A 288358-nucleotide genomic window follows, 5' to 3' on the forward strand; every position below is an offset into this window, starting at 1 on the left:
ATGTTCCTCTAAGGTCTAAATAGTCCTCAACTGCAACCTTTTTTCTCCACTGGTCATCTGTCTATATCCAACATTTTGGTGCAGAGCCAGATATTTCAGGAACCACTTGCCAGGTTGCCATAAAATTTGCTCTGGATATTTATGGTCCCCAGAGAGTGTGCAGCAGCTGTGCGGCCAAAATATGTCCATTACGACTGTTGACTCCAGCCAGTTATATATATAAATATATGACCACCACTTACAAAGAGGTGAGGTCCTCAAAGTTGTACTATACAATGGCAATGTCCTCATCAATCAGTTTATCTTCTATAGAACTACAACTGGCACTATAACAACAATAAGTACTGCACAAACAGACAAAATGATTGCAGAAAGAATTATACAAAGTCTTTTTCTTTTGTGTTCTGCCTCTTTCTTCTTCAGTAAAGAGTCAAATCCTGGTGTGTAGAGATCCTCGAGCCAAAAGTCCAGATCTTTAGGAGTGTTTTCTTCCTCCTGCAAAGAAGATGAAAATATGAATGAAACATCACCATGTACAAATAAGCCCTGTGATTTTTGTTGTCGTTAATACCTATACACACTGAAATGTTTTACAGTAGTTTGTAACCTACCTGTTTCTTTTATTTTTGTCATCTCATAGCCTAAACTGAAGTTTGGGAAAGCTGTTAGTCAAATCAATTGTGATCAACTGTAATCCAGAACTCATTTTACAATGAGTAAATTTACTGAACCCCCAATCATGTTCATATAATTTTCAATGTAATAAAATACCTTAAATAAAAATGACTTCAAAGGTTAACTGCAGTCCATAATGCCCTTGTTGCTTATATGATAACGACAAGGATATATCCAGAGCAAGGATTGGTCTAGGTTAAGTAAGTAAGTAAACTTTATTTGTATAGCGCTTTTCATAGACACAAGTCACGAAGTGCTTTACAAAAACATTAGCATACAAGAATGAAATAGATAAGATGACCCGAGCCACATGAAGAAAAGTGCAAATAAAAACACAGTACATAATAAAAATACACAATAAATACACATTATGTAATAAAATACACAATAGATATACAGTATGTAGTTAAAATACATAGAGCATTCCATAATTTAGATGATACGGCCTCAAAAGCTCGATCACCACGGGTCTTAAGGCAGGTGCATTGGACAGACAGCAAATTGTGACTATTAGACCTAAGAGAGCGAGCTGATGAGTAAGGGCATAGTAGTTCAGGCACATATGTAGGAGCGTGACCATGCAATGCTCTGTAAGTAATAGTGATAATTTTAAACTGAATCCTATATGCAACAGGGAGCGAGTGAGCAGATGGTAAATGGACTGTACTTATATAGCGACTTTCTAGTTTTTCTGACTACTCAGAAAGCGCTGCAGATCTTAGTATAAGGGTAATGTAAGACCGTCTGTTTGACCTAGTGAGTAATCTTGCAGCAGCATTCTGTATTGCCTGCAGGCGATCAAGGGCAGACATGCTAAGTGAGGAAAAAAGTATTTTACAATAGTCAATGAGATAAAGGCGTGTACAAGCATCTCTAATTCAGCAAGTGAAAAAAACAAGAACTGGTCAGCTGTTCAACATGGGTGTTGAATGATGAGGATTGATCAAATATTACCCCTAAATTACGCAGGTTGGAGTGGGCAGCAGAGGAAAGAGGCCCAATACTCTGCATAATCATGGGGGTAACTTTTTCTGGAGCATCAACCAGAACCTGTGTCTAATCAGAACAACACAATAAAATGGCTTTACCTGACCAACTTCAGTCAGTTGTAGTTCAAAAGTGGTAAAAGGTTCAGTGCTCACCTGTTGGCAAGCAAACAGATTTTTCCAGACCACAGCAAGACATCCACCATGTCACGGAGTCCCAATAAATGAACAACCCATAGGGCATAGTTCATTTAAATGGATAAATTCCATGTTCCATTGCCAGGTTCCAGTCAGGAATAAATACAGCCAAATTTTCTATTATAAACAAGTCATTTAGTATGTGAGCCTTGTTTGCCACAGAACAAGCATTAATCAAGCACATTTTGATTGGTGATGCCACTGTGTCGTCGTCATCAGCTCAAGAAGCTTTGGGGGTGCGAGCAATTTGGTGGATCACTCAGACACCACGGCAATCCTGACCATAACCAAGGCGTGGGCATGGGTAAGTGATTCTGACTGGGATGGGAGTGGAAGCAAGAACAGAGACTAGGGGGATAATAGTAGGAAACCCACCTGGCTACAAGGAGGAACTAGTGGTTTGTAGGGGAGGGAAAGGGTTGCTTGTGACCGGAAATGACCAGATGAAGACGTGGGATGTGGGATAATCAGTGCGAGGGAGAGGTCCAGAGTAGAAAATATTGTCTGCCAGTGTGCGAGAACCTAGGCCATTTGGATGGATATTCTCAGGTTGGAGAAAGACTTGACATTTCTAGAGGAGATTAAAGTTGTCAATAAACTTTATGTTTCACAGGTTCAGCAATGCAGAGGACTGGTTGGAGATGTTGTTGCAGCCAACATGCATGAACATCCTGGGTGAGTGGGTATTTTTCCAGGATGCATGATATTTTCCAGGATATCTATCACGTTAGGCCCTGGAAAGCAAAAAGTCGCTGCCGTCTTCTTCCTCACGTTCCTCACGATTGAGTCTCTGATGATGAGCAAGGTTGGAGAGGGAGTGGTTGGTGGAGAATATTTCACCTGTGGTGACAGAGTGGATGGAGAAGGACGGGCAGAGCGGGCCTGTCGCTGCGCTGGTATAAAGAGCATTATGGAGCGGCGAGCCCTGTTGTGAGAAGAGGGCTGAGGTATGGCTGGTGGAGGGATCGGAGGCGATAGTGAGCTATGGAACCCACGGGACGGCCGGGGTGATGGAGGAGGAGGAGGAGGCGGCGGCTGGGACTCCACAGCCAAAAGAGGGAAGTCATGAAGGTCCAGGATGTCTTATTTGTTCTCTGTTGAGGAGGTGCATGAGAGGAGCGTCTCCCTTTCCTGCCGCAAGCACTGACCAGAGACCAGGGCTCTTCATGGAATGGTGTGGCGTTGATCAGGGCTTTAGGTCTAGCCCCAAGCTGTGTCTAGGAGGACGGTGACCGGAGGAAGCGCTTCAGCAGCAGGACAGTGAGCAGTGACAGGCTCTGGAGGAGAGGCAGTTTCAGCAGCAGCATCAACTTCAGCAGCAGGAAGGGAAAGAGCAGCGGCATCAGGCACAGGTTGTCGGCCAGGCAAGCATAGCTGACACAGCCGGACGTAAAGGTGAGTTGAGCCATGATATGTAGATGGGGTGGCTGGGAAACAGAAATAAAAAAGGAGGCCAGTACAGGGCTAAAAGTGCATAAAAGTTTCAAAGTTAGCAACCAGCTCTAAATGGTAGCAGCCGCTAACAGGGAGGTTACAGGCACTTACGCAGGGGCTCCAACATGTAAACATGTGGCCAAAACTGGATAAAAAGTCAAATTTATGATAGAGCCTCTGACAGGTAGACACAGATGCCAACACATGCGCATAGATTTTCCGTAGGTTATGTGCAGGGCCTGAAATAACTTTTTGGATTATCAATCAGAATGGCTACTATATTTTAAAATTATTTGCCTCACAGTTTCCACCAGCAACAGTTTTCTTGAAAATCTGATTTACTACCACCTAAGTTGGCTCACATATGGCACATTTAATTCATATCCACATTTGGCTTTTGCAAGTTTTTTTTTTTAACTATTTAGAGTTTTTGTGTTTTGTGTTCTTATTCAGTTAGTTTTATTTACAACATGAAGGCTGAAAGTAGGCTGAAAGTATAATTTAATATATCTATATTAGTCTTATCATAGTGGAATCAACTCATAAAATACCCTTAATATGTTATTGTTTTAATTGTAGGAGGTGAACTCCCTCCAGGTTGCTTATATCCTCAAATCTCAGAAAAAAAAACAGAGGACATTACTGGTAGCTCCAACCCTGTCAGTAGTGAATGTAGACTAGAGCAATGGAAAGAAGTGAGTGAATAGTAAAAGACCTTAGTTAAGTTAAAAATGAACAGTGGGTGGCAGTGCTGCATCATTATGTTGGATACAAACCAGTTAATCACAACAAGCAATTAGCTGCAGAAGTGCTAACCACTCCACCTGTTAATTAGTAATACAATGACCCTAGTGATAATGGCCTGGCAATAGAAACTTGTTTCTACTGACAGCTCAACAAACAAACAACAGTTAAACAGATCAGGGAAGATGTCTGATTTCTAACAATCCTAAACTGTTTTAAGAATAAGGTCTCTTAACCCATCACTGATTAGATTAAAGTCTACTAACACTACAAGAAGTGAGAACGCATAAACAGAAAGAATTCATCAAACAGCTGAATAATGACTTCAGACTAAAGTAGTTGAGTGTTTGCTGTCATTTACCACTCATGTATCAGTTAGTGCCCAACCTTTTGTACACATCCTTCAAACTGTCACATAAGATGACCATGGTGATGGTGGCGCATGCAGATGTGGAGGTCAGTAGCTCATACAAACTTCGCTACATTTTTGTTTTATATTGTTATTTTTTCGCCTTTATTACTGAGGCACATATCTATGGAAGCATGTACTATGTATTATGACAGAAATACACTCATCGGGTGCCCCAATAAAGTCCTTTCCTGAGTCTCTTTCCTGTGGTGTACCTCAGGGCTCTGTCTTGGGCCCTTTATTATTTTCTTTGTATATGTTTCCCTTAGGTCATATCATCAGTACATTTAAAGGTATCTCTTATCACTGTTATGCTGATGATATCCAGCTGTATGTCTCTTTCAAGCCTGATGAGACGGACAAACTAACCATTTTGCATAATTGTCTGACTGTCATTAAGGACTGGATGGATTTTTTTTTGTGCAGCTCAATGCAGATAAGACTGAGGTCCTTATTGTTGCTTCAGATAGCTTAGCTTCCAAGGTTGCTTAGTGTATGGGTCCCTTTTTTCAGCTATACAGTCTAATCTCAGAAATGATGTAGATGTAGATGTAGATGTACTATGACAAACACATCAAATCATCATCGTACATGTTTTTTCCATTTAAGAAATATTGCAAAACTCAGGGCTGTTGTATCACAACCTGAGCTAGAGATCATTCACACTTCCATATAATCCCGGCTGGACTACTGTAATTCCCTTTTCACCCGCCTCAGCAAGTCGTCCCAGGACCATCTACAAATGGTCCAGAACACTGCTGCAAGGCTGTTGTCCAGCAGGTCGACTCACATCGCACCCATCCTATTGTCTTTACATTGCCTATTCACATCACACATCATGCCATCACATATTGAGCCCTGTATGGTCAAGCACCTGAGTACATCTCTGACCTGCTCCACACTTCTCACCAGTAGGTCACTTAGGTCTTCTGATCAGGGCTTACTGGTCGTACCTCGCGCTCGACTGAAAACAAAAGTTGATCGTGCCTTTGAAGTGGTGGCTCCGCCAATGTGGAACGCTCTTCCTATAGACTTACGTTCTGAGGTCTCTGTTGATGCCTTTAAAAAGCAGCTGAAGACTCTTCTATTCAAACGGGCCTTTGTCTTGCCTCATGCTGTCTAGTGTTTGTAATCTTGTGTGTTTTTAAGGTCTGTTGTTGCTTATGTTTTATTGTTGTTTCTTTCCCTGTTTTTATGGTCTTATTTTTTAATAATTTTACTCTTGTGAAGCACTTTGTAACCTTGCTCTGTGAAAGGTGCTATACTTAATAAACTTTACTTACTTACTTATTTACTATTGCACTCAACAGGTGGACCATGTTCTGCGCAGACAGAATGCAAGAATCCAGCAAGACAAGGGGAGGCGAACTCTGTCTTTACATCATTGATGCTTGGTGCTCATAGTCAAAGTTGATGGACAGTGTTTCCCAGATGTCGAATTTTTAATGTTAAGATGCCAACCATATTATCTGCCCAGAGAATTCACCAGTGTTTTTGTTGTTTTTTGTTTTGCTGCTGTACATTCCACCAGATGCAAATTCAAAAAATGCACTACAGGAACTGTATGAGGTCATCAGCAGTCACATGACAAAACAACTTGGTATGGTATTTTATTGTAGCTGGAGATTTTAATCAGACGGACCTCAGAACTGTTTTACCTAAATTCCATCAGCATGTCCACAGCTCCACCAAGGGAAACATTACCCTGGATTATGTTTATATGTTTACACAAACATTTCTGGCAGCTACAAAGCCCCCGCCCCCATTTTGATCTATCAGACCACATTTATCTACTTTTCCTGCCTTCTTATCCCCAGCTGATTAAACTATCAGCAAAAAACTGTTAAAGTATGACAGATGAAGCTATAGCAGCTCTACAGGACTGTTTTGAGTGCACAGACTGATAAATGTTCAGAGCCACCCAGGAGAACTACATCAATCTTGAGGAATATACATCATCAGTGACATCATACATCAGCAAATGTGTTGATGATGTGGTGATCACAAAGACAATCAAATTATTCCCCAGCCTAGATGAATGGTGAGGTGAGGGTCCTGTCCAGAACAAAAAAGGTGACAAGGAAGCTTACAGCACTGCAAGAGCAAGACTGAAAGCTGGCATCAAGGAGGCGAAACAGAGACATGAGGAGAGACTGGAGAGAGACTTCAACACCGACAACACCAAAAACATGTGGCAAGTGATCCAGACCATCACAGGCACCCCCATCATGTGTGAAGCCATGTTGCCAGATGAGCTTAACACATTTTATGCTCGCTTTGATCTCAATTTATTTATTTATATAGCGCCAATTCATAACAGAACTTATCTCATTGCACTTTTCCTATAGAGCAGGTCTAGACCGTACTCTTTATAATATTAATTACAGAGACCCAACAAATCCCACCATGAGCAAGCATTTGGTGACAGTGGCAAGAAAAAACTTCCTTTAAGAGGCAAAAACCTTGGACAAGTCTGCCAAGTCTACTCCGCCTCCAGAGGACTGGCCACTGTCAGGATCCACAGCGGATGTGAGAAGAATCCTGCTGAGAGTGAATGTGAGTAAAGCTGCTGGGCCTGATGACATTCGTGTACTAAGAACATGTGCCTGCCAGCTAGTTGATGTCATTACTGACAATTTCAACATATCACTGTCACAGGAAAGTGTTCCCACATGCTTCAAGACAGCCACCATCGTCCCTGTACTGAAAAAGTCTGCAGTGTCTAGTCTAAACGACTACTGCCCTGTGGCACTCTCCCCCATTCTGATGAAGTGCTTTGAGAAACTGGTTCTCCAGCACATCAAAGACAACATCCCAGCTAGCGTGGACCCTCAACCAGTTTACATTCAGAGCCAACAGATCCACAGAGGATGCCAACTCCACTGCCCTCCACTCAGTCCTCACATATCTTGAAAATAACAACACCTAAATCATAATGCTGTTTGTTGAATTCAGCTCAGCATTCAACACAAACAAGCCCATGAAACTGATTGGCAAACTTAGCACTCTGGGCCTGAGTACTACGCTCTGCAACTGGATATTGGACTTCCTCACAAACAGACCCCAGACAGTTCGGACTGGTGGTCACACCTCCTCCACTCTAGTGCTCAACACCGGAGCCCCCCCAGGGCTGTGTGCTCAGACCCCTCCTGTTCACGCTGTACACACACGATTGCAATCTCCGATATGGAGAGAACTCTGATTTGAAGTTTACAGATGACACTACTATTATCAGCCTTTCCTCATCCTCCACACTTTACCATAAATAAATTACATGGAATTTTCTGTTATGCTGGTTTTGCACATTACCATATCATTACCTTTGTTTACCATTATTTATATAGGTAATTGTATATATTGTTTTTATTTTTATTCTATTCTAATTTAAATATTTGCATATGTTCTGTGTGTGTAGCATAAAGGGGGGTACAGCTTTCATTTCATTGTACAGCCCTGTGTTGTAGAATGATAAATAAATGTACCTTGAACCTTGAAGAATAGGGAAAAGGAAAATGGGAAATAGATAAATGATTAAAGTGAGGGAAAGTGAGTAGGTAACACAACACAAGAGCCGGCAAAATATATATTACTCATGATGAGTCATGAATCATCATTCCTTTTTTCATTATCTTATGCTTTAAACTGTACTACAAAAGTACTACAACTACAGACACATTTTTATTTATAACATTTTATTCAAGCACTCACTTGTAAGACTAAATATTTTTTCCAAACTAATTCAGTCATTCATTCATATTCTACTATACAGTGTGAAGAAATTTTCCTTAGGGTCTCAATGCGAGTAACAGGTGAGGTACATGTCATACACATGTCACATTTAGGTGACTTGCAATCCTAGAAATGGACTGACCTCTGTGTCTCTCAGGCAATAGTTCATTCTGCTGTCTCCTCCATGGGGCATGACGACAGCTGGCTAGATAGGAACGGGCCGTTGCCTAGACCAGTGGTTCTCAAAGCGGTGTCCTAGAACTCCCAGGGGTCCTTGAAGAAGTTCCAGCAGGACCCCAGCAAAAAGGGGAATCATTTATTTTCACTATAATTCCATCCATAAGTAACAAAATGACAGAATGTATGACTATTTTGGTCATGGGTTTCATACATTTTCTGTAATAAATACATCTAAACATCTAACAACATCAACATCTAAAAGCAAAAATCCTGGGACAAAATCTTATCAAATGGGGGTCTGTGGTCTAATTTGGGTCAGTTTAGGGGTCCTTGACGTGATGAAGTTTGAGAACCACTGGCCTAGACAGCCAAGGATGAGAGATATGGTGCATTCCTTCATTCCTAGATGTTTATAGACAGACTGGCACCACTTACATTACAGAATGTTAATACATGTGACCTCCTAATTTCAACGTAAATTAGATAAGTATTAGAGTTCAACATCCAATAAGTTGGTTACACATATTAAGGCCAGAAAAGAACAACCTTGTAGGGGGTACATCGTGGACTCCATAGGGACAGCAAAGGGATAAATACTGTGGACCATGAAGGGATCCTCAGATTTGGTTTTGGCACTACACTGTGTATCTCACTTTGTACTGCTGTCATCATTTTCTCCTTGGCTGAGCTTCATTAAACAATGCTGTGTAAGACATCCTGAATTTCCTGAAACCTTCTTCATCACAAGTTGATCAGCTCACAAGAATTTCCTTCACACACAAACATTTTCTCTTCCTCTTTTTTCTTTTTCTCTTTTTCTTTACTGTGTAATGGCCTTTCTTCATCTTGCCTTGAGGTTTTAGGAGAGGTCTTTGTATAAACCTTTAGCTTCCTACCTCTCCTGCAGACCATTAGTTCAAACAGGGCTTGATTAACTTGTTTGAGGACCTGAGGCAAAAATTTGCTGTTGGGCCCATACTGACCCCCCACCCACAAACCTGTCCCTTCCAAGTACCCATTGGGCCCCTGGGGGTCAGTTTGTAATTCAGCCTTGAGTCCATGTAGCAGTGACTCCGTAGTAACTGGCTCTCTTACAATAATAACTGGTTTGCAGAGTGTGAAGGCAGAATAGCACCAACAAATCTGGAATATTTTTGTTCCTAATGTTATGAACTCAAATTAACAGTCTACACAGTGTATCCCATCATCTATTCAGCTGCCCATCTGTCTTTTTTGTCTTTGCACCAATCCATCCCCCAAACACCCATTCATCCTCAATTATCCACAGCCTCTCTTCTTCTCCACAAATTACCTTTAAATAATCTGCAAGGTTGCTGTGGATTGTTTGTGTGTCGTACTCCTTGACAGTCCATGAAGGCTTGGACTTCTTGTTGTCCACCGCTTCCATCGATCTTATGTCCATAAACAGAGGGTTCCTTTTAATGTTGGACTTCAGAGTGACTGGAGTGATGTGCTTCTCCAGGTATCTGTCCACAAACACCACAGGAGTGCCCTCTGGGGATGGAGACCTGTTTTCAGTATTTACTCTTTGCTCCCTCTGTGGAGAACAATGAGGCAGGAATTTGAATTCTCAACACATCCAGCTTTAGGCTTTCAACACTTTCTATAGACAGAGAGGAGACCCTGGAGACACATTTACACAGTAGCGTAAATCACAATTATTTTGAATTAAATACATAATGATGATTATATCTGCATTTTTTTGTGCGTTGTTTCTTTTATTTCGACAGTATTCCTGACAGTGTTGATGCCTTTACACTCATATTCTATGCAGCTCAGAATAACATGAGAAGACTTTGTGATGATACAGTAATTGTAAATAAAAAGTATACCCATTGTTGTCTGTTATTAGAAAAAAAAAGTCCACACACCATTAATTAGCTCCAATGATTATGAATGCAACATTATGGTCAGATAGACCTTATCAGTGTGCAATGCATTCTGGTTGTTGTAGGATTTTCCCCTTTAGAGCAATACGGAAGCCTACAGCATTTTTTTTCAGTTTTGGCCATAGGGCACCAATTTCCAAAATAAGTGAGTTAAGTGTATCACATATTCATAATATTTCGTTCATCATCAGACAAAGAAGCACAAATACACCCTATATTGCTGAATATTTTAGCCCTACTTATAATATTTGGAAATTATTTCTAGTCTCTACAGCTTCTTATTGTACTCTAGTTGTGTGATTATATTGTTTACATTTGACCTTGTTGAATATTGCTGTTGCAATTAGTGAATTTCCCAGCAGTTTTCACTGTTGGATCTCATATCATATTAAATACTTCTTTCATGGTTCGGATGATGTTGCTGTAATTAAGAATTCTGCCTAAAGCACATGAACACCCTCGTAACTGGACTGATAAACCCAGAGTTAGTAGTCAGTTGATAACCAGCTTCATGATACTGGTTATCCAGGATCACTGATGTTAGGCTTAGTGGAGCCAGGTAACACAAAAAACTACATTGAACTTGCATTGTGATACAGGCCCCTGGTGTGAAAATTATCTTAATAGTTAATATTGTACTTTAGTTGTGCAAGATCCCTAACAAATTTGCAATTACTCAAATTACCATGGTCTAAAGATAGATGGTGTGGTATATTGTACAGATTCTAAAGCCCATATGACAAACCTTTTTATTTTGGACTATATAAACTTTATTTCACTTTACTTCACTTCATTTTACTTGACAGCTCTGAGGTCAACTTTCCTTCTGTTGTTACTTTCCTTTCCACAAAATGTCTAGATTCTCAATCAAATATTAGTCCATACTCCTGTCCCCTGGTTTCTGATAAATACTGAATGCTGCACCGTCCTGTTCTCCTGTTTCAAGCCACTATCTCCACACAGCTCCATTGTGATGATAATCTCTGCTAGAAGATCATTTGTGTAGACTAAATGCACATCATAAATAATGTATTTGGGTATATCTGTAATGTGGAATAACATTTAAGGAACCAAATACAGCTATCCACGTCAAAGGGGAGAAACAAGACACAAAAGCACACACACAGATGAACATACAGTAAGAGAAAAGCGGCTGTGACATTGTCCATACCTGGGAGTAGACCCTGTTCTGCCAGTTTCTCTGACTGGACATGACTGCCCCGACCTGGAACATGCCGCGTGTGGCCGGCAGCATCCCAACGTCCAGCTGGAGGAACTTCTCTGGGTGGTTGTTGTTGGGCAGAACAGAGATATCCATCCTGGGTCTGTTGCTCCATCCACACTGACTGCTTTACCTGTCGGTGGTCTGACTGGGTGCACATACTCACTACAACTTGCAAGCTCTGTAATAATTCATGAAGAGCAATATGAGCCTGCATCACTTGCAGGTGTGTGTAACCCAACCTGACCATTAAGAGCCCGACACCGAGAACCAACAGTGTCAATGGAGAGAGAGAGACGTGGAGGCCTAGTGCCTTAGTTTACATAAGCTACATCCATGTCAAAATCATTATTTTGTGTATTGTGTCACGTAAAACCTGCCAGTGGTGGAATGTAACTAAATACATTTACTCAAGTACTGTACTTAAGTACAAGTTTGAGGTACTTGTACTTTACTTTTACTCTTTTCATGCTACTTTATACTTCTACTTCACAAGGGAAACATTGTTCCTTTTACTACACTACAATTTGTTTTTACAGCTTTAGTTATAAGCTATACACTGGTTATAAGCTCTTCATATATTTTGCATGCAAAACAAATATGAGGCTATTTTATAGATTAAACTACCCAATACTATATACAAGTAGAGCTGAAACGATTGGTCAATTAATAAGTCGAATGATGGGAAAATGTGTCATTTTTCATGCAAAAATACCAAACATTTCATGGTTCCAGCTTAAATATGAGGATTTGCTAAATAACTTTTGATTATTTTAATAACTTGAATTGTTTTAAAATATTTTTGAGGTTTGGACTATTGGTTGGATAAAACAAGCATTGTGAAGGTGCCACTTTGAGCGCTGGGTAATTGTGACGCCATTTCTCACTGATTTCAGATTTTAACAAACCAATCAATTGATCAATCGAGAACATAATCAGGAGATGAATCCATAATGAAAATAATCATTAGGAGCAGCCTTATATAAAGTATTTAAAAATTAGCTCCACCCTCAACCAACTATAACAGTAAAATGCTGCTTACACGTTAATGCATGTGTAATAATGATCTAATGGTATAATTATAGTATAATTAATTAATTAAGTAAAATAATTTCTGCACTTAATACTTTTACTTTTAATACTTTAAATACATTTTCCTGATTATACTTGCATACTTTTACTTAAGTAACATTTTCAATGCAAGAGTTTTCCTTGTAACAGAGTATTTTCACAGTGTGGTATTAGTACTTTTATTCAAGTAAAGGATCTTAATATTTCCTCCACCACTGAAACCTGTTGCTACTTAAAGAAGAATTACAGTTCTCTGTGTGATGCATGATATATGACACACATAGCCTCTAAATAGCTCTTCAGTCCAGAGCAAGATACCTGGGCAGCTACTACAGATAGCTCTGACAGCTGGTATAGGCTAAACTTTCGCTGAACTTTCCACTTGCACTGTGATCAGGCCACAATTTACTATTGATCGGCACTTTGGCTCATGACATAGTATTTTGAATATATTGAAAACAAATGGCCAGATTTCAATGCAATCTGCTGCTGATTATTTTCTCAATTAATCAAATAATCTGTAGCTCGCTCCAGTAATAGACACGAGGCACGAGGTCATGGTTAAAAAATGGGGTTTATTCCTAGTAGGGCTGTCACGATATAAAATGTTCACTACACGATTATCGTGGCCAAAAGAATTCATGATAATGATATCATCACAACATATATATATAGAATAAATAGATATATAGATTTTCAAAAAGTAATGCTATCAGTCAAATTCCTCTTTAATTTTGTTTATTGTGTGTTTTGTCGTTACTTTACCAAGACCTACTATGACGTGAGAACGAAAAGAAACGGAAATTATTTAAGAGGCATTGGATTATTTATACAATATTATCATATGTGTATTATTAACATGATATCAGTATTTTGTTTTTAAATATCACGGTTATCGTCAATACCAGTATATTGCGACACCCCTAATTCCTAGTCAGACCCACCCGTGAGAACTGGGTCAAAAGAGAAAAAAATGCATGTATGTATGTCTTGTATTTGCTCCTATAGCTATACAATAGGTAACATGTCGAGCTGACACATTTATAGCATATGTCAATCATGAACTTGAGATACTCCTTCTGAGGTACTCCTTTTTCCACCATGCCCAGAAGTTATTGGTTAAGAGTTGAACTTGGCTCCATCTCCTGTGGAGGTAAAGATCGTCCTTGACGAACTTTCCAGGAGGTGGGTAGATGATCATGAACTTCATGGTCAGGATGTGGTTTGTCAGGGTCTCTGGACTGGATGAATCATTCAGATGATCAGTGGTCAGAGGTCTGCTATTCACAACCACCATGACTTCATATAGGAACGTTGGTAGAGAGGAGCAGTCAAGTTGTCTTGCTGACTGTTCTAAAACGGATGACAAGACACCTCTGATGGTGTGAATTTGTCTTTCCTAGATGCCACCTATATGACCTCCTAATTCTTTGAGTTCTTCTTGATCCATCTCTTTCAATGTTTGCTTTAGCAAACTCACGTCTAGCACTGACAAAGTTTGTCCCTTGATCACATCCTATCTGGCATACTGTTCCACGAATGGCAATGAATGAACGCAGAGCGTTAATGAAGGCTTCTGTGGTCAAGTCATTGAGCATTTCAATGTGTACTGTTCTGGAACACATGCAGGTAAGTAACAGTTCATAATGCTTTAGCTCCTTTCCTCCGTCTTTGATGTAGAATTATCCGAAGCAGTCCATTCCGCAGTAAGTGAATGGAGGGGTTGTTTCCATTCACTCTTCCAGGTGGTCTGCCATCCTTTGTTGTTCTGTTCGTCTGATGAACTTCCTGCACTTTATGCAGTTGTAAATATGGGATGATACTGCATTACTGCATCCTAGGATCCATATGCCATTGAGCTCATTCATGGTCATTTCTCATCCTTGATGGTGCACTCTCTCATGATAGTTCTTGACAAGTAATGCTGATACGTTGGGAGGATTGCTGGATGCTTCATATGTGGATGTAGGGCAGCATGAGTTATGCAACCTCCCACTCTGAGGATACTTTGGTCATCCAGGAATGGACTTAACTTGTGCAACTTGTTAACCTTGTCTTTCATTTGGATCTCCTGATACTGCTGGAGGCACTGCATTTCTTGAGAGAGGGTTGCTTCTTGAACCATCTTGATTATAGTCAGCTCCGCTTCTCACCTTTCCTCTAAACCGGTGGTTTCACAGGACTTTGCCTTGAGGCCTTTGGTTTCCTTTGCATTGTGCTTGAGTCTGGCGATAGCTTTCACCATTCTTGACCAGTCAGAGAACTTGTGTAAGCAATCTAACAGCGACCTTACTTCCTTTGCCTGGGTGTCATGAACCTGGGCCTTTTTGTGCTCTGGGTCACTACTTGTGGTTTCTCCCACCTTGACTACTCCACTTGGTAGCTTCTTCTGCTGGATCCTCTTCAGAAGCCACATACCTCCATTGCACAGAATCTGTGCTTTGCTTGATGCGTTCCACGCGGTTTGCTACGAACACATGAAATCTTCTGGCTTCGTTATTGATGCATCCAAGGACAATCTTTGAATCGGTCCAGAAGAATTCTTGTAAGCAGTTACTTCACACCAGCCAGGTTTTGCAGAGCCAAAATTCCCACAGAGATCAAAGGACAAGACACAAAGTGGATTTTCTTTGACGACCACTCTTAACTGGAACTTAAACAATATTATAAAGAGTACGGTCTAGACCTGCTCCGACAGATGGATGGTTGTGCTTCAAGATTTCCATTCTCCCACCAAAAGAATCTTAGGTAATCTTGTTCTTCTGCCTTCACATGGAACTGGTGGAACATGCGTTCTATGTCACACATGACTGCCACAGGACCTCTTGCATGACATAGGACTCCCACCAAGGTAATTGTCAACTCTGGACTGGTCAGGAGATGTTTGTTCAAGGATGTCTCTTGAAACTTTGTGAAACAATCAAAGATGATAAGTATCTTCCCAGGCATTTGGGGATGATACACCCCATGGTGTGGGATGTGCCATGCTGAAGCTTTGCCAATGTCTGTTTCTGGAACTCTTTCTGCATCTCCATTAAGGTCTCATCCATTAAGGTCTTGAAGTCTTTGTAGTACTGCTTGTTTCTTTTCAGCTTTCTTTCTAGCCATCTGAGATGCTGGATGGCACATACCTTGTTATCTGTTCGTAATAGGACAGATCTCTGTACTACCTACCTCGCATCTACAAGCGTCTTCCCTTCTCCTGAGCTCCCGATTCCTGTCCCGTGTGTCTCCGGTCTCCAGTGGAGACAACCCCAGATCTGGCCAGAGGACGGTATCAGTACCATAAACTCTGTTTAGATCGTGTATAATAAAAACTACCTGTGTCTCATCTTGGTGTCTACGGCCTACTCGTCTGTAACAATTACTGAGATTGTGGCAATTTTGTAGATAATTTAATTCATATTACATACATAAATGGACCAAGATGAACTAATTTAGACAGGTTGTGAACCCTGCTTGGTTTTCAGACAGTTGAATATCACTTTCAAAGTCCAGTACAAATGTTGGGATTGATTACATGGCTAACCTGAACATGGTTATTTTGCTACTTAAGCTGCTTTTGTTTGGTGGTGTGAAGCAAAACTTAATCTAATATTTCATTTTGTTTTAGGGAGCAAGGAGCATACTGCTCAGTTTAATTAAATTATTACTGCTTCACCGAGGCCAAAAACTCTGATAACATAGCTTGGAGGTATATCTCTCTCTGTGATTAGGACAATTCTGGAGAAAATGGGCCTGCTGGAGAAGGTGACTCCCTTGCAAGCCAAAAAAAGGGGACAATTAAAAAAGGCTGATCTCCCCCGTGCTTTAATCTGGCCCTTGGGACGACGTGAACCATCTGGTCAGCAGATCTCAGTGATCTCTAGGGAGTGTGCAAAGATAAAAGATCAGCAAGGTAAGGAGGCGCAACCCATTTAACAACTTAACAAAACAAACAATAAGATCTTAAAATCAGTTCTAAAACGAACTATAAGCCAATGCAGAGAGACCAAAATGGGCGTGATGTGATCACACTTACGTGTGCCTGGTAAGGACCGGGCAGCAGTGTTTTGGACCAGCTGTAGGCGAGAAAGCAGAGACTGGCTGGCACCTGAGTAAAGACTATTGCAATAGTCAAGCCGAGGCGAGAAAAAGGCATCAATCACCTTCTCAAGGTCAGTGATGGAGAGAAAGGGCTTGATCTTAGCAAGAACCCTGAGCTGAAAAGAGTTGGCAACTGCATTTATTTGTTTATCAAATGTGAAAGCCCCCCGGCTTTTTGCATGAGATTGCCCAGAGGGCCAAGGTCGCAACTAAGGGCGGTGTGGAGGTCAGGGCTTCCAAACATCACAATTTCTGTTTTCTGTTCTGCTAACAGGCACACATAAGCATGATCACATCACGCCTATTTTGGCCTCATTTGGCTGCATTGGCTTCCAGTTCGTTTTAGAATTGGTTTTAAGCTCTTATTGTCTTTTATCTTTGCACATTCCCTCGAGAGGTCTGTTGACCAGATGGTTCAGGTTGTCCCAAGGACCAGATTAAAGCACAGGGGAGATCGGGGCTTGGCTATCGCTGCTCCTAAATTATGGAACAGCCTATCCCTCCACATCAGGATCTCACCTACAGTGGACACTTTTAAAACTCATTTGAAAACCCATTTTGAGCAGCACTTTGGTCAACATCTGTTGTGCTTGACTGTGTGCCGATTGTCAACGGCAGCCGTCAAGGTTGCTAGACGACAGTATTGGCACTTTGTGACGCAAAGGTAAGTGTGGGTAGACCAGACCGTCTCATTTAACAATGAGAGAGAGAGAGAGAGAGAGAGAGAGAGAGAGAGAGACCTTGTGCTGTGGCACAAGAGCCATACAGCATGCATGGGAATTAATTACAATATAATATTTAAATATATATTTTGCACCATTCCCCTGATGGTCTGAAAAGTTGCTAAGTCGCCAAGTTGGCAACACTGCATGCGGGGTTTTTTTTTGTCATTTGCACTAGCAGGTGAAGCTACCATTTGTTAGCTCCTGAGCCACAACTCAGGCCTGCATTGTTTTTTATTCTTCAAGCACATTATTTTTTATTTCAGTTGCAGTGAGTGTGTGAAAGTGTGGTATAAGCAAGAGAAAGGTTATTTTCCAAACTGAATTTAAAGGGTAATTTTTTTTTTTGGATAAAGTCCAAAGTTATAAGGGAAACAAGTGATTTTAAGTTTTTTTTATTATTTGGGTCAGTAACAAAAAAGGGTTGGCAAGATGAGCAATTCAAAAATCTTTTAAAAACTTGTTTTAAAAGCATGCATCAGGTTTGTTAAAATGTACATTTTGTATTTATGTGGGTTTCACGTAATTTGAAATGATATATATAATTTGGCATAAAGGAAAACACAATGCACTGTAGTAGCGGTTGACAGAGAGACGCCCTGTAGCTATACCACCATGCTATTTATGCCAGTCCTAATGTTAACTAAGCCTATAAATTTACTAACGTTAAGTCAATGTTACTGGGCAGTCGGCTATGTCAGATTGTGGCAAATTTGCTAGCAAGCCACTTTGGCTTAGCCTGTCCAAAAAAAGTTTGCAGTAACAAATGAATCAATGAGCCTGGCTTCCAGGCTAACATTGGCTGGGTTGATGTGTTAGCTAACATCAGTTCGCAAAGGTTGTGAGTGAAACATTCAGGGCTTGACAATTAACGTTATAACTTGTCTGAGACAAGTACAAAAGTGACCAAAGTGAAATGCTTCATCATATAGTGTCCTATCATTCGAGTGAAACATATGTGGAAAAACTGTGTTGGCTTTTCAGACCTGTTCCACAATGTGTCTAAATGCGCATCATGTGTTGCTGCTATAACGTTAGCCTGCAAGTTTATTTATTTATATATTTGGACAAGCAACTTGTAATTATGCTAGATCCGTTTTGACTTATTTGTCCTTATAGATACCAGAAAAGCTTGGTGTAACTGCACCCTCAAATTCTGCTAGCTCCCTCCCAGCATATTTAAAATATGCAGCAGAGGACTGTAGGACAAACACTGTAGGGGGCGTGGCCTCATGTGTTCCACGGGAGGTAAGGGGATACCAACCAGAGTGAGCGACAGACAGCTAACTAACCACGAGCAGCTGTTGTCTGACTCTGTGTCCACGTTGAAAACACACTCACACTCAGAGAAGCTGAGAGGCTCAGAATGGCTGAGAGGCTCTCTGTTGAGTGTGTGTCTGTGGGGGAGTGTCATTACATAGCAGTAGCCTTGCTATTTATCATGGAATCATCATTGGCCACATCTGTTTAGAGGGCGTTAACACTCTTTTTTTATTTCTACATTGCCCCCCTCATGTCCTAGATTGTGGACTACCTGTCTGGCAGACCACAGCACGTGCGCCTGCAGCACTGTGTGTCGGACAGCGTGGTCAGAAACACTGGGGCCGCTCAGGGAACTGTCCTCTCTCCCTTCCTCTTCACCATCTACACCACAGACTTCAGCTACCACACAGAGTCCTGCCACCTTCAGAAGTTTTCTGATGACTCTGCTGTGGTGGGATGTATCAGCGGTGGTGAGGAGACTGAGTACAGGGCTGTAGTGGGGAACTTTGTCTCATGGTGTGAGCAGAACCATCTGCAGCTCAATACGACAAAGTCTAAGGAGCTGGTTGTGGATCTACGGAGGGCCAAGGCACCAGTGACCCCGGTTTCCATCCAGGGGGTCAGTGTGGACATTGTAGAGGACTACAAGTACCTGGGAGTACACTTAGACAATAAACTGGACTGGGCTAAGAACACTCAAGCTGTTTACAGGAAGGGCCAGGAAGGGCCAGAGAGTCTGAAAATACACATCCATAAATGTACCAAAAAGTACAGGTCCACCTTTTCTTTTATCTGTTTTCATTTCATCATCTCTTCAGACTATTTCAACTGTTATGTCCTCCTCAGTGTTAGTAATGAAATTGCACCAGCTCAATCCAGTTATTGCCAATTGACCTTGAACTTACCAGTAGAATTTATGATTTCTTTTCAGTTTTGCCTGGCCTTTCACACATTTGACATGCACCGCCTCTGAAATGTTACAGATGTCTGGGCATTTTAATTCTGCAAGCCCAAAACTAGGAGCTACATTAGGGTCATAAATCTTTGCATCTGGCTGGCACCAAGTTGAGGAACGTCGGGCTGTATGACAAAGCCACAGGGTGAGACATTTACATTGAACAGTTTTAAGTATTGTTCCAGCACCTGAGGTTCACACTCAAGGCCCCTTTTCATTGCACTAGTTTGTTGTATTCCCTCTCACATGGCAAACCTCATAGAACTTTCTGGCTATTACTCTGGGCTGGTGCATTTCTTTCCATAATGGACACTGAGACTGCTCTTGTGTGCCCTCCTCTATCATAGCTGGAATCTCCTGTGTGACATTTAGGCTCTCCAAATGGAAGAACTGGTGGAAGTTTTGGACAAAGTGTACAGCAGCGGAAAATTTGGTACCATCCACAGGGAGTTTGCAGAATGCTGGGCCATCTGGGTGTTAGACGTGGCCAGTGGTGAACCTCGCGCCCCAGGTCTCCTGGAGTCAACCAGTAAAAGCTCAGACAAGCCATGCAGCACCAAGGATATTAGTGGTTGGGGTCTGAGGCATTTTAGTTCTTCCCCATGGGACAAAACTGATGGGTCAGGGAGGGATCCTGAAACAAATTAAGCATAAAAAGCCCATAAATGTTAAAAGTACAGGTATTAAATTCATCGTCCTTCCACATTTCTCCAGCAAGTTCAAATTTGTAACATACAACAATATGATCATGAATACACAGCCAACAGTATGACAGAACAATAATGACCATTACCTATGTATGCTTGATAGAAGGTTGATTTACATACGCTCCTGGCAGACGACTTTGATTTATTCACCACCAAGTCCTGAATAAGATCTGCACAGATCCCCTGAGAGTGATACAAACAAACAGCCATGATAGTAGTAATGTCTTGCTTTAATATATTAATTATTGTATTGTAGGGTTTTACACAATGTATTGTAAAGGCAACCACTTCTGTAGGTTTACTTCAAACGTCTGCAGACGGATTCACAGCAGCAAAACATACATCAGTATAATCTGCTCTGAATGAGTACAGAGGCAAAGGAACATCAGTTATTTATCCAGTCTTCAGGGTCACACTCCTCAGCCTGGGGAGAAGAGTGTCCCTGAAGTCTGGACATAACAGTCAATAGCATGTTTTATAGTTCCATATCATCATTATCAATTAACTATTCTCATCACACAGTCCAAACAATCATACACAGATCAAGAATTGACACCAAACAGTTATGTGGTACACAAAATGTACCAGGCCCACAAAATGTCATATATATGTTATGTCAGAGAGTCCCATGTTTGTTATACAATCATGCAGTCCGTTTGTTCTTTCCATTACAGTGTCATGGCATTGGGTTTTCATCCCTCATGTGTCCGGTAGTACCTGTCGTTGATTGTTTTCACCAGTGTCAATTAGTTTCACCTGTGTCTTGTTGTCTCCCCTACCTGAATGTATTTAGCCTGTGTTCTTCCTTTGTTCTGTCAGATTATTGTTTATTCTAGTGTCTAGCATCCCAGTCTTTTTCCCTTGTGTTGTCTTGGACTTCTTGTGTGTTTCTGGATTTTGCATTTTGTCTTCTCTCTCCTTGGAATTATTTATCTGTTCGGACTGCAACCTGGTTTGCTGAGCTGTCTGCCTGACGACCCCAGTTTTTCCCTGTTAAACGCAACATAATGTTGTACAAAGTTACCTGTGGCCGATACCATATTTGTAGAGTGTTTGTGCAGGCCATGGTTGGTGGTACTGCCTTTACCTGCATCATGCTGTAATGGGCACTCTGAAACAGCATAAGACAACTTGATTTGACCACAAAAATAATTTATTGGTCATTAAATTATAGTAATAATTATAAGCATAATTTGCTTATATTAAAGGTGCTCTAGTATATTTTGCTGCTAATACTTCTGTACTTCAACGTAAGACATGTCATAGTTTAAGGTTTTGTCACTTCCTGTTTTTTTTGTAGTGTGTTCCTTCCCTTGTGTGTCTTGTGGTTTTACTTCCTGTCTTTGTTTTCGCTCCAGTTTTGATTGTTTGCACCTACGTCTCGTTGTTTCACCTCCCCTAGGGTATTTAGTCCGTGTCTCTGTCTTTGTTCAGTGTTGGGTCATTGTTGTTACTACATGGTGTTGTTACTGATGGTGGTAGTCGTGCCTGGTGTGGTTCGTGCCTTGAGTTTTGTTCCTGTTTTGTGAGTGTTCCTGACCTTTGTGTGTGTCGCCGTTTGGTGCACCTTTTGTTGTACCTGGTTCCAGTGCCCGTTCCCCGGCATTTTTACAGTGAGTTCTGTTTTGGATTCTTTGTCTCCCGTGGACCTTGGTTGGATACTGGATTTCTGTAATTTTCCTGCTCCTTAGTGAACTGTTTTGCCACCTTGGACTCACTTGGACCAGATGGTCCGAGATCTGGTGTGCCTAAGGGACACATGGGAGGAAATACCTGACGAGTACCGCAGAGAGGTAAGGTCGGGTCGAAACCAGACTCTCAACATCGCCTGGGCTGAGGGAGGCCATCCCTGGATGGCTCACGGATTTCCTTCACACCCAGACACCCCAGTCTGCCACCCTGCCAGCTACTTCTCAACCGGTCCCAGTCCCGAACCCATACCATATGCTCTCGGTGGTCCTCACAGCCATCGGACTGCACCCTGGCCTGCCAGCCATCAGCCTCCACCACTGCCTGCTGGCCCCCGGTTCATATCCCTACATACTTACCTCCTATGTGCTAGTCTCCAGTCAGTATCTCAGCATGCCACTGAATTCTCTGTTGGATCGCCGGCCTCCCAAAGGTCTCAGTCTTCGCAGCCGGCCTCCTGTGACTCTCCGTCTTCGCCGCCGGCCTTCCGCCAGGCCTCCAGATGGTGTCACAAACCTCAGGAGATCAGCTCGGCACATGTCCAGCCCCCGGGCCTTCCGCTCGAGGTCCTCAGCTCCGCACATGTCCAGCCCTTGGGCAATCCGCCTGAGGTCCACCACTTGGCCCTTGTTGTGTTTGGTGCACCTTTTGTTGTACCTGGTTCATGTGCCCAGTTCCCCGGCATTTTTACAGTGAGTTCTGTTTTGGATTCTTTGTCTCCCGTGGACCTTGGTTGGATTCTGGATTTCTGTAATTTGCCTGCTCCCTAGTGAACTGTTTTGCCACCTTGGACTCACTTCCCTGCTTCCACCACTGCCAGCCTTTAACCTATCTGCCTTTTGCCTGTTAGTTTACCTGTCTGCCTACTGGTATGCCTGTACCTGCCTGTAAACCACATCACCCTTAATAAACACTGTAGGCATCCGGCTATTTCACCCTGATACCGCTTCCTGATAATCTGCTTTTGGGTCCACATGCCACTACACAGCACAACATATGACAGAACACAGATTTTATCTACAGGTATTGCTACTTTTACTTAAGTACCTACAAAAAGTAGGGGAAATGTGCCTCCCCGCATACTGTTAACTCGTTTCATCTTTTGTTTCTTATGGCCCTTCCTCAAGCTATTGTCACACTTAGATGGTCCAGATCCTGACAGCAGCTGTAAAGTGTTCTTCTGTGCCATGTAAGTAATTTGAATTTAATATTTTGGTGGGAGGGGCTTAGCGGAGTGATACAAGCAGCAGAGAGAGACACAGAAGGTTTTAGACGGTGTAGTCCCTCATTCGTCCAGGAGTGTTCCATCGTAGAAAAGGTTTCAGTCGTAGTCATCTGGACACTGTTTTCAGAATCAAGACGTTTCGGCTCCCATCCGGAAGTCATTCTCAATTGTGAAAATGGTCTGGAAACTCAGAAATGTAAGCTACTCTGTGTTACTTAAGCCCTGCCCTCAGGAAGGAGTCTTCCTGAGTTTCTGCTGTTTACCCTGCCTAGTTTCACCTGAAACTGACGTTCTTTTGTTTCCATGATGGCCCAGTAATCAGTAATCAGGCCTATTGTTTTCTGGCTGCATCTCCCTCATGACTGTTTCTGAGTTCCCAGACCATTTTCACAATTGAGAATGACTTCCGGATGGGAGCCGAAACGTCTTGATTCTGAAAACAGTGTCCAGATGACTACGACTGAAACCTTTTTTAAGACAGAAGGTTTTACATTGTGTATGTTCAAACTTCCTTCTGCAGCTTTAATACACCGAGTAATGTACTGTAAAGGCTTAAATGCTCACAACAACTCAAGAGTGTCTAATGTTGAAATTGTATTTGTCCGTCTATCTCTCTATCTGACTGTCTTTGTCTGCCCTATCTATACATCTTTCACACAGACTTGCTTGAGGAGGGTGCCACAAGAATTGCTCATGGCCACTTTCTGCAAGTAGTCCCCAGCTGATATTCATGGTGTCATTTTTAACTGAAAATGTACCACATGAATGGATATTATGAGGTAATGCATGTGTGGGGAGATTCAGGATTTTTCAATGAGTGAGAAGGAGTAAATGTCATTTTTAAGAATTTTAACAAGGTAATTAAACTTTTGTGGGTACTATTTATTAGCAGTGTTTTAGATACATAGATATCTCCCCTAAAACATGTCTGGAGGGGAACTTTAACGAATAACACATACATTGTACACTTGTCAATAATTTTGGTAGTAATTTAAAATGTAGTTTTTTCTTGTTCAATAAAATGACTAGTTTGTGTTCACTCTACAAACGAAAAGCAAATCATTACAAGAAGAGTTTTAGTGCTATACTGAACACAAAATAAAATTGTTACATTAAGGAAATATATACTAAATTTAACCAATACACTAATCTTGTATTGGTTATGCTTAATATTTAAATTTAGCTGGAGAGCTCACCTCATGCCATGCTTTGTTGGTTCTTAGCTTGCAAAGTGATGATTAATTACGACGTATGGTGGTCATTACTTCCCCCTGTAGAATTACTACTTATTACAGGTAGGAACCAAAAATAGCAGGGTGGACAACTAGAAACTAAACTGACAATATAAGGCTGTTACATAATCGTTTGGTCTGTTTTACTTGTCCGACAAACAATAAAAAGCCCACAGAATAGTCACAGAAGATTAAGAAAACAGCAAATATTCACACAAGGTGAAACCAATGAATTTTTGCTTGACAATGACTTAAGCATTCATCAGTTATCAAAACTAATTAATTTTTCAATCAGTCAACTGACTCATTATTCAGCTACAACATGCAACAAAACACTGGTATAATCCTGATGGGGTGCAAAGGGCAAGGTCATGGGGGGGGTCACCAAAATTAATAGGTTCCTTCCTGATTGGAGTATGAATGTGCTCAACAGATCAGCAGATTTCCTTTATGAAAATATGTTTGTCACAGGCAAACAGATGGAGGATGGAGCCAATCACAGCCTTCTTGGTGGAGGTTTAAAGAACAGGCTACTTCTGTCATTGCTGCAGGCGCCATGGAGGGAGAGAGAGAGAGAGAGAGAGAGAGAGAGAGAGAGAGAGAGAGAGAGAGAGTTGTGGTTGCGATCACATAGATCTATATGTAAATGGTGCAGCGAGGTTCCGCAGCAATTCACCAACGATGTGACGTTAGGGAGGAGGAGAGAAAAAATCCGTTGAGTTTGACCAATAAGGCAGATATTGCAGTTTTACCTTTTGCACATGTCCGATGTCGTCATTGGGAAACCACTATCTCACTGCCTAGTATCGCATCGCTGTGAAAAAATGGATAAGCACAGGCTGAGAGTCCGGACTGATCCGGTAAGACATGGAGCTTTTTATTTGCAGTACCGTGTTGTCGTGCTCTGTGCACGGCTACTAGCCTATGCAAGGAGATATAGATCAGATTATGCATTTTACCTCCACTAACTGCACGATTGTCTCCCCTCTTCATTTAGGTTTAATTTGACATCATTGCGACGGTTGTACAGATTGAGCACAATATGGATTGTGCACATATAAAATCGAACGTGTCGTTCTGTTTGTGATTGCATGTTCTGAGCACAGAGGGGGATGCAGTGGATTATTTGTCCTGCTCATTACTGTCCAGTGCAGTTATTTCCCTGCTGGCTGATTATGGACAATGTGCTTCCATCCTCGAACACTGACATCATCCTCATCAGGACTGTGGCTCTAGGCAGTAGCTCTTCATGCAGCAGCAGTCAGGATATACTACGCAGTGTTTCCTCAGCGCATCAATGCGACGTTTGTTCGGACTTGATGCATTACCATGCCACCCAAGTTCATTTCAAGACAGGCCATCAGCACTGCACTGTTTAAGTGTATAGGTTGCATGGGTTGTTCTGATTTGGTCATGAGAAGAGAATAGCCTAGCTAGATGCTACAGAGTTGTACAGAGGCCACAATATGTATGCCGATAGATACATAGATAGATAGGTGTATTATTTCTAGCAACAGCAGTCAGTTTTACAATTTAAATTTTTGTATAACAAAAATATGAACCTTGCATTCATTCACATTCATAGCTTAATTGTATAACTTTGGAACAATTTTAAAGGTGACCTATTATGCTCATATTTTTATTCTGGGATTCCACTAGAGTAGCTTTGCATTCAGTTAAAAAAAATCCTTATTAATCTCATACTGGCCCTTCATGCATACCCTCAGTTCATCCTTTTTCTCTTTAAGGCCCCCCTCCCTAAAAGCCCACTTTCTTCAGATTGGCCAGCCTCCCAGGCCAGCGAGGGGCTTGAGCTCTCTTATACACCCAGTGCTGTGAGCAGGGGTGTAAATGGAGACAATGCAGGCACTGTGGTTGCACAGGGGCCCGTGAGGTGGGGGTCGACAACATGTTGGGTCGAGAAAGAGCCCACCTAGGAATTACACCTGTGTTCAAAGAAGAATTACTTATGAATTGTTGCCAGTTGCCCTCAAAAAGGCAAACCCATCTCCATAACGGTTTTCATTTATTTTGGTAAAAGTAAGTAAAATAGTCATTAGAAATCTATAACAAAATGATATGCTTATTCTACATAAACTATAAGAACTGTAAATAAACTATAACACATTTTTTCCATGTAAATGAATATTTTCTTATTTTCTTTGGTATGTGTCATGTACAGATATGCAGTGATGATTGCTGGGTAATATGTATATTGATCTTGTCCAATGCAAATACAATATTTTTTTTAAATGGTAGAATAGTAATTGTAGTGTTAATATTAATAAATTAGTAATATAGGAAAAATAATGTCAGTATTAGTAACAGAGCCAATAACAACAACTGTAGTAGCAGTTGTCGAGCAGGAACACTGGGGAAGCAAGTGGCCCATACTCACAGATCCAGTCTCTGCAGCTCTGGAGGGAGAAATTCCTGCTGAAAGCGACAGGAGAGAAACGAGAAAGCACAGAACTACGGGAGAGAGAAGATGTCGAGTTAGTAACATGCAGTAATGGGATAAAAATGCATACAGATGGAGAGGGAGAGAAGGAGAGAGGAAAGAGGTGCATCATGAGAAGTCTCCCAGCAGTCTAAGCCTATAGCAGCATAACTAAGGGATGGTTCAGGACTCACCCAAGCCAGCCCTTGGAGCTTGATAACTGAAGGTTCAGGCTCCCATTCTACTTTTGGAGACTCTAGGAACCACAAGTAACCCTGCATTCTGGGAGCGCAGTGTTCTAGCCGGGTAATATGGTATTATGAGATCTTTAAGATATGATGGTGCCTGACCATTAAGAGCTTTGTAGGTGAGGAGACGGATTTTAAATTCTATTCTGGATTTTACAGGGAGCCAGTGCAGAGAAGCTAATATTGGAGAAATATGATCTCTTTTCCTAGTTCTTGTCAGTACACGTGCCGCAGCAATCTGGGTCAACTGGGGAGTCTTAAGGGACTTATTCGGGCAGCCTGATAATAAGAAATTGCAATAATCCAACCTAGAAGTAACAAATGCATGCAGTAGTTTTTCGGCATTATTTTGAGACAGATTTTTGCAATGTTGCGTAGGTGAAAGAAGGCAGTCCTTGAAGTTTGCTTCATGTGGGAGTTAAAGGATAAATCCTGATCAAAGATAACTCCTTATGGTGGTGCTGGATGCCAGGGCAATGCCATCTAGAGTAATTATATCTTTAGATAATGTGTCTTGAAGGTGTTTGGGGCCAAGTACAATAACTTGCAGAAAATTGCAGGTCATCCAGGTCTTTATGTCCTTAAGACATGCTTGAAGTTTAGCTAACTGGTTAGTTTCATCTGGCTTAATTGATAGATGTAATTGAGTATCATCTGCATAACAATGAAAGTTTATGGAGTGTTTCCTAATAATATTACCCAGAGGAAGCATATATAAGGTGAACAGAATCGGTCCAAGCACAGAACCTTGTGGAACTCCGTGACAAACCTTGTCGCGCACGGAGGACTCACCGTTAACATGTACAAACTGAGATCGATCTGATAGATAGGATTTAAACCAGCTTAGTGCGGTTCCTGAAATGCCAATTACATGTTCCAGTCTCTGTAATAGGATGTGATGGTCAATGGTGTCGAACGCAGCATTAAGATCTAACAAGACAAGTACAGAGACAAGTCAAATTAAAAGGTCACTTGTAATTTTCACCAGTGCTGTCTCTGTGCTATGCACTCTAAATCCTGACTGAAAATCCTCAAATAAACTATTGTTATATAGAAAATCTTAGAAAGAAAGGGAAGGTTAGATATAGGTCTAAAGTTGGCTAAAACCCCTGGATCAAGAGTGGGCTTTTTAAGAAGCGGTTTAATTACAGCTACTTTAAAGGATTATGGTACATAGCCTGTTAATAGAGACAGATTGATCATATCTAGTAACGAAGTGCTAATTAAGGGTAAAACGTCTTTAAGCAGCCTAGTTGGAATGGGGTCTAATGGTGACTTCATGCAATGTGTATAAAATTCTACTCATCAAAACTCCTTTGCTTGTACCAGTAACGTTTCTAATTAAGTAAGGATGAGGACTGTGATATAACATATTTCCGTTATTCTAAAGAACAGTCTCCATGAGGACTGGTTATTTTGCAACCATAGAGCAATGCTGACACAACGTCACCTGTTGTGCTGCAGCTTACCAAATTATGACCAAAGTGCAACGTTAGCATTACATAATGTGTTTGTAGGGAATGTAGTAATACAATTAAAGACACTAGAGTAATGCTATACATTTGCTGCAACATCATCATAGTATTACTGTAGGAATGTTCTATAGTGCTTTCAAAAAACAACTACAGAAACACTATATAATATACTATAGTAGTAATATTTAAAATAATACGGTGTAGTCCTTCATTTGTCCAGGAGTGTTCCATCGTAGAAAAGGTTTCAGTCGTAGTCATCTGGACACTGTTTTCAGAATCAAGACGTTTCGGCTCCCATCCGGAAGTCATTCTCAATTGTGAAAATGGTCTGAGAACTCAGAAATTTAAGCTACTCTGTGTTGCCCTCAGGGAGGAGTCTTCCTGAGTTTCTGCTGTTTACCCTGCCTAGTTTCACCTGAAACTGACGTTCTTTTGTTTCCATGATGGTCCAATAATCGGCCTATTGTTTTCTGGCTGCACCTCCCTCATCACTGTTAAGTACCTGATTAGCATATGATTGGCTTGACCATGGTGTTAATACACTGTGGTAAACGGTAAACGGTAAACAAGCTACCAGTTATTGAATTGACTCTCAGTGTATGTATAATCTGTTGTCTCACATGTAAGTCCACCAACAACTGCAGAGATATCCCTGTTTCTCAAAACCAGGATAAGGGCTTACCAGGTTCCTGTACCTTTGACAGGATACTCCTGAATATGTTACACTGTGGTTCTACTTGAAGAGGGTTGATACATCCTATGAAGTGTAAAAACTGAATGAAATCAGCAATTTAGTCCAGGAGGGGGCACTCTTTTGGAGAGGAATATCTGCAGCTACTTGTAGCTGTGGAGATGAGGAATGATTGCAGACTTTAGTTGCTGGTGACTGGGCTGCTCCACTGGTGCTACTGTTGCCATGGAAAAAAGTTAACAGTAGCTGTCTCTGTATTTTGTTTTCTAGAGTACATAGCCAATGTATATGGGAGTTTACATACAGATGCATGATGCGATGTCCATATATATGAAAATAATGGTTAGTGAGGGGTGAAGAATGCCAGATCTTTAACCAGTCCAGTATCCCTACAAATGTGTGTGTGTGTGTGTGTGTGTGTGTGTGTGTGTGTGTGTGTGCGTGTGCATGCGTGCGTGTGCGCATGTGCGTGTGCAGGTCGGGTGCGCACCAAAAGGAATTTGTGTATGTTTCTTTGTTCTGCCTCTGTATGTCTCGTGCGCACGAGCATGAACCCTCGTGGTCAGAAACAAAGGAACATCTGAAGTTGGAGTTTTAAAGTTTTTCTCTGCCGTGTGTGGTTGTCTTTGAATCAAATTAGAGGTGTATGTATATGATCTGTTTAGGATAATGGTGCCAAGTTAAAAGGAGTTAGTTAGCATGCAAAGACTGTGTGGAGCATAACATAAACTAACATCAGCTTAAAGTGTGGCTACCAAATTAACCGAAAGATTAACAGAAGATCACAACAATAAAACCTAAGAAAAACACATCAGTACATGTACAAATTTAAACAGTCCTTTGCTTAGCCATATACACTGTTACTATGCTATGCCCAGTTGTTACTGTCTATGGGAGGGAAAAAGAGGTGGCCTTGGTGCTGCTGTTAGCTGGCGGTCAGTCTGTTGGAGACGAGCCAAGCTGGGAAGAATAGTGGTTCCGCTGTGGACGCGTCTTTTGCTGTGCAGTGTCCGCTTGTAGAGAATGGAGGAAGTTAACTTCCTTCGTGCTCCTGTTAGCATGTGAAGTTGGCAGGCTTTGTGTGTGGCAGCCATTTGTGCTAAACTTTGTTGCAGAGATCTAAGAGGCCTTTGCAGACAGCTGAGAAGGCAACAGCAGAATAAGATATTATGAGCTCTTTAAGATACGATGGTGCCTGACCATTAAGAGCTTTGTAGGTGAGGAGAAGGATTTTTAATTCTATTCTGGATTTTACAGGGAGCCAGTGCAGAGAAGCCAATATTGGAGAAATATGATCTCTTTTCCTAGTTCTTGTCAGTACACGTGTCGCAGCATTCTGGATCAACTGGAGGTTAAGATACGGTCGGACTACAGCACAAGGATGTAATTCATGGTGCACAGGCACAAGTAAAATTCAAAAAAATAATTTATAACATATTTAAAAGATGCTAGTTAGGCCTTCTGGGTGAGGGAACAAAACAGTGATCCCAGCCCATAATACTCCATATATTTTTCATGCAGTCTGTCCTCCAGGCTCAACACTGCTTAGCTTTTTCAACGAGCCCTGTTTCATTGCTTGTGGACTGCTGGTCCTATGTGTTGGAAAATAGTGGTTAGAGTCAGGCATAGGGATTAGAGTTCGGTTGGGGTCAGGCACAGCGATAGTTTTGTCTCTGGTCTATTTTTTCTGTGTGCCGCGAATGAATCTGGCAAGAAAACACACTGCTCTATAATAAACAATATAAATTGATATTATATATGATATAAATGATTGGATTCGGATAAATATTATTCAATGCTTGCCAACCCTTTTGATTTCTCTGCCCCTCTCCCTCCTGTTCTCCTGGAGTGAGTGGAGTTTATTAATTAATAATGCTTGTTGAGCGGCACAGAGAAATGCGCTTCTGGTCTTCACTAGGAGACTATTTTTCATTTGCACTACCGGACTATTTATTTATACATATACTGCATCATTTGCACTCCAGTACTATGTACTGAATACTGCAATAACTCATCTACTGCACTAACACGGCAGCGGCGGATGGCCGCCCACCATTGAGTCTGGTTCTGTCCAAGGTTTCTGCCTGTTAAAAGGAAGTTTTTTCTTGCCACTGTCGCCAAATGCTTGCTCATGGTGGGATTTGTTGGGTTTCTGTAATTAATATTATAAAGAGTATGGTCTAGACCTGCTCTATAGGAAAAGCGCAATGAGATAACTTCTGTTATGAATTGGCGCTGTATTGCTTGTTAGAATAAGCAGTGCTGGATGCCTTAATACAGATTTAGACTCATGTATTTATATTTGGCCATACTTTTGATGACATTGCCATCATTGAACAGACCAGCTCTAGATCTGCTTTATAGGAAAATTGCAATGAGATAACTTCTGTTATGAATTGCCGCTATATAAATAAAATTGAATTTAATTGAAGACATGAAATCAAAACTCATTAGAGGAACTTATTTTAGCCTTCAAATGAATGCTTTGTTACAGAGAAAGATATTAAAGAAATATGAGATGGATCTGTGTTTATATCTGTGTGTTTCGATGTTGAACTGGCAGTGAAAACAAATCTCCCTCTAGGACAATAAAGTCTGAATCTATCAAAAAATTTACAACCAGACCTGCCAAGTTGAATATGTTGCACAAATCATAAACATATTCTAAATTTTGTTTAATACATATTTCTGCCAAAGTTTACTGTAGAGACTAACTTGCTAACAACTAACCCATAATGAATTGTGTTTCTTCTCCATGCACAGTTAATTTATATTTCCCAGATAAATGACACTGACTGAATTTTTTTGTTTACCTCTCCAGGCAACATCAAAATTAAAGCAACTTGATGGAGAAAACTAGAGGAGTCCCTTTAAGATGACACGCACAGACCCACCTGACATACTGGTATCAACTGTGCATCGAGATATAAAAGTGGTCCCCATTTCTTCACACTACAAGTCCTTGCAACCCTCCAAACAATGTGATTCTATAAATTACAGTGCACTGGAGGACAGTGAGAGCAAAGTCAATAAGAGGCACTGCCGTTTTGACTATAAGTTATTGGAGTACCCAAAATCACACAAATACTCAATGGAGTCACCATACAGGAAGGCTGATAGGCATGCAGCCAACCAAGATGTTGCCTGGAATGCCTTGGGCCGCCAGCAGAGATATCGCTTTTCTGCTCCGGACATTTTCAGTCATAGGTTAACTCCTCAAACAATGGCTGCAGATATCGCCAGTGAGGTAGTTGTCCCTGAACAAAAAGGAAGGACCAGGTCAAAAAGTGCCCCTCGGGTCCAGACCAGTCTCACCCCTATGACTTTTGAAGGGTCCTCGTCTTCGGGAAGGAAGGGCAGGGAGTCCCAAAGGGCTCCAAGAGACTCTCGCTGGAGACCAGAAGTATCACCACGTAGGGAGTCCTCCTATGCAGCAACTAGGGCTCATATGCATGAAGTCCATCCCATTAAGTTTCAGCCCCAAACGAGTGACAGCAGTAAATATTCACCTAACTATGCTGTGGATAATTTTGAGGACGGAGGGCTGGATAAACAAGCAACTAGTCCTCATGTCAGGTGTCGGGTGGACATCAAACCTGATAACGCTGCATTACATCATTCAGAACGGAAACAGGCTACACCTCAAGTAGACATACCCTGGCAGAGGCACCACAGTGGGGGAAGTAGGAGTCTGACTGTGCCACGCCATTTCTCCTACTCTAGAACACCAACTCCCACTGATTCATTAGGTACAGAGAGTAGGCAAGTTTATCAATATTCCCGCAGCATGCCAAATAGTTATTTAAAACCCATGGAGATTCCCTTGCAAAGAATGCCTTCATCAGGTGATTACTATGATAAGGAACGCAGAGCTCATTCCAGTCCTAATGTGCCAACCAAATTCTTTTATGCAGATGACCCAGGGAGATATGTTACTACTGCTCCTCCTCAACCAAGTTCTTACTTTCATGATGACCGTTACACACCAGGACAAACATATTGTCCAAAAGTGCAATATGTGCAAGATCCAAGAACTCAAATGGTGCATGCTGTAGCTACAAGACCCCATTATCCTGAGATGGAGACATATCCATACTCTGTGCAGACAGGGTATCCCAAACCCTATGCAGCAAATGAACCAGGGCCATACATCATACAGACACCTCCAGCAAGAATATTTTATGGGGATGATCCAAGGTCTTATCAAATCCAGACTGCTCCGCCAAGGTTTTATTATTCCAGTGACATGTATGCAATGCCACCAGAGCATCATATTCCAGCAAGGGCATATTACACAGAGGGTCGAAGACATGCTAGAGTCATTCAGGCACAAACAGATGACTGGTATGGCTCAGATGCATCTGGTTATTCCAATCCTGCCTCATATGTATCTCAAGTCACTCCAACCAGAGTCCGTCAAGAGCCTGTCTTAACACCCTGGTATGCCAACCCATGTGTAGAACTTCAAAGAATTGGCACAGATTCCAAATCTTACTCAAGGTCCTGGGACAATATTCTCAACTCTCGTGTAGAGAGGGAACAACCTCTTCCTGTACAACGGGGTCAGAGCTATGATGATCTTCTTGAGTCCAGGAAGCCTGCAGCAGCCACAGGTGACAAACCACAACCAGTGGTAGTCAATCTTTCCAGTTCACCAAGACGATATGCAGCCTTATCAATGTCTGATAACTCACTAATTGACAAAAGCCCAACAGAGGCATCAAAGAGCACTACTAGTAAACTCTGGTTTGTCACTCCTGAGATAACAATCACTGATAATGACATTCGACCAGGGAAACTTAATAAGGCTGAAGGACGGTCTGCCAGTTGGGACATTCTTGACTCCAGAAGCACTGATGGTCCAGAACTGTCTCAGTGTGACTTTCAAAGCTCAACCAAAGAGAAAACACATGACAACCCCTCACTACAGCAAAGCCTTGAACAACTTGATGAGCTTCTGGCAGATCTTGTGACTGATTACAAGCCACCCAGTAGAAGGGCAAGTGAGGACATTCTGGATCAACTAAAGAAGTTAATTGATGAGGAAGAAGCAGTATCTCTGTCCAGAAAGAGCTCAAAGGCAGGTATAGAAGAACCAGCTCCTCTTGACAAGCAGCCAACCTCAATAAGAATGAATCCTGATGCTTTTCGAGACATGGATGGTGCCAGTGATGCAATGAAGAGTGCAGATGAGTGCTCCCCAGATCAGAGCCCAGATGAGGATGATACAATGATGTGCTCTAATAACAAATGCCGGAGGACAGAGACCTTGTTCAATGCTTGCCTATATTTTAAATCCTGCCACAGCTGCTACACCTATTACTGCTCTCGTAACTGTCGCAGGGAAGACTGGGACATTCATAAAGAAAGCTGCCTGTATGGAAGAATTGGCAGCACATGTCGGCACATCATCAAACACTGCCGGGAGACTGTTGAAGTCCACAAAGCCTTCTCTCGTATTGCCAAAGTTGGCTACCTTTCTCGAGGTAGAGGAGTTCTCTTCCTTGGTTTTCCAAACCCTGCATCATCCAGTAATTTCTTGCAGTATGGCCTGGATAGTCTACTTATGTCTCCTACATACCTGTCCCTCCGAGAGCTTGAAAGCTTCAAGGACAACCTAGGGGAGTACTGTAAGGAGCTGCAGGAAGCTGGTAAAGAGTACGACCCAAATGAATGTTTCATCTTGAATGTATCCATTGCTGTCGGTGAGCAATTGCCTGATGGGCCATCACCAAGGAACCAAGCTCCAACTGTCAGAAAATATGCAAAGGTAGCATTGGCTTCCTTCAGCCCAGAGAAAAAGGTTCACAAAAAAGAGAGTGACATGGAAACTCTGATCCTCACTCCACCCCCAGGAACAGCAGATATCGACAAAGAGGGAGAGGAAGGCAGGAAAGCCAGGGAAATCTGTTTTATCAATATACAACGGGAGCTAAGGATTAGAGGGGTTTTCCTACGCCATGAATACCCACAGGTGTATCAGCAGCTCTGTGAGTTTGTGGAAAATAACAGAAGGTTCACACCCACAACTATTTATCCTATTGATAAGAGGACCGGTAAACAGTTTATGTGCATGATTATGGCTGCCTCCGAGCCCAGGACGTTGGACTGGGTAGGCACCCCGCATCTCCTTGATGACATTATTTAAGTGCACCTTTTGTTGTAAATATATATGTATAGAAATACATATATATTGTTACACATATTTATATATCAATCCAATTAAAAACATTTGTAGATACGTATTTTGTTAAAAAAAAAAAATATATATATATATATATATATATATTCATGTCTGCTTGGTCAGTATTATTCTTTTTCAGAATATTTCCTGTCAGTTGCAGAATGAGTACAGTGCATTATTTATTTTAATCTTTTTAACAAGTACATACTTTTTAATAAAACCACAAGCCATTTATCTGTATCCTGGTCATTTACTGTTACAAAACATTCCCTTTATAGGGATTTCCTAAAGTGACATTCTGGTCTTGATTTTTTCAAATTATTAGCAACAACTGTATGTTCTTTGAAACTTTGCCTCTTTAAATGAGAGAGACCATTTCTGTAAGTGAGTACAGCATGACTATTTTTCATAGGTGACTTTAATGGTATATCAGGCAGAAAATATTAAACATTATTTTCTTAGCTACGTAAATACTTTCTATGCAAAGTTGCTTCATGACTTAAGTACCACATTCCTGTAGGAGTTGTTTCTGTTATATATTATATCATATTAAACACATCTGTAAAGAAGATTTTTGTTGAAATTGCGATAAAGTGCTGAAATCTGTGGTGGCAACAAAAATCCCATGAAAATAATGAAAACTGAAAAAGAGACAGTTGTTCTATTTGAAACATCTATAAAAAACAGGCACAAAAACTTATTGTTGCTTAGGTAGGAATACCATATAAAAGTTCATGTTTTCCTCTGTGTCTAATGGTGTACTTTGGAGAAAGGCTAAATTCAGTAGTTCATTAATTTCTCTGCAGAATTACTGGAGCACTACTGGACTAGAAAGCAACCTCCACAATGGATATTGAAATGGTGCCAGTTACCAGCTACACACTAGGTGTTGGCCTGTACTGTTTTAAACACTGTGAATAGTGAGAGTTATCTTCTACAAAAACAAAACTTGCTATAATACCAAGAAATCTTGCAATTTCCTATAATGCTGAAGTTGATGAGTTGTATTTTTAGATATATTTAAAAATAAATATATATGAATTAGCAGCAGGAGTTATTGTATAGGTGAGCCAGATTTGGCACAGTAGCTATATGGTACATAAATGCTTGAAGAAGACATTAGTTGTGTATTTGTGTTGCACTAGGTTTATTACATGTGTGATTTATATGGTCCTTTTTGGTTTTAGCAAATCAGAACCATTGCATTGCTCATTGGTTGCAGAAGATTTAGATAACATTTATCAGTGCAACTTATCCATGTTGCCTCATCTATCCAGATACAGTACATTTCTTGATTTTGTTTTTGTAGTGTCCTAAATCCCAAATCATATTGTTGATGATTTGAAACTTACAGTTGAGTTTTATAAATCTATACAGTCTAGCTGGAACATAATGTATGTTTGAAATGCTAATTTCCCAAACTATTTAAAAATGGTTTGACTGACCTCATTTAACAAATATCTGGAAGACGTGAAGGAGCATTTGTCAATCAGTCTTCAGTAAAGGTTGAATAAGATGTTTTCTCCCTGTCATTAATCATTGTTTTCCATATCAACCTTTTTCCCTGTGATATCAGCTTTCCTAAGTTTGTAAAACAAAGTACAGTGAAACTTGAAGCACATATATATTTGAAAATCTGTTTCACTGAGTTACACTTGTTTTGCTGATAAGTTGCTGGCTGCATGTGACTGTTTTCTATGCTCTGATCTCATTTTAATATGACATTGATGATAGTAACTTGCTCGATGAATGGACTTGTGAAAGTGAAAACTACTATGCTGTGTAAGAAAAAAATTAATGAATTTTCCATTTTTGTCATTCAAGTTAAAATAACGTGTCAAAGGCAATGAAGAAGAGACCTCACTGAAATGTCTAGAAAATTCTGTAATCTTGTATTTTTTATACTTTCAACATACAGTATGTGTCTGAGTGTGTCTATTTATAAACCATATCTAATAAATGGAATGGGAACTGCTGTCTGCCTGTTCTTTAGGTGAAGTGCAACAACACTGTGTCTGTCCAAGCATATCAGACAGTCAAGTCCTTCATATTTCTTCAAAGGAGTGAGGGTAATAGGAAGTGGTGTTATAAACAGGACAATGTCATAAGGGTGAGAGATCAACTGTTCCTAGGTGAAAAAGTAGTTAGCTTATTGATATAAAATGCTGATATAATTCTTATTTTTAAATGAGAAATTAAACCTTCATCTTCATCACACTGTGTTTGAATTTCCGTGCACTTTGGACTTTTTCTAGCTGGGAATAATAAACTATTTGTGGTGTGAACTATATTATATGTGACCCAGAGAGTATGAGGAGAACAACACAAATGGCTTGTCTGCAGTTGGTGTCTATCCTCTGAATCCTTGGCGCAACCTTGGTCAGCAGATCTTCAAACTGACATTTGTCCAGTCTGAAATAACGCTGAAATAACGCAGCGCTCATGAAGCTTCTGGTATGAGTATACAGTTATGAAGCTTTGGGGCTTTCTTTCAATTTGTGCCGAAAAAGATCTGATGCTTCGGGGCGTCAAACTTGGTAAACACAGTGACATCTGGTGGCTTGTAAAACATATAGCAGCACTTAAAGACTGGGGCTGAAGCACCACCAGACCACGCTGATATTAATAGTTATTGTCTCATACGTGTGCACTATAAGTCCAAGAAGCCTGCGTGTTATTATGAAATCTGTATACTTTTGTGCTGCATTAAATATAAATATTATTGTGCAATATGTTACAGTAAAATAACTTTGCATTTTCCAAAAAGCCTAGATATAAAATATTTTTGCTGACACAAAACATTAAAGTACCTTTTTGGTGTAGTTTAGTAAGAGTGCCACTGTGGGCTCATGTTTTTAAACTTCATGGTTGATATTTATGCAACATTTCATATGAGTCACAATGTGATGTGATTGGAGAGTGATATTCATTAAATTCATTAATTATTACTTGGTATCAGGAGGAAATGTTCTCATACTTTATGTCTTTCTAATCTCCATCCCCATATTTCTCAATTATCCTCCTCTCCTCTTATCCCATTAATGTGCCGATAACATAGTTCAGTTGTAAAACTTTCAAAACTGAAACGTCAAACTGAATGAAGCGCTTTGTGAAGCACCAGTGACGTTTAAAGCTTCGGATGTCATGAGTCGCGTGACATTCTTCATTTGACAAGTACTATGTATTGAAACAGTGAGCTTCACAGGAGTGAAACAAGCCTCGGAGCTTCAGTATCATTCGCCCATCTCTACGAATAACTTAATTTTAAATGAACGCATTAATAAATTGAGTTGTTATTTCATCAACAATGTAAATAATGACAGTATGCATATTGAAATTACCAGAAACAACTTGTTTGCAGGTTAGCATGCTACACCCACATATGCTTACATAACTCAGCCACAGAGGCCTAGCTACACCATTTAGCAACACAACCAGGACTACAGATCTATTGTGCCAGTGGGATGGAATAAATAACGAAAAAAGAATATGCTTAGCTAGTGTGCAACCTACTCCAAAGGGCACGGGTTAGCACCATGACACTTAAAATGAGAGGTGAAAACAATACAATTTTAAAGAAATGTTAAGAACGAACGAATGTAAAAATATAAATCTCCTACTCCCAAAGAAAACCTCATAAGGAGAAAAAAAAGAGTTACTGGTTGGGGCATCCTTGTGGTACAGCGGCCCAAGACTGTATACCCTGTGTCTCATTTCCCCCACATTTCTTGTCTGTCTTCATTGTCAAAAAATGGCTATTTTAAATCCAAACTGGGGATCTTCCATGTTTCTTTTTATTGTGAAATTCTCTCTTTGTGTTTCCACAGAGAGTGTTTTCTTGCTGAGTCATTGTGGAGGGATACATTCTGGTAGTGTGCAGGTTTGTTGCTGGTGTTTTGTCTCTGAAACAACACAAAGCTCCCCACATGATTTGTGTAAGTCAGACTGTTGAAACCTCATTTTAGATTCAGCTAAACTTTAGAATACATTTTTTTTGTCAGTCTATGCAAGTATTACTTCAGGAGCAGTATGAGCAGGGGACCTTACAAGAACCAATAACTTTTTCATTTTACATGGTATGGTTTGTGAGTATTGTTAAGTTGTGTAAGATAAACTTTAAAAAATCTGAACCTATCCTTTAAGGTACAAGGCCTCACCTGGGCTTTTCCACTTACAGTACCAATCTGATCTTCTCCTTGTCTGGTTTAGTTTCGCATCCCACCCCTCTCTGTCCCCTTTTCTGTCTATTATGTCTTCTCTCTCTCGCTCTCTGTCTCTTTCTTCAGGGACCTCAGTGGGACTAAATGGAGCCACAGACTCTGAAGATGAGATGACATTCCCCCCCGCCCCACTATTCTGGCCGCTGACCTCCATCAGCTCTACATCCCTGCATGCTCCACCTTCGATTTCACAATCAACTTCATCAGGCATGGGCGTTGTTACAGCTGAGTGTGTGTGTGTGTGTGTGTGTGTGTGTGTGTGTGTGTGTGTGTGTGTGCGTGCGCGAATGTGTGTGTGTACATATGTTCAGACAGCATGTAGGACATGATAGTGAAAGAATGTAGAACAGTAAGGGTAACAGTCCTCATTCCTCTGGCTGGGCATCAAGACGCTTGGCTCAGCATCTTTTGTGACTGCTGGCAGTCTGACAGGATTGTGGAGGCTCAGATAAGTTCAGCACTGTAGTGCATTCAAGAGACCAATTCAGCTGCAGGCACAGTCAATACAAGTGCTCTGAAAACCCACCAGTGAATGTGTGTGTGTTTTTCACACAGAATGTAGGTCATGTGAGTAAAAGACTCTAAGGCAAAAAGGGATAAGTAGACTGGGCCTCAGTGTTTTGGCTGGGCATTAAGCTGTTCCCTTTACTACACTGTGGGACTTCTGTCTGAATGGCCTGGATATGATTTTTTAAACTTTTCACTGATTGAATGGTTATATATATAGAATTTGACAATACATTTCTGATATGAACTCGAAATGTTTCAACAATTTGATCTCAACCAGCACAGTTCGCCAAGAATAGGATCTCTGAGACTGTTGGGGGTTTGTGTGAAAGTGCCCACGTTCTTTTAGGTCTGACTTCCAAAGTGCTTGCACAGCCCAAGTGGTCCCCTGGCTGGAGAGTGTCCTCGCAAGAAATATAACATCAATAGTTCATTTAAATGCCTTAATATGACCTTTTTATGTTTTAACTGACAAGCGACCTCTAGTGGTCTTGTGAAGTAGGACTGTTGTCTGTGAGGTGCATCCAGGGGAGGAGTGTGTTATGGAGCCACAAAACCTCATAAGGAAGTCAGGGTGGATGATGGGTCAATGAAGCGTGTGACTTTGACGCAACAGACTGCTGTTTGTTTCTCATTTTGCTTCTTTTAACCATGACCTCTATGACCACAATTGTTCCCTGAACTAAAGGGATAGTTGGGGAAATATTGTTATAGTAAGATCACTTACTTTCTGATATCAGTCTCATGTCTGTGTTAAGTCATCTCAAGTGGTCAGGACCTGGTTAACCTAGCTTAGCATAAAGACTGGAAACAGGGGGAAACAGCTAGCCTGGCTCTGTCCAAAGTTAAAAAATACACCTGCCAACACCTCTAAAGCTCACTGATATGTTTTTATTGTCTCTTGTTTGTTTAATACGTACACAAAGAGGAATGTAAAAATTACAATTTTAGGGTGAGTATTAGGGGGAGTATTTCATATTTGTCATTTCATGTGCAGCTTCCTGATGTCTTGTTGTCACAGAGAGGTTGTCAGGTTTGGTACCATCATACCTGTACAGAGGCCAAAACCTAAACTTCTGGTCACTAGCGCATCTGGCAACCTGCAATAAAGCTGGAGAAGTACAGAAGTGCTAGGCGGATGGATAAACTGTTGTTCATCAAGCAATAGTGCCAACAAGTAACTCTGGACAAAAACTCTGTCAGCAAAACACACGAGACACAATATATTAATTAGTGAGTAGAGGTGTTGGTAGGTGTATTTTTCAACTTTGTAAAGAGTCAGGCAAAACAAAACAAAACAAACCTAGATCATTCACATCAATGAATTAAGTTTATTTTAATACAGGTCAAATTCAGTTCACAAGCACTTTATCACTTTTTTATTAATCTACAGTATATTCAAAACATTGTTTAGAAAGGGAAAAAGAGAAAAGAAAAAATACATGTATGTAACATTTAACAATTACATAAGTCAAAGAAAGTACTTTTAAAAATTAACTGCAACAGGAGATTTCTAATTTTTTCTAACTTTTTTGCAATATACAAAAAAAAAAGTTTTTCACAGCCACCAAGTGTATGCTGGAAATATCAGCATTTCAAGTTACAAGCACATACATTAAACCTCTATGGGGCCCCGGAGCAAAAATGAACACCACATAGGCCTACCCCCTTTTCTCACTTTGCATTGCATTGGTAATTTGATTAATCACAAATTTCTTTCTTTTTTATCATTCTTTTTTGCATTGCTTTAATATCTGAGTACTTACTCTGTGCATGTGAATGTGATGCCTCATCTGTGAAAGAAGAGGTAAATTGCTATTTAAGAGAAAATTAAAAGAAAACATTTCAAACACAGCTCAGGAATGATAGTATGTGAAGCTAATGTCCAGGGGCAAAGAGAAGTCATTCCACTGTGACTTATTGTGGTAGTCAGTGCACTCTTCAGCAGACTGTACTAAGAGTACTGCTGGCTGAAATGTCTCATTGGTGCTCCATGGAGTGGAAAATGAGAAGAAGCCAGTTCTTAAAGGGATGCTTTTTTTGCTGCAACACAACATTCATCAATTCATTAAAGAATAGAAGACAGTTCTGCACACAAATCTAATTCATACTGTAAGAGCTATTTCATTAGTTTGATTATTTCATTATTATTTGCTATTTTTGCATTTATTTGTAGACACTAGGGTCACTGAGCACCAGACCAGGCACAATTAAGTAAAAAACCTTTTTTGAAACAAAGTAAGAACCCTCCCTTGGATCGAACAACTTTGGAACAAGAAAACAGAAAAGTGGAAAATTTCTTGGAGCATTTGTTGGATTCTGTGGATTTCTTGTGGATGCACATTCTTGGGTACATGCAATCATGCAAAGTTTTGCTGACACGCCAAACAAAGGACCAGCCAGCCACACAACATCAAAAAGCCAAAGCACCCAGTGAACATGAGATGTCTGCCAGATCATGTCTATAATGCAGATCGTGTCTATATTGTGTTGGTTGGTCCAGGATATCTATATGTCTGCATGATGCGCATATCAGGTTCAATATCTGGACGTCTAACTACGACCCCTCTTGGACGTAGACATGCAGTTCAGTATTTGAATGTCTGCCTATGAGATGTTTGACACAGACATCTGTGGAAGTGCAAGACAGGTGCAGGAAATCAACATGTCATTAGTACTTTTTTATTTGTGATTAAATAAATAATATTTTACAACATGTTTGTTATTATTGGAGAGAGAGAGCGCCAGAGAAAGAGTGAGTGTGTGTTTTATGTGGTAAAGGCATTAGATCACTATCTAAACAAATTAGTTTACGTATAGCCTACCTCTAAAAATTTTACAGTTGTAGGAAATGCTTACTTTATGTTCAAATAACGCGTAGGCTAAACTCTATGCAAGACATGATTGGCTGAGTGCGTGATCATCTTTTATATAACTAGATCCTGTTCTACATACTCTTGAACGGTTGGTGGCTGTATGCACCTAAAAGTTGGTATTGCAGTTCGCAAAAAACGTGAAGAACTCCCGTCAGGCTCATTGGGCATTGTTCTTTGGTCGTTTCAGTTTCACCTTCACCTACTATCCAGGCTGCAGGAATCTCAAGCCCGATGCCCTCCCCCACCAGTACACCTCCAAGGAGGCACCATCCAATCCAGACACCGTTCCTTCGTTCGCCATGCAACGTGGGAGATGGAGTCCCTTGTCAGGAAGGCCCAACAAACTATTAACTGTCTCTTTGTGCCTGATTCTGTCCACTCCCAGGTCCTCCAGTGGGTGCACACTTCCCGGTTTGCCTGCTACCTGGGAATCATCCGCACCTTGTCCCTCTTGAAGCGGCACTTCTGGTGGCCCTCTATGGATACTCGTGCCTTCGTGTCCTCTCATCAGCCACCCACTAGTCTGCTCTGCCCCTTGCTGGTCCCCGGCCGCCCATGGTCTCACACTGCCCTTGACTTTGTTTCTGGGCTCCCAACTTCCCAAGGTAACACTGTTGTACTTACCACTGTGGACAGGTTCTCTTAAACCGTACTTTTTGTGGCTCTCCCTAAACTTCCCATAGCCTTCGAAACAGCCGACCTCCTGGTGCTCCCCAGACTAATGAGCAGACGGAGTGGTCCAAACAAGACCTAGGACCGGCACTCCATTGTGTCACCACCAGAAACCCCTCCTCCTGGAGCACTCACCTGGCATGGATCAAGTATTCCTGTTCCTGAGGGATGCTTGTGCCGCCTTGCTCTGCACAGCTGACCGCAACTGATGCATCGCAGACCGCCACCGGACCCCTGAACCCAACTACCAGGTCAGAAAGTTTGGCTTTCCTCCAAAGATCTCCCCCTAAAGATAGACTCCACAAAATTCACACCCCCTCATGGCCAATGGCCTTGCCCCAGAATTATTTCTCCCATTTCTCCTGTCTGTCTCTCTGTGTTTGTGTGTATGTGGTGTGGGGGCGTGGCGCTTCCTCTCTCACTCTCCCAGCTCCTGGATCCCTGATCAGCATACACACCTGCCATCAATCTGCTCATCATCTCTGCAATATATCTACCCCGGCTCTTCATCCATTCTTTGCCAGATCGTTGTTTCAGCTACAGTGGTACTCTCATGTTCCGGGCCACCTAAGAATTGTGTATTAGTTTTCTCGTGTATTGTTTCACTTGTGTTCACTGTGGCTCCTTGTGCCCTAGGAAAAAATTATAAATGGACTGTACTTGTATAGTGCCTTTCTAGTTTTCCAACCACTCACTTTACACTACATGTCATTCACCCCATTCATACTCTGGGGGCAGGTGCCAACTGCTCATCAGAACAAAGAAACTAATCACACACACACACCGAAGGCTGAACAATTTGGGGTTCAGTATCTTGCCAAAGGACACTTCAACATGTGGGCTTGGGGAAGCCAGGATTGAGCTGCCGATCTTCTGATTAGTGGACGACCCGCTCTACCTCTAAGCCAGAGCTGCCCCAACAAAATGGACCCAAGTTGTAAAAAACTAAACTATCCTTTAACATAGCTTCCAAAAACCTCTGTTAGTATGAATCCCTGCCTTTTCTGCCAACTCCCTCTGGAATGTCCCTGCTGCAAAGACACCCAGAGGTGACAACACTTTCAAAGGATCAGTATAGTCCATTACAAGGACTACAGCTCTTGATAAATTAAATCAGCTATTGATCAAGATGGCCAAGAAACCTTGGTGGTCCCTGAACACCAGCTCATTATAAACCCTTAATTTGCATAATCCTCCAACTCCATTTACTGTAGCGGGTTGCTATGGCAACAGCTGCACATGTAGATGCAGCGGCTGGTAGCGCCTTCAAACTTGCTACATTTTTGTTTTAAATGTTTGGGTTTTTTCCAGCTTTGTTGCTGAAACATCATTGAATGATGTCTGATTGGATTTGATTTAAAGGGCTAAGCCAAAATTGTTCAAATAGACTGGATCAGGAGATTTTGACTATGTCAACGGCTGCGCATGTAGATGCTGCGGCCTGTAGGGTACCTCCTTCAAACTTTGCTACATTTTTGTTTTTATCTGTCATCTTATTTTTTTCAGGCTTTATTGCTGAAACACATATTACCTATTCATCGGAGAAGGAAGCTGGGGTTTGGATTAAAGAGCAGTGGACCTTGAGATGATCCACCCAGCTGGATCAACCGGACCAGACATCATAGCAGGACTGTGTATTTACATCGATGGTGCTTGGTGCTCAAGCGCAGTGGATGGACACTGTTTCCAGATGTCAAACATTTTATGTGACGATAATAACCATATTATTATCTTCACTATCTTGTTGCTGCTATCTTACAAATTGCAAATTCAAAAATGCATTGAATTATTTCCTGTGTCCAGCACCCTCGTAGACTTGACGTGATGAAAGTGAACACCCCACAGTACATATGACAAAAGTCTGTGAGGTCTCAGTCTGCAAGTCTGAGGGTGCACATTTGGATTCAGACACAGAGCTGTTGGAGAGAGAACAGGTAGGCAGCGGGATGCAGCCAGGAGGAGGCTATGACAGCAGGCTTTTCACCCGCCTTCAAGTGTGGACATTCTTAACAGGTAGAAACACTTTTGCCTTAAGACATGGTCAGACAACATGTACAAACTACTTATCTGTCTGAAGCATACTGAAGCCTTTAGCCACAAGTCAGTAGACAGCCCTAAACATAGCCATGCTAATAATAAAGTGGTATGTACAAACCAGTGCCCACAGTTAAGCTTTTTGCTCACATGCAACTGGCTGCTTAACAAAAGATAAAACTAATACCTGCCTATGATAATGTAAACAAGCCAAAATAACTGATACACATTAGGCCATTACTACATGATCATCGTGGCCAAAAGATTTTACGATAACGACATTATAGCGATATCTATAGAAAATAATAAAAAAAATAATGCTATGAGTCAAATTCATCTTTAACTTTGTTTATTGTGTGTTTTGTCTTTACTTTACCACCACCTACTATGACAAAGTGAGAACGGAAAGAAACAGAAATGATTTAAGAGGCGCTGGATTATTTACACAATATTATCACATGTGTATTATTAACATATCAATATTTCATTTTTAAATATTGCAGTTATCGTCAATACCGGTATATCGCAACACCCCTAATACACATTTGACATAGGAATATGCAGAAGCACATTTTTTTTCAACACAAAAAAAGAGACATTTCCACATAATTATGACATCTTGTAATTATGACAAAACTACTCTGCATTATGAGAAAAATATTGTTTTTAAGGGTCCTATTATAATTATTTAAGATGGCTCGTGCACAGAAATATGTAATCTGGTACTAATTATAGGCACAATAGATATAATGGTCTGAGACAATACAGAGTACTTTTTTCATCTTTTAGGAAATAACATAGTTGTTAAATAGTTGTTGGTGTTTGATTTCCACAGGAATTTCCTTTATAGACTTGATAAAATCGGAATGTACACTTAATTTTTTCTAAGCTTTCAACCATATCTCATGGTCTTAATCAGATGATGACTTAGTTACATATACATACAACCAACTGTCACAACATGACCAAAGCTCCACACTTGTTAAAGCTCCACACGTATTTGTTGAAAGCCTGGAAAAAGTGGAGATGAGATTCTTTTTTTAGTTTTTGTTACTTCATTTTGAAGTTTCATGCTCAAAGTTTTTCATGTTCCGCTGATCTGACTATAAAGACATATATCTAAGTTTCAATAGCACATAGTACTGTACTGACAAGTATCCACAAATTAACTTATTATTTTTGATGAAGGCATTGCACTTCCATGAAAATATACTACTCTATTTGTTTGTAAAACTGCAGTGTGTGTACAGAATCATGGAAGTACTGTGAAACATTCACCATTTTTACAGGTTCAGTTTGCTCAGTCACTTCTACAAGGGATTATGTTTTTGCTTTGTTCTTCACCTGCTGGTTGCTGTGTGTTGATATATGGGAATATGTGGTTCAAAATCAAGTAACGTTAGGCTAGTTACATTAGCCTAAGCAGCAGAGAAAAGAACACATTTGCAGAGTGTGTAAAGCAGTGAAACAGGTGAACGATCAATAAAGTGTTTGTTAGAAAGAAACGGTGTTGCTTTGATTTGTTTGGTTCACAAAAAAGCAGCAACCATTACAACCAGAACACTGACACCTATCTGTGTGCTTGGAGCTGCATTTCCTTCACTCGCCACTAGACGGTTCTAAGAAAACTGGCTGTAAAAGAGTGAATGAGAAAATCTCTAGCTTCCCTCTTGAAGAGGTATCAAGATACTGAAGTATAGGTTCAGATTTTTACATTGAAAAACCACATTGAAAGAGTTACTTCTCACTCTAATCATTCCTCCTCCCCATACTTACATACTCACTACGCTGTACATGACGAGGGACAAAATCCACAGTCCTTGTTCTGTACAAAAATGCATTCTAAAGTTTAGCTGCAGCAAAATGAGGCCCTCTGATAGAATGTTTTTATGGATGGAGTAAGATAGCATTTCATCGAATCTGAATGCAGTTCCGAATCCGCTTAGGTAATCCAAATCTTTTTCGAATCCCTCATAGAATGTTTTTTGGATAGTTTGTTTAGTGGGGAATGAAGACATTTAGTTTAAAAATATGTACAAGTTTTATTTCACTAAGTTTCATACCTAAACCACAGGGGACAAAATAAATAAAATAATTATTAATATTCTACTGTGCTTAGAGTGTAGGGCTTTCACCACATAATCAGACCCTGCTCTGTGACAGTCTTTAACCCTGTCCTGACTCATTTTTACCTTTGGCTGCGTTTGCTCCTCACTGGTGCTACAGTAAGTAAAAACAACACAGTGAAATATTAATTCTACGTAATCATTCTGCAATTATCAACCAAATAAATAGCAGATTTTTCTGCATTCATGATGTACTTAATGTTACCTGAAGGTGAAATGGTTGTTGCACTAATACAAGTCACAGAATACAGTGTAACACGGGTTCTTACTTTAACATGATGGACGGTATATGTTTAAGCAGGGACTTTGTCGTGTCGCTGCATATTATCCCCTCTCTGTCTCCCATGCCTTTCGTGTCTCTCTCTACTATGACAATCCAATAAAGCAGAAATGCCAAAAAAATCTTTAAAAAAAAAAAGAGAATTTTTTTTTTGTATTTCCACAACTGCATTGTTTACTTACATGTTACACTGGCTGGCAGTGTTTTTCAATGCCCAAATGTGAATTATTTAGCTTCAAAATGGTGGCAAGGTGTGAACCAAAACTCAGAGCCTCATTTCAGTGAGTGATGACACTGATGATACAGCCATGTTTTCTACAGTCACTGTTGAATGAGAAAGAGTATAGCTATGAGCAGGGACAAAGGACAAAGACAGCATATAACCAAGGCATTCAAATGTCATATAAGTATGACCTCCCTGTGTGCTGGGTGATGATTTATCCACTAAGACAATTTTTTCCATTTCTCTTAGCAGTTGCTATCTTGTCAAAGCTTTCATATGTATCGTAATAATGTGCTATGTGCCCTCCAAAATGTATTGGGTACACCTAATGCAATCTAATACAACAGTCCTGCAATTAATCCTACCTTCATTAAGGTTATAATGTTTAGTTTTTGTTGAAACGGTTTGTGGTGTTGTTGAATTGTATTGCATTATACAAAGTGGTGTGAATCAAAACCTCTCTAAAACAGCTTCAACAAAAACTGATAATTGAAACCTTCATAAAAGGTATAATTTACTGCAGAACTGTTGTATTAGATTGAATTTGTTTTAGCTAGGTGTACTTAAACTGGCAAATGAAGGGTATTGATCTGTTTTTAAAAATCCAGACTGGGCTATTTAATTTCTATATCATCATTATTTAATTTCTTGAATGTAAAATGCCTATGCACAGTACATAAAAATGTGAAGGTTTTCTTTTCATGTTGTTAAATCTCTTATGATGGAGGACAGAAGCAAAGATTTAGCATGTAGCTTTGATTGATGCCAAAAGTCTGTCCCAAAATTCGTTTTTTAAAGTCTTTTTCTTTTTTTTTTCTTTTTTTTTAAGAAAAAGAATAATGAGTTTGTTTTGGCTTGTGGACTCTCTTTGCTCTTGGAGTTTCACAGGCTTGCACCTCGCGCAGCTGAAGCATAGACACATCTTCCTGGTCCGTTTTTTGCCTGACTTTCCTGTCAGTCTCCACTGCTGTTTACCCTGATGCTGAGACTGTCAGGCCTCGTTTATGCATCTGTCTGTGCACATACAGACAGACATGAGGCTGAGCAGCCTCAGTCTGTCTACTGGCCAGTCTTCTTCTCCTTCTGGAAACTGAAGCTGGTCCGGCGGCTCAGTTTCCGCTGCTTCTGGGCAAAGTAATCAGCCCGAGAGGTGCTGGCTCGGGACTCCAGGATATAGTTCACCTGAAAATAAACAGTGAGAAAAAACATGATATGTTCAAAATGTTCATTTGAAACATACAGCTTTATCTGTGACATTACAGGCCAACAAAGACACTACATCATCAAATTGCTCTCCATCATGGTAAAACACTCTAACCCACCATTATGTAGTTAGTTAGTAGTAGCAGATAGAATGTGGTAATGTGTCAACAACCTCAACTCCTGATGTGTACCATCTGCAACTGGTGTTGACAACATAACACAGCTGTATTTTATAAAATATGTCTTCGTATTTTGAATATGGAATATTATTCAATTAAATTTTATTTATATAGCGCCAATTCATAACAGAAGTTATCTCATTGCACTTTTATTTACAGAGACCCAACAAATCCCAAATCCAAAGTATTTATTTACATATGAAAAAACATACAAAGTATGTATGTATTTATTTCTGAATGCTTCTTCACTCTAAGCAGCAGCACATGTGTATAAACAATTAATAACACACTGTGGAACTGTTTATGTGTGTAATCATATACCATTAAATATGACTTCAGCTTTATTATACAGTGTTATTAATCATTCATTAACTGTGTATACACCTGTGGAAAGAAAATACTCTACTGATGAAATATTCTACTGTTGGATCAGCTAAGCAATTAAGCGTAGCAATATATGTACCCTGTTGTGTACAGGGTAAAGACATCTGCCGGCCTGTGCTACTCCTGCGTACCTGTGATTGATGTATCCATTGTGCAGAAGGCACTCTGCCCTTCCTGACCTGGGCAGTTCCCTGAGTTACCAATGTGCATGGATGCACACAATGGCAAGATGGCTTCCCCTTTTGCTATAATCATAGTACATGAATAAGTTCACTTTCTGACTTAATGGTTCACTTTTCTGACTGCAAGAAATGTGCTCTGTAATTAAAACCACACAATGGAATAATGAAATAGCTATTTTGTGAAGTAGCGACAGCTATAAGAATCAAAAGAGAATTAATGTGCATAGGACGCCATCTAAAGGAAATCGCAGTTATCGGCAGCTGTTTTTGAAAACCAACTGCTACGGAGACAAGAAATAATGGTGTCTAAGGTGGACAGGTGAAGCATATGAGAGGTGGGCCTACTTGAAGGCCCACAACAGGAGGAGCAAGGGCGGAGTAAAGGGATAATATAAGGAAGGTGCACATTGGAGCCCATTCAGTTGCTCCTGGTACCCAACTCGGTTTTAACATGTACTCTAAAGTTACATTAAACCTATATCATATTGAACTCTACAGTTTGTTTGTATTGATTACGAAGAATTTCAAAGTTGTGGTAGGGGACCTAACTCCATCTCGCCCAGAGGGAGGTACAACACACCAAGGCAGGACGACCAGTGCCGTGGACGCCCCACTGTATGGCCGTAATGCCATACGCTCCGTCATCACGCTGGACATCAACAGTAGCATGAGATTTCCACCGCAAATATAGGTGTGTTAACGTTAACATTAACAACGAGCTAGCTAACATTAGCTTACAATTAATGTGATGTGATAAGCACAAACTGCTAAACACTGCACAGTGTAAGTATTAATACATGTGTGTTTTAAAGTTTACCAGGATATTGCTTTATAGTGTTGGCTATAACTACGAACGTACATAACTTAGTTTAAAAGTTGTAGATCTGACAGATTGCTACTTTTAAGCGCGATGCCACGACAGGAGTGCACATATGGTATTTCCCCCTGATAATGCTAACGTTACACTGTGAACAGTAAATCCGTGTTGAAATCAAGCTATAAACAAAAGAAACGTCGCTGTCAAAAACTTTTCCTTACAGTCTGCGCATATGTCTCTCCAGCACCAAATAGGAAGCAGCACATGATAGACGGTGAATTAAGAGTATTATGAGTTGGTGTTTAATTCAGCGTGTATATGATCCACCAACCAGCATGTATTTTAGTGAGAAATCTTAATTTTTGGATCTCCTGGTTTTGACTCCGGTAACACGAAGATTTGGAAGGTAACGTTAACAAGCAAAGCTTTATTTTTGACAGAAATGTCCCCACAACAACTGGAAAACGTATGTGTGCGCTAAGTTAACCATTTTACTTTGGACTGTTTTCTCAACAAGGGCCAATACAAAGCAGGATTTGCTTCAAAGCTGAAGCTCAAGCACAGATCGATACTGACGTTAACATGTTGCGGGACTAATGTGGTTAGGCAATTAAATAACCAAAGTAGTAGGTTGGATGTGGGAAACAGTTTTTTTCACATTGCTTTTTGTGGAACTTCATACTACAACGGAAGCTAAGCTGGCTTTGTCGTTACACGAAAGCTCCATCTGCTTTCGTCGGTGTTATGTCTCAACTGGTTCCTGTACGCGTGCACGAGTTGTGTTCACCTAACAGCAGATTCAATTTCTTTTTTCGTAGGTGGCTGTGATGTAGTGCTCACTCGCTGCAGTAGATAGTCTGTTAGCGTCAGCTACCCTCAGCCTGCTGCCCCAGCATGCAACAGCATACGGGATAGCACTGGCCACCACAGACTCATAAAACATCGGAATGAGTGCGCATGCGCCAGCCCGCATGCTGCCTGTTGCTGTAGCTCCGTCTCGTCGTCTTACTTTTTCCAACTTTTAACTTTACTTTTTTCTTCCAAACTTGAGTAACTTGTGTGTAAGTGTAATTTAAACTACGCTCTTTGCGAAAATGAGGGTAGAAAGTGTTTTTGTACTTTTTTTCGCCGTGGAATTTCTTCTTCTGCTACTCGGTCGGGGCACCGCTGCAGATCAGCTGTTTGGCCGCATTGTTTACACCAGGGAACAGCTGATCGCGCTGAAGCCGGGCAGCATGGCGCCCAGGACAACTGATGTCCCCACGGAGATCTGGAGGAGAACACACCGAGGATGCAGAGGTGGAACGAAGCGGCGAGGGAAGAGAGAGGGGTGCAGACAAAAGAGACTTAAGAATAAGAGATTTAAGCCGTGTCTGCCTTCTCTCGTCATGGGCAACGTGAGATCGCTGGCGAATAAAATGGACGAGCTAACGGCGTTAGCCCGGAGCCAGACGGAGTTCCGTGAGTGTAGCTTGATGTGCTTCTCTGAGACATGGCTACACCAGGATATCCCGGACCATAACGTTTCCATCGACGGCTTTCAGACTGTTCGGGCCGACAGGGATCACACCGGGCGGCGATGCGCGGAAAGGCGGCGGGCTTGCTGTTCTAGTTAACAACAGATGGTGTAACCCTGGTCACATTACCATCAAGCAGAGTATCTGTAGCCCGGACATTGAACTGTTAGCTGTGGGACTCCGGCCATATTATCTGCCACGGGAATTTTCACATGCCATTGTTGTGGCTGTTTACATCCCCCCCTCTGCTAACCCGGCATCGGCGTGCAACGCCATTCACACCGCCATAGCACATCTACAGACTCAACACCCGAGTGCACTCATTTTAATCTCGGGTGACTTCAACCATGTCAGTGTTTCAACAACACTGACTAATTTCACCCAGTATGTGAGCTGTCCTACTAGGGAGGAGAGGACACTGGACCTGCTGTATGCCAACGTTAAGGATGCATACAGCTCTTCTCCCCTCCCCCCTCTGGGTAGGTCAGACCACAACCTGGTTCACCTTAAACCCTGCTATGTGCCTCTAGTTAAAAGGCAGCCTGCGACCACAAGGACAGTGAGGAGATGGTCAGGGGAGGCCTATGAGACACTGCAGGAATGTTTCGAAGTGACAAACTGGGATGCACTCTGTGAGCCTCATGGAGAGGACATTGACGGGCTCACTGAGTGCATCACTGGCTACATTAACTTCTGTGTGGACTGCAATGTCCCAACCAAGACGGTCCATTGTTACCCAAATAACAAACCGTGGGTAACAAAAGACATCAAGGACATTCTAAATGCCAAGAGGAGGGCCTTTACTGATGGTAATAGGGAGGAGGTGAGGGCAATCCAGGCCGACCTGAAGGTGAAAATCAGGGAGGCCAAAGAGAAGTACAGGAGGAAGCTGGAGCGGAAACTCCAGCAGAACAATATGAGGGAGGTCTGGAGCGGCATGAAGACCATCACTGGCTTCAGACCGACTGGCAGCAGAGGAGTTGAAGGCAGCTTGGACAGGGCCAACGAACTGAATCTGTTCTTTAACAGATTCGACACACCGGCTCCTGGTCATCCCCCCTCTAACTCAGCTGCTGTCGGCCCTCAATCTCCTCTGAGTACTCTGCTCCCCCCTCCCCATCAGGCTAACGGCCCTCTCCAGACCGACGACTCCCCCCCTCCCCCACCTGTAACTTCTGCTGTGTGCCTGACTGCTGACCAGGTGAGAGGACAGCTGATGAGGCTCCACTCGAACAAGGCTGCAGGCCCCGATGGCGTTAGCCCTGGGGTGCTAAAAGCCTGTGCCCCCCAGCTTTGTGGAGTCCTTCAACACGTCTTCAACCTGAGCCTGAGTCTTCAAAGGGTCCCCATTCTGTGGAAGACATCTTGCCTCGTTCCTGTGCCGAAGACGCCACGTCCCAGTGGCTCCAAGGACTACAGACCGGTGGCACTGACCTCCCACATAATGAAGACCCTGGAGAGACTAGTGCTGGAACAGCTGCGGCCCATCGTCAGACCCCTCCTGGACCCCCTTCAGTTTGCCTACCAGCCCCGGCTGGGAGTTGAGGACGCCATCATCTACCTGCTTAACCGCATCCACACCCACCTGGACAGGCCGGCAAGCACGGTGAGGATCATGTTTTTTGACTTCTCCAGTGCTTTCAACACCATCCGGCCTGCCCTGCTGGGAGAGAAGCTGGCAGCGATGCAGGTGGACGCCCCCCTTGTGTCCTGGATTGTGGACTACCTGACTGGCAGACCACAGCACGTGCGGCTGCAGCACTGTGTGTCAGACAGCGTGGTCAGCAACACTGGGGCCCCTCAGGGGACTGTCCTCTCTCCCTTCCTCTTCACCATCTACACCACGGACTTCAGCCACCACACAGAGTCCTGCCACCTTCAGAAGTTTTCTGATGACTCTGCTGTGGTGGGATGTATCAGCGGTGGTGATGAGACGGAGTACAGGGCTGTGGTGGGTAACTTTGTTTCATGGTGCGAGCAGAACCATCTGCAGCTCAATGCGACAAAGTCAAAGGAGCTGATTGTGGATCTACGGAGGGCCAGGCACCAGTGACCCGGTTTCCATCCAGGGGTCAGTGTGGACATTGTGGAGGACTACAAGTACCTGGGAGTATACTTAGATAACAAACTGGACTGGACCAAGAACACTCAGGCTGTTTACAGGAAGGGCCAGAGCCGCCTCTATTTCCTGTGGAGGCTGAGGTCCTTCAACATCTGCCGGACAATGCTGAAGATGTTCTATGAGTCTGTGGTGGCCAGTGCTATCCTGTATGCTGTTGCATGCTGGGGCAGCAGGTTAAAGGTAGCGGACGCAAACAGACTGAACAAACTGATCCGTAAGGCCAGTAACATTGTGGGGGTGGAGCTGGACTCTCTGGCGGTGGTGTCAGAGAGGAGGATGCTGGCCAAACTACACGCCATCTTGGACAGTGTCTCCCACCCGCTCCATGACGTGCTGGCTAAACAAAGGAGCACCTTCAGCGGAAGACTCATCCCACCAAAGAGCACCACAGAGCGCCACAGGAAGTCATTCCTGCCTGTGGCCATCAAACTATTTAACTCCTCCCTCTAAGGATTAGTCTGTTTGACCCTAGGTCACTAAACTGGTCATTGAGCATTACATCTCCGCCATAATTAATAATAATTGTGCAATATTCTGTTTACTCCTCAAGTGCAATATTAGTTTTCCCTTGTTAGTTTTTCTTATTTATTGTTACGGATATACCTCATTTACTCTCGACAGTACATGCACCTCCGCTTTTACTATTATTTATTACATAATTAGTGACATTGTATTTATACTGTTCTTCACCATCTACCAGTAAACCCACTTGGTACTCGACACTTAGTTTATCTTATACTTATACCAACATGTTACTTAATTTATTTATTTCTGACCTGTTTATAGTGTATAATATCGTTTTCTCCTGTGTGCACTGACGTAAAGGCGAGCTACTGTAACAAAGAGTTTCCCTACGGGGATCAATAAAGTATTTCTGATTCTGATTCTGATTCTGAGATGAGATGCGACTTGAAAATCGCCAATAATATGTTTACAAATGTGTGACGAATCTGGTGACAGAGGCAGACCACAAGTGCTGCTGTATGTGTCTGTTGTTTCTGTTTGTAAATGTACTTGATAGACATGCCCCGTAGTACACTGACTATTGTACTTTGGGTTTTCTTCCAAATAAATGCTGCTGAAATGCCTGATCCTACCCCTTGTCTAACTTTGAGAATGAATCAAATTACATTCACTAATTAACCTACATTATGGGGCAAGCCACTCCTCCCAAAACACATGTAGGTCTATACAATCAGTTTTTTTTTTTAAATATTTTTTTCTTTCTTAAGATATGTTCCCTTACATTGCCAATAGAGTGAAAAGAGGTAGAATCATGTTTTGAGTATCCCTTTTATTTTTGTAATACTGTGATATAATACTGTCACTGTAAAAAAATGTTTGTTTTTTTTAAATAAATACATTTTGGGTCATATCGCCCACCCCTAGTACAATGGCTTTATCAGGGCTTTTCAGGCAACTGCCTGATGCTGCTGGAAATGACACTGACAAGAGCATTCGACTGAACCAAAACAGTAAAGCTGCGAGAAGTAAAACCAAAATAATGAGCTGAGAGACGCTATAAAGCTCTGTAGAGCTGAGGGTAACTGTAGAGTTGGTGACAATTCTGTTGGTTAACTATGTACACATAGTCATAGTCACATATCACACATTGTTGAGTGAGTGCAGCTTTAAAGCAAGAGCACCATAAGAGAAAATTTCTATATAAAAAGTTTTGTATTCAAAACTTCCATAAAGTTAAGGAACTCACAAGGTACAGACTAAAAAGGAATGGTCAAAATTAAAGCAGCAGAGGCTGAGATATCCTGACTTTTAGTCCTTCGTATGGATTTAGCTCTAAAAACACCAGATCCTACATTTCCCATAATGCAAATGATAGCATCTTTTCATTAGACCGTCCCTGCCTGGTGAACACTCACATCTTTCAAGTATCCAGGCCCATACTGATGACATCAGGGTTATTTTCTCAGACAAGTCTTCCAGAGTCACAGAAGATATTATACAACTGATTTCACAGACTGCGGAGTACTGCAGTGCAAAAAAATAAAGATTCATAAAATGGAAATACTCAAATACCAGTGCATTTAAACTGTGTTTTGGTACTATACTTGAGTATATGTACTGTACTTCTTCCACATTTGTACAGACTGGTCTCACCATCTGTTTACTAACAGTCTATGCATGCTTTGTTATATCCAATAGATGTCACTATATAATATTTGAATGAGAAAAAATTTAGTCAAAGGCATCAAGGAACAGCTCATAAAAGGCAGAATTATGAGCTAGAAGGGTTTTTCATGCCCAGACAAAGTACAAACTATTAAAACTTGCCTTAGAAAGCACAGACATCCAGCCAGAACTCACCTTTAGCACTATTTCATTGACAGTTGCAGCATCCGACTCAAAGTAGAGAGGCTTGTAATCATGGTTGCTGAGATAAGTGAGCTTAAATATTGCATGACCTGTAAGACATAGAGGAAAAATCTGTTTGAGACAGAAATGGACATCAGAAATGATGCACTGATCACGCCTATCACCCCTTATCTTCCTGTCTGCATATCTTCAGTCATGTCTTTGTCTGATCTAAGAGGTAAACCATTAAACGTGTCAGATCTCCTCAGAGCTGAGGAAGACGACTGGCTGCTTGGATAAAAAACAAAACAACAAACTAATTCCTACAATTCTAGGACAGTTGGGTAAACTCCGTCTGCTGCATGAAGATCATGTAATATGAAAAAAGCTAGAGAACAGCTACTAAATGGAGCTTGAGGTGAGATAAGTTTAAGGTTAAGTTTAAAGTTCAACAGGACTCAATCTTAATCTCTAAAGGAAAGATCATGGTCATGTGTTGTGTTCAGTTTAATTAAGTAAGGCTAAACATTTTTTGGGGAAAAATACAGTTTGTGGAAAAACACTGAAGACGTATGTTTTTTTTTTTGTTTTAACTTGTTTAAACTTGACTGTAGCATTTGTCTCACTCACTGGGGCTTCTCTCCTCTACAAGGTCACAGGCACAGAGGTGGTCCGAGTCGATAGAGATGGGTTTCTGTCGAATCCAGAACTTAGTACTGGCCTTCTGATTGGTGACAGGATCGATCTCCACTTTCTCTCCTGAAATGCCTGAAGAAACAGCTGTATGTCAGTTCATGAATGGACAACATATTTCATGCACATGACAACCACTCATTGTTGGACTACAAGTAAAAGAGCACCTGTAGTTTATGTTTTAAATGGACAAACTTAACTACTGCACTCCAATATATTAGAAGAGCTTCCCGTTATTTCTATACCATACTGGCTGCGTGGCTCTTGGGATGGCAATGTCACTTGTATCTCATACATATTTCAACAACTATTGGATGTATTGTCACGAAATTCGGTAGACACAGTCATGTTCAACTCAGGATACATTTTAATAACTTTGATGATGCATTGATTTTTCATCTAGGCCATCATCAGGTCAAAATACCTGCTAAACGAATAACGTTGTAAATATAACTTTGTGTTTAGTGCTAACTGGCAAATGTTAGTATGCTAACACACTAAACTAAAATGGTAAACACTATAAGCATTACACCTGCTAAACATCAGCTTGGTTTGCCCTGCTGTTGCTCTGTGTTTTCTGTCTAGAGGACTGCAGACCTGTAGCAGTGTAATCAGTGGCATGGGTCACACCTGGGCCCAGAGTCCTCCATGCAAAAAGGCCGGAGCAGAAGCCAGTCCAGTTGAGACCTCCTCTGCCCACACACTAGAGTGTGTGTGTCTTTAACCTTTTGTTTTTTGTTTTTTTATGCAGCACACTTTAAAAAGGTACAGGAAACTCTAAATCATGGATTTTGTAGCTTAAAAGGTATTAATTGTGTATGTTCAGCTCTTAGAAATGTCACCAATTGCTGTAAATTGCTTCTATGTTGTTTGTTTCCCTGAATTCTATTATCTTTATTTCCTGGTTTAGAGGCTGGGTTTTAAGTCCATTTGGTTCTGTTTCTTCACAGGGAATAACAGATCACTGCTCCACCTGGGCATCTCCTCTGATGTGTGATTGACAATCATTAGTCTAATTAAAGTTGACAGGCGATTTCTTGACTACTGAGAAGTGTTGGACAGTGCAGCACTATTACAGCTGAAACGTACATTTGGTGGATTTTTCACCATGCAATTTCCTCAGAGCATATTCCAAGTGACATAGAAAAAGGACATTTGTGTGCAGCATGAATTTCAAACGGAAGTGGATACAAAACAAACTGATCTCTAAACTGTTTAGTTCAGGAGGCGGTACCGCGGCTCTTGTTTGAATTTGGTGTAGCTCAGTTATGGGTGAGGTTTCTTCTAATTCTTCTAATTAATAGTGAAATGGCAGCGATACATTTACTATATTTGTTACAAAACACATGTTTTACTGCTACTGTTGGAGCGCACATGTAACGTTTAACAGCTTGTTGCGTCATTAACTTGTCTCTCTCTGTCTATCTGCTGTGTAGAGTTTTACTGAGTTCCTGTAGGCTAGTGGAAAAGAACTGTCGTGAAAGAAAGTGTGTTTTTCTCTGCTGTGGGAAAATGGGGAACAGAGATGAACAACTGTTATCTTCACCTTGAACTAGACAGATTGGAAAGGTCCCCGTTAGAAACAGTTATTTGGGTGGGATTGGGTCCAAATTATGTGAAGGTCAAGCTGCCCCACAAGATATGCAAGTTGTTACTCATAAAAAGGATGATACATTCCTGGGCTCATTTTGCTACGTGATTTTCATGTAAGAGTCCGCTCTCTGTGTACACGAATAAAGAAACTTGTATTCACTGTTACGTTGATTTAGTCTTTTATTAAGAACCTAAAGTTGACAGAATTTCTCTACATGTGGCATCACGAACAGGACGGACACTTCACTAAGCGGCGCGGTGGAGTCTAGACCGCGAGTTAATATCCGGCAGGAGTGTCCAGCGACACACAGGGACAATTCTGCCCCGACAAACGGAGGACTGGATCCTGCCTAAGGCTGGACACGGGCTGTGGACAGTGATTGCTCCATCTTCGTGTAAGTAAAATATGTTTCTTTGAATTTGTTTTAATTTGAAGAATTGAATTTAAGAAGAAAATGTTTTTGTGAAAAAGATATTCAGTAAATATATTGTTTAAATGATGTGTGAAATAATGTAATATGAGAGTAATTCCTCTGGGAAGTAACTTTTATTGTAAGTCCTGTGTGGCTGACACATTTTCTGAATTAAGACAAAGGTAACATAAGTAACAGCGTTACATGTGAATGGGAAAATATTTTATGTTAAAAATGTGTAGATTAGTGTGTTGTTTTATTAAAGATCAGTAGTGTAACGGTATAACCGGTTGCTTGGGGTACCAGTTAGGTCAGCGCCTAATTCATAACAGAAGTTATCTCATTGCACTTTTCCTATAGAGCAGGTCTAGAACATACTCTTTATAATATTATTTACAGAGACCCAACAAATCCCACCATGAGCAAGCATTTGGCGACAGTGGAGAGAAAAAACTTCCTTTAAGAGGCAGAAACCTTGGACAGAACCAGACTCAATGATGCTGTGCCATGTTAGGTTTAGAGAGAGAGAGAAGAGCGAGAGAGGTTATAAGAGAGAGGGAGAGGTGTTGGGGGGGTGGGGAAGAGGAAGGCACAATGCAAATACCACCTAGAATTTTTAAAATAGTACTAATGTAATGGTAGTGTAACATAAATATTAATAACTTAATAATAATAGGAATGACAGCTATAGTAATTATAATGACAATATTAGTAACAGAGCCAATAACAACAACTGTAGTAGCAAATCCTGATCAAAGATAACTCTGAGGTTCCTTAGGGTGGTGCTGGAGGCCAGGGCAATGCCATCTAGAGTAACTATATATATATGTCTCGGAGGTGTTTGGGGACAAGTACAATAACTTCAGTTTTGTCAGAGTTAGCGTTTTTGTTAGAGTTTTCAGAAAATTGCAGGTCATCCAGGTCTTTATGTCATTAAGGCATGCTTGAAGTTTAGCTAACTGGTTAGTTTCATCCGACTTGATCGAAAGACATAATTGGGTATCATCCGCATAACAATGAAAGTTTATGGAATGTTTCCTAATAAAATTGCCCAGAGGAAGCATATATAAGGTGAACAGAATCGTTCCAAGTACAGAACCTTGCGGAACTCCGTGACTAACTTTGGCGCGCACAGAGGACTCACATGTACAAACTGAGATCGATCTGATAGATAATTATCTGATAGTTTTAAACCAGCTTAGTGCGGTTTAGTGCGGCCTGTAATGCCAATTACATGTTCCAGTCTCTGTAATAGGATGTGATTATACCTCAATTACTCTTCGACAGTACATGCACCCCCGCTTATTAATATTATTTATTACATAAGGAGTTACATTGTATTAGACTGTACTTTCATCATCAACCAGTAAACCCACTTGGTACTTGACACTTAGTTTATCTTATACTTATACCGACATGATACTTAATTTATTTCTGACCTGTTTTATAGTGTTTATAGTGTATCATATCGTTTTCTAGTACTTTCTCCTGTGTGCACTGACGTAAAGACGAGCTACTGTAACAAAGAGTTTCCCTAGGGGGATCAATAAAGTATTTCTGATTCTGATTCTGATGGTCAATGGTGTCGAACGCAGCACGACTATAAGCAGCCTAGTTGGAATGGGGTTTAAGAGACAGGTTGATGGCTTAGATGAATTAATCGTTGAAGTTAGTTGAAGAAGGTCGATAGGAGCAAAGCAGTCTAAATATATCAGGTTTTACAGTTGTTTCTAAGATTCCTGTGTTTGAAGATAAATTGGTAGCGGTTGATGGCAGGACATGATGATTTTTTTCTCTAACAGCTAAAATTTTATTATTAAAGAAACTCATGAAGTCATTACTACTGAGGGCTAAAGGAATACATGGTTCAATAGAGTTATGACTCTGTTAGCCTGACTACAGTGCTGCAAACCTGGGGTTGTTTTTATCTTCCTCTATTAATGATGAGTAGTAAACTGCTCTGGCATTACGGAGGGCATTCCTATATGTTTTAAGACTATTTTGCCAGACTAAACGAGTGGCTTCCAGGTTGTTGGAAAGCCATTTCCTTTCAAGTTTTCGTGATGTTTGCTTTAATTTGTGGGTTTTGGGGTTATACCATGGAACTAACCTTTGTTTTATTATCTTCTTTTTTTTAGAAAAAACTATTGAACACCAGAACAGATAAATCTCTATTCAGTTAGGTGTATTAACAGTTCAAGTACAGGCAAAAAGGATAACAGAAAGTAGTTCCTCTCAGGAACTCTGAATCCTTATGCATATTTCTCAAATCCCCCAAAACAAATATTCACTTCCAGTTCCACGATCATGTTGGGACTCCATAGATGAATTAATTCATTTGGGTGACTGAACTTTGTTAGGAGAGTGTCACCAGATCAATAGAAAGGTTAGCGATCATTTGTTCACTCTCTTTCTCCTGGAATCCTTCACTGCGGCAGACGACGGTAGCCGGCTCCCTCTCAGTGTCTGCTCACCAGCAGACACTCACCTGAACTCTCTCCTCCTGGCTTCGCCGTGTAATCTGCTCAGAGCAGAAACACGCAGCAGAGCCGAAGTTTAGTGCCAACGGTTGACACACACAAAGCCTGCCAGCTAACTTCACATGCTAACAGGAGCACAAAGCAAGTTAACGGCGAGCGGTTAACTCTGAAAGGACAACCACAGACAGAGCGACCAGTTTCCTCTGATCTCTACAAGCGGACACCGCACAGCAAAAGACGCTTCTACAGCAGAACCACAATTCTTCCCAGCTTGGTTCTTCTACAACAGACTGACCGCCAGCTAACAGCAGCACCAAGCCCACCTCTCTTTCCCTCCCACAGATGGGTAATGTAACAACTGGGCATAGCATAACAGTAACATAGAGTAACAGTGTATATAGCTAAGCAAAGGACTGTTTAAATTTTGTACATGTGACATTACTGCTGTGTTTTTCTGAGGTTTTGTTGTTGTGACGTGTTTATCTCTTAGGTTAATTTGGTAGCCACATGATAAGTAGATGTTAGTTACATGGGGATGTTAGTCCACACAGACACAGTCTTTGCATCCTAACTAACTCTATTTAACTTGGCACCGTTATCCTAAGCAGACCACACATATACACCTCTAATTTGACTTGAACACAACCACACACACTTTTAAGCTCCAGCTGCACGTTACTTTGTTTCTGACCACGTGGGTTCATGCTCGTGCACGCAAGACATACGGAGGCAGAACAAAGAACCATACACATGGCGCGCACACACACACACACACACACACAGTGTTCTGTAGTTTAGTATTTAGAGTTAGACTTCACATTGGGTTTTTGCTTTGTTTATCTTTAATAAATACTTGTGTATAATTATGATGGTTTCTTTAATGTTGCACAAGAGTAATTTGCCAACCTCTTCTATGTTGAATTCCAAATCCTTCAACCTACTTTCTATTAATGGTAATTCTGGTTATAGTTATTAATTTAATTATTAATCTGAGTTCCAAATTGATAGTTTAGTGTGTTTTATGAGATTTCTCTTCTTTAAGAGGCATGGTGGCCCGAGGACTTTATTAAAGTTATTTATGATTATCTTTGATAATTCTGATAATTAATTGATCGCACCTACACAAGTGCACCCCCTTTAAACATTGTAAATGCCAACAAATGGTCCCCTATGTGAGGCGTATTATTATTGGCAAATATTCATAATTGTGTAATTTATTAATTTATTCAGCATAATTTTTGGCAAATGTCAAAATTTTAGATTAAACAAAATGTTTTAGACTAGCTAAAGTGTTTATATTCAGTCTTGTACCCTGCAGTAACTCCCATGTGTTTCAGTCTGTGTAAACTTTAAGAAACATCCTCTTACTGTTAATGCCCTGCATCTCAGTTAGTGCATGTTAAAACTTTGGAAAACCTACTTTTGTAAACCTGCTTTGCCTGTAGTGACCGCAATCTGATGCCCACTAGACCCACTAGGTGGTGCTGTAGCTACCCCTCTTCCACAGAGAGCTACCTCTGATAGTGAAGGCTATAATATTAGGTTAGGCCAGTGTACTCCCCAAACTACACTACAAGGTGTCTGCCAATGCAACACCATAGCCAACCACATTGCTTCGTTGTATTAACAACCAACTTAATTGCACTCTCCATTCCAGACTTAACAATGGAGAGCCCCTGTGTACAGCAGTTTATTGCTTCCTTAGCACAGAGCCTAAAGCCTGTCTACCCTGATTTCATCAGCAGGTTGAATTTCAGTGAGTGCAGCAAAGAGATAGACGTGCTCCTCAGTAAAAAGTGTAATGTGCAGACCACATCCACGGGACCCTTGTTGACATGTTTGCTTCTGAACTTCCAAAGGCAAACCAGCCTTGCTTTTCAGAGCAAAGCAGCCCTAGATATGGAGATAGAGTCCCTTAAAGTGCTTTTCTCTTCTACAAAGTTCAGATGGCAAATAAGAAAGCCATGCGCTATTTAGAAGACCTGCACTCAGCAGAATCAGATCTCTTTTCACACTATTCAGCTTCTGCCTCTCAACCAGAGAGAAGTGTATAGTAGTAGTATAGTAGTAATAGTGCTAGCTTAGTCTCGCCTTCCCCCGGAAATGACCTCACAGTGGCCTTGAAGCGCTTGAGTTTATAGCTAAGGATATTGAACATTTTGATCCAGACAACTGTGATCGCCATATTGATGACTATTTTAGTGAATTAGATCACCATCTAATTGACTTGCCCCATGCAACCCAAAGGGATAAAGTTAAACTTGTGTGGAAGACCAGCTCTAAAGCTGTCCATAAGTTTATTCAGTCTCAACCTCCCAGAGTCAGAAATGACAACAGAGAGCTCCATCAAGCACTAACAGAAGAATTATCTTCTACTGCTGATGAGATCGCCTCAATGGTTGCAGCCCTCCAAATTAAACATTCCCGTCGTGAACATCCCACAGATTATTACAAACATTTGAGGTATGTGTACTCCCAGGGCAAGAATGCACCAGGTTTAGAAGAGAGCTCCACCTTCAAGTGCTTGTTCTTGTGCAACCTTCACCCAGGTGTATGCACTCACGTAACCTCAAGGTAACCTCTCAATGCAGGAGCTAAGGAAAATGACACAGATGGCTTGGTAAACTGTTGTTACTTCTAAAGCAGCAGGGAAAACTACTGAGCCTGCACGCTCAAACTCTGCATCGTCACAGAGACCTACTGCCTCAAAATATCACCCTCACAACAGCTCGAAGGGGGGAGACAAAAGGCAGCATAGGAACACAGAGCGTTACTGCCATACCCACCAACTGTGTCAACAAGTACACTTGGACCAGCTCCTTGGTAGTATTTTGTTAGTAAGACCACTAGCTTAGGGGATACACCCCATTATGACACACAGCTAGTCATACACCTGTCGTACTCATTTTTACTCTCTGCATCTCACCTTATCTAATTGACATAACCTTCCTGTTCTCACTAACCCCAAGAGTAACTGACATACAATGCTATTTGTCATGTTTATCTGGAATTTGTTTTCGTAACTTGTTGACTATTTTGCTTAGCCAAGATAGCGCAGACCAATGCCCTGTTAGTTAATGAACTGCAAAGATGTTACAAACCTTTATGAAACATCAATGAACTGTTTCAACTATAGACCTTTACCAATGGTAAAATAATTTATAGCAAAATATTGTATGCGCACCCTGCTGATGTAACATCCCTTGTGAAGCTGACATGCACTTGTAAATTCTTTGAAAATATAAGTTTCATTTGATAGTCACTGTTTAGTTTCCTGTTTTGTTGTTTAGAATGGTATTAAACAGCATGTGAAGGTCCGTGAAAAAGGGGGAACTCGAAAGAATGGGGACATCTCAAGCTCCATCACCACACAGATGTCACCAGCGGTGAGATTCTATAATGTGTGGTTACATTATAGAATATCTCTCTGTTTGAATATGTTTATAGAATACACGTTTGTGTTGCATGCACTTACATGATTTTTATGTAAGTAGTGGAGGTACGGACTACAGAGCCAAACACAGAAGACACACTCTCCTCTACACACCAATACACACAGCTGCTGGTATATGGAATGTTTGTCAGCTGTCAATCACATCTTTGAATGTGGGTGATTGCAAATAAAGAGACATGACATAAACCCAGGTGTCTATAGAAGGCAGCATCAGTTTCCAAACGGGGCTGTTCATCATCATGGAAGTCTGGGAAATGATGAGAACTTTGACTGTAAAAATTAATTTATCTGGTCCAATGTTAGCTGCTAATATTAGCATGCCTAGCTACCTAGCTTGCAAGCTAAAATAGTGACCTAAGACTTCTAAGGCCAAGAGTTAGAATATCATTAGCTAACAACAATATTTTGTGAGGTTACAAGTGATATAGAAAAAGCTTCTCAAAGGACTTCAGTCCCAGATAGAAAAAGAGAGTTGCTAATGTTGCTTATGCTAATATGTATGGCTCTGTCCTGCTCTATGTTGAATTTGGGGTAGTTTACCTAAGATATGATACGAACTCATCAGTTAGTCATCACTTCTTTAAAGCCCTTTCTCTTGTGAAGGTGAAACCTATTGTTTGAAAACAATGCTTGTACAAGTGTGTTTTTCTATAGTAAGCAGGTGAGAATGATTATTTTAGATAGCAACTATAGTCTCATTTTACAATTTTCCTTATAATACTGTACTATAACACTAGGGATAACTAGCTTTGCCATTCATTATATTATTTTCATTGTCTTCTACAGTACATGGATAATCAGCTGGGGAGGATGCTAACTTTTTGCCTGGGAACTGTTAGCTTTGGCCTCAGTCTTTTAGCAAAATGTCCTGGTGCTGATGGTTGCCTGTTAAAAATGCAATGCTACTTTTGTCTTGTCATGGACCAACTGTTTCAAGAAGTTCCATGAATTGGTGTGGTAAATCTGCCAACGATTTCATTGTAACCGGCATACAATCAATTTTGTGAAATATTTCCTACAAACATATTTTTTTAACTTTTGGAGCAGGAGAAAAATGATTACACATCTGAGTTTTACAGCCTGCTGTAAGGAGTATGTACCTAGCTGGACATCCGTGGTGAAGCGCAGCTTGTGGATCATACTGATCTTGAAGGACTTATAGTGGTGACTGCTCAACATGTCTTGGACTGTGGTGATGTCAATAGGAGGGTCTTCCTCTGAGCTCTCCTCGCCCCTGGAGCCTGGAGACAGAGGGAAAAGCAATCAAAAAAAACTTAAGCCTTGATTTTAACCCATGATCTATAATTTAGGAGTAGGTCTGCACAATTAATCAAAATACGATTACAATCTCGATTCAGCCCTCTATGCAATTAAATTTTTATGTGACAATGATTCTGCCGTGTTTATATTAGTTTCATATTTCCTGAGCTGCATCAACAAATGGCAGGTCACTGATGTAAATAAATCTATTACATCAGAGACAGCAGGGTAAAATCTGGTGAAAGAAAAAGCTTCTTAAAACAACAAAATATGTCAGAGATGAGGAAACCCAGCAATGCTGAGGAAGAACAAATATATTTATCCCCCCCAGTTCTGACAAAACACTGTGCTTGTACTGTAAAAATGTAGTGCAGTCTGCTGTGTGAAACTGGATTCAAAGACGATGACAGTCAAAAGCACCTACACTACTTTGCAACTAAAAACTTACACTGCAAATTTGACCTGAAAACCTGACACATTTTTATCAATAATGACTTTATGATGGACAGCCTGATATTTTCTAGTTTTTTTTTTAAACACTCAGGAAAATATTTATCAAAAGTGTGCTAAAGAGTGGACAACAGACTGAGTTGATTAGTCTTGAATTTAGTGTTTTGTGAAGTTTCTGTTTAAATAAAAAACAGTGTGTCCTTTACCAGTAGCTAATGATCATTTTGTTTGCACTGAATAAAATATGTATCGCAATAAATATTTTATGTTAAAAAAAAACAAAAAACAACTGTGTCACCAAGGTTCTTGGGAGAAAACTGATCTCTCATCTGAATGGAAATGTGAAATCAGTGTTCATACAGTTATATCTACAACTCCAGATAAGAGGTGAAGTGAAGCTGGTGGAGAGTAACCAGCTGTGGAGTCATTCATTGAGAAGCTAAGGCAGTTGTGGTAGTAGTGGATCCCAAATGACCTACTCAGATTACTTACTGTTTTCTCTGACCAGGCAAAACTCCAGGGTGCTCTGGCTCTCCAGTGTTGAGTCCAGGTCTACTGCGACGTTCGGCTCTGTCTGCTTCTCCAGACGATACATGGGCCCTGTTGGAGAATGATGGAGTCAGACGACAGCAACACACTTTAGCTTTTCTTGGTCAAAGTCTTAGAGTTGGGTGGGGGGCAGCTCTCATTCTTGCTGATGCTGCAAAGGGATGATTCTGTTTTTTTATTATCTTATCTTATTTTCAGTTCAGTTTTTGGCCATCACTCCTATCTGTAATAACCATTTTAAACTGATTAAACACAATGCATCTCCATGTAAACAGCATGTAACAAACACACATTTTGGATACACAATGTTTTTTTAACCTTTTGTTGGCCTGGAATCTCCTTTTTCAGTCCCAAAATTTCCAGCTATTAGTTTTCATGTTATCATGTCAATTTGAGTAAGAACTGTCCAGTCTCCAGTCTGTCCTGGAGAATGTTGCATTCCAGTAAAACTGCCTGCTTAGCAAACATAGCAAATATCTTCTAGCCCTAGTCCTCACATGCAATGACACTGGAATAGCCCTATCTCTATCATATTATCCACCAACACTTTTGGGAGTTCAGAATGCTATAAACAAACTAGTTTGTCTGATGTGTCACCTGACCACGTCTTAAGGCAAAAGTGTTTATACCTGTTACAAATGGCCACACTCATAGCCTCCTGGCTGCATCACACTGCCTCCCTGATCTCTCTCCAACAACTCTGTCTTTGTAGTCGTTGTTCCAATGTTGTTCAATGATCCAACAAGCACCTTAAATGTTTATTATATATTTTGTTCTCTGATAGTAATAAATAATAATAATAATAATAATGAACTTTATTTATATAGCACTTTTCTTAACAAGGATACAAAGTGCTTTATAGAAAAAACAGCAGATAAAAACCAAAAACAACAATTAAAACAACATAAAATAAAGTTAAAAAATCAATTAATTAAAAAATTAAAATTGGCAACAGTGGGATGATAAAACCTTTGGTTACAAGCCAGGATCTAGGAACAACCAGCAGAGCTGCATCAACCGATCTAAGGGAACACCAAGGCACATAAGGGGTCAATAAATCCTTGGTATAATTTGGAGAAAGGCCATTTAATGCTTTAAAAGGCCCTTTAATGCTTTAAAAAGCCATTTAATGCTTTGATCAGTCAAATTTTACAATCAATACGGAACATAACAGGCAGCCAGTGTAACGCTTTGGCTGCATTGAGCGTACCGTTCGCAGAGTGTATGTGCTACAGAATATATCTCTTTACTGGTTATACCTGCAGTGCACGTATGGCGTGGCAATTTTTTTCCTAGGATGGTGAAGTCATGACCCGCCCTATTCTGCTTCTTACTGGCTAGTGCTCGTTGCCTTCGTTGGCTGGTTTGGTTAGGTTTTAGGCAAAAGGAGTGAGATAGGGTAGGGTAAGAATGTCAGTGTAAGCTAATTAGAGGCGGAGTAGGGCAGGTCATGCCTTCGCCATCCTAGGAAAAAAAAATATTGCGTACGCCGTAGGGTTGTGTAAGTCACAGGCAAAACAAGACTGTGAGCTTTCATTTTGGGATTGTGTCTTCATTTCTCAGCATAGCACAGTTAAACCTGAACCTTTTTACCAAATTTTTGTTATATAGGTAAGTTAACCTACTGTGGTCTGTAGATGTTATGTAAGGGATAAAGTTACTAAGTAACCTCCCGCTGGTACTGGCAAAATAAATGCAGACAGGATTATCAAGACCCCAAAGTGTAAGCCCTGTTTGATACAAAGTAGCCGATATACAGTATTGCTACTTATCAAAGATAATTATAAATTGACAGGAAATACTAAAGGTTCTGTATATGAGATTCTGAACATTAATATAGCAGAAAACTATTTGCTATGTAAAGATATCACATATTGTTTTTACAGCACCTGCTGTAAGTAGGAGGAAGGCACTCGCCCTGCTTCTACTACTAAAGAGAATCAACAGGAGGAGGAGGAGGCACAGGAGACAACAAGGTGCTTTTTAAAATCAGCTGGTTGCAGAGCTGCAGTTTGAAGGTGAGCTTCACCACAGATACTTCAGGATGACTTCACAGCAAATGGACCATGTCCTTTCAATCATAGGCACAGAACTTCAGAGGCAAACTTCATGGAATCCACTGAATCTAAACAATGGCTTGTTGTAGCATTGAGGTAACTGACTTATTCCACTTGATTTGAAAATGTTTAGTTTAGACCTATAAAATTTCTTATGCATTTTAGATAGTGAATCTTATATTTGGCATACAAAATAACTTATGACCTACAGTATAACTTGTTGATATGGAATATGATGGAAGTAAATTTCAGTTCCAGTAAAGTATACACTCATTTTCAGTAGTATAAAAAGGATAATTCATGTTTTTATTGTTTCATTAAACATCAGCCGGGGCAATAAAGTAAGTAAGTAAAGTTTAATTAACATACTTAGAATTTAAAAGATTTTGACCCAAAAATGAATTGAACCATATATATAGTATACAATAAATAACCATAGTAGCTAAAACATCAATTACCTTTAAAAAGTAACTTAATTTGTGTACCACCAGTCGTGGGGCAAAAGGAAAAAAAATACATTTAGCCTTAAAAGGGCTATACAGTGCCTTGCGAAAGTATTCGGCCCCCTTGAACTTTGCGACCTTTTGCCACATTTCAGGCTTCAAACATAAAGATATAAAAGTGTATTTTTTTGTGAAGAATCAACAACAAGTGGGACACAATCATGAAGTGGAGCGAAATTTATTGGATATTTCAAACATTTTTAACAAATCAAAAACTCAAAAATTGGGTGTGCAAAATTATTTAGCCCCCCTAAGTTAATACTTTGTAACGCCACCTTTTGCTGCGATTACAGCTGTAAGTCGCTTGGGGTATGTCTCTATCAGTTTTGCACATCGAGAGACTGAAATTTTTGCCCATTCCTCCTTGCAAAACAGCTCGAGCTCAGTGAGGTTGGATGGAGAGCATTTGTGAACAGCAGTTTTCAGTTCTTTCCACAGATTCTCGATTGGATTCAGGTCTGGACTTTGACTTGGCCATTCTAACACCTGGATATGTTTATTTTTGAACCATTCCATTGTAGATTTTGCTTTATGTTTTGGATCATTGTCTTGTTGGAAGACAAATCTCCGTCCCAGTCTCAGGTCTTTTGCAGACTCCATCAGGTTTTCTTCCAGAATGGTCCTGTATTTGGCTCCATCCATCTTCCCATCAATTTTAACCATCTTCCCTGTCCCTGCTGAAGAAAAGCAGGCCCAAACCATGATGCTGCCACCACCATGTTTGACAGTGGGGATGGTGTGTTCAGGGTGATGAGCTGTGTTGCTTTTTTTACGCCAAACATAACGTTTTGCATTGTTGCCAAAAAGTTCAATTTTGGTTTCATCTGACCAGAGCACCTTCTTCCACATGTTGGTGTGTCTCCCAGGTGGCTTGTGGCAAACTTTAAACAACACATTTTATGGATATCTGTCTTCTTGCCACTCTTCCATAAAGGCCAGATTTGTGCAGTATACGACTGATTGTTGTCCTATGGACAGAGTCTCCCACCTCAGCTGTAGATCTCTGCAGTTCATCCAGAGTGATCATGGGCCTCTTGGCTGCATCTCTGATCAGTCTTCTCCTTGTATGAGCTGAAAGTTTAGAGGGAGGTCTTGGTAGATTTGCAGTGGTCTGATACTCCTTCCATTTCAATATTATCGCTTACACAGTGCTCCTTGGGATGTTTAAAATCTTTTTGTATCCAAATCCGGCTTTAAACTTCTCCACAACAGTAACTCGGACCTGCCTGGTGTGTTCCTTGTTCTTCATGATGCTCTCTGCGCTTTAAACGGACCTCTGAGACTATCACAGTGCAGGTGCATTTATACGGAGACTTGATTACACACAGGTGGATTCTATTTATCATCATTAGTTATTTAGGTCAACATTGCATCATTCAGAGATCCTCACTGAACTTCTGGAGAGAGTTTGCTGCACTGAAAGTAAAGGGGCTGAAAAATTTTGCACGCCCAATTTTTCAGTTTTTGATTTGTTAAAAAAGTTTGAAATATCCAATAAATTTCGTTCCACTTCATGATTGTGTCCCACTTGTTGATTCTTCACAAAAAATTACAGTTTCATATCTTTATGTTTGAAGCCTGAAATGTGGCAAAAGGTCACAAAGTTCAAGGCGGCCGAATACTTTCGCAAGGCACTGTATGTAAGAATTGAGACTACTTTCCACCTGTCGAATTCACACTCCAAATCAATAGGGGGCAGCATATCACATATCAGGTCATAACTGCTTCTAACTGCCATTAGCAGTTAGCGGTCCTAAAGCAGTCCTGACTGAGCATGAGAACTGGAGCCGGGCGAGCGGACAACGGAACCGAGATCAGCAGCCTCCCAGTGAACATGGCCAGACTAAGACCGAACACAGCCTCTAAGACCGACAGAGGCTAGTTTGAAAACAGTGAATATAGCACCGATATGTGTGTTACAGCGGCTCCGACCAGGACTGCAGGGTTGGCGAATATACGCCATGTTCAGGTGGGGACAGGAGAGGCGTCATGCGGCAGAGGAGCGAGAGGGAGGTTGGGCATCAGAGAGGCAGGTGGAGGCAGGTGGATTAACGATTTATTTCGACAAAACCACCAGAGTTGGTGATTGTTGGAATAGGTTAAAAAGTAACCAAGACGGTTTTAGTGAGTTTTATTTTGTTTCTGTTGAGTTTGAATGAAGTGTGTTTTAAGATGAGTTAACAAGGCAATTAAGCTGGTATTAGTTTGGTGAAAGAGAGAAACATGAATTCAGAAGGTGTACAGTTGTATTTTTCTGTTTGACAAGGAAAATAGGTGTAAGAATATTTGCTTTCTTGAAATTTTGTTAGTTTATTTTGTTATTAAAATCACAAAATTAGACTAAAAAAGCAGAGCGTGTATAACATAGTGAACTTGATGCCGAATCTCCCGATTGGAATTACCTGAGCTATACTATTGGAATATCGCCTCGAGGCACAAATGGTATTACAAGACATGCAGCTTGGCGGGCTAGCCTCACACCGGAGGAGAGGTTACGAAGACGCTCAGCGAGGGAGTGTTACTATTGCGGCCAACGGGGGCACTTCCTGGCTTCCTGTCCCGAGAGGCCAAAAGATTAGGCTCACCAGCTGCAGTGGGGGTTCTGGTGAGCCACAACAGCCCTCATCAGAGCGGAGCTCTCCCGACTACAGGTTCCAGCAACCCTTCATCTCCCATGCACTTCTCTTCCACTGCTGGCTCGGGTCGACTCAGGGGCTGAGGACAACTTCCTGGATGTGGAGCTAGCTTGACAGGCAGGCATCTCCTCGGAGTTGTTGCAGTGCCCGCGGAAGGTGGAGGCTCTAGATGGTCATTCCCTAGCCCAGATAACCCATCGTACTCTCCCGGTGGCTCTCGTCCTGTCCGGTAATCATCGCGAGGAGCTTCGTTTTCTACTCATCTCTGTGCCTCGGACACCTCTTGTTCTGGGTTATCCCTGGCTGTGACAACATAATCCCCACATTGACTGGGAGACAGGAAGAATCCTGAGCTGGAGCTCTTACTGCCTCTCCACCTGCCTCCAGTCTGCCCGGTCCCCCTCTGAGGTCAAGACACACACACACCCCCTCCAGCTTCCCTGGACCTAACCTCTATTCCTAGGGAATACCACGATCTACGAGAGGTGTTCAGTAAAGACCGGGCGCTATCCCTTCCACCACACCGACCTTATGATTGCGCCATCGATCTCCTGCCTGGCGCTTCCCTTCCGTCGAGTCGCCTCTACAACCTGTCTCGACCTGAACGAGAGGCCATGGAGACATACATCAGAGACTCTCTTCGGACTGTCCTCATTCGATCGTCCTCCTCACCAGTCGGGGCAGGGTTTTTCCTTCGTGGCAAAGAAAGACAAGACACTACGTCCCTGCATAGACTACAGAGGTCTTAACCTCATTACCGTGAAGAACAAGTACCCCCTGCCTCTCATCAATTCGGCCTTCAAACCTCTCCACGGGGCCACCATCTTCACCAAGCTGGATCTCCGCAATGCTTACCATCTGGTCCGCATAAGGGAGGGGGACGAATGGAAGACTGCCTTCAACACAACCCTGGGACATTTCGAATACCTTGTCATGCCGTTCGGACTAACCAACGCACCAGCAGTGTTCCAAGCTCTGGTGAATGACGTCCTCCGCGACTTCCTGAACCGCTTTGTTGTCGTCTACCTCGACGACATCCTCATCTTCTCCCGAGACCCAGCCAGCCACGTCAACCACGTCCAGCTAGTATTGCAACGGCTCTTGGAGAACCGTCTTTTCATCAAGGCTGAGAAGTGCGAATTCCATGCGGACTCTGTCCGGTTCTTGGGTTACATCTTGGAGAGTGGGCAGATGAGGACGGATCCGGGCCAAAATAAAGGCGGTTTCGGAGTGGCCTATTCCTACCAACCGAAAGCAGCTTCAACACTTCATCGGATTTGCGAATTTCTATCGGAGATTCATTCGGGACTACAGTCGAGTGGTGGCTCCCCTCACTAAAGTCACCTCCTCTAAAGTGGCTTTCGCATGGAACGCAGAGGCTGACACGGCCTGGGCCAAGCTTAAGGGCCTGTTCACTGCCGCGCCCATCCTGATCCAACCAGATGCTACACGCCAATTCACGGTGGAGGTGGACACTTCGGACATGGGGGTCAGAGCCATACTCTCTCAGTATCTCCCAGTGTCTCCGACGCCGACCAGAGACTTCACCCTTGTGCATTCTTCTCCTGCCGACTCACCCCCGCCGAACGTAATTATGATGTGGGCAACCGAGAGCTCTTGGCTGTCAAGATGGCTTTAGAGGAGTGGCGCCATTGGCTGGAGGGAGCTGAGCAGCCATTTATAGTCTGGACTGACCATAAAAACCTTGAGTATATTCAGTCGGCTAAGAGACTAAACTCACGCCAAGAACGATGGGCGTTTCAAGTTCACCCTAACCTACCAACCCGGGTCGAAGAACGTCAAGGCCGACGCATTATCCCGTCAGGATCTTCCCCTGGACCACGAAACCGGGGCAGACACTATTCTGCCTCCTACCTGTGTCGTGGCCGCCCTCACGTGGGAGATCGAGACCAGGGTAAAGGAGGCCCAAAAGGATCAGCCCGACCCAGGCAACGGTTCCCCGAACCGCTTGTTTGTTCCGGACACTACTCGTTCCCAAGTACTGCAATGGGTACACAACTCCCGCTTCGCCTGTCACCCTGGCATCACCCGTACCCTTTCTCTCCTCCGACGGCACTTTGGTGGTCCACCATGGAGGCCGACACCCGAGCATTCGTGGCCGCCTGTTCCATATGTGCTCGTGGAAAATCATCTCACCGACCACCGGCGGGTTTACTGTTACCACTCCCAGTTCCCAGTCGTCCTTGGTCCCACATCGCCCTAGACTTCGTCACTGGACTGCCCCCATCACAGGGGAACACCACCATTCTAACCATTGTGGATCGATTCTCCAAGGCGGTGCACTTCGTGGCCTTACCCAAGCTTCCTTCCGCGCTGGAGACGGCAGAAACTCCTGACCTATCAAGTGTTCCGACTCCATGGGATCCCTTTGGACATTGTTTCGGATCGGGGTCCCCAGTTCATTTCTCAGGTCTGGAGATCCTTTGGCCAAGCTTTGGGGGCAACCATTAGTCTCTCCTCCGGCTTCCACCCACAATCTAATGGGCAGACGGAGAGAGCTAATCAAGACCTTGAAGCAGCTCTTCGCTGCGTGGCCGCCTCCAATCCCTCCTCTTGGAGTTCCTAACTCCCCTGGGTAGAGTATGCACACAACTCCCTAACGTGCGCAGCTTCCGGACTCTCCCCTTTTGAATCCTCGCTTGGGTATCAGCCACCCCTGTTTCGGCTGGCCACCCCTGTTTCGGCCGGCCCGGGTCTCCTTCCAGACCCTTCGGCAATGGCAAAGGTGGTTTTGCACGGATGGAACTACTAGCTCACTCTCTTGGGCTGGAAACAGGGGTTTTTTGTGGATTCCCATAATTAAAGCCATGGAGAATAAATCAACTAGAGTTTGAGTTTTGGATGCTAGATTAATTACACCCATAAGGAGAGGAATGAGGAATTATTCCATTGAGGGTTCTATCATTAGATCGTACTACACGTCATTAACTTCCTTACGATCTAATAAGTCACCGGGGGGAGATGGTCCCCCCCCAATTTTATAACGAGTTTAAGTAATTCCTCATTCCTCTCCCACCTTTCATGTTTCCCAGCTCAAACCAGTCGCCTCCAGCACTCTGTGCCCTCCTTCCGTCGCCCCTCCACCCGCCTGGGTCATTGATAACCAGCCGGCATTCTCCGTCAGACGTCTTATGGATGTGCGTCACCGTGGGAGGGGGTTCCAATACCTCGTGGATTGGGAGGGATATGGCCCTGAGAAGTGGTCCTGGGTTCCCCGCTCCCGCATTCTCGATCCTAGGATGGTGAAAGAATTTCACCGGGCTCACCCGGAGTATCCTGGTGGGTCGCCAGGAGGCTCCTGTTGAGGGGGGGATACTGTGGTAGTTTGCCACCTTATCTGCTCCAGCCCTGTGTTCTCTGTTGTTTGATATCTCGTGCAATCCTGGTCTTTGTTCTGCCACAGGATTATTCTGTGCCGGTGATTACAGTCGTCTTTGTTCCTGTCTGGATTCCTGTTTGCCTGCCTCGCCTATACTCCACTATGCCTCTTCCCTTCTACCTATCCACGGAGCCAGACCCAGGGAAACCGTCCTGCTCCGTGTTGGTGTTCACGCTGACGGTCCGTCTCTACTCCCTGCCACCAGTCTACACACTAAGGCTACCATTACCTTTCCGGTACCTACGAAGACAACACAGAGGACTCCGCTCCGAAGATCTTCCCCCTTTCCCCTCCACCTTGTGCTTGTCAATAAAGAGTGACTGTATTCACTATCGCTCGTGTGTTCTGCATTGAGGGTTCTATCATTAGATCGTACTACACGTCATTAACTTCCTTACGATCTAATAAGTCACCGGGGGAAGATGGTCCCCCCCCCAATTTTATAACGAGTTTAAGTAATTCCTCATTCCTCTCCTTATGGGTGTAATTAATCTAGCATCCAAAACTCAAACTCTAGTTGATTTATTCTCCATGGCTTTAATTATGGGAATCCACAAAAAAAAGACCCGTTAAAATGCTCTTCCTTTCCGGCCTATCTCACTGTTGAATTCAGATTATAAATTGATTTCTAAAGCTCTAGCCAAGAGGCTAAGTAAATACTTAAATAATAATATCAAATCATATAATAATATCAAAACTGAAACTCAGAACAGACTGATTTTATTCCAAAGAGATACTCTGCCAGTAACTTGTGTAGGTTATTTAACATCATCCACTTGGTAACCTCAAGGGCCAAGCCTAGTATAGCCGTTACTCTGGACGCTGAGAAGGCTTTTGAAAGGCTTGAGTGACCTTATTTGCTCAGTGTCTTGGCTAAGTTTGGGTTTGGTCCTTCTTATAATAATGGGGTCAGTACGCTTTATAAAAAACTTCAAGCCAACAAATGTCCACTGCCTTTCCTTTGAGTAGATCTAGCAGGCAGGGTTAACCCTTGTCTCCTGGGCTCTTCGGCCTAGCAATTGAGCCTCTGGCAGAGGCAATCGGGTAAGAAGCAGGCATAAAGGGTTTTCAAAGTGGATCCAATATCCACAAAATTAACATTCTAGCAGATATAATCCTTTATTTGACAAATCCATACAATTCCCTTGCTAAATTACAAACTCTCAGATGCTTTTGGGGCCATCTCAGGATATAAAGTGAATTGTGAAAAAAACGAAATTATCCCTCTTACAAATTTTGATTATGTTGAGTATCAACAAAGAAGCTAGGCTTGGGAGGTATCTATTTTTTCATACCTTCCTGACATTTCACCGGGGTATACGGTATATGATATTTGTGAACAAGGGGGGGGCGTAAAAGCTGAGCTGCTAGTGATAGAAATCATTGTAGCATGCTGATGTGTTTCTATTTTAACCGGCGCAGCTTTTCTAGCCTTGACGCTACTCAGCCAATCAAAACTGCCCAAAAATAGGTGTGCCAAGCTTGTAGCATCATACTCAAAAAGACTTCAGGCTGTAATTGGCAGTCTCACAAACTGAGTCAATTCAAACTAAAATAACTTCAGTTTTTATTTGTAATCCATGGTGTACAAGGGTGTAGATGAGAGAGAGCCAAACAAACTTGAGACATATAAAGACACAATGTACTTAAAGAAGGCATCACACCTTTCTGGTCTATAGCTTCCATGGTTACATAAAAGGGAGAGGGCAGTAAATGATACAAATGTCATTACCTGAGCCTTTCTGTGAGCCTTTCCTCTTCTTGAGTGCTTTCTGGAGAATTTCCTTCATGGTTACCTTCAGACTGTCCACGGGGATTAGGGAGAAACCATGAGCAGCATTTCTAAAATGGAAAAGAGCGGAAAAGGTTAACTCTCTGGGGTCTGAGGGCATTTTTTTGATTTTACATATCTTCTGAATTTCACCTTTTAAAAGGCAAATGCATAACATGATACCCATGTGTTTTATGTTAAATGTGCAGAAAAACCTCAGCTCACTGTATAATGAGGCACCACTTGTCCTAGAGCATTGTGTAAAGAGATAATTTGGCCCTAAAGATGAGTTGAAGTCCGATTTTTTGAAATTCTTCAAATCTCTTGTGAAAACATACCATTACTCATGTGGACAAATTTTTTTGGTGCTTGAAATGGGTTTACCAAAGTTTTAGGTTCACAAAAGTAGTGGAATATATGAATAAAATAGTAGATAAATGCATAATAAATGTCTAAAATGACATTTTGTAATATCGTTGTCTGTTGTACATTTCACCAAATGTAAGAGGGACTGATAAAATGGAGAGATAAAATGGGACTGAATAATGACTTCATACAACATATCAAGCTTCATGGATGTGTGCAAATGAAAAATTAGCATTACAACAATTTTTTTTCTCAAACCAAACATTCATGTATATAAAAATCCACAGAGAAATAACACACCATTAGCAATATTTACATAATGTGCATGTTTTCATGTTTCACTTTTTCATCCAGTAAACCAAATATTTACTATGTATAAAAAACACAGAACAAACACATTATTTACAATATTTACATAATGTGCATGTTTCAACTGTCATGCCATGCTGCAAAACAGTTTCTGTCCAGCTGCATGCAGAGGGCAACATCACACTCCCTGCATTTTCACGGTGTGTTCTTTCGTTTGCCTTGGCTTTGGCAATGTTCACATCTCCTGCGACCCACGGTGGCTTTCGCGCAGGGGCCTGCTGCACGGACATCAGCAATAGGTACAGGAAGATGACCTGCAGGTGTCTGGGTATGAGTTGTGCGGAGAGGCTTGCCACAGAGCTCAGCAGTCAGCTCCTCCATGAAAGCGCTATGTGTCATGGGTTTTGTTTTCTTGGCAAGAGAGTTCCTTGTGTAGAATGAAGCTGTTGGTGGTGGCAATGTCCAGAAAATGGTAGAACAGGTTTCTACGCATGGTTTTGTGTTGTCCAGAGTAATACTGAATGAGCTGATCTGATCGATCAACTCCACCCATGTGTTGATTGTACTCTGTAACTGATGTGGGACAGGGGATTGATACCTTTGTCCAGGAACCATCTCGTCGTTTCACCCTCATGTGCACAGTTTTACCGGAGTGTGTTGTGTGAAGTGTGGAGCAGACTGATACTTCCCTCGTGTCCATCCATTTCACATAGATGATGGGGCCATCCCGGATCCCTCTTATGGAGCTTCTTTCTGATTTCCTTGTGAGGGCGTTCAGTTCTGTCCTAGGGCAGTCCTTGCGGTTCTCCGGTAGCCTGTGCCAAGGTAACATGGTTGCACCAGGGACATCACAACATCGTAGAACAGGCCATGTCCAGAGGAGATGTCACTTTTCCTAGTGTAAATGGAAAATTCCACTGTGTAGCCATTCCTTGAGTCAGCCAAGACAAACCGCTTGAATCCCCACTTTGTGGGTTTTGCTTTCATGTACTGTGTCATCCCAGTTTTAGCCTTGGAGGCGACCATTCTTTCATCCACGTCTCTGTGGGGATGATAAAATGTCTTGTGCACATTCTTGATGGTGTTCATCAGGGGTTTTAGTTGGAAGAGTCTGTCATGGTCGGCTGTGCCCTTTTTTCTGTTGTTATGGACATCCTCATCAGGGTCGCTAAGATAAATTATTGCTCTGTCTCTGTCCCATGACATGATCTGTGATGGAAGTGGCAAAGAAAAAAGGCAATTCTGCCTCCAGTAATCTTTGATGCTGTTGAGTTTCACCATGGCCATATACAGAAGCAGCCCAATGTACTTGTAAAAATCCCCAGTGTTCAAGTCTGTCTATTTGTACTTTTGTCTCTGTGCTATTTGTTTATCAGCCTGCTTGTATGTACTGTACTCGGGGGGCACGGGACCTCTTGGCGGGCCAGGCTGGTGATGGCTGTGGTGGAGGGGCTGGTGGTGACCTGGTGGCAGGCAGAGGTGAATCCTCTCTGAAAAAAAGATAACAATTTAGGACATTCACTACTACTAAGTGAAAGAAACTTCTCACCCCTTTCTCTTTCCTTCCTCCAGATCCCCCACACACATCAAATCACACATGAATGAGATGTGGGGATGGGGATACTCTTTGTTTCATTTCAAAACTCTACAGAAATTTCCAGCAATTTCACATTTAGTATAAAAATCACAAATATAAATAAATACAATTCTATGAAATGTCTCAACTGTACAGAACAATATGATAAAATAGTCAATGGCCAAAGCATGTTTTCAAAGTGTGAATGGAAGTGAAAAAAAATATTACATTAGTTATTACATTAGTTATCAAAAGGAGATCACATAGAATAGCCTAAATGTGTGTGATTTGGATGAAGAGGTAGTTCAGAGATACAGTACGTTACTTTTGGGGAATTTTACTGTTTTTCCCCACTACCCAGAGTCAGAAACTAATACATTCCTTGTTTTTTATGCATTTGGTGTTATGAAGTTGTTGAATCTCTATGGTATAATATAACATAATCATGATCCTAGAATTGTGCAAAACTAAGCAAGTGAAATAAGTGGGGGTGAGGGGACGCCTTTTTCCTTTTTCTGAGGGGAGGCCCAGAGTCTCAGACTTAGCTTTAGCTTAGCACGAAGTGCACTATTACTGTAATATTGCAAACAAGGTTTTTGTAAAATAAATACACTTACCTATCTTCGGAATCAAACCCTTCAGGCTCTGAAACTCCCCCTCATCCCTGTCGCTGTTCTCCAAAATCACTGCTAAAACTTCGCTAACTGTACTTCTTCACCATTTTCTCTCCTCCTCCTCGTCTTCTTCTTTTTCTTCTTCTTATATGTGTTTTTTCGCTGACTTTCTCTTTCCTCCTGTTTTTCTGCAGCGTAAGGTGACGGGAAGGTCCTTAGTGATTTCCCGAGTGTCCATTAGTTTGTTTCAGCCAATGCAGACGGACATACGAACCCACCAATTACGTATGGTGAGAGACAGATGAGAGCTCTCTTCTCTTGCTCCTAGCTCGCTGTGTGAGTCACGTACAATCTTGTGAGAATAATGACTCGGAAGCGGAGAATCTACAGATTCTGACAATATATGAACCATATTTCTGTGTTGTATTATCGCGGCAATATTAATAGAAACATCATCTCAATCATCCAGAGTAGAAAAATGCAGTAAACAACAATCCACTGGCTCTGGAACAGCACAACTGAAGACACATGGCTGTTCATCGTAATGGCTTCTTCTGATTGAATAGACATGTGGGCATCTGGTTTCACAGCAGTGTGTGTGTGTGTGTGTGTGTGTGTGTGTGTGTGTGTGTGTGAATTTTAAGCCGCCAAAATAGGATGCAAGAATACACAGAACAGATCTTTGTAGCTACAACAAATATATATATCTTCTTATGTCTAGCTTAACCTCTTGGTAATACTTTCTATGAAGCCCATGTCTATAATACATTATACTGTGCTTATAACAATGTATAATTAAAGTTATAAGAACTCAAATATTCATAATTCTTTATAACAATAATCATAATATATAAAACATTTTATAATGACTTATAAGGTCAAGTATCATAATACTTCATAATTGCTGACATTTTTTTGGCAAGGATCATAGTGTATTAATTCTCATAGTTGTTATACATTATAACCATTTTACAATGCATTATAATCAATGTTACAATGCATTATAATGTGATTATAAGTTACTCTAAGTGGTCATTAGGTGCTTTAAGTAAAGTAATGCAATTCCTGAGGTATAGGCAGATATACTACATTACAAGCTGGTTATAAGTCACTATAAATGGCCATTGTTTGCTTTAAGTAAAGTGAAAAAAATATCCCAGTGTTTCCCATAGGTTGACTGCTTTGGGGGGGGGGACTGAAACTGGCTTATTTGAAAATTGATGACTACAGGGCTCCGGTCAGAGAACAGTCATCAGTTGGATTTAAGCTCCTTATTTGCAAAATGGAAATGGTACAAGTAGCACACATGGTACAGCATAGTGGTGCATAATTCTCTAGTTTCTGAAATAAAGCACAAAGAAACAAATGCATGCATATCTGTAAATTGTTACGGATAGCCAGCATTAATTAAAAGCAATTAAAGGACTGTAAAATGAGGTTGGCATACTCTGTATGACTGTGGAATCACTAAACAACTGTTGCGGTAACCACCACTGCTATATTATCACATTGAATCCGTTAACTGTGTTCACAGTAATACAGGGTAGGCTTCGGTGGTATCAAGGTATTACGGTGTACCAGGCTATTTATAAATGCCGAAGGTATGATTTTCAATACCGTCAAAAATACAAACGCTCGTCTTTCTATTAAACTGATACAGAGATGCTGTATTAAGGTTAGGGCTGAGCAACATGTTACAATTTTCCAACCAGCCACCATGAGCCCAACAACCGGCGAAAGCCCATATATTCACATAGGTGTGTGTGTATGCGGCACACATATTATATATTACAATTTACACTGTCAGTGACTTCTATATTCTATATTCAAAATAAAGGTCTTTGGACATAAATGTCTGAAAATGAGGAATTCACAACATAAACATAGGCCTTGTACATTACTTGAGTATTTTCTTTTCATGTTACTTTCTACTTCTACTCCATTACATCTCAGGGAAATATGTACTTCACTACATTTATGTGACAGCTTTAGTTATTTTCCAAATTTAGATTTTTACACACAAAACATATGAAGAGTTTATAATATATGATGTTTTGTTATAAATTAAACTACCTAACAGTTTATAAAAGTACAGCTGATTAATCAATTAATCAATTAGTTGATTGACAGAAAATATTTAACAATTATTTTATGCCAACATAAAATAAAGCAGTAAGTAACGCCTTGACAAACACATCAGTACATCTTATTTTGGTCACCCACACAGGTGAACTTTAGCTCCAAATGACATCAAAAGCGCAAAATGGCTGCTCCCGTATCTGGGATATTTTGGCTTTATTACAGTCTATGGGAAGGAAGTGGAGACACATCGTCCATCTATATGTACAGTCTATGGTCCTGACCTACTAGCAGTGGCTCGCTTAGGGCGAGTCGCCCTTTTCGGATTAGATTTGAGGATGCTGACTGGCTAAATTTTATGTCATACGTTCATATCTTTGGCTAAACTGCTACTCAGACCCACCTCCTGTGGGTGATTTCTCCATCGCCCCAGAGCTGTCGAGACTTGAGGACATGAGACAGGAGGAGGGGACGTGTAGGAAAAGCATGTATGTTTCGCAGATGATTTTCTATCATATTTTACACATATTAATTCAATTCAATTTTTTATTTATATAGCGCCAATTCATAACAGAAGTTATCTCATTGCACTTTTCCTAGAGCAGTCTAGACCGTACTCTTTATAATATTAATTACAGAGACCCAACAAATCACAACATGGCAGTTGTAGTGTAAAGTCATATGAAACCATGTGTGATCAAGTGATGTGAGAAGATCAAGTATCAATATGTTATGGTCTAATTAATACTTCTCCTCACTCCATAAAACTGTTTGAGTGAGGGAAAAGTCGCACCCTTTCTAAAGTGCTATGATTGATATGTATCTAGACACACGGTCCACAATACGATAAAAAAGACTGATATGAAAATGTTTGTTAGCTGTCGGATTTGGGCCAGCAACACGAGACATTTTAATTAATTTGTGCCACAGCCATGAAGGCCTGCAGTATATGATTAATAGACCAATAGGACTGGGTATCCTTTCTGCTACTTTGAGAAACATAAACATGTTCTTCTACAAAGCCTTTTTTTATTTAACAAAAGGAGCCTAATAATTGCTAAATGCTTTCTACACATAAGAACACATACAAACTTTGTCTAAATGACACGTCCAGTCTAAAATTTTAAAATGGGTGAAATAACGATTTAAAACAGGAACTATCTGATAAAAGAATAAGTAAACAAGACCATAATCTGACCAGACTTTCAATGCTAACTTTAGTTTGATACTCATGCTGCCGACATATTTCGTACTAAATAGTAATACGTACCAAAATATTATTTAGGTATTTAGGTTTGATACCCAGCCCGTAACGCCGCATGCTAGATATATTTAGAACTAAAACAAACCAGCACTGCATCATTGGTCAATATGAATCATGAATAATTTCACCTTCTGATGGCAAATGTTAAAACATGTTTTTGAAAGTATTATTCACCCCTAATATCTGTTAACCTTTGCACTCCTAGTACACACAGTACAAACGCAGCATACACAACAGTGCAGATAGTGTGCAGCATGATGCTGTATGCACTGGCGCATCAATCAGGAAAAAAAACAGTAGTAAAATTGCCATAGCCTAATAAATTCCATTGGCGTTTGAAAAACTCCAAACTTGACCAGATGACTTTTCAATCAATCTCTTTTACTAACACAGCTACACACTACACACCTCCTGTGCAGACAAGGATTTTCTGTCTCTATGCGCATTCCTTCTTTCTCAACAGCAGCCAGGTCAGAGCTTAGCATACACTGACCGTTCTATTGGCTATATTAGCAGCAAAAGAAAAACACTATGCTTGCTGCAACGTGTGTCCTCCAAGAAACTTGATACAAATTATATTTGTTGCTAAGTTAGCAACAAATATAATTTGATAAACACAACTTTCTGTATTATAAATTAGACAACATTACAGTTAGCAACTTCTTTTTGAAAACACGAGTGTTGATATTTACATGTAGAAAATAACCCTTCCTAGCGCCTGCAGGCTGTTATAGCGTTAACTACAGCGCAAAAACAGCCCAAACTTGTTTGGAGCATGCAGAGAGTCTCCTCACAACATAACATCATCAAACATTAACATTTTTTGCACCAATGGCTGTATGTTACCACAGGCCTGGAAAAATTAGGATAACCACAACATTCACATATTCACCCCTAGTGATGATTATACACATGAATATATTACTTAATTCATACTTACATTCTGACAAACAGCGACTGTCTGGAAGCTAGGCCAGGTGAGGAGTATTTTTCCACCAAGGCTAGAGTGCTGAAACCAAACTTGTGGATTGGCTCATTGGAGTCCAGTGGAGGGAAGTCAGTGTCCACCTCGCCATCATCTTCAGCAATGTGGAGGCAGTAGGCGTTCACATTCTCACTGTAGAGAGATGTGACAGACAGAAGAAGAGTTTGTTACACAGAAATTGACATTCTATGAAACTGGTGTTGAAATGTGTTTGTACTCACTTGAGTTTGGGTTCTCGTCCCTCACTTGTGTACTGCCAACAGATGAGACCGATGAGGTCTTGGACGCGGGCATTGGCGATGGTCACCACTGTCATTGGATGTACTTTCTCCTGAGCCATCTGCATTGAGAGGTAGACATCTATCTTTTTTGTAGCAGTTGTGCCAATGTGGCCCTAAAAGATGAAGAGACACTGAGTACATCATGCAGAGAAAAAAACAGCATAAACTACCTAAAACTTTAGTATTTACTCTGAAGGGGAGCTTCCTTACAGTGTAAATCAACATTTAATCATGTGATGATGCAAGACAAACCACAACAGAGATAGACATGACAGAAGATAGAAGCATTGCATTACAAAGATTCTCAGACAGGCAGAGGGTAAAGTGCACTGAAGTGTGCCAAAATTCATTTATAGGTATGGTGCGTGAGTGTGTGTGTGAGGAAAATGTATATACTGTATATCTATAAATGTCGACTTACCGACAAATTACAGTTTTTTTAACCATCATCATCAAATATAAATCTAAGCACGCTGTATATACTGTATATAGACATGTATACATGTACAGGATATACTATACATAGCCACCTATTTCATTTAGATAAAGGAATCTATTACATTAATCATTCAATATTTATTCCAGCACTCTTTGCACTCTGCACCCTTGCACTATTGTATTCTTGTTTACAATTTACAGAAAGTTTGACTTGTATGTAGACATTGTATGATGTTGTTCATTGTTGCATTTATATATACAGTGGTGTGAAAAAGTGTTTGCCCCCTTCCTGATTTCTTATTTTTTTGCATGTTCGTCACACGTAAATGTTTCAGATCATCAAACAAATTTAAATATTAGTCAAAGATAACACAAGTAAACACAAAATGCAGTTTTAAATGAAGGTTTTTATTATTAAGGGAAAACAAAATCCAAACCCTACATGGCCCTGCATGAAAAAGTGATTGCCGCACCTGTTAAAACATAACTTAAAAAGAAATCAAGAAGGGGGCAAACACATTTTCCCACCACCGTGTTTATATATGCATCTATATTTTTAGCTATATGTGTATTTCTACCTATCTTCCTGAAAATAGTTCATGGAACGGTGTGCAACACTGAGAGCAACAAAAACTGGTGTCAAATTACTTGTATGTGTACACATATTTGGCCAAAAAAGCTGATTCTGATTAGGAGGGGGTTGACCAGCTGAAGGCAACATCCTGTTCCCCATACTGAATCACCCCCAGAATCCCAGGGAGTTTGTTCATTGTGAGTGATGTGAGCCTATTCATTTTTAAAATTTTATTTACCCTGTTATTTTTATTCTTATCATCATTATTATCATCTTTCTTTTTTTCTATAGACATGAAAGTCTGTCTCTGACTTATGTTATTTTGTGTGGATTCATATTTTGGTACATTCCAATAGCTTCCTTTTATTAACAGTTACAATAAAATGCTCCTAACTCAAATGACAAAAGTTGAGCACTAATGTAAACACATTGGTCTTAACAGTTTATTTAAGAACAAAATTGTCATTTTAAATTGACTAAAACTGCCTTCACAATGTATGAAGTAAACCTATGAATAAAGGTTGATTGAAAGGTATTTATCTTTAAATCACAATAAGTGTTTTTGCATTCCTAAATCTAAACTCCTGTGATTGATCAGTAGACGGAACTCCCTAAAAACTTGGTATTTCACCCAGATGGGCGTGGTTTTGCAGGACGTAGCAGTACACACTTCAGCGAGCTCCATGACCGCCTCATGCTCTGAGTGCACGTGAGGAAGGTAGAGTGTATTTGGTCTGTGACCTTGGAGATGATGAAAATAAACTGCACTTAGTTTTATTGTAGGCTACTTTATATGATAACCTGCGTATACCTTTGTGAGAATGCAGAATGCAGAACAAGTCTGCCTTGTAAGCCTGTTTGGGCTGGGCCGGGCATCTATTGATGTAAGATACTACATTGATATCAGAATACAGACCCTCTGTCGTAGTAGATTTTTGTTTATGGACATAGTTTAGCTTATCTAAATGTCAATATATTTAAGCACTATTTAGTTGTACATATTTTCCAGTATAACATTATGATGGTCAATTTGAGAATTTATCAACAGTCAGGTAAAAGTAATTTGAAAATCTGTAGGGAAGTCTAGTCCCGATTGCAGCTGTGCCAGCAGTACAAGGAGCCAAAATCTAAGTGTATCTTCGTAATTAGATGATCACAAAAAATAAAAAATAATCTCTGTTTGAAGTTACAATTAGGTGTGAGGTCCCCTGTAGGTTTAATCTTGGGGTTAAAGCAAAGATTAGGTTACTTTTCATGGCGGATATCACAAATGACTTGAATAACGAATAATGAATCTTTTGGAAGTTCTAATGTTCATTTGGTTTTGATACTCGAATATATTTGTTTAGCCAACTATTGGTTTAACATGTTTTATGAACAGTAAGAAACCTGATGCCCACAGTGATTACCACTGTTGTTTTGTAATGTTTTTAAATGATCTTTAATGATTATTATTTGAACTCTCTGACCTACTGATAGTTTCAAGTTGAAAATGTATAGAGTTTCAATGCTTAACAAAGATTGACTTTGAGGCTATATGCAGCTCCAGTCTGAGTAGAATCGTGATGATTGTATTCTCCTGCTGACTATGCGCGATTCCATTCTGAGTGAGGCTGCAGTGATTAGTGATTACCTGTTAACTCACCTGACCTATTTAAATAGGATCATATCCCTGTTTTTTGTATGCAGTGATGAAGGCAGAGCGACGTTTTGTATGTTACCAGACACATGATTAAGTAAACTCAATTGAATGGCTCCTGAGTGCAAACCTTGCTTTGTTTTATGTATATATGCATCTAGTTGTTCAGAGTGCAGTGAAGAGCTCACAAAGATTAGGTTAATAAACAACTTTTTAGGTTACAGTTTTGCTAGCTTATCCAAAAAGTGACGAGATGACCCAATGCAAGCCAACGAGAATGCGCATCAGGCACACAACACTTTGTGTGATGCAGGACATAAGGCACCGCCCCCAAGTGAAATACCAAGTTTTTAGGGAGTCCCCTCATTAGACAGAAGGTTTGCTGTATTGGATTAATTCAATCCAACAGAGGAAAATTATAAAAACAAACTTTACCAAACTGCCTATTTTTCCTTCTCTACAAAATGACTTCTTTAAAAGAAATACTGGAAGACACAAATAAACAGGAACCAAAATGGAATAACTCACCTTGCCATCAAATTTGGAGTATTCATTGAAGGGATTGTTGAGCTGCTGTGGACACTGCTCCAGCCGCAGTGAAAGGGTGGATTTGGTACCAGTTGTCCGCGGCCTGTCTTTAAAGTCCCGTTTTTCAAACAAGGACCCCAGATCCTCCACTGGATAGAAAGCATAAGAGCAAAATCAACATGCAGCAAATACTTGGTTATTTTTTAAGTACATTGAACACAGTAATTACTTTCTTCTTATTGCAGTAACATATCTAGATAAAAGGATTTTATGTCTGGATGGAAAAACTGTTAACTGTTCTTGTGATCCAAACTAGTTAAGACTACTAAGAGTATTGCAGAAAATTGCAGCATCTCCATTACCGGATATATGTGTTTACCAGTTGTCACCACTTCAACCAGAGGGTGATTTTCTTCCTTGTTTTACTTGAATTGTTAGAGGTAAAAGTATCCAGTAATTCACAAGAAAAAAAGTAAAGATTAGAGGAAAGTCTTAAAAAATTTTAAATCATTTGCTGTAAATAATTTTTTTCTGCTTTCCTATCCCAGGGGGCATGCATAACAATTCTATTAACACACCTCAGATGAAAAGTGAAACGTAGGGTTTTGCTACAAAATTAGTAACAAGTGCAGCTGGTAAGAAACACTACCTGATTGGGAGGATGTCCTCTCTTTCCACTGAATGTTTTTACATTTTATTTGGTTCTGCCGTTCTTTCCTTAACCGTTCAAGTCTTTGGGCTGAAAAGAAAGAAGAACATTTAACATTTGCAAGCAAGCCAAAGTAGCTAAACACCTGGTGAAATAATACATTTTGTTTTGTTCTCATTGAGCCTGTGAGAGCAATATGAGAAGAAAAGGACATTTGTTTTTTCAATTTGACACACTTAATCTCTGCCATGTGATATTTTGACTGACATGACCAACCCTATAAAGACAGTCACACATACAAATATGAATAGTACACACACCAAGAAGAGCTAATGTTAAAAAAAAACTCGTATACTTTGTTCAAAAGTTTTTGGTTCATCCCTCTTATCTTACCAGCAGCCCCTGGTTTCTCACGGCTGTCTTGTTGGAGTCCTGATGAGACAGCCGCCACAGGTCAGTACTCAATCTCAAATCTGAAAGTCTCAGAGGATTGCAGCTTTCTACCCACAAGCCAGAACCACGACCAGCACTCCACCAAACTTTGTACAAAAGTCAAGGGAGCCAAAAGGAGACATGCTGTCTACCTTTGGACTCCCTCTATCACCAAAACCACATTTACCTTCCAAATAGAACACCTGAATGTAGCTTTAAAAAGATTCACTCTTTTCATTTGATTCAAACTCACAATACTGAATTTTTACAACACATCATATTACACACCCACATCCCAACTTAAACACAGTATACTCATTTGATGACTGATTTGATTATTAGATGTTGATTAGCACACCAAACCTTGAGATTTAAAGGGCTAACATAGGAACATCATGTGACAGAGTCTGAAATCCGACAAACATAGTCCCGCTGGTGACTGGTGTAGAATTGTCTGCTTAGGCAGTTGAGAGTGCTGCTACCACACATTGGCATCAAAAACAGCAAAACTGAATGTAAACATGAGGAATGACAAAAACCAAACTGCATCAGACAATAACCATTTCCCCAGACATTGCGACATGCTACTTTGATTAATCACTGAGAAGTACATACAACTTGATCGATTTATCAATCTCCTACTGAGCTGAATCAGACAGATGCTTACTCATCTCATTTTGTTATATTTTGTTCTTACTTATAAACATGTGGCTTTTGGTGTTTGATGTAGCACCACTGGTTGTTATCGCTAAAGGTCAATAAGCCTAATGTTATATTTCTTAAAATGTAGTAATTTCTAAGAGGAGGCACTCTTTATGTCATGCAAGGCAGAGCGCCACCACTATAAAACGCAGAGCGCAACCCTAGATAGAACTGGCAAGCCTTCTTCCAGTTTGAACATTTCTTACAGAAAAATTGCTAGAATTGAGGAAAAAACTGCAGAATCTAGTAAACTAATTAAAGGGAAACTCCAGTTTGTTAAAATGTGGGCTTTATTTTCACAGGCCATAATTTTTATCAGTAATAATAACTCACCAATGTACTCACCAAAGTAATGGCTAAGATCTGGTAACACGGAAACATCACTAAAAATAGGTCCAGCAGGTCGAGAAACTGGAGCAGTCAGAAGATCAGACAGGTTGAAAACAAATCAACAGTTTGTCCAGATGATCTGAACCCCTTTATTTGGAGGTCAAACTGAAAGTGAGCTCCCTTGAGTAAGTACAATAGGTCAAAGTTAAAGCAGGAAGTGGGTCTGTAAACTGCCATTAAAGTTTACAATAGACTCTTTGAGTGATAATTTTACCATTCACTGGATTCAATTCAATTTTATTTATATAGCGCCAATTCATAACAGAAGTTATCTCATTGCGCTTTTCCTGTAGAGCAGGTCTAGTCTTTATAATACTCTTTATAATATTAATTACGGTACTCTTTATAATATTAATTATGGATTGTTTCCAACCTGTCTGGTTGTCTGACTGCTTGTGTTTCTTGACCGGTCTGACCTAATTTTAGTAATGTAGCCGCGGCTAGATTCCAGCTGGGGACCTGTCTTGCTTATTATTCCCTAGCTCTCTCCCCAGGTTTCCTGTCTATCTCTACTGTCAAACTATCAAATAAATGCATAAATGCCACCCAAAAACAAAGAGTCCCACTCCTTTGCCATAGCCGCTGACATATATAAAGTTCTACAAAGTGTCACTTGTCTACTTGATGGCATGATAAAAAGAACAATCTGGCACTGCTTGATTTACAAAGTATACTGGCATACAAAAGGAGCATTAATCATTGTTAATGTGATCTGTGCTACTCATTTTATAGCAGTTGATAAAATTCACACAGCAAACTGCAATCTTACCCCATGCTTTCCACCTGTGCGGCAACAACCTTCAATAACACACAATTTGACTTGAACCTCACTAAACCACTGGCCCAGATTAGACACAAAAACCCCTCCAAACAACAGCAGAACAGGCTTTCTGGCTGCCCCCACCATAATGACAGGAGGGAGGTTTGCCTGACAGAAAGCTTGCCCTGCTAACCAGCCAGAGCCTGGAGATGAGCCTACCCGTGTTGGAGCGCCGCCGGATGCCAAAGTCCCAGCTGGAGGTGATATCCATGGACTGGGAGAGATCACAGGCATGACTGTCTGTCACACTGCTGCCCCCCTCGCTCAAGGACCCCGACCCTGTTGATCCACAGCTGCTGCCAGGCACCAGAGCCAGCTGGCACTTCTCCAGATCCACATCCTGGTCTATTAGTACCATCTCACACATTCCTGTATCATCACTGGTCACATGAGACTGTCTGATGTGGGCCAGAATGATGGCTGGATTGTCCAAAAAAGCCATTTCTTCTGCTTTATAAAGTGTGATTTATAGCTTTGGATGATTTCTCTTTTTCTCACTCTCTTGCCTGTATGCCAGAGGATCCCTTTTACTTCCTTTCAATCTCTCTCTGTGAGAGTATTAAAGTAGTGGCTGATGACAAGTGAAGAGCAGTCATCTTTTCCATCTCCTTTTCTTGCTTATTCTCTCTGCCTCAAGGCAGGAACGGTGCCAGTACCTGTTTGAAATGAGATAACATTAATTATATGGTACAGAATGGAAATGGTGAATTCAGCTTGAGAGTTAGAACCAAATCCGTTTAAAAAATAAACATATTAATATTTACGATTCTAAATGGTTCTAAAGCTCAGTTAGGTATGGTAGGGCACAACTTCTGTTTGGCGTGTTCCAAACATGTAATGGGGACCTTTTCATGCACCTATCACTTTGACTTGATGTTGAAGTAAAGACCACTCCTGTAACTTTCCGAAACTAACAATCCAACGTTCATGCTCACTTCATGCCTTGACTGGTCAGCTGTGTGGAGGTGGGAAAGGAGTCAGGGTTTGGAATGCTCTCTCAAGCTCTCTTTTTTCCATTCTGGACCTAACTGTTTCTCCCACTTGTGAACAATTGAATGTAACACTATGAATGCCTTCCAGGAAAGACTGAAAATGTGTGCTGTTATCCCCATATTTAAACAATATCACACCTCCCCCTCTCTATGAGAGCCCCGCTTTTCACCCCGTCTTCGAGCGTGGCTGTTCGGATCAGGTATAAAACACTTTTGATTTCAGACATGGTCACACAACACCTTGTAAGAAGTTTTGTTCAAGCATAATCCGACCTTTAGTCCTTTTGGGTCAAGTTCCAGAAACACTGGATCACTGATTTAATTCCAACCAAAGATCAAGCCAAAGAATAAATATCACTTTGGTGATCAACAGCATATTTAAAAATCAAAAGCATATAGTAATATGCAAAAAAACCTGAAGTAAAGCAAAGACTTAGGCTTCAAAGATTTTCAATTTGTCCAATGTTGGTAACACAGCCCTATGAACAGTCAGCCTAGAGTCTGAATGTATAGCACAATCCCTTTATGCATTACAGTGTACATCTTTTGTGTGTTTATGACAAGGAGGGAATAGACTATTCACACATCCAGTTTCTTTATAAATCATCTGCCATTCAACATGTTACATCAACATATTAGATAATGTCATTGGTCAAGGCTATACATGACCGGTAAACAAATGGCCTCTTACAAAACATAAGTTTGACTGTCCTGAGTATTTAAACTTTGAACACAAAGCTGTTGGTGAGCCGTGAGCAAGGGAAAAACAACCCCATCACACGGTGTTACATTAGCCTAACTGAACTACCTAAATTAGCATGTTAAATGCAGGATGCTGTGACACGTTAATAGTTCCCACTGTGACTTTGGGGCTTTACTGCAAAGAGCTTCTTCGACTGATGCTAATTGGAGCTAACGTTAATGCTAAGCTGCAGTGGGATGTCAAGTTTGTCAAGCTTTGTCACTTGAGACAAACCATTACATGTTGACAGTTTTATGGTTAGTTTCTCTAAAGGCAGACGTGGTTTATATGTGGTAATAATGTCTAGTGATACTCTTAAATACCGTCACCCAACAACCTGGTTAACTAGTAATGATTCCCGGTAGCTTGTTTGACGTTAGCTGATGTAGCTATTGTGTTTCCTGGCTATTCCAAACCTCGCTTATATGCTAACTTAAAACTCTTAACGTTACACATTAACTTAGCTAAAGCAGGGTTCACCTCCTAAAAGTACCAACAAGGTATATACTTGGTATTCAGATTGTAAACACTATTCACCAAATGCCAAATGGCATTGGTTGTATCTACTTAACTCGTAAGCTTGTTGAGGCAAACATCACTGAAGCTTTCTTTGGTTAGCTGGCTGTGGTTAGCTGTTATCATAGCCTCCCAGAGTAGTAGTTCATGACGACGCCCCACCTTTAAAAGTCACACCCGATGAGGGAGAGAAATGTCCACATTACCCCATTGTATCCATTCATAGTCCCAGTAGTGACAAATGATTCTTTTTTTTTAGCAATAACGCACTATAGCAAAATCATCGTATAAGTCAAAGCAATCTGCGGTGCTCAGCCTAGCAGTAGCAGCCCAGTTTCACTTCCGGTTCCATTTCTACAGAATAAAAGACGATATAGAACGATTACATTTTTGCACAAAAATCAGCTAATTTATCAGTGAAATGCAACCAAACATTAATTGCAACATTTTATGCTAATGAATGTTCTATGTAAATGTCTGTATTAATCAGAGAAATGCTGGTATTTGGCTACATGTAGGCAGGGCCAGATTAGAGGCCCCAGGGCAAAAATGAGCTGTGGGACTGTACTGACCACCAACTTCTCCTGCTCTCATTGTGCTTGAGCATTGTGTTATTACTTGTTAATTACTGATTAGTTTATGGTAACTTGATTAAGCACACATATTTGACATGTTATCATGTTAGCAAACAAACACCAGATCCAGATGACACGCAACATATTGTTACAATCATATCTAATAGTTCCCATTGTGTGCAGGGTTTTATTTCATTTTTAAGAGTCGGTTCCTGCTAAGAAATCATCATGTAAGCACAGGATAAACTGTAGGACCTTGTGTAATAATGCAGGTGTCATTTTAAGGTCCCAATCATTTCAATTTATATTGTGGCTTTGCCTGTTTGGTAATTCAGCCTTGAATGTACAAATCAAGTGGTTTAAAAAAACGCAGCAGGTCCTCAAAGTTGGCCATACAGTACAACTGAGACTGAAGTGAACACTGTATGCATTATGTTTGATTATTAAAAGTACAGTTCACCCCAAAATAAAAAATAGGTCATTTGCAAAGGTGGTGCACCTGTGCTGCTGGTGAGCGGGAACCCCTTCAGTGCCGGAGGTAAAGTCTCTCTTCACATAGATGGAGTTGACATTGCAAAGCCAGATGAAATCTTAGTGGGAGTTGGTGCCCTACTGGGGATCTATTTCATCTTTGTAGTTAGATATGCAGAGAATACAAGGAAGTCATTAAAGTCATTAAAATGGCATATTTCTTGCTCTAAATGCTTTATACCGATATTGATACACAGACATTTTGTCAGCTGCCTATGATTATTTTGAGCCATTATATTGTCACTCAGAGTATATGCAAATAGTTTTATGGGAACAAGTACAAAAAAGTGAGTCTCATATATGAGTCTTCACACACAAGCACACACACACACACACACACACCCTAGTTCTGAGTCAAGTCCATTGTATTGAATTATTGGATTAATGGATTTATTGACATTATTAAAGCTCAGCCTATGACTTAGCTACTGAGATGTCTAACCCAGGAGTGACCTGGTTGATGAGCTTAGCTTTGGCTTAATGTTACTGTACGCTGTGTGTTGCAGTTTATTACAGAATCCACAGGCCGTTGTTCGGTTGCAGAGTAACAATCTCTTTATTTCCTCCACCGTGCTTAAATGTTAACAAAGTCCATTTACCAGTTTCCATCAAAAACTAAACACTCTGGGGAGTAGAAGAGTCATTACTTCTACTTCTAATGTTCATATTCCAATGTGCCATAAATGTTGTCTTAGCCACTGACAAATCCCTGAGAAAGTGAGTGAAGAAAGTGAGCCACCTTAACCTCCTGTCCACGCCTCAAGACTCAGGATTGGCAGCTATTGGAGCTATTTATCAGAGTTTCAGGAGCAGGACCGCACCTCAATCACACCACTTCTGGCATTCCCATAAATACCCACCTAAACCATCTCCTCCTCTTTCACTCTCGTATTCTGCACCAGAACCGACATCACGCAGCATCGCCCTGAGCACACTCAGAAAAGTGAGCTAACGTTACTACTTTACCCTGTGAGCAACTTCATCCATCCACTCACCTCATCTCGAACATGGACTTTGTCTCACTATCCCCCTTTCCATAATCCAAAAGCCGTCCACAAAGTGAACGAATCCAGCAAGCCCCTACACAGTCCCTTCCTTGCCCACTTCCCTCAGCAGAAAAGAGAGGAAGAGGCAATTTAAGGACAGTCCATCACTGCCGTTGCAGTTTTCTGACTCCATTGTCTAACAGGACAACCAGGGGAACCTGGCTCCAGAATGCCAGTGCCCCCTGCCGCCCTATTCAAGCAACCACAGCAGCCAACCTTAGCATGGGAACCGGGCACCAGGATCGCTCCCTGCTACCCAGAAACAAGCAATTGCAGTACTTCCAGCAACCACAGCAGCTGGTTTTAGTCGGGGCATTTGACGATGGGGTGCCAGAGCCCCCTGCAGCAACTGCTGCAGCTTGCTCCAGACAGGGCTTATGGCACCAGGATGCCAGGATCTTCCGTCTCCCAGTCCCTGCAGCTCTCATTAGTTGGAGCCTTCCGCACCAGGATGCCGGTGCCCGGCTTTCCTCCACAGCCCTTGCAGCACACCACATTCCTTCGATACTTAACTCTGGTCTTCCCTCCCAACCTATTCCAGCCCAGCAGGCAACCGTCAACTTCACCCCGTCTACAGCCAGTCCTCCCATTCATCATCCTAACTTTTATCTCCAGTCTTTCTCCAGGGCCCACCAGTCTACTCCAACAGATCATAGACATACACAGATCTTGTTCTCCTCATCATGATATGTCAACTTTGCCTACATATCATTCTCCAAGGGCGAGCCTTAGCTCTCATTTACTATCAGTCGCTTTCCATCGTCAATGAATAAACTAACCGTTCCATTTTCCTGGACAGTCCAAGCCGTGCCAAACTCTGTATTTGGTTCAAACTTCTCGCCAAATGGAACGGGATCACCTTCTTCTACGATGTACAACTGGCTCACCCACACGACATCCATCTTTACACTGACCTGCTCCTTCTGTTGGGTTTGGGGGTTTCTACAATAGAAACTAGAATGGCCCCGGAGCTCGCAAGTGAATGCCAGGTTGCTTCCTCCACTCTCTTCAAAAGCTAGCCCATAATAGTCGCAGCTATTCCGTGGGGCCACTAACAGTTCTGCAAAGCCCATTCGTGTATACTTTGACAACATCGCAGATGTAATCAACAAGTTTGCCCCATCTATCATACCGTCCATGCATGCCTAAAATGGCACTCCGTTAACACACCATTTATTTTCTCCATGCAGCTCATGTTCTCGATTCCAATGCCATCGCTGGCTCTTTCCTGTTTCCCATTTCAGAAGTTCAGAGGCTCTGGCCAGCTCAAGTCCTCGCCACCTTCCTCTTACCGCTGACTTGCTGTCAGTCTGCATCCAAACCATCTGCTCTGGATACAGCATCCCCAATGTTGCTCAAACTGTAGAAGCCATGTTCTCACTTGCTTTCAGTCTCCTCAGATGCTGGATGGATTCACCGCCTCTAACCTTTGCTTTGACCCACGCTGTCACACCTGCATTTCTCAGTCAAAACCATGGTATTTACTTAAAGCGAACCAAAACCAACCAATCCAGTCAGCTTACACTTGACTTTTACTTCAAAGTCCAATCACTGCTGAATCCTTTCGAGACCCTTGCAAACTTCTTGCAATTCCAGAAATCCCAGCATAACCATGACAGATTTTCTCTGAGTCCGGAAAAGTGATTCTGGTTCCACCAGCACTTTCGCCACAGACTCTCATCGTCCTGCATTTCTCCTGTCCAGTACTCCGGTGTTCACTCCTTCAGACTCATAACTGCCACAACGGCATCCCCGAACATGTAATACAAATCATGGACTGCACAAGCACATCACTGCTACATACGTTCAGATCTCAAAGATCTCAGACCCGCTCAATCTTGTCTCAAGTAACTGGAGGCTTTTGGGGGTCCATCGCGCCAGGGTGCTACAGCAGATTCTCCACGAAGCTTCCCCACACAAAGCAATGGACAGAAGTACAAGCGTTAAAGCTTCACTCATAATCTTTCGTTTCGTCAATAATTCACTTAAATGCATCTGTTGATGGTGTGGTCCTTGCTAGTGAATTGGACCTATTTAGTAGAGTTTCAGGAGCAGGACTGCACCTAAACCACACCACTTCCAGCATTCCCATAAATACCCACCTAAACCATCTCCTCCTCTTTCACTGTTGTATTCTGTGCACCTCCCTCCCACCCCTTTCTTTCTCTTATTTTTCCCCTCCTTGCTACTCTCTGTAGGGTCCCGGGTGGGTCCGTCATGCCCGGGTGCTATAGTGGATTCCCCACGAAGCTTCCCCACACAAATCAATAGACAGAAGAAGAACAAGAGTTCAAGCATCACTCATAATCTTTCGTTTTTGTCAAAAAAATCACTTAAACACATCTGGTGATGGTGTGGTCCTTGCTAGCGAATAGCCCACTACTAGCTCATTTGTTCTGTATACATTGAGCTGAGAGTATTTCAGACAAAATCCCTGCATAACATTGTTAACTACAGCAGTAGTTTAAGGTTTTGTCACTTCCTGTTTTATTTTGTAGTGTGTTCATTCTCTTGTGTGTCTTGTGGTTTCACTTCCTGTCTTTGTTTGCTTTCCCTCCAGTTTTGATTGTTGGCCCTTCTTTGATTGTGTCCACCTGTGTCTCATTGTCTCACCTCCCCTAGGGTATTTAGTCCCGGTCTCTGTCTTTGTTTGGTGTTGGATCATTGTTGTTCCTGTCTGGCGTTGTTCCTGTCTAGCGTGTGTCACTGTCTCGTGCACTTTTGGTTGTACCTGGTTCCTGTGCCCTGTTCCCCGGCATTCTCACTGAGTTCTGTTTTGGATTCTTTGTCTCCCTTGGACCTTGGCTGCTCCCTATTGGACTGCCACATTGGACTCACTTCCCTGTTTCCACCACTGCCAGCCGGTAACCCATTTTCTTATTACCTGTTGGTTACCTGTCTGCCTACCGGTCTCTCTGCCTGTACCTGCCTATATCTGCCTGTAAACCATCACCCCCAATAAACACTGTGGCCTTCCGGCTACTTCACCCTCATACAGCTTCCTGGTCATCTGCATTTGGGTCCACATACCACTACACATCATACGACAGAATGATCCAACCAATCCTCGACTCAGCAGAGCTGTCCAAGGAAGCGGAGCAGGTGGTCCGTGATCTGATGTGCCTAAGGGACATATGGGGGAAATACGTCCCGCAGAGAGGCCATCAGATGTCGGGTAGAAACAAGACTTTCAACATTGCCTGGGCTGAGGGAGGCCATCCCTGTGTGGCTCACGGACTACCTGCGTACCCAGACACCCCAGCCTGCTACTGCTCAGCCAGTTTTCCAGCCAGACTCCCTGCCTGCTAGTTCTTTGTGCTGTCTTGGTGCCTTTTGGGAAAACCCCCAGGAGGAAGCGTGGCTCCCACAGCCGCTCGCCTGCCCCGCTGGTCCCTGCTGGATCGCAGCAGCCATCACTTCCTGGACTCCTTGCTGGATCACAGCAGCCCTCAGTTCCTGGGCGCCCCGCTGGATCGCAGCCACCTCCTGCCCCGGTTGGACCGCAGCAGGCCGCAGAACCGTCTGCTGGGTCACAGCACGCCACTGAATTCTCTGCTGGGTCGCAGCAGTACCCTCCTTCTCTGCCGGAGTGGCAGGCTCCAGGTTCCCGGACATCACTGGTTCTGCCAGCTCCTCTACCAGTCTCTCCACCGCCTGCTCCCTGTCCTGATGTCCTGTCGCCGGCTCCCTGTCCTGCTGTCCTGTTGCCGGGCCCTGACCTGGTTCTCCGGCCTCCTGAAGGGTTTTGCTTTCGCCGCCAGTCTCCAGAAGGTCTCCATCTTCGCTGCCGGCCTCCTGTGACCTTCTCCTGTGCCACCGGCATTCCGCCAGGCTTCCAGATGGTGTTGATCTTTGTCACAGACCTCATGAGATCATCTCCGCACATGTCAAGCCCCCGGGCTTTCCGCCCGAGGTCCTCAGCTCCACACATGTCCAGCCCCCGGGCTGTCCACCCAACGCCCACCACTTAGGCCTTCTAATAATTTATTTAATCTGTGTAATTTATGAGACCCAGGAAATAGGGGATGGTAGAATCTCTAAAAAATCTAATTTTCTTTTCCTCTGAAGAAATATTGTAATGCATATGTAGCCTACTGATAAGTACATACCAAAACATGTCATGATCATCAATATAAATCATAATTCCATGTTAAAGATAAGGCATGCAGCATTATATATGGTTGCTCATATTTGTTGGTAACATATCTTTATTCATTGATGGCACAAACATGTGACTGTGCATAGTGATGCCTAGCGGTAGGACTGGTAACATTACAAGCAGACAGATTTAGAAATGACTGTAACTCATATTGAAGTTGAAATTGAATAGGAAACAGTGCATCATCATGATAAAGTTAACGGCAGGCACACAATGTGAGCCATAGCTTAGCCTAATATTTTGGTTTGTGTGCTCCACAAACTATTCAGCTGGAAACAAAAATTGCTGTGCCTCAGACTTCCTTTCTAACACCCCTATTAGATAAGAATGGAATAACCCATTGGCTGTGACAGGTATTTGCATGTTAAGACACCAAACCATGACATCTTAAGGCATAAAAAATATACCTGAAGTGTTAATGCATACATTTTTGTTGTGTTAACGCATAAAAATATAGTGTTAACACGACCAAATTCTACCTGTTAACATGCATTTTAATGTAGTCTAAACAAGAAATATCTAAGACGTTACTTGGGCAAATAGCCTTCCATATATCAAGTGTAGACCACACAACTTCAATTTCATGTCATTCAGATGTTTGTTACTTGTGGCTTGCTTCCTGTTGCCTGGAAGACCTGGACAATGTACACTCAAGTTACAACAACTTCCTGTTTCATGGCGAATAATGAGCCATCATGGCAACAGCTTTAGATGAAAACTCACAATCTTCACTATTAAGCATCGTCAATTTTGAGGTGGATCTGGTTAACCTACTATGAGTTTTTAAGAGTCTAGGGACTGTGACTTCCTGTTGCCAGTAGGTGGTGTTATGACTATGTCTGAATATTGGCATCTTCAGGCTGGCACTCTTATCAAACATGGAAAACTTAAAAAAAAAAATCTGACGATGTGGAGCTGAGGTAGCACAGTTACTTATTTTGGAACCAGGTAGCACTGCTACTAATTTTGGACATCTAGGTGAAATGTATTGCAGGGGCTGCTGTGATGAAATTTTGTAGGGGGCGCTATTGAGCCATTTTGCCACACCCAAGCCCTAGACTATACCAGAAATCAAAACACACCCCTTCTGACACGTGTGCCAAATTTCGTGACTTTTACACTATCCCCAGCCGTTTTGAAGGCTAAAAGTCATTAGGGGCTGCTATAGAGCTGACGGGCCACCTCCAAGCCCAAAATTGGACTCAAATTAAAGTATATACCAGTTCAAGTCTGGGTGCAAAGTTTTGTATCTTTTTTAGCATTCTAAAGGGGCTTGACAAAAAATGTGGGTGGCATAACACGAATCAGACTATGATTTGGTCTATTTATGTGCTGTGCCACGCCCCTTTTGAAGTTCATTGGTCAATATCTTAAACTAAATCAAATATCAACAAGCTTAGTTCAATTTCTTATAATCTTCATCCAATGATGATCCACCGAAAATTTGGTAGTAATCGGACCTACGGTTTAGGAGGAGATGTCAAAAATATGTTTTTCAAAAAAATTCTAAATGGCAAAAAATCTGGTTAGGTGGACTTTAGTGGTCCAGGAGACTTTTTTGTAGAGCACATTGAGCTGGACTTGTGAGAAATTTCAAGTCATTGAATGATGAAAACAAACAATTTCTGATTCATTGTCTGATTTGTGTTATGCCACGCACATTTTTTGCCCTTTTAGCACCCCTAGCGGTTGATTTGAAGGAAACTTTCAGGGCATGTTTCAGGTTCTTATGTAGACATATCCTGGAAGTTTTGTGATGACTGGACAAACAATGCCTGATTTCTAGTCTGATTTGTGTTATGCCACACCCTTTTTTTTCATTTGTTGCAACCCCTAACAGTCAATTTGAATGAAACTTTCAGGGTACGTTTAAGGCACTTCTGTGGACATATCCTGTAAGTTTTGTGATGATTGGCCCAACAATTGTTGACTTTGGTCTATTTATGTGCTAAGCCACGCCCCTTTTCAAGTTCATTGGTCAGTATCTTGAAAACTAATTAAGATATGATATCAACAAGCTTTATACAGCTTGGTAGCAATCAGACCTATGGTTTAGGAGGAGATGTCAGAAATATGTTTTTCAAAAAAATTCAAAATGGCGGCAAATCTAGTTAGGTGGACTTTAGTGGTTCAAGAGGCTTTTTTGTAGAGGACATTGATCTGGACTTGTGAGAAATTTCAAGTCATTTGGACGGTGTGAGGGACGTGGCCTGTTCAAAATTGCATTTTTGGGCCTTAATTATAGCGCCACCATGTGGCCGATTGGGCTAATATTTCTGTTGAAGCACATGAACATAATTTCCAGGTATTTGGCCAAGTTTTGTGTTTCTAGCTCATTCCAGCTCATGGCAATTTGAGCTGAGGCATAAGACAAATAATAATGGTAAGACAGCACAAACTGCAGTGGGCTGCATTTTGAGATCAATTTTACTTTGTCAGTGTGTTTGTGTGTAGGCCTATATAATATACTGTACCCTATATAACTCAATCACATATATAATATACTGTATATCCCTCAGTCATATTATATTGTATGTCAGGCGAGGAATGGAGTGGAGCGAGGAGAAGAATCGAGGAGGTACAAACTGAGAAATGAGAAAGGCCTTAACTGTCAAGCATAATTTAGCTGTGTGTCAAAGAATGTCTGACGGGCGGAAACAGAATCCCAAAAGACAGTTCTGTCAAGTGTCTTTTCGCACTCGCATTACATATGTCTTCTTCTCCTTTCCGGCAGACTAGGCACTATTTAGTGCATTGGTGCCTCCCACTGGTTTAGTAACGTTGTTGCTACTTTTGCCCTCTGAGAGCTATATCTTGTGATTATACATTTGTGGTTTTCAGTATGTAATGTGATTTGGTGGTGCATATAATGTTCACAAGCAAATTTGCAATTAATTAAATTCCCACAAACTATTTGCCTCATGGTGAACCTGGAATCTTTAGGCCCCTGAGGGTCTGGGCCCCAGGGCCCAGGGGCAGTGGCCATATTTGCCTGGTTGATAATCCAGCCTTGTGCATCTAAAAAAAAAAAAAAAAATGTTTCATGCTTGATATACTCCTGCAAACCCACATTCATCTATTTTTCTGCAGAAATGCTTGTAAGAGATTGCGTGCAGACCTCCAATGACAAATTGTCTTAAGAATTTAAGAAAGAGCATCAAAACACACAAGATACTGCATCATTGGCAAGTGTTCGCGTTTACATGTATGTTCAATACAGAGGCACCAGGGCGGGACTGGGGGGAAAGGCCCTTTCACTGATCACTCCCCCCGTTCCCAATCCCCTCCAACAGCTCCACTGATGGCCCACTTCCTGAAACCGCTAGCTGGAGAACTACCATGCAAATATATTCAAAGCAGCTTAGGTTTTGGAATGGTTCGTTGATTATAGCAATTTCGTAAAGATGCGACTCTCCCCAAAGCTGTGAAAAGGTGTGAGAGAGGATAACGCAGAAGAAAATACACGACGACCGGTCGGATCCAACTGTTAACCTCGCTGGGTAAGTGAATTTATCAGCTAAACTAGTTAGCTAACATTAGCAGCTATGGTGCTATATTCGGTGTCTTTAAGCGACATTATAGCATGTAAAGCACCCTTTGTCTTTGATGGTGGTATACTACAATGACTTAAATATGCATGGTAAGCTCTTAAATCGCCTGGTGGATAACGTTTGCCCACCGGGCTGGCCAGGAACATCAACATTAACGTTTGACGGCATTGACCGTTTGTCGCAGCTGGTGTTTAGTTACTACTAGTGTGCTTGCTGACTAGCTTGTTAGCTGTGTCGCATAGCTAAGCCACATCCGCTACCTTTCAGCTACAGTTGACAAACCACGGTTAAGAGAACAAGAGTGACGAACGCAAGCTGGTTATCGTTTAATTAACATGTTACTTCGACGTGGATAGGGCTAACTAGTTGGGTTAGTTATCTACACGGTTTGTTATTTCCAATGCATACCTTGCCCGGTCTGAAGAGGACATGCCATATTCAATATGGTCACAGTTATTGATTCTTTTCTTTTCAACAGAGATGCTACTTGATACAAAATTATGTTACATTTATCTAAATGGTCAATATGTTGTGGTGAATTCGGTATATAGCTAGTTAATAATCAAAGCAATGCATTTATTCAATTAATTGTTTTAGAAATTGTTCATGCTGCTCTTTACTCATTTGTATTCAAGTGGCAGCAGTATAGTATCAGCTAAAACCAGTTATAAAAGTAGCATTTTTAATAAAAACAGCATCTTACCACTTATTTGTTTGCTACTAAACAAGATGGCTTTAAACAAACGAATTTGTTGTTGTGTGCATGAGCACATCTTACCAGTTTTAACAATACACACATCTGCTTTCACTAAAAACAAGCACAGTTTCATGTTAATGACAAAAACATTTTTTTTTTTTTTTGCTTCTAAGGTCACCTGGCATGCAGATGAGTTCCACTGCATGTTCCACCTTCTGTCATTAGAGAGGACAAACAGGCTTCATACAGCCATGTAAATTGAGTGTAGTTTTCGGAGGATACTTACAGTTACTTGAAGTGCAATCAAAGTTAATCTGGTAATATATCCTCCATAATATTATAAATAAAAAAGATTAGGCCAAACATGTTAAACGTATTTATAAACAACATGTAAAGATGACAACAGAGAAACATTCAGACCAAACAGAATATTTTAAGTGGTAAACTTGGCCACACTAACTTTTCCTAAACATTTTTTTTCAAAGTTCTTTTTGGCAGCTGGAGCTATGTGAGCTGGTTTATGCTTGGCAACAGGTGACAGTAGTAGAAGTGATGGACCTTGTCCTGAATTGAGTTAATCATACCCATATACCTGTTATTTTGTCCTGTTTTCCTATTTAGGCTCCTGTCACTTTACATAAATGTGTCAGGAAACCATTTCAAACAAACATCTGTTCATTGATTAAGCCACAGAGATAATCATTCAGGGCTGTACTATTCAACTTCAACTATTTTTGCACATAGCATTGGTGCTACAGAGGTTGAAAGTTTTGTAGTGCAGGCCACACCATCTCTAAAAACAACCACAACTAGTGCAGTTCATCACTTAAACAGGCATGTGACTGGCAATAATGGTAAATTGGTACTAACACCTCTTGCTATACAAAACATCCATATATTATGCTTCAAATGAGCAGTACAAATCTCTGTAAATGTATTTCATCATACATACAATATTTTATATAAATATATATATATATATATATATATATATATATATATATATATATATATATATATATATATATATATATATATAAAAATTCATATTGATCATACAGTATAAATCTGCAGTGTTTTTGTTCTTTATAAGTGATTTACACAAACATAAGAAGCAGTGTAACAACTAAAAACTAGAATCCAACAGATTTCTTTGTTCTTTAACAGCATACAACAGATTCAAGTCATTAGGCAAAATGGGCAGATATCACATAATAAAAGGAGTCATTATATAACAAGACGGTGTAATACCTCATTTGTCCAGGAGTGTTCCACAGTGTATTAACACCATGGTCAAGCCAATCATATGCTAATCAGGTACTTAACAGTGATGAGGGAGTTGCTGCCAGAAAACAATAGGCTTGATTACTGGGCCATCATGGAAACAAAAGAAGGTCAGTTTCAGGTGAAACTAGGCAGGGTTAACAGCAGACACTCAGGAAGACTCCTCCCTGAGGGCAGGGCCTAAGCAACACAGAGTAGCTTAAATTTCTGAGTTATCAGACCATTTTCACAATTGAGAATGACTTCCGGAGGGAGCCGAAACGTCTTGATTCTGAAAACAGTGTCCAGATGACTATGACTGAAACCTTTTCTACGACTCATTATATAGGCTATTCACTCAATTTAAATCAGCAATATTTACAAACATACCTTACAACATTTAAACCAATAGCTCCTGTATGTTCACGTCCACCGTAGTTTGAGATTATTAAAATTCTGAAACTGGATCATTGTGTGCGTGTGTGTGTGTGTGCGTGCGTGCGTGCGTGCGTGCGTGTCACAGATCTAGCATGTCTGCTTTTCCTCGACGAAAGTTAGCCAAGGGAAATCCTTTTTCCACTCGGCATTATAGCGTTACATTTTCCCTTTCGTTTCTCCCAAATGTTCATTTGGCAGTGTTTCAATCATTTCTCATATAGGGTTTTGGTTGATAACTTGAAAATACTGCTTCATTTTCTCATATCTATCTTGACTCGCTGGGGAAACGATGTAGAGGCAACCGCATAGGAATCATGGGAGTGTTTTCGGAATTGTGGGAATTCTAAATCTAAAGATAAGACAGCTCTTAAGAATTATAAGATGGCTCAAATAAAAACTACAATAGCCATATGGCATTTCGAATACCGGTCTGTCATGAGAAATATAAAATAATGAAAGCAGGTCAAAGCAGTCTGAATTCTGCATTTGCAAACAAAATGAAAAAAGAAAATTATTGTAATTTTTACCTGGGCAAATGACGTTTGTACCTGGACAAGTCAAAGGTAAATTTACTTGGCCGAATGACAAATGCCTCAAAAAATTTAATGTCGAGCCCTGAAACTGAAAGTGCATTTATGCACACTGTCATTCCTAATCATCTGGCCTTCATTGTTCCTACTGGTAGGCGTGTGGCGGCGGGGGTAAGGGTATGGATAGATGATGTTTCTGTCAGATCACACATTTGCAGGTAGCAGGTTGCGGCCCGGTCATTGAGAATCACTGGCCTAGAGGATATATTCTCAGTATGTAATAATTAACATTTTGGCGTATTTACAAAACTTTATTGTAACTTGAGCATTATAACAGAGCTGTCAGCTCACTAGCTGTATCTGTAGGTTTGATGATCATCAAGATGGCGCCGCGGTTGGCTCCCTTGGTGTGTTGGTGCACATTGTTTTGTCTTGTTTTATTTGTAAACTCTTGTGTTTTGCTGTAGTACCTGGAACTCCAGCGGCTTCATTTACCACTTTTCTTGCGTCATCCGTGGAATTATTGGACATTCTCATCAAACATGCCTTCAACTTTGTTCATGCAGTGAAATGCCAGGGGAGAGGGAAAACGTGCCAGTGTGCTTGTGTGTCTCCGCCAGTGCTGTCTTTGCACTCCTTTACCAGGAATATTTCTCTCCAGTGTGCGATCACTGAGCAACAAACTGGATAAACCTCTGCTGGTGGTGGGGAAAGACAGACTTATCTTCATCTTCTGTTTTGTGCTTCATGGAAACATGGCTGTGTAGATCTTCTTCCACCTCTGGTTAGCACCAGGGATAGGGATCGTTCATTTTCACTGGTAATGGTTTTATTGCTTAACTGTGAGTCTGTGACTGTTGATTTCTGAACAGAATGAAATTTGCCTAGCCTGCGGTAAACACTGCTGATGCTGGGCATTTATTCAATAAGGGACACACAGGTGATTCAACATAACATAGAACCAAATGTATAACACAACTATGAGAGTAGTAAAATAATGTATCAGCAGCAATAAATGTCCAACATTTTTTCCCAACAATAAAGAAAAAATAAATAAATAAAATAAATAATATGCTTTACACTACAAAACGAAAAAATAATAGACAGCTTTTAACACTGTTTTTTCTGTAGAAAAATAAGCATGTCTGCCTTGTCAGGTATGATCCTGGATTGCTGATGTTGTCCCCAGCAGTGGAAAACACTCTCTCTGAAGGGGTGGAGGAGGCATGAACACAAAGGTAGCTGTTAGTGTTCAGCTAGTAGGGCCAGGGTGTCTCACTTTCCCCACCGCCAGAGGACAGGATCTTCCACCCTAGGGATCTCCATCTCGAACTGGATCTCTTGAAGGACTGTCTGAGCGCTGGTCAGGTTGTTCGGCTGGATGGTCCGTAGCTCTCGCTCCTCCTTGGCAAACAGGTCCTCCAAGGCAGTCTTAGGCTGTAGTGCTGTGACTGCAACCGGAGGATTCTTTTCTTCTTCCTGAGATCAGAGTGCCGTCATCATCATACTCAGCCTCCTGGTTAGTGTCAGTGACCTTTGGGTCTGGGAATGGGACCTCTTCTGCTTCTGTAGCATTGGCTGCTATAGCAGTCTCCTGCAAACGGTCCCAAGTGGAGTCTCTGTCACTCTTGGCTTTGAACCTGGGGTCCATTGCAGTCACTTCTTCCAGGAAGTCCTGGATGTTGTCCTCCTGGTAACATCCAGAGAGGTTAGTCCAAACCTTCTGTTTAATGCCAGACACAGAGAGTCTCCATCCTGACCTGTGAAGTGGTCCTTCAGTTTCTGAAGTATCAGAAGGATCTGACCACAACTGGAGCTGTTCTCGCTCGATACACACAGTGTAGAGGTGTACAGGACCTTCATGACCTTGATGAAGTCCTCCTCTGTGATCCTATCTAGTTTGTCCCTTTCCATCGGCTTTCTCAGCCATGGATCCAACGCTGCAGCTTGGAGAGCCGGATACTGTTCCGAGAAATCTCTCAACCATCAGGAAGAGAGTTACACCTGGTTTTGATGTCCAGTACCATGGTGTGCTGAGGAATTTTGAGGAGGAGCTGCTTCTCTTTCAGCACAGTCTTGGCCATTGTAGATCGCTTCATCCACACGATGATCACTCTTAGTTTTGCTGCTTACTGGGTCACTGTGGCAATGCTGTAGAGTTTTTGTGCTGCCAAGTTGAGGGTGTGGGCAAAGAATCCAAGTTTGAGGATGTCCAGCCTCTTTGCAGTAATGTCCATGTTGGACACATTGTCCACAGTCATCACAACCACCTTGTGCACAATGCCAATTTCATCCAACACGTGCCCAATCTCCACTGCCACTGTTTCTCCTGTCTGTGCCTGGTAGACAGCCTTGGTCCGGAGGACCTTTTGGTTAAGTTTGTCTCGGCTGCTGTAATGGGTGGTCACTGTTATGTAGTGGTCCTGCGCTAAACTAGTCCACCCATCGCTTGTAATGGCTACCTTGCCTACATTTGCCAGCTCTGTTATAACATTCTGCCTCTCCACCTTATACCATGCAGGGTGATGAGGGTGTTGGATAGAACAGTCCTGCAGGGAGGGGTGGAACATGGATTGAGGGCCTTGGCCCCCTGTGACACTTGTCCACTTTATCAGATGGTATCCTCCCGGCAACCAGGGTGAATGGAGTTTGGTGTACGCGGGGTGGAGCTGTGGACTCACAAGCTGGGGTAAGCTTGAGCTGACCACAATCTAAATGAAAGAAGTAGGCGAATGTTAAACATATTGTGGCACAGCTCATCATTACTAGGCCCTCTAAATGTTCTTCTATCAGACAGAAGGCAAGTGACACACTTTTTAATTTGGTAAAATGTGCTAACTATTAAAGAAACTGTTTGTTTCAATAAGTATTTTGTTTTCACACGAAAGTGTTAATGTCTGTACTGTCACTTTATGAGAATTGCATATTTTGGATTATTATCAATTGGATTATTACTGTAAAACTTCGAATTAATCAGCTTTTATTTTCTCCAATCACTGAACCCAACCTGCCTATATTTGGGAAAGGCTTCTATATGGGACAGGCCTTTAAAAACTCTTGCTCAGCAAAGATGGGAAATACTATCAAATTGCTTATTTAAACCAGTATGAATATTACTTTTATTGAATTCCCGCAAGGTGGCAGTATTAGCCAGGTAAATGGAAAGGCATTAGGTAGGACGACTCTGCAGGGACTGAGGTCCTTTACCACTGTTCACACATAACCTAGCTAGTTATTGGACTCAGGACTGCCAATTCATAATTTCTGTCATTCTAAACTGTACATTACCTGCATAAAAATTATGCAACAAATCCCACCATGAGCAAGCATTTGGCGACAGTGACAAGAAAAAACTTCCTTTTAACAGGCCGAAACCTTGGACAGAACCAGACTCAATGGTGGGCGGCCATCCACCGCTGCTGTGTTAGGTTTTGAGAGAGGCAGAGAGAGAGAGAGAGAGAGGTTTTGGGGGAGGGGGGAGGCACAATGTAAATATCACTATACATTTTTTTTTTAAATAGTAGAATAGTAATTGTAGTGTTAATATTAATAAATTAATAATAGGAATGAAGGAATGGAGGCAGAAATACCTGCTGAAAGCTTTTAATTGAAGTTTTACGGTATTGTCAACTAGCAGGACTTGCTGGGGGAAGTTGCATGCATACCTTGGGTGGAGGAGGATAATTATTACATTACTAATGCATTGGTCTTCGTAATGTACCTGCTACATTCCAGTGGTTAATGCACATCGTGTTAAGCTGAGGTGAAAAACTGAAGTCTACCTTGATGATTTGTGGCCTACTCAGACACGTGGTCTGAGCATATCAAAACTCTAAAGGTGATTTTCGGGACGTACAGTATATAGAGGCCAACCTTACCCTGAAGGGTGAGTTCAATGAGCAATGGGGAAAAGAAAGACCAGATATTACTTTGCTTGGACCGACGACGAGGCATTGACAACAAGGTCAGCAACGCCATGTTGAATGAGCAACTGGTAGTCGAGGCTGATGTCTTTGTTTTCTTCCCAGAAAAGGGACACGTGATAGGGCTGTGACGAATCAGCGAAGGACTCGTAGTGACTGACAAGACCCAATTAAGAAGCGAACATTGATGTCTGCGTCATTGTTTCCAAAAGCCTCCATTTTTGCATGTCCAGACTAGAACGCAACGCCGGAGTTTTGAAACGAAAACGGGGCCAGCTGCATTTCCAAATGTTTCAGGGCTCAAATGCCGCAGTAGTGTGGACACTAGATGTAAACGTAGCAAAACTCATGCGTTTTAAAATGAAAACGTAATAGTATGGATGTAGCCTTAAACAGCAGTTCTCAACAAACAACTGGTTCTGTCTGGAAGGGTCTCAGACAGATCACCAACCTCAAATCTAAAGCCCCCCACTCCATTAACGACTTGCGCCTGGCCAACAAACTGAATGAGTTTTACTGTCGATTTGAATGACAATGGGACAGTCATGACATCATCCCCCATGACTCCATCTACCAGCTCCACCTCCCCCACCACAAATGTCTCAATATGTTATATTAACACACATCTTTTGGATTATTATCTCTGTACATTGGACATATTCTTTATACTTCATACTGTGAACTTTTGCACATTTCCTTGGTCAATATTATGCACATTCCTGCACAAAACTGTACAGCTCTTTCATTCTAAAAACAGATATATTGTTCACACTTTTTCTAATATTTTTCTCTTTGTTTCATGACTTTTCCTGTGCTTATCTTTTTATCTTTTTTATTTTTTTCTGTTTATTGTTATGCACCAAAGTACCATAGCAAATGGTATGTTAAAACCTACTTGGCAATAAGCCCGATTCTGATTCTAAAGAAAACATCCCAGTATGTGCTGTAGAGGCAAAGGCAGGTTTTAGCTCACTTTCAATGCAGGTAAACTGACTTTGATCAAGGTAATTACACCCTTCTTCAGGCCAGTTTCCAAGAAGTTCATCTGTCATAGTGCTTTTTGTTGCAGAACTCTACAAAGATGCCTGAGGTTCGGGACCTTTCCGAAGCTTTGCCAGAGATGCCCATGGACCCAATCACTGGAGTTGGAGTAGTAGTCTCTAGAAACAGGGCACCCACTGGATATGATGTGGTAAGTCACTGAACACAGCTCAGGGCAGATGGACAGCTGAATGACCAAATTACCATGCAAAATAATTATCAATTTAAATTAAGCCTAAATACATTTTGATGATAAAGCCCAAAATAATTCTTGAAGCCACAAGCATGCCCACCATAATAGCTAAAAATGCACATTTCAGTGTACTTCAAGACTACCTAATTAACAAAAGTGTCAAGAGTCAAAGTGATTGCAGAACCAACCCACGCCAAGCTGGTATCTACCTGTTTCTGTGTATGCAGGTTATGCTGATCAAGTTGTGACATTTTCAGCTAGTGTATTCTGGGTCATTGCATGTTGTATTCTGATTTGGTGGTTTATAGACAAGGCAGCAATCACTAGCAATAGTGGGAATTTGGTCCAAAATTTGTGACACTGTCAGGGTTTTGGTGCAGGCTGTCTTTGGTCTTCAAAGCTGTAAATAGCCCATTGTTAGATGTGTCTTCTAGTGTGAGTGAGTGTGAATGATTAGTTTCTTTTAACTGATGAGCAGTTAGCACCTGCCATCAGTGTATGAATGTGTGTGAATGGGGAGAATGTGATATGTAGTTAAAGCACTTTGAGTAAGTACAGTCCATTTACCATTACCATCTTACAGTTAGATCTAGGACCACTCTTTTGGATTTATGAAAGATTTCACTAAGTTTCTTTTATAGTTAGGACAGCCCAAAATTACGTAGTGCATAGGGGACTTCTTAGTTTTGAACACTTTGCTTCTGATTGGATACTGTAACCAGATGTGTATCCACATTAACTTGCTGGTTCACTTGCCAATATGACTTATAACAAAAATAGTTAAATTATCTGCCAAGCCTATGTTTAGTCTTCCAATAAAAACCTCTGGGAATATTCTACCAGGGCCTTCAAAGAAGACTGCATTGTATGGTTACCTATGCACTTATTTGATAGAATAATTTATAAATAAAATTTGCAACAGAATTGTCGTCACTGCAGGTTGTGCTGATTTAAATGACAATTTCAAAGACTAGAAAAATGTACTGTAGATGGTAGGGCTGGGTTTAAAAAAATGATTTTCCATTTCAAATTGATCTTCATGTTCTTGAATTATCCGATATCAAATCATAAAATCCAGAGATTAGTCTTTTAATATATGCCTTTTCCTGTGGATGCATTAAGATAAAACCTATTAATAAATGTCAAAACGAACATTAATAACAAACAGTATGGCAGCAGTACTCCATCGTAGCGTCTAGTTTGCCTAATCCAAAGAAGAAGAAGGGAATGACTGTGTTGGTGACGTTTGTGGTACTGGGAAATAGTGGCAAAGTGAGACCTCTTAGTTTGTGCTAAATAGAAGCTAGCCTGGATCTGACAACAATCCACTGTGTCAACTGCAGGAGTATTTCTCTCCATTATCGTTCTGCAGCGTTAAGCAACACCATGTTTGCTGTAAGAAACGCACTCCGCCTCAGCTCCAGGTTGTTCATACCCCTGGTGGCGAGGAGAGGTTGCGCTGGGGCTTTCATTGCAGTGGACGATGTGGTGAGCACCCTCAACGATGAGCAGATACAGGTTAGCTGTACTAGCTAGCTAACAAGCAGCACAAAGTTGACTTAGTTGTCTGTGCAGATAAGCAGCCTGCAGAAAAAAACAAAACACAAAACCCTGCCTCTGGGCGTAATGTAGTGTTTTTCCTGTATGCCTCTATGACGTGTAACGTTAGCTGATGAGGTTTACTCCTTAGGAATCAGAATCAGAAATACTTTACTGATCCCCGAGGGGAAACTCTTTCATTACAGTACTGCATGAATTTGTTAAATATCACTTCCTGCGTCCACTATGTGGCGCTAGAGAACATGCACTAATCATACACAGTGTTTGTGTATCAAGTGGATAGATCACATAATATAACTCTAAATTAGCCTTTAAATGTCCTCAGCCCAAGACTCTTATCAAGTCAATTTTTCAATTCAATTTTAGTTATGTAGCGCCAATTCATAACAGAAGTTATCTCATTGTACTTTTCCTATAGAGCAGGTCTAGACTGTACTCTTTTATAATATTATTTACAGAGACCCAACAAATCCCACCATGAGCAAGCACTTGGCGACAGTGGCAAGAAAAAACTTCTTTTAAGAGGCAGAAACCTTCGAGCAGTTTCAGTGGTGGGTGGCCATCCACCGCTGCCATGTTGGGTTTTGAGAGAGAGAGGGGTCGCGGAGAGGGAAGCACAATGCAAATACCAACTAGAATAGAACAGTAATAATGTAATGGTAGTGGTTAATATTATGATGATGATGATGATAATAATTAATAATAATAATAGGAATGACAGTAATAATAATGACAATAATAGTAACAGAGCCAATAACAACAACTGTAGTAGCAGTTGTCGAGCAGGCACACGGGGGCAGCAGGTGGCCCACAACCACAGATCCAGACTCTGCAGCTCCGGAAGTAGAAATACCTGCTGAAAGCGACAGAAGAGGAGAGAAACAAGAAAGCACAAATCTACGGGGGAGAGAGAAGATGTCGAGTTAGTAACATGCAGCAATGGGATAAAAATGCATACAGACGGAGAGGGAGAGAAGGAGAGAGGAAAGAGGTGAATCATGGGAAGTCTCCCGGCAGTCTAGGCCTATAGTAGCATAACTAAGGGATGGTTCAGGACTCACCCAAGCCAGCCTTAACTATAAGCTTTATCAAAGAGCAAAGTCTTAAGCCTACTCTTAAATGTGGAGATGGTGTCTGCCTCCTGAACCCAAACTGGGATCTGATTCCACAGGAGAGGAGCTTGATAACTGAAGGCTCTGGCTTCCATTCTACTTTTGGAGACTCGAGGAACCACAAGTAACCCTGCATTCTGGGAGCGCAGTGTCCTACTATGAGCTCTTTAAGATACATTGGTGCCCGACCATTAAGAGCTTTGTAGGTGAGGAGAAGGATTTTAAATTCTATTCTGGATTTTGCAGGGAACCAGTGCAGAGAAGCTAATATTGGAGAAATATGATCTCTTTTCGTAGTTCTTGTCAGTACACATGCCGCAGCATTCTGCATCAACTGGAAAGTCTTAAGGGATTTATTCAGGCAGCCTGATAATAAGGAATTGCAATAGTCAAACCTAGTAACAAATGCATGGATTAGTATTTCGGCATCATTTTGAGACAGGATGTGCCTGAATTTTGCAATGTTCCAGGTTTTTATGTCCTTAAGGTATGCTTGAAGTTTAGCTAACTGGTTAGTTTCATCTGGCTTGTTCGATAGATATAATTGGGTATCATCCGCATAACAACGAAAGTTTATGGAGTGTTTCCTAATAATATTGCCTAAAGGAAGCATATATAAGTTGAATAGAATCGGTCCAAGCCCAGAACCTTGTGTAAATTGGTACCGGTTGAGGGCAGGATGTGATGAATTTTTTCTCTAATAGTTAACATTTTATTATTAAAGAAGCTCATGAAGTTGTTACTACTGAGGGTTATAGGAATACATGGCTCAATAGAGCCGTGATTCTCTGTCAGCCTGGCTACAGTGCTGAAAAGAAACCTAGGGTTGTTTTTATTTACCTTTTTATTAATGATGAATAGTAGGCTGCTCTGGCATTATGGAGGGCTTTCCTATATGTTTTAAGACTATCTTGCCAGACTAAACCAGATTCTTCCAGGTTGTTGGAAAGCCATTTCAAGCATGTTAAATTTGGAAAAGATCTGATGATGTGGAGCTGAGTTAGCACAGTTATTAATTTTGGAACGAGGTAGCACTGTTACTAATTTTGGAACGAGGTAGCACTGTAGGTAGCATTTAGCGTTGCAAAGGTCTTTAGATTGCACTGCCCAAATTTGAAGTTTATCCGATACATTTTTAAGGAGGGGTTTGTTAAAGTACACAGCGTGTTAATGGTTAAAAATAGCACATTATATGGGTAACTTCTTGTTGGGTTTAATGTATGGCTCCAAGAGACTTTTTTTGTCAAAAGATGATACAGCTGCCTCCCAAATTTCGTACATCTAGTTGAAACGTATCGCGGGGGCTGCTTCGTTGAAATTTTGTAGGGGGCGCTATCGAGCCACATCACTTTTGACGCATGTGCCAAGTTTCGTGAGTTTTCGACTATCCCTAGCTGTTTTGAAGGCTAAAAGTCATTAGGGGCCGCTATAGAGCCGACGCGCCACCCCCAAGCCCAAAAGTGGACTTGAATTAAAGTATATACCAGTTCGAGTCTGGGCGCAAAGTTTCATGACTTTTTTAGCATCCTAAAGGACTCAGGAAAGATTTGAAATTGACGTATGAAATCCAAAATGCTGACTTCCTGTTGGGTAAAGTCTCTCATAAGAAACTGAAATATATTCTTTCTGATGAAAGTAATGAACCCTGAAAATCTCATGAACTTTGTGATTTTCGCCAGTTGTGACGTGTGCAACATTTTAAACAGTTTTTGGCTCAGTTTTTGGCTCATCCTAAGCCCCTCCAAAAATGCGTTTTAAGATGATGATGATAATCTTTACAAAAACAATAGGTTCCTTGCACTTCAACATCAGTTATGTCACATGTACTAGCTTACGGCGTCTTCTTCACTTCACAGCACAGTTGTCCAGACGGTGAAAAGCTAAGTTAGCTAGTTAACAGCTGAGCTAACGTTACGAGCCACAGAGAAAAAATCACAAAAAATTAAGCGATCAATCATCTGATAGCTCTGATTACTCTTCCTGCAGCTTCCAGCTCCACAGCTCCAAAACGTATTTGGGAGACCTCCGGTTTTAGTCTATTTTAATTTATATAAGCCTTACTCGTAGCTGGTAACTAGCTAGCTTCAACTCTGCTGTGAAGAGTACAAGACGCTGCCATAGTAACAAACAGGGAGTTCGTATTTATTTTCTGTGGCAGTAAACGCAATACACAGCCTTTCAGTAACTATTATACTGCAACCTGAGCTTATCTGGACACTTCATGGCTGATTAAAGTAACATAACTCCCCCTCACACACTGGGAAAGACTCACTTCCCACAACAATCCAGCTACACTCAGTCACACACACAGGTTACCCAAAAGACCACCTTTCTTAAAGGGGAAAGCTCGGCCGGTAACACACAGGTGCAGCTAGACTGTGGGTGTGCTAACCAGAGGTGGAAGAAGTATTCAGGTCCATTACTTACTAATACCAACTTTGAAAATACTCCACTACAAGTAAATGTTCTGCGTTCTAAACCTTACTAAGGATAGTGTGTGATTATTATTGCAATATTAAGTAATATTGCGCAGTAAAATGGTCCCTGTCAGTGTTTTACTGTTAGGCCTATATATGATGTTTTTGGATTAATGTTACAGTTGCATTAATGTGTATGTTATGGAGCCCCCCTATTTCTCTCGCAATATGTTTGGCATTACCTTGCAATATTTTGCGTTCCTTCTCAGTATGTTTTGCGTTACCTCGCAATATTTTGTGTTACCTCACAGTACTTTTCTTCTTCTATTCCCTCTGAGCCATATGTCTATTTGGAAAGGAAGGTAGTGTGGGGATTCTCAAGTTAATGCATTTAGCATTGTTTATGGACATCTCACCTTATATGATGTCCATAGCAAAGAAGATCTCATAAGAACATTATCAAACTCCTGGGTAGGAGCTGTATGTATAATGCTGGTCTCAGGCTACAGGAGTTTTAAAATCTAACAGATTTGAAATTGGGTTTTGTCACGCACATAAGGAGAAACTTCACAGATGTTCTTCTCTCTAATCTCAAACATACACACACTAATAATGTATATAAGAGATGGCACATCACACACTACAGGATATTAAGATTATCGTGCCAGAGGGAGCAATGCCACACCTCGCATGATCTCACGGGGAAGCTGATGTAAACAGAACAGAGACTAACATGGTGCAACAACTTGCTGTAGTAATGCTTTGCAGTGAGAAAAAACAAAAACAGAAGGCACGAGTGTGGATAAGAAAATGAGACATGGGTTGTCTATTGTTCAGCAAGAACTAGAGGTGACATTTTAACAGTCAGTTTTAATATCTGTCAGCAGTAGTATGCTTTCTAATGTTAGACTGAAGGGCTAGAATGTTTACCATTTCTTGGCAACACATTCAGCTGCTCTGGGCTTGTACTGCTTCTGTCACCTTGTAGACTTGTCTCTCTCAATGCTATTGTGGTCCCGCTAGGAAAGTACTGATGTAACCATCCAGATTTTAAATATACTAAACATGTTTGATATTTTTGGGGTGCCCCCAATGATGTCTGCGAGCAGTTCGGGAGGTTTAGGACGGGATCTGTAAACCCCTCACATTACCAGATAATCTTGGCTGAACATCGGTACCGACTAAGGTCCCAGACCAGATTTCTCCTATGATTGTCGGGAGGGGTGAATCAGGGATAAATCAGCCTAAAACTCTTGAAGTCTGAGCCCGCTTAACCCTGCTGCTGAATGAGAACTGTGCTGATTTTAGACATCTGAATAACTTTCCTTTTTACTCTAAGGTTAATTAAAAACTACTGTAAGTAGCAGTGATATTTATCAGGCATTTAGCCTGTTAAATTGAAATTAGATGTTTTTCTTTGGAAGGTTCACAAAAAAGGTTGGAGACAGCTTAAAAGAATTCCGTGGCACTCTGATCTTGTCATTGTTGTCTCAGTTTGATGACCCCTTCTCCCTTGATTAATCTGCCTCCAGGTCTCTACAACATCGGACGGCCTGGATGCTGACCTGTGGAAGGATGGCCTTTTCAAATCCAAGGTGACCCGCTACCTCTGCTTCACCAGGGTCTTCTCTAAAGAAAATGTAAGTTGACTCACCTTAACAACCAGCTATGCATGTTACAATCTTATGGCATACATACAGCATTTAAATGAAGAGATTTGTTCCCCGCTCTATTCCCATTTCTTCTTCTCTTTTTTTCTCCATTGACCTATTTTTCCCCATAATCTCTCTCCTTCCCATCATTTCTCCCTGTCTTCTATCCCTTTCTCTACAGAGCCATTTAGGCAATGTTCTTGTGGACATGAAGCTGATCGATATAAAGGACACTCTGCCTGTGGGCTTCATCCCAATCCAGGAGACTGTTGACACTCGTAAGTTATCAAGTCAAGTAGAAAGGCACTGATAGTATCACTGTGTGGTAAATGTGTCCACACAGTGACACATTGACATTCGATTGATTACTACTGTGTTAATCTTCAGAGAACCTTTCTCTGGCATTAATGTATAGTTAATGAGCAGTGGAGTGACTCTGTCTGTCTGGCTCTTGTGTGTCCCACAGAGGAGCAGGCCTTCAGGAAGAGGCGACTCTGCATCAAGTTTATTCCACGGGACTCCACAGAGGCAGCCATCTGTGACATCCGCATCCTGGGACGCTCCAAACAGGCTCCCCCCCAGTACACCTTCATAGGGTGAGCAGCTTGGGATCACATGCTTGGACGTTAGTTTTGGTTGTAGACTTGACAAATAGTTGTCCACAGACGAGAATCTAAATAAGGAGGACCAGACAATAGTTTATTATCCAGGTGTTTGGACTGTAGTTAAATACAGTGGGTACGGAAAGTATTCAGACCCCTTTAGATTTTTCACTCTTTGTTTCATTGCAGCCATTTGCTAAAAACAAAAAAGTTCATTTTATTTCTCATTAATGTACACTTAGCACCCCATCTTGACAGAAAAAAACAGAAATGTAGACATTTTTGCAAATTTATTAAAAAAGAAAAACTGAAATATCACATGGTCATAAGTATTCAGACCCTTTGCTGTGACACTCATATTTAACTCACATGCTGTCCATTTCTTCTGATCCTCCTTGAGATGGTTCTACTCCTTCATTGGAGTCCAGCTGTGTTTAATTAAAATGATTGGACTTGATTAGGAAAGGCACACACCTGTCTATATAAGACCTTACAGCTCACAGTGCATGTCAGAGCAAATGAGAATCATGATGTCGAAGGAACTGCCCAAGGAGCTCAGAGAGACAGAATTGTGGCAAGGCACGGATCTGGCTAAGGTTACAAAAGAATTTCTGCAGCACTCAAGGTTCCTAAGAGCACAGTAGCCTCCATAATCCTTAAATGGAAGAAGTTTGGGACAACCAGAACTCTTCCTAGACCTGGCCATCCAGCCAAACTGAACAATCGTGGGACAAGAGCCTTGGTGAGAGAGGTAAAGAAGAACCCAAAGATCACTGTGGCTGAGCTCCAGAGATGCAGTAGGGAGATGGGAGAAAGTTCCAGAAAGTCAACTATCACTGCAGCCCTCCACCAGTCAGGGCTTTATGGCAGAGTGGCTCGACGGAAGCCTCTCCTCAGTGCAAGACATATGAAAGCTTGCATAGAGTTTGCCAAAAAACACCTGAAGGACTCCCAGACTATGAGAAATAAGATCCTCTGGTCTGATGAGAGCAAGATTGAACTTTTTGGTGTTAATTCTAAGCGGTATGTGTGGAGAAAACCAGGCACTGCTCATCACCTGCCCAATACAATCCCAACAGTGAAACATGGTGGTGGCAGCATCATGCTATGGGGGTGTTTTTCAGCTGCAGGGACAGGACGACTGGTTGCAATTAAAGGAAAGATGAATGCGGCCAAGTACAGAGATATCCTGGAAGAAAACCTTGTGCTCAGGACCTCAGATTGGGCCGAAGGTTCACCTTCCAACAAGACAATGACCCTAAGCACACAGCTAAAATAACAAAGGAGTGGCTTCGGAACAACTCTGTGACCATTCTTGACTGGCCCAGCCAGAGCCCTGACCTAAACCCAATTGAGCATCTCTGGAGAGACCTGAAAATGGCTGTCCACCAACGTTCACCATCCAACCTGACGGAACTAGAAAGGAACTGCAAGGAAGAATGGCAGAGGATCCCCAAATCCAGGTGTGAAAAACTTGTTGCATCATTCCCAAGAAGACTCATGGCTGTACTAGCTCAAAAGGGTGCTTCTACTCAATACTGAGCAAAGGGTCTGAATACTTATGACCATGTGATATTTCAGTTTTTCTTTTTTAATAAATTTGCATAAATTTGCATAAATATCTACATTTCTGTTTTTTTCTGTCAAGATGGGGTGCTGAGTGTACATTAATGAGAAATAAAATGAACTTTTTTGATTTTAGCAAATGGCTGCAATGAAACAAAGAGTGAAAAATTTAAAGGGGTCTGAATACTTTCCGTACCCACTGTAACTGTTGGCGACTGCAGTTTCGCCTTTCTCCACACATAGAGCCACATGGATGATTAAGATGAACCTTCACACTTTTCAGGTGTTTCAATGTTTCTGTTGGAAGGTTGGAAGATAGCAAAAAACACTATGCCAGTAGGTGAGACATGTTTCAGGTGATGAAGCTGGAGCATCTCTGAAAAAATTTTAAAAAGAAGTTTAGTACAGAAGTCACATAGTGGACAGGCTTATTTTCTTCATGTATAGTCTAGGGTAGAGGCAACAGAGAGAGTAAGTCAAGGCAATTTTATTTGTTGCCCAATATCACAAGTCTGGCTCAAAAGGCTTTACAATCTACAGCATACAACACCCTCTGTTCTTAGACCCTCAAATCGGATAAGGAAAAACTCCCCCAAAAACACTTTTCAACGGGGAAAAAATCAAAGAAACCTCAGGAAGAGTAACAGAGGAGAGAACCCCTTTCCCAGGACAGACAGACATGCAATAGATGTGTGTACAGAATAAACCAACATAATAAAATTACAGTATGGGTGCGGAAATATCCCGTCACCTCTCCGTTCCCTCTGCTAAATTAATGCTCTTTATGTTTATTTTACACGTTTTAGTCGTACTTTTATAAATACTACAGAACAATGATTACATATGACTTTGAGTCACTCATAAGGATATGAAAAGGGTCAACTCACCACTTTAAACACTTCTCTCACTGACTATGCTGCCTGGCCAATGCAGATTCTCAAACGTAAACATCGAGGCAAGTGTCAGGGGTTAAACAACAGATACAATCCCCGGCCACACAGACCATCTCTGCCCAGTATGCTGCTCTCCAATGTCCATGCGTTGGATAATGAATTGGACGACCTCTGTGCCCGTATCAGTTTCTAACAAGATATCAGGGACTGTAATGTCCTTTGTTTCACCAAAACTTTGCTAAATCGCTATAAACACACACACTGCAGCCTACAACTTAGGGATGCAGTCTGGCAACATGGACAATTATAAGGGCAGCCCACAGTGTAAGGATAGCAGTAAGGGAAGCAAAAAGGGACTATGGGAAGAAAGTCAAACAAAAATTCCAGGAGGGCAAGCCCAGAAGCATGTGGCAAAGACTAAGAACAATGTCCAGATGTGTCTCTAGCAACGTTTATGCTTGCTTTGAAGCCATTTGCAACCAACAAGCCAAAACATCTGAAGCAGAGGTTGCTCGGTGGAAGGGGGTACCTTCCATATCTATCACCTTTTCTGAGCCTAACATCAGGGCTTTCAAGTGTGTGAACAACAGGAAGGCAGCAGGAACAGACGGTATCAGTGGGCTGGTCCTCAAACTATGCACTGACCAACTAGCACTGGTGCTCACAATCATATTCACCTCTCCCTGGCTCAGTCTGTCATACCCACATGCTTCAAAAAGTTTCCCATCATTCCCATGCCCAAGAAACCAAGACCAGCCTACCTGAGTGACTACCACCCAGTGGCACTCACCTCTGTGGTGATGAAGTGCTTTGATTGGCTGGTAAAGGACTACATCTGCTTCTCACTGCTCAGCACACTGGACCCACTACAGTTTGACTACCGTCCCAACCAATCAACGGAAGACGTCATAGCACACATCCTCCACACTGCCCTATCCCATCTGGACAAGAAAGGGAAGCTATGTGAGATTGCTGTTCATTGACTACATCTAAGTATTTAACACCATAGTCCTCTCCAGGCTCGTCACAAAACTCAAGAAACTGGGATTAAACACCTCGCTGTACAGGAGGGTCCTTGACGTCCTGACAAGAAGACCCCCAGGTGGTGAGCGTGGGCAGACACACCTCATCCACCCTCATCCATAACACTGGTGCACCCCAAGGCCGCGTTTTGAGCCCCATGCTGTACTCCTCGTACATACATGACTGTGTGGCCACTTTTGACTCCCAACACCTTGTCAAGTTGGCTGACGACATACTGTAGCTGACGACATAGTTGGCCTGATCAATGATAACAATGAAAAGGCCTATCTGAAGGAGGTAGAGAGCCTAACCTGCTGGTGTCAGGACAGTAGCATCCTCCTGAATGTCAGCAAGACTAAGGAGCTGATAGTAGACTTTGGGAAGAAGCAGGGCAGGAACTACGCCCCCCTTTAAATCAACGGGGTCCTCGGTGGAGAGGGTGGACAGCTTCAAATACCTTGCTGTCCACATCATTGACATCCTGACCCTGCGGCGAGACAGGAAAGGCAGAGACTGTTTCACCTCAGATGTTTGAGGTGGTGCAAGACTGAGGCCAGGCGAATTATTAAAGGGACAGTTCACCCCAAAATCAAAAATACATCTTGATTGTTTAGGTGTGAGTTGCTGAGTTTTGGAAGAATCGGCCGTAGAGATGTCTGCTTTTTTTTTAACATAATGGAAGTATATTGCACTCGTATTGTGGTACACAAAGCGGCAAAAAATATATATATTTGAAAAACTCAACAACAATGTCTCTTTCCAGAAATCATGACCTAGTTACTCAAGATAATCCACAGACCTTGTTGTGAGCGGTTTCATGTAGGAACTATCAGTAGAAAGAAAATAGTTCTTAGTGTTAGGCGTCACACCAAAACAATCTAGATGGATAAATAGCACTACAATGCATCCCGAGAGAGGCATTTCCAGCCTTAATTCCTCAGAGAAAGTATTGATGAGAACGGAAAATACGCGAAACATGTACTCACATTTTGAGGGGCTGGAGCAAAAGAAAGTGGAAATGCTTTATTTTAAGCCTGTAACTTTTCTATATTATCTGTCTTTTCAGCTCTTTCTGCTTATTAATGCTTATTAACTTGTTTGACAGAGAGCTTAACAACATGGGAATCTGGTATCGAATGGGGAACGTACCTCGGGCCCAGGACTCCACACACACATCAACCACCAACAACATCCAGAATATGAACTCCTCCTCCAGCTCAGCCGCAGTGCCAGCAGCTCCTATGCCCAAGTATGTCCACCATAATGATGCGTTTGTTCACGTGTGTGCTTACATGTGTCTGATTTATCCTCATTTATCCAGCTAGCTCACATATATGTTGACTGTCCTTGAACATAATTTCCTTAGTGGAAGGGAAACTGATATAGCTTTAGGTCACATTGAAGTAGGAAAAAGTGACACTTTCAACTGGAAAACAAAGAAAAACGTGGTCTGATTGCTGCCATGTTGACAAAAAGAAAGTAGGGAAGTTGTCTGCTGTACAAATTTCTAATGTACATTGTGTTCTTGGAACTGTCAAATCACTTCGAATACCTGTTTGTTTCTGAATGGTAATAATATCCTGCATTTTATCAGGACATTAGAGTTGAAGGTTGTCTCTCTCCTGTGTCCTGAACATGAGGCAGTGATACTGCCTGCTCTTTCCTGCTCCCTAGGATGATGATATCAAATTTCATATTCAAAGTTAAGAGTTTTTATTTTTCAGAAGGTAGTTTCAGGGTGAGCAGTTTTTGAAAAACAAAAATACATGAAATCACAAAACAACACCGTTCTAATAAAAACTAAAGAAACAAAAATGGTCTAACCTAAACTATGGTAAGTGAAGGAAATTATTTCACTTACAGAAATACTTTACTGCTTACTGCCTAGACTACACAGTGTACTGTTTACAGAGACCATTTACATATGTCTACAAGTAGTTAGAAATGAGAAAATGTTTTGTTCTAAGCTGTCAGTTACCCACACACAAGCAGAAGATGAAACACAATCACCCAAAACAGAAGAGTTGATATTGCACATGTTTGGAGCTTCAGTGGTAGCTGTCATCAGTTACCCATATCAGGAGTTACCTATCCCCTAGGGCAGGGCTTTTCAATTACAAATTCAGTTGGGCCAAATTTTAAAACCAGGAAATGTAGATGGGCCAGACATTTTCAGCAGCCTATTTATAACCTTTTTTTTTTGTTTTTGTTTTTTGTAATGACTAATTTTAAACAAATGCAAATTAATGTAATAAAAAAAATAACAGGCATTTGGAGATGGTGGTAAAATAAACAAATGCTTGCCAGTCAAATTTACGTTTCAGGGTTGACAGACATATTTTCGGTAGAACACTTCCCTACTTGTGTCAATCAGAATCAGAAATACTTTATTGATCCTCGAAGGGAAACTCTTTGTTACAGCAGCTCGCCTGGCACACAGGAGTACTAACAAAAAATATAATACAATATACTATAAAAACAGGTCAGAAAATAAATTAAGTACCAGGTGGGTATAAGTATAAGATAAAAAGTGTGAGGTACCGACTGATGATCTTCATTCCGCTCCAGACCTCTCCCATGTTGTTCTGCTGGAGTTTCCACTCCAGCTTCCTCCTGTACTTCTCCTTGGCCTCCCTGATTTTCACCTTCAGGTCGGCCTGGATAGCCCTCACCTTCTCCCTATTACCATCAGTAAAGGCCCTCCTCTTGGCATTTAGGATGTCCTTGATGTCCTTTGTTACCCAGGGTTTGTTATTTGGATAACAATGGACCATCTTAGTTGGGATATTGCAGTCCACACAGAAGTTAATGTAGCCAGTAATGCACTCAGTGAGCCCATCAATGTCCTCTCCATGAGGCTCACAGAGTGCATCCCAGTTTGTCACCTCAAAACATACCTGCAGTGTCTCATAGGCGTCCTCTGACCATCTCCTCACTGTCCTTGTGGTCGCGGGCTGCCTTTTAACCAGAGGCACATAGCAGGGTTTAAGGTAAACCAGGTTGTGGGCTGAACGACCCAGAGGGGGGGAGGGGGTAAGAGCTGTATGAGTCCTTAACGTTAGCATACTGGGTGAAATTAGTCAGTGTTGTTGAAACAGTCAGCAGCCCCCCCCCCTTCTTTCCACTCTTGCCAAGTGCTTGCTCATAATGGGAATTGTTGGGTTTCTGTACTTTTTAAAACATTTTTAAATTCACTTCTTAAAACCCACCCACGTTTACCATGTTTTTACCATGTCGAAAATCATTGCGTGGGTCTATCCACTCAGCGCTCTGAAACGAGAAAATCTATTCCGCTTGCTTATTGAGAGAATGCCCAAATTAATGAAACTCCATACCACGTTTTCACTGCTACCTTGCACTCGGGCAGATTGTCACATAGCACGCACACACATAGTCATTGATGATGCCCGGATGCCAGGTAGCTGAGATGGTGGGTCACACACTGTCACCACAAAATGTTCAGTAAATTGCCAACTTATTGAAAACTTGGCATTTAACTAAATGCTGTTCGGTTATCTAACTGTTAAGAAGCGCTAACGCTAACGCTAGGTAACGAAGCCTTCCGGGGCCTCAGTTGCTTACAATTGCAAAAGCACTCACTTCATACTTTTAATAATATCTCTGTAACAGATGTATGTAGCGACTTACTTTGAAAACTGTCCTGTAGAGCACCATCCTGCTGTTACAGTGAGCTGACACTTGTTCTTATAATCCATCCAGGGGCTTGGTAATTCATCAATGAAACAGTTATTTTTGGACACTTTAGAAAAATAATAAAAGTCATAATTCAAGGTTTTATGTCTTTATTTATCTCATGCTGACTATTCAACCAACTCTTTAGGCTACTATTTTGGTGAATGAAATCGCTGCCAGCCATATTGACTCTCCTCTCTCAAATCACAAGCTGTGTCATTAGGTGGTGGACACAAAGCACTGCACCAATGATGATAAGAAACATGATTGAAGAGATCTAGGATCTATGCTGTGTTCTGAGCATTTAGAAATCTACTGCAACTCGGAAGTGACCTTCAGAGAGTAAATGTATCAAGATAGTTAAATAAATATTTACATTAAAATGTGTGATAAAAATGTAAATAGTTCTTTTTGTTTTTCACGTGACATTGGGCTACAAATGTGAAGATAGTAAACTTTTGCACATAGTTGTTGTGGAAAATGAGTAAATTGTTGAAACATTCAAATTCCGTTTTTCTTAACTTTTTATATTGTGCTGTCACTGCAGCATACATATTCAAATAGCCCATGTTCTGTTAAAAATCATTAATTACTTGCTTGTGTCTTACAGTACTGAATTTGTACATGTTTTTATATATTGGGAGTCGAGGCCCCAGTAATAAGGAAAAAAAATGGCTCAGGCTAGTTTTCATTTGATTGTTACTGTAGAGTACACTGGTCTATTTTTTGGCTGACAATCTCTTTGTTTGATATGTTTGCTCCCCCAGACAACACGGACATGAGGTTTTTTTCAAAGAAGAGGAAAGGAAGTCATTACTGGTAGTTTCAGTTAACTTCAGCTAACTAACAGCAAAGTCCCTTGTAATGGCCAGTTTACCGTGTTTAAACTGGGTCACAAAATTGTTTGCAGTTGCCATGAATGCGGCATTGATTTGTCACTCGAGATAATTAGCTCTGAAAAGAGAGCTCAGCTCACATGTAGGTTCGCTTGTGCATGATATGAAGTGAACAATGTGTGAAAGAAATTAGGAATGGCCCTTCCCCATATTCAGTCCACTATTAGCTAGATGTTAAAATCCTTAAAATGACGTACTCCTCCTCCCTCCTTTAGAATTCCAGAATCTATGAATATGTAATTATTTTTAATTTCCAAAGTTTAACTGTGGGAGACAAGATGTCTCCTGCATCACTGAAAAGTCAATTATTAGTGTATGTGCACTGGAGGCTTCAAGTTTCCACATCACATTTGTGTAAGCTGAATATTGGACCAGAATTGGCTTCCATACTAGTTGTGATGTCACAAATCATGCTCATAGGCCCACCCCTTAAAACTCAATGAGTACAGACAAACTTTCCACTTTCAGTAGATGAATGTGAAAACAGCCTTCTAGTGTCAAACTCTGCACATACATCATTCTGTGTGTGGAGTGGAGGGAGACTTTTTATGTACTGTGCACATTATATAGACAATCACAGTAAGTCAGCCTGTGTCACCCTTCCTATTATTTATTTTACACATATGTGCGAGGTGACTAATAGTCTACTTTTTGAGGAGCAATTTTTGGCTATACTGCTTGGGATTTTGGGAACTCAATTTACTGTCACAGCCTGGTACTTCAGAGTCAGTTGTATTTACATTCAGTATAACTTTTTATGATTATCAATGGGAAAGAATATATACTGTTCAATAAATAATTATCATTCCACTCGATATCTAGGCGCTTGAGAGTGACTCAGAGGCAGGGTCAGAACGCAGGGACAGTGGCGAGGGTTCCATTGCTGAGGTAAGTGATGAAAGGGATTTGACAGTTTAGAATAATTTGTGGTGCAGACTATCTTCTCAGAATTTTATGGAAATCAATGGGGATATTGAATAGGAAACATTTAAGTCAAGGTGCACCATATGACCAGTATAGACAGGAGAGCCTCTATGCTCACTTTGAAACTGTAAATCCACAATGCACCCTCAAATCATTGTCATTTATTTTAAAGGCATATACTACCCAAAAATCAAAATTTTCCAGTGATCATCTTTCCTGTATATTACTCCAATGATGAATTGAATTGATATATCAAGGCAACAATCCTTTTTAAAAGTTTTCAGTCAGTTCTCAAAATGGGTCCAGTAGGCCCAAATGAAGCCTGTATTAGAAAAATACTGGACCTCCAGTTCATGGAAAGGGTTGCTGTGACATATGGATTCATTTCCTCATCATAAGTCACCTGCCTCTGAGCTTATACATGAGCAACAAACAAGAAATAGGCAGCCATAAACAAAACTGCAAGAAGTGTAGTCAAGTAACCAGTGCTTTCAAACACAGCCCAGCATCAACATGATACAATATGAGGAATTTATATTTTAGAAATGCAGAAAATCTTAGACAGGGATCTTTAATATTCTGTTTTTGTCAGTATAAAAAAGCCATTCCTGGGTAAGGGAAGAAATATTACCAGATAATTTCTTCACTTCTCTGAAACTGGCCACCGCCTTACAGGCCAAGAAGATCAGCCTGGTTGGCACCCTGGGGAAAACTAAGCATGAGTCGCCCCCCTCCGCAAAAGACCAAGCGGAGCTGTTCAGCACAAAAGGTGTTAAATGTGTAGAAGCGACGCTCACCATCTACCAGGGAAAGCTGAGGAATAATGTATGTTTGCTGAGCTCTGTGCACACAAGCATTGGCATCATCAATGGGCTGAAGGCAAAGCGGGAGTCGGTGACACTGGTGTGAATATAGCGTATGCAATAATTACGGTTTACTATATGCGATGATATGAATATTGATAAATGTATAATTAAACTTTATGTATATTTTGGTGTTGTTTGTTTTTTAAAAGATATCCTAACACAATAAATGCATTAATCTCCCATTTGGGTTATTTATCATTAGAGATTATAGAGTTTGGAATCTAGCGGTCAAAATGACAGCTTACGGCAATTCTAGTAAGTTTGGAATTCTGGCACTTCTAGTGTTAAGCTTCAATATCCATTCAGCACCATCACTGACTTAGTAAATGCTCTCAAAGCTATGCTGCCAGAAGTTTGTGCTCTATTTACACAAGTAGATTCTTAGACTAGGTTAGACTTCTTCTTGTAGTGCCATGCTCCTCAGCTGAAGCAGAACGAAGCTTCAGTGCCTTAAGAAGGCTTAAGACATGGCTCTGCTCCTCCATGAGTCAATGTCATTTGAACACTGCCACATCCACCAAGACAAACTTGATCAAGTTGACATAGGAGAGATTTGCCAGCTCTTTATCTCTGCAAATGATAATAGAATGTGTGTTTTGGGCCCTGTTAAAAAAGGAAGGACTTGTTTTGTAACCTCAAGCTGTAGGTTCCTTTCGGCAAAAATCTGTATGCCTGTAGCTTTAATTGATGCGCATGAGTGAACTATGACTTTATAGTGCTTGTTTTGGAACTGCTATACTTTGGTCACTGTCAGGTGTGTCTCTTGAATCAAGGCTATAGAAATTCCAGGCATCAAGTGCACTTAATCGGCGAGTTCAGACCACGAACATTCCAGCTCAAAATACTAAGATTAGTCATCTAAACGGTGGTATACAGGAGTTACAAAATATGTAGACAGTCCACTGAATATGAATAGTGAAGTAGTAAATAATACTGAGTATGCCTCTTAGGAGCAATTGGCTGCTCAGTACATCAAACACAGACAAGCAGAGGACTTAACAACAAAACTATACAAAAAGAGGCAAACCGCCAGGTCCTTGTAACACCTAAGGTTTGCATGTAACATGCACTTGGCATTCAGGTGGTGCATACACTGCAAGGCTACCCTCTACAGGCTCCTCCCCTCGTGTGTCGTATGACGTTCACTTAAAAAATTAAAAATTAAAAGAAAACCCACCTCAAAAGTTGGTAAGCTGCTAGATGTAATGTTACCTATACTCATAAAACCTCACCGCTGTAGGCTCCATGTGAGAAATAAAACAAGCTGTGGAACATTGTTGATAAACCAACTTAGCTAAGCAGTAGGAAATTGAACAGAAACTCCCCTAAAGGGAGTGAACAATAGCAACTATATTTAACTCTGAGTCCCTTAGGCTACAGTGCGCTGGAGACAGCCTGATGTTGAAAGGCCATCTAGCTGTGGACAGGTTAACTCACTGTGGCAGTGATGATACGTCCATCTAGTTGTTGCCTGGTTGCTGGTGCGGAGTTGTGAAATCTAAGCATTGTAGAGCAGGTGGAGGCTGAAAGGTGTTCTGGATAAAGTCATCAGCTTCATGTGGCGTTGATGGTCTGCCCACAGTAAGTGATTTTCAATTGAGTTGGGTAGAGCAGGACTGGCTGGAGCCCAAGTGAAGTCATCTTCTTGTGGACTGGGGCAAAATCCCTCCTTTCGCTCGAGATCAGAGTGCAGGGGCGGTTAGCATAGTTTTCTGTAGTAACATTAATGTAAAGTTTATGAGCTCTCTCTATGCGTATAACCCAATCTCCCAGTGAAGGGATCCACTTCGGCAAGTTTATGTTGAGAAAACTAATCACGTCCGATCCTTTCACGCCTTTAGCCCAAACAGTCTCACATTGGAACTCCGGCTACAATCGTCCATCTGAGTCATCTTTTGAGGTGAGGTCCCCTACTTGACATTGAAGATCATTAGCTTGTTGTTTGCTAGCTCTCATCATATCCTGTATTGCATCAAACCTAGCTGAGTTGCCCTGAATGGCTTTGTGTGAGAACTCAAGATCTTCAGCCAACGCACCCACACTAAACACAGAATGTTGAATTTGACGCTGTAGTTTAGCTAACTGTGGAGTGAGGATACTGTTGACTGCTTCTTTCACTGCCAATTATGAGGTGGTGAGAAACTTAACATTACACAGCAAATTTTAGAGGTAAATTTTAGGTTTAGAGCTCAGAGGGAGTGTATGTCAGACTAACTAACTAAAGACTTGACTGCTAACTATTTCTTGGGGAAAAAATCTAAATCTGATTATTAAGGCTTTCAGAAGATACATCACTAAACATAAGCACATTATGGATGTGCAGTAAGGGACAGATGCATAGATTCAGTGTTTTGTCTCCATTGAACTAACCAGATGCTTTATGTATTGGTATTTTTTCTCTTTTTTTCCCCCAAGGCACATTTCCATGACTCTCCCAGCCAGCTTCAGAGGGAAGAACACTACCAGACCAGACTATGAGCATCAGAACTCCAACCTGTATGCTATCTCAGGTCAGAAACATCCTTAAAATCACAAATGTCTTTTTGAAATGTGGCTATCAAACTCATGCAACACATGGTGTTGTTATGCCTTGATTCCAACGGGAACAGCTGTGTAACGTCACATCTGCGACCCAGTTTTGTTTCGTCATCTGCACAGCTTCATACCCCACCAGGAGCGTTTCAGAAGCGGAGTTTTTTGCCTGTCTGATTTTGTTGGCTTGTACAGATTTGGTTAATTTTTGTCTGTTTTAATTGTGTTTATTGTTGCTATACGATCAGGAGTCTGCACAGGGAGTTTTATTTGAAAATTGATTGGATTTTCTGTGCCTTCCTGTGTCTGACTTCCTGCCTGGTGCGTTGTGCTCTATGTAGCTTGACAAGGCTTTCGTCAAAAATAGACCAGCCACGTATTCTCCGTGGAGCAGAGAGCCACTTCTGGGACGCTTCTGAAATACACTGCAGCACATCTGGTGGTATCACAAGCATTGTCTAGAATAGTTGCGATCAGCTTCAGCCATCGCGACGCAGCCGTGCCCGGTTGAATCAAGCTGTCAGTGTGTGTTAAAATGTACTTTAAATGCTACAATTTCCCCTATTGGCTTCAGAAGATCAAACTAGGAACGGCAGGACTTTTCAGAGGTACAAAAGCCAGCAAAGCAAAGTCTGAAGCAGCCTTCCAGTTACAAGTTCTAATTAGTATGCTGATGATAACATATCAGAGCTGTGCAGTTATCTGAATATAATGTACACCCGTCCAGCCTTTCAGAAGGAAGTATTCTGGGCCCATGTTATGACAACCATTAAAACTGCACAAAGAGCAGATCCAACCTGAAACAGAACTTACATTATCATTCATATTACCATTTTCTAGGAAGAGGTTTAGGCAGTGTGGTACAGAACTCTGGTGATCCTCTGACTTTTCCTCTGGAGTTTCAGTTTGTGCAATACTTATGTAGAAAAGACTGCTAGATTCCCTGATATGAACATTCACTGGCCTCTGTCACTAGCCTATTAGTGACTACCAATCAGGTTGGAGCATTTCTGGGACTCTTAGTTCACTGAGGTAGCTCTGTGAGATGGTTAAGCAGCTGTTCAATGAGCAGGGGAGTTGGACTTTTAGTTGCTCAGTTGCTGCAGCTGAAGAAACAGCTCATATGGAGTTTTAAGAAGCTGCTTGTTGCTGTTGTGTGCGTGCAGCTATTTGTAAGTGCCAAACCTTTATATTAGTAATTGTATGGTTTATTATTTGTTTTGGAAGGCTAATAATGTTTAGTATGCTGTTCCTCACAGTTTTATATAGTAGTTTAAATAGCTACATAGTGATCTGCTTAGTGTGTGTGTAGTTTAACAAATGCTGCATTTATTCCATTTTAAAATTTCATATTTTTCATTGCTGTTAATAAGATTAAGTGATAGTCATATGTTAAAGTGAGTTAAAGTGTTAAATCACAAGTTGTCAATTCATTTGCTACTGAATATGTTAATCTAGCCATTGTGTAGATATGGAGATTTGCTTATTATTAGGGTTTATTTTATTTTGGCATTTGGTTTATACCTCTGTTCTTTTGTATAGAACTATACACTAACCAACAAGTGGACAAGTAGACTGTGTTGACTGGTGTGGTGACAGTTTTCAATAAATAACCTAGAAACCAATTTAATACTTCATCCCTGACCAGTGTTGCCAACTCTTTTCCAATGAAAGTAGCTAGCACTAGCTCCAAAAGTCGCTAGATGATGTCATTCGCTCGTTTGCATATTGGTGTTGTCATTGCGTGTTCATTTGCATAAAGCTTTGTGATTGTGTTGGTTGCAGCAAGGGATAGATCGCCTAAAGCTATACAAAGGTAGATAGCAAAGTCTTTTGCCAAATAATCACAAACTCAAGATCAAACGAACTATTTACATATTTACAAACTATAGGAACACCCTAATCCAGAGATCCAGAGAGAGAGAGAGTGAGAGCGAAGCTCAAACAAACTATTTACTATTTAAGTTCCAATCCAGAGAAAGTTTCAGAGCGAGAGCGTCAACATAACCATAGAAACTCACTACAACTGAGTTCCCACTCCTGCAGTGGGTGGCATCCTCCTGCCTGCCCCACACCTACTGACTGCCTGTGCATGGCTCAAGAGGAGAGGGAGCAATTCTGCACCGTTGGCAGGAGAACCTGTGATTACTCTGAGCAGCAGGCAATGGAATCAATTACAATATATTTAAATAGATTTCTCGCTTTTTCCCAGATGATCTGAATAAGTCGCTACATTTGTCGCTAGTCGCTTTTTAGAAATAAAGTCGCTAAGAGGGTCTGAAAAGACGCTAAATCTAGTGAGAAAGTCGCCAAGTTGGTAACACTGTCCCTGACCAGACGTGTGTGGCTATTCAACATACCGAACCAGAAAATTTAAAGATTACAGAGAGTCAGTTCTTGAGACTTCCTTTCAACTTGGCTTTATGACCAAATACAGTTGAGGTCAAAAGTTTGCATACACTTGTAAAGAACATGTACAGTATATCATGGCAGTCTTGAGTACCAGTAATTTCTACAATTCTTATTTTTCTGTGATGGAATGATTGGAACAATTCAATTCAATTTTATTTATATAGTGCCAATTCATAACAGAAGTTATCTCATTGCACTTTTCCTATAGAGCAGATCTAGACCGTACTCTTTATAATACGGTCTTTGTCACAAAAAAACATTCCTGCACTTTGGTTCTTTTATCAATATATTGTGGAAATATGACAATCTGCTGGGTCAAAAATATACATACAGCAACTTGAATTATGAATTTCGGTGATGTAGAAAGTTGTGTCAATCAAATTTGTTTTGTGGCATGGTCTCTTTACTTCTTTTTTAAAAAAAAAACAATTTTAATCTCTTCTGGAAATGCCCAGCTTTCTTCTGTCGTGATGGCATTCACCCCTGGACTAAGCAACAATTTATTTCACACAATTTGGAACTCTCCCTCACCCTGACTACCTATCATCGGATGTCAACTCCTGGTCACTTCCAGTCTACTCCAGCAAACCTCTCCCTCTCCTACAGACCACACTAGTTCCCCCTTGTGGTTAGGAATGCCTACTACCCGGGAGACAACAACAACAACAACCCTCTCAAATACAATAGCCATGGTGTCCAGACAAAGACTACATTTGAGAAATGTACATTTGTATGCAAAAGTTTAGGAACCCCTGACAATTTCCATGATTTTCATTTATAAATATTTGGGTGTTTGGATCAGCAATTTTATTTTGATCTATCAAATAACTGAAGGACACAGTAATATTTCAGTAGTGAAATGAGATTTATTGGATTAACAGAAAATGTGCAATATGCATCAAAACAAAATTAGACAGGTGCATAAATTTGGGCACCCCAACAGAAAAATCACATCAATATTTAGTAGAGCCTCCTTTAGCAGAAATAACAGCCTCTAGACGCTTCCTATAGCCTGTAATGAGTGTCTGGATTCTGGATGAATGTATTTTGGACCATTCCTCCTTACAAAACATCTCCAGTTCAGTTAGGTTTGATGGTTGCCGAGCATGGACAGCCCGCTTCAAATCACCCCACAGATGTTCAATGATATTCAGGTCTGGGGACTGGGATGGCCATTCCAGAACGTTGTACTTGTTCCTCTGCATAAAGGCCAGAGTAGATTTTGAGCAGTGTTTTGGGTCGTTGTCTTGTTGAAATATCCAGCCCCGGCGTAACTTCAACTTTGTGACTGATTCCTCAACATTATTCTCAAGAATCTGCTGATATTGAGTGGAATCCATGCGACCCTCAACTTTAACCAGATTCCCAGTACCGGCACTGGCCACACAACCCCACAGCATGATGGAACCTCCACCAAATTTTACTGTGGGTAGCAAGTGTTTTTCTTGGAACGTTGTGTTCTTTTGCCGCCATGCATAACGCCCCTTGTTATGACCAAATAACTCAATCTTTGTTTCATCAGTCCACAGCACCTTATTCCAAAATGAAGCTGGCTTGTCCAAATGTGTGTTTGCATACCTCAAGCGACTCCGTTTGTGGCGTGTGTGCAGAAAAGGCTTCTTTCGCATCACTCTCCCATACAGCTTCTCCTTGTGCAAAGTGCGCTGAATTGTTGAACGATGCACAGTGACACCATCTGCAACAAGTTGATGTTGTAGGTCTTTGGAGGTGGTCTGTGGTCTGTTTTTGACCGTTCTCACCATCCTTCGCCTTTGCCTCTCCAATATTTTATGTGGCCTGCCACTTCTGGCCTTAACAAGAACTGTGCCTGTGGTCCTCCGTTTCCTCACTATGTTCCTCACAGTGGACACTGACAGCTTATATTTCTGCGATAACCTTTTGTAGCCTCCCCCTAAACCATAATGTAGAACAATCTTTTTTTTCAGGTCATTTGAGAGTTGTTTTGAGGCCCCCATGTTGCCACTCTTCAGAGGAGAGTCAAAGAGAACAACAACTTTCAATTGGCCACCTTAAATACCTTTTCTCATGATTGGATGCACCTGTCTATGAAGTTCAAGGATTAATGAGCTCACCAAACCAATTGTGTGTTCCAATTAATCAGTGCTAACAGGTATTCAAATCAACAAAATGACAAGGGTGCCCAAATTTATGCACCTGTCTAATTTCGTTTTGATGCATATTGCACATTTTCTGTTAATCCAATAAACCTCATTTCACTACTGAAATATTACTGTGTCCTTCAGTTATTTGATAGATCAAAATTAAATTGCTGATCCAAACACGCAAATATTTATAAATGAAAATCATGGAAATTGTCAGGGGTTCCTAAACTTTTGCATACAACTGTACATAGACCATCTGGTGCCCGTCTCAGAAACCTTATTACAATCTCTCATAAGTTTCATTCTGTTCAGGGACATCCCAGTCCAGAGAATGTTTTTAACACACTAAACTTGGTCAAATTGAATGTCAGGTCTTTAGCAGGCAAGTCACTTTTAATTGATTGAAAAATAGGATAGCCTTGATGCTTTAATAATCAGTAATTACAGGCCCATAGCAAATCTGCCGTTCCTAAGTAAAAGAATTGATAATTGATAGTAGTTGTCCCTACAACTTAACAGTTTCCTAACCTCCAACAATACTCTTGATGTCTTCCAATCTGGATTTTGGTCCCACCACAGCACTGAGACTGCTCTATTAAAGGTTTTTAATGACATTCGTTTTAATATGGACTGCGGAAAAATCTCAGTTCTAGTTCTTTTGGACCTTAGTGCTGCATTTGATACAGTAGACCATGACATTCTAGTAGGCAGACTGGAAAAATGGGTAGGGCTTTCTGGCACAGTCCTAAACTGGTTTAACTCTTAACTTACAAGACAGAGACAAGACATATTTAGAGATTTATACTTTCTTATTTTCTTGTAAATGTACTCCTCACTTTTTAATTCTTAATGTCTTTCTAGCTTTTATCTTGTGGCTCTCGTCTTTTGCATTTTTAATTGTAAACTATTTTATCATTATTGTTTTTAATTCTTTAAAGCATTTTTAATTGCCTCAGTGTATGAAATGTGCTATACAAATAAAGTTGCCTTGCCTTGCCTATTTGGCCACAATGGCCACAGAAATATGTTTGGAGGATAGAAGATGAGGCCTTTAACCCCAAGAACACCATACCTACCGTCAAGCATTGTGGTGGTAGTATTATGTTCTGGGCCTTTTTTGCTGCCAGTGGAACTGGTGCTTTACAGAAAGTAAATGGAATAATGAAGGAGGAGGATTACTTCCAAATTCTTAAGGAAAACCTAAAATCATCAGCCAGAAGGTTGGGTCTTGGACTTAGTTGGGTGTTCCAACAGGACAATGACCCCAAACACACATCAAAAGTGGTAAAGGAATGGATAAACCAGACTAGAATTAAGGTTTTAGAATGACCTTCCCAAAGTCCTGACTAAAACTCAATCGAGAACATGTGGACTGTGCTGAAGAAACAAGTCTGTGTCAGAAAGCCAACAAATTTAGTTGAACTGCACTGGATGCTGTCAAGATGAGTGGTCAAAGATTCAACCAGAAGCTTGTGGATTGCTACCAAAAGCGCCTAATTGAGGTGAAAATGGCCAAGGGACATTTAACCAAATATTAGCATTGCTTTATGTATATTTTTGACCCTGCAGATTTGGTCAGAATAAATTCATAAAAGAACCAAAATTCATGAATGTTTTTTGTGACAAAGTGCATGTGCTCCAATCATTACATCACAGAAAAAAGAGTTGTAGAAAATATTGGAAACTCAAGACTGCCGTGACATACATGTTCTTTACAAGTATATGTAAACTTTTGACCACAACTGACGTTCTGATGTTCCCATCAGCTTCTGCTGTACTTTGTGTTTAATGCTAATTAGCTAATGTTAGCATGCTAACAGACTAAACCATGATAAATTTTGCCTGCTAAACATCATGTTAGCATTATCATTGTAAGCATGTTAGCATGCAGCATGTAGCATTCAGCTCAAAGCAATGCTGTGCGTAAGTACAGCCTCACAGAGCCACTAATTCGACTCTAATAAAATTTTATTTTCCGCAACAGATTATTCTATTTCGAGACTTGGATAATTGTAGTCTTTTTTCCCAACTGTAGCCACACATTAAATAAAATTGTCAAAAAAATTAAGCAAGCACAAGCAGCGCTCTGACAATTATTATTTCGCTGACTTTGAAATTCATTTTGCCCGTCTGTGTGGTATTTTGGTGCATAGGTGGGCGGAGAGGAACAAACGATGGGAGATACATTTAAATTGTCATAAAAAATGACATTCATTGTGTTTAAGTCTGCATTGATTTATAAATGAATGAGTAAATGATTTTTATAGTATCTGTTGTCCACAGTTGCTTTATAGTGTATGAAAAGCTTCTCCTTCAGTTCATTAAATCCCTGTAGCCATCTGAAGACAGGATTACACATACATTGATAAATCTGCAGCCTCTGATTTGAGAAGTGCCGCAGCATTACACACACTGTTCACTCTGTTTACCTTCATTAAATCATATGCAAATGACACCAGGCTGCTAGAGACACAGACACACCTCCACACACATCAGACTGGTTGGTTAGAACACGGTATTCTGCCAGTTTATGCAGGAGACATTGGAAGAATGGGGCTCATTAATACTGTTCATCATTGCCTCCTTTCCAACTTTATTTTTTAGCAAAAGTAGTGTTTCATGTTTTATTCTTGATATACATTATGGTGCAAATGCTGCGGTCACATCAGTTATCATATGATGTGACTATTTACAAAGTGAAATGCAGTAGAATTGTGACTGAAATAAGGTTGGATTGATGCGATCATGTAAGTGGCTTCATCAGAATTTTTGTATTTGTTTCTATCATCATTGTAGTAATTAACTGTTAAAAAACCCCACACCATCTGCCTCTGCCTGCAGATTTGTGGTGCTGTCTGTTCACATCGCGACGCTCTGCACCATCCAGACAACAATATGATTTCTGTTCCTTGTTTGTTGAATCATGTTGTCGAATCATGTTGTCATACTTCACTGTGATTGGCTCAGTTGTTTCAGAGCAATGAGACCAGTGATGTGACTGAGTGAATTAATTAATCACCACAACCTCTGATCTAGGCTTGGGCAGTATCGAGGTATTACGGTATATCAGGGTATTTAGAAATCCCGAAGGTATGATTTTCAATACCGTCAAAAATACAGACGCTCCTCTTTCTATTAAACTGATAAAGAGATGCTGTATTGAGGTTAGGGTTGAGTGATATGTTAAAATTTGCCAACCAGCCACCATCAGCCCAACAACCGGTGTGCAGCAGCAGCAACCCCCCCGTAGTTTCAGCTGGGAGATGTTGCTCAAGCTCTCTTAACTTTACTAGACTAATAAATAAACTATCAAAATGTCAAGAAAATAAATACTCTTACACTTATTTTCCTTATTAAATAGAAAACTACAACCGTACACCTTCTGAATTCAAGTTTCTCTCTTTCACAGAACTAAGACTAATTGCCTTGTTAACTCATCTCAAACACACTTCATTCAAACTCGACAGAAACAAAATTTCCAAGAATTACCTACTCTGGTTTGGTAGGAAAAAAACCTTAATTCACTGAGTTAGATGGGAAAAGTATTCTGGCTCTACAGCTGTTTTTCCCCGCTGCCTCTCTCTGCTGTTGCTGGCCTTTTTGTGCTACTGAGTTAGCTTGCTGAACGAGAGTCTGTCGCTGAGCAATGGCTCTCACTCGTTCTTTGGAGGCAGACCATTAAATTAGCAAAACAAAATGACAAAAATCAGCCCCAAAAAAACCCCCAACAGATTACCGTTATATTCGTCCAACCCTTGTGGCTGTGTAGCCACTGTGTGTGTTTTGGAGGCACGCACCTGTATTAATGGGACGGTCTAGCAGCAATCTAACAGCACCATAACTCAAGAGTTTTATTCATTGTAGAAAGTTGATTTAATTAAAAAAAAAAAAGACTAATCTGATGTATCACTTAATTCAAATTGAGGATTTTGTTCGAGGATTTTGTATTTTTTTTCTGGTGATGACATCACAAAATATGACGACAGACATTCGTTCTAAAATCTCAATATAAGCTTTGGAAAAAACATTTTTGGTACAGCCCTACTAAGTAGGCTAATTGCATATTAGAGATTTGTTGGCTAGACAGTGTCATACATGCTACAATGACTTCTATCACCAGCAGCTCAGCTTTTACGTTGTTGTTTTCTTCCCCCACAAATACCGTCATATACCGTATACCCTGAAATGTTAGGAAGGTATGAAAAAACAGATACCGCCGAAGCCTACTCTGATCAATATTCCACTTTACCCAGCCCTTTTACACTTTGTGCTGCTGCATTTACATGAACCCAAATGGCAGGTGGAGACGCTCACACAGTCAATGTGCCCAAAAACTTCTTTGCTCTGGTCGTTGTGCTTGTGCGATTAAAATAGGACCTAAAATACTGTTGTCGTTTTTTGTAAATTTGTGAATAAATGGTTTTTCTGTTACTTCTTTGCTGCTACTGTAAAAGACACATTTATGTAGCACTTATTTGAACTGTCTCTTTCAGCAATGGATGGCGTGCCTTTCATGATCTCTGAGAAGTTTGCCTGTGCCTCGTCCGATGTAAGTTGCCTGAGTTGGGTCTTTAGTCTTCAGGTGGCAGGTTTACCTGATAGTGGGTCACAGGTTTTATCCTCCTATAGCAGAGGTGTCCAGTCGTAAATGGAGGAAGCCGGGATCGCCTTCCTTTTGGTGGACGACCCCCTCTACCACCAAGCCACAGCCGCCCCAGTCGTGTGCTTTAACACCTCTGCTCAAGTTCTGCACTTTATGTTCAATATAACCAGTGTAAAAAAAACAAAAACAGAATGCTTAACCTGTAAGCCAATGCTCATACTGGTAGATATTCTGTAAAAGTACAACAGATTTGAAATATGTATAGCAGTAAAAGATTGAAAGTACTGTATTGCTAACACTATAGTTATTGAAGTTGAACTTATTTATATAACTGGACAACTAAATAACCGTCACTGCTCTCCATATTCAGCTGCAGCAGGTTGATCTGATGGGCATTACAATCAAGTCACTGGCTGAGATTGAGAAAGAGGTGAGTAGACAAGTAATCAAGTTGGAGTTACTACAGTTCCGTAAAATATTAACTTATGTTCCGTTAATGATAATGAATGAATAACAAATGCATTCTTATTTTCGTAGTTTTGTCCATCATTTTTATTGGTTATGATAACAGTACTCGCCAAAGTAATAGCTGAGATATGGGAACATCTGTGACGTCTCTACAACAAAGTCAGACGGGTGTACAAACATGAGCAGTCAGGTGATCAGACAGGTTGTTAACAAACCACCAGATTATGTACACCTCTTTATTTGGAGGTCAGACTGAAAATGAGCATACCTGTAATGTTGATGATAATCCCTCATTACCCATATCTTTGCTGTTGCAATATTGCTATAAACAAGCAAGTTGTAATAAACAGAAATTATCCTCCTTTAACTGCTGTGGTTTGACTTGATGAATGTGTGGGAAGTAATGGCCATTTAAAAATAAATCCAACAGGTGATGTGACATCTTCCTTACATTGCCATTTACGGTGTCAATAAATAGTAATTACACACTGTGTCCATCAGAGGCCAGTGTGGTCCTTGGTTTGATCTACTGTATTGTTGTAAATCACAGATGTTTTGCAGATGATTTCAGGTATCCTTTGGGCTCTGCACACCGACACCGACACCTCACCTCACTGATTCACTCATGTTTGATGAATTCAGTGTAGAGTTGGATGATTTTTGCCATACTATAGTACAAAGTAATAATGTTTGACTCTCCCTCTGTCAGTATGATTACAGTTTCCGCACAGAGCACAGTGCAGCAGCTCGCCTGCCTCCCAGTCCAACACGGACCTCCATGAGCTCTGAGGCCTGAGGATCCCCTCCTAACCTCTCCTAACAACACTTTCCCCATACGGACACCAGCAGGAGAGACCTGTACACAACTACTGATGACCTGCCCACAACAAACAGTCCCAAACATCTGTACTGAGAAGAAAGGGGGGAAAAAAAGGATTTGGCGGGTCTGGCTTAACCCCCTACATTCAAAATTGATGACCTGGCTTTTAAAATGAGATGGAATTGCCCATTGTTGGACAAAACAGACCTTTCTTGCTCAAGGAAATTGAAAGAAATCTCACTCATATGATTTAAAAATACATTTCTTTTCTCAAAAGAATCGTGAAGTGTTGTTCACTGTAATACAAATAACCACGCCCCATCTGAAGGACTTGTTACAAACAAGATAAAAGGATTAAAAGGATAATTTATTTTAAAGGAGGGCACCTGTTAGGCCTTTGCTCTCTGAAATGGAATGAGAGTCTGAGAGCAGCCATCATATTTGCCTTCCTCGTTCATGACACACCTGCTGCTCTGTCATTGCCCTGAGTCAAGGCACCAGGAGGGCACATCATCCCAGTGTTACAAAAGGAAACTTCATATCATTGGATTTTATTTTCAACCTTATACTGGTCTTAATGGGGAATTATTCTCAAGTTCTCTAGATGTTACTGTAATATAGTGGTGACTGAGTGCACTTTGTTTGGGAATTTCAGTGTGCTTCCTGTTTGCCACAGATATTCTGTTAACCACTCCTTCACTGTCTCTGTACTTGAGCCAGCAGCTTGGCTTACATAGAACCACTATTACTGTTTTAAAGGTTGACACTGGTTACACTGCTGGACTACACATACCACTATTCTTATGATTTTTGTTAACCATTGCTACTGTAATATCTGCTATTTTTTAGGACTGGGTATCATTTTTCCATATTAGTGATGATAGAAGAGTTTTGATACCAAATACCAAAACAATATTTTCAATACATTACTTTAAATAACTATTAATATAAAAAAATTCTAAAACAATCCTTTTCATGTAAATTTTAGCTAACACGCCTACTTAACATGTTCTAAAAAAATGCATTAAAATCTACTGCGCAGCACAGTACATTGCAGTCCTTCCCACTGTCTAACCCAAATGCGTTTCAATCACAATTTTTAGTCGACCATTTAAATTTTTGTGAACACAGCTGTCCACATCAGCAGTGTAACTCAGGCGGAACTGTGACCCATTACTGTTGGTCACACTCTCTCTATCACTTTTCAAATGACAACCTCAAACGAGAGTTACGTATGTAACTAGGGTTCTATGAATTCTGTCTAGCTGCTGTTACACTAGCTACTTCAACTCTATACAATCTACAGTTTACTGTTCATGTTGAATATATACTACAGACCTTGATATTAGAAGTAGAAACCCTTATGTTTCTAACAAAGTTGAACGATTAATTTGTTAGCACTACTATACAACTACAGCTTCCACTAAAATTGAGCTTATGGGAAATTGAGGTCACAAAAACCATTACATATTAAAGATTTTTTTGTGTGTGTGTGTTTCTTTTGTGAATTACCATCCACATCTTGACATAAAGAGTGTACCACACAACATACTCTTGGATGCCAACTTTCTGTACGTGATAGTTTTCGATACTCTGTGCCACGGACACATTTCGGTCGATACCAGAATAGGTGTTGAGTTTTGATACCCTGCCTGAGTTTCTTTACATTATCAGAACTATCTTTACTATTTTAAGTTTAAGTTGTTTTTTTTTTTTAGCACTGTGCTTAACAAACTTAAAGATGTAGTATAAGTGTCACAAATTGTAGTCCGTTCAAAATACATGAGAAAAGGCAAAGTTGAAGTGGTCTTTTTTTATTTGAGTACATTGGTTACATGTGAAAAAACTTTGTGCCTACAGACCATATTTATACTCTAACAATGGTAAGTCTTTAATTCAGTTTGTTTTCTCTCTACCCTTTTAAACAAACTGTTTCTTTTAGCTTCAATCTGTTTTAGAAGTCTGAACACATGTCAAATGGGTAAAAAAATAACACAAGCACTGTATAACAACATTGGATGTAGCAGCTTAAAGGGGCTGGCATGGAACCAGTTTAGGCAGGCAACAATCTTTGGCAATGGAAATGTTTCAAATGACTAAAGATGCAATTCAGGAAGTTGCTCCAATACTGGTTCCTCATTGGTGGAAAAGCCCTGTGAAAAACTAAAAAGTGTCTTGTAAAGAAAACTCCAATTACAAATAAAATTTTCAAAGTGCACCTTCAAGGGATAGTATCACAATAATTGTGGCCTAGGGTTATCCTGTAATCCAAATTATTAATTACATTCTAATCTTTAATTTTATCAATTAGGGCCTGACAATATTGGATTTTTGACACCAAATGCCAATATTGATAACTGCTGATTTCTTTGTTTTAGCATAACCATACAACACAAACGAACAAGATCCCTAAAATGTGGTTATTAAGAATTGTGACCAAGATATGCAGTGAGCGGGACATTTTACAGTGTAAAAATCAACTTGTCAGTATAAACTATCGAAACACTGTTTCTCAATGACCTCAAACATATCTGACATTTGTCATAAGTCTTATGAGCAAACATATATGCCGATACCAATATACCAGACATTCTCAAATACTGGCCAGGGCCTCATTTCCACTGTTTATTTTTTTATATATATTCTATCATGTTTTGTTTTCAGATCTGCTCCTGTTTTTTGAAAAGCACCAAGGATTTTGTTGAAGAACAATGACCCTGTTTTATTTTGCTTATTTCCCTCCATTTGTTTCATAAGACGGATGTTAGAAGATAACATTTTGTTGTACTTTTTTTCTTGCGTGTGTCTCTGCAACATTATCAAGTCATAAATGCGTGGATTAACTCCTTTTTATTTTATATTTTGTTTTTCTAATTCATTAGTCATTTCAGTATTGTGATATGTTTTCCCAAAGGCTCTGTTGTTTTCAGAAATGTAACATAGAATTGTCAATTGCACTGCTGACATGTTTTATGAGGGTGAGAAGAGAAACAGCCAATGTCCATGTGAAGCTCTGTGTATTTATCTGCCTGCTCTGTGGTAAGCTACATATGTATAATTTCTCAGCTGTGGTGTTTACTTTCAGTCTTGCTGAAACATTTAATATTTAACTCACATGGTGTCTGCATTAATAACAAATAACAATTCTGCTTCTCTGTTAGTTTGCATGTATGGTATCATGAGATGTCAGAGGTTTCAATAGGACAGTTCTTTTGTAGGTTATTGATCAAGATTTTGTCTCATAGATATTCACTAAAGAATGAACAGCATTAGTTGAATTTGTATTACACGGACGTTTTATTAAACTATGAAGAACTGAAATCCTTGACCTAAAGTTGAATTTTATTTTGGTAAGGATAGTGATGTCACTCAACTTCGAGCCTGATCAATACAGGATTTTTGAGGCTGATACTGATAAAGGTATCTGATAACTATATATTGTCCTATATTTCTTAAAACAAATATTTTTGATAAGGGTCTCTCAAATATGGTTCTTAAAGCCACCCACCACTCAAAAATGTGTTTTGCTTATTGTCACTTAACTTGGATGGTTGACCTTTGCTAATCTCTGTTAAAGATGTGTACGTACCAACATGATTTTGTGACATCACCACTAGTTTAGAAGCCAATCCTGGTCCAATATGCAACTTACAGCGTGTACAAGTGTGATGTGGAAACTTGAAGCCTACAGCACACATACACTGAGAATGAGAGAGAAGTAGGAAGTGTGCTTTTAAGAATTTCTAACTCGTTTATTTAATGTTTTGTGGAAAAACCATGTCAGACACAAATTATTAGTCAAAGGCTTGGAGTATTTTCATATGTATTAAAACATGTGTGGAGGGGATCTTTAAAAAAGAATTGTAGTGAGCTAGACATTTTACAGTGTGAAAATCAACTTGTCAGTGCTCTCTGGTAGACAAACTTTGTAATGGAGACACTGTTTCTAAATGACCACAAACATACAAATCTAGCATTTCTGTACTGACATCACAGATGTATTCGCGTGTATGTCTGCGGATAAGTCCCAAGTGTTACGGACAGACAGGTTGGAGACACTGAGGTGGAGAAAGAGATGTTTATTTCTCAACACAGCAATGAGGCAAACAGTGGATGAAAGGGTTAGGCGCACAGGAGTGCTGATACCATCCTTTATGTTGGAATGGGTGTTCGGGAGTCTCACACAAGTGAGTGCTGACGACATGGGTATTGGAAACAGGAGCACGGGAGAAGAAGAAGACACAGGTACAGGTGGGAGTCCAACGTTGTTTGGTTCTGCAGGAAACTGAGTCCTTGTATAAACGAGACCGGACACTGACTGAGGTGAGTGGGGAGTCTTTATACTGGTGGTGAGGTAATGCCGATAGGTTTCAGGTGTGTGATTAGAACTCAGGTGAGGGAGTGCACTGTGTCTGGGTGAGTGTGGAGCCTGGCGTATCCATGACAGTACCCCCCCCCTCCATGGCCCGCTCCTGAGGGCCGAGGAGGGCAGGTCGCGTAGGATGAGGGGCGTGGAAGACGTCGAGCAGGGTAGGATCAAGGATGTCGTGTCTGGGTACCCACGACCTCTCCTCGGGACCGTAGCCCTCCCAATCCACAAGGTATTCTAGAATGCCACCACGGTGGCGAGTCTAAGATGTCTTTTACTTGGTAAGTGGCTCCGTCGTCCAAGATGAGAGGCAGGGGGGGCTCTGCTGCTACGCCAGGCTCTGTGGAAATAGGAACAGAAGGGTGGTAAGGTTTGAGGAGTGATACATGAAATGTAGGGTGAATCTTGTATTGTGATGGCAATTGGAGTTGATACGTGACTGGGTTGATCTTCTTGGTGATGGTGAAGGGACCAATTAACCTGGGACTGAGCTTTCTGCAGGGCAGGTGCATCTTGATGTCTCAGGTCGACAGCCAGACCTTCTGACCGGGTTGGTATTCAGGAGGGGCGGATCGTCTCCGGTCGGCTGTCAGCCTGCATCTGCAGAGCACTCTTTGCAGCTGGCGATGGGCTGCGTCCCAGATCCTCTCGCTCTCTTGGAACCAGTAGTCGACCGCCGGGACCTCTGACAGTTCTCCCGACCACGGGAAGAGAGGGGGTTGGTAGCAGAGCACGTATTGGAAAGGAGTGAGTCCAGTGGCAGGTTGACGGAGTGAGTTCTGGGCGTACTCTGCCCAACCCAGGAACTGGTTCCAAGAGTCCTGGCGGCTATGCCAGAAGGTACGGAGGAAGCGTCCGATGTCTTGGATCTTCGTCTGCCCGTTCGTCTGAGGATGATAACCGGAAGAGAGGCTGACGGGCACACCTAGGAGGAAGAAGAATGCTTTCCATACTCGAGAGATGAACTGGGGTCCTCGATCGGAAATGATGTCCTCGGAGATGCCGTAATGTCGGAAGATGTGATTAAACATCAGTTCCGCGGTCTCCAGGGCCGTGGGTAGTCCTCTGAGGGGGATTAGTCAGCATGCCTTGGAGAACCTGTCCATGACTACTAGAATGCAGGTGTTATTGTCAGAGGGGGGTAGGTCGGTGATGAAATCCACTCCTAGGTGTGACCAGGGTCGGTTGGGAACGGGCAGCGGCAGCGGGCATAGCTTGCCGGATGGAAGGTGGCGTGGACTCTTCGACATGGCGCATTCCTGACATCCTCGCACGTACCTCCTCACATCACTTGCCATATTAGGCCACCAGAAGCATTCTCGTAGCAGCGAGAGGGTTTCATTGGCCCCTGGATGACCGGTGCCCAGAGAAGTGTGGGATGCGTGGATTAGTGGGGTGCGTTGTCTTAGAGGGATATATTGTAGTCCTGGGGGGCAGCCCGGCGGAGTGTGAGTGGAGGCATTGGAAGGAGGTATGGACATCTCGGACCACTGGATGGGGTTCACAATTAAGTGATTTGGAAGGATGGGTTCGGGTTCTTCATTGGAGTCTTCTGGGGCGTACAACCGGGACAATGCATCTGCCTTAACGTTCCGGGAACCAGGGCGATAGGAGATTTTGAAGTTGAAGTGTGTGAAAAAGAGGGCCCAGCGAGCCTGACGGGGGTTTAATCTTTTGGCATCTCGTAGGTATTCTAGATTCTTGTGGTCAGTGAGTACAGTGAAGGGATGTTTGGCACCCTCCAGCCAATGCCTCCACTCTTCTAGGGCTAGTTTGATGGCAAGGAGTTTGCGGTTTCCGATGTCATAATTTCTCTCTGCCGGGCTAAGTTTCCGTGAGAAGAAGGCGCATGGGTGGAGTTTGGTTGGGGTGCCCTGCTGTTGTGATAACACCGCTCCCACTCCTGTGGTGGAAGCATCCACTTCTACCATGAAGGTTGCTCGGGATCGGGATGAGCCAGGAGCGGTACGCCAGTGAAGGTTTCTTTTAGCTTGTTAAAGGCCTCATTAGTGGCGTGCGACCAGGACAGAGATTTGGGCTTATTGCGGAGGAGGCTGGTTAATGGATGAACGATGGTGCTGTAGTTTTGTATGAAGCGTCAATAGAAGTTGGAGAATCCAAGGATGGTATGTGTGTTTAAGAGCCCCTTTTATAGTTAAATAGTGAAGATGGAAGGTTTTGGCTTCTTTCTACTCCCCAACAACTGCACTGGACATAATGACTTCTTGAAATATTCAAATTTGTTTAACTGGAATTTGCATGTGAGAGGCCTACTCCTGATTTTACAATCATCCTCTTATTCACATATATTTTTATTAAGATCTGGCATTCATTAGTTCTGTGTGGTTGGGGAGTAGGAACCCCAAACTGGTGCTAGTACTAGACTTGTGTGTTTCAGGTCATTCTACTGGTTCTTATGTTCCCCTAGTAAACGGGGGAAACCATTTGATATGATTCAATGTTTTAATCTGCTCTCTAATATAAGTATTAATAAATATCAATAAACAGGGAATATTAAACTGAAAACAGACTATATTGCACAGGAGTATTAAACAGATAATATTGCACAATATTTCAGGTATTGCAGTGATGTTAATGATCTAATGTCCAGTTTAGTGACTTAGGGTCATATAGACTGACACTTAGAGAGAGGAGTTAAAGAGTTTGATGGCCACAGGCAGGAACTTCCAGTGGCGCTCTGTGGTGCTTTTTGGGGGGATGAGTCTTGCTTGGCTGAAGGTACTCCTTTTGTTTGAGCAGCACGTCATGCAGTGGGTGGGAGACACTGTCCAAGATGGCATGTAGTTTGGCCAGCATCCTCCTCTCTGACACCACCGACAGAGAGTCCAGCTCCACCCCCACAATGTCACTGGCCTTACGGATCAGTTTGTTGAGCCTGTTAGCGTCTGCTAACCTCAACCTGCTGCCCCAGCATGCAACAGCATACTGGATAGCACTGGCCACCACAGGCCTCAGCCTCCTCAGAAAATAGAGGCAGCTCTGGCCCTTCTTGTAAAGAGCTTGAGTGTTCTTAGTCCAGTCCAGTTTATTGTCCATGTGTACTCCCAGGTATTTGTAGTCCTCAACGATGTCCATATTGACCCCCTGGATGGAAACCGGGGTCACTGGTGTCTTGGCCCTTCGTAGATTTACAACCAGCTCCATTGACTTTGTCGCATTGAGCTGCAGATGGTTCTGCTCACACCATGAGACAAGGTTACCCACCACAGCCCTGTACTCAGTCTCATCACCACCACTGATACATCCCACCACAGCAGAGTCATCAGAAAACTTCTGAAGGTGGCAGGACTCTGTGTGGTAGCTGAAGTCTGTGGTGTAGATGGTGAAGAGGAAGGGAGAGAGGACAGTCCCCTGAGGGGACGCTGTCCGACACACAGTGCTGCAGATGCACGTGCTGTGGTCTGCCAGTCAGGTAGTCAACAATCCAGGACATGAGGGGGGCATCCACCTGCATCGTTGCCAGCTTCTCCCCCAGCAGGGCTGGCCGGATGGTGTTCAAAGCACTGGAGAAGTCAAAAAACATGATCCTTACCGTGCTTGCCGGCTTGTCCAGGTGGGTGTAGATGCAGTTCAGCAGGAAGATGATGGCATCCTCAATGGGCCTCATGGGCCGCAGCTGTTCCAGCACCAGTCTCTCCAGGGTCTTCATTATGTGTGAGGTCAATGCCACCAGTCGTCAGTCTGGCGAGGGCCGTTAACCTGAGAGCCAGTTGAGCGGGGAGTAGGACTCTCCCAGGAAGATGGAGGAGGGGGGAGCAGTGGACTCAGAGGAGTCTGAGGGCAGACATCAGCTGAGTTAGAGAGGGGATGAGCAGGAGCCGGTGTGTCGAATCTGTTAAAGAACAGATTAAGTTCGTTGGCCCTGTCCAAGCTGCCTTCAACTCTTCTGCTGCCAGTTAGTCTGAAGCCAGTGATGGTCCAGTGATGGTCTTCATGCCAGACCTCTCTCATGTTGTTCTGCTGGAGTTTCCACTCCAACTTCCTCCTGTACTTCTCCTTGGCCTCAACTTTCCATGCAAGATACTTCATGATCTAATTATCTGTAATTATTTGAGCATACTCAATCTTCCAAGTGGATAAACCTTTTTGATTTTAAAGATCTATGACCTTTCCTCTAGTGCCACCCTGAGGACAAATTACACTACTTGAAAGGGTCTTAGATTAACAATCTTGTCAGTATATTTGGTCGATCCTCTGGTGTAATGAAAATCGCAGCCTTTAAGGACCTCGAGTACATTTTCAGAAATGTCTGTGTCCCATTAAAGCTTCAAAGCCCAATTAACAGTGAGCATCAAAGAATACATGCCAACATAAGCATCTCATAAGGCATAAGTGTGGTTGTCTTCCATTGCTTGAATTTGCATACATGTTGAAGGTTCTGAGAGCAAACTGTTGGTGGTTCATTTCTCCACAAACATGAGTCTACAGCAAATGTGGCTTCTCCTGTCACTGCTGCCCCACCTTTATAGAGTGGAGTAAACAACATTCGTTGATAGACATCTGGAGCTGCATCACTACACTACCACAGAAGGCAGAAGTGGAAAAACTCAATGTACGTTTGACCTTACTTTCTTACACATTGTGAACACAAGTAAGATTGTTTCTGTTCTAAATCACAGTGACAGTTGTTCCATTCCATGTGAGACGTTTTAATAAGTATGCAAATTATAAGAATTACAATTTCCCTTAAAGAAATTCAGCAGGCAAACTGAAATGCTCATTCACTGGCTGCAATATTTAGCATTGCAGCTAGCTGTATTACTTTCTACTGAAGAAATAGTTCCAATGAAAACTGACAGTGAGGTCTGTGGGTTATTCAGAGTAATGGGGATACTAAACATCACTGCAGTAAACACAGAAGGCCGTGGTCTTGCTGCCTAGAGGAGTCCACCATGTCTACAAGCATAGCTGCTAGTCACTTGTTGTCCTCCAGCATCTTCCATAAGCTCAATCCTGTCAGCATGGTCTTCAGTAACGCAGTGTACTCACCCTGAGATGTTACAGTACTGTGAATACAGTCAAGCTTAGATTTTAGTTTAACAAATGTACTCCTGAAGTCAGTGGATCTACAGTAGCAGCATGGTGTTTCTCCAGCTCAGCTAGGATATCCACCAGAATTAGTGAGGCCACGTCACTCATTTGCATTACAGAATCTGCCTTGCCCCCCCCCACCCCACTATCAAATGTCTCATTGGTTTCTGATATTTTTTGACATAACATGTATAAAGCCAAACAATTAGTTGCTCAACTATCATACAGAGGAGCATCATCCAAAAAAAAAAGGCAAGTCCAGCACCAGCAGTTGAGTAAACTGTTCACAAAAAATGAAGATGAATTGTGGTGCTTCAAAAATATATAAAATAAATATTGGACTTTTTCACTCAGACCGAGTACATTTTCAGAAATGTCTGTCATTAAAGCTTCAAAGGCCAGTTCACAGTGAGCCTCAAAGAATACATGCCAACATAAGCTTCTCAGTGTGGTTGTCTTCTATTGCCCCCGATTTGTAGATTTTGTTCCTTCATTAAATCCTTGTGCAAGAAAAATGTCTCTAATTTGGTAATGCGAAGTACTAACTTGTCAATAATCATAACAATTCATATATTCATTCAATGCATAACAATGAGTTCAACATTTAAAGGTATACTGTAGCATGTCAACATTTTTTTAATGTCCCGCACCATCCAGGCTGTGATTGGTCAGTTCGTGAAAAGTGATAATGATGAGCGCATTGACTTTATGAAAAGTTGAACATGTTTCAGCAAAAGGCACCCAATATAGCTAAATAGCCAGCTAGCCAAACCTGAACCTTATCTTATCCATATTGTCTTCTGTCTTACTGCTTCAGCTGCAGAACCTTGAGTTGAACTGGTATCGCTGGGCTCACTGGGTTGCTCTCTCTGCTCTTTCTCCTCTCTGCTGCCTGCGCCTTAGTTTTTTCTCTCTTTTTATTTGTCCATCTTGCTCCACTCCTAGTTTTCCATGTAATAATGATAACAATAATAATAATAACTTTATTTGTATATCATCTTTTATACATGAAATGCAGGTCTAAGTGCTTTACAGTATGGCATTAAAAACAAAAAACAATAGATAGTTAAAACTGCTTGCAGCGTTAAAGGTGCCCTCGCCTCCACACGTGCCTCGGGGGTGGGGAACAGCCACGGTCTTGTGACTGGAGCCTGGCTTACACCGCTCTGATTCTTCAAGACCATAGGGCACTGCGTGAACGAGTTAAATATAAATTTCTGCCTTTAAATGTCCTCAGCCCAGGACTCTTATCAAGCATGTGACATTTGGAAAAGATCTGATGATGTGGATCTGAGGTAGCATAGTTACTAATTTCAAAACAAGGAAGCATTGTTGCTGATTTTGGAACGAGGTGGCACTGTTACTAATTTGGGAACGAGGTAGCACTGTTACTAATTTGGAACAAGGCAGCACTGTTACTAATTTTGGAACCCGGAATTCGCTGCATTGCCACGACAACATTGCTTGAGAAAACGTAAGAAGCTTCGCAATTTACCATCACAATGGTCTTTAGATTACACCACCCAAATTTGAAATCAATCTGATTAATTCTCTAGGAGGAGTTCGTTAAAGTACAGAGCCTGTAAATCTTGAAAAATAGCATGTTAAATTAAAAATGGCTGATGAACTGTTTGGTTTAGGGTATGGCTCCAAGAGGCTTTTTTTAAGTCTAGAGATGATACATCTGCCTCCCAAATCTCGTACATCTAGGTGAAATATACCAGGGCTGCTTTGTTGAAATTTTGTAGAGGGCACTATCGAGCCATTTTGCCACACCCAAGCCCCAAACTATACCAGAAAACAAACCACACCTCTTCTGACATCTGTGCCAAGTTTCGTGAGTTTTCCTCTATCCCTAGACATTTTGAAGGCTAAAAGTCATTATGGGGCGACGTGCCACCCCCTGCATTTTTTTTTATTTCAAGGGGGCGCTATAGAGCCATTTTGCCTCCTGTTTATTTCGTAACTCTCTAAGGTCTATTCTATCTTGACTATCTATGACTTCCCTGAGCCTGATCTAGTTGAGGTTCAGCCTCGCACTCACACTCATCACTCATGCAATACTCATCAGAATGACGTATATCATGGTGGTGTATGAAGTGTCAGTGATGGATCGCCATGCATTAGAGGCAGAAGATCGTACATTCCAGTGGCTGCTGGATTTAGGGAAGCCATTTGGTGGCATCACAATGGTATTCAGCAGTGACTGGAGGCAGATCCTTACTGTTGTGCCACATGGTAGCCGCACTGAGATAGTAGGAAGGTGCTTGATAAGCTCATACCTGTGGAGGAACGTCAAGATACTTTGTCTTACTGAAAACATGAGGATCAGGCAGGCTACTGGAGACCAACAAGACAAAGCTGATTTTGCCAAATTCCTGCTGGACTTTGGCGGGGGAAAGATTCCTGTGATTCCAGAAGAGGGTGAATTTGCCGTTGAGCTCAACTAATCACTCACTCTTCCCGGTGAAAGACTCGAGGACATCGTCAGTTGGGTGTATGAGGACATGCAAACCAACACTGCGAACCCCAAGTGGCTATGTGTGTGCATCATACTGTGCCCGACCAACTGTGAAGTTGACAAGGTGAATGAGTACATGACTTGTGCAGCAGCGTGGACACAGCGGAGTCTGAGGTTCAACATGTGTACCTGACTGAGTTTTTACAAACACTCTATCTGTCTGGTATGCCTCCCCATCGCATCACTCTAAAGATGGGAATGGTGATCATGCTACTTCAAAACTTGGACCAGCACAACAGACACCGCAATGGGTTAAGTTATCTCTTCGATCAAATTCTGCCCCATCTCTTGGTTGCAAAGTCTGTGGTTGGTGTCAACGCTGGATGCACACTCCTCATTTCACGCATCAGCTTGTGCCAGTTTCTCATTAGACCCTGCTTTGCCATGACTGTGGACAAGTCTCAGGGGTAGTCGCTACAATGTGTTGGAGTCTTCTGCACAAGAAACTTCTTCTACCACGGTTAGTTCTACATGGCTGCAAGCAGGGTTGGCAGGTCAAGCAGGCTTTGCATTCTTGCTCAAGATGAAGAGACAAAGAAAAGGCGCAGCTTTCTCAGCAATGTTGCTTATGAAGAGGTGCTGATAAGATGTCCATGTCAATACACCAAATTCGTGCAGAGATACACCTTTACTTCCTCTTGAGCAACAACACCATCTTATTTGCAACAACCTGTTATGGGAAGCCTCAGAGAAGGACAAGACATCACAGGTATAGTTAAAATTGCAATATACCCCTGTCTGGTTTTCTAATCAACAACGTATAGTAGCAATAGCCTCATGTTAGCCTTATGTGGGATTTGTTGGGTCTCTGTAATTATTATTATGAAGAGTACAGTCTAGACCTGCTCTATAGGAAAAGTGCAATGAGATAACTTCTGTTATGAATTGGTGCTATATAAATAAACATGTTGCATGATGCCTTCGCCCTTGTTAAAGGCATGGATCAACAAAATAATTCCTAAAATTCTAATCAACTAAAACTGCATGTATCAATAATGAATATATGAACTAACAAACTACCAACTTGTGTGTACTCCTAACTAACTTTGCATCATCATTCTTGCCTACCAATAGTATGGATAAGTAAATACAGGCATTCATTGATTTCAACAATTTCAACTGAGAAACAAATTATGTGTGAATGTTGTAATTTACTAACATGATATTATAACAGATTAAACTGTTCATCTGACATGATCTCCGTCAGATGAACATCTCACATGATGTGTAAACATTGTATAACTAACACAACATTATTAGGTTGTCCTGCATATAATACCATAAATATAAGAAATTCAAAAAAAATCAAAAATAGTTTCAAAGCTACAGATGTTTGACAAAATTGAAATAATTTCACATTTTATGGCTACAGCTCAGTCTCTCAAAATAGCGTGACATTGACCTAAAACCATGAGTAATGCAGGTTTTGCTTTTCCTAACATTTTAGACACAAAAAGCAAAAGACACTGGTGATGGACTCTCAGTTTGCTGAGATGGGGTTCAACTCCCTGCAGTGTCTTTCTTTATTTTTGTGGCTAATCCTACAGTTTACATATGAAACTAATGCCAATACACCAATTGCTGCAGAGACAGGGCTTTACTTCCTGTTTGGAAGCAACAGCATGTCATTTAGAACAAAATATCTTGAAAAGCCTCACTACATAGCTAAGACATCACAGGTAAAGTTCTTGCCCTGAACAGGCACTGCACTAGTCTAACTATAAAGCAAGGAATCTCTGTCTGTCAGTCTGTCAGTCTCTTACTCTGTCTGTCAGTCAGTCATTTACTCTCTGTCTGTCTGTCTGTCTGTCTGTCTGTCACTTACTGTCTCACTGTCTGTCTGTCTGTCTGTCAGTCAGTTACTCTCTGTCTGTCTGTCACTTATTCTCTGTCTGTCTCCTCTTCAACAAACTCCATATCTACGATGACTAAGCTATTTACTGCCTTTTATACTTTTAAAATATTAAGTGTGTCTTTGCAACGACTACTACTACTACTTTAGTCTTTACTACTACAACAGTTTTTGCTACTAATAATACTACTGCTACTACTTCTACTACTACTACAGTCTTTACTACTACTAATACTACTAGAGTCTTTAAAACTACTACTTCTACAACAGTATTTACTACCACTACTACTGCTACTATTAACACTACTACCACCACTATTACTACTACTACTACTACTACTACAGTCATTAATACTACTGGTACTACTACCACTACTACTATTGCAGTCTTTACTGTTACTACAGTCTTTACTACTACTAGTTTTTCAGATTTCAGATGTACAAAAAATTATAGGTCACTCAGTTTTCCTAAAACCTCAGGACTAAAATTCAAGTACTGTAGCCTATCCATGTCACTTGTACAGCAAAAAAATATAACAAATGCTCATCTTAAGAAGTCATTTAGTTTCATATTCAGTATTATAATCTTGTTTTTCTGAAAACAAGTGAAAAACTTCTACTTGTCAGAAGGATGAGAAAATCCCACTTGTTTCCAGTGGTAGAATGTAACTCAAGTACTGTACTTAAGTACAAATTTGAGGTACTTGTACTTTACTTGAGTATTTCCATTTATGCAACTTTATACTTCTACACCACTAGATCTCAGAGGCAAATATTGTACTTTTTACTTCACTAGATTTGTCTGACAGCTTTAGTTACTAGTTACTTTTTCAGATTACAAATTTCAAACCCTTCCTGCCCAGTGAAAACCATGTATCTCCAAATTTGATGATTTTGAATTAACATTAAACATTTTTCTGGTGAACCGTAGTAAAACCTTTATTTTTAGCTACCTATTATTATCGACGTGCTAACGCTACAATGTTAGCATATCATTAGCCGCTAACTTAAGCTAAGTTTTGCCATGTTAACTGTCAAAAAACAACTAGTTAACAGGTTATTTTCAATACAAGCCTTTTTTCACCAACTCAACTAACTATCCTGACATTTTCTTATACACACTTACTGAAGTGATACTGAATAAGACTTATAAAACAGCCCCACATACTGTACTAGATACATTTCAAGCGTGGTTAGCAGGAGCCAATGGGAGTGAAGCAGGCATGGTGAGCAGGAGCCAATGGGAGTGAAGTAGGCATGGGAATGAAAAAAACCCAGTAAATTAAATAATATGAATAAATAATTCAATCATTCAATCAAAAGTCTAAAAAATTATTTACAAACATACCAGCTGTAAAATCTAATCTTTCAGGAGAAAAAGACACGTCCTTCTCTGTCTGGTGCAGAGTGAGGTGTGAATGAATTGGAAGAATGTGGGAGGGTAGGCAGAGCTTGCATGAACCAATAGGAGCGCAGCAGGCAGGGTTAGGGTTAGCCAATGGGAAAATAGGTTAGGAGGAGCTTGCATAAAACGAAAAAATAAATTAATGCAGAATATTTCTGGTCTGAAACATCAAAGAAGATGAATCAGTTGAAGATAATCAGCCAGACACCTGTGACGAGTTATCAAAACACAACACCTGGGGGCGCACCCAAGAAAGAGGTGTTGTATTTGAGTCGGATCCAGACGCCCCCTCCCAACGCGCTTCAGGAGGAATGGGTTTTAGAAGATGGAAGTGTGTGGGGATACGCGTTCAACTATGAAATCAACGAGCTTTGTTTTTACCAGCTGGAGAAAGGAGAAACGTTTGGCCCCCTCACTCCAAAAGCAACGCTTACATCAAAGGACTGGTCTGTGCTGAATCTGCTGGTTTCAAACAACCTCAGAGCAACCCTCAGAGCAAATGAAGGAAAGGAACCTGCAACAAAATAAATAATAATAATAATAATAAAACTTTATTTATAGAGCACTTATCAAAGCAAAGTACAAAGTACAACAAGAGAAATAAAATACCACAGTGAATGACGAAATATAAAGAAATATAATACATAAAATACACAAAAACAATAAAATAAACAATAAAATAAACAGTCAGTTCAGGTAAAATCAGGATATGCTTTCAGATAAAAATGTGTTTTGAGAAGAGACTTAAACGAAGACAGTGACTCAGACAACCTAATTTTTTTCAGGCAAGTTGTTTCAGAGCCTCGGGGCCCTGATAGCCAAAGCTCTGTCCCCCTTAGTTTTCAACCTGGACCCAGGAACAGACAGGACACCCCTACCCGAAGATCTCAAACTACGTGAAGGTTCATAAGGGATTACAAGGTCTAAAATATAGTCTGGAGCCAGTCCATGAAGAGCCTTAAAAGTAATCAATAAGATCTTGAAATCAATCCTAAAACAAACAGGGAGCCAATGTAAAGAGGCTAAAACAGGTGTTATGTGGTCGTACTTCTTGGTCCTGGTTAACAGCCTAGCAGCTGAGTTTTGTACAGTCTGCAGTCGTGTCAAAGTTTTTTGATTAAGACAAGTGAACAGGCTGTTACAATAATCAAGGCGTGAGGAGATAAAAGCATGTACAACAGTTTCTGCATCACTAAGATTTAAAATAGATCGGATTTTTGCAATAAAAGACAAAAGACAAACAAACGCTTGTGCGGGTTAAACAGGAATTTCCACCTGTGCTTGCCCCGAAAAATATTGTAACCTGCAGCATTTGGGAGACGAAAAGCTTGGGTTCCGGCAGATGTTTTACCATTCGAGCCATCAGGTGGTCGAAGGAGATGAACACTCGGACTAATTTGTCTTGGAATATTTCAATACTGAGTGTTCCAGACATCATTATGGCTGCCCCTCAAGGTGTGGATGAAAATGATGGTTGAAAAAGCAGAAAAACTGAAGGATCTCTTCCTATGGAGTCAGACATCGAGATACATTCTGATGATAAAAAAGACTCTGTTTACAGAAGACACCACCCCCAACTCCTCCTCCTCCTCTGACTCCGCCCTGTAATTCATTCCGCTTAAAATGGGTACCCCAGCAAATTCACACTCACTTCGGTATCCTCAGTTTCAAGCGCCTCACCACCCCCCTCTCCTAAGAAAGAGGACAAACCTGACGGGGTGCTCTCTGACCTATTTCTGAACACGGTGAGAGCCGTGGTGGTTCGCCTGTTGAGCAAGGTTCTGACCACATACAGATCTGAAATCTGTAACAGCTGTCAAATTGATCACCCGAGTCAGCTACAACACGAATGTCTGTTTGAGATGCCGGATTATTTCTTCCAACGGCACTACGATGAGTTGGCAAGACAACTTTGGACGGATTGTTTCTCAGAGCCATTCAATGGGCGCTTCAATCATGCCATATCCACGTATCTGCCTACAGGGTCCATGGCGCTTCCGAGGCCTTTCTTCATAACCTAAAAATGACAAGACGCATCGGAGAGAAAATGGAGAAGATGTACGATGTGCTGATCAGACAAGACAAGAAAGCTGATGAACTATGTTGCTGACTTTTGGAAGGGAATTGAGTGATTCAAAAAATGGGTAATTATTGCAGAAAATTTGTGACTTATATAGTGGAATGTGTAATCATTAATCAGTTAATTAATATTTTATATCAGATGATTAAAAACAGAGTCACCCATGTTGTGGATAACAATGTTTTTTTCTTTAGACACGAAGTTGCTAGACCTGAAAAGATTTTGGATGTTGTTTGAAATTTTGAAAATTGGGATCAGATTGTAAGCCACACATTGCTAGCAGTAAACTAATGCTCAGTATCTGATACCTTTTGTAAAATCATAAAAGAGATGAATAAAGATTTTTGCATGAAAATGTCTCATTTGTTTACTCTTTTCACTTTATTTGTAGACGTGAGTTATTGTGTACAAAACAACATGTTTCTGAATACCTGGAATGAATTGAGAACATTGCACAATGATATTTAACATATGGGCGGAATCAACGTGCTGAAGTTAACCTCAAGTATTTTTTCAATTCAGTTTTATTTATATAGTGGCAATTCATAACAGAAGTTATCTCATTGCACTTTCCTATAGAGCGGGTCTAGACCATTTTTTCAGAGACCCAACAAATCCCATCATGAGCAAGCATTTGGCGACAGTGGCAAGAAAAAACTTCCTTTAAGAGGCAGAAACCTTGGACAGAACCAGACTCAATGGTGGGTGGCCATCCGCCACTGCCGTGTTAGGTTTTAAGAGAGAAAGAGAGAGATGGAGAGAGAGAGGGAGAGGTTTAGAGAGAGAGGTTTAGACATATAGAGAGAGAGGTTTTGGGGGAGAGGGGGTGGGGCCGAGGGAGAGGGAGAGGGAGGCACAATGCAAATACCACCTAGAATTTTTTTAAATAATAGTAATGTAATTGTAGTGGTAATATTAATAAATTAATAATAATAGGAATGACAGCTATTGTTAAAATAATGACAGTATTAGTAACAGAGCCAATAACAACAACTGTAGTAGCAGTTGTCGAGCAGGAACACAGGGGCAGCAAGGCCCACAACCACAGATCCAGTCTCTGCAGCTCCGGAGGTAGAAATACCTACTGAAAGCGACAGAAGGAGAGAGTACTTTGAGAAATGCTGTGTGTTTATAGTCAATAAAATGATTTAAAGAAGCTTGTATCTCCTTGTTTTTCAAAAAACCCTAGAGAGGGCTGCCGGAAACATGGCTGAAAAACGTGTCATGAAAAAAGTGTATTATAAGTCCTCACATCCCGCTAGTTTTGGGGGCGTGGAGCGACCACACAAAGCCGTGCAGGATGAAAAGGTGAAAAAAGTCAACGTACAACTAGTCAAAGATTTTTTATTGGAACAGGACTCATATACTCTGCATAAACCGGCTAGGATACATTTTGTCAGAAATAGAGTGTTTGTACCACGACCTCTAAATCAGTTCCAGGCAGACTTTTGTGATATGCAGGCCTTGACCGAACACAATGATGGGTACAATTATTTATTAACGGTCATCAATGTATTTTCAAAACGGGCTTATGCCAGAGCCTTAAAGACAAAAACAGAGGTTGAGGTCTCTAAGGCCTTTGACTCTATTTTCAAAAAAAGCCAGACCTCTGAAAAGTTACAAATGGACGTGGGCAAAGAGTTCTTTAACAAGAGCTTTGAGGGGTTGATGAAGAAACGAGGAATTAATCATTTTGCAACAGCCAGCAAACTGAAAGCGTCTGTTATTGAAAGGTTTAACCGTATGCTGAAAATGCGAGGTATTTTATGGCTACAAACAGCCGAAGGTACGTGGATGTCTAAAAGTATAAAATGTATGTATGCATGATACATTTCCCATACGCGACAAAAACAAATTAAAGATGAATTTTAAGGAGTGTGATTTGGTGAGAATATCCAAACTGAGAGGAGTGGAAAGTTATACCGATGAATTGTTTACAGTAACCAAATGCCTACCTCACCAAGCCCCTGTGTACAAACTGAAAGATTATGACAGAGAACCTATCCAAGGCATGTTTTACGAAGCAGAGTTGCAAAAAGTCACGGTTGGTATAGACAAAGCGTTTCAAGTGGAAGAAATTTTGGACTAGCGTGTTGTCAGGGGTAAAAAACAAATGCTGGTGCATTGGAAAAACTGGCCTGAATTTCAACAGCTGGGTCAAGGCATGTGACCTGAAAAATGTATAAAAACAATAGGTATGTCAAATCTGATTCATTCAAACACAGGAACCTTGGAAACAGCTGTAGAGCCTGATGTGTGTTTTGGCTGCTTTGCTCCTGTCAACCTTCTTCAGCTGACTTTGACGATTAATTAATGTAAGCTATCAACCTGTCTCTTAGACCCCATTCCAACTAGGCTGCTTAAAGATATTTTACCCTTAGTTAGCACCTCTTTACTGGATATGATCTGTCTTTATTAACAGGCTATGTAGCACAATCCTTTAAAGTAGCTGTAATTAAACAGCATTTCTCAAAGTACTTTCTCCTTCTGTCGCTTTCAGGAGGTATTTCTACCTCCAGAGCTGCAGAGACTGAATCTGTGGTTGTGGGCCACTTGCTGCCCCTGTGTTCCTGCTCGACAACTGCTACTACAGTTGTTGGCTCTGTTACTAATACTGTCATTATTATTCCTATAGCTGTCATTCCTATTATTATTAATTTATTAATATTAATACTACAATTACAATTCTACTATTTAAAAAAAAATTCTAGGTGGTATTTGCATTGTGCCTCTCCCTCCAATAACTCCATCTCCAGCTACCACGTCGATTTAGCGCAACATATTGATTTAGAAGGCCTGTGGGAGGTAGCTCTGACAGAGATTTCATACCCCCACACCAGGTATAACATTTCTAACGAGGAATGGATGAAGAAACCCAAAGATGAAGCGTCAGAGAACGAGTTGTTCACCTGTCAGAGGTTTAGGGGAGATATTATCACAACCTGGACCAGCTCAAGACAGAGCTGAATGCCTTTCTTAGAAAAATGTACTCTGATATTTATTTAGGGTTTAGCACCATTCAAAAGAGATTTGATTTTCAGGCAGGAGGTCAATATCATCTACAAGTTCATCCCCCTGTGGCTTACATGTTGGGGGTTAAGCCGGGAAAATTGCTTGTTTTCAATCAAATGTGCATCAGAGGCTCGATCCTCACCATTTTGTGAGTTATTATGAAAATCAAGTAGGGTGCGCTCTCCCTGGTTTTTACGGGGCACCTGTTATGTATTGATTTCACAATCCAGTGCACCTCACCCTTACAGAGCAATGATAGAGACCCTCCTCAACTATTCAGACGATACTCTAAAAAGTTAGTTCACTGCTGGTTTATTTTACAAAGACACAGCCGGTGCTATGAACTCTATAGTACCAAATAACGGTCAAAACAGGGGGTTAAAAAAAGTTACAAACTTTTTTACTTTTCATAGTTACATGTGTAGAACCAGTACAAAGTTTTCTAAGTTTTGGAGTAAAATGATGTATGAAGAGTTAAAACTGTGGGAATAAGAGAAATTTGAGAGATATTTTTAAGAAGATTTCACAGCTGCCCTACACTCTAGTAATGATGTCACACACTCTAGCTCTGAACATTCTGCCCAATACACACTCACTATAAACTCAGAAAAGGACTGAAAAAAGCATCAAACATAAATTGCGATATTGAAAAAACTGTCAAACATATCAAAAAGCTGAAAACAAGTTTAATAGTTGAAAGTCGTGTGACCTGTTTGATTGCTCCATTTACTTATGTTGTAAAACATTGTTGAAAAAAGCTTAATATTTTAAGTAGAAAAGGTAGAAAAAAGTTGAATACAAGCATAAATAAATGTCCTTAAAGAGCTGAACATTTTTATAGTTGAATGGTTTCTGCAGCTGAAAGTATGCAGAAGGAGTAGAAAACCAAAAAACTTACGGAAGAAGAATAAAAATAAGAATAATAAACAATACATTAACAATAAGAATAATAAAGAATGAGAATAACAATAATATTATTATTAGTGGGAATGCTTAATCCACACCCCCACAACCCAACGGCAGCGGCGGATGGCCCCCCACCCTGACTGGGGTTCTGCCCGAGGTTTCTGCCTCTTAAACGAAGTTTTTCCTTGCCACTGTTGCCAAGTGCTTGCTCATGGTGGGATTTGTTGGGTCTTTGTAATGCAATTTGTTAGGATTGGCCAATGACAGCATTTAACACGTCATGCCTAAATACACTCTTATCATATCAAGAGTGACATATTTGTCAAAACAGATCTTTTAACATTGGAAGTTAGTATAAATAGTGTTATTTGATGGACATCAATAAAATAGATATTACAATTTCAGTGGTTGAATTTAACTGAAAATTAGAAATGGGGTATCTTCTCTGCACGTAGCCTTAGGGTTTAACAACACAGCTAATTCACATGGGGTTTAACTTTTGGGATAATTTCTATGATTTGTTTGACTTGAGTTTTACATCAAATGGGTGAAATCATCAGGCTAATAGTGTGCTCACATGTGTGTGGGCCCCCTGAAAATTCAGGGAGACAAATAAACCTTCAAATAAAAGTAGATAAAAAATTTAATTGTCAATAAATTTCCTTATTAAACACTCAAGAGCTTGCAATAAAACAAATAACCAATAAACCAAATAAAAGAACATAGAAAATACATGAAAGCCTGGCTTAACAATATATATTGTCACCAGCAGTAGAACCAGGTATGTACTATGCAAAAGATGCATAGTTGGGTAACTGAAATCTATCTAGAGATCTTTCTTTCACCCATTCTCTTAATTGTTAAAAATTAAATTAATTTGTTTTACGTTAAGCACAGTGCTTTATCAAGACCTTTTAGTCAAGATTCATCGTAAATATTAAAGGGATGCAATGTGTCAGGATTGGCCAATGACACCATTCAACACATGTTGTGCCTAAATACACTCTTATCATAGCAAGAGTGACATATTTGTCAAAACAGATCTTTTGATATTAGATGTTTGTATTAATAGTGTCCTTTGATGGATAACTGCTATTACAGTTGTTGTTATTGGTTCTGTTACTAATACTGTCATTATTATTCCTATAGCTGTCATTCCTATAATTATTAATTTATTAATATTAATACTACAATTACAATTCTATTTAAAAAAATTCTAGGTGGTATTTGCATTGTGCCTCCCTCTCCCCCACCCCAACCCCATTTTTCAACTCTTATCTTTTCATTCATACTTCATCTTTTTATTCATACTACAACCAAACTCCATTCAAACCTTATGGTTTGGAGCAGTTTATGGAGCAGTTCTGGGATATCCTGCCATAAGGGGGTGCCACAAATGTATAAAGTTTATATCTTGTAATCGGCTGCTTGGATTCATACAAACTTCAATTTGCATGATGAAGGGTCATGACTCATTTGATGTTTATGGTTTATGGTTTATTACAACAAAAATAAATTTTTAGACATTTCACATTCCAAAGTTCAAAAAAACACAAAAAAATCACCTGTACGAATTGTTTTCAGCACATTCACTGTTGTGTGACAAAGGTTTCCTTCACTGCAACCTATGGTCAATTCAGAAGTCCATCACTCAATATTTTTCAAAATATGCAAAATTAATTAACATCTCTATCTCCACAAGTCTTCATTCAAATACTACTAAAACTGACACAAACATTCTCTAAATGGTAGACATAAAGTCTTTCAAATGATGTTATGGCGTTTAGAGCTTGGTTATCTGAAATAAGTCAGGTGATGAGATGGAAGTCGGAAAAGAGAGTGAGAGAAAGAGTGGGGGAGAGAGATGGTGGCTTTGAGGTGGCTTTGCACAGGCGTCGGGGTGTTTCTTTTTTTCTAAATGCCGCACATGTGTTGTCAAATTAATGATGATGTTTTCTTAATTTGCTTGTGTTTTGTCTATTTGCATGTGTTTTCTTAAGTTGCAGTGCGTTTTCCCTTGTCGGCCACCTATGTACCTATGTCTGATGACTCTAGATAAACACTGTAAAAGCTTTCTGTTGTGCCAGGCCAGTTGTTATCGACATCAATATATTTTCTGATACCAAAGAAAAACAATTCTTGCAGGCCTACACTAGACCTAAAGAGGTTGAACACATATCTAAAAGTCTTCCCATTTCAGATGCTTCATACAATCGATGTCCTTCAGACCATCACTCCAGGAGAGCGGTTCACCTCCATAGATCTCAAGGACGCCTACTTTCATGTTCCTATTCATCCACAACAGAGAAAATTCCTTTGCCTTTAAAGGTCAAGCATATCAGTTTGCCGTCCTTCCCTTCGGCCTGTCCCTGGCTTCTCACATTTTTAAAAGATGCATGAGGGCAATGCTATGTCTGAAGGGAGTAAAGATTCTCCCTTACCTCGACGCCTGGCTTGTTCCAGGAGGCAGAAGAAAACACATCCAGGGTCCTTGCTCATATTGAGGCACTAGGCATGTCTGTGAATCGGGAGAAGAGCTGGTTTCATCAAACACAGCCAACCACCTTTATCGGCCTGTCTCTTCAGTTTCATGTGGGCATGCCCGACTGTGGAGCAGGTAGAGAGGATTTGGTGCCTGCTACAGTCTTTCCATCTTGGGGCAAGTTTGACTGTCCAGACATGGCGGTCACTCTGAACCTTTTAGGGTGGATGTAGGCTACCATGTGGTACACATCACACATGTGGCTATATAAGATCTCGACCTGCACAGAGTGTGTGTATCCACTTTGTGTACTGCCACTGGCAGTCATCATGGAATTCACAGAACCATAGTTACCTCCGTAACTTCTGTTAGCTTAGATGCAACACCAGATTAAATTTCGTAGTCTATACCTACATCTGTCTAACATTTACAAAAATCACACAGAATAGTTTACCTTATTAAGGATTGCAGTATGTTTGCACAGGTAGGCCAGGGTGAAGGAACCTTGGAAGCCACAGTGCCACTAGTGCTTATGCAAGCTTTTCTGAAACTGAAAAAAAATCTAAATTTTGACATAGACTTTTTATCTCATATTTTTGACTTACTACCATAATTTAGACTTTTTATTTCATAATTGTAACATACTATCTAGTTATTTTGAGTTCAATAATTTGGGCTTATTTCATAATTTTTGTTTAGTAAGTCAAAATGTTAACTTTTTATCTCTTCAAATTTTACCATGAGCATTTCTTTTATCACGACTAACTTTTCCTCTTTTTTTCTTTTACAGGCGGAAATGGGCTTCCATAAGCAGGAGTATGTGATATATCCATGGATATAAGGTTATTGTAATGGATAAAAAGATTACCTGTGTTATGCAAACCACAGTAAATAATATTTAGAGCAAAACAGATTTATTTTTGTTTGTTTCTTTTTTGTAATTACTTTTTGTAACTGACTCATAAAAATTTTAGCCTAGTTATTACCACCAAAAAATACTATAAAGAATGTACAATTGCTTTTTTCTGAAAAATAGACCGGAAGTGTTCCTTTTGCTGCTGTTGACGGAACACGGCGTGAGAGAGCGGAGGCTAGAGACCACACAGACGGGAAGGTTGAACATCCGATTCTTCGCAGTCAAACAGGTTTGTATTTTATTCTGTTTTTATTCAGTAGGTTTCCAAGATATATTTAATTAAACAGCGAGGATAAATAAGCTTATTCCATCCATATAAACGTGATTAACGTTTCGCCCATGATTTTTTCTTGACAATCAAGTCTGATAAGAGTCGGTGTTTAAAATGATCAATGCGTCGCATTTAAGAATGGGTTCACTGTTTTCACAGTAATGAAAATATCGTGTTAAGACGTTGTGGCAGTCTCATGGCAGTGAAGTGTTACTGGGTTTCCCATTGAGCAGCGGACAGGATGAACCCGGCCTGTCGTTTGCTGCAACAGCCATCTCTTACTATGTAATGTTATCTATGTTATCTTTCATACATCTTTAAAAATGCTACAATATATATTAACAGCTGCATCACGCCTGTTATGGATCTGTGCGTGAAGCCTGAGATGTGAAGGCTGTGATTGCAGCTGTAATGCGCTGGGACTGTTTTCTGTCACTTTTGCCCCTTTTCTACTCACTCAGTATGGCACGATTTAGCCGCGGCCTGGCGTTCATACACATTCTACTGCGGCTTCTGGCCAGCGTTATTTCCCCCCCCCACCAGCATTCCGCCAAGTCCCGCCCCTACTCAGCCTCTGATTAGCAATCCCTAACCCCACCCTAACCCTAACCTTAACCAATCTAACCTAAGGAAGCAAGGAGTACTAGCCAATCAGAGGGAGTGCTGGCGGAAAGCTGGTGGGTGGAAAAAAATGCTTCTGGTCGCTTTCATCTGTCTGTGTGCTGCTGGTCCAACTATGTTTAAACAATTTGATTTAACCATATTAATGAGAGCAGTTGAATCAAAGAAAACAACAAAGTAGTTTATTAAATGATTTTGTAACATGACATAAAAACAAGAAATCAACCCAATTATTATTTATTATTCATGTGTCAAGATACTAACAATTTTGAAATGTTGTAAAAGGCATACATGCAATCTCTTATTTTGAGTTATATCGACTAGTAAGCCAATAGTCCCATGGGTGGGCACACATGAAAATTAAGTTATATTTTGGTTTCCTGATTGTAGATAAAGGGAAATTAAATTTGATGATTGTTCCTGCATCTTGTTAACAAAATGTGTTGTATTTTCGTAGATAAATTACAATAATCCTTATTACAACGCTGCCATGTGTTAAAGATCCCAAAAAAAATGCTGCTTTTCTTGTTGGATAATGAGCTCTGATGGCAATTTCCACATCCAATAAGTTTTTCTTTAGCCTTTTCAGTACAGACCTACTCCCTACTGAGGTTACATATCTTAATACACTTTAACATAATTTTGATGTCCATCATCAGTTATATAAGGTGCATAAGGTGCAATAGGGAGTAAAAAAAAAAAAATAATGTAAAAGTCGTAAGGGAGTCTCTAACTCAGTCTGCTTTATTTCTATTTTATTTTGAGATACTATGAGAAAATTCTCAATCTAACCATGTAAGTTGAGTGTGAGCCCTGTATCATTAGATAGCTTATATTTAAGTTAGTGTTATGTTACAGTCAAGCTAACGGTACAGCCCAGCTTGTCCCGATGCTAAGGCTAAGTTAATAGTTGGCTATGCTTTATTGGGAGTGGGCTTTGTCATGTATCCCATTTGTCTTGTAGGTAGGCTTTGACCTGATAATTTCAATGTGCATCTCTGAGGAGGAGGAGGCAAAAGACTACAGCTACATTCCAGAATTTCAGAGGGTCATACTTGAAAATGGGTGTCTTCAGCGCATAGGATGGCACAACTATGATCCAGAAGGCCAGATGATCCACATCGTCTGGCCTGCTGTCCGGTGTACCAGCCTCAACCACCCAGGAACTATTGTAGACACAGGTTAGCAGGGGGCATTGTATGGCATGAAAATATATCACTGACTTCATAGTTGTGCAAGAGAAACTACTCAAATAAAACTATTACGTTGGGTGCAATGGGAATTCTCTGTCTGGACAAAGACATGGTATTAACAACATACCTTGTTGATAAAATAGAAAATTGCAATATAATATGTAAAATATATATTCAAGTGAAAAGAGCTGTAGAGTATTTAAAATGAAGAGAATGGAATGTTTAAAATATTGACTAAGGAATGTGCAAATGATCACACTAGAAAGAATATGTGCAATGTACAAAAATAATAATCAAAAAATTTGCGTAATGTAACGCATCAAGTTAGATGTTGATGTGGGAAAACTTGTACTTCTTGGTCAGTCTTCACTTTGATGAATAGAAGAATAAACTCGATGAGCCTCAGTTGTTCTTACTTGAATATATAGGTTTACTACAACACAAATCTGATATCAGAGAAGATCTTGGTATAGCACGTATGCATGGACACAGTGTTCCATGCATACGTGCATAAGTTTCCCTTTATCTACAATCAGGACACCATGTCATTGCACAAATTAAACATTCTTTCATGTCCATAAGTTTCTCCCACAGTTCCCCCCTTTTTAATCATGAGATCAGCATCGCCCACAAAAAACATATACAGTGGTGTGCAAAAGTGTTTGCCCCTTTCCTCATTTCTTATTTTTTTGCAAGTTTGTCACACTTAAATGTTTCAGATCATCAAACAAATTTAAATATTAGCCAAAGATAACACAAGTAAACACAAAATGCAGTTTTCAAATGAAGGTTGTTATTATTTAGGGAAAACAAAATCCAAACCTACATGGCCCTGTGTGAAAAAGTGATTGCCCCCTAAACCTAATAACTGGTTGGGCCATCCTTAGCAGCAACAATTGCCATCAAGCGTTTGCGATAATTTGCAATGAGTCTTTTACAGTGCTGTGGAGGAATTTTGGCCAACTCATCTTTGTAGAATTGTTGTAATTCAGCCACATTCAAGGGTTTTCCAGCATGAACTGCCTTTTTAAGGTCATGCCACAGCATCTCAATAGGATTCAGGCCAGGACTTTGACTAGACCACTCCAAAGTCTTCATTTTATTCTTCTTCTTCGTCTGTCTGCCTCACTAGAATGCTGTATCAAATTCACATCTGAATCCATATAAGGTTCAGCTATTATGCAACAGATGTTGAATAAACATTCGCAAACAGTTTGCTCAACTTATCTCCACTAGGCCACTCCAAATTCTTAATTTTTTTCTTCTTCAGCCATTCAGAGACCCCACAACAACATCCAAAGAACTGCAGGCCTCACTTGCCTCAGTTAAGGTCAGTGTTCATGACTCCACCATAAGAAAGAGACTTGGTAAAAATGGCCTGCATGGCAGAATTCCAAGACAAAAACCACTGTTGAGCAAAAAGAACATTAAGGCTCGCCTTGTCAAGTTATCGCAAACGCTTGATTGCAGTTGTTGCTGCTAAGGGTGGCCCAACCAGTTATTAGGTTTAGGGGGCAATCACTTTTTCACACAGGGCCATGTAGGTTTGGATTTTGTTTTCCCTTAATAATAACAACCTTCATTTAAAAACTGCATTTTGTGTTTACTTATCTTTGACTAATATTTAAATTTGTTTGATGATCTGAAACATTTAAGTGTGACAAACATGCAAAAAAATAAGAAATCAGGAAGGGGGCAAACACTTTTTCACACCACTGTATCTTCATATGACCTGAGTTCTGCCCTATAGAGCCAAACAGAAGCCTCTGAAAAACACTCTCAAGTGGTTAAGATCTCAGAAAACATTGAAGTGCTTTAAGATCTCTGACAGAGGTCACAGGTCACAAATCCCACTTCCACAAGACAAGAAATGGAACAAAAAGACCCAAAGCGAATAACTACACTAAAAAGACAGAGCAAAAGGAAAAACCTCTAAATGGCAAAAGAGGAAAACCTGTATTGCCCTATCTGTGTCAAGCATAGATCAAATCACTTCAAAGCATTTAAAATGGGTAAACATACTTATTAAACGTGATTATACAAATAGCAAAAACAATCCATTAATCATTAATTAACTCACTTCTAAGGTTAAAAAAAATAACAACAAAATAAAACCAAACGTACTGTAATTAAGAAACCTAAAACCATATATCCAGATATAAATATAAAACCAGATATCGCCGACAGATTAGCATTCCAACTCTTTACTCATAGATGGTTTAGTTGATTATTAGCATACAGTGATTATTACTCTCATCATAGCACAGTATATTTTAAAACCTGAATACAATAACTCAGAATGCATTAAGGATACATAAGATGTAACTTTAGAGTCCTTAAAAGTCCATTGTTGTAGATCTTGGAGCAATTCAATTAAATTTGATTTATATAGCACTAATTCATAACATAAGTTATCTCATTGCACTTTTCCTATGGTTCAGGTCTAGACTGTACTTTTTATAATATTAGTAATAGTAAAATCGATCGGGAGCTGTGTGCTATGACTTTTCTCAAAGATCAGCCCAATCGTTTTCGTGAAAATCATAAAAGAATGCGCAAAATTCCTCCATAGGGAATGAATGGAAATCGTTGTGAAGAGCTCAAACCACTGCTTCGCTGTACGTAAATGTAGATAAATTATTAAAAATTTAAACGGGCCATGACAAGTGGGACTTGCAAATGCAAACTCCACCTAGAATTTTAAAATAATAATAATAATGTAATGGTAGTAGTGATATTAATAATAATAAAGTAATAATAATAATAATAATAATAATAGTGATGATAGTGATAGCAATAATAATGATATAATAGTAATAAGACTAATAATAACAATTGTAGTAGCAGTTGTCGAGCAGGAACACGGAGGCAGCACAACCACAATAACAGAATTTCTCAAAATGGAGCTGCCAGTAATCAGAGGTGGTTTCTGAGCAGGTGTTGCTGAGTGGGGAGAACTTGTTGGAAATGTCAACAGGTTGGTGGTGAACGGTGGGCTTCTGCTTCTGGCTATTCTTCCTTCGGACGGTTACCCAGCCTCCCTGGTGGACAGCTAACAGGAGCTACCTCTGGTCTGGCTAACTACAGCAGCTAATGATTGAGTTCCCATGGTGCGGAACTGCGTTTGCAATTCACTAAGCCTCGCCTTCAACGCTACAAATAAACTACATTTATTACATGTACCATTATCACTAAAGGAGGCAGAAGAATAGCTAAACATCTGACAGACTGATCAGGAGAGAGCAGGAGAGTGAGAGGGAGAGAGAGAGAAGCCATTGCTAGCTGCTAAGCTAAAGAACGGTGGCTAGCAAAACTGAATAGCGTGTAAATTGTGGGATTAGCGAGAAAGTAGTTAAAAGAAGGAGAGCGCTATCAGTGCTTGTGCAGAACTAGTGTACGTTTTAGTGTATAGCAGATAGTCACTATAATGAAGAATCAAACTAAATTAATTTTGATGAGCTAGAGCAGCAAAAATACGCTATTAGTAACACAGAAACACCCTTGACCAGAAATGAGACAATACGCTTACTGCAGCACATCAGGCAGATGCACTGTTTAAAACATTCTCATGTAGTACATTCAAACACATCAATTTTTATCTATGATCTAAAAAAATCTACTTTTTAGCTTTATTACATACATTAGATCATTCAAATCATTCAAAATAGAAACTGAACCGAACTGATAAATGTAAATAGTATGAAAAATCTACAATTAAATGTAATAAAATGTGCATAGGCACCACACTTAATGTGATTACTAATTAGGTCATGTAACCGCATCCTCCTGGGCTTCCAGTTAATTTACCAATATAACTAAGGATTTTCTATCAAGCAAACATTCTATTTTAGATTTAGATAATAAAAATACTGTCTAATGGTGAACAGCTCAACTAAGTGGAAGTCTTCACTCGTGGAATCTGAATCATCATATGAATAATTGTGCATTATTGGACGAAAGTTAGGTAGAGGTTGATTTGGATCAGGGGAAATCTCAGTAGTTTCTGTGTTTACACTGTGCTTAACCATAATGTTAGAAGTCTTTTTAACACTTTCTTTAATAACAGCGGATACACAGGCACATATAATCATTTCTACTATTACTATCACAAAAACAAAAAAGCACAATAGAGGATCCCCAAGGCTCCAATAATCCCATTACGTCAACTATTGGATTAAATTCATGTACTTTATGCAGTTCAGCTAAGCCTTGTATCGCATCCTGGACTAAATCAGCTACAGTGTAAAACATTCATAGATGGACGACTAAGAAGTTACATTAATTTTGGTGATTTTAAAACAATTATTAGTTCCTAAATTTATCAATATTTGACTGTACATGAGCCATGTAGGGCTTGGATCAGAATTAATGCAAAAACAGAACGATTCTAACAAGACATCTAACACTGAAAGGGTATTGAAAAATCTCTGTTATTTAAGATTCCTACAGAGATAGTACAGTTGAGCAGAGTTACTTTTATAGAGGTATCGGAGACGATATCGGCCCTGGAACAGACTCAACTCAAATTACTTTTAGCATAGGAGCTACACTTGTTACTTCACAATTATCTGGTGTCATGGTTTTGGGTTTTTGTCTAGTTATTTCCTATTTTATAGAGAAATACTCTCCTCTCCTCATGTGTCTTGTAGTTTTACTCCCTGCCTTTGTTTGCTTTTCCCTCTGCCCTTGATTGTCTGCCCTGTCCTAGTTACACCTGTGTCTATTTATGTTTCACCTGTGTCTTGTTGTCCTTCCCTTAGTGAGTATTTAGTCAGTATATTTTCCCTGTTTCCTTGCCAGTTAATTCTTTTGTCTACATGTCAAGCATTCCTGCCCATTCTTGTATTTTTTTTGGATTTACTTCGTCTGTTGGATTTTTTGCCATTCTGGGATTTTGGATTTACTTTGTTGGACTTTCTGCCTGTCAGTTTTGGATTTTTGTATATTTGCCTGTACCCTGGATTTTACGTTTGCCTGATTCGTGACATCTGGTCCTGTCATTGATAAGCAGCTCTGTATTGTGTGTGGAAATTCAGTCAGTGAGTCTGGAAGGGGAGATGAGATGTCCTGGAAAATAACAACCCAAATCATACTAGTCAAACATTTCCCAATCTGCTTTGGTGAATGGAATTGGATTTAGCATTGGTGAATGAGATGAGGATGGTTGTTAACTTACTCACTAGTGAGACCAATTTCTACTACTAGCATTATCTACCATTGTTTGCATATCTAAATTAGCAGTATCATAAAAACTAGATCTTCAAAGTATGATGCTCTCTTCTGATGTCCAGTGACAAGCTTTGTCTTCTTCCATCAGGTTTGTTTCGTCCTTCAGTGTTGCTATAGTCCAAGCACTCTGATTAGTGTGTGAAAGAATAGGATACATGTCAGTGTTGCGATCAACTGAGCCCTTGCACTTTGGTGTCATCCTTTATTGAGTTTCCGCAGTTATTCCTGTAGTGAACCACTGGATCACATGATTCTTCCCCCCCTTTTCCTACATGTGTGCAACCTAGGCTAACACATGGAGGAGGGACTTAGGAGATGAGTTAAGCATGGCTTAAAGATAACACATGGCTAATGTGTTACCTTTAGAAACAGAATCAGTATCACCTGTGTGTGCAGCACATTTACAACAGCCAATTGTGAGGACAAGAAAATGGCTTTCAGTGGGTTGGATACAAGAGCTGAGTGTTGGATAGGTTTACTAGATGATGTCATAAAATCCAAATCATGCGTCACACCAAACGCACATCTTGAATCATTGTAAGTGGTGGCAGTCTGGCCCTCAGCTAAAATACAGGCATGCTAGTGCCAGATATTCCAGGAGGCAAAGCATGCACCTCCACTACACTTCTGTGGTGGCAGCATAAACTGATAGAAATTGGGTGTCTGAGAGTCTCAGCTGAATCATCGCAAAAGAAAATGATTCACAATCATGTGTATTTATCATCATAGTCAATCAATGGGAGTAATGTAGCTGGATGTGAAGGCAGGGCTCTATCAACAAAGATGTTAGAGTTAGACAGAATGGTCACATTGTAACCTGATTTGGAGCAGCTGTCATGTGTTGGGTGACAGAGGTGTTCAGAATGTGCAATACAGATTTGATATAGCCCATACAATAGGGCTGATTTTTCAATTAGAATAGCCATAGCTGTAACAGCTCGCAAACAGACTGGCATCCCCTGCATTACAGGAGTCAGAAGAATAGAAAGCCATCAGGCGTTAATGAGCGCCATGTTTCTGAACCAAGATGCCCATGATGAATGCTGTTTCTCTCTTTTACATACAGATGAAAAGGCAAGGTGATGCTGATATAAGAACAGCCCTAAAGTCTCTGAATGCAGATGTCATGTTTTCACTTAATTGAACTGTTCAGAGTGGTTCACCAGAGTGGCAGCATGAACGACAAAGTTCTTTTCAGTGGATCTATGAATCCAATGCCTGCAGTAGTTGATCATGCCTAAGAAGTAGCACATCAATGCTTTGGGCGTGTGGAGGAGGCACTGCAGACAGCAGCATAACTCTGTCTGGGGAGAGGAGGAAGTGAGCATTTTCCAAAATATACCCCAAGTAGGTGACCCTAGGTTGACAGCTTGGCAAGCAATGCTCTGTGACCTCTTTCAGTAAAACATGGAAGAAAATAGAATATCTTTACATACTTTCTCAGAAGCAACCTGCCTCCATCAGGTCAACAAGCTCATCAAGGTCTCTCTTTACCTATGAGGCCTAATATTGTAGAAATAATACTGATTATGAGAAAAATAATGCTGAACACAAATCCACTACATACTACCACTTACATCCAATGTGTAAAATTTAGAATCATGAGGTAATGAGGCCAAATTAGAATTAACATCAAAGTGGTAGCAGGAGCACTACTGGTTTCCCTCAAACCAGTGGTGCTCATGGAAGGGAATACCAAGGGAAACCAGTTTGGGCTATTTAGGGAATTTGCGAGGAAAACCTTTTTGAGAATGATAAACGCCTCAAAAAAGAAAAAAAAAACAATGACTAAGACAGTGACTATAAGAAAGATAAAAGGTCTACCTCCAGAGCTGCAGAGACTGGATCTTTGGTTGTGGCCAACCTGTTGCCCCCGTGTTCCTGCTCGACAACTACTACTACAGTTGTTGTTATTGGCTTTGTTACTATTATTGTCATTATTATTCCTATCATTCCTATTATTATTACTTTATTAATATTACCACTACCATTACATTATTTTAAAATTCTAGGTGGAATTTGCATTGTGCTTCTCTCTCCCCCACCCCCTTCTCTCTCTCTCTCTCTCTCAAAACTTAACTGCCATAATCTGCCTCTCTCACTCTCAACCTAACTGGCACCGGCTGACCCTGAGTCTGGTTCTGCCCAAGGTTTCTGCCTCTTAAAGGAAGTTTTTCCTTGTCACTGTCGCCAAGTGCTTGCTCATTGTGAGATTTGTTGGGTCTCTGTAAATAATATAACAGAGTATAGTCTAGACCTGCTCTATAGGAAAGTTGCAATGAGATAACTTCTGTTATGAATTGGTGCTATATAAATAAAATTTAATTGAAGAATTAACTTCATTTAAAACCATATCCCTGTGGACATGTATTTCTGATTGTGAATAATGGTCTTTCACAGCGGACTGCCTAAACAAAGCAGAAAGTGTGTCCTTTAGAGGGACATACTGACAAAAGCGTTATCTGTTATCTGTTCCTAGGTACATCTGAGCAGGTGCAATCGATTTGACTATCTTCTGTATTTCATCCTTGGGAATGTTTAACCCTATCAGTTTCGGCTTACTTTTTCAAACACCTGCTTCATTCCACTGCTGTGAACCTCTTGAAACTCATCAATAATATGCTGTCTTGTCATGGCTGGCAAAAGTAGTTTGGCCTGCATTTGTAAATAGAACTAAGCTTAGTTCTTTAGAAATGTGTCAGGATTCAAATCTTCCATCACTGTGAAGAGATAGACAGACAGGCTCATCTTGGACTTGGATGTCATGAACTTGAACATCAGATTCTTGTGGTGCATGTGGTTGCATTACAGTTGACTGCCTGTGTTTTCTAGATATGTGTGTGGCAAATGATGACCGCTAAAATATTCTGAGCATCCCTCAAAATGACAAATTACTTTCTTGCTATTCCATAGGTGTAATCTTAAATGAATGCACAACAAGGAAAAATTAGCAACATACAGCATCACATCCTTGAACACTGCTTTTGTGGTTGGCATTAAGCTGATACACGTTTTGTTTCAGTGACACAGAAGGTATGCGGTTTCTGTGCATGTGGGACTTTAATGCATAAAATGTCCTGAAATTGCTGGGCACTGTTCTATGCCGCATGGAAACCTTTAGTTGGCCAAGATTCGATGGCTTTTCACATGGGCACGAAACGTTTTAAAATCGGCAGTGTGGTGGCGACAAACCTTACATCTACACAACAGTCTCTACAGAGGCAAAACTGATGGAAAAGGATAATATCTAGCCCATATACTAATGAAAGCTACACTCTTGTACCAGTAGGTTTTCTATGCTCTTAAAATGATCACTATTTTTCCATTTACCGCCAAAATCTGTAATTTCCCCTGCAACTATGCCGAATTCCAATGCAAATCCCTGCAACTATTGTAAGGGGAAAAATTTCACGTTTCTTCTGTCTTGAGGATAATGTTAAATCCGAGTGCACATCAGACCTGACAACCGTGACTATCCATTTGTTGAGCCTTGCCTAGCCTCACCATGTGTGAGGGACAAAAGATAGACCTACCTGGTAAGGCCATAGCCTAAGAGACTTGACTGAGAAACAAAGAACAGACAGTAGAAAGGTGCCAAGCCGACACAGCCGTTAATTCACTGGATTCCCACTGGACGGGATGCGCAACACGGTGACGGATGGCATTGCGCAGTTATGACAACACCAACTCTATAAAGCCTGGCACCCCACACTGCCCGTTTTCTTTTCCACAGTAAACTCTGTTTACGAAGGAGGCGCATCACGTCTTTCCCCACGGTAACTACCGTTACCCCAAGAACACACTTGAACTTGGACTTTAATTTCCCTAAGAGTCATAACTTGCTGGATGAAAAACAGACTATTTTGTGTTTGCTGAACACTTTTGATCCTGATCTTTTACTCCCCATAACGATCTGCAGAAGGAGGAGACACCGACTGACCGTTCCCTTCACGGAAAGCAAGATCGCCGCTGAGCCCCTCTCCCTACCGACGTTGACTGCTGTTTTCATTTGCTGCCTCGAAAGGAACAGTTTCGCCATTGGACCCGGCTTTGTCAGCATCCGAGCCTGAAAGAAAGTCTGCCAGACAAATCCAAACAAACGGACGCATCAGTTGCTAGCCAAGAGCAATTTCAAGTAAGAGGCTTGTTTCTGGGCAGAGATAGATTTTATAACTGTGTGTTATTTCATCTAAGTTTCATTCTTGTGAATTGTGCTTTGCTTATTTTGGAAAGTGACAGACCGCTGCGTCCAAATTGCTGTGTGTTTTTCTTTGTGTTTAGCATGTTCCATTTTGTACCCCGCCATGGGCCATTTTAACTGTGTTAGCTTTAGCCACTGTGGGAGCTAATAACTGTGCTTTATCAGACTAAGGTCCAGTAACACAGCCGTTGGATGAAAGTCTGCTGCCTGATTACTGTGTGATAAGAGACAGCTATTGCTTTGCCATGGCATTTGAGATTTCTTGTGCCTTACTCTGTGTGCTTTCCTCTCTCTCCACTAACCCACACACACCTTGCACGTACATTTACACGCTTACACACATCTCAAACGGCACAGATAACGTGGCAGCTTAGCCACATTATCTTGAGGACAAATTGAGGCAGTCCTCCCTTTTTGGCTCTGTCTATTGGTTTGAGATTTGCGGGTCTGCCTGCCATTTTGGCTGTGTGCATGACAACCACCCACACGGTCACATCCCTAACCCTAACCCCACACACACACACACACACACACACACACACACACACACACACACACATATTTTAAATGCTTGCTGATTGTTGTATGCTTATTGTGATAGTGGTTGTTGGTCGAAGTTATTGAGCGTTAATCGGTGCTAAAGTTAAATAACCGCTATTGTACCATTTTTAAAAAGCAGTTGCCTGTGGTTATTGTGTGTACATATTGTAATAATATAGCTGGTTGCGACGGTCAGGGCTCAGATCTCATCCTTCACTGTCCCACTTTTATATAAGACAGTACCTTTTTAAATATCAACATTTTTAAGTGGACAGCCACCTTTGAGACTGTTTTTCACATTTGGTTATTGGTCCCAGATCCCATAATTTTGATAGTTAATAATTGTATTAATATTCATAAATATATTTGATATTTCTGCTAATAACCAAACCTGCCCTACCTGAATCCCAACACACTGAGTCATGGCAGAGCCGCTGAACTGTTTTGTGTGTGCCTCTCCTGAACTCTTTCCTCCGCAAAACCAGCTGAGCTAACATGTTGGTTCCCAATCTGAACCGTTCTCGATCTCAAAAATGAAAATTATGTTGAGTCTTAATAACAATAAAAACCATTGCCGCCAAAGGTAAATACAGTAGTTTTACATCAATTTCACAAATACAGTAAATTTCTGAATACACGGTCTGCCCGCCGAGTACTTGATCCCTGATGTTGATGGAACAGATCTCTGTGAAGATGTGGGCGTTCCACCAATATCAAAATCACCCTTGCAATTATGGTAATACATAGCATAATAAAAAGTTAATTATGCTTTGTGAATTACTGTTAATTCAAAAAGTTAAGAGTCTTCAAGTTAGGACTGACCCGGCCATTTAGGAATGACTGGATCTTGAGTGTGCGTTGTGTAACTGTGTGACTCAAGTGATGTTTTTTCTCTACCTTTCATCAGTCAAGATATGTCTGTCAGGATGGAAATGGATATCAGTGGAGTGTCCATGGCACACGTTTCCATTCTTCCTGCAGCTGAGATCAAAGCTACGTTGAAACCAGAAGCAGAGAGGCCTCGCTGTGCCAGCACACCATGTTCACCCATCAGAGGTACTGTTGCAGGATACCAGATCCTCCACATGGACTCAAACTATCTGGTGGGCTTCACCACTGGTGAGGAGCTGCTCAAGCTGGCCCACAAGTGGTCAGAAGGCACTCCAGAGAAGGGTTCTGTATCAGAGGCCGTGTCCAGCTCCATCCAGAGTGCTGTCCCGAAGTCTGCAGACTTGGGCATCCACCGGTCTTCACGAATCTTCAAAGGCAAAAGTCGCTACTACCAACCCTACGACATTCCTGCTGCTAACGGGCGGAGACGAAGGCGTATACCCAGCTCGAGTGACACCTTCCTCCAGTCCCTGGCCCACGGGGAGCCTGGGAGGGGTCTGCATGCTCCACTACCCCTCTGTCTGCGTAAAAGGAAGACAGTCCAGTCCAAGTCTTTGGACTACCTTAACCTGGACAAAATAAGTATCAAAGAGTCATCAGACACTGAGGTGTTACAGTACCAACTGCAGCACCTCACCCTGCGAGGGGAGCGCATGTTCACCAGAAACAAGACATGAAAGCACAGTGGAAGGCCTTTTTAGGCGTCTTTCACCCTCTTGGGGATATAGGTGCTATTTCCAGCTTGGTTTCTTTATACTCAGATTACAAGCAGTTCTTTAAGACAGACTGATAATCTTCTTATATTATGAACTGGGGGTTTTACCTTATTCTTTACACATAATGTTGTGAAAACCTTAAATTACTCCTCACATTGTAATGAGGTTGTTGGGGTTAAAAAAATGTGACTTATATAAATTTAGCAATAACTGGTGAACCTATTTATTGACAGTGTTGTGTGTATTTACTGGTCAGAGGTGCACTGATATATCAGTTTACAGCTGATAAAAGCACATATCACATACTGTATCATCTTTAAAATGCGCCACTGCTATCAGCCTAATAACAGTTTTACTACTTATCTGTGAGGAGTTGTGTTAGTGGAAGTTTTGTCAGATTTAATTCAGATTATGGCACTGCATACAACTGTGTCAACTGTCAAATTAGCAAGATAATACTTTTATTGCTGCTTTATTGCTGTCAGTCAATAACAATGTGTTTTTAAACCTCTTATGGCATGTGTAAAAAAAAAAAAAATACTAAATATGTTTATTAAAGGATAGGTAAAGATATTTTTATTAAAGTCCATCTTTATACAATATTCACATGCCATATGTACAGTCATTGGTTGTTGTAATCATTCCCTCTGTCCATACTGGTGCTAAAGTGACCCCATCCTTTTTAAAATATATTAAAGTATCTTTTCCTGGCATTTGTGCCTTTTCTCAATAGCTAGCATTAGAGTGGTGTCAGAGAGAGAGAGAGGAGGAATGACATGCAACAAACATCCCCCAGCCAGACTCTTTTTGATTACATTGTCAGCTCCTTAGACCACTATTCACCAGGATGCCCCAAAATGATCCCTTCCTTATGTGACTACACTGTAAATGATGGGGGAAAGAATCCATTTTCCAATTTGTCTAACTCAGACTGCTGAGACCTCATTTTTTCTTATGCTGAACTTCAGAATGTATTTTTACACAGAACAAAGACTGTTGATTTTGCCGCACAAGGAGAATCACTTCACAGCCTGTATGGACAGGATGAATAATAATTGATAACTCTTTGTACATATGGCATATGTGTATTATATTAAAATAAGACTCCTTACTATCAAACAGTCACCCCCATAAGTTTGAAATGCGGCTGTTGTAGCTTGATCAGAGTACAGCAACTTTAGTCAGCTTGAATTCATGCTGGTAACAGTAGGGACCAGTTTATATGTTGGGCGATAATAAAACATCTGTGGAAACTTCTAAAACCACTCCTGCAATGTCATACACTAAAGATGGGGAGTGAGAGAGTTCCCATGCAAGAGTTAATGCAGACAGATAGATATGGATGAGTGGAGTATCACTTCGGTCTTTTTTGCATCTTTTTATTGGTTATTGTTGGCAAATATGGTTGGGAATATGTTGGCTTTAGAAAACCATATTGGTACATCTTGGTTTTGTACATTGATTATGGGTGCACAACAGTATGTAGAGGTGTGTCTTTTTAATATGTGTATTACTGCAGAAAAGTTGTTTTCTGCACCTGAAAAATAGTTTTCTGTTGGACATCTACTACAGACTGTCTGTGGAAACATCAGTGCACCTTGATATTGTCGCCACCATGGCACCAATTAGGCGTTCACAGTAAACACTGCAATATTGTACATTAGCAAAGCCATGTGAACTCTTAAAGTTCTGTGGAAATATCTGTACACCCCTTGAGTTTTTGCACAATTTGTTGTGCTGCTTTGAAAGGAAATTGTGATTTGTCTCAGAACTTCTGTGTTTTCTGTTACACTAACGCAATAGAAAATGTAATTTATTTTATGAACGTGTAACATTTGAAGCCTCTGTGTTTTTGTAATCATGGCACCTTTCAAATTGTCAAATTTCAAATTCCTTTCTCTTGTAGAGAAATGAAACAAGTTAAATTGGTTCAGGGTGTTACTTTGAGCCCAATTCATCTCATCCATAGGGCAAGAGTCAGCATGCATGTCTGCCACAGTGTCTTTTTTTGATACTGTACTTGAGTCAGTTCATTTTTGGATAGGATTATAGTCATTCCATTTTTAATTTAGACTATACATATTTTTTGAAAATGCGGGAGTTGGTCTAAAACACAGCACACTTTCTTCACTCCATCCACCTGTTTTTATGCCCATTTTCAATTTGCACAAAAAACCTAAGTGGAAATGCTGGAAATTCAAAAAAAAGTTGAAATATCACAAAAAATTTTATGCTTGGCTGAGATGGAAAGGTTGGTGTATCGATAAAAGCAAAATGCGACAAAGTACAATGGAAACCGACTTAGCAAATGAATCATGACATACAAGAAGCATGTGATAAACACTTAAAGCTTCGGCTCCACTAGAGAGACCAAAAATTGCAGCAGAGGAAAACATTAGATCTGTGTGGAGCAATAAGAAGACTGTAACCTTCCTTAAATTAATACATGAAACAAGCAGAAACGCCATATTTCCATCACATTTTCCACATTATTTTTGTTCGTTTGAGGTTTGACTGCAGCTCTTTTAATTACATCATCTTGTTGCCCTCTCTTCTTCTGCAATGGTTTAATGGCACTGACTGGAGAAGTAGCACCAACTGTTTCTGGATGCGCCCAAATATTTGCATAACAGTAGTGGATGGAAACACTCACCTTATTTAGTTAATTTTTTTAGTTAATAAATAAATTCATAAAAGTAAGTACAATTTTCTATTTGCTTAACTGCATCATGGGTGCAGCTGTCTTTTATGCTGTTGTGTTGGAAATTGCTGTAAAGGCTTCTGTTATTGATGATGTAACTAAACATGGATGTCATGTTACTAATGATGATGATCATGTTACAGAAAAAGTAAAGAACAAGAAGCAGACTTGAGTTGTGACATTTCTTGGTACCAAGAAGGTGTAACCACCTATTTTCTATCTGTTTGAGATGTGTGTATATGGTAAATGGACTGTATTTGTATAGCGCCTTTCTAGTTTTCTGACCACTCAAAGCACTTCAATTTGAGGTTCAGTGTCTTGCCCACGGACACTCGGGGAAGCCGGGATCGAACCGCCGACCTTCCAATTAGATGACCCGCTCTACCACCAAACCACAGCCGCCCATATGTATATTGAAATGTGTGTGGTTAGTGAAGAGGAGAGAGAAAGAAAAGCACACAGAGTAAGGTACAAGAGATCTCAAATGGTGTGGTAAGACACAATAGCTGTCCCTTTGTCACACAGGAACCCAGCAGCGAACTTACATTCAACAGCCATGTTACCGGGCATTGTTAAACATACACAACTCTGTCATTTGTTCTTCACACGTGATGAGAGCCAACACTGGAGTGACCATCTTTAGGTCACTTGATGACACCTGAGCCAGTTCCAATCACTTAAGAAGACTGTGAGATGCAATTTAAAGCTAAGATTATTTTGTTACATGCATATCTACATGGCTAGACACCACTAGGGGTAAGTGAAAATGTTTTATGTGATTTGGGTGAATTGATCTTTACATTATAGCACATGGTGAATAGATAGCCCCTTTATCAGACATTTTGTCACACTGTGTGGTAATTGTTTGATACTTTGTTTGGTCATTTGTTTTGAGATGCTGTGTTGCCATTGTTGGCATCTTGAACTGAAACTCTTCTGCAGACACAGCAGAAAACCAAACATTTCTATTAAAACTTAAAGCACTGGTTTGTAATATTATATGCCCCCCCTGAATACGCAGTGTAGTATGAAAACCCTTTTATTAAGTGAAGTCTTAAAGGATCACACATTCACACACACAATGATTCACATTTCTTCAAGTCTGTCTTAAAACAATACTCACATGTACATTAAGAGAGTCAACATTAGCTTTTGCTGAATACTGAAATGCAATTTTGCATAGACAGAGGACTGCAGATTTTGTCATCCATCACTTATGTTGGAATCGCATTAGGAAGGGATCTCATCATAGCGAGTATGGACAGGAGGAATGATTACGACAACCAATAACTCTCTCAATATACATATATGGCCATGTGAGAATTGTTTTAAAACAAAATTGAGAACTTCACATTGTTATTCAATCAATGTTACTTTGCTCAGATATGCAACTGAGGTATATTTTGTGTATATTTTGTACACTCTGTTAGCAGTTCTAGGCAATGAATAGTAATTACATTTAAGTAGCAGACATAAACCCAGGATTTGGCTAACACATTGACGCATTACTATCTGTTATGCAGTGAGTAAAAGCAGTATCAAAAGCATGAGAGAACATATATATTCTAAAAGTGAGTTTACAGTGTAGCAAAAATACACAGTAATACAGAGTACAGTAATACAGTATGAGGCGCATTGAAAAGACATGCAAAAAGACCAACACGGTTAGTGGGCAATGAGTCAACAAGCTGGTGTAATCAATATCTTCAGTATTTTCATTGGGCCTGTTGTTAGTCTCAATCTCAGAATCACTTTAAGGAATTGTCTAAATGTTTGGTTATGAATTAAAATACATGCAGCACAATGAACACAGTAAAGAAGTAGTTTCATGACTTTCCCAATCTTATTTTGAAAACCTTATGGCACAATCCAAATGTCCCAAATAGTCCAGTCTTCTGACTGCTTATGTAAAGTGCTAGTAGATGTTGTTAATCGATAGAAATGCAGAAAGTGCGAAGGATAATTTCTCAAAGAAAAAAATGGAACAGAACAAGACACAATGGTAAATTATTTTTGATCTAAGGATCATTAGGTCATAGATGTACACATGGAAATGCTAAAATTAAAAATTGTATGACAAAAGGAAAAGAAAACAATGTCGGAAAAATATAAAGTAGTTTTTCTGTGTTTGTTCTCGTCCCTCGCATTTGCACATTGCACTGCCATTTGCAGTTTACCATTTCACTCTTGAACTGTATGAAAATGAGGAGGCATGGATTGAGGGCACTACTAACTATGGCCTAATTCTCTCTAGCAGCAGGAATTTCCTGAGTGAAATTATCCTCCATGACAAAGTGGCTGCCCAGGGAACATAGTGCAGTAATCTGCAGAACAGAAGGCTCATCTTGTGGTCCACAGGTTGAGTCAGACTGCTGTCAGTATTTACAGAGTACACGGTGCCTCACATTCTGGTCTCTTCTGGTGGTTGATTCATGTAATCCTGAAGCACCTGATGTAAAGGCAGCCATTTCTTTATTGAAGCTTTGATAGCAATGATCCATCTGTAAAGAACATCAGAAATATCAACATGACAACATCTGTACTGAATGTCTTCAACTGGTGTTTTCCTCACTCACTGGGTTACACCTCTTCCCACTCCAGGAGCTTATTAATAAACATGTAACAAAACTAAGGCTAAGTATCATTAAAAGATGTTCAATACTAAAGCTGATACAATGCCTGAGTTTCTGTACCGATACCAAATCGAGATTTTTTTCGAGAGGTAGATTAATACATTTTTAAAAAAAGTACAAATTTGAGGTACTTTTCTTTTCATGCCACTTTCTATTTCTACTCCACTAAATTTCAGTGGGAAATATTGTACTTTTTACTCCACTACAATTATTTGACAGCTTTAGTTAATAGTTACTTTACAAATTAAGATTTTTGCATAAAAACATACGAGACATACAAGAGCTTATATATATGATGTTTTGTTATAAATTAAACTACCCAATGGTATATACCAGTACAGCTGAAAAGATTAGTGGATCAATTAGATTAATTAAGATTATGATTGACAGACAATTAATTGGCAACTATTTTGATAATCACTTTAAGTCTTTTTTCATGTAAAAACATTTGTTAGGACCGCTGACACTCCACCTTTTGAATTCATTCATTTGTGGGATTATCTTTTAATAAATGCTTGTGTATAATTATGCTGGTTTCTTTAATGTTGAATAATGAGAGTGAATAATTTCCCAACCTCTTCTATGTTGAACTCCAAATCCTTCAACCTATTAGCTATCACCTACACAGTTTGGTGCCCCTTTAACCATTGTAAATCTTAACAGATTGTATGGTTACATCTTCATAATGTGAAGATTTGCTGTTTTTCCTTTTTATTATTTTAATAATTTTAATGGTAAATACCATCATTAATAAATGGTAAATTGATAGTTAATTAAACTTAATAGTTATTTTACTGTTAAGAAACAAAGAAATTATAATTAATAATGTTTACTAATATGTTTACTACTAATGTTTACTAGTCCCTTAAGACTCTCCAGTTGATCCAGAATGCTGCGGCACGTGTACTGACAAGAACTAGGAAAAGAGATCATATTTCTCCAATATTAGCTTCTCTGCACTGGCTCCCTGTAAAATTCAGAATAGAATTTAAAATCCTTCTCCTCACCTACAAAGCTCTTAATGGTCAGGCACCATCGTATCTTAAAGATCTCATAATACCTTATTATCCCACTAGAACACTGCACTCCCAGAATGCAGTGTTACTGGTGGTTCCTAGAGTCTCCAAAAGTAGAATGGGAGCCAGAGCCTTCAGTTATCAAGCTCCTCTCCTGTGGAATCAGGTCCCAGTTTGGGTTCGGGAGGCAGACACCTTCTCCATATTTAAGAGTAGGCTTAAGACTTTCCTCTTTGATAAAGCTTATAGTTAGGGCTGGCTTGGGTGAGTCCTGAACCATCCCTTAGTTATGCTGCTATAGGCCTAGACTGCCGGGAGACTTCCCATTATGCATCTCTTTCCTCTCTCCTTCTCTCCCTCTCCATCTGTATGCATTTTTAACCCATTACTGCATGTTACTAACTCAACATCTTCTCTCTCCCGAAGTTTTGTGCTTTCTCGTTTCTCTCCTCTCTCCTTCTGTTGCTTTCAGCAGGTATTTCTGCCTCCAGAGCTGCAGAGACTGGATCTGTGGTTGTTAATAAATTACTAATTTATTAATATTAACACTACAATTACTATTCTACTATTTAAAAAAAAAATTTAAATTTCTAGGTGGTATTTGCATTGTGAGATAACTTCTGTTATGAATTGGTGCTATATAAATAAAATTGAATTGAATTGAAAATTGAATTACTAATATCTGTAATGCTATAATTTTGTTATTTTATCATTAGCTTGTGTAATATAAAATAATGAGTTTATAAATTATATATTGTATCATAGCTGATAAGCTATTGATAACAATTACATTCAACATTACATTAGTGAACTATTTATTAATAGTTTATTGTTGCACACACAACAATTTATATACTATATTAAGTATATGTTAAGGATTACCAACTGATTCGTAAACCTTTAAGAAATTGTTTGTAAAACATCTATAAACATTACATAGATAGATAGACCAGATATTTGTAACATTTTGTTATTGGTTAATAATTGGTTTGTAAACCTTCTACAAACATTGCTATTTGGATGGCTATTATAAAGTTGCAACTGATGATTATAATGTGTTTTTAAATGTTAATAAATAATTTGTTAAGCATCTATAAACATTATTTGTACAGGCATTATAAAGTTTCATTATAAAACTTTACAATTGCTTAATAAATGGTTTATAAAGTATATATAAACATTATTTAAATGCTATTATAAAGTTCCAACTGATGTTTATAATACGTTGTAAATGGATAATAAATGTCAATGTAATTTTTTGTAACAATGCAAAAATCAGGCACATCCTGTCTCAAAATGATGTCGAAAAACTAGTCCATGCATTTGTTACTTCTAGCCTGCTCTCATTCCTACATTTTTGACACTACACACACATATCTCACACAGCCTCTGCAGCAAGTTCTCCTCTCTCTTACGGTATTGTTTTCCTTTGGCAATAGGAGTTATGGTCTTTGAGCTAGAAGCAGGAATTTGAGAGATGCGCCTCAGCTAAAATCTTTATGAAATGAACTCATGACGCCAGAAGGCAGTTAGCATCATCATGGCAACCTTGGAACTCAGGGGAGTCACAGCTGATTGACATGAGCTAATTAGTGCAGTTTGACACACACACACACACACTCACCTACCTCTTTCTGTCTGTCTCGGTCTGACTGTCTCTCTTGTCTCTTTCTGTCTGTCTCTTTCTCTGTCTCTTTGTCCATCTCTCACACTTCCTATCTGTCTGCCTGTTTGTCTGTCACTCACTCTGTGTCTGTTTTTCTGTCTGTCTGTCTCTCTTCAATAAACTCAATTTCTGCGACTCCTGCATCCATTTAGCTACAGAAACCATTCAAATATCAATATTTGAGCTCTTTATTTGAGCTATTTTCTACCTTTGGTCTTGTAAGCCACTGATTCTGCAGTTATCAGGGGGTACGTGGAACAATTGTGCAGCTCAGCTAATTTGAAAATATAGAAATTTTGATTTGATGATATATATATCCACATATTTTCTTCAGGAGAAAAATCAACAGACAAGTAAGATTACAAATGTGTGTGATGGTAATCTTTATAGTTATGGTTACAATAACTTATCAACTATGGTAGTCTGCACAAGATATGCCTCAGTTTTCCACCAACCTGAGTAAATTGTAAGATGATAAAGACTCTCTAAAGTCTCTAAAGTCTTTCTGCAGAAAGACTAGTTAAAAAGACAAAAAAAAGCTAAAAGTAAAGATACTGTAAATGGTTGAAACAACCAGTTTCTGTCACTCCAGATGGCAGTAGTACAATTGCAAACTTGCCAAAACTACTGAAAAATACCATCAAATAATATTATAAAGCCATCCCATCTATCAAAGGGGTACTTAGGCCCATCTGATAGAGCTGCGGGGGGTACGTCTGACAAAAGGTTGGGAACCACAACTGTAAGCGACATTCACTGCCACTAAATGTTGCACTAGAGCACCAGCATCTCAGACCAAACCAAATGGCTGCTACAGCCCACCAAACTCCATTTAGAAAAACAGTAATTTATCTTGCAGAAAACTGTAAAACACATTATTCAAACTGGACAGAAACAAAAAAATTCTAAGTCACAATTCAAATCTACCTCTGTCGCAAAATGGTAACAAGAAAGTCGGGGTGATGTTGTTTTTTTCAAAATAAAAGCCCCCAATGGTCACTGTATGTGAACAGGAAACCAGGGAGAGACCTGCTTTTTCAAAATAAAAGCCCCAGAGTAACTGTACCCTAACAGGACGCTCATGATTTGGCTTGCTTTTCAAAATAAAAGTTCCCATAGTCACTGTATGTTAACAGGAAACTAGGGATGGACCTAGTTTTTCAAAATAAAAGCCCACAACAGTAATTGAATCTAAAAGGTGTTGGGATTCACAATGTTTAAAGGGGGCACCCACTTGTGTAGATGCGATCAATTAATTATGGCATTAATTAATTATCAGAATTATCAAAGATGATCACAAATAACTTTAATGAATAAAGTCCTCGGGATCACTCTTCTTAAAGAAGAGAAATGATAGCCAATTAATTGATTGAGTCTCATAAAATACACTAAACTATCAATTTGGAACTCAGTTTAATAATTAAATTAATAACTATAACCAATATTACCATTGATAGCCAGTAGGTTTAAGGATTTGGAGTTCAACATAGAAGCATTAACTTGCTTTGTGCTTCTTATAGTTACTGTAGCTAGCAGGCTTCGTGCAATAGCTGTTGGCACAAAACTTTAACTTTAACACAGCAAAGCCAGGAGGAGAGCGTTCAGGTGGGTTTCTGCTGGTGAGCAAGCCACACTGAGAGGGAGACAGCTATGGCTAAGGATTCCAAGAGAAAGAGAGACAGAACCAATGATTGCTGACCTTTTTATTGACCTGGTGACATGTGGGTCACAGGTCAGACTGGCCAATGCTGTGTTCAATGGCTCTCAGAATTGTGGGCCGAAAGAGAATTCAGTCTCCTAACAAAAGTTCAGTTAACAATCACCCAAATTAATAAATTCATCTGTGGAGTCCCAACAAGGTGAATAATAAAAGCCCAATAGAGTAACTGTATCTTAACAGGAAGCTCAAGTAGGGCTTGTTTTTCAAAATAAAAGCCCCCAATGGTCACTGTATGTTAACAAGGAAATATGGACCTGTTTTTTTAAAAAAAAGACCAAAGTTGACATGCGGTCTGAGGTGAAATGCAGAAGAATTGTGTGTATGGTATAGAGCCTATTGATGTCAGCACAAATTCTCAATTCATTTGAACATACTTTTTAATTGTTACATACATATTTTCAAAACATGTCGATGTCCTTAAATTTTAAGTATAAAAATTTTAAGATAAAATTTGTGTAAACACTTAACCCTATTAGACATATATTAAACATGCATTCAACGTAACATTGCATAGTGGGATATGAGTAGCCTAAACAGAATCTGTGTATGTGACAAAAAAATAAACATTTATACTGTAAATGGGGGGGTTTATCCATTTATAAAATTTATAAAATATGTAATGATGTTTTTAAAATATGGTCTAAAACCGGGCTATACGTAGCCAAAAGAATTCTGGTCTATATCAGAGCTAAAGTGTAGAGGCAATTTTGAAATAACGTCTATTGCTCAGTGGGTCAGATAATATGTTACCATGCTTTAAATGTTATGTGCTGTTAGCATGTTTTAAATGCCAAAGCATAGGGCATGTGGCAGATCAGTGCAAAGCAAAACAAAGGTGCAAGCAAAGCAAAACTATTCATATGCCTTGAGGTGCTTTGTGCAAAGTTAAACCAATTATGCAGTTTAGCTCACAGCCATTATTCTCCATCCCTGTCCCACTTTTCTAACTATTCGTATTCCTTCCTACACTTTTTCATGCATTTTCAAGTCTTTTCCACTTGGTCATACTTTCTGTGAAGAACTCCATTGATGTTCCACATCTTTCATGCATTATTGGTACTATTCAATTTTTAAAGCCAGCAATTCAGTTTGGAGTCAGCTTTTCAACAAACCTTGAAGTATTCTAAATTTTTCATACATTATTGGTATTATTCAACATGTGACAGGAGACTTCCCATGATGCACTGAGCTCCTCTCTCCTCCTCTCCCCCTTCATGGTAATGGTAAATGGACTGTACTTGTATAGCACCTTTCTAGTCTTCCGACCACTCAAAGTGCTTCACACATTCACATATCACATTCACCCCATTCGCACACATTCTCACACTGATGGCAGATGCTAGCTGCTCATCAGAGAAACTAACTAGTCATTCACATACACTCACACACCGAAGGCATAGCCCTCAGGAGCAATTTGGGGTTCAGTGTCTTGCCCAAGGACACTTCGACATGTGGGCTGGGAGAAGCCAGGATCGAACCGAGCCGACCTTCCGATTGGTGGATGACCCCCTCTACCACTAAGCCACAGCCGCCCATGCATTTTTATCCCATTAATGCATGTTACTAACTCGACATCTTTTCTCTCCCGTAGTTTTGTGCTTTCTCATCTCTCTCTATATTTTCCTCATTATACTTACATACTTTTAGTAAGTAGTAAAGTAACATTTCAATGCAGGACTTGTAACAGAGTATTTTTAAAGTGTGGTATTACTACTTATAAGTATTATGGGTATAGGATCCGACTACTCGTTTTGTAAAACACAATGAAAATGCAAAGAAAAACTTTGCACCAAAGTCTTACAAGTTCTTAAAAACTACGTTTCTACTATAGAATAGTTCCCAAATAAAAATCAGACTCAGCTCCTCACCGTTTATTCTCATTAGGATTTTCAGCACAGAGATGGAAGGTCTTGAACTCATCAGACGGAGGTTTCAGCTCAATGGTGGATTTCTTGGATCCATAGGGCTGCTCTCGCACCATGTACCCCTGAAGGTAGATCCCTCCTGAAGACACAGATGATCATGTGTGCTGAGCAATATATTAAATTTAATTTAATTTTATTTATATAGCGCCAATTCATAACAGAAGTTATCTCATTGCACTTTTCCTATAGAGCAGGTCTAGACCGTACTCTTTACATTATTATTTACAGAGACCCAACAAATCTATATATAACTCTTAGTTCAGAGTTTTAGCATTCCCTTCACCATTGTCATCATTATGGAAGTTCAGTTAAGAATTGGCTGAAAGTAGTACATCTGAAGATGCAAGTGCCCTATTTGAGAAGAGCCACTCATGTCAACTGTACCAACTATGGCAAGTACATGACAGTAAATAAGCACATGACATAAATAAGTACATACAAATGAGCACACAATAAAGCAGCTTAGATTAGGATTCAGCAACATCACATGCACACAGTTGAAATTGAAGGCACAATGAATAGAAACAGCGAGCTGCCCAAAATGTCATGAAAGCAAAGTGTTTGTGTATGAGGAAATGCTAACAACAGGTCAAACGTTTCTCCTGTATTTACTGGATTCACACTAAGGAGTACATCAAGGCAGCACTCCACATGGTTTGATCCATTGTGTGCATGCGTCTGCGTTTTGTGTGTCCGCCAGAGGCTTCATCTTAAACCACCATAAATTGACATTTTATCTAGTTTTTAAGCCATGTTTCTATGCTACACTTTGTTCCTGGCTATTGTTTTACCCATATGTTTTAACATGGTAAAAGTTTTTAGTCATCAGACGTATGGATCTTAAGTGATTTTAAGCTGGCTGTCAACTCGGCATGGTTTACTGGACTGCCTCCACTGCTGCTAGCTCAGCTATGTTTGTTTTTAGCCTGGCGGCTAGGCTAGCCGCTTGCTTTTATTAAGAATTTTAAGCTTTTAGCACTTTTATGGACTTTATTGTAGATTTTAAGCTTTGAGCACTTTTATGGACTAACTGCAAGCATGATGGCTGAGTGTGGATCTTGTCACCTTATCGCCTCAAAGCTGAAGAAAAGTATCGCTTGTCTGGAAGCCAAGCTCAGAGAAAAAGACAAGCTCATCCTGGAGTTTTCCACTGTCTCCTCGGCCCAAGCAAAATACCTTGCAGTCCTCAGCTCCTCTGGCTGCAGCAACCGGAATGTGTCCATCCCATCTCACTCCCCTGACTGCTCTACTCCAGTACTGGACAATGATCCTACTCTTCCGCAGCTTGGCGCCATCATCACTGGCGCCCCGGAGCATGAAGCCATTTCAGCTAAGCCTGAAGATTCGTGGCTCCTCATGGGTGCAAAGCCCATATGGCCATTTCTTCTCCTTGCCGAGCACCAGTGGATGCATGGTCACTAGTCGGCGAGGGTGATGAAAAGGCTCCAGTGAGTTCGACTCCACGTCAACTGGAGCACTGGACTGTAGCCTGCAAGGAAAGACATGGTGCAAAGCTCCCGCCTCCCCCTCCTTCACATTGGAACCTCCCACTGGCCAACAGGTTTGACATTCTGGATACGCAGGACTTTCCTCCACTGGAGGGACGCTCCCATTTTCCAGTGGTCAAGTCTTCCTCCTCCTCTTGCTGCAAGTTACTGAAAGAGGCCGTGATCAGGAGAGGCCTCTGGAGGTCTCATTCTTCCAGAGACAGCTGAGAACCCCTCTGCTAAGAAGGACGCCGCCCCCTCGCTGCAGCAGTCCCCGGCCTCGACTATCCCATGGAAAGCTGATGGAACTCGGCAGTCTCCACGATCATCGACTCCTGCCTCCTCTCATCCCCCCAACTACACGGATAGTTGGAGATTCCATAGTATGAAATATCCGCTTTGTTAATGCGGTCACACACTGCTTTCCCGGAGCTACGACCCCCGACATCCTCGAAAAGCTCCCCGGACTTCTGAATTGTGCCCTCCAGATTATGACTGCTTTAGCTGCCCTAGGGATTGTGGTCATGGTTGTGCCCTTGTTACTGTCTATAGGAAGCATTTACAATGTAACCTCATAGCTTGCAATGGTTTTTCTTCTTTTGAAGTGCTCATGTTTAAATTTGGTGGCCCCCTCCCGGTCATATTTGCTATTATTTATCACCCCCCTAAACCAGCTGGCTCCTTCCTGTTGGAGCTCCCTGAATTTTTCTTGTTTTAAATTATGATAGAATTGTTCTTTGTGGTAATTTTAATATTCATGTTGATGAGTCTTCTAATGCCCTTGCTGCTGATTTTTTAAATATCACTAACTCATTTAACTTTCAACAACATGTGTCTGGCTAGACTCATTCCCGTGGCCACACTTTATACCTAGTCTTTAGTCTGGGTCTGAGAATACCATCTGTGGAAATCAGGGACATGGTTGTATCTGATCACCTATGCATTGCTTTTAACTGTGAATTACAGGGTGCTATCCCGCTCTAAGTACACAGGCGTCCTTAATAGTGCCTGAAAATTCTGTTCACTGTTCAATTGTCCTGGCAATATATTTCCTGATTCCTCCAACACCAACCATTTGGTTGATTCTTTTAACTACCTGTGTTCTTCAACCTTAGATCTCATAGCTCCTCTGAAAAATAGACCAAACTCAAAGACTAGAAAACAACCATGGTTAAATGACAGTATTCAAAGCTGTAAAAGCAAATGCTCAAGAACAGAATGCAGATGGAAGAAATCAGGTCTCCAGGTCCACTTTGTGGCTATGAAAGAGTTATTACTCCTTTATAATAGGATGGTGAAGGATGCAAGAACACGCCATTTCCCTGCACTTATTTCTGCTCATCAGCACAACCCCAGATTCCTATTTAAGATTGTGGACCAGTTAGTTAACCCAGCCTCTCCTTGTGCCTCTGCTGATTGTGATGTTGATTGTGAAAAGTTTCTTTTGCATTTCATCCACTCAGGGATTCTTTGAGCAATTTTTCTGCTGTTTCTCTGCCTGAACTAACAGACATCATGTCTCTTATGAGAGTATCCTCCAGCCCTCTGGACAAAATCCCAACTGGGTTTTTATTGGAAGTTATGGATTGTATTGCGCCCCATTTGCTAATTATTTTTAACAGCTTGCTGTCTACTGGCCGTGTCCTAGATTACTTTAAAACTGCTTGTGTCCAGCCAGTCCTAAAAAAAACCTGGGCTTGATACTAACCTCCTGGATAACTATCGTCCAATCTCCAAACTGCCTTTATTTCCAAGGTTCTTGAAAAAAAAACAGCTTCTTGCTGCTGTGGAAAACAATAATACCTTTGATAAGTTCCAATCTGTCTTTCGTCAGCACCACAACACTGAGACAGCCCTTCTCAAAGTCACTAATGACCTTTTAATGAATGCAGATGCAGGCAATTCTTGTGCTGCTGGACTTAAGTGCTGCCTTTGACACAATTGATCATGGCATTCTTCTAGATAGACTGAGGCACTGGGTGGGCATATCTGGCACTGCACTAGGCTGGTTCTCATCTTATCTGTCCAATAGGAAATTCTGTGTCGCCATTAATAACTTCATGTCATCCTTTTCCCATATCAACTACGGTGTGCCTGAAGGTTCAATTCTGGGACCAATACTGTTCTCCTTATATATGCTCCCCTTGGGTGATGTCATCCACAGACATGGTATTTCTTTTCATTGTTATGCGAATGACACACAATTGTACCTCCCTGTCAAGCCCACTGACCTTAGTACGCTGAGTTCTCTGCAGAATTGCCTGTCTGACATAAAAAATTGGATGTCGATACATTTTTTTCAGCTCAACTCAAATAAAACAGAAATCCTTGATATTGGGCCCCAACACATCACTAAACAAATAAAGCCATCTACTGGCTACCTGTCACTACATATCAAGCCCGTTACAAGAAATCTTGGTGTCCTGTTTGATAGCAATTTATGTTTTGAGCAACATAAGCTAAGCTTGTCCAATCATGTTTTTATCACCTCAGAAATATTGCAAAAATACGATCTATTTAAAATTTTAGTGATGCAGAAACTGTTGTACATGCTTTTATCTCCTCAAACCTTGATTATTGTAACAGCCTGTTCACTTGTCTTAATCAAAAAACTTTTAAATGACTGCAGACTGTACAGAATCTTTTAACCAGGACCAAGAGGTACGATCACATCACACCTGTTTTAGCCTCTTTACATTGGCCCTGCCGCCTCACCACCCTGCCTTGATGTCCCGCCGTTGCCGGCTCCACGCCCTGGTGTCCAGTCGCCGGCTCCCCGTCCTGACGTCTCGTTGCCAGTCCCCGGCCCTGCTGTACCGCCATTGGTTCCTGAGGCAGTCCTCCTGAAAGGGTCAGTCCTCGCCATCGGCCTCCAGAGACTCTCGGTCTTCGCCGCCGGCCTCCCGGAAGGTTCAGCGTTCGCCGCCGGCCTCCAGAGACTCTCGGTCTTCGCCGCCTCCAGAAGGGTTCCACCCTCCAGAAGGTTTCAGCGTTCGCCGCCGGCCTCCAGAATGGCACCACCTTCACCGCCGGCCTCCAGAAAAGGCTCCGCCTTCGCCGCCGGCCTCCAGAAGGGTTGCATCTTCGCCGCCGGCCTCCAGAAGGGTTGCGTCTTCACCGCCGGCCTCCCGAAAGGTTCAGCGTCCGGCAGAAAAAGAACATTATACCAACAGTAAAATATGGTGGCGGTAGTGTGACAGTCTGGGGCTGTTTTGCAGCTTCAGGACCTTGAAGACCTGCTGTCTACCAAAAACTGAAGGAAAATGTCCGGCCATCTGTTTGTGGCCTCAAGCTGAAGCAAACTTGAGTTTTGCAGCAGGACAATGATCCAAAATACACCAGCAAGTCCACTTCTGAATGGCTGAAGAAGAACAAAATGAAGACTTTGGAGTGGCCTAGTCAAAGTCCTGACCTGAATCCTATTGAGATGCTGTGGCATGACCTTTAAAGAGGCAGTTCATGCTCGAAAACCCTCCAATATGGCTGAATTACAACAATTCTGCAAAGATGAGTGGGCCAAAATTTCTCCACAGCACTGGACTCATTGCAAGTTATCGCAAACGCTTGATTGCAGTTGTTGCTGCTAAGGATGGCCCAACCAGTTATTAGGTTTAGGGGGCAATCACTTTTTCACACAGGGCCATGTAGGTTTGTATTTTGTTTTCCCTTAATAATAACAACCTTCATTTAAAAACTGCATTTTGTGTTTACTTGTGTTATCTTTGACTAATATTTAAATTTGTTTGATGATCTGAAACATTTAAGTGTGACAAAAATGCAAAAAAATATGAACTCAGGAAGGGGGCAAACACTTTTGCACACCACTGTATGTTTAAATTGTTTTTCTCTAGTTTTAATGCCTCTTCATATTATTTATACTTATTATGGTGCCTGGACCCCTACAAATATCACAAAAAATCTACTTTGAAAATATACAACCACTACAATAAACCACTGTCATTCAGGAGACTAGATATATGCTGAATAGAGAGATAAAATGTATGATATTAAAGGGCAGAAAAACTTTAGAGTGATGATCACATTAAATAACTTCAACTGTTAGCGTGAATCAAATTGAAACGTGAATTTTAGATTCTGCACACCCACAAAAATGCTACCATGTTTCATGTCAACATCTGAAACATGACATTTACACATACCATGTGCATGAGTTGCACGGATACCGCTGTACAAGGAGAGGCAACCATCCTTCAGAATGCAGTAGTGCTGTACCCACATGTCCTTGTTTTTGTCCATTTTATGAAGCAATCCAAGACACTCTGGGTTTTTCACAGCCAGTGGGGGCAGATTAGAGTTGTGTCTGGTGACATCCACCCACACGTGGTTCTGAAAGATGAGGAGATTAAAGTTAGCCTGAGGACTAAATATGATGTGTAAGTGAGTGTGAGCAACAGTCTGATGCATTAATTCTAATCCACCACTGTGATAAATATTGCAGTCAAAACAACATGCAATTTTTGTTGTAAATTTTGCTATACCCAGGCCCATTTGATTAACGAAAGATTTAGATGTTACCTGTGTGATGGGATGGATAGCTTTCTCCATAACTTCCAGCCACCTAAAATCACAAAGATAAAGCTTAAACAGGATGTGCACCCCAAAATTGTTTTTGAACCAAATCACTGTTGATGTTTGAAACTCAACAAGTACAAAAGTGCACATGACTGAGCTACAGAAGATTTCCACATAAATGCACCTCCAGACTTTGTCACATTGCTCGAAAACACCAGCTTTTCCTTTAGCCAAAACCTTCTTGCAATATTTACAGATGTCAATGTTTGTTTGTTTTTTACTTCAGAATTTCCATTTAGTTTTTTGTGCTAATTTAAAAAATACATAAAACAGATAAATGGAAACCTACTTAAAACTATCTTTGGTTTAGAAAGTTGTTATCTGTACTATACCTTTTCATCTCCTGGTTGGAAGTGGCACAGAAGAAGTACACTCGATTACCAAACTGTGGGCGGCACTTGAACACAAAGGGCTTTCCTAGGGAAATATCTGGTCCCACCTCAGCCCCTTCCAGCTTTACTGCTGACAAAGCCCGCCTCTTGCCTTCATCCTGTAATGAACATGAAGTAATGCCAAAAGGACACTTCTTGTTTCATTTTTGTGTGGACTGTTGTTTTCAGAAACTAGAATATATAATGATGATGACTGCTCCATGCTCACCCGTTTGTGTCTGTAGTAGTAAAGGCAGCAGTCATGTGTGAGCACAAACCACCTCTTCCTCCAGCCTTTAATCAGACCAGACTGGGTACGCTTATGAAGATAACCACGACATGCTGGTCTGGGGGTGTTAGGACAACGAGCAATGTCTGACCCAATGGTCAAAGTTAGAACATCTGGACCTACAATATCAGCAACATTGCAATTTAATTAACATCCATTTAAGTGTTTTGATTCTATACTCAAACACTCAATATTCTAATTTGGCACAATTGTCAAAGACCCAAAGTTAATTTAAAACATGATTAAAAGTGTTACAGTAGGTCAGGGCTATAATTACAAATTCAATTGGGCCAGATTTTAAAACCAGGAAATGTACATGGGCCAGACATTTTCAGCAACCTATTTAAAACCTATTTTTTAGCTGTGTGGAGCCTCGGAATATTATATTATTTAACCAATGCAAAGCACAAAATAAACTTTCCAAACACCATCTCCAAACGCCAAACTTTGTTTTGGCGTTTGGAGATGACTACAGGTCTCAAACACAGGTCTCAATTAGATGCTAGGTCTGGTTTTTATATAAGTTCTTTGGATGCATAAAACCTCTTAAAGCCCACCACTACTGCCAATTGAATAGGCCCGCAGTAGGTATGTTATCTCAAACCCCTGTTACGTGATCCTAAACTTAACCAAGCATTCTGGTAGTCTCAGAGGGCTGAAACACAGGTGTTACTCTAAATTAAACTCTTTTGTGGATCAAGTAATGTGGATTGAGGCCACACGTGTGTGATTAGACTGTCACCTAATATCATGCCTGGAAACAGCATACCTTGCCTAGCCAAATCAGCAGCCTCAGAATGAGGAATGCTGGTGACATCGGTTCCATTGACAGCTAGGACATAGTCTCCTACCATTAACCCTGCTTCCTCAGCAGCCCCATCTGAAATAAAATAAATGAAAAATTTAGCTTGCGGAGCAAACAAAGACCTTACCAAAATGAATGACACCAACTAGATGGACAAACAGACAAAATCCTTAGTGAACAAATTGTCTCCGCTGGTTGCCTGGCAACTTCACAGTGACGACAAGACCCCAGGAAATCACAGCACCCAACTATTGGGTTCAAAACCATGGGCATGCTGGGGCCTCTCTGTGTGGCATTTGCATGTTCTCTCTGTGTCTGTGTAGGGGTTCTCCCACAGTCCAAAGACATGCAGGTTAGGTGAATTGGAAACTCTAAATTGACCACTGGTGCGAATATGTTTGTGTAAGTCATGTTACATGGCAACCTGTGTCAGGTCCAGGTCTTCCCCAATGCATGCTTGTGACCTTGAACAGCATAGATTTGCCACTTTTTAAAGTAGTGTAAATGCGAAAATGTCAAAAACTCAGCAAGTTTGGAATTCACTTACTTGTGTCGACCTCTGTAACAGCAATAGGTTTAGAAAACTGTATTCGAAAGCCCCAAGGATACTCTCCTGTCCCTTTGCTGATCTTTACAGTCCTCTCACGAACTGAAAAAGAGGGGAGAGTTTAATTCATTGTATAAAAATGTATGTATTCGTTTGCTTAGTTCGGTGTGCAGTATTGCCTCAGCGTGGTGTTTGAACCACTTCTTCAAGCAAGTGTTAATTTTCTATTGAAGAACTTATAAATACAATACTAAATGGATTTTCCTGTAAGTTGAATAAAATCGATTTTCTTGTACAATCACAATCTCTGGCTTACTTGAGACAGCTCGAGTTCTGGTGTTGAGGCTGGGAGGAATGGCCCCTGAGCCTACATCATCACCTTGGTAAATCCATGCTGAAGAGTGGAAAGTCTCTGTATAAAAGCCCCTATCTTCATTGTCTCGAACTGTCATGTCCACAAAGCGAGTGTCTTCTGATACTAGAAAAAAATACAGGAGAGTACACATCAATACATGATACAGTGCAGTACATATAAGGTGCATAATAACACATAATGATTCTGATTAATTGTTGATTTGCTGAGGGTACAGGATTTGACAATAACAGTTGCCCAGTCATTGGAAACCATATTGAGACTGTCAACCATTTTGTTTGGTCCAGTTGAACCTGTTCGCAACTACTATATATATATTAAGAAGAATCCTCTGTATCCATCGCCTCACTGTAAAATCTTCCACCTAGGTCAATAAGAGTAGTATGGAGCAAATAAAATAAAAGGTCAATTGACCTTCATTAACAATGATCAACAAGACAGAATGAGTGCTAACAGCGAGACATTGGAAGCAAAGAAAAATACTTGCACATGTCAAAGGCCTTCCCTTTCAGTTGATTAACTTAATTAACTTAGATGAGTTCCATCTGCAGTCTCTGATTTTAGTGATGTGCATAGTTAGTCAAATGCAATTATACATTTCAGATACAACATGGTAACCTTGATTAATTTTGTGCAACCAGCACAAGGCACATGCAAAATGAATATAAGTTACAAATGTGTAGCTCTCTAATGGACTTTACCATTGGTTTACCTTGACAAGGCTCCAACTCCATACCCTGAGATTCGTGTTAAGGAACTCAGTTTACATTACTCTCCTTGTAATATAAATTGTAATTAATTTTTTCATTACTCAGTGAGGGAAGTCGTCCTATTACTCATTGATTTGCCTTTGCATTTATTTACAAAAGACATATCAATCTTATTTATAACATAATCAGGTATTGTAGACCTGAGCAGCATTTCCTCTCAGGAAGACTTACTGACAGTCTCTATCTCTTTAGTCTTTATCTCTTCTTGTGCTATTGCTGCACAGTGGTCCAAAACTGATTTTAGCCTATTTAGTAGGAGGTTAGACATTCTCACCATTATCCATAATGGGTCAAGGTTTTTCTGTAGTTTCAAGTTAGTATGCAAGTGCTTCAACAGACTGCTTTGGCAAGTTTGCTGCCATGGGCAACTGATACAGATCTGGATATTACAGGGCTATTTTTATCATTACACTATAGATATTCAAAATGCATTCAGCCTCCTCTGCTAATTTCTTCTTCATTTGTCTGCTTCCTTCCCGCACAAGGAAGAAAGCGGAAGAAGCATTTGAGCCAAAGCAAAATGATTTTCCCTTGAGAGATTTGTTTTAATTGAATGTGCTAAAACCAATAACTGACATAATGCATTAAACTACTGTGGGAAAAGAAATGAAATTAAAGTAACACATTACTTTGTAACACAATACACCCAAACAGATAGATAGATCAATGAGCTCATTGCCTAATAAGGTGGTAGCATCCTCTATACTGTAAATTAATGTTGAGTATGAGTGCTTCAATGAATATAAGTTACATTTCACCACTGACTACTGCACTTACCCTTCAAATTGGGGCACTTGGTCATTTTAACAAATGTTTAGCAATGATTATTTTGAGACACCCCTGCTTGACTCTTAGAGATATGACCAAGCTCAACCCTAAAGTTACCTGTTTCCTCTGTGATGTCACTTGTAATTGAGCTTCCTCCAGCAGAGCTCCACTGCTTGCTCTCCTTAAAGAGCTTTCGCCTCTTGGCCCAGTGGTCAGAGCCACTGCTGTCTGGGTCTTTATGAACCACATGCTTCAGATGCTCTTTGGCCTCTAAGGTAGCTGGAAATGATGATAAACAGCCACAATAGGTGAGTTTTATCTAAATATTCACCTGGAATTAGTTGTTAAAGCATCTCACAAACATGACTGTAACTTACATCTGGATACAATCTGTTTGTCTGCCATCTCACTTTTTCTGAGCTGCTCTTTTGAGTGGATTTCTGTGTCTGTAGAACCTTTGGCAGGACATGATGCAGTGACTGCAGGTTTGTCTGAATCGTCTGTACCCCTTCTTCCTGTGTTCAGTTGCAGATCATTTGTCTCCTCAATCATCAGTGACAGAGAAGAGCTGGTATTTCCTGTTTTTTCACCAAATGATTTAGGTTCAGTCCCCTCTGTAACTTCATTTGTGTTTAATGAATGTACATCCATGTCCTGCAAAGGGGACATGCAGGCATCTTCCAAAGCAGTTCTAAAGTGTTTTTCCATACAACTACCCAGTGACAATATTGAGTCCATCTGCCGGAATGTTTGTTTGAGTGCACCAACAGTTATTGTCATGACTGAGGAAAAAGATTCACTATAGGGCAGCAGAAAATCCTCCTGCATCAATCCCAAACCCTGTGACATCCCTGGAAATGTTTGGCGTCTTTTCTTTGGTAACGAACATGCTCTGTGTACTACAGTGGCAGTACTGTTGTTTCTAATCCAGGATTTTCTCTTTTCACAGTTGATGAAATCTTTGGTGAAGCTGGACCTGTTAGTAGACAGGGAGGGTATCATGAGCATGGGCTCATAGTTGTCAGTTTCTGATAACTGATCAAACAAAGGTGCCAGATCTGCTCTTTCCTCTGCTTCTACAGAACATGGGCATCCAGATTCTTGATTATCAGTTATGTAGGTTAATTCCCTTTGCTGTTTGTCAGCAGGACTACACACACCAATCCTACAAGAAGCCAGGGCACATGTTAGGTCCTCTAAAGTGTTATATTTCATTTCTGCAAACTTTCGGGGTGGAGGAATGTCCCAGAACTGATCACTACTGAAGCTTTTGTGAAAATGTTTCCTCTTCCCTTGTGGTTTGATATTTAACAGCGGTGGTGGGCTTGATGGATAATTTGCCAACATAATGTCTGTTGATATTTGTTGTTTGTAATCACTGCGGCATTGAGAGTAGTTTGGATTGTCCCATGTCTTTGTTAGACTGATAGAATTTGAATCACTATGAGCCTCTGTTTGTTCACTCATGCTGCCAAAGGTAAATCTGTAATTTGTATTTTGATTTCCATTGTGATTGGTCACATCTTGTGATGGCTGCTCAGATGACTCATTGTATGGTATCCATGTCCTCTCACATTTGCTATTAAAAAAGGTTTCAGCACAGTCTTCCTTTTCATTCACGAAAACAAACGTGGTCTTCATGCCAGAAGTATTGAGTTGTAGAATTTCTTGAATTTCAAGTTTCACATGTGACCCGGAGAAGTTAATTTTAATGATGTTAGTAACTGGTGTTGATGAGTGAGTTGGATTTTCAGTTAAGGGTTCATGTGACTGCTGAAACATGATCTTTGGGGAGGAATCTTCCATGTCATTGACAGAAACCGACGTTACTATCTTCACTCCGTTCTCTGTGTCCTCTGTTGTTTTGGTATAAATACTCCTTTGGTTTGGAAATGAATTCACATGATAATCTTGTTTAAATCTTTTCTCACTGGGTGGAGCATTCTTGCATTTCTCCTCATCTTCAAATCTGGACAGAACATTTTCCTTTCGAAGAGAGTCTGTTTCACCCTTTTCAACGATATCATCTTTGTAGCTGACACTGGTAATCTTGTTCTGATTTTGAAAGATGTATGGTGAGACACTCTCTGAAAGTAAAAAACAACAAACGTTATGTTAAATATATTAAAAGAAGGATTGTTGACTTGTTAGAGTAAATTAGAGTTGGGCAACAGGACTAAAGGCACCAGTTTTTCACAATATCACAATATACATCCATATTGTAACATTAACATATACCATGATATAAGATTTTACCCATATTACACACTCAGAATTTATATTTACTCAACAAAACAAAATCAAACCACAGTTCTATTCCAACGTCTGATCTCATTCAGTTATTTGGGTGCATCTATAAAAGTTCTATAGATGCATGCACTAAGCTTTTAGAAATTCAATTGAATTTATTTAAATAGTGCCAATTCATAACAGAAGTTCTCATTGCACTTGTCCTATAGAGCAGGTCTAGACCGTACTCTTTCTAATATTATTTACAGAGACCCAACAATTCCCACCAAGAGCAAGCACTCTGGCGACAGTGGCAAGGCAAAACTTCGTTTAAGAGGCAGAAACCTCGAGCAGAACCAGACTCAGGGTGGGCAGCCATCTACTGCTGCCAGTTGGGTTAAGAGAGAGAGAGAGAGCGAGATAGTGAGATAGTGAGCGCAAACACTAGCACAATGCCAAGTCCACGTAGAATTTTTAAATAATAATAATGTAATGGTAGTAGTGGTAATATTAATATTAATAAAATAATAATAATAATGTTCTGAACAATAATAATAAGATGAAGAAGAAGACTAATGATAATTGTGGTAGCAATTGTTGAGTAGGAACATGGGAGCAGTAGGAGGCCCACAATCATAGATCCAGACTCTGCAGCTCTAGAGGTAAAAAACCTGCTGAAAGCATCAGAAGGAGAGAGGAGAGAGACGAGAAAGCACAAAACTACGGGATAGAGAAGATGTTGAGTTAGTATCATGTATTAATGGGATAGGAATGCATACAGATGGAGAGGGTGAGGAGGAAAGAGGTGCATCATGGGAAGTCTCCCTGCAGTCTAGGCCTATAGCAGCATCTAAGGGATGGTTCAGAACTCACCCAAGCCAGCCCTAACTATAAGCTTTATCAAAGGGGAAAGTCTTAAGCCTACTCTTAAATGTGGAGATGGTATCTGCCTCCCAAACCCAAATTGGGACCTGATTCCACAGGGGAGGAGCTTGATAGCTGAAGGCTCTGGCTCCCACTCATCTTTTGAAGACACTGAGTAACCCTGTATTCTGAGAGTGCAGTGTTCTAGTTGGGTAATAAGGTACTATGAGCTCTTCAGGATACAATAGTGCCTGACCATTAAGAGCTTTGTAGGTGAGGAGAAGGACTTTAAATTCTATTCTGGATTTTACAGGGAGCCTGTGCAGAGAAGCTAATATTGGAGAGATATGATTTCTCTTCCTAGTTCTTGTCAGCACACGTGCTGCAGCATTCTGGATCAACTGGAGAGTCTTAAGGGACTTATTCAGGCAGCCTGATAATAAGGAATTGCAATAGTCCAGCCTAGAAGCAACAAATGCATGGACTAGTTTTTCAGCATCATTTTGAGACAGGATGTGCCTGATTTTTGCAATGTTACGTAGGTGAAAAAACACAGTGTTTTATGTGGGAGTTAAAGGACAAATCCTGATCAAAGAAAATGTCGAGATTCCTTATGGTGCTGCTGGAGGCCAGGATAATGCCATCTAGAGTAACAATATCTTTAGATAATGTGACTTTGAGGTGTTTGGGGCCAAGTACAATAACTTCAGTGTTGTCAGAGTTTAACATCAGAAAATTGCAGGTCATCCAGGTTTTTATGTCCTTAAGGCATGCCTGAAGTTTAGCTAACTGATTAGTTTCATCTGGCTTGATAGATAGATATAATTAGGTATCATCCACATAACAATTAAAGTTTATGGGGTGCCTAAAGGAAGCATATAAGGTGAATAGAATTGGTCCAAGAACAGAACATTGTGGAACTCCGTGACTAACTTTGGCGTGCTTGGAGGATTCATCGTTAACATGTACGAACTGAGATCAATCTGATAGATAGGATTTAAACCAGTTTAGTGTGGTTCCTTTAATGCCAATTAAATGTTCCAGTCTCTGTAATAGGATGTGATGATTAATGGTGTCGAACGCAGCACTAAGATGAAACAAGAAAAGTACAGAGACAAGTCCATTGTCCGATGCAATTAAAAGGTCATTTGTAATTTTCACCAGTGCTGTCTCTGTGCTATGATGCACTCTAAATCCTGACTGAAAATCCTCAAACTGTTGTTATGTAGAAAGTCACACAACTGACTGGCGACTGCTTTCTCAAGGATCTTAGAGAGAAAGGGAAGGATAGATATAGGTCTATAATTGGCAAAAACCCCTGGATCAAGAGTGCTTTTTAAGAAGAGGTTTAATTACAGCTACTTTAAAAGACTGTGGGACATAGCCTGTTAAAAAGGACAGATTGATCATATTTAGTAAAGAGGTGCTGTAAGGGTAAAACTTCTTTAAGCAGCCTAATTGGGATGGGGTCAAAGAGTCAAGTTCATGGCTTAGATGAAGAAATCATTAAAGTTGGTTGAAGAAGGTTGAAAGCTTTTACAGCTGTTTCTAAGGTTCCTGTGTTTGAAGATAAATCGGTACCAGATGAGAGTAGGATGTGATCAGTTTTGTGTTCCATTAATTTCAATTTTATCATTCAAGAAGCTCATGAAGTTGTTCCTACTGAGGGCTATAGGAATATATGGCTCAATAGAGCTGTGACTCTCGGCTGGCTGCAGTGCTGAAGTGAAGTTCTTATTTTCCTGTATTAATGATGATTATTAGGCTGCTCTGGCATTACGGAGGGCTTTCCTATATGTTTTAAGACTATCTTGACAGAATAAACGAGATTCTTCCAGATTGGTGGAAAGCAATTTCCTTTCAAGTTTTCACAATGTTTGCTTTACAGAAGGATTCTGTGACAGAGATCTAATGTTTAAGAGTCCACATTTAATTCTCTTATTTTATTGTGCTATTTCAGCGGTGGTAATTTTGTTTAGGTTTTTAAGTATTACTGCTCTTCTGTTCACTTTTGATTTTGATTTTAAGTGGTCGGTGGCAGACACTGTCACTAAGGTGTTTTGGCTGTGTAACTGCAACTCTGCCTCCTGGTCTCAACTCTTGGTTGTCATGGTTTAGGTTCACTAATAAATTTGGTCAGATTTCTGGATATGAGAGCTGCTCCGTCCAAAGTGGGATGAATGCCGTCTCTCCTAATCAGACCAGGTCTTCTCCAGAAAGTCTGCCAATTATCTACAAAGCCCACATCATTTGCTTGACACCTCCTCGACAGCCAGTGGTGGAATGAAGACATGTGGCTAAACATGTCATCATTGGTCAGTTTTGGCAGGGGCCCAGAGAAAACTACAGAGTCTGACATTGTCTTTGTATATGTACACACCGACTTAACGTTATCTTATAGAAATAGATTTAAGACATTTATTTATTTACGTCCTGTTTAATTACAGACTTTTACTTATTTGTGCATTTTATTATTTATTTCAGCATTTATTTATTCTTTTGTTTATTTATTTCAGCATTTATTTATTCTTTTGTGTAATTGTTTTATGTATTTCTGTATTTATTAATGCATTTATTCATTTCTGGATTTATTTATGGATTTATTCAAACATACTTAAGTATTTTTGTCCTCCATAAATAAACACTAGAAAGGAGATTATGAGTTCCAGAGTTGTAAAATGATGTGGTATGATTTGGTTGTGGTATCTGATGCCTAACTGTTGTATTCAAACTGGTCTTGCTGATCATATTTTATAATCTCACTGTTACCTCAAGCAACACACCCATACCAACGCAGACCTTTTTGTTCTTTTAATGTAGTGCTTTTTTCAGTCTGAAGTCCTGTTTACCAGCAACAAGGTTTTACTTGCAGATAGAAAAGGAAAAGAAATTAAGAAAAAAATCTCTGTAGGCAACAGTTGTACTTTGCCACAACACTTGGTGAGAGTGTCAAATACTTGCTCCAAACATTCCAAATAATATTTTGCCTTGCTGTCTCTGTTCAGCTCTGTTCTGACTGACTATGAAAATACTGAGAGGGAACCAGTTCAGGGCCAATACCATTCTATTATCATTGCAAAAAGTGAGGATGGGCCTGATAAATTTCTAGTTGGGCTCATAGTTTGTGGTGGATTTGGCATGAAATCTAATCATTAGATTAGACATTATTTCAGATGATTTATTTTCATTTTATTTCATTAAGTAAAACATTTTAAAAAATACTGAATTGTTGGTGGTATTTTGTCAGGTTGCTGGAGTACAGTAAATGCCACTGGGGCCAGGATGACCTTTTTCATGGGGACAGCCAATGTAAACAGATTGATCCTGACTGAGCATATGCTCCATGGACAGCAGTGATTCTAACATGCTTTTAACCTCACAAAACCTAATCTATAAAACCCAGTATTCAGTAGCCATTACTAATCCTCTACTGGTCTGAATAAGTCCAAATATTGGCAAACTGTGTGCAGGTGTGGGAAAAATGTGACTCAGCTAAGCACAAGATTAACCTCACTGCACCCTCCCCTCCACCCAAAGCTCTGACTCACGTTTACTGCTGCTGGAGCTCTTCCTCCTTTTGCTGTTTCTCCTCCTCCCCCTCTTGCTCATTTTTAAATCCACCACAGCCTCACATTAACTGCAAGACAAGCCAAAGAAAATAAAGAGTTATTTTACCTTTATGAACTTGACCTCAGTTATTTTTTACTTCAACACACATTTGCCACATTGGACATTGATTGAGTCTTGTGTGACCTCGCTTTGCAGTAAATTTTGGGATACACTTTATGCTGGAAGCAAACATTTTATACTCTCGCTGGAAGAAAGGGAACATAAGGGAATGAGGAAGGCTTGAAATGTGTGTCAGTTTGTTTGGCAGCCATCTTTTATCTGGGCATTCTCGTATTTCCTAGTTAATATGGGATAAGACAATGTCCACAATAATAATAAAAATGAAAAATTCTGTTTTCTGTGTCAATGATAGCGTAATATTGTTTTTCTCATCATCATACTGACATGAACACAGTTCTTGGGGAAACAGAAAATGTATTTCATGAAAATGTTTAAAATTCAGTATTCATTACCATGAAATTCAATATAATAGTAAATAACTGGCATGTGAATTATTTCCACAGCACTGATCAAAAAGGAATATTAAATTAAAGGTATTTAAAAGTATAAATTGCAAATATCTAACTATATGTTTCTAACACATTTTGTGCTCAAGCTGAACTACTGCTGTGCTCAAGCTGTGTTGGCATGTCCATCAAATACCTGTACTGCTCCTGCCAACAGATCGAACAAATCCCTGATTAAGCAGCTGGTCTAAAGTAAAGGATTTGTTCAGTCTGAATGAACACTGGCTATAGATTATAGATGGTTGTGGTTATAGATACAACTGAAAAATATCTTAATGTCATATAATTACAACAACCTTTATAAAATGTATATTGATACATTTTATGGGAAACACTTGAAAAAAATTTAATGATTTCCAAATGTAAAAAAAAGATTAACCACATTGGACCGATTAAATTCTTAATAGAAATTTGAATGAAAGAGTCTAGCTACTATGTTATTGTAATGCATGTTAAAAATATTGGCTCACTGGGGGTCATATTGACCAGGTGGATAATATTTTGTATATGCCTTCAGAAACCCAAATAAACAACTGACCTACCTTTTGGTGTCAAGTCCTGATGGGTGCTATCAAACCTTTAAGTGTCAGGTATGAAGAATACAGGCAGATAGTCTGTGAGCAGCTGCTGCTTTTCCACACTGTCCACATTGTCTGTGTGTGTCAGACTGCTCCACTTCTTATTGTTTCTATTCTCACAGTAAAGCAGCTTATTACGTTTAATCTCATGAGCCACTGGTGATGTCAGTGTGAGGCATGTTTATTCAGTGGCCATACTTTTCCACTGGCAAGTGAGAACGATTTAAATAAAATCCAAAATGTACTGTAGCTCTATGTTTAAACATATTCAAATGGTAAATGGCTGCATTGATATAGTGCTTTTATCCAGAGCAGTTTACAATTTGCCTCTCATTCACACACACAGTCACACACCAATGGCAGTGAGCTACCATGCAAGGTACTGGCCAGACCATAGGGAGCCATTTGGGGTTCAGTGTCTTGCCCAAGGACACTTTAATATGTGAACTGGAGGAGCTGGGGATCAAACCGTCAATCCTGTGATTAGTGGACGACCCACTCTATCTCTTGAGCTCATAATTTATATTTACTCAAGTAGAGAGTGGAATCAGAATCCATTTACCATTTTTGCTTAACAAATACTTAATGGCTGAAACAATTATTCGATTATCAATATAGTTTCCGATTCATTTTCTGTTGATAAATTAATGGACTAATTATTGCAGCTTTACTACAGACCTAACTGATGGAACTGACTGGAAATGGAAATGCAGCAATGCAGCAATACATTTCTACATATAGCCAAAGAAGTACATTTTAAATAACTGCAGTGTATTTATCCTGCAAAATCCATTATTTTGAAGTATGTGGACACTGCAGATCTTACTTGTGGTTCCTAGAGTCTCCAAAAGTAGAATGGGAGCCAAAGCCTTCAGTTATCAAGCTCCTCTCCTGTGGAATCAGGTCTCAGTTTGAGTTCAGGAGGCAGACACCATCTCCACATTTAAGAGTAGGCTTAAGACTTTCCCCTTTGATAAAGCTTATAGTTAGGGCTGGCTTGGGTGAGTCCTGAAAGAGAGAGATATGCTACACTTTCTGCCACTTTATAATTGACGGATGATTGATGGTGACCTTTGACCTTTGATTAAATATTAAATCCCCCCCCCCCGGATCCTCTCTCCCTCCCTCCGGAAGTGCGTTGCGTTATGCGTGGACCAATGAGCGTGAAGCAGGCGTGGTTAGCAGGAGCGAATGGGAGTAAAGTACGTGTGGGAATGAAAAAACCCTGTAAATGAAATAATATGATTAAATAATTCAATCATTTAAGTAAAATCAATAGTATCAAAAGTATAAAATAATTTACCATCAAATTTACCATCTGTAAAATCTAATCTTTCAGGAGCAAAAGACACGTCCTTCTCTGTTGTCTGTCTGGTGCAGAGTGAGATGTGAATGAATTGGAAAGATGTGGGAGGGTAGGTGGAGTTTGCGTGAACCAATGGGAGGGTTAGCCAATGGGAAAATAGGTTAGGAGGAGCTTGCATGAAACAAAAAAAATAAATGAAAGCATAATTATTCTGGTCTGAAACATCAAACAAGATGAATCAGTTGAAGATGATCAGCCAGACACCTGTGACGCATTATCAAAACGCAACACCAGGGGGCGCACCCAAGAAACAGGTGTTGTGTTTGACTCAGATCCAGACACCTCCCCCCAGCGCACTTCAGGAATGGCTTTTAGAAAATGGAGGCGTGTGGGGATATGCGTTCAATTATGAAGTCAACGAACGTTTTACCAGCTGGAGAAAGGAGAAACGATTGGACCCCTCACTCCAAAAGCAACGCTTACATCAGTGGACTGGTCTGTGCTGAATCTGCTGGTGTCAAGAGGGGGGTAAACTAAATCTGCTGGTGGAGTTGCAAAAAATCAAGGTTGGTAAAGACAAAGCATTTCAAGTTGAAGAAATTCTGGACAAGCGTGTTGTCAGGGGTAAAAAACAAATGCTGGTGCGTTGGAAAAACTGGCCTGAGAAATTCAACAGCTGGGTCAAGGCAAGCGATCTGAAAAATGTATAAAAACAAATAGGTACGTTGAATCTGAATCATTACAACAAATCACAGGAGAAGAGTTCTACATTGTCCTATCCTCCAATGCCAGTCTCGATGTATTTAAAAATAACACGTGCTCCAGCTACCACGTTGATTTAGCGCAGCATATTGATTTAGAAGGCCCGTGAGAGGTAGCTCTGACAGAGATTTCATACCCCCACACCTGGTTTAACATTTCTAGTGAGGATGCTTATTTTGAATGGAGGAATAAACCCAAAGATGATGCGTCAAAGAGCGAGGTGTTCACCCGTCAGGGGTTTAGGGGAGGTTATTATCACAACCTGGACCAGCTCAAGATAGAGCTGAATGCCTTTCTTAGAAAAATTGACTGCTATATTTATTTAGGGTTTAGCTCCATTCAAAAGAGATTTGATTTTCAGGCAGGAGGTCAATATCATCTACAAGTTTACCCCCCTCTTGCTTACATCTTGGGGGTTAAGCTGGGAGAATCAAAAGTTGGCTACCTATCCGGCTGATATAAAGGGAGGATTTTATCACATGTATTGTTATAGTGATGTGGTACGACATCAACTGGTTGGTGACGCTTACGCTCTGCTCTTGAGAACAATCACTATAGAAGGGATGTACGGGGACGTCATCACGCAGTATTTTAATCCACCCTGTGGTCAAGCAACAAATCAAAAAAATCCACATTGAGATAAAGATGGATCAAAATAAACCTGTAAATTTTACCTTTGGGAAAACAATCGTGAAACTCCATTTTAGACCTTCCAAAAAAAATCCTCTGTGACAAAAACAAAATGATGCATCAGAGACTCGATCCTCACTGTTGTGAGAGTTATTATGAGAATCTAGTAGGGGGCGCTCTCCCTGGTTTTTACAGGGCGCCTGTTATGTATGGGAGAGGAATCGGTTCGATTTTTTCTAAAATATTTCGTTTTGTATCGCCTTTGGTGAAAAAAGGATTTGCCATTGCTAAGCCTCATCTTAAATCAGCAATGATACTTTGATTCATCTTCGTGTGAAAATTACCAACGCCGACGGATCAAACCTAGCCGCCGATGCAGCAGTGGGTCTCATCAATTATCCTCTGAATACAATTTTTAACCAATGCGACGTTATTCTGGGGGATAGGTTAATTTCACAATCCAGCGCAACTCACCCTTACAGAGCGATGATAGAGACCCTCCTCAACTATTCAGGCGATACGCTAAAAAGTCAGTTCACTGCCGGGTTATTTTACAAAGACACGGCCGGTGCTATGGACTCTATAGTACCAAATAACGGTCAAAACAGGGGGTTAAATCAGAGAGCTCGGTTCACCTCGGAATCTAAAGAGCTTCACCTGCTAGGTCCTCTTCACGCAGACATATTTTTCTGCGAGAGGCTTCTCTTGAACTCTGTGGATTTGAGAATTAAGCTGACCAGAGCTAACAACACCTTCTGTCTCATGGGCAACGGCACCAGCACTTTCCGTTTAAATATACTGGGGGCCTCGTTGTTTGTCAAGAAAGTCATAGTTTCCCCGGCCGTGCGTTTAGGTCACGCGTCAGCTTTAATGAGGGGGAACGCTCTTTACCATTTATCACGCGTGAATGTAAAAACCTACTCCATCCCAGAGAATTCCAGAATATGTAACCAGGAAAATCTCTTCCTGGGGACGATGCCTAAATATCTAGTGATAGTCATGGTGAACCACAAAGCCTTCACAGGAAAAAGAGATCTGTCACCCTTCAATTTTATTCACAACAACGTTGAATACATGGCTCTGTGTCAGGACGGGAGACAGGTGCCAGCCAAAGCTTTGCAACCTCAATTTAATCAGGGGTTATCAGTCAGAGAGTTTTACAAATGTTTACCGCTACGGGGAGACACTTGAAAGATTTACCTCTAAGCATCGACCGGGAGGAATTTCAGCGGGGCTACTCTTTGTTGGTTTTTAATCTCAACGCCTGCGAAGATGCCGATGCATTGTCGTGCGTTTCCAACGGAAGACTGGAAATGAGATTCAGAGAACCGTTGCCCCATACTACTCGAGTCTATTTTGGAGATTAATTCCAAACGACAGGTGCTTGTGGACTATTACTGAGACAATATGAACAATCACCAATTGGATGGATTACTACGCCATTTAGTGGGGCCGTCCTCCCGTGGACCCACCACCCGCAGGAGGATCCGTAAGGGGCCGGTGCAGAGAGATCTGGGCGGCAGCCGAAGGTAGGGGCTTCGGCGACCAGATCTCCGGACACAGAAACTGGCTCTAGGGACATGGAATGTCACTTCGCTGGGGGGGAAGGAGCCTGAGCTTGTGCGGGAGGTTGAGCGTTACCGGCTAGATATAGTCGGCCTCGCCTCCACGCACAGCCTGGGCTCTGGAACCCGTCTCCTCGAGAGGGGCTGGACGCTCCATTTCTCTGGCGTTGCCTGCGGGGGAGAGCGGCGGGCTGGTGTGGGCCTGCTCATAGCCCCACAGCTCAGCCGTCACGTGTTGGAGTTTACCCGGTGAACGAGAGGGTCGCGTCCCTCCGCCTTCGGGTGGGGACAGGTCTCTCACTGTTGTGGCGGCCTATGGGCGAACGGCAGTGCAGAGTACCAGGCCTTCTTGGGGTCCCTGGGAGGGGTACTAGACAGTGCACCGCCCGGGGACTCCGTTGTTCTACTGGGGGACTTCAACGCCCACGTGGGCAACGACAGTGCCACCTGGAGAGGGGTAATCGGAAGGAACGCCCCTGATCTGAACCCAAGTGGTGTTCAGTTGTTGGACTTCTGTGCTAGTTGCAGTTTGTCCATAACTAACACCATGTTCAAGCACAAGGGTGTCCATCAGTGCACGTGGCACCAGGACACCCTAGGCCGGAGGTCGATGATCGACTTTGTTGTCGTATCATCTGACCTCCGGCCGCGTGTCTTGGACACTCGGGTGAAGAGAGGGGCGGAGCTGTCAACCGATCACCACCTGGTGGTGAGTTGGATCCGCTGGCAGGGGAGGAAGCCGGACAGACTTGGCAGGCCCAAGCGTATCGTGAGGGTCTGCTGGGAACGTCTGGCGGAGCCCGCTGTCAGCAGGGTCTACAACTCACACCTCCGGGAGAGCTTCTCCCAGATCCCGGGGGAGGCTGGGGACATTGAGTCCGAGTGGACCATGTTTTCCACCTCCATTGTCGATCGCGGCTCGTAGCTGTGGTCGCAAGGTTTCTGGTGCCTGTCGCGCGGCAATCCCGAACCCGGTGGTGGACGCCGGAAGTAAGGGATGCCGTCAGGCTGAAGAAGGAGTCCTATCGGGCCTTGTTGGCTCGTGGGACTCCCGAGGCAGCTGACAGGTACCGGCAGGCTAAGCGTGCTGCAGCCCGTGCGGTCACAGAGGCAAAAACTCAGGATTGGGAGAGGTTCGGAGGCCATGGAGGAGGACTATCGGTCGGCCTCAAAGAAATTCTGGCAAACCGTCCGACGGCTCAGGAGGGGGAAGCAGTGCTTCACCAACACCGTGTGCGGTGCGGGTGGAGAGCTGTTGACCTCGACTGGGGATGTTGTCGGACGGTGGAAGGAATACTTTGAGGATCTCCTCAATCCCGCTGTCACGTCTTCCGAAGAGGAAGCGGAGGCTGGGGACCCGGAGGCGGACTCATCCATCACCCTGGCCGAAGTCACTGAGGTTGTTGGCAAGCTCCTTGGTGGCAAGGCTTCAGGGGTGGATGAGATCCGTCCTGAGTATCTTAAGTCTCTGGATGTTGTGGGACTGTCTTGGCTGACACGTCTCTGCAACATCGCGTGGCGGTCTGGGACAGCGCCTCTGGACTGGCAGACCGGGGTGGTGGTCCTCTGTATAAGAAGGGGGACCGGAGGGTGTGTTCCAATCACAGAGGGATCACACTTCTCAGCCTCCCCGGTAAGGTCTACTCCAGGGTACTGGAGAGGAGAATTCGTCCGATAGTCGAACCTCGGATTCAGGAGGAGCAGAGTGGTTTTCGTCCCGGCCGTGGAACACTGGACCAGCTCTATACTCTCCATCGGGTGCTCGAGGGTTCATGGGAGTTTGCCCAACCAGTCCACATGTGCTTTGTGGATCTGGAGAAGGCATTCGACCGTGTGCCCCGGGGCGCTTTGTGGGGAGTGCTCTGGGAGTATGGGGTCCGGGGCCCTTTGCTAAGGGCTGTCCGGTCCCTGTATAACCGGAGCAGGAGCTGTGTTTGCATTGCCGGCAGTAAGTCAGACCTGTTCCCGGTGCATGTTGGACTCCGCCAGGGCTGCCCTTTGTCACCGGTTCTGTTCATAATTTATATGGACAGAATTTCTAGGCGCAGTCAGGGGCCGGAGGGTGTCCGGTTTGGGAACCACAGGATCTCATCTCTGCTGTTTGCAGATGATGTCGTTCTGATGGCTTCTTCAAACCAGGACCTGCAGCATGCACTGGGACGGTTTGCAGCCGAGTGTGAAGCAGCTGGGATGAGAATCAGCTCTTCCAAATCTGAGGCCATGGTTCTTGACCGGAAAAAGGTGGTTTGCTCTCTTCGGGTAGGTGGGGAGTCCTTGCCTCAAGTGGAGGAGTTCAAGTATCTCGGGGTCTTGTTCACGAGTGAGGGACGGATGGAGCGTGAGATTGACAGGCGGATCGGTACAGCGTCTGCAGTGATGCGGGCGCTGTATCGGACCGTTGTGGTGAAGAAGGAGCTGAGTCGAAAGACAAAGCTCTCGATTTACCGGTCAATCTACGCTCCTGCCCTCACCTATGGTCATGAGCTCTGGGTAGTGACCGAAAGGACAAGATCGCGGATACAAGCGGCCGAAATGGGCTTCCTCCGCCGAGTGGCTGGGCGCTCCCTTAGAGATAGGGTGAGGAGCTCAGTCACACGGGGAGCTCGAGTAGAGCCGCTGCTCCTCCACATCGAGAGGAGCCAGCTGAGGTGGCTAGGGCATCTGATCCGGATGCCTCCTGGACGCCTCCCTCGGGAGGTGTTCTGGGCATGTCCCACCGGGGGCGGCCCGGGGAAGACCCAGGACACGCTGGAGGGACTATGTCTCTCGGCTGGCCTGGGAACGCCTCGGGATCCCCCCGGAGGAGCTGGAGGAAGTGTCTGGAGCGAAGGAAGTCTGGGAGTCCCTGCTTAGACTGCTGCCCCCGCGACCCGGCCCCGGATAAGCGGGAGAAAATGGATGGATGGATGGATGGACTACGCCATTTACTAGGAGATGCTTTTTGCGGAGTGTGGGCCGCGGATCAGTTACCTTTACTGCGTCAGTCCTTAAGACTTCCAGCCTTTTTTATCGTGAACACACACCCCGCACATGAATCAGGAGAGCACTGGTTGACCCTCACTCTTGAGGAAGGCAAAAATGCAGCTTTTTTTATTCTTTCGGATTCTCCCTGGATTTTTCATGTATTCCTAAAAGCATCTTGCAATTCTTAGAAAACCGTTGTGAATCTATTTTATACCACAACCATCAGCTTCAACACATTCTGTCTACGGTGTGCGGTCAGCATTGTGTTTATTATTTATGCCACAGAGCCTGCAGTCTATCTTTTGAAAATGTGCTGTCTTTGTATTAAGATGATGTGATGAAAAATGATGCTATGGTATCAAAATGAAAAAATATCAAAGTTGTATGAGGTTGCAAAGAGCCAGATCTTTTCACCACACCATCTGTTCTTTACAAATGTTTAAAGATTGTTACAACTTATAAATAAAGATGGATCTGGAGACGGTTAAATTTGTTTGATTCATTTTTTATTCAAATAAAGCCAACTAGGGGATAAAGGTATATGTTTCTTTTGTTTTCCTGATCTTAACGGCAGAGGTGATGTTTCCATCTCATCGTTCCAACGCGGTGCTAAAGGCATCTGTTTTTTCCCCTTCTTCAACACTAGGAGTGACCCCTCGTCGTCGTCGTCCCAACGCGGTCCTCTCTTTTGTAGTTAATGATATTGCTCGCGAGCACAGGGGTTACTCATCAAGGATGAAGGGATGTTGTGGTCCCGTAAAGTATTTAGAAAACCCATCCATCCCTTGGGTTCTCTGGATTTTTTATGCGTGACGGAGAGATTTTTAAACAGGTCTAGCAGGTGTGAGCCTTTCACAATCTCTCCTTTATGGACAAACTCTCCAGAGGGAGCCCACCCGCTCTTGGTTAATTTCTTCATAATGTGTCCTATAAGGCAGGACTGGAAAGTACAACTCTCTCGGCGGGTAGACCTTTGCCCTGATTAGCCCAAAGTAGCTTTGAGGTTCTTGGAAATCTTTATAGATTATTTCAGGGTGTCCAAGAGGATAGGGGAAGTTGGTGTTACAGTAAGGATAGAGAGATGTCATATCTACATAAGAGATTGTCTCATTCGACGCAGCGGTGTGTCTCAACTTTATAGCAGAGGTACGCCCTCCGTACAAAGCTTCGTGGGGTGACAACGGCTGTGGAACATTATATTGTTTGAGAAACTCCTTCAACCCCTGATGACAATTTTTTAACATCCTCCACGTATGCTCACGCATGATGATGAGTTTTACCTTGTGCGCAGCTTCTAACTCACGTAATTTCTCCTCACAGCTCGCCTGCAACTCTCTGAAGCGACGGCCCGTCAGAGGACAGGTGTCGTGCGCTTGATAGCAAATTGAACAACCGTGATAGAAACATCCTAGAAACTCATAGACATATTTCACCCCAGCGATTTCAGCATTCCAGTCTACAAAGAACCGCCCCAGCTGTTTTTCCCCTTTATTTAAAGCATGTTGGATAGGGATGTCATGGGTGTGTGACAACCACTCTAACCACTGGATACCAGCGTTTGAAAATGTTTTGAACTGACGCCTGTAGTCATCCGGAGAGGGGATTGCTAATGTTTTCGGTGGTAGAAAGTTTGTCAGAAACACCTTCATGCATGCCGACGAGATGGTCGCACTGAAGGGATCAACGGCGGTTTCAGCGATATACTGTTTTCTGAACAGCATGCAATCCTCAGCGAGAATGTCTACATTATTTTGACAATAGAGGCATGCCTCTTTCATTAAGTTAAATGTACCGTGCCGCACCGTCACGTACCAACTGTAAAAGTCTGTTAGTTGCTTCGTTGTCATGGTCTCAATACCGTAAGACTGAGGGGGACTGTATAAATCAAATGGGCCTCTGAGCTGTAACCATGAGGAAAGTACCCCTTTATTTTATCACTGAAACCAAGCGCGTTTTCGGAAAATTAGCTAAACGCATTATTAAAAAGAATAGAGTCAAAGAGTCAATGTGTCTTTGTTTGTAATCGATATCGGTGACACAAATTACTTTTGACCCTTGCATAATCAAAGAGGGCTTTAAACCCAGGTTCGACCATGGCTTTAATAAGGAGATAGCTGTCAAAACCTTGGGCATTGTGTGCTATAAACACTGCATTTTTGTACAAAGGTCATCTGAAATGCAGTAGAAACTCTTTGGCACAATGACCCTGAGAGCTCCATGTTTTACCATCTAAGGTTCGTGTACACACTAAAAATGGAACGTGAACGGCATTCTCGTTGGCGTAGGTTTCAAAATCATAAAACACCACTTTTTCTGTCTCAGAGTCAGAGATCAATTTCTCGCCGCAAATTTTACATTTCGCAGTCTGACACTTGTGTTGTTTACCATTACCGTTCATAGCACAGTAGTACAGCCTTGCACATTTGGTACATTTTTTGTACAAGGCACAAGCGCTGGCATATGTTTGACCTCTCGATCTTTCTGTAGGTTCTTTGTGTTTGGTCAAACAGAAAGGCGAGCGACACGTTCTGTTGCATTGGTCACACACAACAGGTTGACACGGTCTCTGTGTACAACCAGGGTCAAAGCATTCGCTGCAACGAGCGTCGCAAGTATGCCCTAACACGCTGTTAAAACCTGTAAAGCAGTGTTTACAAACATAAAGCGAACCTAGAAAGGCTTTGAGATTTTTAACTGCATAGTAGTGATTTTGGAAGAGAAACAAAATCAGGGTTTTACTCCGTCTTGGGCTATCTGTCAAGAATTTGCGGAGAGCCCTGTCATCCTTGGTTCTGTAAAACACTAGAATTTTACAGTCCAATGCAGTTTCAAATTTTGGGATGTCACTAAAGGATACAGCGGACTGATGGTCTAACCCTACTTCATTTTGAAGCTGTCTACCGCGTTCGAGGGCTTCTCTATCACTGATATCGGGATGTAACAGATGAGCCAGACAGATGGCAAAACATAGTTGATTCTCTCTGTTCTGGACAATGTACAGAAAATGTCTTTTTTTTTTTATGATTTCACAGTCTAGCATTTTCCCCGGAATTCGTTTCCCCCCACCCCTAGGGTTCTGGATCACTTCCACAATAAGTGCTAGCTGACCATCGGCCATAACGGCCCAGTAAGACTGCACAACATGGAGTAAGAGCCTTTCAAAGTCGGCTAGGCTGGGGAGTTCGTCATTAGATAAGACAACCGAGACGTTACTATGGAGATTTTGCCCGCGCAGCTCTAACTGTACCGCATCTCGAGGAGTCGAATATGCCAATGCTTGCTATAGCAACGCATCCGCCTGTTGCAAAGTTGTGTTGTAAAAACGCCGTTGTCCACTATTCCGTCTCCGTTAAGAGGGGGTGGAAAGTTTAACAACTGTCTGATTTGATAATTTGCAAATCGGCTTCGCTGCACAACGCTTGGTTGTGGTGAAATACGAGCACCTCCTTGCTGCACAGGAGGACTGGGTATGCTGAGATCGATATAGTTTGTGGGTGTCCGAGGGTCTGATAAAGCGGGACTTTATTCAAGTTGGACATTATTTATTCTGATTGTTTTGTCCAGTGATGATTCATTCTCTAACTGTTCAAGGTTAGTGAGAGCTTGATTTAAAGCAAGGAGAGGATCTACAAGCTGTTCGGAGCTGTTAGATGTAGTGGCTGTGTCGTTTTCATACAAATCATTTTCAGTTAAATCGTTTTGGAAACCCGACTCATTCTGAAGATTGTGTGCTACTGAGACTGCTAAACTCTCTAACAATTCAATAGCTACTACTGTGTGTTGATCCATGACCTAATAAAAATTAAACGCTTTTAAAAACCTTAAATCAACATCATTGCAATTTATCCACATGATAAAAGCTTCTCTTCTCAGATCCAATTGCTGGTGTGTAGTTCTGCAACACTGAGGGCACCTGGATGGACTGGACCTGGGTCTGTTTGCTGGAGACAAAAAAGAGAGAAACAAAAAGAAGATCTCATAAACTCAACAGCCCCTTTAAGGTTGGTATGTAAACAGACAGCCAGACCGCATACGTGTGTGTGTGAGTCTGTGTGTGTGCGTGTGTGTGTGTGTGTGTGTGTGTGTATGTATGTGTTTGTCTCACAACTTGTTGTGAAGACAAGGGTAAGGACCAAAAACAGCTGTTTTTACTTTTTAACAAAAAAGCCCATTTTAACAAATGCAAAAACCCTAGAATTTCATATTTATAGCAGCTTATTCCTATATTAAAAAACACCAAGATAATACTTATGAGAAACACTATAACTCAACCAATGACAATAATAGCATATAACAGCACACAGTCAAATATACCTTATGAGACTCAGCTTGGTAGAAAATTACATTTTAAAGCACAACCTATTTAATTTCACAAGTACAAAACCTTCCGTGTTTGCTTATGATGTAAAATGAGAGAAATGGAAGGTACATTGTGTTCCCTGTTGGGTAATTATTACATTTATACGGCGTGATTGAATCGTCTCACAATGCATTGTAAAACTATTTAAAAAAGCAAATAGACTTACAGCATGCCGATGGAAATCCTTCGCTGGAAGCCCTGCGGGATCTCAGGTGTGGATTCTCAGAACTGGAACTGGTTCTCTTGTGGTTGCGACCCAATGAGAATCCTGGATCTCTGTCCGCTGAATAAATAAAAGTCTTTTAAATATTTCTGTATTAAAAATACATAATGTAGACCTGTACTTACCAGACTCCTCTGCTTGAAGGTTCAGCCCTCCGTTTAGAGTCACTGCAAAGAATGAAAAAACTCCCTATCTTTCTGCCTAAGGGTTTAAACACGTAAAATATAGTAGATATTGGTAATTTACCGGTTGCTTGAGCCATTTTCCGTTGTCAGATGTCAGAAGTCTTCCTGCTCTCTGCGTCTCACTTCGATATCTGTCTACGTCATTAGGTACCCCTGTCTTTATAAGGTGTGTGAAAACAATGGTTGACCTCTTGACCTTCTCTGCTTCCTGTGTGTGTGTGTGTGTGTGTGTGCGTGTGCGTTTGGTGCAGAGATTAGCCTCTGAGATTTAACATTTCTTTTACTTTCTTGTCATTTGAGATGTTTATTATCCAGACCTCCAACACGGAGCTTCACACAGAAACTTCAAGTACATTTGACATCAGGCTCAGTGTTAAAGACACTAATTGTAATTTCCCCTTATGATATTGTGAAAGTATAATCTTTTTCAACATAAAAGTGAGTAATGGTCCCCAGATTCCAGATTTTATGGGTAATTTATCTTATTTTGTACAAAGTGTGTATGAAAATGTTGTCTGGCTGACACGCATTCAATATGCCTTAAGGCCATAAAAGAGACATTCCTCAGTCTGTCTTCACACAATTTTGCCTTCAGAAACAGCAGCAAACTTTGATCTTTTAAGGACACAGGATGTATAGATGATTGAGAAATACCATAGGCATCCCTATGGTTTTATTTACCCTGTGTGAGGAGTTTCACCCGCCAATTTCAAACTGCCTTTAAGGGTGATGGTATTATGGGGGAAATCTGATACCCTCATTCGTTGATCTACCTTCACACAGTCTGCACAGGAGCTGCAAGAGATGCTGCTCATGCAGGCTATTGCTAACCACAGATCACAGTCTGCACAGGCGCTGTAAGAGATGCCACACATTGACATTCATCAACCGATATATTCATCTTCAAAACTATAATCATTTATTTTTTAGTTCATATTTTCACAAAATCATTGCCTCATGCAATCTCCTCCTAACCTATTTTCCCATTGGCTAACCCTCCCATTGGTTCACGCAAACTCCGCCTACCCTCCCACATCTTTCCAATTCATTCACATCTCACTCTGCACCAGACAGACAACAGAGAAGGACGTGTCTTTTGCTCCTGAAAGATTAGATTTTACAGATGGTAAATTTGTAAATTATTTTTATACTTTTGATACTATTGATTTCACTTAAATGATTGAATTATTTAAATCATATTATTTCATTTACAGGGTTTTTTCATTCCCACGCCTACTTTACTCCCATTCGCTCCTGCTAACCACGCCTGCTTCACGCTCATTTGTCCACGCATAACGCAACGCACTTCCGGAGGGAGGGAGAGAGGATCCAGGGGGGTGATTAATCAAAGGTCACCATCCATCACCCATCGATTAAGAGGTGACAGAAAGTGTAGCATATCTCTCTCTAGTATAAAATAAAATAAGTGTGAAGTACAAAGTGGGTTTATCGGTTGATGATAATAATATGGTATAAAGTAATAGTGCATGCACTGTCAAGTTAAATGTAGCTTATTAGGATTATAATGAGATGCAGGATATTGCACAGCAGTAATAGAGGTATGAATAAATATCAATATCAATAAATAGGGAATTTTAAACTGAAAAGAGTATATTGCACTGGGGTATTAACACAGAATATTGCACAATTATGTCAAGTATTACAGAGATGTAATGATCAATGTCCAGTTTAATGACCTAGGGTCATATAGACTAACACTTAGAGGGAGGAGTTAAAGAGTTTGATGGCCACAGGCAGGAATGACTTCCTGTGGCGCTCTGTGGTGCTTTTTGGGGGGATGAGTCTTCCGCTGAAGGTACTCCTTTGTTTGACCAGCACGTCATGGAGTGGGTGGGAGACACTGTCCAAGATGGCATGGAGTTTGGCCAGCATCCTCCTCTCTGACACCAACGCCAGAGAGTCCAGCTCCACCCCCACAATGTCACTGGCCTTACAGATCAGTTTGTTGAGTCTGTTAGTGTCCGCTACCCTCAACCTGCTGTCCGGCAGATGTTGAAGGACCTCAGCCTCCTCAGAAAATAGAGGCGGCTCTGGCCCTTCCTGTACAGAGCTTGAGTGTTCTTAGCCCAGTCCAGTTTATTGTCCATGTGTACTCCCAGGTACTTGTAATCCTCTACAATGTCCACACTGACCCCTGGATGGAAACCAAGGTCAACTGTGGCCTGGCCCCTTCGTAGGTCTACAACCAGCTCCTTAGACTTTGTCGCATTGAGCTGCAGATGGTTCTGCTCACACCATGAGACAAAGTTCCCCACCACAGCCCTGTACTCAGTCTCATCACCACCGCTGATACATTGCAGTGTAACTCTTGTGGCGACTTGATGACTATTCGTGTATAGTTGTCTGGAAAGAGAGCTTTGACCTCGGTAATCAGAGTGTTATTTAGTACATCAGCTCCCTGCTACTGTGTTTCACATATTGTGATTCAGTGTCAGAAATTCTGGCTACAATGATGCCTTTGGGAGTGGAAATCAGGATAATTCCTAATCTTATCATCATATCTCTTCCGATATTATTGATCAAGCATCGTTTAGATAATAAGAATGAATGTTTAAAGTGTTTCTCAATTTCTTCACTGCATGACAAGGGTGTGGTATACCTTTCCACCAGGGGTGTTCCTGAAACTCAATTCAATTCAATATTATTTATATAGCGCCAATTCATAACAGAAGTTATCTCATTGCGCTTTTCCTAAAGAGCAGGTCTAGACTGTACTCTTTATAATATTAATATATATTATAAAATAGTGTAATAGTAATTATAGTGTTAATATTAATAAATTAGTAATTATAGGAATGACAGCTATAGGAAGAATAATGTCAGCATCAGTAACAGAGCCTATAACAACAACTGTAGTAGCAGTTGTCGAGCAGGAACACGGGGGCAGCAGGCGGCCCACAACCACAGACCCAGACCCCACAGCTCCGGAGGCAGAAATACCTGCTGAAAGCGACAGAAGGAGAGAGGAGAGAAACGAGAAAGCACAGAACTACGGGGGAGAGAAGATGTGAGTTAGTAACATGCAGCAATGGGATAAAAATGCACACAGATGGAGAGGGAGAAAAGGAGAGAGGAAAAAGGCGCATCATGTCTCCCAGCAGTCTTGGCCTATAGCAGCATAACTAAGGGATGGTTCAGGACTCACCCAAGCCAGCCCTAATTATGCTTTATCAAAGAGAAAAGTCTTTAGCCTACTCTTAAATGTGGAGATGGTGTCTGCCTCCCGAACCCAAAGTGGGAACTGATTCCACAGAAGAGGAGCTTGATAGCGGAAGGCTCTGGCTCCCATTCTGCTTTTGGAGACTCTAGGAACCACCAGTAACCATGCATCCTGGGAACGCAGTGTTCTAGTCGGGTAATATAGTATTATGAGATCTTTAAGATATGATGGTGCCTGACCATTAAGAGCTTTGTAGGTGAGGAGAAGGATTTTCAATTCTATTCTAAATTTTACAGGGAGCCAGTGCAGAGAAGCTAATATTGGAGAGATATGATTTCTCTTCCTAGTTCTTGCCCGCACACTTTTGGAGACTCTAGGAACCACCAGTAACCATGCATCCTGGGAACGCAGTGTTCTAGTCGGGTAATATAGTATTATGAGATCTTTAAGATATGATGGTGCCTGACCATTAAGAGCTTTGTAGGTGAGGAGAAGGATTTTCAATTCTATTCTAAATTTTACAGGGAGCCAGTGCAGAGAAGCTAATATTGGAGAGATATGATTTCTCTTCCTAGTTCTTGCCCGCACACGTACTGTAGCATTTTGGATCAACTGGAGAGTCTTAAGGGACTTATTTGGGCAGCTGGATAATAAGGAATTGCAATAGTCCAGCCTAGAAGTAACAAATGCATGCACTCATTTTTCGGCATCATTTTGAGACAGGATGTGCCAGATTTTTGCAATATTACGTAGGTGAAAGAAGGCAGTCCTTGAAGTTTGTTTCAGGTTAAAGGATAAATCCTGATCAAAGATAACTCAGAGGTTCCTTACGGTGCTGCTGAGGGCAATGCTATCTAGAGTAACAATATCTTTAGATAATTTTTGTTTGGGACCAAGTACAATAACTTCAGTTTTGTCAGAGGTTAACATCAGAAAGTTGCAGGTCATCCAGGTCTTTATGTCCTTAAGGCATGCCTGAAGTTTAGTTAAGTTTAGGATTTAAACCAGCTTAGTGCGGTTCCTTTAATGCCATTACATATTCCAGTCTCTGTAATAGGATGTGATGATCAATGGTGTTGAACGCAGCACTAAGGTCTAACAAGACAAGTACAGAGACAAGTCCATTGTCTGATGCAATTAAAAGGTCATTTGTAATTTTCACCAGTGCTGTCTCTGTGCTATGATGCACTCTAAACCCTGGCTGAAAATCCTCAAATAAACTATTGTTATTTAGAAAGTCACACAACTGATTGGCGACTGCTTTCTCAAGGATCTTAGAAAGAAAGGGAAGGATAGATATAGGTCTATAGTTGGCTAAAATCCCAGGTTTAATTACAGCTACTATAAAGGATTGTGGTACATAGCCTGTTAAAAAAGACAGATTGATCATATCCAGTAAAAAAAGTGCTAATTAAGGGTAAAATGTCTTTAAGCAGCCTAGTTGGAATGGGGTCTAAGAGACAGGTTGATCGCTTAGATGAATTAATCGTCGAAGTCAGCTGAAGAAGCTCTGTTGTCTCCAGTTCAGTGTTCAAGCCAGCTCCTTCCCGACCTGGCGTCGACACCCCGTCTAGTCAGTCAGCATGCTCGTGATTCTTGGGTCAATCTTTTGCCCAATGTCCCATTTTGCCACATTTGAAACAAGCGTCACTCCTTCCTCATCCTCTTCCCCTTGCTCCACGTCCTAGTTGGCCTTGGTCCCAGCCTCTGTTCTGATTCTCATACGCCCTCAGCTGCGCCATCTGTAATCTGTCCGTCAACTGTGTACTTTTCTTCCTTTGCTCATCTTTGAGGAATTTTTCTGCATGGATTGCGTGTCTCTCTATGGTCTCCAGGTTACCATACTCCCAGGTCACACAGACGCATTTCACCATGTCCGCAATCTCAGGGTGGATAACATTGATGAAATGGTCACATAGATGTACTTCCTAGGGTTGATTGTATTATTACCCCCCATAGCTTCAGGCTTTTTCAGTCCACTGTGTGTATTATGGATCTCTGTGAACCTGGCCAACTACAGTCTCACCATCTTTTTGTTTGCAGGCTGTTATCTTTCTGAAATCCATTCTCAGGGGAAAGAGAATCTTTATTTTGTCACAGAGGTCAGTGATGGCCTGTTTATACGGTATGAGTTCCTAACAGTCTCTGTAGCTCGATGGTGATGGGTCTGAACTGTTGGCAGAAGGCCAGTAACTGTGTAGCGAATGCCTCCCCCCCATCCCAAACAGAGGGGAGAAATTGTGCAGCTTCTTTCAGGTCAGCATGTCCATGGTCTGAAAATCAGCTGTGAGGTCCCATCTCCTGCTGCCACCTCCATCATTGGTGCAATCACTTTGAAGGAGGTGCAGGAGTTTGATCAGGGCCGGAATTCTTTGTTGCTTCGAGCGCAGTGAGGGCTGGAAAGGCGATTGGAGGTGTTTGGGCCACCCCAATGTGATTTGTAGGCCTCTTTGGGTGTTGGAGGTGCGGGAATGAATGATCCTTGTCCTCCCATTGCCTCACCCGGGTATATTTAGGCCGCAGTTGGTGGCTGTGCCTCTGCTGGTGCTGCTGCTGTAGCTGCTGCTGCTCGTTGTTGAGGCTGACTTCCTTTGATGGGGGCTGAGTCCAGGTCCAGATCCAGCTTGGCAATAGTGTGTAGAAAAGAATTGTAGAAAAGAACCGGTCTGTAAGAAATACCCCTGTCTGCCAGTGAACATTTTGGCCAAATACTGCAATGATTCACACAGCGGTCCCAGACCTGCCCTGCTGACACATCTGTCACGCACACCCCTCACGGTAGCGAGAATCAGTATACCCCGATAAACTCACCTCGGACACTCAGGGCAGCAGGCCCCCTCTTCTCCACCCTTCCTTGCCGGGGAGGTTGAGGTAAAGAGTCCCAGACTCTAGCCGTGCACAGTCTTAACCTGCTGCTCTGAGTGCCCAAGTCATCTCACACGAGTGAAAATGCAGACAACGGCAAATTGTAGTGGCAATTTCTTCATAATAAAGAAACACTCAAGGCAATCATTTGTCTTTCTGTAGGTTTACTTCAAGCGTCTGCAGATGGACCCACAGCAGCAAAAACATACATCAGGATAATCTGCTCTGAATGAGTCTAGAGGAAAAAGAGCATCAGTTATTTATCCAGTCTTCAGGGTCAGGCTCCTCAACCCGGGGAGAAGAGTCTGTCCCTGAAGTCTGGACATAACAGTCACTAGGATGTTTTGTAGTTCCATGTCATCATTATGAGTGTACTGTTCTCATCACGCAGACCAAACAATCATAGACAGATCAAGTACTGACGCCAAACAATTATGCATAGCATCTCTATGTTATTATATCAGAGAGTCTGTTCTTGCCATTACAAGACATAGCACCGAATTAAATGCAGATGGGATCACTTCCTTAAATTTAGCTATAGCACTATCAGATAGACATATAGAGTAGGTCTCTCAGGTCTTCCCCAGGAAGTCCGTATCTACAAAGCCCACATCATTAGCTGGACACCACCTCGACAGCCAGTGGTGGAACATGCTATCACTGGTCAGGTTTGGCAGGGGCCAAGACAAAACTACAGAGTCCGACATTGTCTTTGCATATGTACACACTGACTCAACATTAACTTCAGTGACCTTGTTTCCCGGCTGCTTGGGAGCTGCCGGGAGACGGCTAACATGAGCTACATCTGGCCAGTCCGCACCAGCTACTGGGGGCTGGCTAACTACAACAGCTAATGATTAAGTTCCCATGGATCCGCATTTCCAATTCACTAAGCCTCGCCTCCAGTGCTACAAATAAGCTACATTTATTACATGTACCATTATCATTAAAGGAGGCGGAGGAATAGCTAAACACTTGACACACCGAGCGGGATCGTGAGAGGGAGAGAGAGAAGCCATTGCTAGCTGTTAAACTAAAGAATAGTAGCTAGCAAAACGTGTAAACTGTGGGATTAGCGAGAAAGTCGTTAAACGAAGGAGAGTGCTATGAGTGCTTGAGAAGAACTAGTGTACATTTAAATGTATAGAAGATAGTTAGTCACTATAATGAAGAATTGAACAAAATTGTGATGAGCTAGAGCAGCAAAAATACGCTACTAGTAACACACAAACACCGGTGACCGGAAATGAGACAATACGCTTACCGCAGCACATCAGCACGTCCAATTTCAGTCTATCCCTGAAATGTTTAGGAACATTTTCTGCATGGGGTCATGAGAATGGGTATAGGGATCAATATTCAGGGAAATATGTACCTCCATTTTCCCACCTCAAGACCTAGTAACATTTTGGGGAAATGCCTGAATGGCTGTGTTATTAAAGAAAGCAGTAACACTGCAGGGACAAGCACGCAAAGGGTTACGTCTTTCACGTGGAGTAAGTGAACCAATCAAAAGACTCTGCTGATGACGTATTTGATTCTTCAGCTTGTTTATGCTTGCCTTCCTTAGCAATGCTTTCGCAAGTGATTTGATAAACAAGCACTAGAAGTTCTTTTGTCTTCAACAAAGCTCTGTTTTTTCAAGAATGTCTGGAAACTGGACAGATTCAGAAACAAGGGAGCTCTTCTCAGTCTGCGTGGAGCATGAAATTGATAAGGCAGCTGTCTGGAACAGTTAGAGATGCTGTAGTGTACAACATTAGTGTGTAGTAGTGTCCATTACTGCCATCTGCTGGGCTGTCCCTTGCTTCATCTATTCCAACATTGCCATGGCATGTGTTAAAGGCGCAAGACTGAAATGTTCCTGAATGAAGCCGCATGTGTGAATAGTGAAAATCACTAGCGGTGCCTGAAAGGTTATCCCAGTAATTTACTGGGAACTACGGTATGTGTGAAAAAGGCTATAGTGTTGCACTTGGTTGTTCACAAGAAAAGTGAAAGCTAGAGAGAGTTCAAACCCTGCCTCCTTTCTCACATTGCCAATCAGGTTTGAACTGGGCGTGAATGTCAGATTGTTGGTTTTGGAAAGTTACAGAATTAGTATTACAGAATTACAGTAGTTGTACTACCTGGCTTAGAGTGTTTGGAACGCTGAAGGCTGATTCTAACAAATACACTTTACAGACTGTTGTAAGAAAAATCATTGGTCATCTAACCAACTGCCTGACTGGTCTGATCCCACAACCACCGTGACACTGTGATGCTTTGCAGACACTTTATTACACAAATAACATAGTTACTGAAAATAGTACTCTTGCAGCAAAACCAGTGTGTCACAATAAATATCAGATAGCCCACATGTGACTGCAACATCGGAAATACAATTTCTATGGCATGCCATTACGGAAATCATTCATTAAAACTTTACGGCAAACTGAGGACAGGCATTTCTGCTTTATTTGATGGTCACAGTAGAGAGAGACAGGAAAGGCATGGTCGAGAGAGACGGGATGATATGCAGCAAAGGGCCCGGTCTGGATTCGAACCTGGGGCCGCTGCGGTAAGGACTCAGCCTTGAAACATGGTATGCGCTCTACCAGATGAGCTATAAATTAGTAATAACTGACCAGATCAAACGTGATCAGTTAATCACTTTTAATTTTAAGTTAATTCTCAAGCAATGTACGAAGTTGTAAGTGCAGAAAAGTTGAGCATGAATTGAGGAATGTTAGATTTTCTTGGAAATTATTGAGATTTAATGTTGTCTTGATCATGGTGATCTAGATACCTAAGAAAACTATTTCGACAATGTCTAATTCAATATTCATATTGTTCTTCATAATACAGTTGCTTTGTGGGTTGTCCTTGCACAACGGTTCACAATAAACCAAAGATTAGAACTGATTTACACTGCTGATACAGATCCATTGAAATGCACTTGATCACAACCCTAATCAATACAAATATTTAATGGACCATACCAGCTGTTTTGCATGTTTTAGCCCCTTTGCTACAAACTGTATACTTTATATCATAACTAACCATTTTGCAAACGATGCTGCTGTGTTTTAGAAATTTGAAAGTTTTTTTTCCTACTGCTCCAGGTATACATTGGTTTTTATTAATTTCCATACAATGACTCTCCATCATAGTGAACATCAAATTTGCATTGTTAGTATTAGAGCTGAAGCAATTAGTCGATTAATCGATTTAAATTCCATCGAAAGGTAATTAATTAACTATTTTTTAAAAGAATGAATCATTTATATTATTATTTAAGATAAAATGTCAAAAATTCACTGGTTCCAGCTTCTCAAATGTGAATATTTGCCAATTTCTTTCTGTCATCTATGATAGTCATTAGTATCTTTGGGTTTGGGCTGTTGGTTGGACAAGACATTTGAATATTTCAATTTGGTGTCTGGGGAATAAAAATGGACATTTTAAAATATCTACTGACATTTTATAGACAAGACGATTGATCAAGTAATCGAGAAACTGCCAGATTAATCAATAATAAAAGTAATTGCTAGTTGCAGCCCTACAATTTTAGGTGATGCAGTGCAGACAGTTCAAATGACTCTACACTTAAAGTGTAGTACCAAACAACAATAATGTTCACTGCTCAAGTAAGTTTTGAGAGTACAGCATGCATCTCAAAATGGAGACCAAAAATATAAAGTATATATGATTTGTAGGTAAGGAGCTTAAAACTTGCAAACAGACTGATGTGGTTCCTTTGTTAACATATAAGATGTAGGTAGCAACCGTTTCTCAATTCACGCAGTTTCTTTATATTGTCTGAAGTTGAGTTTGATGTAATAACAGTTACAGTGCTTGAGACTTGGCTGTTGAACAATGTTTGTTTGGCACACACACACACACACACACACACACACATAAATATACATATATATGTAATAATATCCACTTTCCGTTTACTTGAATGGAAGAGAAATCCGTATAGTACAAGCTCTACTAGCAGCATTGGCTGTTTTCATCCTGTGGTACATTTTGTAATGGCAGGTGCTAAAGAAAGGCAAAATACAGATGTAAAAAGGCACAACATTACAAGTGACATGTTACTGAACTGAAACATGGACCAAACAATTATGCTGAAATAATGTTATCTGTGTAGCTTTGCTACATGGAAGAGATTTATGCAAGGAAGGATGCACTTTTCCGGTAAAATTAAACGGTATATACTGTATGCTATATCATTGCTGTTAAACTACTAATTTTTAAAGTCATGATAAAATTGCAAAATTTCAGTAACTAATCCTGCTTAACTAAATTCTTACTCAGATATTAAAATGCCATGAAAAACAGTGTTTAAGTCCAGTTCTGACTCAACAAAATCAAAACACTGAACAGCAAAATAAACAGCCAACCACTAACAGGTGACAATATCAGTTTTCAGTTTTTTTTTCTTAGGGCCCTATTTTAATGGTGCAAGCACAGGGACCAGCATAAAGCGGTAGTTAATGGGTAGGACTGTGTGGGTGTCTTGTAGCTCACCTGCTATTTTGGTTCATGTATGTGTAGCAGTGCAAAGTGCAAAAGAGCTATGTGAAGTGGAAGATAGATTGGAGGGTATGGTGATTAATAAATACACTCTCAACCAATCACACCACTAGTCTCATCGCTCTGAAACAGCTGAGCCAATGACAGTGAGTTATGACAACAACAGCTCATCAAATTGTGATTGCTTCTCCAGGAAATTATATTGTTGTCTGGAAGGTGCAGACCAGCACAATGTGAACACATCATACAAATCTGCAACTAAAGAAAGATGGTGTGGGTTTTTACAGATAATTACTACAATAACAATAGAAAGAAATAATAAAAATTGTTTGGTGAAACCAAGTACATGATCACATCAATCCAACGCTACTTCAGTCTTAATTCTACTGTATCTCAGGATGTATATGTTCACATCATATCATATGAAATGCCACATTTGCTAAAAACTTTGAAAGGAGTTGATGTACTGGATTCATGAGCCCCGGTAATCTGGCGTCTCCCTCATTAGCAGTGAGAATATATCTGACAATACAGCTGAATATAACTAACCAGTCTGATGTTACATGGAGTTATTGGGTAGCAGCCTTTAATCAAGGTAAACATAGTGAATGGCCATGCGTAGTGGCACTACGCTCTGGTACGGCACAGTCAGAGGCTGCAGCATGTGTCCTGTTGCCTTCAGATGGCTGCAGGGAGTTAACAAACTGAAGGAGGTTTTCATGCAGTTTAAAGCAGCTGTGCATAACAGATACTGTAAGAATGACCCATATTAATTTAACTGATTTACAGACATTCCATCAAATTATTTTGGACCTCTCCTCCCACCTGTGCAATGAGCAAACCGAATGTCATGGTCAGGAAAATACCAAACTGTTGCAGCGCTGTTTGTGCTGGTCTTAGTGCTGCCATGAAAATAGAGCCCTTAAGTATAAATGACTATAACAGCAAATGACTAACTGTGAAATACTTCAGTCATAGAAATTCCCCATCTAAAAAAGCCATTCAGTGAAGTTTAGTTTATTTTCTTACGAGTTAAAATAAAAATCCAGCAATGGGCTTAGATTTGTTTTACCTGTTTCCAATACAAAACAATTTATTCTCAAACATTTGTCCTGGGGATTGTGCTAATACTTTCACTAAATGCAACTTTGATTTGGGGAAAACAAATATTTTATAGTGGTATGTTTGAATCGTGTCACCAAGGCTGTATCAAGATTACAGGTAAATTAAATTAATTCTAAATTAATCTAAAGTATGCCAAATTATTTTCATATACAGTATATTTTTAAATATATAAACAATAAAATTGGCAACTAACACAACAGTTACACACATAATGAATAACTTGGCAATGTAAGCAGAAGGTTGGTGGCTGGTCCCAGAGCATCTAAGAAGAGGATTGAGGAGGCGGCAGAGCAGAGTACTCCTCGTTCTCTGAGTCACTGCTGTCCTCGTTGTTCCTCTCCTGGTCGCTGCCTTCAGTACTCAGCTGGTCAAAGCCCTGACGACTGTAACCCTTATGGGACGCAAAGAAGTTCCCTAGGTTCAGACTGCCAACTGCTTTACCTGGTCAGATGGAAAACACCAGAGAGGAGAACATAGCATGTCACTAAGATGACGATTATATACAGTTTTTACAAAGACAAATGTTTCGTTCTCAACGACGATTTTTGGCTCCAATATTCAACCTGGCTATGCAATGGTACATTTACATTTGAATATTCATGTTGACCCTATGTAAAATCAGGATCAATAAGAAAACAACTCTAAAATGTAATGAGCAATGTGAGGCTGTTACAAGTCAGACGGATGATGCTCCACATTGTTGTTTGATAAAATAGTTAAACATACACGAAAAATCAATATCCCAATCCTTTAATTTAGTAAAAGTAGTAATACCACACTGTAAAAACACTTAACTACAAATAAGCCTTGGATTCAAAACTGTACTTTTGTATTATCAGCAAAATGCACTTAAAGTAGCAAAAGTACTTCCATCATCTCATTCATTATGCTAAATGACCCCATATAATGTTATATTATTGGGATATTATTGATTACTTGTAATAGTGTATTTGCTCACTGTGGAGCCAAATTTGGACTACTTTACACTATTTGCTAGTTTAAGCTAGAGTTGTCTGGAGGGGATCCTAAGGATAGGTATCGGGGCCGATCGGAGCATATTTGAATGTATCTACATCGGCTAAAATGAAGCTGTTCAAAATCCGATCCTTTCTTTACCGTACTGTGTTTTGTCTACCTCAGCCTGCTAGTTTTGCAGCGCTCTACAATGCGAGTATTCCGCAGCATATTGTTGGGATTTACAATGGTTAAAGGGACACTAAATTGTGTAGGTGCAATCAATTAATTATGGCTATCAGAATTATCAAAGATAATCATAAAAATAACTTTAATGACTAAAGTCCTTGGGGGCACCACCCTTAAACAAGGGAAAATGATAGCTAATTAATTGATTTAGTCTCATAAAATACACTAAACTGTCAATTTATAACTCTTAATAAATCAATAATTAAATTAATAACTAAAACCAAAATTACCATTAATAGTTAGTAGGTTGAAGGATTTGGAGTTCAACATCGAAGAGGTTGGCAAATTATTCACTCTTGTGCAATATTAAAGAAACCAGCATAACTATACACAAGCATTTATTAAAAGATAATATTAGCAAAAACACACAATATGAAGTCTAACTCTAAATGCACTAAACTACAGAACAAAGCGTGTGTGTGTGTGTGGTCAAAAATGGCTGCTTGTATCCAAAATGGCGTTAACCAAAATAAATCTACTTCAAAATAGCAGCTAAGGCCATATGACGTTGAAGAAAAGGAACTAACTCAAAATGGTGGCTGAGCCATGTTTGATAAAGAGTGGGGCTCTGTTGAAAGTCAAATTGGAGTGGATGTGGGTAATAGTGGCCAGTTAAAAGAGTTAGTTAGCATGCAAAGACTCATAAGCATAACATTAACTAACATCAACTTAGCATGTGGCTACCAAATCCAGAGGGAAGCACATCACAACAATAAAACGTTATTAGTTAAACAGTCCTGTGCTTAGCCATGTACACTGTTACGCTATGCCCAGTTATATGTTACCAGTCCGTGAAGGAAGAAGAGCTTTGGCGTTACGCTGTTAGCTGGCCATGTGTATGAGCCAGGCAGGGAAGAATTTTGGTTCTGATTGAAGCAAAGTCCTTGCTGTGCAGTCCATTTGTGCAGATGGAGGAACCGGTCGCTTAGTCTCTTGTTCTCCTTACAGTTAGCTCGGCGCTAACTTCCTTAATTGCTTCTTAAAGTTAGCTGGCAGACTTTGTGTAGTAGCCGTTGGCGCTAACTAAGTATTGTAGCAGAAATCTTATGCAGGCCCTTGTGTCGCGTAAGAGAAAATTTGGTTCTGCTGTGTGTCTGCTCCAAGCAGGACACACTGGTAGACAGCTGCTGCTGAGCAGCAGTGCTGTAGATGAAGCCAGGAGGAAAAGAGAGAGAACAATGGCCGCTGACCCTTTTATTGACCTGGTGGCATCACGGGTCACAGGTCAGACTGACCAACGGTAGCTGGAAGCTGGGTCCATGGGGGGAGTTCACACCTACATGTGAAACATGTGAGGATTGTGGGAGACTGAGTTCAGTGGCTCTCCTTTGTTACAGAACAAAAGAGCATGCAACTTCCTAATAAAACTTCAGTTCCACAAATGAATGAATGAATCTGTGGAGTGCTGGTGGTCCCAACAATATCCAAGTCAAAATTTTGTGTCTGTGAATGTGAAATTTTTTTTGGCCCTGGTGAGTGACTCAGTTCTAACACAGAGGTTGTCAGAACACACAGATTCACTAAACGCTAACAAATCTGTTATGTCTCCTCTTCTCTTATTAGCAAAGATCAGTGTACAAAACATTCAGGTAGCAGCTTCTCATTTTTAAGCAACACTCACTGTCGCTTTCACCAGTTAAAATGACAAACATCATTAGCTGTTTATTAGCTGTCAATTTATTATTTAATTCTGAAATTAACTTGATGACAGGCCAAAGTTAAACACATCTCTTGTCTGGTTAAAGTGGTCTCTGCAACCCGGTGTCTGTACTCAGCCAAAGACTCCAACAACTCCAACAGTGTTCTCTCCAGCGGATCGCGTCACATCAGTTTCAGCCGCATTCTTCCCATTAAACTTTCATTCATATCATATTAATAATTTACAGTTTTGAATAAGGATACTCAGTATATGTATCAAGTTGTGTGTCAGATTAAGTAATCTACTGCTGTTTTTTTAATGTATTAGATACATATTTAATCAACATTTAGGTAAATATAAGTATCGGATCAGACTTGGTATGGGAAGCTACCCAATATTAAAGGACTGGGATTGGGATCTGAGCTGAAAAAACTTTGGGACATGCCTAGTTTAACAGTAGTTGAGTAAATGTACTTTTCACCACTTGTTATCAATGTTCAGGTACAGTTTTATGGAGCCAGGACAGTGACTTTAAAATTTGGCATTGAAAAAAAAACCTGGAACTGAAAAAGGAAACATTGAAACATCTGTACTAGAAAAAAGTTGTATTGTCACTGAAACAAGTATTGGCACTGAAAAAAGTTTCACTGAAAAATAAAACAGACATTAAAAATTATTTCATTTTGATATTTTTTTGCATTCTAATGTGTTTTTCAACTTTCTGTTACCGTTTTGGCGTGGAGAGGATGGGTCTGAGGGGAGGGGGCAAGGAGAGCATGATTTACATATAATCTGTATACTAAGGAGAGAATGTCACTCTTCCTGAACCAGCCGTCCTCTCGTCCGCTCTGAAGCCTCTGGCATCAGCGCAATCTTATGGCAATGGCTTCCACGAGTTCACCAGGAACTCTCCAACAGCAAGTAAGTCTGTTGCTCTCTGCTGTTGTTTTCTCACATAGAACCGTGTTGGTTAAAGTTAACTTTTAACTGACGTTATGCTGGTCTGGCAGAGGTCTGCTGGAACAAGCACTAATGTTAGCTAATAGTGACAGTTTGCTAACTTTAGGCTCTATGTGAACAAATTTTTTTGGGGGGGTTTGAGAGTTCCAAGTGAACTCATGAAAGCCATTGCTGTAGGTGTGCAGTCATGTCAGAGGATAACTGCAATCATGTCAGTGGATTACTGCAGTCAAGCCAGCTGCCATTTGGATTTTGATGCGCGTCTATTCATGCAGTTATGGTACCGGTGCTTGGAGTGGCCAAAAAGGACAAAGAAAGTCAAGTATTTCAGCATTCATTTCTCACATTTTATATCGTATTTTCTCAAATTAGCAGTCAATAATAACAATGGCCTGGCCGTCCCCAATACAGGCCAGGGGGAAAAACAAGGGTGGATAAACTCAGGGGCCTGTCATATAATGTGCATGCCAACTAAGCATAATGTACATTTCCAGTGATGGAGGAAGTGTTCAGATCCTAATGCCACACTGTTAAAATACTGTTACAAGTAAAAGTCCTGCATTGAAAATGTTACTTAAGTAAAAGCATATAAGTATTATCAGGAAAATGTACTTTAAGTTTTAAAAGTGAAAGTAGGCCTACTCAATGCAGAAAAATGGCCCCTGTCACTGTTATATTATTATACTATATATTATATCATTAGATTATTATTACTCATGCATTAATGTAAAATCAGGATTTTACTGCTGTAGGTTGAGGTGGAGCAAACTGTTTTGTATAGGACTACAACTAATGATTATTTTCATTCTGGATTCATTTGCTGATTATTTTCTCGATTAATCAATTGATTGTTTTGGTTGTTTTAAAAAAATTAAATAACTGAAAGGAAAAGCAGCAAATCCTCACATTTGAGAAGCTGGAACCATGAAATGTTTTTGCATATAAAATGTAAATGATTATCAAAATAGTTGCCAATTAATTGGCTGTTGGATAATTTGATTTATAACGAAACACCATAATTTATAAGGTCTTCGTATGTTTTCTGCAAAAATCTTCATTTGTAAAGTAAGTAGTAACTAAAGCTGTCAGATAAATGCAGTGAAGTAAAAAGTACAATATTTCCCTCTTTTAGATTTAGTGGAGTAGAAGTAGAAGGTGGCATGAAAAGAAATTTCTCAAGTAAAGTATACTGTAGCTGCTGATATCTTGTGGCACTTGTATGTTACGACAAAATACCGTTTGGTAAATTAAAGTGCTGGAAATGTACATTATGCTTAGTTGGCATGGACAAACAGGCACCAGGAGTTCATCCACCTTGTTTTTTCCCCTTGCTTGTATTTGGGACCGATCATTATTTGTTCATGGCAACCACACCCCCATTATTATGCTTGACTTTTTGATTAGCTTAGAGCTTCTATTCCTGTGTGCACTGACGTGATAGTGAGCAGCTGTAACAAAAGAGTTTCCCCTCGGGGATCAATAAAGTATTTTTGATTCTGATTCTGACTACTTATATGAGAAAATACTGTATTTGCCTGATGCTGCTCTGCCCATTTTTTCCCTTCCGGTTCAAACATTATTGTATTTGTTCTTCCAGTTTAGTGCTAGCATAGTTTGCTAGCTAATAGCGTTGACAACAATGAATGTAATTTGGGAACATATAGCAGCTACACTACGGCAATCGGATGGTTTTATAGCACCACATCCATAAGCCATCAGTGACTGGGAGGACAACATTTTTAATTACTTTGTAGTGTCTCTTGGTGTAGATGGCTCTGCGATGAGGAATTACAAGTTCCAAAGCAATTCAGTACCTCCATAGTGGTAAGCTAGGCAAAGTCCTACACCACGAAGATGAAATTGGAATGGTATTTTTGAAAGCTGATGGGTAGCCGGGACAATCACGCACTTCAAGCCACACAGCATGGGTCCTGATAAGTAGCCTTGGAATGGTGGAGATAGCTGGTTGTTCCTACATTGCTGGTCAGGGGAGGTCATGTAGCCATGCCTCCTCAATTTTATGGAAGGTTGGTAAGGTATTTTATCTCTCCACTATTTTGTTTTTTAATCTATGATTATGCACTTTCTGGTTGTACTGCACAAGTGTGGTAGTTTGAGGTTTTGTCTCTTCCTGCTTTATTTTGTAGTGTGTTCCTTCCCTTGTGTGTCTTGTGGTTTTACTTCCTGTCTTTGTTTGCTTTCCCTCCAGTTTTGATTGTTGGCCCTTCCTTGATTGTTTGCACCTGTGTCTCATTGTCTCACCTCCCCTAGGGTATTTAGTCCGGATCTCTTTCTTTGTTCAGTGTCTGATCATTGTGATTACTGTCTGGTTTGAGTCCTGTCTGGTGTTGCTCCTGTCTTGAGTTTTGTTCCTATCTTGTGGATGTTCCTGACATTTGTGTGTGTCGCCATTTGGTGCACTTTTTGTTGTACCTGGTTCCTGTGCCGAGTTCCCTGGCATTTTTACCATGAGTTCTGTTTTTGATTCTTTGTATCCTTTGGACCTTGGCTGGATTTGGAACTTGGCCTGCTCCCTGTTGGACTGTTTAGCCACCTTGGACTCACTTCCGTGTTTGCACCACTGCCAGACGGTAACCCACTTCCCTGTTACCTGTCTGCCTACTGGTCTCTCTGCCTGTACCTGCCTGTAAACCACATCACCCCCAATAAACACTGTAGCCATCCAGCTACTTCACCCTGATACCTGGTCAAGAATAGCTTTTATGTGTTTTTAACCTATCACCAAATAAGGTAAGTCTATGATTTGATAAAGTGTTAGCATACAGAAGCACACCTGGCAAAAGATTACTTAATAGATGAGGGACCAGAGAGCTGAAATTTATAAATAGTTGTCACTGCAGACCTCAACAATGCTCGCACCTGTTTTTCCACTGAAATCTTAAATCATTGTGCACATAAATATATGCTACCAATTCTGTTGCCTGAATCATATAGCCTAAATTAAAAATTTTGTTCATCTGGAGACCAAATTAAACTAACCTATCTATTGCCAAATTGATGGTTCTTGATTTAATTATTATTTAGAATTGTATCTGAAGCTGTCTGTTTTATAGGTTCAAAATGCTGTGTCCAGTGGGCTTACAGGTGTAGCCTGTACTGATGAGCAGCAGCGCTGGAATGCAGGCACTCAAAGGAACCTCGCCCCAAACAGCTGAGGGATATCAGCTTTGAATATCACAAAGCCACCCATGTGTACCAGCTACCAAAGGTAACAACTGACATTTCACATTTGCCTCCCACCCCTAAATATGATTCCAAAGAGAAGTTGAAAGAGCCTCAGTCAATTGAGGCTTCCAGTGGGAAGCCTTATTTACAAATGGGCATACGCTGTACCTGCTGTACAACCATCCCAGGTAGCACCCCAGCTACATGGAGAACATGATGGTACAAACAACTGCCCAAAATGCAGTTTGTTTTTATGGTGCCTTTGTGGCACTTGATCTGAGCAAATTTGCAGCACTGAGGCAGGTCACCATGGAGCAGAGTGCCTCTCATCTTTGGCATGATTCCAGGAAAATCAGAATCACTGCTAGCTCCGCCAAGAAGGTCCCAGACAGAACCGACCCCAGGTTCCATGGTAATACAGCCACACTCCACGGAAAGAAGAGCGAGGCTGTGGCCTGCCAGTGGTCAGACGGATGTGGATACTCCATACAGCACAAAGGCACTGTTGTCAGAATCGAAGAGTCCTGGTTATCTGCAAGGCCTGATGGAGTACTGAATTCAAAGGAGTTGTTGGAGCAGTGTCTTCTGCTGAGAAGAAGCAGCTGCCTGGAGGACCTCTTCACAAGGAGGGGTTCTGATGTGAAGATGGTAAATGGGTCGCCACAGCAACTACCTCATGGGACGCGGGGCTACTTCTTGCAGGTACAGCTTGGCATGTTCTGCACTGGCTTGAGAGCATGCCAGCTTTAGATTAGAAGTTGTTTCTTATTTACTTACTTTTCAGTGTTTTAAATGAATGTGGGAACCCTCAAAACCCTTTGAACAATTTCCTTTACTTAATGCAGGTACAAGAAGAGTGGACTGCTGGGGTGTAAGTTGGCTTGTATGTTTTCAAGAAATTGTCATAGTATTGCTAGTAGTGTGATTTGTTTATTGAACTTGATTGTAATTGTATTATATAAAATTACTTGCTGGTTGCAATAAAAAACAATCAAATGACACTGAAGTGATTACTCCCATTTATTTTTGTAAAGTTACAAGTTAATTTAAGGTCACAGTACTTGTACGAAATTACGAACAAGAGTGACATCACATCACAGCAGAAGCCAATGCAGTCCCCTGAGGTGACTTATTTACCCACAGGTTGGAAATGTACAAGATACTTATTAAATCATTGATTTTATGTAAATAAATGCTAGATTTAAGTATATGTACTTTTCTAAAACAGGAATTACAAAATGAGAAGGTTTATGAAGAGAATTATTATTGATCAATATTAAGCTACTTTGACTTCAAAATCAAACACATTACTGTACATATTACATGATAGTAGCATTGTTCATTTAAATTTCTCTTTCTGCATCCTCTCATTCTGCTTCCTTATTAATGATATCCCCTCATAAGTTACATAGAGCAGCACAGATTCTCAGTATTTTATCCATCTTGGGGGTGAAGTGTTTCAGTCTGCAAATCACGCGCTCCATGTGTATTCTCACTTTGGTGTCCTTCTGGTACGATAGGTGTCCTCCTCTGAGAGCTGAAAGCCCCTTTTTGTGAAGGCAGGGATGGTCAACCTTACCGTCCTCTCATTAAGTAAATCTCTGATCATAAAGCCATGATCAGCCATCACCTGGGCGGAGGTACTCTAGGAACCGTGAGTTAAAGATGATGAACTTGTCACTTCCTTCATCCAGATGCTGGTGAGATGAACATTATCAAGGTGCAATGGCAACTATGAACTTAACTGTGTTACTGTTCATAGTACTAAATGTAAGATTCTCCCCTGGAGTCAAGGTTTCTGGGGCTTCTGCAGACTGGTTTCCAAACAGTCAATTGTGCAGGTTGTGCCAGGATAGTGTTCTCTGAAACACTGGGGCATTTTATCAACAATTGTCTCCTTGGGCAGCCATGGGATGTAGCTCCTCGTGTGGTTCTCCATCAGGTCAATCCAGTACGCTAATATTCTATTGACACTGCTTTGACAAAAACGGAACTTCTCTGCAAGGTATTCCTGGAGCAAGTTGAGCTTGAGCTTCATCAGTGTCATCAGAAGCTCATCAATGGGGTCGAGCTGAAAGCTGCCACTGTACAAAGGCAAAAGGTTCTGGGCCAAAAGGTGAAAGGTGGAAAGAGGTTAGCCAGTATGGCTTTGTAAAGGAGGTCCTTGCAACACTGTGTCCCTTTGTCACATGTGGAGGATTACTCAGTGGCCTCAGGCAGTTACTGTGATTGCTCATTGTGGAGTCTTCCCACTGGGTCTGCGCATCTTTTAATTTGGGTTCCTCAACTTCCACGTTTATAGGTTAATGTGGCTGGCTGTACATCATCTGTGATGAAGAAAAGTACAAAAAATACATGCTTAAAGTTTATTTTTATTGATAATTTGTATTAAGTCAAAACTCAAGACTTATATAAACAGACAAATAATGTCAGCCCACATACTATAATAATAGTGCATTACCATCATCTTTATCAACTGTATTAACATTAACATTTTTTGCCTGGCCAGTGGGTGTGAAACCTACTGGCACCAAGACAATTTTTACTGGCCTGCTCTCCAAAAGTTGTAATTATCAGTATTATTTTTATCAGCTAATATTTACCCATTTAATTTGTAGTATTGCAGGATTGCACAGACATTTGCTGTCTGATATCAGACAGAATTCTAAACTCGTTAAACTCAGTCAACTCATGGAGTGGGCGGATACAAAGAAAACATTGCTAGACGTTGCATGTTTGAGTTCTGATGCAGTTATTGTCACATCAGGTATGCTCTCATTCTGACCCTGTGTAATAGGCAAATACACAAGATCAGCACCATTACATGTCATGCTAATATATTTCTATTATTCTGTCAACAAACCTTTGTGCATCCTCCAATAGTTTTACCTGTAACTTTTAGCTAGCTAACAGTAGCGTGGGGTTACATGAGTAATGTTGAACAATAACAAAGCAGACTCACTTATTCCCCGTTTCAGAACCTCCTTGGCTTCTTAATGGCTACCTTGTAGCCCTCCGGAAAAGGTGTTGGTCTGTTGGTTTTCCATCAGCAAAGTGAAATGAACAAACATATGGCCATTTTGGTGGATTTTTCAAATTTTGCGCTTTTAGCCAAAGCCTCAACTATTCTTCGTCCTTTGGTGGTGGATACAAGACATAAGGGGCTCCACAGCATTGTGAGCAGGTCAGAGGACAATGTTCAAAACAGTCTTGGTTTAAAAACTCTCTTCTTCCAGTTGTTGTGACATCCTTTCACAGAGCAAGCTGTGCTGCCCATGGTTAACTTTTTGGCGAGTAACGTTAAAGGATTATAAAGCTATTGACACTGAACAGACTACTTCTGCTCTAAAATGCAAGATTACTAAATGATGCGGAAGTGAGCTAGTTTAGCCAATAATAAGGTAAATAAAATGTGAGAAATGACTGCTGGAGTATGAGTTTCAGCTGCTCCAAGCACCGGTAACGTAACTGCATGAATAGATGTTCATCCAAACGGCAGGTGGTTTGACCACAGTAATCCTCTGACATGACCGCACACCTACGGCGACAGCTTTCACAAGTTCACCTGGAACTCCCAAACCACAGTTAAGTCTGTTTCTCTCTGCTGTTGTTTGTTCACATAGTCTAAAGTTAGCTAACTGTCACATTTAGCTAACGTTAGTACTTGTTCCAGCGGACCTCTGCCAGACCAGCATAACATCAGTTAAAAGTTAACTTAACCAGCTTGGTTCTAAATGAGAAAACAACGGCAGAAAGAAACTTACTTGCTGTTTTAGAGTTCCTGGTGAACACGTGGAAGCCGTTGCCGTAGGTTTGCGGTGATGCCAGAGGCTTCGGAGCGGACGAGAGGACGGCTGGTTCAGGAAGAGTGACGTTCTCTCCTTATTCAATTTATTTATATAGCGCCAATTCATAACAGAAATTATCTCATTGTGAGAGAGAGAGCGAAAGAGAGGGGTTTAGTGCCTGCAGATTATATGTAAATCTCTCTCCTTGCTCCCTCCCCTCAGACCCCTCCTCTCCACGCCAAAACGGTGACAGAAAGTTGAAACTGAAAATCAGTGACATTGGAAAAAAAACTGACCGTCATTGAAAAACATATCAGAATGCAAAAAATATCAAAATAAAATGAAATAATTTTCAAAGCCTGTGTTTTACTTTTCTGGGAAATTACAGTACCTCCGTAATGATCAGTGCAGCGCCAACATTATCCTTTTAAATTTGAGATGCATTGGTCCACTTTTGTATAGAAAAACAAAGTTTGCTTTGAAGTTAAGTTTAAAGTATATTACAAAGCATAGGCTTGCTAATTTTAAAAAGTACATTTATAATACACATTAATAAAAAAATCTGTGTCAGAATCAGGTCACAAACAAGGGAGGAGGTGATGAGAACTCTGCCCAGGTCAAAGACAGGATACAGTGGGTAAAAAGCAGAATATAAATACTTATTTTATTTTTAATTAATTTTTAATAAATAAACGACTTACCTCTTATTTTTCCCAAGATCCCTCCTACAGAGCTGGGTTCAGTTTTCGCCTCACATCGGTCTGCAAACAAACAATATTCAACAATATTTAGCTGAATGCTGATCAAATATTAAGAGTACAAAAGACAACAAAGCAGAGCAGTGTGTACTGTTTTTAGCATTCTATTATTTATTATCATTTTTAGGAAATGGCTTGTATTTAGCTTGTATTTAGTGTATCATATCATTTTCTAGTACTTTCTCCTGTGTGCACTGACGTAAAGACGAGCTACTGTAACAAAAAGTATTTCTGATTCTGATTCTGTAAAAGCTGCCCCTTTTAAAGTATGAAGGAATTAATTTTTTTCAGATGGTTCACAATCTTTGTGAAGTGGTTTTGCAAACAAGTCTTACATTAATGTCTTCACTTGATATTACCTTTAAATTTCATCAAACCCAATTGTTTCAAAGCAACTTTTACCACAATCTTATCAACATTGACCTTGGATAGGGCATCAGCTACCAAATTGCTATTGCCTGAAATAAGACGGTGTAGTCCCTCATTCGTCCAGGAGTGTTCCATCGTAGAAATTGCCTGAAATGTGCTTGAGGTGAATGTTAAAATCTGGGAAATGTGCTTGAGGTGAATGTTAAAATCTGGGAACAAAACTCCACACACCCAAAAACTGCATGAGCTGTGTTCAGTTAACGGGAACATGATAGCTGAGATTTTTGCTGCTCTGGGGTCCCACAGCGTACCTGATGATCATCATTAACTCTTCTCGACAGCTAACAGTCCAACTGGCTTAGCTGGACCATGCCTGTCATGCAACTTTGGGCAACTGCTCTTTTTATGCCAAAATTTATAACAGTAGTGGCAGAGAAACTCCAAATGCCATTTTAGAGGCAGTACACCCTGATGGCTGACTAGAAGCACCTTGCCAGGACTGGCAGGGTGGTAAACTGCTCAGTTCAGGCAGTGGAGGATAGCAGACTCTGTTCTCCCACCTCTGTTTGTCATTTGGCCTCCTTTTTCCAACTGCTTCACTAGTCTTACCTTTGTGAGCCACCTCATAACCATCAGCTAGATGGGCTGCACATTTCAGGCTACTTTACCCTCATTCAAATGATTTCTACTGTATTTCACATGGCGGTATAATGGAATGACTGGTTGCTTGGGGTGCCAGTTAGGTCACCACCTAACAATATTTTTGTCAGGTGTGAGAATCAATATTTTTAAGTTAGTCAACTGCACACAGCACTCAAGCATAGAGCATAATCAAACCTCGCACTCATATCTTGAACCCTCAAAATCACCGTCCCAAAAGCAAAACATTATAGTATAGGCCAACAAACAATTAAACACCACAACAGATAAATCTCAATTTAGTTAGGTGTATTAACAGTTCAAGTGCAGGCAAAAACAACGAGGACAATACAAAGTAGTTCATCTCAGGAACTCTGAATTCCAGTCCATATTTCCCAAATCTCCAAAACAAAATAATATTCACTTCTAGCTCTGCAATCATTTAGTTCAATTAAATTCTGTTCACTTGTGAAACGATCAGTTCAGTTAAATTCACTTGCAAAAAAGAATAAAGAAAAAAAAAGAAGAAAAAGGAAACCAAAATATATTCAGATTTTACCTGGAGTTACCTGTGAGTCAAAGTCCAGTCAAGTTCAGTCTGTGTTTTCTGTCAAGTCAGTCGCGGTTTACCGCTGCAGCTGTCGCAGCATTGAACTCCAAGGAAGGTCCGAAGAAGGCTCAGACAGGAAGTTCTCCACAAGAAAGCAAATTAATTTATATACACATGGACTATAAGCCAGAAAACAAAGAAGACGGACGCCAAACAGTCAACTTACTGCTCAGAAAGGACGCTCTCACCACTTCCTCGTAGCACGGAGCCATCTTGGATTTTAGCATCATTGCCATTTAAAGGTGGTGAATGAATGGACTGGTTTATGAGTGGGGGAGTGCCTGTTATAGTGATGGGTGTGTGATGATGAGCCAAAATATAATACCTCCCGTGGTAGTGATAGCAGATCGCTACAAAATGAGGTCTCTGATTTTTTGGTAAGTGTAGGCATCACAGGAATTAAGCCACAGGTCTAGTACTTCTTCCTATTTCCTCATTCTCAATTGTGAAAAAATTGGATGGGAACTGGAAATTTAAGCTACTCTGTGTTACATAAGCCCTGCCCTCAGGAAGGAATCTGCCTGAGTATCTGTTAATAGCTAGTTTCACCTGAAACGGACCTAATGGTTCCACTACTGTACTGGGCCATCTTGGACTGAAACCTTTTCTACGATCCACTGACTTTTCATCAGAAGGTGGCAGTAAGGTGCGTGCCTTCTTAATATAAAACACTGGTTCAATTTGCTCTTACTTTATCCACTTCAATTTGGGCCACTTTCTTCTTTTCTCTCTTTGCTCTTTCCTTTTCTTTTGTTGCTCTTGGTGTTTTATCTGCTCTTTCCTTCTCTTTCTTCTGCTCTGACCAAATATTTATAAATTGAGATCATCCACCAATTGTAGTGCTGGTTTAGACCTTTATTTTTTTCCAAACCAATTTCTTCCTGCCCCGCTTTCACAATTAAGTCCTCCTTTTTGAGCCATCTAAACTAAAAATGCATTGCAGAGTTCAACCAAAGCTAATATGAGGCTTCAGTAATCTCCAAAGTTTCTGTCTTTTTAGTACCGCTTTGTATTACTACTACCTCTGGTTCAGCAGGCAAACAATGTTCGTGGAGGTACGAGAGGGAATTTGCAAAAATGACTAACTTTGTAATATACCCACTTAATTTGTCTAACTCATTGAAACTGCTTTAGGAATCTTTTGGAGGCCAGTATGGGCGGGAGGAAATGTGAACCTACTGTATCCTTTAAACCATGTCAAATGGAAGTATGTGTCACAGACACGCCAGGCTCCACCGTCAGCCAATCACAGCGCTCTCCCTCACCAGAAGACTAATCACACACACCTGTTCCCCATCAGCACCTCATCACAGCAGGGATAAAAGCACAGCACTCACCCTTCTACTTCTCGCTTCGAGACACTACCTGTCTGCTCTATCTCCATAGAGAGTCCGCTGGAGAAACAGTCTGTGAATTGCTACGCCCCCCTGATGTTTTCTGCCCTAAGAGAGCTGCCAAGCTGCCTCCACACCAACCATGGGACTGTGCCATCGATCTGCTGCCGGGTCAGCCAGTGCCCCGTGGGAAAATCTATTCCTTATCCATCCCGGAGCAGAAGGCCATGGAGGAGTACATCGAGGAGGCAGTAAGTCAGGGCTACATCTGTCCTTCTACTTCCCCTGCTGCTTCAAGCTTCTTCTTCGTGGCTAAAAAGGACGGAGGCTTGCGGCCTTGTGTGGATTACCGGGCTACCGGATTACCGTGAAATTCCACTATCCTCTTCCCGTCGTCCCAAGCAGCTCTGGAACATCTACGTGGTGCCACTGTCTTCAAGTTGGACCTCCGCAGCGCGTACAACCTCATTCGGATATGTGAATACGGCCTGGTCAATGCACCCTCCATATTCCAGGATTTCATCCATGAGTTTCTCTGGGAGTTTCTCCATAAGTTTGTCCCGGTCTACATCAATGACATACTAATCTACTCCCGGAGCATGGCAAAACATCGCCACTACGTTGAGGAGGTCCTGAAACGCCTGAGAGAGTTCCAGCTATTCCTCAAAGCCGAGAAGTGCTCCTTCCATCAACCTTCAGTGCAGTTCCTTGGATACAACATCAGTAGCAGTGACATCCAAATGGACAAGGGGAAGGTAGGAGCCATAAGGAACTGGCCCACTGCATCCACCATCAAAGAGCTCCAAAGATTCCTCAGGTTCGCCAACTTCTACAGAAGATTCATCTGGAATTACAGCTCCATCGCAAACCCTCTTACCAACCTCCTCCGTAATAAGCCCAAGTCTCTACTTGCTGGTCACCAGCTGCCAACGAAGCCTTCAACACCATGAGGGAAGCATTCACCAGGGCACCTCTCCTCGTTCACCCTGATCCACAGAAGCCCGTCGTCATTGAGGTAGACGCCTCTACCACAGGGGTAGGAGCGGCAATCCAGCTAAACATCATCCATGTGCCTTCTTCTCCCGCAACCTTAGCCCGGCAGAGAAGAGCTATGACATCGGTAACAGGAAACTTCTAGCCATTAAACTGGCCCTGGAAGAGTGGAGGCATTGGCTGGAGGATGCAAAGCACCCATTTACGGTACTCACAGACCATAAGAACTAAGGGAACTAAGACCAAAGGAGTACCTAAGGGATGCTAAAAGGTTAAATCCACGCCAAGCTCACTGCGCTCTTCACACGGTTCCACTTCAGCAGGTCATGTGACTAATCACACACACCTGTTCCCCATCAGCACCTCATCACAGCAGGGATAAAAGCACACCACTCACCCCAGCCTGTTGTCCGGTCTCGTTTACACAAAGGACTCTTCACATTGATTCCCGAAGCTTCGAGTTTCCACCCATCTACGATCTACACATCCGTAAGACAAATGACTGTATCTGTGCTCTATTAGTTTACCATTACTGCTCCATCACCTCACCACTTATGTGCATTACGGTGTTTACCTTGCTGTTTGTCAATAAAATATCATCTTCCTCCATCTCGGTATCTCCTGCCCTTCTGTCCATAACAGTATGTAGCCTAATTTCTATTTATTTGTGGTGTTCTTCAATATCAAAACCTTGTGGACCCTCTTCTGTACACTGTGCCATGGCCTTATCATACATACTGTTTTTCCTCCAGCAGATAAAGACTCCTATGGAGATGACGACCAGCAGAGGGATAAGCAGCAGGGTGGTGACGATGGCTGGGAGTACCCCCTGCTCTCTGTTTGGCTGTGCTGCACTCTTCTTCTCCTCTTGTGCCTGTTCCACTGGGTGAGCCACAGTTTGCTTCTCTTGGATGGCTGCTGTCTTCGACATGTTGTGCTCCGGCCTCACCTTAGTTTGGACAAATGTCTCCATTTCTACACAGAGAGAAATGTTATGATTAAAAGGGTTTCCATTCCATCATTTCTATTTTATTCACACAGAATCAACCACACAACAGGTGTGCCCAAACCAAGAGAATAACTCATTGGGAGTACCATTTTCATTACGTCACTACATAATTTCATTTGTTCTCTGGAGATAAAAAGCAAAAGTTAATTTAAAAAAAAATCTAATATAAGAATTAATAAGCTTTTGACATCTGACTCAGATTAAGCTGGAGTAACAGAAATAAGCAGTGGCTGTTAACTTCAGTAATGTTTGTTAAACAACCTGCCATGCTACTCAGATTTGTGGTTTGCTGTCAGCCCCTGTGTCTTTCTTAATACTCTCACTAGGCATTGCCAAAGTAGGGACATTTCAGAATCAACACATGATGATCCTGTAGAGTTGACAAATCTGTGGCTCTTAACCTTGACATTCATACTTGGTTCTGAGATGTCTATTCAACAAATACCAACAACCTTGCATTGCCTAATTTGAATCAAACTCCCACCTATATGCGCCTCTCCTCCCATCTGTGCACCTTGCACACAGCGCTGAGCACAAAATTATCAGACAGATGGGCAAAGCGAATTTCAAGGTCAGGAAAATACCAAATTGTTGGAATGCGGCTTGCACTGGTCCGAGTCTTTGTAATGCCCATAGCACACACTGGACGCATCATACAGACAGAAGAAGTGGTCAGGGTACAGTAGCCAGGATGTACTAATTGGGGACTGAATATTGTTTTCTGGACGTTGATACACATCTTGACACACATCGAAACAGGAGAGAGACATACTCGGACAAGTTGATGAGCGTCATCTCGGGTTGACATGCATCAACTTGTTGGGATACACCTCTGTTCTAAGGGCTTGCACAGAACACAATGGCTGCAGGTGTTTTGAAGTGCATCACATGCCACTGGTGTGTGTTGCTTCATAGTGTCAGCAAATAACATCAGCAGCAACAGGCTGGACCCTGAGCAGCAGCAAGAACTTTTATTATCATGATGAATACCTTCAAGTTCTTGAACCTCAATTCCAGCTTTCTTGACAGAGCGATGTAACTCTGAAAAATGAAGATGAAAAAAAAATCAAGGTATTTTTTAAATGCAGTGGTCGATACAGGTTAATAACTTTGCAAGTTAAATTACAGTTAGAGAATTCATCTGCAAAGCCGCAACCAAAAGTACTTGTATATATAAAAAGATTTCTGTATTCTCACCAATATCTTGGAAAAGACAGTTAACAGTGAATCATAATATTACTTACTGCATACACACAAGTAAAGGTGGATACTGCACATGAGAACATTTAATAGTTTTGATTCATCTTAGCTTACTCTCAGTGGTAAACTTGAAGACTGATTTAGTGCCTGCATCCCCGACAAAGACGCTGCCATCCCTGGTTTCAACTATGTCGTGAGGCATTTTAAACTCCTGCAAAAGAAGCAAAATACAACTCAATGCAAAAGTCTAGGCAACAAAAATTATTCACCGCCATCCCAAAAGACTGGTTTCAGATTAATCACAATGGTGTGGGAACAGTACATGTCTGTTTGGTTCAGAAGGTAGGCAATAAGTTCAGACTTATTAACTTGGTAAACTTGCAAACCTCAGCTTAGCTTGGCTTACTATAGCTAGGTCAAATTTCACCGCTGTTTGCATTAGGAATCTCAAATTCATACAGTATAGAAATGTTTGAAATTGCTTGGATTATTATTATTCTGCCTTAATGGTCCAGTGTGTAAGATTTATCGGCATCTAGCAGTAAAATTGCAGATGCTGGTGCAACATGGCGACCTCCGTGGAAAGGGACCCGCTCCCTATGTAGATAAAAACGGCCTATTCTAAGGTAATGAAAACACAACGATTCTTATTTTCAGGTGTTTATACAATAATTAAAACATACTAATAAATATTATATTCCATTTCTGCCAATAGCTCCGCACAAATGTTACACACTGGACCTTTAAAATCATGTTAAATGTATCTGGATCTCAGAAACTGCAATACCTAGAGCAACCAAACTTGGCAGGTACATCCAAAGTCTCACCAGCTACTCAGGCAACAAAACAAGAGTTACAAATGTAACTAACGTTCTATGAATTCTCGATGACCACCACAGGATGTAATAGTTGGATATCCATCACGTGGTCAAGGCCTAATAGCAACAAAGTCACATGTGTGAACTGGGTGATGCTAGCGACCTGATAAGAGACTTTGACTTTTGACAGATGTCAAAAATATGATGTACTGTGTTTCAGTGAGACTAAAACAGATTATATAGATACCCCGGAAATTCTGACGAATTTTAAAGAGATGTTTGTTAGTAACCAATATAAACTTACAAACTGGCGGTCCGGTGAAGTGATTATTGCAGTGAGTAATAATATTGCAGATGTGTGCAAAAAATAATAAAAACATCTACTAAAATACAAGATAAAGATCTTGTGCTTCTGGCTGTTTACATCCCACCCTATAAAACCAGATATTCTAATGTTGGTATGTTTGAAGAACTAACAAATTATTCTGGATATTGGTACTGAAAATCACCATTTTCTTGATTGTGGTGATATGAATGCACATACTCGAGAAAGACATGAGGTTGCTCTGACAGATTATGATAATCTGAAACGAGATGAAAACATTGGGGAAAACCATTGGGGAATGTCTGACATACCAATAAAGAGAAAATCACCCAATGTACATATAGATTTAGGCAATTATGGTAATGACTTGTTAGAAATGTGCAGAAACCTTATGCTTTGTATACTGAATGATAGATGTAGTGATGATAGAAATATCAGGAAAGCAACTACAGTTGATAATAGTTTAATCTATTATATTGCCTCATAGGGACACCTTTTGTTTTGCATAAGGTAAGAAATTTCTATGTACATGAGTTTGATGCTTTGTTTTCCGATTAGCATTGTATTGTTGAAGCGCTTCTTGATGGAAACCATGGAAGGGATTGTTACCGGGTAGATAGTTCAGAAACAGACCAATTAAACCACACAGGTACAGACACTGAAAATGGGTAAAATTGTGCTCCCAATCGAAGGCTCTATGGCTGCCAGCCGGCTAGAATCCAGTTTCCAGGTATTTTTCAGCCACTGGGAGTCTCCGCCCACCTCCTTTTGACTCACAAGCCATGTCTAAATTCCACAATAAACATGCCTATTCAAGCGCTATTCATTCCCACAAGGGATGGTGCTTCCTTCACAAAAACACATTCATACATAAACCAATATGTGATTGCCCACAGTACACTGCAGAATCATGTCTATTTGTTTAGCCGATGTTTTGCACAGTATAGCCGTATTCACACATGCACTGCTACCCTGAACTTTCCCGGACATTACCCAGACGAGCTGTATATGAGAATCTGAAATGTCCGAATCAGTTGGACCGGACATTAAACAGACTTTACCCTGCCAGCTCCCTAGTACAAAGTCTGTGTAATGTCCGATTCAACCCATGTGTGAATAGAGCAGGTCAATGTCCAAAGAATTCAAAGCGAGCGAGTGGGCGTGTTGATGATATTGCACGGAGTGTAGCTGCTGTAGTGCTTTGTACTCTTTTCTGCTTGCCTGCATATTGCTTTCGACTCTATCATTGATATTATGGATACGTCCAAACAAGGACACAGCACAGTGATGATACAGACGTTTCATAGAGACGTATATAATGTCTATCTATCTGTTTGTCCCTGTTAACAGAGACTCCAGTTTGCAGTGTAGTTCATACACTTCACTGATAAACCACATAATTGTAGAACAACATTAAGCTTCATGATCAAAGAAAGTTTTTATATTACGTCGACACTTCTGTCCATATTCCATATTCGCATGCTCCCTCTGTCTTGCTCGTCCACTCTCTTGCTCTCTCTCGCTGCTGCAAGTTGATGGTTCAATTGATGGTTTTTATAATGGCTGGTTTTAGGGGTTGCTGCAGCCCCCTCAGCACCCCTACTTCCAGTCCGAATAAATGTTGTATTGATATCAATGCAAAAACAGCCATCATTACGGATAAGTCCTCCTCCTCTTGCACGCTCTACCCAGGCGCCACCCCTTGCCTACACCAAACGGAGTATTTCCAATAGGTGAGAACACGTCTGACACGGAAAATCTCCTGTTGTGCGCTACAAGTGTGAAAGGGTAACTCCGGACAATGTCCGGACCTGATTCTCCAGACATTGTACGAGTTAATATGTGAAAATGGCTTATGTTTCCAAGACTTACAGTAGTTGCTGGAACTTTAATAATGTTTGCCACCCATCTAGCTGTCAATAGTTATTATTCACGTTTTTAACAGCAAAAACCCAGATTTTACCCTCACATTTCACCTTAATGACTTTGAAGTTAAAAAAAAAAAAAACACTGACAGCATCTCATATATACTGTATTGTGTGTGTTATTGGCCAAGGATCACATTGAATTGTTGTTTTTTTATATTTCTAATGTATACTGTATTATCAATGAAAGTGAAATAGGTTTACATGCTCCATTCACAAAACACTTGTGGAATTTTTCTTCAGTGAGTTTGTGTTTGCATCTGTTTAGGCAGATGCAAATTAAGGCAGCTGGATAGTCAGCTGATTTTCAGACATTTTCAGCTCTGTACCTCCAATTTAAGCTGATCACCTAAATAGAGATGAAAATGTCTATATCAGTTACCTTTTCAAGCAGCTGATACCCATTTGAACCCAACCTGGACAAACACACGATGAGTGTTGTTTTGTGAAGAAAACCCCCATAGGTTAAGTTAAAAAAAAAAAAAAAGAAGAAGAAGAAAATTAAGAGAAACTTAAGTGCTGTGTTTGCCTCAACAGAAAGTAGCAGATAACAAAACAGAGAATTTGTTTTCTGTGTTACAAAGGCCCTTACACTCAATCTAGATTGTGGGGGCTGGGAGACCTGTTAGGATGACACACCAATGGCCCATTAAGTGTGAACAAAAAGGTTCCATCTAATGCTGTGTAAGATAAGCAGCAGATGTTTGTGAACACACTGTCTGTTTCAACTGATTTCACCATTTACACTAAAATGTGAAAGATGAAAGGGTTAGGACAACATTTTATTGACGGTAAACATATCACCACAATGCACCTCGTAAAGACCATGGGAGTGAGAGAGAACCTGAAAGTTAGTACTCAGAACTGGTCCACCTGTCCCTCAATGGCAAAACAAAGAAACTACCTGTGGTGGGGTGCCACTGGCATATGAAAATCCCTGAATCCTTGAAATCAGTGCTTGTAAACCAATCTCCTTCTGACGCAGCACAACAAAGAATTCAATTCACTTCAGTTTTATTTATATAGCACCAATTCATAACAGAAGTTATCTCATTGCACTTTTCCCATAGAGCAGGTCTAGACCATACTCTTTATAATATTATTCACAGAGACCCAACAAATCCCACCATGAGCAAGCATTTGGCGACAGTGGCAAGAAAAAACTTCCTTTTAACAGGCAGAAACCTTGGACAGAACCAGACTGAATGGTGGGCGGCCATCCACCACTGCCGTGTTAGGTTTTAAAAGAGAGAGAGAGGTTTTGGGGGAGGGGACCTGATCGGTAGAACCAGTTCCTGAAGGTTGACAGCTTTCACCTAAGATCAGGTGAAAGCTGTCATCCTTTCTTCCTAGGAAATAAGTAAAGTAGAACCTGCTGAGCTGTCTACATACTCGATGGCACCCTTTATCTTAGAAGTGCGGAAATCTCCTGTTGATCAGAGACCTCAGGGGGTGCTTGACAACAGTCATGCTGACCCCACTGAACCTTGGGGGCTTATCTTAGTCAAAGGTGGTTAGGATAAATGCACTTGCAAACTACGTTTCAGGGCTTATTGGGCAGCAGGCCCTAACAACTTTCCTGGAATGACAGGGAGTGTGAGTAGTGTCTTCCTGCACCCCTGATAAGCGGGACTTAGCAAGCCACACTTGGCAGTGGGCCAGAGTCAAGGTAGACATCAGTGTGATGTCTTATCCTGAAGAGGAGCCAAAGCCTTGCAGTCATTAGGTTGAAGAACGCCTAGGGTCAGACCAGCATCCTCTGAGGCTCGTCAATATATAGCACAGAGGGAGTAACCTTGAAAACAGATGGCCGAGAAGGCACTAGAGGGAGCAGACTCCACAGGCTTAGCATCCAAACCAAGCCATGATATGTCCATTTCAATGGCTTGTTTAACTGTGGAATGGGTCATTCCACCCTGAAGGCCTCATTGTCCTTCAGGGTTTCTGTTTCCGACCCTTGACAACCTATCACTAAGGGGAGGGAAGAATGATCTCCTGCTTCCCTATCAGTAAGAAAGATTCCCTGAAAGTGCAATGGACAATGTATCCTCGTCATGCTAGGTAGCAACTCAGGATAGTGTAGCTCACTCATTATCATAGCCCTGGAGGTTCTGCAGCATCGGTGGCAGCGGCAGCAGTAGCAGTGGGGGTGCTGACAGACTGTAAATTCAAAGGCAGGGCCTTAATCTGGGTAAACTCGGAAGCCCAAGTTTCGACTTTGAGGGCCAAAGGTTCATCAAGCTTCTGTTTTTTCTCAACGTGGGAAATAACACCCTATATTGGCATGTGATACCAAAAACCTGAGGGAGGGCTAAAGGCAGGCATTCCTGAGGGAGGGAAGTCAGCCTCAGTATGACTATTTTCGAACCTGCAGCCCTCTCTGCAAGCAGCATGCAGTTTTAACTAGTACAAGCATTATCTGTCAGTCCCTGCCTCAGGTGCTCGATGCCATTTGTCATTACCATCCTCTGGGTAAAGAAGAACGAAGCAGGAATTGCAAATGGTGAACATAATGCCAGGCAAGAGTAATTGTCATGAGCTGTAGCCCAAGGGAACAAAAACAATAGGGTTCCAACTAGAGCTGTAGCCAACCAAAGAAAATCTTGGTCGACTGCAATTCTTCTCACTCTTCAACCAATCAATTGGTCGATGGGGGGAAAAAAATGCACGTTATCTCTAGATTGGAAACTGGCCACAGTGCACTCTACCTGGTAGCGTAAATGACATAAATAAACAGAAAAAGCTATTATTTGCACCATAATAAATTATTTTTAACCTAAATATTCTATACTGAAATGATAACAACAGACTCAGCTGACCAGCGTTCACCTTCACATATTCATGATTTCTGAAACTATAAATACTAAAATATACTAAACTATAGCTGCTGGGATCAACTGGTGATCCCAGCACAAGAACTACTGAGGAATATACAAAATAATTTTAAGATAATTGTTTTTGTCTTATTTTATAATAATAATAATTATTATTATTATAAACAGCAGGACCTGTGTGAACCTAGAACTACAGGTGTGATTTCAAAAACACAAAACAGGCAATTAACTTAAAGCATTTACTCTTTACAAACAGGAACGTACTTTTTTAATGACCGTTTATTAAACAAACCAGCTCAAGGTGAGAACAATTTAGTCTACATAAAAATCCCATAACAGAGCGGGTCTCCAAAAAGAAAGTGCGAAACTCCAATACCGCATTAGGCTCCAAAACAAAATAAAGTGCCCAAATCCAAAAAAGCACTATAATCTCCAAAACTTAATAAATATGTACAATTCCAAAAGGGCATTAGAGTCTCCAAATGAAATAATATATCGTCCTCTGCTTCCGGTTGTGCTGCGTGCACTCAGTCAGTCTGCCAGCTGTGCAACCACTGTATAAACCACATCTTGTTTTTCATCATCCAGAAAAGAGAGCTGCTTGAGACGAGGGTCTGTCACTGTAGCTGTAATGTATACACTGCTGGTCATCGGTTTTTAAGTTCCTACCTACTGTCAATTTCCAGGTGGCATCTTTTCAAGTTTGCCAGCATAGGTATTGCTGCAGATAGGAAAGTGTATGTCCTCTTCAGACAGTAGCTCAGACGGAGTTATCATGGGTTTCAGCACATTTGTAATGCCCTCAACCGCATTCCAAGATTCAGTGTACTGCACTCATTCTTCTTGGTAAAGTTTGGGTCAGGAAGCACTGTGGTAATGGGCCAGCGTCACTCCAGCAGTCACTCCAACATTGAATAGGTTGAGTTCCAACGCGTAGAGACATCCTGAATCAGTTCATGTTGAGGGACATGTTGCTGCTCCTGTTTCTCTTTTAGCCCAGTTTTTGCTTTGTGTCCCTTTCTGAAATGTTCTACAAGATGTCATGCAGCAGCCATGGTGCGACGAATCAGGTCTTGTTTGAGTGCACCGTTAATACAGAGCTGCAAGGTGTGCCCAGCACACCTGACGCTCTGCGCATCTGGCCATTCATCTGATTCCTTTAGTGTTTCCATACAGAGTCCCATATTAGCCACGTTGTCACTTACAATGGAAACTCTCTTTGCTCCTGGAATTCCATGCATCAGTAACTTCACTGAAACATGTAGCAATGTTTTTGCCCGTCTGTGCCTCTTCCATTTATTTTGTCTCAAAAACAAGGCTCTGTAATTTCCACTCTGGGGCAGTCACAGTCATGTATGACTCCATTCGAAGAGATATCCACATAAATGTGCTAAAGCTTAGTGCCTCGCTGCGTTGTATTAACTCCACAACATTAACGGGCCTCAAGTCGCAAGAAATAAATTCGACAATTCCATTCATGATATCATTTTTCTATTTTGATGAGAGAGGAGGACTGACATCCAGCTTGGTCTGGGTGTAACTGCTGCTACTGACAGACCCTGGAGCCATCGATGCTGTCGCAAGGAGATGTGCCTGCAGTTATATTTCAAACCAAACGATTAGGCTATTTACTAGACCAAACATATTGAAATATGCCAATTCTATTATGTTCACACTCAAAGCCTATGCGTTAAACACAAAAGTTGACGGAGCATCCTAGCAGATAACCTGAAAAAAAAAATTATTATGCCTACCGTTTTTAGATGATATGTCATGTTGGTTGTTGGGCTGTGATAAGAAAACTGCTGTGAGCAAAGTTTACATTTGACTTATTTGTAATCCTTTTAACAAAATGCTTCCACACTGGTGAAGATTTCTTTGACATGGTGTCACTGTCAATTAGCTTGGAGCAGATTAGCTAAATGTTCAGTAATTAATTAGGCCTAGCAGTTTATGTTGAGCGAGTTCAAAATTGTGAAAACCCCCTGTGTTCACTTCCTGTCTAATAGTCTATTAAATCATACAATTATTAAAACAGAAACATTTCTTGAGTAAAATATATTTGAATATTATTTTTATTCATAATCAATGTTATTTCTAGCACAATATAGCCTATTGCTCAAAAATAAAATACGCCAGGTCTGCACATGTCCCTCCCGCCCCCAAGAATAATGTATTAAGAAGCGCCTCTCTCCTTGAAATAATACCTACGATTGACCAGTGAGAATGTGGTCAGCACTAGTTCCAACACTGTTGTTGTTTGGACAGCTAATAATAAAAACCAGAACAAAAACAATACTGGTGGTGCTTGGACCCTGATTAACTTTTAGCTCATGGAACGTGTCCAAACACCGCCGAGGCTAGAGCACCCCAGCATGTGCAACGCCATAAGGCTAGCAAAGTAAGCTACAAACCCAAATTTTACTTAGCTCATATCAGGTCTCGATGCATTCTCATGTCGTAAGACAACCCACAAAAAAAGTCAACCTCGGTGGAGGTAATTGCAATCCACAAGCAGCAAGTAGCCACAGAGAGAGAAACACTCTCAGCTACTTTGTCAGTTGTCGACACAGTTGTAACAAGGCGAGAACACCTTAATGAGGCTGGTCGATAACATTAACAAACTGGTGACCCCATAACAACTTTCTGTTTTACTCAATAACTTATGAACTGTATGCTCCAAGAAAATCTTTTTTTTTCCTCTTAAAAGTCACTCTTAAAAGTTATTTGGGGTCCCAGCACTCTATTGTTGTAGAAGCCATGAAAGAATTAAGTGAATTTTGTTGTAATATTACTAAGGTTTGTGATGGTTTATATTTTGGTATTGTTATTCATTAGGGTTTATGAGAGTCATTTATTATTGTGTGATTGTGGTAATTATGGTAAGAGTTGGCTCACATGGATATGGGCAGTGACAGTTAATAAAATCACCTGTTCACCTGTGTGCATGGTAGAAGAGAGAGGGTTGCCGTATTTTTTGAATGCAACTTTGATCGCTGTGATTATCTTGATTATGATTTGTGCACTTTATAATAAGTTGACTTTTTTCCTTAATAAAAGTAATTTCACTTATTTTTGACCTAAGTGAATCTGTTTTGGTACTGGGTCAGACAAATCGCGCTGGCGCACTGGTAATGACGGCGTTTTACGCCAGCCAGCAATGATTGGTTTGGTTTTGAATTGGTTTGGCAATGTTGTATTGGGTGCAGTCACGCCAATAAAGCCACTTGAATAGAAATTAAACTTTCATAAATGTCTTCTTTGTGCTATTGCTACCAAATGTGGTGAACATGGTCACATGTTATGTCTGAGGGTCACTGCACAATCTTCTGTCTTTAAGGGGCAGCACAAGCTCAGAAGGTGTATATCTTACAATTGATGAAAAGATTTTTTCTGATATTAAGTAGACATGATCTAGGGTTATATTCAAGTCAGCATGTGAAATCTGGTTGTAACTGATGAAAGAGGGTGAATTTTAAATCATAAAAATCTTAGCAATACAGCACCCAAAACTTTCTTAAAACAAATCTTGCAATATGTACAGAAAGTCACTGTAACCTATAGGTTTTTCAAAATTTACAAAACAAAATAACTCCAACTTTGGCAACTTCAAAAGGATATGTTCAAATACTACCAAAATTGATTTGCAGATTCTTACCACTCTGGAAAAAACTTTTGTAACATTTGGATTAATGCCAAAAATTGAGGCTGCAGTGACAACAAATGTCTTGGAATAATATGTGCTGTTCACAAAACTTGACAAATGCTTTAGCAAACCTCGTGAAAATATCTGATACCAGTTCTGTATCAACCACACTAATTTGTGAGTCCGTACAGAACTTAATTTCTAAATTTGACAGTTTGGTGAATATTGAAGCTTTCCACTATATTAACTCTCAGACTTCTGTTGTATTTATAACTTAGGCTGTGAAAACAATAGAAATGCAGTTCAGCTTTTTCCATTCTCACTCTGACATACTGGTCACATGTACAATACTTTATAGTGACAGGTTTTAGAGATTTTTATGCATACTTTAATAACTGCAATTGTATCTATAACAATGTACATTCAATTAAATTACACATTCCACATTAAACACAGCTGCATAGAAATATCAGTCAGATATCAGAGTCAATAATTGACTCAGTTTAATTTGGGTTGGGGCAGCACTGTTGCCTCGCAGCAAGAAGGTTCTGAGTTTGAATCCCTGTGTCCTGCGGGTGGACCGCTTTCCTCCCACAGTCCAAAGACATGCAAATTAAGTTAACTGGCAATTTTAAATTGCCCATACAGTAGGTGTGAGTGTGAATGGTTGTCTGTCTATATGTGTCTGCTCTGTGATAGCCTGACGACCTGTCCAAGATGTACCCTGCCTCTCATCCCTATGTCTGCTAGGATAGGCTCCAGCACCCTGTGACTCTACAAAGGATACAGGAATATAGATAATGGACTGAGTGGATGGGTGGGATATTCTGGTGGGCACCTGGTTTACGAAGCATGTAACTGCAACATCCCTGGGTCAATTCCAGCTGAGGACCTTTGTTGTATGTCATCCATCCACAAAGATGATGAATGAGTAGTGGCTTGATAAGTTGCTGTCTTTAATCATACACAGCCTACATCAGTGTTTCAGTATAGTATAGACAGGAATGAGTGAAAACCAGAGAGAATCTGTGTGTGTTTACCTTTTTCTCTGGGTTGAAGGTATCCAATATATCCTTGGTTGAATAATTTATTACAAAACCTCTCAGTGGAGCTGAGCGATATGGAGATTCCCCATTTACTGCAAAGATCAAGCCATCTTCATCCGTGCACACAGACACACACACACACACAAATAATTGTTCAGCACTTATGATTGCACAATGTAAAGGGAATCATTGAATTAAAAACATTTATTAGAAGGCGTATTCTAGCATTTCTAGCTAAGATATCCTGACTTTTACCCTATAGTATGGGTCAAGCTCCAAAAACAGGGGATCCTACATTTCAGATAATGCAATTCTACAGCATCTTTTGTCAGACCCTCTCTGCCTGTGTTACACCTCCAGTTTGTAATACAGGCAGCTTTCTGTTATAAATTGTGTCTGAGCCCAAGCCAAGATAACCCTGGTGAATAATGCAAGATTTCCCTAATGGGAAGATAAAACACAACGTTTAAATAGTTCTATAGCCACAGTTTGGCATTATAACTGAGCAACAGCACAAATAAAGCATGCGATAAGTGGATGAGATGTGATGAATGTCCCTGGCCAGGTGAGTCAGTGAACTCACCTCCAGCAGGACTGAAGGTGAGAGCAAACATCTCCCCTCCAAACTCTTCTTTCTTTATTTCCTTGACAAACTCTCCAGTTTCAGCTATGAAACACTGGATACGTCCATTCTCCCTGTCAGCCACACAGACTTCCTCTCTGTCAGGAAGGAACACCAGGCTGTGGGGGATCCGGAACGGTATGCGCCTCCTCCTGTCTGATGAGCCTAAAAATAAGACAAGATGGCTGAATATGTGTGTCCACTGGTGAATTGGTGGTAGTGATGTTTAAACCTCCTGAATTGTCGCATTATTAATAAATCAGTTTGTTTATGAAGACCGACCGCGCAGTCGAGTGGACGACACTGCAAGAAACAAGTGGAGTGATAGTAGAAACTTAGTCAATCTCACCAGGGTTCCAGTAAGGCTTAGCAGTAATTAAACCCCCCCAGAATAAACAAATAACAAATAAATAACAAATAACTCAGGTCAGTAATGGATGGTTGAATGACAATTTCTCGATTTTCAAAAACACACGAAGCATGAACAACCTAAGCCAGTCTAGTAAATTACAACTGACTCTCCCTGATCATGCACAACACAACTTGACATCACCCTCTTTTAAGGAACATCTCATGATCTCTGGTCTTCATCAAGTGAAAACCAGGACTTGTCAAACTTCAAGACTAATGGAATAAAGAAAAATACTTTGCCATGCAGAATGTATCAAATGTATTAATCAATGTGTTACATTAAGTAACAATATAAGAAAAGTGTGGAACTTGATGTTGTCATGCTAATGCCACAAGAGCTATACAAGAGCTCATGATGGGATCTGTAAATAATATTATAAAGAGTATGGTCTAGACCTGCTCTATAGGAAAAGTGCAATGAGATAAGAGATTCTGTTGTGAATTGGCGCTACATAAATAAAATTGAATTGAACTGAATACCGTGTCAACGAGAACTGTTCTTTATGTAAAGAAATTAATATGTCATACAAGTTATGGATCACCATTTTCTGTATTAACAAAACTATTCTTTCAGGACATCCATAATAATAAGGGACAGCATGTGTGATAATTTGGTATACAGTTTGAGTAGTGTAAGTCCTTGCTTGCCACTCTAATGACATATTGCCAAGAATATTTTGAACTGATCTGTTGTTGTCTTAACCTTAATATTAATCAATTGAAAATGCCTAAGGTTACTGGAGGTTACATATTCGCCTATTATGACTTATGATTTCCTGAATAGCTAATGAAGCAGGAAATGTGAATATGTATTTATATGACAATTAATTTATCATGGCTGGTAATAAGAGAAAATGTAAGTGAAATGCTGAATTCCACAGCCCTCTGTGCGCGTGTGTGTGTCTTCTGACCCCCCTCCTCCTCTCACCCCGAGAGGAGAGACAGACAGACAAAACACATTCCTGAGATACAAAGATTTCTGAAATATGTGGACATCTAATTTGTTTATTTTATTATTTCATTTACTGTTACAGATTTGTGCGTATAACCTATAAATGGTGTGTCGGCATAATAGCAGATGTCATAACATTATAGTATTAGGCCTACCATGTATGATATTTAATTAACACTGTCTGTTAATTACTTAGGTTATAAGTGGACAATATTCAGTTGCCCCGTGGGACCGACAGCGTGTCCTGAAACATGGAAATCAGGGGAGTTTCATCCGGAACTGATCGCCACCAAGTGCCCCAGAGAAAGGGCACTGCTCCTCCTCTCCTCTTCCCTCCAGGGCAACGCCTGCCCTAAACCTACTAAACCACTAATGTTAGTAATTTCTGTCTTATTGTGTATTCTGTTGATGGAGTCTATGTTTTACATTCATTGACACATTTCCAAATCCTACACATAGGGGTATTAAAAACGTATGCAGAAAAACGAAACCTGGACATAAGACACTGAAATAATATGTGATATAACATGTGCTCTCCATATGCAGAAATATCTGTACTTTTCATTTGTTAGCTTTACTGGAAGTGAAACTGTGAATGTTTGTATTAAACAAAAATTAAATTCATTTTGTTTACATAAGACTGAAAAGGCCCCTTGTCTAACAAGACCTGCTTTAAAACATTCAAGAGTGTGTGTGTGTGTGTGTGTGTGTGTGTGTGTGTGTGTGTGTGTGTGTGTAGAGTCAGCTAGAGGTCGACCAATTCATTGGTTTGGGCAATTAATCAGCACCAATAGGACATTTTACAAATGATCCTTATCTTGGTTCTGATAGTGGCCCGATGGCTGCGCAGCCTCCACCAGTCATGCAGGGACATACTGTAGCAATCGGCACCTTTAAGCACACACGCCCCTGCGTCAAACACACACACCAGTCATCTCAGGGAATATCTATGCTGGCGGAAAACAAGGGTGTATCTATGGTCCATACCAGTGAAAGAGGCCTAGTAATCAGTAGAGTAATCATCAATTAGCTTGCCAACCCCTGTCAATGAGCCAAAAAGACTGTAATTCATAGTTCACCTGTTCTACAGAATCGGATTATTCTCCAACTCCATCCTCTACTCCGTGGACCCACCATCAAAGCCTGGAGCCAACAGCAGCGCACTGGCCAGACTACGGGAGGGAGTTGTTGGAGAGCCACTAAGCTTGTCTATTAGATGCAAGAGATGCCACTTTGGTTTATTTTCATCTCAAACTGAGTATTTTTGTTTGCTTCTTGAGATCCAGAAGAGGAGTTTTTTTTTGTTGAGATAAGGACTCATTTGTATTGAGCTCTGACTGTATAATATACTGTGGTGGACTTTCTTGTGTGTTTTGTGCTTCATGTTGTCTGCTGGTGCCTTTTGAAATACTACCAGGTTGTTAGTGATTGTTAAGGGGCCATGTATTGATAGACATGGGTCCTTTGTAGGATTGACTGGTACATAACTCAAAATAGTATCTTTGTCAGATTTGCACACTGACTGGCACATCGGATCCTAGTCATAATAGCTCAAAAAATAAATACATTTTAGTTAGTTAGTTAGTTAGTTTGATGTTCAGTTCCAGTTATAATAATAATCGGCAGATTAATCTTAAGCTATCAGCCTTTTCCTGCTCCAAACTATTGTTATTATATCAGCCTTTAAAAAACTGGTCGACCTCTAGAATCAGCTTCCTACCTGCACCCCACTCAGACAGGTATTTGCCATCAGCAGAGAATTTCAGTATCCTGGCATTGCAGTAGCCATCAGACACAAAGATGTTCCCAGTCTCAGTGTCTACAGCCACATCAGTGGGCTGGCAGAAGTGATTGTTGTCACTTCCTGGTGTGAAAGCCTCTCCCAGTGCCAGCAAGGTTCTGTCTGTGTTGTCACTGCTCACTTTTAACACCTGATGATTGAACAGAAGGGGGACTCTTCATTGGTCTTGTTGCATTATGTGTTCATTGATTTGAGGTGTATTGACTCTCAATCTGTTGTGAATACTTAAACATCAGATCTACTGCTTACAAATGACTTTTTAATAGTGAATAAGTTATTTATAAATAATTTACAAATGTAAATAAATGATATGTAAATGATTAGGCCATCATTAACAGACCATCATCTAAAGTTGATTTTATAGAGCTGATTATTATTAAACACACTCAATTAGGCTAGAATACCACCTGCAGCTTACCTGATGAAGAGCTACATCAGTGACCCAGTAATTATTCTCCTTGTCTGTAGTTATTCCATGAGGCAAGTAAAACCTGCAAAATCAGAGAAATGCATCATTACAAGCCAGTTTTCACTCTGGTTGTAATGCAGAATGTTCAACAGTACAAGAAATACCTGGTTGTCTTTGTTCATACTCAGCACTCTCTTTCATAATAAATAAAACTAAAGTGATACACGATAACTTACATGTTTCTGCCAGAAGCCTTCAAGATGTTGCCTTCGGCTGGGTCCACAACCAAAATAGTAGACTGCTGAATAGGACCTAGGGACCTCTGCTGGTATCTAGCCTGGCTGTTAAAAGAGCTAAAAAAAACAAACAAACAATGGCTGATTTAGTTTGTAATTCCACGGGAAGAGAGTGTAGTAATTTTTTCATATTCATTTTATCTACTTTTGGGGTGCTTTTTCTTAAGTCCACCCAGATGGCATCCATGCCATATTAGCTACATTGATAGGAACTTGCTGCTAACTGCTCCGCCATCTGCTGACCATCAGCTGACCATCAGTAGTGGCAAAAGATAAACTGAAGTAGAATAGTTTACTAATAAGTAAGTGCTTCTCTTAACACTGTTTTTTTGTAATCTGCAAAGTTACCTGTAATTTTTGTTTTGGTTATATGGTTGATAAAAGTTGTGAGCCTAATGTCAGCTGCAAATGGCAGCTCAGTAGCAGAGACAGCATGAATTATGACAGACACTTTCAATTTGCAGTAGCCCCTTTTCATCTGTCTAGTTGCTCTGACAGTGTGATTGCAACAATAAGATATTATTATTGAAGTTATTTTTGTCCATATGCAATAGCAAGATTATAAGCCATTGTCTATGAGCAAATGGCAACAGGCCTAAAAATCTGTCAATGTGGCAGGCAGATCTGTGATGTCTGCCAGGGAAGGATTATATGTCGTCTGATAGACAGCTGAAAGAGGTGGTGGGAGTGAGATCTCCAGATCAACAAATTACATTATATTTACATTATATATCGTGAATGAAAGCGACTTACTCGGCCCCCCAGTGGTGGTCACCTCTGTGGAAAATGACCAAGTTAGAATCTGAGTCGAGGGCAAGTCCTGACACCTGACCCAACTGGAGAGAACTCTGTGGCCATGCTGAGACTTGCTCCAAATGGTAGTCTACACCACACAGATACAGACAAACACAAGGTATTCTCAATGTGGCGTCAAAGGAGATCACTGGCATTCTGTAACTGGTAATAAAAGAGGCTTCCATAGATCTGTTTTCTTTTTAGCGTTGATTACTCTATCCCTGGCTGAGTTCCTGACAATGGATAAGCACACAGAAACACATGTTGCAGTGAGTTAACATGCACACATCTATCACACATCTATGACAAAAACTGATGCATTACTCTGAAAATGTGGAACCGCTAATTCTTTTTAGTAGGTAAAGAATAAGTCTGTTTGGATTTCTGTTATTGAAGTTTTGTAACAGTAAGAGGTCTAAGGGCTGGGTTATGCTTGAAAATAACTACTTCATACATGTTGTTCAACCTCATTGGAAGGCAAAAGTGTTTATAGCTGTCCCGAACAACCACACTCGAAAGCCGGGTGAAAAGCTTGACATCATATAGAGGGCCGAGATGCGATAATTGTTTAAATATTGTGATAACAGCGCACATTTTCAAACTATCTCTTTGCAATAATTGTGTTGCACTCAATTGTACACACAAAAATTGTGCCAGTTAATATAGCATTTTTAGCAGCCATTTGCTCAGCAGATTTGTTCAGCTTTAAATAAAAACAGATTGTACAGTCTACAATCAAAAGACTCTTCTCTGAAAGACTGTCACAGCCTCACATCTAGAAAGTATGTTTCTCCTTGGGATAGCTTGACAATTTTTGTAATTATTTGATGCTAAATTATCAAATTGGTGTTGAACAACTACTAAAATTTAACCCTCTCAGTTCCAATACCTGATGCATGATTGAGAAGATATAAGTCAACCATATGATCTGTAATATTGCTGAATGATATTTGATTGGTTGCTAATATTGCTGAATAATATTTGATTGGTTGCTAGTATCATTGAATGATATTTGATCTGTTGCTAAAACTAATATATGATATCTAATCGGTTGCTAATATAGTTGAATAATTTTGATTTGTTGTTAATAGTATTGAATAATATTAGGATTGTTACTAATGCTATTGGATAAGCATTGATTTGTGGTTTAAAGTATTGGGTTATATTTAATTCCTTGCTAAAAATACTACCTTGAATTTGATTACTTCCAGAAGGCATTGAATTGTATTTGATCTGCTATTTTAGCTGTTGATTTGTTGCTATTATGTGAACTGAGGATTTGTTTTGAATTAAATTGGAATTTTTGTTAAAGTGATAGAGTTATAGGAGTCTTGATACCGCCTCGTCAAACCAGAAGAGGCTCTTGAACCCAGTCTCGAGTCTCCCTCAGGCAGTCTCTCTCAGGTTATCTGAGGTACCACCAGATTCTCCTACAAAACTGCAGCACATACACTCGGTTGCTATCCAGCCTGTCTCTGGGAGACATTTTGAGCCTCAAAAAGAAGTGATACAACCAAGCTCTAACATAACGTTTAACTGCGTTTAGATTTTAGAGACCCGGTCTGATACCTAGGTAATATATCCTTGCTTGGAGGGGGTATCGGTTAGGAACCACAACAAATGCTTTTCTACATATTTGATTTTAATAGTGTCAGAAGAAAAAAGAACATTAATTAGGTATATCACTGATTTTGCCATTATTATTATTTTTTACACATACATGAAGTGTGGTCTGTGGGACCTCAAACTATAAGAAAATAAAGCAAATATCAACAAAACATATGGGTTACAGCTCTTTTGGGTAGACAAAATTCAAAAGGCTAACAGTCAGAGGACTCCTACGCTAATTTCAGCCCCTCCCAAATTGACCATCTTGTTGATAGTGCTGCAGGCTCAAGTGCGAACAGCACTTGATTCTATCACCCCTCTAAAAAAGATATAACAAAGAAGGTTAGCTCAATGGTATAACCTCCAAACCCGCAAATTAAAGCAAACATCGTGAAAACTTGAAAGGAAAAGGCATTCCAACAACCTGGAAGAATCTAGTCTGGCAAGATAGTCTTAAAACATATAGGAAAGCCCTCCGTAATGCCAGTGCAGCCTACCACTCATCATTAATAGATGAAAATAAAAACAACCCCAGGTTTGTTTTCAGTACTCTAGCCAGGCTGACAGAGAATCACAGCTTTAGTGAGCCATGTATTCCTATAGCCCTCAGTAGTAACGACTTAATGAACTTCTTTAATGATAAAATGATTAGAGAAAAAATTCATCACGTCCTGCCCTCAACCAGTACCGATTTATCTTCAAACACAGGAACATTAGAAACAACTGTAAAACATGATATATAATTTGACTGCTTTGCTTCTATCGACCTTCAACTTACTTCGACAATTAATTACTCTAAGCCACCAACCTGTCTCTTAGACCCCATTTCAACTAAGCTGCTTAAAGATGTTTTACCCATAGTTAGCACTTCTTTACAGGATATGATCAATCTGTCTTTAACAGGCTATGTACCACAATCCTTTAAAATAGCTGTAATTAAACCTCTTCTTAAAAAGCCCACTCTTGATCCAGGGGTTTTAGCCAACTATAGACCTATATCTAACCTTCCCTTTCTCTCTAAGATCCTTGAGAAAGTAGTCGAGAAATCAGTTGTGTGACTTTCTACATGACAATAGTTTATTTGACGATTTTCAGTCAGGATTTAGAGTGCACCATAGCACAGAGACAGCACTTGAAAATGACAAATTACCTTTTAATTGCATCAGACAATGGACTTGTCTCTGTACTTGTCTTGTTAGATCTTAATGCTGCATTTGACACCATTGACCATCACATCCTGTTACAGAGACTGGAACATTCAATTGGCATTAAAGGAACCGCACTAAACTGGTTTAAATCCTATCTATCACATAGATCTCAGTTTGTACATGTTAACGGTGAACCCTCCATGCACGCCAAAGTTAGTCACAGAGTTCCACAAGGTTCTGTGCTTGGGATGATTCTATTCACCTTATATATGCTTCCTTTAGACAACATTATTAGGAAACACTCAATAAACTTTTATAGTTATGTGGATGATACCTAATTATATCTATCGATCAAGCCAGATGAAACTAACCAGTAAGCTAAACTTCAAGCATGCCTTAAGGACATAAAGACCTGGATGACCTGCAATTTTCTGATGTTAAACTCTTACAAAACTGTACTTGGTCCCAAACACCTCCGAGACACATTAGCTAAAGACATAGTTGCTCTAGATGGCATTGCCCTGGCCTCTAGCACCACTGTAAGGAACCTCTGAGTTATCTTTGATCAGGATTTATCCTTTAACTCCCACATGAAACAAACTTCAAGGACTGCCTTCTTTCACCAACGCAACATTTCAGAAATCTGGCACAACCTCAAAATGATGCCAAAAAACTAGTGCTTGCATTTGTTACTTCTAGGTTGGACTATTGCAATTCCTTATTATCAGGCTGCCCGAATAAGTCACTTAAGACTCTCCAGTTGATCTAGAATGCTGCGGCACGTGTACTGACAAGAACTAGGAAAAGAGATCATATTTCTCCAATAACAGCTTCTCTGCACTGGCTCCCTGTAAAATCCAGAATAGAATTTAAAATCCTTCTCCTCACCTACAAAGCTCTTAATGGTCAGGCACCATCGTATTTTAAAGAGCTCATAATACAGTATTACCCGACTAGAACACTGCACTCCCAGAATGCAGGGTTACTTGTGGTTCCTAGAGTCTCCAAAAGTAGAATGGGAGCCAGAACCTTCAGTTATCAAGCTCCTCTCCTGTGGAATCAGATCCCAGTTTAGGTTTGGGAGGCAGACACCATCTCCACATTTAAGAGTAGGCTTAAGACTTTCCTCTTTGATAAAGCTTATAGTTAGGGCTGGCTTGGGTGAGTCCTGAACCATCCCTTAGTTATGCTGCTATAGGCCTAGACTGCTAGGAGACTTCCCATGATGCACCCCTTTCCTCTCTCCTCCTCTCCCTCTCTAGCTGTATGCACTTTTATCTCATTACTGCATGTTACTAACTTGACATCTTCTATCTCCCGTATTTTTCTCGTTTCTCTCCTCTCTCCTTCTAACGCTTTCAGCAGGTATTTCTACCTCCAGAGCTGCAAAGACTGGATCTGTGGTTGTGGGCCACCTGCTGCCCCTGTGTTCCTGCTTGACAATTGCTACTACAGTTATTGGCTCTGTTACTATTATTATGTTACAACATATTACTATTTGTTGCCTGTGAAATACACAGTAATTTACTTTGTTTGTGAACAGTGAATTACTGTATACCCTTTCACTGTAGAATACTGTGCATTTAATGTGAAATCACAGTAACCAATAATGTACTGTAGAAAATTACAGTAACTAATAAAATATTGTAGAAAATCACAGTAACCAATAATGTATTGTAGAAAATCTCAGTAACCGATAAATGACCTGTAGAAAATCAGTCAATAATTAAGTAGCCTACCGTATGAAATCACAGTAACCAATTATGTACTGTAGGAAATCCACTGGCAGCCGGGTTGCCAGCCAGTTACTGTAATTGTTCCAGTGACCTCAATAATTCAGTAATGGTATTTACTGTGATTACAGAATACAGGAAAATACTGTATTAAAAAATAATATGGTAATTTACCTGATGCACATTTGCCAGTATAATGCTGTAATTTCTACAGTAAATTAACCAATTGTGTGAATTTGCTGTATTTGGAGGAAATACATAAAACACTGTATATTCAGTATATTTAGCTGATTTAACAGTTAAAAATGAATTGAGCATTTTCAATAAACAATTTTAATTGCATAAGGTTTGCCATCTATGTATAATGCATATAAGTCAATTCAGCTATTATTTCACTTAACACATATGCCATATTTTATACAGTGATATTAACATTATACTAATCATTTGCAATATCAGGATATGTTGAAATTTTTTTATTTAAAATATACCTTACATTTAACAACTGTTCACATACTGTACATTCCCATATACAAGTCAATAATCAAATAATGGTCTCAAATAAGTCAGATTAGAAAAACACTGAGTGGATTATGAAGTAACCAACAACAGCTCATATGATACATGTAGAAATAAAGGAATGTCTCTAAATTAACCCCAAATTAAGGCCTGGTCCCCTGCCTCTGAGGTAAAGAAAGGTCATCGACACCATTTGAGAACATGGTCTTAAAAACAATACAAAGTAAATTTTGTACTTTTTTAAAAAAACTTTACAATACAGAAAGATGCATATGCTCTTTTAACTACATAATTTGACCAACATGGTCATGAAACAATACAAAAAGCCACAGAGCCACTGAAGATATTTCAACACTTCATGAACTGGCCAACATGGTCAAAGCCAACAACAAGGCCCCCAGTGAGTCTATGTTAAACTTTTGAACAAGAAAAGGATGAAATGGAGAGTACTTCAGGTCCAGGTCCTGACCCAGAGGGTCCAAGGAGTGGCTAGAAATATTGAAAAGAACAAAGAGGACAACATTAAATCACCCCAAAAATATCCATGAAAATAATAGATAGAGAGATATGATAGATGATGACATACACACACACAGACATATACAGTATATAGAGTATCGACAGTTGTGTGAAAAAGTGTTTGCCCCCTTCCTGATTTCTTATTTTTTTGCATGTTTGTTATACTTAAATGTTTCAGATCATCAAACAAATTTAAATATTAGTCAAAAATAACACAAGTAAACACAAAATGCAGTTTTTAAATGAAGGTTGTTATTATTTAGAGAAAACAAAATCCAAATCTACATGACCCTGTGTGAAAAAGTGATTGCCCCCTAAACCTAATAATTGGTTGGGCCACCCTTAGCAGCAACAACTGCAATCAAGAGTTTGCGATAACTTGCAATGAGTCTTTTACAGTGCTGTGGAAGAATTTTGGCCCACTCATCTTTGCAGAATTGTTGTAATTCAACCACATTGGAGGGTTTTCGAGCATGAGCTGACTAGGCCACTCCAAAGTCTTCATTTTGTTCTTCTTCAGCCATTCAGAGGTGGACTTGCTGGTGTGTTTTGGATCATTGTCCTGCTGCAGAACCTAAGTTCGCTTCAGCTTGAGGTCACGAACAGATGGCCGGACATTCTCCTTCAGGAGTTTTTGGTAGATAGCAGAATTCATGTTTCCATTTATCACAGCAAGTCTTCCAGGTCCTGAAGCAGCAAAACAGCCCTAGACCATCACACTACCACCACCATATTTTACTGTTGGTATGATGTTCTTTTTCTGAAATGCGGTGTTACTTTTACGCCAGATGTAATGGGACACACACCTTCCGAAAAGTTCAATTTTTGTCCACAGAGTATTTTTAAGAAACTCTGTGGACTGACAAGACAAAAGTTGAACTTTTTGGAAGGTGGAAGGCTTTTTCACACCACTGTATCTATCTACACTGTAACATACAGTGGTAGAGAGACAGATAAAATGATGATAAAATACAGAGATAGAAAGAGTGTTTTTTGTCATTTTCTGTCTCTTTGTTTGTCTTTTCAATATGTCTTGACTAATGATACAGTGTGTGTGTGTGTGTGTGTGTGTGTGTCGGATAGTGTGTCCATGTGGTGTTGGTAGATGGGGGCTGAATGTGTTTGATTTTCGTGTTTTATAGTGTTGTAGCTGGTGGTTGTTGAATATGTTTTGAATATGTTTTAATAAAGGAAAGACAGAGACAGACATCTTGGTGTGTGTGTGTGTGTGTGTGTGTGTGTGTATGCTTCCTCTTACCATTTTAGAAATTCCACTGGTCCATCAGTTTGCAGAATAGAGTGGAGACATGCGAGTTCACTGCAGCCCGTTTCGCTGTATAAGTCGCCCTCTGGTTTTAGATATCACTTTTCCTTTTGATGTTTTTTGTCTCTCTCTCAGGGTTCATGCTTATGAAGTGCCTGAAAAGTACACAGGGTATACCTGAAAAACAGAAACCTCTGTACACTCAAATGTAATCCTATACAAGACCCTTATAAAAACGCTACCTTCATGAAACTTATATGGAGGAACACAATATTAGAAACAACCTTAATACAAATCCAAGATTTTTCCTAGATTACTGGAGGGCTTACGCTTGGGCCACAATGCCTACCTCTACCTGTGTGTGACGGCTACCTCACTGAACTGCTGTGGCTCGCATGCCTGTGATGTCCATACAGATGCCATTGCTGCTGCGGCGCTGCTACTGCCAGCCCTATCTTTCTACATAAAGTTTTCCTTTGATAAATACAATACAATAAAAGCCTTGTTAACAAATGAAGGGATTCTGTCCACAGAAACGCTATAGGGCTTTTAAACTGAAACAAATTTTTTTTCATGTCTGTGACATTCTACAGATATAGACATTGAAACTGTAGCGAAAGGTGTAATGTTGCTGGTATGATGTCCATATGACTATCAACAGATCATTTGCTGAGAACCACACGCTTCACGTAGAAAAAATAGGTGAGACTCCGACTCTCTAGATGAAGCGTCGCTGCAGCCGCGCAAGACACCATGCTCATGCAGGCTGTGTGGCTGCGCCAGCCTGTTTACATGTGCGCCAAAATAAAAAGCAAGAAATTCTGGCACGCACACACGCTGTTCAGCTAGGCGATGTGGCCCGGCTGGAGGGTACTGTGGTGGTGGTGGGGTCGTTTGGCCTGGGGGCGTTTGGGAGGTCCTCCCAAGGAAATGTCATGTTATTTGACTAAAAACTATATATTTTCACATAATATTGGACTATTATCATTACAATATTTATAAAGAAAACAACACAGACTGTACTTTTTCACCATGCCATGACATTAGCAAGAAGAAAAGTGAATCAAATATGCTCATTGATGAAGTATGTGCAATGTCCTGAAGTTATCCCTCACATTTTGGTGAGTGATTGCACTGTGCGCTATAAAAATAATAATCACAAAATATCATTGGTAAAACAAGGCTTATAGTGAAGAGATATGAACTATGATTTTCTTATCCTGCCATAGTTAGGGTGAAGCCACTCACCAGCTGTAGGGATGGGTATAGTTAGGATTGTATTTTTAGCTTATCCATACTCAGTTCAGTTTGTTATCAATACTGTTACAGGTTCTTTTTCATTACTTAAAGGTCCAGTGTGTAGGCCCCAAACAGAAACACATTATCTAAAGATATAGTTACTCTAGATGGCATTGCCCTGGCCTCCAGCACCACCGTAAGGAATCTCGGAGTTATCTTTGATCAGGATTTATCCTTAAACTCCCACATGAAACAAACGTCAAGAACTGCCTTCTTTCACCTATGTAACATTGCAAATGTCAGGCAAATTTTGTGCTTTCGTGTCTCTCTCCTACGAAATACCTGCTGAAAGCAACAGAAGGAGATTCTGTTGCTTTTCAGCAGGTATTTCTGCCTCCGGAGCTGCAGAGTCTGTATTGGTGATTGTGGGCCACCTGCTGCCCCTGTGTTCCTGCTCAACAACTGCTACTACAATTGTTATTATTAGTCTTATTACTATTACACAGAGAAAAAAATATTTTCTCTATGAAGTATGATCCAGTTTCACCAAAACAGGGTTTTTCCTGCATAGAGAAATTTTTGGCACCCCCAAATGGGGTTTTAGCCTGTGCCAAAGGAAAATCACCAGCACCAATATGATAAGAATTGATAGTAAGAATAGCAATTCAAATCCTCCCTGAAAGTGTTTAATCAGAAATGTATCAAACAACTGTTGAACAAGCAGAACATTAACGTAAATACGATGTCTTTGACTTCTTGCAGCCAACTCTCCTCTCATCCACAGCCACTGTATTTTACCACACATGCAGCTAGCGCTGGATAACCCAGTTATTGTTTTGACTGGGCCTGAACGCTCCGCTGTGTAATTTAACTGTTGTAGATGTTTAAGGTTGAGCTAATTTTAACTTCTTTATATACTGTTGGGTAGTTTATCTACAGCAATGCATCATATTCTACAAGATCATCAGATATTTGCACTATTTGAGAATTTACGGTGTGTTATTCTAGAGAAAATGTGTATATCGAGATTTATATCCTATATTGAAGCATATTAGCCTAAAAATATTGATATATTATTTATAAGCCTAACTGTATGCTGACCGATTATGCATAGTGTCACAAGCCCATTCTGAGCCAGGAAAAACCCTGCAAAATCAGTGAATAAAGTTATAAAGTTGTGTTTTTGTACAGTAATCAGTGAGGCCCGGCCCCCAGAAACACGCCCCTCCAGCAGCATCCATCATTTTTCCAACATAATTCTTGTCTAATTTGTTGTCTGATAAACAGAAAATTCATCAAATTTGGGTTAAAATCAACAACCCACTTAGTCTTTGTAAACGGACACGTTTATTTGCATATAGAGTGGGGAAGTGAGAGCCAAGACGCATGTTAATTACATATGAACAGGGCCAGAGAAGCTAGCGCGACCATAAATGACAGCGAATTACGGTAGAGAACTCTCAGCATATTTTTATCTGCTCATTCAGCTTAGGCACTGTGAAAAAACACAAGTCTAAACACTTAAGGCTAAGTCTTATAATTGTAGGGAAATCCCTGAAATCCTTCCAACAAGACTAGAAAACAGCCTGACAATAGGTTAAATCAACTCATCTCTTGCAAAAATGGAATATTATAATTTTAATATTGGGATCCATTGCACACTTTAGACAGCATTACATTGTCCAGCATTGTACAAGGGTTTCTTATGTTTTGGTCACTCAAGTGTGTGTACACTATCTCAGTGTATACTTACCACTACTTACTTACTAAGTACAATGAGTTGCGAGCTCCCAGGTATGGTGTGTTGCTTGAATATCTGCTGCTGTGGCACACCTTTTTCAAATCAAAGAAATCCCTGTAAATACAAATGCATAATTTAACCGTATAAGACTGATTTTGCATAAAAGAGAGATGTATGTTGACAAATTACTCAGTAACATTAGCAGAAGTAAGCTAATTACAATTCCATGTCTGGCTGGTTCCGTTAACCGCTTAGGAGAGCATCATTAACGTTATATGAACGAATGTAGACAGCCTCAGACACTTAGAAATAATGTTACCTTGATAATCGGACTAATATACCTTATAGTTAGCTAACTTTTGAATCGCTCAAATGTAACGTTAGGCAGTGATACAGCAGTCTGGAAACAGGCTTAAAAACCTAAAGTGTTATTCACAAAAATAAACTAATGTTAAACACATAAATGGCACCATGAATGATAGTGCTGATTCATACCGAAACCTTTGGCATCATTTTTCCACGTTAACGTTACCTTAGCATTAGCAACGGCCAAGCTAACCTTGCTAGCGCAACAAGTGGGGGAGAAGCGGCAATATATCTTTAACGTTACATTCATGAAAGATAGTTGCCAAGCTTGAAGAGTACAAATATTGAAATAACATTTGAATTAAAGACACTTCAAAAACAGACCTACCTCTTTTTGCCTTTTGCTATGTACTATGATAACTCTGCTACTATGTACCTCTTCTTGCCGCCGCCGATAATCCCAACCGGTAAAGATTCCACAATGCATCTGTAAACTTGAAATTTACAAATTTCCAGTAGTATGCTGTAGATCAGCTGATCAGCAGATGTGTCCAATCTATATGTATGGATGTATAATACGACTTCTTATCTTACAATAAGAATTCTTATATTATAATAAGACTTCTTATCTTATAATACATCCATGATCCAACTGCTGAGTGCCCCAAGAATGCATTGCTGCTGTTTACTGTAAAATCATGACGTACTTTTTACAGCAATATCACTGTAAAAATCACTTTATGCACAGTTAAAGAAAGCATGTAATGTTTACTTTGTGCTCTATGAGGGTCTTTATTATGCAATAAAAATAGATTTGAGAGCAAAACTATCGACACTGCAATCAAAAAAATTTTAATTGCAATTAAAATTAATTTCTGATTTAAAATGTATTAATGGAAAACCAAAAGTTTTGCTTTTGAAACCAAAAGTTTTGCTTGCTGCTAGCCGACTCTTGTTGGCAAGACCTACACTGAAAGATGTAAGACACGTCCCTATTGGCCAGCCTCAATCACAGTGACAGCTTGGCAACATCCACTATTAGTAGATAGGAGACGGAGTTTTGACGTCCATGGAGAAGACAGAGTGGGAGCAGAGAGAATACAGTGCACAAAATCAGTGCACAGGTTGTTTACACATAACTTCCGTCTGATAGCAAGAATGTTGTGTTTGAACTGGTACACATCGATTGCTTTTGTTTAACGATCTGTGATACTGTAATGGGTTAAAAAAAATTGATATTATTTTGTCAGCCTGTAGCTGCTAGCTTAGCTCAATAAGCTAGTCACTGCCGTTACGTGCCCAGGCTGCCTATTAGCCTGCATGATGTTGTGCATGTAGCTACTAGTTAACAGGACTATTTAGGTTCAACAATCTAACATTAGTTAATTCTATATTTGTGACTTGCTGGATTATTTGATCAGCCTGTAGCCAGCTTAACATTAGTTAATGATTGTCACTTCCTCATCTTAGGTGTCACGCTAGCTGAGCTGTCTGGGCTTCTATCCACCTGTTTTTAAGCGCATTTTCGATTTTAATACTAGCGGCAGACCTGTGATCTGTCAGATATGTGTGAAGCAATGAGGAGACTGTAATCTTCCTCACATTAATACATGAAACAAACAGAAATGTCACATTTCCATCGTGTTTTCTACATTGTTTTTTTCACCGATTGAGGTTTGATTGGAGCTCACTCAAGTACGTCATCTTGTTACGCCCTCTTATCCGCCACCTACTGCTTATCTCAATGAACAAACTCTTAATAATCAAATTACAGTAGTGGATGCAAACAAAGCATTCATTTGCATTTTCTTTTGCCGATTTTTGGCCCACCAACCAAAATTACCTTTGGGAATATGGCTTTATGGTTACTTAGCTTTATAAATATGGGAATGCGTAGTGACACGGTATTATTGATATTACTGGTGCATATTATTTGTTACTGTACCAGTATTGTCCTACAGTATTGTACAGCTTGTGCATGACAGGAATCAATTGTTAATAACATTTATGATTTGCTCTGTATGATCACATTACAATGTTATACACCTTAATAATAGGACATTATGATTTTAAAAATGATAAATGAGATTTCTTGTAGTCAAATCAAGTTTTATGTCTTTACTGTAGATTGTTTTCCAAGCTGGCACAGAGCCTAATCATTTGAATGGATCATCATGCACCTGTGCAGTTGGCAAAGTTCTATACATCCATCTTGTAGCCATGGTGTTTCAGAGTGCCCATTACAGCATGATGCAGATGAAGGCAGTACCACCAACTATGGCCTGCACAAGCACTCTACAAACGTGGGATCGGGCACAGACACAGGTAACTTTGTGCTACATTGTGTAAAACCCTGACAATAACTGATATTAAAGCAAGACATTACTACTATCATGCTGCTTTTTGTATCATTTTCAGGATGACTGATCGAGAACTCACTGAATGGTGTGGAAAACTTGACTTACTGGAGAAGCGAGATGCATGGCATGCATAGCAGATAAAGGGTTCACCATTGAGAAGACGCTGTCTGACCGTGGGGTAAAGCTGATCATACCCCCCTTTAAACCACAGCACATGCCAAAGTACATTTCTGATCATCTGCTATGTTATGAACCATCCAGACCTCTCAGGTCGTCTGGTACAGGTCTGCTTTCTGTCCCCAGAGTCAAAGCTAAACATGGAGAAGCAGCATTCAGTTTTTATGCACCATATATCTGGAAGAAACTCCCAGAAAACTGCAGGTCTGCTGCAACTCTCAATTCTTTTAAGACAAGGCTGAAGACTTCTTTTTTTATTAAATCAAATAATGATACATTTCTTACACTGCACTGTAACTTTTACTCTTTATTTTTTATTTAACTCTCTTTAAGTGTATTTAAATGTCTTTTTATATTGCCTTATGTTGCTTTTATGTTTTACGTAAAGCACTTTGAATTGCCTTGTTGTTGAAATGTGCCATACAAATAAACTTGCCTTGCCTAATGCTCAGCAGTTCCTCCTTAGTGTATTTGATCAGATGAGAATTACAAACAGCGAAACAAATAAAAACAGAAAAAGTATTAGAGAGCTCAGAACCGTGACAGCCATCTTGAATCAGATCTCAATCCCGTCAAGAAGCTTGACAAGATTTACCAAGGACAATGGGGAAAGAACTGGAGTGGAGTGAACTGGAGGCCTCTGCAGATGGTGCGCAGGCTAGAACATGCACAGAGGCTCACATACTGTCCAGGATACTGTGCAGAGTAACGCCTTCCTGAAGTACCCAAGCCAGAGAGGACAGTTTTCTCTGTCACAAGAATTTACTCTGTTGCCTCCATATTTACTTGGATTGTTCTGGAACATCAACCCACATACCCACTTGTGCTACAAGGGAAAGTTCCCTGTAGAGTTTTTGACCTCTAGTAGCGCTATGGAGCGTTTTTTTTACGCGTGAATCCCAGGTTGCAAAAGGACCAACATGTATGTGCGGGCAATGCAATACACATGCCTGCCAATGGTTTCACACTATTCCACTGATCTACATGTGGCCGTAATGTGCCAAGATATGCAGCAATGCGCCAACAAAGGCAGAGAAGAAGAAGACTGTTAGCTAGTGAAAATGGGTATAAACAATGCAGGATTCAATCTTTTGAGAAAAACTGGCTTGATGGAATGAGGAAGGAAATGCATTCAAAACTTTTGTTGTTTTGATAAGTAACACTGAATGTAAACCTAACTTTTGTTTGTTTATAAGAAAACTCCACAGGACACTTTTAAAACAAGCAAACCCTCTGCACTGAAGCCAGAACACACATGGGTGTCAGCTGTTTTCATGGGGCAGACGACACCAGACATTCAGACTGAAAATACCACTATGTTAAAAAAAAGCAAGGGGCTGCATTGGTGGGGGCCAGTTTGAATAACATATCCATGAGGTACAGCAAAGAAAGGTATGATGAGAGGAGACAGAAGTGAGGAGGAAACGGATGCAACAGCCAGGGAGAAAAAGAAACAGAGAAGAATTTCTTCTCACAGTAAAGCCCCAATTTAACAATAAGGTGTACATACTATTCCATACATCTATTTTTCATTGGCTTAGATAACTTCATAAAAAATACAAATTTAACTTTAGTGCAATATATAACACTGGACAGAGCTCACCCCAAAAATAGAAATACTTACACTTTAAGGTAATTTAGCACAATAAACTCTGCAAAAACTAAAGGGGTGTCCAAGCATCCAAGTATGTGTACTGCATATGTGTTACAGTTGAAGAATACTGGACAATGCAAAGAAAAAAAGGGATGTTTTCAGCATCAATGAAAACGATAAAATAGCATCCAGGACCCACCTTGTCCTTCAGCTAGCAGCTTGCTTCTTGGCGGCTTGGCCGTGACCTCAAGCTGATGGAATTTGTGGACTCTGTCCCTCACCAAAGCAGGATCCTCTCTGGTTTGGAAGGCTAGTCTGGCACTGGGAAAGCCTAGGTCTTTCTTTTGCATTAAGCTATCAATCTGAGCCACCAACTCAGCCTTGGTTCTCTGCATCTCGCTGGGGTTGTACTTATGAATGTGAACTACGTCCTTTTTCTGTCCTAGCAGCTTGGACATAAGAGAATACAGGTCACCTGCATAGACAGAAGGACAGGAAAGGGTGGAAATAAAGGACAAGGAGACTGTAGGCTACAGGCAAAGCCTTGTTACATAGGGCAAATGTAGTGCCGTTGTTAGGAAGGCTGTTGAAATATTTCATTGGGACAGTGATATCGAAAAAATACAATTACATAGCCTACGGTGTAAAAGTGTTTATGTTAGACACTACCTAGTAGAAAATTGGGTTGAGTGTAAAGGTATGGGTAGATTCTGTTGGGACAGTGAAGAGTTAGAACTAAATAAGGAAAGTTTTTGTGTTAGCCAGTAGGAAACAACAGAGAGAAGAATGGGCAGGAATGACAAATGTCATGCAATTTAATAAAAGGCTAATGTGAACTGGTGTTGTTACCAGGAATGGACACCGACTTTTAAACATCATTTAGTGTGCAAATAGTGCGCATGCGCCAGCCCGCATGCTGCCTGTTGCCGTAGCTCTGTCTCGTCGTCTTACTTTTTCCAACTTTTAACTTTCCTTTCTTATTCCAAACTTGAGTATCTTGTGTGTAAGTGTAATTTAAACTACGCTCTTTGCGAAAATGAGAGTAGAAAGTGTTTTTGTACTTTTTTTCGCCGTGGAACTTCTTCTTCTGCTACTCGGTCAGGGCACCGCTGCAGATCAGCTGTTTGGCCGCATTGTTTACACCAGGGAACAGCTGATCGCGCTGAAGCCGAGCGGCATGGCGCCCAGGACAACCGATGTCCCCACTGAGATCTGGAGGAGGACACACCGAGGATGCAGAGGTGGAACGAAGCGGCGAGGGAAGAGAGAGGGGTGCAGACAAAAGAGACTTAAGAATAAGAGATTTAAGCCATGTCTGCCTTCTCTCGTCATGGGCAACGTGAGATCACTGGTGAATAAAATGGACGAGCTAACGGCGTTAGCCCGAGTCAGACGGAGTTCCGTGAGTGTAGCTTGATGTGCTTCTCAGAGACATGGCTACACCAGGATATCCCGGACCATAACGCTTTCATCGACGGCTTTCAGACTGTTCGGGCCGACAGGGATCACACCGGGAGCGGTAAGCGGAAAGGCGGCGGGCTTGCTGTTCTAGTTAACAACAGATGGTGTAACCCTGGTCACATTACCATCAAGCAGAGTATCTGTACCCCGGACATTGAACTGTTAGCTGTGGGTCTCCGGCCATATTATCTGCCCCGTGAATTTTCACATGCCATTGTTGTGGCTGTTTACATCCCCCCCTCTGCTAACTCGGCATCGGCGTGCAACGCCATTCACACCGCCATAGCACATCTCCAGACTCAACACCCGAGTGCACTCATTTTAATCTCGGGTGACTTCAACCATGTCAGTGTTTCAACAACACTGACGAATTTCACCCAATATGTGAGCTGTCCTACTAGAGAGGAGAGGACACTGGACCTGATGTATGCTAACGTTAAGGATGCATACAGCTCTTCCCCCCTCCCCCCTCTGGGTAGGTCAGACCACAACCTGGTTCACCTCAAACCCTGCTATGTGCCTCTGGTTAAAAGGCAGCCTGTGACCACAAGGACAGTGAGGAGATGGTCAGGGGAGGCCTATGAGACACTGCAGGAATGTTTTGAGGTGACAAACTGGGATGCACTCTGTGAGCCTCATGGAGAGGACATTGATGGGCTCACTGAGTGCATCACTGACTACATTAACTTCTGTGTGGACTGCAATGTCCCAACCAAGATGGTCCATTGTTATCCAAATAACAAACCGTGGGTAACAAAGGACATCAAGGACATTCTGAATGCCAAGAGGAGGGCCTTTACGGATGGTAATAGGGAGGAGGTGAGGGCTATCCAGGCTGACCTGAAGGTGAAAATCAGGGAAGCCAAGGAGAAGTACAGGAGGAAGCTGGAGCGGAAACTCCAGCAGAACAATATGAGGGAGGTCTGGAGCGGCATGAAGACCATCACTGGCTTCAGACCGACTGGCAGCAGAGGAGTTGAAGGCAGCTTGGACAGGGCCAACGAACTGAATCTGTTCTTTAACAGATTCGACACACCGGCTCCTGCTCATCCCCCCTCTAACTCAGCTGCTGTCGGCCCTCAAGCTCCTCTGAGTACTCTGCTCCCCCCTCCCCATCAGGCTAACGGCCCTCTCCTGACCGACGACTCCCCCCCTCCCCCACCTGTAACTTCTGCTGTGTGCCTGACTGCTGACCAGGTGAGAGGACAGCTGATGAGGCTCCACTCAAACAAGGCTGCAGGCCCCGATGGCGTTAGCCCCGGGGTGCTAAAAGCCTGGGTACCTGGGAGTACACTTAGACAACAAACTGGACTGGACCAAGAACACTCAGGCTGTTTATAGGAAGGGCCAGAGCCGCCTCTATTTTCTGAGGAGGCTGAGGTCCTTCAACATCTGCCGGACGATGCTGAAGATGTTCTATGAGTCTGTGGTGGCCAGTGCTATCCTGTATGCTGTTGCATGCTGGGGCAGCAGGCTAAAGGTAGCGGACGCCAACAGACTCAATAAACTGATCCGCAAGGCCAGTGACATTGTGGGGGTGGAGCTGGACACTCTGGCAGTGGTGTCAGAGAGGAGGATGCTGGCCAAACTACATGCCATCTTGGACAGTGCCTCCCACCCGCTCCATGACGTGCTGGTCAAGCAAAGGAGCACCTTCAGCGGAAGACTCATCCCATTTCCAAAAAGCACCACAGAGCCACAGGAAGTCATTCCTGCGTGTGGCCATCAAACTATTTAACTCCTCCCTCTAAGGGTTAGTCTGTTTGACCCTAGGTCACTAAACTGGACATTGAGCATTACATCTCCGCCATAATTAATAAATTGTGCAATATTCTGTGTAATACCTCCGTGCAATATTAGTTTTCCCCTTGTTAGTTTTTTCTTATTTATTGCTACTGAAACTATATACCTCAACTACTCTTCGACAGTACATGCACCTCCGCTTATTAATATTATTTATTACATAAGGAGTTACATTGTATTTTAAACTGTACTTTCATCACCAACCAGTAAACCCACTTGGTACTTGACACTTAGTTTATCTTATACTTATACCGACAGGATACTTAATTTATTTCTGACCTGTTTTATAGTGTTTATTTTTTCTAGTACTTTCTCCTGTGTGCACTGACGTAAAGACGAGCTACTGTAACAAAGAGTTTCCCTACGGGGATCAATAAAGTATTTCTGATTCTGATCATTTAATTAAATGAAAATTAAAAAATGAGAGCAAGAACAAGAGAGGAGAGAGAGAGAGAGCGAGAGAGAGAGCGAGAGAGAGAGAGAGAGAGAAAGAGGAGGAAAGAGAGAAAAATAGCACGCGTGCATGTATGGGCAATCAAGCAAGAGGGAGCGTGCATATGGACTGCGTGAGGTAAAAACTGAAGCTTAACTTTTATCTGGTATTACTGGATGTAATTCGGTGTAATTCTCAGGTTTATTAGATAAGTGCATGGAACTACACTGTAGACAGAAGTATCTGCTAACAGTGACAATCAGTTTCATATGAATGGGTCCAATGCACATTCAGTAGACCTGCGTCATACACACATCTGTTGTCTGAAAGGGTTATTACTATCAGCCGATATTAGCTTATTGAAGATATATGTTGGTATATGGTGTATATGATGGCTGATAAGTAACAAGAAATTGCAGTGCAGACATGCCATAGTAGGCTTGAGGTAATTTAAAAACAGTGCCACTATTAAATTGTTTGTCCAGAGAGTTTAAAACTGTAAAATGTTCCACTCATTATCTATATTGGTCACAATTAGGGCTGTACCAAATGTCTTTTTTTTTTCGAAGCTTCTGTTGAGGTTTTTGAATGGAGCTTCGAATGTCTGTTGTCATATTTTATGACGTCATCACTCTAAAAAATATATAGTGTTAGAGCCGAATTAAATTTTTACCTCCACCAAGGAGGTTATGTTTTCGGGGGTTGTTTGTTTGCTTGTTTGTTTGTCAGCAGGATTATGGAAAAACTTCTGACCCGATTTTCATGAAACTTTGGTGGAAGGAAGAAAGCATTAAATTTTGGAGCATTCATGGCAAAATTCACTGAATTAATATTTTACGGGTGCGCTAGCTTCTCTGTCCTCTCCTTTTTTTCTCCCCGTTTGACCGAGGGCGGGGCTCAGCTCCTACACACACACACAAGCAAACACACACACACAGCGGACAGCAGAACAGAGAGGCTGCAGTTGAAACAGTGAACCAAGGTAACGTTTTACTTGAGTAACACATTTAATCGCTACCAAGAGCAATCCCAAGTAAGAGGCTTGTGTATGAGCAGAGAAAGCTTTATACCTGTGTGCCAGGCCCACGCAGCTGGGCCTTGTTGTGTTAGTTTTTCTGCCACTGTGGTAAACATATCAGTTAAAAGTCCAGTGACACAGCTGGCGCATACAAATTTGCTGCCGGGTTACTGTGTGATAAAAGGGACAATTATTGTATCTCATTGTGGATGCTCTGTGCCTTGCTTTGTGTGCCTTTTTCTTCTCTTCCACTAACCTACACCTATGCGCCTTACATACCACCACACACACACACAAACAAACTTACACATCTCAAACTTACAGATAGCGTGGTAACCTAACTCAGGTGTGCTCCACGCCGTCTTTGTGAGGAGCTGACTGCGTCCTCCATTTTAGGCTTAGTGAATTGGAAATGCGCTTTCGCACCATGGGAACTCAATCATTAGCTGCTGTAGTTAGCCAGCCCCCAGTAGCCGGTGCGGACTGACCAGAGGTAGCTCTTGTTAGACGTCTCCCGGGCAGCTCCCGAGCAGCTGCGAAACCAGGGAGGCTGGGTGACTGTCTGAAGGAAGCATAGCCCTAAGCAGAAGCCCACGGTTCACCACCAACCTGTTCACATTTCTAACAAGTTCTCCCCACTCAGTGACACACCCGCTGAGAAACCAACTCTGGTAACAAAAGATAAAACAGTTGTCGCTGTTATAACTTTCCAGAGTTGTAAAATCCTGTCTCTGAGTATCATAAACTGCTGTGCAGTGTTTTGACATCTGATAAGCCTTCAAATTAACAGATCTGTTACTCACACTGGACTTTAAGGATTATATTTCATCATCTCAATGGTACCTGAAGCAACACGCCCCCACCAGTGATTGGAGTTTAAGACCTTGCGGGCAGGGCCTCTGCCAGATATTTTCCATTCACCTTTACTATAGGTTTCAGTTGACCAGGTCTGTGTCCCCCACTACCATCATCAACAGGTGTTGATCAGTTAACTACTCCGTTCCGCTCTTCACCGAAATGTCCAAGACATACACCAATGTTGTTCTAAAAACGACTAGAAAGTCAATCATTAATGTTTGGACAAAGGTGTACTGGTAGCAAGTAATCTTATAAAATGACTTAAGTCTAACATGGTTGTTTCATAACTAGCACAAAAGTCAAATAACAAAGCAGCACTTCAGATCAGGCAGGTTTCATTCATTTGGTTCATTCAGGTTCATTTGCGCTTGACATAGTATGACTGACTTTTGATTAACAGCAACTGGCAGGCTGGCAGAGTGCCGGCATTACACCATTGAGAATGAGAGACAAAGTAAAAAAACTTGTGCTGTGACCTACATGTCATGGGCAGACAGCAGACAGTGTTGTTAGTGGTACTGAAGAGCAAAGAGCACACAATCATCTAACCGGACCAAAGTGACATTTGCAGGTACGTTAAAACGCTTAAGTACATTGTACGTTTACTGACGTTACCACTGCAATTTTCCCCCGTTAATATTTGTTTGGTGGCTCATTCAACAAACTAAGTTGCAGGACAAGACGTGTTCGTGTTTTTTTCATCAGATAAGAAGGAGACTTTAGCAGGAAAGATAATGTGGGTTGTTGTTCAAAGTCAGAGGCTCTTGTGTTGTGTAGCGGGCTGCTGTCTGGCTCAGTGTAACCATCTGCTCTGCCTATGATGCAACACTGATGTTAATTCTTTATGTAAGATTTCACTGGCTGTATTGAAATAAGGTTTCCATCTATGTAGATGGATACCTAATGGTATTCTGTTGAATGAATGCAAAAGTTGTGGGCGCCATCATGAAACAAAAAAATATAATATATAAATTTCTCCCGTTTGGTTTTTGATTTTTTTTCTCAAATGTGAACACAGAACAAGTGATTTGCAGAGCAGATATGTATGCTGTAGCAGACAAGATTGCATAATGCACGCATCTCCATTGATTAGGTCTAAATAAACTGATTTACACTAATGCTTTCTATCCTAGTTAGCTGCCAAAAATTCACAGTAGTATAAACCAAGGAGCAGTATAGAGCCAAGTAGTGCCAGAG

General features: G+C 40.8%; 7 protein-coding genes across 33 annotated transcripts in view; 3 read left to right on the forward strand and 4 right to left on the reverse strand.

Annotated features, from left to right (window-relative positions):
* Positions 1-11583, reverse strand: part of LOC122865248 (major intrinsically disordered NOTCH2-binding receptor 1-like homolog) — a 12719-nt gene extending 1136 nt beyond the window's left edge. The window contains exons 1-3 of the mRNA XM_044173388.1: positions 11437-11583; positions 9668-9907; positions 1-495 (exon numbers count right to left, since the gene is read on the reverse strand). The exon at positions 1-495 is cut by the window's left edge and continues 1136 nt beyond it. Coding sequence (XP_044029323.1) covers positions 307-495; positions 9668-9907; positions 11437-11583 — 576 coding nt within the window. The 3' untranslated portion in view covers positions 1-306. The remainder of the gene's footprint in view (positions 496-9667; positions 9908-11436) is intronic.
* A 13433-nt stretch (positions 11584-25016) lies between these two features.
* On the forward strand, positions 25017-37450 carry ajm1 (apical junction component 1 homolog). The gene is made up of 2 exons (XM_044174788.1): positions 25017-25297; positions 32113-37450. Exon 2 carries the CDS (start codon positions 32167-32169, stop codon positions 35437-35439), a length of 3273 nt encoding a protein of 1090 aa, XP_044030723.1. The 5' UTR covers positions 25017-25297; positions 32113-32166; the 3' UTR covers positions 35440-37450.
* Positions 37451-48344: 10894 nt separating this feature from the next.
* On the reverse strand, positions 48345-94641 carry mapkap1 (MAPK associated protein 1). 6 transcript variants are annotated; one of them, XM_044173796.1, is made up of 13 exons: positions 94448-94641; positions 92195-92691; positions 90085-90123; positions 89692-89781; positions 89043-89191; positions 85804-85976; positions 85538-85714; positions 78351-78460; positions 67966-68073; positions 66864-67004; positions 57761-57898; positions 57143-57240; positions 48345-49595 (listed from the first exon to the last, which is right to left on the reverse strand). In XM_044173796.1, the coding sequence occupies exons 2-13, from the start codon at positions 92475-92477 to the stop codon at positions 49473-49475; spliced, it is 1629 nt and encodes a 542-aa protein (XP_044029731.1). In that variant the 5' UTR covers positions 92478-92691; positions 94448-94641; the 3' UTR covers positions 48345-49472. The 6 variants fall into 6 exon arrangements, with proteins under 6 accessions (XP_044029731.1, XP_044029735.1, XP_044029729.1 ...); XM_044173800.1 differs by having other exon boundaries at positions 85804-85922; positions 94342-94641; XM_044173794.1 differs by having other exon boundaries at positions 94342-94641.
* Positions 94642-103808: 9167 nt separating this feature from the next.
* Positions 103809-145715, forward strand: mvb12ba (multivesicular body subunit 12Ba). 8 transcript variants are annotated; one of them, XM_044173448.1, is made up of 13 exons: positions 103815-104096; positions 109597-109764; positions 112068-112190; positions 118854-118961; positions 119155-119251; positions 119440-119569; positions 124163-124306; positions 127518-127569; positions 128470-128534; positions 131852-131946; positions 140997-141052; positions 141477-141536; positions 142284-145715. In XM_044173448.1, exons 3-13 carry the CDS (start codon positions 112080-112082, stop codon positions 142368-142370), a joined length of 1005 nt encoding a protein of 334 aa, XP_044029383.1. In that variant the 5' UTR covers positions 103815-104096; positions 109597-109764; positions 112068-112079; the 3' UTR covers positions 142371-145715. The 8 variants fall into 8 exon arrangements, 7 of the variants coding, with proteins under 7 accessions (XP_044029385.1, XP_044029383.1, XP_044029382.1 ...); XM_044173447.1 differs by lacking the exon at positions 109597-109764 and having other exon boundaries at positions 112053-112190; XM_044173446.1 differs by lacking the exon at positions 109597-109764 and having other exon boundaries at positions 103816-104096.
* A 21394-nt stretch (positions 145716-167109) lies between these two features.
* macir (macrophage immunometabolism regulator) lies at positions 167110-183519 on the forward strand. Of its 4 annotated transcripts, XM_044174845.1 has the most exons (4): positions 167110-167218; positions 168846-169062; positions 178223-178438; positions 179952-183519. In XM_044174845.1, exon 4 carries the CDS (start codon positions 179959-179961, stop codon positions 180610-180612), a length of 654 nt encoding a protein of 217 aa, XP_044030780.1. In that variant the 5' UTR covers positions 167110-167218; positions 168846-169062; positions 178223-178438; positions 179952-179958; the 3' UTR covers positions 180613-183519. The 4 variants fall into 4 exon arrangements, with proteins under 4 accessions (XP_044030780.1, XP_044030781.1, XP_044030779.1 ...); XM_044174846.1 differs by lacking the exon at positions 178223-178438; XM_044174844.1 differs by lacking the exon at positions 168846-169062.
* Positions 183520-184373: 854 nt separating this feature from the next.
* On the reverse strand, positions 184374-210355 carry pdzph1 (PDZ and pleckstrin homology domains 1). Of its 4 annotated transcripts, XM_044174825.1 has the most exons (13): positions 210087-210344; positions 208957-209045; positions 202693-204402; positions 202433-202594; positions 200721-200882; positions 200405-200506; positions 199822-199932; positions 198993-199171; positions 198725-198882; positions 198336-198378; positions 197960-198146; positions 192256-192391; positions 184374-185853 (listed from the first exon to the last, which is right to left on the reverse strand). In XM_044174825.1, the coding sequence occupies exons 2-13, from the start codon at positions 209015-209017 to the stop codon at positions 185754-185756; spliced, it is 3111 nt and encodes a 1036-aa protein (XP_044030760.1). In that variant the 5' UTR covers positions 209018-209045; positions 210087-210344; the 3' UTR covers positions 184374-185753. The 4 variants fall into 4 exon arrangements, with proteins under 4 accessions (XP_044030760.1, XP_044030763.1, XP_044030761.1 ...); XM_044174828.1 differs by lacking the exon at positions 208957-209045; XM_044174826.1 differs by lacking the exon at positions 210087-210344 and having other exon boundaries at positions 208957-209766.
* Positions 210356-230424: 20069 nt separating this feature from the next.
* pam (peptidylglycine alpha-amidating monooxygenase) overlaps positions 230425-288358 on the reverse strand; it is a 104880-nt gene continuing 46946 nt past the window's right edge. For 6 of the 9 annotated variants that reach the window (XM_044174832.1, XM_044174831.1, XM_044174833.1 and 3 more), the window contains 12 exons: positions 281788-282063; positions 267339-267468; positions 266526-266642; positions 266299-266371; positions 265800-266010; positions 262678-262881; positions 262089-262204; positions 251615-251711; positions 251291-251341; positions 250030-250266; positions 245290-245349; positions 230425-234253 (listed from right to left, as the gene is read on the reverse strand). In XM_044174832.1, the coding sequence (XP_044030767.1) occupies positions 234075-234253; positions 245290-245349; positions 250030-250266; positions 251291-251341; positions 251615-251711; positions 262089-262204; positions 262678-262881; positions 265800-266010; positions 266299-266371; positions 266526-266642; positions 267339-267468; positions 281788-282063 (1751 nt within the window). In that variant the 3' untranslated portion in view covers positions 230425-234074. Of the gene's footprint in view, positions 234254-235800; positions 236292-241807; positions 243128-243762; positions 243833-245289; positions 245350-250029; positions 250267-251290; positions 251342-251614; positions 251712-262088; positions 262205-262677; positions 262882-265799; positions 266011-266298; positions 266372-266525; positions 266643-267338; positions 267469-281787; positions 282064-288358 lie in introns of those variants that run through there. The other 3 variants (XR_006375555.1, XM_044174835.1, XM_044174836.1) reach the window with 3 other exon arrangements.

Source organism: Siniperca chuatsi, linkage group LG18 (genome assembly GCF_020085105.1).
Source record: "Siniperca chuatsi isolate FFG_IHB_CAS linkage group LG18, ASM2008510v1, whole genome shotgun sequence".
Taxonomy (NCBI): domain Eukaryota; kingdom Metazoa; phylum Chordata; class Actinopteri; order Centrarchiformes; family Sinipercidae; genus Siniperca; species Siniperca chuatsi.

What these genes read in the sequence shown, in the direction of transcription:
- ajm1 (XM_044174788.1), top strand. Translation starts at nt 32,167, where the DNA reads ATGACACGCACAGACCCACCTGACATACTGGTATCAACTGTGCATCGA.
- mapkap1 (XM_044173796.1), bottom strand. Translation starts at nt 92,477, where the DNA reads ATGGCTTTTTTGGACAATCCAGCCATCATTCTGGCCCACATCAGACAG. An exon ending in CCGGCGGCGCTCCAACACGG is followed by an intron (nt 90,124 to 92,194) that starts GTAGGCTCATCT and finishes CTGTCTCATCAG; the next exon opens with GACTCCAACAAGACAGCCGT. An exon ending in CAGTCGCTGTTTGTCAGAAT is followed by an intron (nt 78,461 to 85,537) that starts GTAAGTATGAAT and finishes TTTCCATTTTAG; the next exon opens with AAATGCTGCTCATGGTTTCT.
- mvb12ba (XM_044173448.1), top strand. Translation starts at nt 112,080, where the DNA reads ATGCCTGAGGTTCGGGACCTTTCCGAAGCTTTGCCAGAGATGCCCATG. An exon ending in CACCCACTGGATATGATGTG is followed by an intron (nt 112,191 to 118,853) that starts GTAAGTCACTGA and finishes ATCTGCCTCCAG; the next exon opens with GTCTCTACAACATCGGACGG. An exon ending in CAACCTGTATGCTATCTCAG is followed by an intron (nt 131,947 to 140,996) that starts GTCAGAAACATC and finishes TGTCTCTTTCAG; the next exon opens with CAATGGATGGCGTGCCTTTC.
- macir (XM_044174845.1), top strand. Translation starts at nt 179,959, where the DNA reads ATGTCTGTCAGGATGGAAATGGATATCAGTGGAGTGTCCATGGCACAC.
- pdzph1 (XM_044174825.1), bottom strand. Translation starts at nt 209,017, where the DNA reads ATGAGCAAGAGGGGGAGGAGGAGAAACAGCAAAAGGAGGAAGAGCTCC. An exon ending in TGCTGATTTGGCTAGGCAAG is followed by an intron (nt 199,172 to 199,821) that starts GTATGCTGTTTC and finishes CTGATATTGTAG; the next exon opens with GTCCAGATGTTCTAACTTTG. An exon ending in TCCAACCAGGAGATGAAAAG is followed by an intron (nt 198,379 to 198,724) that starts GTATAGTACAGA and finishes TTGTGATTTTAG; the next exon opens with GTGGCTGGAAGTTATGGAGA.